The 233,405-nt window shown below is 40.2% G+C and overlaps 5 protein-coding genes, 1 non-coding gene and 1 pseudogene across 14 annotated transcripts in view; 2 read left to right on the top strand and 5 right to left on the bottom strand.

Annotated features, from left to right (window-relative positions):
• Positions 1 to 3,813: 3,813 nt before the first annotated feature.
• Positions 3,814 to 6,451, bottom strand: ELOA2 (elongin A2). 2 transcript variants are annotated; one of them, XM_030926126.1, is made up of 2 exons: positions 5,684 to 6,386; positions 4,119 to 5,104 (listed from the first exon to the last, which is right to left on the bottom strand). In XM_030926126.1, exons 1-2 carry the CDS (start codon positions 6,384 to 6,386, stop codon positions 4,119 to 4,121), a joined length of 1,689 nt encoding a protein of 562 aa, XP_030781986.1. The 2 variants fall into 2 exon arrangements, with proteins under 2 accessions (XP_010351833.2, XP_030781986.1); XM_010353531.2 differs by having other exon boundaries at positions 3,814 to 6,451.
• A 12,922-nt stretch (positions 6,452 to 19,373) lies between these two features.
• Positions 19,374 to 78,673, top strand: KATNAL2 (katanin catalytic subunit A1 like 2). Of its 5 annotated transcripts, none has more exons than XR_004055682.1 (15): positions 19,374 to 19,439; positions 28,506 to 28,672; positions 30,036 to 30,075; positions 34,190 to 34,307; positions 35,500 to 35,598; positions 38,888 to 38,986; positions 39,200 to 39,277; positions 45,014 to 45,077; positions 45,279 to 45,397; positions 51,155 to 51,246; positions 53,231 to 53,341; positions 74,485 to 74,993; positions 75,676 to 75,838; positions 76,691 to 76,793; positions 77,305 to 78,673. XR_004055682.1 is itself a non-coding variant. In XM_030925933.1 (15 exons), the coding sequence occupies exons 1-15, from the start codon at positions 19,375 to 19,377 to the stop codon at positions 77,442 to 77,444; spliced, it is 1,557 nt and encodes a 518-aa protein (XP_030781793.1). In that variant the 5' UTR covers position 19,374; the 3' UTR covers positions 77,445 to 78,673. The 5 variants fall into 5 exon arrangements, 4 of the variants coding, with proteins under 4 accessions (XP_030781793.1, XP_010351844.1, XP_030781795.1 ...); XM_030925933.1 differs by lacking the exon at positions 74,485 to 74,993 and adding an exon at positions 42,809 to 42,907; XM_010353542.2 differs by lacking the exon at positions 74,485 to 74,993 and adding an exon at positions 42,809 to 42,907 and having other exon boundaries at positions 30,033 to 30,075.
• A 5,133-nt stretch (positions 78,674 to 83,806) lies between these two features.
• On the bottom strand, positions 83,807 to 133,116 carry HDHD2 (haloacid dehalogenase like hydrolase domain containing 2). 4 transcript variants are annotated; one of them, XM_030925901.1, is made up of 8 exons: positions 132,971 to 133,091; positions 112,259 to 112,364; positions 111,390 to 111,500; positions 109,846 to 110,054; positions 106,728 to 106,812; positions 91,532 to 91,748; positions 89,383 to 89,446; positions 83,807 to 85,186 (listed from the first exon to the last, which is right to left on the bottom strand). In XM_030925901.1, the coding sequence occupies exons 3-8, from the start codon at positions 111,488 to 111,490 to the stop codon at positions 85,083 to 85,085; spliced, it is 780 nt and encodes a 259-aa protein (XP_030781761.1). In that variant the 5' UTR covers positions 111,491 to 111,500; positions 112,259 to 112,364; positions 132,971 to 133,091; the 3' UTR covers positions 83,807 to 85,082. The 4 variants fall into 4 exon arrangements, with proteins under 4 accessions (XP_030781761.1, XP_010351858.2, XP_030781763.1 ...); XM_010353556.2 differs by lacking the exon at positions 112,259 to 112,364 and having other exon boundaries at positions 132,971 to 133,116; XM_030925903.1 differs by lacking the exon at positions 112,259 to 112,364 and having other exon boundaries at positions 111,353 to 111,500; positions 132,971 to 133,109.
• LOC115895568 lies at positions 121,948 to 122,077 on the top strand. The gene has a single exon (XR_004055760.1). It is a non-coding gene; the product is annotated as a small nucleolar RNA SNORA44 (small nucleolar RNA).
• Positions 133,117 to 137,663: 4,547 nt separating the features above from the next.
• IER3IP1 (immediate early response 3 interacting protein 1) lies at positions 137,664 to 159,768 on the bottom strand. The gene is made up of 3 exons (XM_010353562.1): positions 159,588 to 159,768; positions 140,460 to 140,561; positions 137,664 to 138,858 (listed from the first exon to the last, which is right to left on the bottom strand). The coding sequence occupies exons 1-3, from the start codon at positions 159,676 to 159,678 to the stop codon at positions 138,803 to 138,805; spliced, it is 249 nt and encodes an 82-aa protein (XP_010351864.1). The 5' UTR covers positions 159,679 to 159,768; the 3' UTR covers positions 137,664 to 138,802.
• Positions 159,769 to 195,073: 35,305 nt separating this feature from the next.
• Positions 195,074 to 233,405, bottom strand: part of SKOR2 (SKI family transcriptional corepressor 2) — a 46,756-nt gene continuing 8,424 nt past the window's right edge. The window contains exons 5-9 of the mRNA XM_030926151.1: positions 220,402 to 220,467; positions 219,927 to 220,025; positions 209,377 to 209,444; positions 201,013 to 201,078; positions 195,074 to 195,799 (exon numbers count right to left, since the gene is read on the bottom strand). Coding sequence (XP_030782011.1) covers positions 201,016 to 201,078; positions 209,377 to 209,444; positions 219,927 to 220,025; positions 220,402 to 220,467 — 296 coding nt within the window. The 3' untranslated portion in view covers positions 195,074 to 195,799; positions 201,013 to 201,015. The remainder of the gene's footprint in view (positions 195,800 to 201,012; positions 201,079 to 209,376; positions 209,445 to 219,926; positions 220,026 to 220,401; positions 220,468 to 233,405) is intronic.
• Positions 224,238 to 224,334, bottom strand: LOC115895620 (annotated as a pseudogene).

Genomic DNA, 233,405 nt, shown 5'->3' with positions numbered 1-233,405 from the left:
AAAAAAAAAAAAAAAAAAAAAAAAAAAAAAAAAAAAAAAAAAAAAAATTCGTATTCTGATCCAGAAGTTTTGGAGTGGGAATGCTGTGCCAGTTAATTTTGTGTGGGAACCTGACTGCGTGACGGGGTGCCCAGGCATTTGGTCAACATTATCCTTGACTGTCTGTGAAGGTGTTTCTGGGGGAGACTAACTTTTGAATCAGTAGATTGAGAAAAGCAGATTGCCCTCTTCTTTTTTTGGGGGGGGCGGGTACGGATTTTAGCTTTTGTTGCCCAGACTGGAGTGCAACGGCATGATCTCGGCTCACTGAAACCTCTGTCTCCCGAATTCAAGCGATTCTCTTGCCTCAGCTTCCCAAGTATCTGGAATTACAGGCATGTGCCATCACGCCTGGCTAATTTTGTCTTTTTAGTAGAGACGGGGTTTCTCCATATTGGTCAGGCTGTTCTCAAATTCCCGACCTCAGGTGATCCGCCCACCTCAGCCTCCCAATATGCTGAGAATACAGGCATGAGCCACCACTCCCAACCTAATTATTGTATTTTTAGTAGAGACGGGGTTTCACCATGTTGGCCAGGATGGTCTCCATCTCCTGACCTCGTGATCCACCTGCCTCAGCCTCCCAAAGTACTGGGATTACAGGCATGAGCCACCACACCCGGCCAGATTGCCCTCTTTAAGGTGGATTGGCCTCATCCAATCAGTCAAAGGTCTGAGTAGAATAAAAGGCTGACCCTCCCACATGTAAGAGGGAATTCCTTCCTCCTGACTGTCTTTAAACTGGGACAGTGTTTTTTTGTTTTTGTTTTTCTGCATTTGAACTCTAACTGAAATATTGGCTTTTCCTGAGTCTTGAGTCTGGCTGCTTTTAGATTAGAACCACACCACCTACTCTCCTGGTTCAGGAGCCTTCAGACTTGGAGTGAAACTATATCATTGGCTCTTCGGGGTGTCCAGCTTGTTGACTGCAGATCCTGGGACTTGTTAGCTTCTATAATCACATGGGCATTATAATAATAAATCCTTATAATAATCAATTCCCTATATTAAATCTAGTAAATAATAATTTAGTAAAAGTAATAACCTAGTACAAAATAATCTAGTAAACAATAAATCTAGTAAAAATATGTATACACACGTATATTTATACACACATGTGCGTGCGTGTGTGTGTGTGTGTGTGTGTGCATGTTTGTATAATTGGTTCTGCCTCTTTAGAAAGCTGTGACTAATACAGATTTATATCACAAAGCTTCTATGTTTTACTTCTGATGCTGCTGGTGATCTTTGGGTAGCAAAGATATGAAATATGAAATAGAGAATTTTCTCCTACTCCATTTTAAATTTAGTGTTTAATACAAATAAGACTATACGTAATCTGTATACCTCTGCCACTTTCTTTTTCTTAACCTGAATGTAAGAATACTCTATAATGCTCTAAGGCCAAAGAATTATGTCATTGTTTTTATCTCTCCGTTGGCCCTCCGTGTTCGCAGGTTCCACATCTGTGGAGTCCAAAAGACACACGACTGAATCTTCCTGGGAGTAAAACCCAAAATAACAACACCGCAAGACAACATGGTAGAAAGAAGAACCGACAGAGGATAACAACCCTTTACCTGGGATTGACGTTGTGTGAGGGGACTTGCAAACATTCGTAGCAAAGTGAGATTAAGAGAGATAAATGAAAAAGGTGTGTTTTACTTCTCCACATCGGCTCCATCAAGGTCAAGACGCTTTTGGAAGCAGTGTCTTTTCCCCGCCCTCTAGCCCATCCCTCTGAAACCCCCAGGGTCCTGGGAATGTAACGATTTCCATGAAATCTTTTTTCCATCGTTGACTGAGGAAAACTGGGTGCTTTTTACGGATTTTCTAAGTCTAGGAAACAAAAAGAAGTCAGCAGGCGCCAAATGAGGACTGTAAGGTGGACGCCTCATGATTTCCGGCGGCAAGTCTTGCCCAGCTGCCCTTGTTCGGTGAAAGGCATGAGCAGGAACATCGTCGTGGTGGAGAAGAACTCTCTGGTGAGGACCGTTCTTTCTCCAACTTTCTGAAAACGCTCTCCTAGTGAGCAGATGTGATCACGGTTTGGCCCTCCAGAAAGTCAACGAGCGGAATCCCTCTGGCATCCCCCCCAAACGGTGACCATGACCTCTGCTCTTGACTGCTCCTCTGTGGCTTTGAATGGAGCGCTGCCACCTCTTGGTAGCCATGGCTTCGTGCTTGGTCTTCAGGATCCTGCCGGTAGAGCCACGTTTCATCTCCTGTTACCAGTCTGGGAAGAAACGCTTCAGGATCTTGCTCCCACCGGCTGTTTAAAATCTCCTCAGAAAGGCTTGCTCTGGCCTGCAGGTGATGTTGGTGCCACGGTTTGGGCAGCCGAATTCCACTCTAATCTTTCAGTCAGAATGAGGCAAACAGAACCATTTGAAGTGTCTATGATGTCAGCTATTGTTTCTGCTGGCGATGGCGGTTTGGCTTACTTTTTAAATTTTCACATGACTTTTTTTTCTCTCTCTCTCCCTCTGTGTGTGTGTGCATCTGTGTGTGTGTGTGTGTGTGTGTGTGTGTGTGTGTGTGTTTCTTCTGAAGAAGGAAAATGATTACAGCCTGAGAATCGGGGGATGAGGATTCAGGTGTTAAGGCTTTTTTGAGAATTACCCCTCCGTGGTGTGTGGCAAAATATATAAATATGCTTTGTTTTCCGTCTTCCAGCTCCCTCATAGAGAGGACCCTAGTGCAATACTGGGAAAACTTCCAAGCTCCTAGAATGAGGATTATTTTAGTAGAGATGGGATTTTTTTCATATTGGTCATCGTGGTCTTCAACTCCTGACCTTATATGATCCACCAGCCTCAACCTCCCAAAGTGCTGGTATAGAGGTGTGAAACTCCCCACCCGGCCTTCTTTGAGTTTTATATCATCACTGATAGGATCAACTCCCTTTCCTCAGAATGAATGTTTCTCTGTCTTCCTTAAATGCAGTTTACTTGTGCTGGTTTTTTACCTGTGTGTGTGTGTGTGTCATAGCTTGCACACATTCCTTTGATTACCAGCCTGTGTGAGACCAACAAATGCCCTCTGATAGAATGTAAAGGTTCAATATAGCTTGCAGAAGCCCCTGTGATCTGAACTGCAGGTTGTTAACCTGGTCATCTCATGGTAATTAGAAAGTCTGATTGGCAGCTTTAGACTTCTTGATTCAGAACCTGAATAAGCTGATTAAGGTGTCGCCATCCTTTCATAGGGGTTCTGGGTGAAAAGATTGTGAATTATTCTATGTGTTACTTTGGGAAACTATTTTGGCTTGATGAATGTACCAGTGATTACCATTCATTTGTGAAATCAGATAGTTCCTTTTTCTACGTAATAGCAGTTTTCTTTGAGACGTGCTCTGGTTCTGTCACCCAGGCTGGAGTGCAGTGGAATGAGGAAAGGTCACTGCAACCTCCGCTTGCCCAGCTCAGGCAATCCTGCCACCTCAGTCCTTTAAGAAGCTGGGACCACAGGGGTGTGCCACAATGCTGGGCTAATTTTGATATCTTTTTCAGAGACGGGGTTTCCCTGTTTTGCCCAGGCTGGTCTTCACCTACTAGGCTCAAGCGATTTGCTTTCTTTGGCCTCCCAAAGGAGGATGGGTCATGAATACAGGACCATGCCAAGCGTTTTATTAAAACAACAACAACAACAATAAACAGTTTACATATTCAGAATTATCAGTGTCACCTAATGGCTTGTGAGTTTTGTCTAATAAGTTCTTATCTACTTGATGATTTCAGAAAAAAGAAAGGAAAAAGGGAATCTCACATCTTGTTCCTTATTTATGATTACAACTAGGGTGTTATTTAAAAAACTATCAGTGAACAACCAAAAGAGAATTGTTCCGAATGTGTTCATATCTTCTGAATTCTGAGGTGGCCTCCAAGCAGGGAGGCAGTGGCTGGGTGCGGGAGGCGAAATCACAGGGTGCCAGCACTTGACACCTGCAGAATGCAGAGGCTCAACTTTGCACCAAGCCAAAGGTTCTGGTGTCCATTGGAAGTTTCGTTCCCCAACCTGCATTGACTTTGCATTGTTCCTCCTCCCCCCAGATTTTATCCCTAAGGCAAGTCCTGAGTTTATCGTCGGGAGAATCTCCTCTTGTAGTCTCGAATTGCCTTGGCCATCAGCGGGGCCACTTTCTTGGCAGCCTGTTTCCGGGGTTTGGCCGCGGGCGCCGGGTGCTCATTGCTGCTGCTCAGGCAGGGGTTGGCCCTCTTCTCAGGGAGCCGGTGAAGGACGCTGCTGCTGCTGCTGTCTCTGCCACCACTGTCACTGCCCCTGCTGGAGGGAGCATGGCTGCTTCCTGCAGGCTTTGGGGCTGGCTTGATCTCTCCCTTTTCGGGGTCAGCGGCTCCTGCAGACTTCTCTTGCCTCCTTGAAGCATCATAAGGCGTCTTGGCCACAGAGTTGAAACAGATCATCTTTGTCTGTCGGCCGCTGGGTTTGTTTTCACGTGCAGATCGGATATTTGCTTTCAGTACTCTCAGCTGCTGCTCTTGGCTGTCCTGAAGCCGCAGGTACAGCTCCCGCCAAGACTCGTGCGCCTGTGGCTTTTCTTCCTTGAAGTCCTGCAGACAATGAATCCTCCATAATTCATCCGTGTTCCCAAGGAGTGCGTGATTGTATTTCTCTCTGCGATACAGCCGATCAGGCCTCCACCCTTCCAGAATGGGTTCAAGATAGGAGTAGGGGATCCCTTCCACATCGCTGAGGGTGTCCGGATTGTTTCTAAGCACCCCGACGCACTGCTGGCGCGGCGTCAGCACCTGGGGCTGGCAGGCAGGCCTGGAGCCCGAGGACACCTGCCTCTTAGCATTCACTCTGTGTCCAGCGAACGCGGCTTCCTCCTGGAACGTTGGTGCGGAGAGTGCTTCTGGCTTTTCCTGGGAGGTCATGGAGTCAGAATCCAATAGCGAATGGTAGTTGGCCTGCATCCAGGCCTCTGAGGGGTCCCCGAGCTCTGAGAAGGCATGGCTGGGCACCGTTTTCGGCCCGGCGGAATCAGCGCCGGCCACCTGCAGCCTCTCTGACTGGCTTTCCTGGACAGGAGGCAATTTCTTAGCTGAATCCCAGGACACACGAGTGCCCTTGGAATCGTTTGCTTTCCTTTGTTTATCTCCAAGTGCAGTGGTGGTAGATTTCCCAGTCTTTTTCTTTTGCTTCTGCAACTGGTCGTAAGTGTGGTATTTTTCAAATGACAGAGTGGGCTGCTCGAATTCCTCAGCCATATCTACCTCCTCCACCTCAGAGAGGGAGCTCATGGTCATTCTGCCCACATGAGCAGTTGGTGGCTTCCCCTCTTGAGTCTTTCGGTCATTGGAAAGCTGCTCTTTCTCCTCGGAAGACAGGCGGTGTGTCACATTTCCTGGGTATGAGCCGTCTAGACTGGGCATCTTCTTGTTCGAGTGTCTGTGATGAGGCCTATTTGGGTGACCGTCTGGAGCCACCGCCAAGGCGGGGACATGCTGGCTGCTGCCAGCTCGTCCCTCTTCCTTGTCCTTCTTGGCGTCACCCGAGGGCGGCCTGTCCCTGGCACTTTCCCGGGAGGGCATCCTTGGGGTTTCCTCTCTTAAGCGGGCCCGGGATGATTTCTCCCTGATCAAATTAGGGGAGTGCCAATCACCCTGGGCACACAAGGGGCATTTTTCCTGGCGGGACCATTTGTGCCCGTTGCTGTGGCTCACAAGCGCTTCCCCCTGGGGTTGGCCCTGGCAGCCCTGACCCAGCAGAGGCCCGCCCTGAGCGGCGTGAGCGTGGCCTCTTCCGGGTTGCTTCCCGGGCACAGCGGGCTCAGGGCCCTCGGGCATCGGGAGGGGAGCGGTGTGCAATGGAGGGGCCCGATGGGGGCCTGAATCCGCTGGGGCCCTTCTGGGGCGCTTTCTCTGGGCTCTGGGCTCGCGACTGGGAGACCTTCGGTGAGGTCTCTGGAGCCCCGGAGGTGTTCTGTGTGCAGTCCGTCTGTGCTCAGGACTGTCAGGTGGGCTCCGGGGGGCCGTCCCGTTCTCTGGGAAGCCCCAGGCCTTTTCCTGGTCCCGAAGAGCCTCCCCGAAGTGCTTTCGGGAAGCGCTCTCCTCGGGGTCCTGTGCATCAGGCCCGGTGTTTGGGTCCACAAGCACCAGCTTCTTCCACCGGGCCGCTAAGTCTCTGGCAAAGTCGCCCACCTGCTGGTGCTTCCGCAGGCGCTTCACCGTCTTTCTGATTCCAGTCTCCGCCAGTATGTCACCTGCCATGGGCAAGGCGGAGAGTTTCTGCAAATATTTCTCTAGTTTTTTCGGGTCCGTCTTAGTGGTCAGATACACCTGCAGCTTCTCCACTGCGTGCAGCGTAGTGGATCCTGCCGCCATCTCACCAGAGCTGTGCAGGCGTCACTGTCCTGGAGGTCTCGGCTCTGTCCTCGGGGCGGCTGGACACGAAGCCAGGCAGCGACCTCGGGATGTGGAGTCGCAGGCTGGAGCGACCTCGGTCCTCGGAGCAGCAGACCACTGGTTCTGGGGCGCTGCTCCTTGCAGACCGTAGGCCTCAAGGCGTGGAGTCACCACAGCCTGGAGCAAGCTCAGTCCTCGGTGCAGCGGGCCACTTGGTCTGGAACGCCGGTCCTTGCAGACAACTGAGCAAGCCTGCTTCTAGTCCTCGGGATGTGGAGCCATTGCCTGGAGTGACCTCTGCGGTTTGCTGTCCAACACGGAATGAAGCTCTAGTGCCAGAGCTGGGCCTTATATGGCCCACAGCAGGCCCACACTCAGGGCTCTAGCCCTGACCCTTTTAGCTCCTGGGGTGCCCCACCCCAATACGTACTCATGCCGTCAGCACAATGCAGACAATCGGGACGGTCCACGCCACGTGGACTGCTGTGCCCCAGAGGTTGATTAGGTGAATTTCAGCCTCGACACACCCCACTGAGTTCTACCGTTGGCCTTCCATTATCGCAGTTTCCGTATCTGTGGATTCCAAAAAACATGGACTGAGTCTTCTTGGGAGTAAAACAGAAAATAACACAGCAAGACAAAATCACAGAAAGAAGAACCAATACAGGATAACAACTCTTTACCTAGGACTGATGTTTTGTGAGGGGACTTTCAAACATTTGTCAAAACTGGGACTAAAAAACTAAAAAAAAAAACCGTTAGATTTTATTTCTTAACATCTGCTCCATCAATTTCAAGACAGTTTTCAAGCAATGTCTTGCCCCCACCTTGTCCCTCAAACCCTGATGGTTCTGGGAATTTAACAATTTCCATGAAATTTTTTTTTCTGTTATTAACTGAAGAAAACTGGGTGCCATTTGCAGAATGTTTAATACTAGGAAAGAAATAGAAGTCAGCAGGTTCCACATCATGACTGTAAGGTGGACGCCTCATGATTTCCCATTGAAACTCTTGCCAAACTACCCTTTGTTCAGTGAAATGCAACAGCAAGAACTTTTTCATGATTAGGTAGAACTCTCTGATAATGGTTTTTCTGCTCATGCTTTGGCTAATTTTCTCAAAAACTCTGTTAGTAAGCCCATTTAATGATGGTTTGGCCCTTCAAAAAGTCATTTAGTCGTATCTTTTGAGCATTCCCCAAAACTGTTACCATGACCTCTTCTCTTGACTGGTCCTCTCTGTCTTTGACTGGAGTGCTGCTACCTTTTGGTATCCATTGTTTTGTGCTCTTTCTTCAGGATCATCCAGTGTAGCCATGTTTTATCCCCTCTTACAAATCTTGGAATAAATATTTCTGGATCTTCTTCCACCTGTTTTAAAACTTTAAAAAAATTTTTACTCTTGTCTCTAGCTATTATTGTTAAAACAGATTTGGTATCTGGATCGGACTTTCGTTTTTCGGTGACAATTATTAAAACAGGATCATTTGAAATATAGTATCTATGTTTTTTTCTCTTCTGTTGTTACTTATTTGTCCTCTCAAATTAGGGAACACTTGGTCCTATGTTTCTGAGCATAGTTGACCAATTCGGACATTGTATGAAATTCAGCAAATGTCTTTTCTGGATCTGTAGACACTTCTTTTGAGATTTCTGGTATTTTGTTGGGTTGTACAGCATTTGAAATTTAGGAAGTTTCCTGGAAGAGCCAGGAGATAATCAGGAAAAAAACAAAAAACAAATTAGAACCTACAGGTATAGATAGCCAAGCTTTTAGGTGAATATTAGATGCAGAGACTGTAAAAGAGAAGTATAGTAAAAACGTTTGAAATAAGAGAATAAGAGATGTGTCCTTTTTAACTGTTTGTTTTTGAGATGGAAAGCTTAATGCAAAATTTGGATCTTATTACTGAAATTGAAATGAGCTCATGCAAATTAATCTCCATTGCATCCGTAAAAAGGAAATTAAAAGCACTAATGTTGCATGTGGTGTATACACAGTAACATTTCCTAAATCTCTTCTCAGTCTAAAACCGGGAATGATATTCAATGCTTCCTTTTCCTCAGGCTATGGTATCATAGGATTCAATTTTGAATTTGATAATGGAGGTATATTTGTGGCACAATAGCCCACAAAGGAAATGAAAGAAGAAGAAAACCACCAGATTATTGAAACATGCAAATGAGGCACCTAGATTAGATGTTCACTTCTGGGCCTCCTTTCTTTGTACACAGAAATTAATGGGCATGTACTTGTGTCCATTTCAGGGGCACACCATCTCTTACAGTTTAAATGGAACTTTTTTGGGGGGAGTGGCTCATTCTTAGTTTTTTTAATTCAGAAGATAATTTTCTATGTTAATTTGAATGGCCTGGGCAGAAAGATGTAGATCTGGCCAACTTTATACCTTTAATTAAGAAATTTGTAAGACTGCATTCTGTGTTTTCAGTAACAGAAGCTCATCTTAAATATTTAACACTACATTTTGAATAGTGTTTTTAAAACTCTCTTTCCCTATTTTACTCTTACTGAATTCTGAATTTTTATCAGTCTTACCTCAAAATAAAAATCACATTATTATTTTAAGGCCTGGTCGCCACGAGTAAAAGCTGCTTCACAGTCCACAGAGTAGGAAAGCCTTTTTTTTTTTTTTTTTTTTTTTAATTGGAGGTGGGAGTCTCCCTGTGTTGCCCAGGCTGCTCTCAAACTCCTGGGCTCAAGTGATCCTCCCACCTTGGCCTCTCAAATTGCTGGGATTACAGGAGTGAGTCATGGTGTCTGACCGTGGAAAGCCATTTTTGATGCAGCCTCATCACCAGACAGAGTTCTAAAGGACTCAGTCAATCTCCATTATAGAGTTAGGCTGTTTTGCAAACTGAGATTCTAATAAAAAAAAAAAAAGTGGAAATTATTTTGATTGGAGTTGAAGTAGCTACCATTTTGCAGAAATGTAATCAAAACCCTAAGCAAGACTCTCTGATAGGCTATTCTTTCAAAAGTATGATCAACATTACTCAGATTTGTTTAGGATTAAGAATTAGACTTCTGTCTCAAGAATTAGAGCTTTTGCTTTCTTATTTATCCTGATCAACTGTGTTAATCAGGTCAGTGGATCACTGTTTAAATGATTCTCCAGAGATTCTAAAAAGGAGTTTGAAGGAAATAATTCTGACAAATGTTCCAACTCGCTTTTATTAGGGTTGCTATGAAACTCACTATCCTATCCATGGGTAGTAGAAAATAAACTGTATTTTTCTGCGTCTGTGTATGTGCATGTATGTGCACACATGGAGTATTTCTATAATATAGTGTAATTGATCTTCTAGAGTATAAACTGCTGAGTGATATCGCTGGGCCAACAGGTATGTGCATTTTTCTTTTTGATAGATTTTGTCAATTTGCTCTGCAAAAGGGTTGTACCAAGTTACATTCCCACCAATTATATCTGAAATACAATATTCTTTCAATACCTTACCAAATCTGGACATAAAAATGTAAAAAATAGCTGCACTTAAAAAATTTGAGATTCTTATTGAAAGAAGCTTATTTTTGTACCAATAAACTGAAGAAGTATAGACAATACTTAAGGTGGTTTCTTCAACTTTTATATGCATTGCAAATAATTATAAAACCCAAAAGAAAAACGGTAAAGAGAAATGTCTGCTGTAAATGAACACGTGAAGATTCTGAACACAGAAATGCCTGTGTTACTCTTCTGTTCAGTAAGTCTAGTCCTGTAGTCACACTGATGCAGCAAGGTTGGGTAGTAATAAGGTGTCATTACTGCTCTCCAAAGCAGAAACAGGCTCTGTCTGGGGGCTGGCAAAGTAGGCCCTCACAGTGTTATGTGTGATAACCAGTTCTTTTACCCCATCATTTCCATCTTGAATAGCTTCAAAATATTGCATAGAGTTATATTTTCAGTTAGACTATTTATTTTATATATCAAGGCACAATTTTATGTAGATTATTTACATTTATTTAAGCCTTCTTTTATCTGCCCCTTTCCCACCTTTTGCATTTTAAAACATCTTTATTCATATACCGTACAACTCACCATTTAATATGTACAATTCCATGGCTTTCAGAATATTCACAAAGACGTACTTCCATTGCCTTGATCAATTTTAGTACCTTTTCATTAGCCCAAAGAGAAATTCTGTACCCTTTACCTGTCATCCCCTCCACCCCCAGCCCCCTGCAGTTCTCCCATCCTCCCAGTCCTCTCCTCCCCACTTTTAAACGTCTCTTCCGGGATCTTTTTTTCTGTTCCTCTAATAAATCTACTGAGTTTTCCCTAATGAGTTTTTCATCCCACTAATGAGGTCCTTCCTCTGGGTATATGCGTGTCTGTGCACACATGGAGTATTTCTACAGTATAGTGTAATTAACCCTCCTCATCTTTAAGAAATTCAGCCAAACCCAGTGCAGTGGATCCAGTACTGAGGAGCACACAGAGAACACTAGCTACTTTTTCTCAGTGACCTAGTCATAGAGAACATTTGCACAAGTACATGTTTCAATTAGGAATAAGCAAATGCGTCTAGAGTGAAGGATAGAGAGACTCTGAAATGCATGAGCAAAGCAACAAACAGCTGTTGGGCACCCACCAATTACTATCCCTAATATTGACATAGCACCCCCACAGTTTTCAAAGCACTTCCCAGGCTTTATTTCGTGTGATGTACAGGACACTGCATTAGAACCTCTAATATGGAGGGATATGGACCTTGTTAGAAATGGGACCAGTCAGTGTCCAATATAGTCTCTAGGAAAATGTATCACTTTCATGGCTCTTTAAGCCAATTTCCATCTTTGCATTCTCAAAGACTTTTACATGCATGTGAAATAGATTAGCGTTATTTACAGCAGGTCTGCAACTATTCAGCAATTAAAAGACATAATCTCTTATAAGACATACTACTCCTGGTGCAGCAGGGTGACTAACCTTTTGAAGGAGGTCTAGCCAGTAACAGCTTTGAAATGGTCACTAATATTGTGGGAAATTAAGCTTGAGAAATTGTAAAAGACATCATTCATTTGTTACTGAGTTAGGTCAACTAGGAAAGAATGGCTGGTAGCCATAGTTGTTTGTTTCTGGCAAGTTTGGCATGCAGGTTTTGGTAAATTAAAATAGAGGTTGTGCAGGGTATGAATTTTATGAAATAATATTAAAGTAGTGGATTATCTCTGGTCTGGAGTGAATATAAATGGGTGGGAGAATGATGAGGAGGAGTTGATGAAGGGAGGAGCATTGACCCAGAAGCCAAGATTCTGCTTTCAACTATTTGGGCTTTTCAGCAAATCCTTAATTCTTATAGATCTCAGGTTCCTGAGATTCAGATGATCTCCAGGGCCCCCTGAGATTCAGTAATTTCCAGGTACCTTTTAGACTTGAAATTCTGGACCAAAACTCCAAACATAGGTTTAAGACTATATAAATTTACAAACATATCCCATCTATCCTATTTCTGCCTATTTAATATGCAGGTATAATTTTATTTTGCAAACTTGATATGGACTGAATTATATGATGATTATCATTTTTATTATGCAAACAATGGTCACTTTGGAATGACCTCAATTTCACGAAGGGCTCCCCCTCCTAATACACTAGATGGCACTGTAGGTGAGGCAAAGTTAATTACAAAAAAAAGGGGGGAAAAACTGTGATGGCCAATGTTAATTTTGGCAAATTAGAGAGGGTTCAGTCTTCACCAAGAGCTGTCATGTCAACATCTTCAGAAAGATGAGTGGAAACTACAAATGTCAGATATCCTTAATATCAAAATGCTATCATTTTGTATAGTGGCTTTCAAACTTTTTTTTTACTGTGACCAACTGTGAGACATCTCAGACTGAAATTCAGAATTATCTCCCTCACATATACCTACACACAAATGCAACAAAAGTTTCCTGACACAATACTAAGCCTTCTTACCTGTTATGCATTCTGCAATAATTCTATTTTATTCAACTATGCTTCTTATAACTGATTAAGTTGACTTTATGACCTATAGTTCGAAAAAAAGTGATCTAGTAAACCTATCAAGAAATATCAATCTTCTTACCACAAAATTGTATGTGAATAAATATAAACAATTTTTATTATTCAATTATACCTTAATAAAGCTGAGGGGGAGGGAAGAAAATAGAATGAGAAGAAAATTAAATCAACATTTAATGGGAAAAATAAATAAAGAAATAGTCTCTACTTGGCATTTGTCACCATGCCAGGTGCTGTGGGCAACTGGAAGTACTTAATGCTATTTCTGTTTTCTGGGAAAAAGAAGTTACTTTAAGAGACATTAGAGAAGAAACCTGTAAGACACTTTGAAATTGTGCGCAGATAGACCAGAAAACCATAGAAGCAGATAATTTACATGAAAATTTCATGGAATAGCTGGAAAATTTCTAAATCTCTACTTTGATAAGGGGAAAATTACATACTGTTGGACAAAAGTAGTCACCAAAAATAGGTGTGTATTTCATTCATATAAAGTTCAAAAATGAGAAAAGTGAACAAATACATTTTTTAAGAATACATACATAGTTGGTAAAAATCAGAAAGAAAAAGTGACTGATAAGCACAAAATTCAGGCTGGTCATTATCTCAGTGGGGAGGGAGGGGAACCATCTGCAGGGAACACCCAAGGGGGCTTCTAAGATATTGAAGGTGCTCTGGGTCATAATCTGGGTGGTGTTTGTTTATTATTAAAAATGAATGGATGTGTTATACACATATATAAATCACATATATATATCTCACAGTAACAGAAAATATAGCAAAGAAGACTACTGTAATTGCCTTCTTGATTCTTTCTCTCTTGGTAATTCGTTTTTGGGTTTGTTAACCATTCCCCCCATCACCGCTGTCTTCAAGGACAGAGGTAGAAATGTTCCCAGTGACAATGTTTCCGAGTAGACTGTTGTATGCTTTTAAAGCTCTCCTTAATGTTATCAGATCTGTCATTGAGGATTAATTTGGATTTTAGAAATAGCCAAATCTCCTAATAGTATTTGTAAATTGGAAGAGACATACATTTACATAACAAGAGAAGATTGATTAAGTTATGGTACATTCTCTGCATACATTAAAAATCAAGTATTATAAAAACATTTAATGCCTTGAAAAATATTTATAAAATATTATTTTAAAAAACAAATTATCAAATCACATGAGAGTACTACTTTGTAAGAAGACTTAAAAAAATATAGGCTGGGTGGAATGATGCACACTTGTAGTCCCAACTACTTGGGAGGCTGAGGTAGGAGGATCACTTCAGCCCAGGAGTTCAAGGTCAGCCTGGTAACATGGTGAGATCCCTATCTCTAAACAAATAAAATTAAACTTTAAAAAAGAATGTGACCAAAATGTGTTTTTTTCTCATGGTTTTACACATTGGACCAGTTTTCTACCATGATTATTTTTGTAAATGCAGCTTGGGGGAAGACTGTGATCATTAATCTATATTGAATACAATTTTATAATAAGAGTTTCAGAAATTTTTTGGGCAATGGAATAAGAATCTGATCTGCCAAGGAACTAATTTGAAACCATAAACATCCATTTAAATACAGTAGTACTGACATGTATGTTTAAAAATTAGTCACTGCTTTTTAAAAAATAGAATTTATTTTTTAGCAGTTTTAGATTCACAACCAAATTGAACAAAGTATAGAGAATTCCCATGTACCTCCCCTCTCCACATGCTCACCTTCCCCCACTGTCAACATCCCAAAATACAGTTATATGTTGTTAAATCGATGAATCTACACTGGCATCATTATCAGCCAAAGTCCATTTTTACATGAGGGTTCATGCTTGCTGTTGTATATTCTGTGGGTTTGGACAAATGTATAATGGTGCATATCTGTCACTACAGTATATCATATAGAATGGTTTCGCTGCCCTAGAAATCTTGTATTCTACCTATTCATCCCTTCCTCCCCACAACCCCTAGCAATCACTTATCCTTTTACTGTCTCTATAGTTTTGCCTTTTCCATCATGTTATATATTTGGAATCATACAGTATATAGGCTTTTCAATTGGCTTCTTCCACTTAGTGATATGCATCTAAATTTCCTTCATGTTCTTTCATGGCTTGATAGCTCATTTCTTTTAGCTCTGAATAATATTCCATTGTCTGAGTATACCACAATTTATCTATCCATTCACCTACTGAACGACATCTTGGTTGCTTCTAAGTTTTGGCAATTATGAATAAAGTTGCTATAGACATCGCTGTGCCAGTTTCTCTGTGAACATAAGTTTTCAACTCATTTGGGTAAATACCAAGGAGTGCAACTGTTGGGTCAGAGTAATTGCTAAGAGTTTAGTTAGTCTTTACTTTAAAAAAACCTGCCAAAGTGTCTTTCAAAGTGTTTGTACTGTTTTGCATCCCACCAGCAATCAATGAGTTTCTGTTGCTCTACATCCTTGCCAGCATTTGGTATTTTGGATTTTCACCATCCCAGTAAGTGTGTAGTGGTATTTCACTGTTGTTTTAACTTTCCATTCCTTGATGACGTAAGGTTATCTTTCCATATGCTTGGTTACCATCTGTATATCTTCTTCTGTGAAGTGTCAGTTCATGTGTTTTGCCTGTTTTTAAGTGGATTTTTTTTTAGTGTTGAGTTTTAAGAGGGTTTTTCTGTGTTTGTGTATTTTGGATACCAGTCCTTTATCAGATACATCCTTTGCAACTATTTATGTCATTCTGAATCACTACTTTTTATGTCATCTATTTTATAGGTTCAAGGATTATATTTTTAAATCTCTTTTTTTTTGGACTTCTGAGAGCACTGAGTTTTATTTATTTTAGACTAAATTCAAAGCAACAGCTAGCTTTTGAATGGTAGAGAGCAAAATCTATCAAACAAATGGTAGTTACTATGCTCCCTTCACAAACATTTTGAAACACAGGTTGCCTTATTTGTTGTGTTTTCTAGCACACTGAATAAGGGATTATCATCTTAAGCAATAAAACTTTCTATTTGAATTCTTTTGGATGGATATGTTTATAAAATAGGTTACCTGCCTACTTACATTGCAAATACTGAGCATAAGTGAACCTCTTCATTATGACTTTAAATCGTAAGATAAGAGAATGCTCTAAAAAACAAGAATAAGATGCTATGAAAAAAGAAAGAATCAGAGAATAAGAAGAAGCTCCTGGAAATTAAAAATGTTATTATCTAAATAAATTCTGCTAAAAAATAAGGTCAAGGAAATTGCTCAGAATATAGAACAAAAGAGACAAAGGAATGGAACACTGTGGGAAAAAAATCTTTAAAAATCTATTCAGGATATCTCCTATCCAACTAATAGGTATTCATAGAATTAAACCAGAGAAAACATAGGGAAATAATTTACCAAAGAAATAATAAAGAAGTTTTCAAAAAATGAGAATATGAGGATTTCTAGCTTGACAACGGCTAGGCAGTGAATGGAAAATGATCCATACCAAAGAAATTGTGTAATTTTAGAATCCTAGGTTTAAAAATAGGATCCTAAAAGTTTCCTGGGAAGAAAAATTATATTACATGCAAAGGATCAGGAATCATAATGGTAATGTTATACCTTTTCAGGCTGTCAAGCTTAAAGTAAAATAAAGACACTTTCAGGCATACAAATTCTCCCATTTATCTCCCATACACCTTTACTCAAGAGAATGTGTGCTATTAAAACAAGAGAGGGACCAGAAGAGAAAGAATCAGTTTCTAGGGGATCCAATGCAAGAAAATGTCAAAGGAAAATCCCAGAAAAAGCATCTATTGCAGGTCTAAGAGTCATTCTCTAGAGCAGAAGGGGAGGACAGAGGCTCCAAGAGGGAAGCAAGAGGTGAATGAGTAGAAAGGACACAAAATCTATGTATTTGATGGCATGGAAAGTGATATGAGATGTGTTAGTGTTTTAATTATTAATAATAGGTATGTTGGAAAGTAACCTAACAAAAATGGGGTGGTTATTCATTTCAAAAAAATGTACAGAAATGGAAAAGTAATCACGGTATTTTTGGCTCCACTGTGAACAACTTTTACATGGTCCTAATAATGTAATCAGCAAATACTGATCCAATTGTAGGGAAGGATAGTTTGAAAAGGGTGTAAGACAGCTTAGTTCTCATCTGTCTTAAAGGAAGTGGATAGTTAATGCCTAACACACATATCATGGAACACTGATGTATTATTTAGAAACATGGAAGTGCATATCAGAAGAAACAGCTAAAATAATTAAGGTTGTTCCCTCTAGGGCAAGGGTGTCCAAACTTTTGCATTCCCTGGGCCACAGTGGAAGAAGAATTCCCTTGGGCCACACGTAAACTAAACTAACACTAACGGATAGCTGATGAGCTAAAAAAAAAATAAAATAAAACTTCATAATGTTTTAAGAAAATTTACAAATTTGTGTTGGGCCACATTCAAAGCTATCCTGGGCCACAGACAAAAAAGTAGAGAGGTGGTTGCCAGGGGCTGGGGGTAGGGGAGACATGGAGTTACTCTTTAATGCGAATGAAGTTTCAATTGGGGAAGATGAAAAATTTCTGGAGATGGATGGTGGTGATGGTTGTACAGCAATGCGAATGTATTTAATGACACTGAAATGTACACTTAAAAATGGTAAAATGATGGCCAGGTGCGGTGGTTCACACCTGTAATTCCAGCACTTTGGGAGGCTGCAGCGGGTGGATCACCTGAGGTCAGGAGTTTGAGACCAGCGTGGCCAACATGGCGAAACCCTGTCTCTACTAATAAAGTACAAAAATTAGCCAGGCATGGTGGTAGGCGTCTGTAATCCCAGCTACTCAAGAGGTTGAGGCAGGAGAATCGCTTGAATCTGGGAGGCAGAGTTTGCAGTGATCAGAGATCACACCACTGCATTCCAACGTGGGTGACAAGAACAAGACTCCTTCTCAAAAATAAATAAATAAATAAATAAATAAATAAATAAATAAATAAATAAATAAATATAAATAAATTTTAAAATGGGCTACGCCTGTAATCCTAGCACTTTGAAAGGCCAAAGTAGGAAGATTGCTTGAGGCCAGGAGTTTGAGAACAGCTTGGCCAACATTGTGAGGCTCTCATCTCTACAAAAAATATAGAAATCGGCCAGATTAGTTTTATTTAAGTGGTAGTGTGCACCTGTAGTCCCAGCTACTGGGGAGGCTGAGGCAGAAGGATCACCTGAGCCTGGGGAGGGCAGGGCTGCCATGAGCCCTGATCACACCACTGTACTCCAGCCTGGGCCACAGAGTGAGACCCTGTCTCAAAAAAAAATTTTAAAAGAAAAAAATGGTTAAAATGGCGAATTTGGCCGGGCGCGGTGGCTCAAGCCTGTAATCCCAGCACTTTGGGAGGCCGAGACGGGCGGATCACGAGGTCAGGAGATCGAGACCATCCTGGCTAACACGGTGAAACCCCGTCTCTACTAAAAAATGCAAAAAACTAGCCGGGCGAGGTGGCGGGCGCCTGTAGTCCCAGCTACTCGGGAGACTGAGGCAGGAGAATGGCGTGAACCTGGGAGGCGGAGCTTGCAGTGAGCTGAAATCCGGCCACTGCACTCCAGCCTGGGCTACAGAGCGAGACTCCATCTCAAAAAAAAAAAAAAAAAAAAAAAGGTAAATTTTATATTACGTGTATTTTACCACAATAAAAAAGCAATCTTAGAAAAAAAATTAGTATTATTTGATTTTCAAGTAATTATATGCATATTTTAATTTCATTACAACATTAATTTTTAGAAAGCTCTGCATGAAAGCCTGAAAAGTATTTTTTGGTTTTTGGTTTGCTTGTTTTTCTTTTTTCTGTTTTTTGTTTTTTGTTTTTTTTTTTTTGAGACAGAGTCTCACTCTGTCACCCAGCCTGGAATGCAGTGGCAAGATCTTGGCTCACTGCAACCTCTGCCTTCCAGGTTCAAGAGATTCTCATGCCTCAGCCTCTTGAGTAGCTGGAATTACAGGTGCATGCCACCACCACTGGCTAATTTTTGTATTTTTTGTAGAGATTGGGTTTTACCATGTTGGCCAGGCTGGTCTCGAATTCCTGACCTCAAGTGATCCGTCCACCTTGGTCTCCCAGATTGCTGGGATTATAGGTGTGAGCCACCACACCCAGCCACTGAAAAGCGTTTGTATGTGTCATGAATATAAGTGTTTGTCCATAGATTTTATGATATAATTTAGGCCACACAAAGACCTTTTATGGCTTTTGTCTAGTTCTTATCTATATTCTCCTTAGATAAAGATAGATAAGTTATTTTCAAATAAGGGAAGTATTACTGAACATGACTATTTTGTGAATACATTTCGGAGCAATTTGAGATACCAGATTCCTAAATGTAGCACATTAACACTGTGAATAAATGCACGGATTCATCCAGTTTGAGCAAAGACCTTATTATACAGGAGTTGTCCTTTTATGGCCTCTGCTATTCTCAGTGGCTATTCTAAATGCTTGCCTGTGCAGTCACCCCTGAATGGTTTGTGGGAACTCATCTCTGCATTTGGCAGGGACTGGGTGGGGCTCTGAGTGAACTAGAGATATAGTAGCAGGTAAGTGCCTGTGTTGTCACAGATGATTTCTGGCTCGCAGCTGATTATCTTTTTCTAATCACTTTCTTTAACCTGGTCCCAATAGTAGTAGATGTGCATTTGTTTCCTCACGATTATAAGCAATAAAAGGCCGATTGGCTCGGCAGGAAGAAGTCCAAGTGGTAAAGAGCAATCCTAATTCAAATCATTGTCCCTTAAGTTTACAATTGAGAAGGCAGCTGTAAGAAGAAAATAACGATGAAAAACAACTTTATATGTCCTTAGAGACTTCAAACTGCTTTCCAGCCTTTAAGTCATGCTGCTTGGTTTTGACAGGTTACATTTACCTTCCAGGGTTTATTGCTGTAAGAGCAGTGTTATTTTTTGTTGTCATCCTACCTAAATTTTCCTCTTTGTTCACAGTGCGAGATGAGGACAGAAGCACGACGAAAAAATCTTCTCATTTTGATTTCACATTATTTAACACAAGAAGGGTATGTTACATTCCAAACATTTATAGAGATATTTCCTCTTTCTCTGCTCTCTACTTTTCCAGATACGTACTTTTAAATACAATACACTTTCTTGTTTTGAGCAGTTCTATATTTACAAAAAATCAAGCAGAAAGTACAGAGTTCCGTACACCCCTTCCCTTTTCCAGTTTCCCCTCCCAGTGACATCTGTATTGATGTGGTATATTATTACAGTTGACAGGCCGATACATTATTAACTGAAGTCCATAGTTTACATTAGGGCATACTCTGCGTTATATTGTGCTGTGAGTTTTGACAAATGCATAATGGCCATGTATCTGCCAATATGGTACCATACAGAATCGTTTCGCTGTCCTAAAAATCCCCTGTGTGCCACTGACTCCTCCTCCTGCCCCAGCAACCCAGACATACACTTTTTCTTTTTTGAAATAGGGTTTCATTCTGTTGTCCAGGCTGGAGTGTAATCATGGCTCACTGCAGCCTCTAACCACATCCCCCTGCTCCCAGCCTCCCCAGTAGCTGGGACTGCTGGTGTGCACCATCATGCCTGGCTAATTTTTGTATTTTTTGTAGAGACAGGGTCTCACCATGTTTTCCAGGCTGGTCTCGAATTTCTGAGCTCAAATGATCAGCCCACCTCAGCCTCCCAAAGTTCTGAGATTACAGGTGTGAGCCAGTGCCCCTGGCCTCAGACGTATGCTTTTATTGCCTCATTTACTTAGATATTTTTCACATTAGATATTGAAAACTTTTTCAACAGGTCTATCCAGTACATAAAGTACTTTTCCTTTCCTCTACACATTTGAAGATAGGACAGAAATGAGTTTTTTCTGTAGTCTCACTGCTGGCTATGTACACAAGATAACTTTCTTAATCAGTTTGCCTTTCCTCAAAATAAAGGTATTGCATTTACTTGGACAACCTAAGCCCAACTCTCTTCTTCCTCGCAATACCCATTCTATAACTGGCAGGGTGAGGAAATTTAAAAACTTTTGGGTTTGGCCACCTACCTCATTAAAAACACACAAGCAGTTACAGTGTTGGATGTTATAAGAGGAAGAGAGCTGCTCCAAAAGTGTTTGAAGGGCACTATCTACTTTATATTCACTTTTCTTTTCAAATTTCAGTCAGGAAGAAAACATGTAGGTTTCAGACTAAGAGCTTACAAACTTTTTTTTTTTTTTTTTTTTTTTTTTAAACAGATGAGGGTCTCACTCTGTTGCCCGGGCTGCATGATCATAGTTCACTGCAACCTCTAACTCCTAGGCTCAAGGAATCCTCTCGCCTCAGCCTCCTGAGTAGCTGGGACTACAGGCACATGCCACCATGTCCAGCTAATATTTAAATTGTTTTTAGAGACAGGATCTTGCTGGTGCTCAGGCTGGTCTTGAACTACTGGCTTCAAGTGATCCTCTCCCTCAACCTCCCAGTCACTGAGATTAGGGCTTTAAAACTTTTGAGTTAGAGCAGTGGTTCTCAATCAGGGTGATTTTGTCCCTTGGGGGATATTTGGCAATGCTTAGAGTTCTTTTTGGCTGTCGCACTGGCGTCTAGTGGGTAGAGGCCAAGGATACTGCCAAATGCCATCTGACACACAGGACAGCCCCTATAACAAATAATTATCTGGCTTTGAATGTCAACAGTGCCAAGATGGAGAAATCTGGAGTTAGAGCAAGAAAAACCAATCAATTTTGATATTTTCCCAGAAAGTCTGATAAGCATCTTTTCCTCCATTAAATAAGGGAGCTACTGGAACTAAAAGTCAGTTTTGAGATTCCAGTGACCCTAGTCCTGGAGAGGCACAAAGGAAAAAAGTGAGGAGGGCAGGAGGCAGTTGACAAGGAACTGAGAGTTCCCATTGTTTCTCTTACGCATGCCAGCAACCACTGCTTTCAATAAACCTATTGCCCCCTAGAAGGGATGACCATTTTAGAGACTTTGAGGAATTTTTCTCCACATTTTGTAGTAGATATTGGGGTATCTATTTTATACTTGAAGAAATTCAGGCTTAGAATAGTCAAAGATTGTGTCAGGAGGTCATCTGGGTCTAAGTGGGAGAACTTTCCAGGCCTGTCCTGACCCAGAAGCCTTCCAGGGTCCTTATTTTTCTGCTCCAATGTTGAAGATTTACTTTTGCTTGAGGATCACATCAGAAAATCATAATGTGGGTGGGGTATGTTTTTTGAGGTTTTGTTTTGAATGATGAATTTTTTTTTTTTTTTTTGAGGCGGAGTCTCGCTCTGTTGCCCAGGCTGAACTGCTGTGGCACGATCTCAGCTCACTGCAACCTCTGCCTCCCAAGTTCAAGTGATTCTCCTGCCTCAGCCTCCTGAGTAGCTGGGATTACAGGCGGCTGCCACCATGCCTGACTAATTAATTTTAGTAGAGATGTGGCTTCACCATATTGGCCAGGCTGGTCTCAAACTCCTGACCTCAGGTGATCCATCCACCTCAGCCTCCTAAACTGCTAGGATTGTAGGTGTGAGCCACCACATGCAACCTAGAATCATGATCTTTTGAAGTCTTTTTTTTTTTTTAATTTCGATGACACAGCCCTTAAGAGATCCTGAGAACATGTGCCCCTAAAGTCTTTCAAAGAAAATGAAATCTCTGCAACTGTACTTAAGCATTTTAAAAATCATTTGTGTCATTAAAGGATCTGGGATTCTTGTTTTTTGGGTTTTTTTCCCCAAAATTTCAGATATATGCATTTGGTAGTTTCTTTCAGCACTCCGTACCATCCTGAGTAGCAAACAAATCACGTTGTGGCTAGATTTCTGAATGGAAATGAGAAATTGAATTCTCTATGGACTTTTAGTTTTATGGGGGAGTTTTGGTTGTGTTTCTTGATTTTATTTCAGCCAAACATGTCTGCTTTTGATTTTTTTAAAAAAGTAAAATTGGTCTATATATATGTTCACCTTTTAAATGTCAATGTTTAAAAGTAAGCATTTATGTGTTTCCATAACTGACATCTGATGAAGACCTCATTCTCTCCTCCTCTTCTACCCTCCTCTTTTCCCTCTTTTTATACTCTTGTATTGGTTCTAATAAATGGTTGCTTTTCAAAAAAAGTCAGATATATACACTTGGTAGTCAATTATAACACTGTACCTTTGAACAAACTTTGTTACTGAGTAATCTGATTTATTTTCTCCCCTTGACTGACCATGTAAGCTGCTTAATTGCAAAAAGTAGCCTTTCTCATCACACCTTAGTATCAGAATTTTGAGAATGACTTTTTTCTTATGGCAAATATAATGAATTGCAACATCTTTAACACAAAAACATTTTTTACTCACCTTGAAACACATGATTTTATCAGACACTTCTCTTTCTGGTGTTAGGGAGATACATTTTATTGAGAAAATAGCTTATTCTTCCCACATCCCCACCACCCACTCCCAGACTAGAGAAATGAGTGCCCCCATCCCATGGTTAGCAGACAGGCAGGCCATCAGTCACTTCTCAACTTAGGCTCAAACTCTGTATCTCCACATAGCAGTGGGGTGGAATTGAGCCCCGGAGCAGGGCAGGGCTGACTTTGATCTTTTCTGTGCCTCTGTTTCTCCATCTGGACTATAAGAGCATTCCTGAAATTGACAAGCCAGACAGTCTGCATGCGGGTAGTGGGCTGCTCTGCTCTATTCAACGGGCACTTAAGAAAAGTAACCCCAAGGGTAGCATACGAGAAAGTGCCAAGTGTCCAATCTATGACAGGGCTGTGGGGCTTGTTGTCATAGGGACGGCTTCCAGGATATGCAGATAGACTTGGGAGCCATTGGGAGCCAGACTATTTTCTTTTCTTTCCTTTTCTTTTTTTTTTTTTTTTTTTTTTTTGAGACGGAGTCTTGCTCTGCCGCCCAGGCTGGAGTGCAGTGGCCGGCTCTCAGCTCACTGCAAGCTCCGCCTCCCGGGTTCACGCCATTCTCCTGTCTCAGCCTCCCGAGTAGCTGGGACTACAGGCGCCCGCCTCGTCGCCCGGCTAGTTTTTTGTATTTTTTAGTAGAGACGGGGTTTCACCGTATTAGCCAGGATGGTCTCGATCTCCTGACCTCGTGATCCACCCGTCTCGGCCTCCCAAAGTGCTGGGATTACAGGCTTGAGCCACCGCGCCCGGCTCTTTTTTTTCTTTTTGAGACGGAGTCTCACTCTGTCTCCCAGACTGGAGTGCAGTGGCGTGATCTTGGCTCACTGTAAGCTCCTCCTCCCGGGTTCAGGCCATTTTCCTGCCTCAGCTTCCCGAGTAGCTGAAACTACAGGCGCCCGCCACCACGCCCAGCTAATTTTTTTTGTATTTTTAGTAGAGATGGGGTTTTACCGTGTTAGCCAGGATGGTCTCGATCTCCTGACCTCGTGATCCGCTCTCCTCGGCCTCCCAAAGTGCTGGGATTACAGGCATGAGCCACCACGCCCGGCCCAGACTATTTTCTTTCAAGTGCCTACTCTTCTTTCTGCTAATCTGTGATCTTGGACAAATTACTTACTGTCTTTGTGCTTCAGTTCCCTCATCTGTAGAATGGAGTAATGGGGTATAGCTAAGTATCAGGTAGATGCCGTTATTACAAGGATTAAATATGTAACATGCTTAGAATCGTGCCTGACAATTACACTTATACTTCTATTATTGATAGGATTTGGGTTTTATTCTCTTAATACCCAACTTGGTTCAGCAAAGGACTTAAAGAAACTGGAGGCCGGGCGCGGTGGCTCAAGCCTGTAATCCTAGCACTTTGGGAGGCCGAGACGGGCAGATCACGAGGTCAGGAGATCGAGACCATCCTGGCTAACACGGTGAAACCCCGTCTCTACTAAAAAATACAAAAAACTAGCCGGGTGAGGTGGTGGGCGCCTATAGTCCCAGCTACTCGGGAGGCTGAGGCAGGAGAATGGCGTGAACCCGGGAGGCGGAGCTTGCAGTGAGCTGAGATCTGGCCACTGCACCCCAGCCTGGGCGACAGAGCAAGACTCCGTCTCAAAAAAAAAAAAAAAAAAAAAAAAAAAAAAAGTGGAATGTGGGCTTGGCCCATTTTATATCATCTTTTGATGGAATCTCAGCTCTATCCAAAGAACCCTGAGTTAAAATACTTCAAGGTGCTTTTCTAAGTGTGTGAAACACTTGGAAGGGTAGTTACACAGAATGTTAATAGGAGTGAAAGAGTTTCGTGGTCAGGTACGCTTGGCAGATATTGGGTTAAACTAAGCAAGGTCTCTTATTTCAGGACTTCTCAGACCATCTAATTTACTATGTGCAATGAGAATATCATACTAAAGTCACAGTATTCAAGGTTTTGCAAACCAATTTGGCCAAGGTTTTTCCGGGGTTTTCTTATTGTGGTGGTGGTGGTGGTGGTGGTTGTTTTGGAGACAGTGTCTCACCTATCATCCAGGCTGGAGTACAGTTGCCCAGTCATGGCTCACTGCAGCCTCAAATTCCTGGGTTCAAGTGATCCTCTCACTTCAACCTCCTGTGTAGCTGAAACTACAGGTGTGTGCCACCACACTCAGTTTATTTATTTATTTATGGTAGAGATGAAATCTCACTATGTAGACAGCTGGTCTTGAACTTGTGGTCTCACACAATCCTCCCACCTCAGCCTCCCAGTTAGCTGGACTGCAGGCGTACCACCATGGCTACTTTTTGTTTTGTTGTTTTGTTTTGTTTTTTTGGTAGAGATGAGATTTAGCCATGTTGCCCAGGCTAGTCTGGAACTCCTGGGCTCAACTGATCCACCTGCCTTGGCTTCTAGAGCGCTGAGATTACTGGAGTGAATCACTATGCCTGGCCTAAGAAACTCTTTTTTTTTCCCCTCAGATCATCTTTAGAGACTAGTTTTCCACAGATAACTTTGAGAACGCTATCTTCTGAGATTGGCTGACTCTTATAAAACTTAAACTCACCATGCCAGGCCCCAGCACTGTGAACATAGTAACAGAATCTCAGTAAATGTTATTTGCATAGCTATTGAGGAACTTACTAGAATGTAGACGGGTAGAATAATTAGAAACCAAGACAAAGCCATTTTCACAAATAATCCCTGATTTTTTCTTACAATGTATTTTTTGTTCCACAAATTGTATCAGAAAGAAGAACTGTAAAAACAAAAAGACAAAAATAAAAGTCAGATGTAGTTGTTAAGGCCAAGAGTTTGCTGCTTACAAAGCATGCATTTTTCCTTTCTGCCACGAGGTGGCTCTTTGTATCGTGAATCAATGAAAGTTCTACTAGAATTGATCATTTTCCCGAAACCTGCTGGAAAAGGGACAAATGAGTGGATTATCAAAATGAAAATGAACTATAGATAATTTTAAGGACATATGAGCATCAGTAAAAGAGATCTAATGAAGTCCTACAAATTCAGCAAAGAGGATAGATTACTGTGGATTAAAATAAACAATCAGGGAAAGATTTGTAGAGAGGGTGATGTGAGCTGGACTTAAAAGGTGTATAGAATATGAATAGACCGATGTGATGGTAAGGCCATTCCTGGCAGAGGCACAGAGGACGAAGGGGCACAGCCTAAGTGGAACAATTAAGTAAACAGGAAGGCCAGAGTTTGAATGCCCATGAGTGAGAATTGGTGACAGCAGACAATGGAGGGTCATGGATTCTGGTTCTTCTATTAATAGTCCTCCATATCCATCTTCTCAGGCTTAGGTAATTTTAGTAGCCTCCACGTTTCTCTCTTGTGTCTTGTTATTACGGTCCAGTTATTGCACACTACTTGCTGAACACTACTCTTCTTAAAGTCCTGTCCTGTCATTCTGTTGGTTAAGAATCTCTAGTGGCTCCTCCTGCCAACCACATCAAATTCAAACCTCATTCAAGCTCAGTGCAACAGGAAAACACAGGCAGTTTTGTTCTTCTGACCAATTAGTTTAGGAAACATGGGGCCTGCCATCATTTATTCTTGTAATTTTTGTTCAAGCTAAGACTCTATGGTATTGGAAAGAGTTCAGTATATAATGTTATGTCAGTAAAGATTACAAGCCATCTATAGTACATGTTTCCATCTTCCACCTTCTTTCTTTCCATCCTTCCTTTATCTCCCTTTCTCTCTTTTTGTTTTTGTTTTAGAAGTGCATATGTATAAGTATATGTATGTATTTAGTCATTTTAAAAGTTTGGGCCAGGTGCAGTGGCTCAGGCCTGTAATCCCAGCACTTTGGGAAGACAAGAGGGAGAATCACTTGAGACCAGAAGTTCGAGACCAGCCTGGGCAGTATGGCAAGACCCTGTCTCTACAATAAAATAAAATAAAATAAAATTAATAGCTGGGCGTGGCGGTGCATGCCTGTAGTCCAAGGTACTCAAAAGGCTGAGGTGGGAGTATTGCTTGAGCCCAGGAGTTCCAGGCTGCAGTGAGCCAAGATTGTGCCACTGCACTCCAGCTTAGGTGACAGAACAAGGCCCTGTCTCTAAAAAGAAAAAAAAAAGTTAAAAAAAGTTCGTAAAAACAGAGGAAATGTTAGTCACTTTCTCTGAGGGGCAGAATTTTCTTTTGATTTACCAGTATTTTCTAGTTTTTTCTTAAGTGAATATGTATTACTCCATACTAAAGTTATTAATAAAAAACTGATTTAGTTTTTCTCTCTGTCAAATGAGGATTAAGACATAGTATAGAAGCATGGTGAGACATGAAAAAGTATAGAAGCTGATTGACTAGAGTCAACTGACTGTGGTTTGCAGCTTCTTTAAAATTAGCTTAGGAGAGATACATACATTTCAAGGTCATTGAAAATAATCATGGCAACCTCTTTTAAGAAAGTTCAGGCTAGGCATAGTGGCTCACATTTGTAATCCCAACACTTTGGGAGGCCAAGAAGGGAATCGCTTGAGGCCAGGCATTTGAGACCAGCCTGGGCAACATAAGGAGACCTTGTCTGAAAGAAAGAGAGAGAGAGAGACAGACAGAGAGAGAGAGAGAGAGAGAGAGAGAGAGAGAGAGAGAGGAGGGCTAATAAAAAAGAAAGTTTTCTCTTTCTACTTTCCTGGATCTAGATTCAAATGAAACAAAAAGAACTCCAACCTGCAGCAGAAATCTGAATCTGGGGTCCTTGGATGAGCTCTTGAAATTATATGCTAATTTGCACATGTGCACACTTTTCAGGAGAAAATTGTTGGTTTTAAAAGAAGTTAAGAACTAAAATTTAAGACCTGCAGAGTCTTTCTTCTTTCAGAGGATTTTGAGACACAGCCCTTGCTTCTAGTGCTAAGGCCACTTAAATTGGACAGCTTTACAACTGAACAAGTTAAAAATGACAGTGAGGAACCAAGGTCAAGGTGCTACTTTTTTTTTTTTTTTTTATACTTTAAGTTCTAGGGTACATGTGCATAACATGCAGGTTTGTTACATATGTATACTTGTGCCATGTTGGTGTGCTGTACCCATCAACTCGTCAGCACCCATCAATTCGTCATTTATATCAGGTATAACTCCCAATGCAACTTTTATACAGAAACACCCTGAAGTGAAATGTGTGACTGATTAAAAAATTACCAGAAACAAATAATACATTCAAAGTGGATGTTATCTTAAATGAAAGTTCTTTGATGATCTTGATTGGTAGATCTTTGGAATTTCCTTCAGTGCTCAAGACCTGTTCATTTGAATTACTTCAATGATGGCAAATTTGGGTTGAATTTGGGTTTTATCATTTCGCCAAATGTTACCTAAAAGGAATATCTGTGAATAGAGAGGTAATCAAGTTTGGACAAATACCCATTTTAGGCTGCAAATGAGTAAAGACAAATCACAAGATATTTTTTGGTTGATTTACTTATTTGACTTTTAAGCACTTCCAAAAACATCCTGAACAATGGTGACATCACCAGAACAAGAATGTAACTTTCAAAGGCAACTGCTTTGAAAGATAATAGTTAAATATACTTAACAAATATGGGGCTCTGTATAGGCAAACCTCCTATGCACATACTAGTTTTCATCTAACGTGCCATATATAGGCTTACTTTTTGTATTGCATCCCTTTAGACTTGTAATGCCTGTTAGCCATTATTCTTTTCATCTCAGTTAATTTCTTCTTTTTCTTCTGTGAAACTGCCAGATATATCGATACAGCAAATGCTTTGGAGCAAGAAACTAAACTGGGGTTGCGACGCTTTGAAGTTTGTGACAACATTGATCTTGAAACTATTTTGAAGGAATATGAGAGTTACTATTTTGTAAAATTTCAGAAATACCCCAAAATTGTCAAAAAGTCATCAGACACAGGTACATGGCTATTTTCTAGAGATAAGGCTTTATCTCATCTGTAAGATGAGTGTATCTTTCTCATCATATTCCCAGATAGATGGAGACCCTCACCTTGAACCAAAAGAGTAGGCCAGGAGGATTGTATAGCCATTCTCATGTCCAGCACAGACAACTGAAATATGATTATCTGGACATTGACCTCCCTTTAGTCATGTTGGCATTTGAGAAAAATGTATTTTCAGGCAATGAAAGCAAAACCCCAGTGTATCATAGATACTTTTCAGATGATTAACATTAATTTCTTTAGAGATGAAAAGAGCTGTTGGAAGAGGAAAAATGACAGAAGACTTTTTTTGTTGTTAGGAGACCTATTATCTGTCTTGAAAATAACTACGAAAATGAATATTGGGGAAGCTAATAGCTCATGTATAGATAATGAAAAGCTTTTGAAAGCCATCAATCCAGATAATAATCAATATAATGCAAAAACCCAGTATAGGTTAGCAGTCAACAAGGCTGGCTGGAGGAAAGATCTAAAGTGGGGGCCCTGTGCTTTGTAGTAACATTGACTGAGAAGTCTGTAAGTGGGGGAAGTAATTATAAACCAAGGGAGATCATTGTCCTGTTTACAAGGCACTTGTTAAGCCACAGACTTTAACATTTCATGTAGGGACCGGGAAACCAAGAGGAACATCAGTTTAAAATAGCCAGGGCCAGATATCAGAGCTAGAAAAAGTCAAAGAGGTATTTTATCTGAGCTCCCTTCCAATGCAGTATTCAGAGCTTGACTTCCTTGGCAGGTGGTTAGATATGGGTCTTGAAGAGACAGCCCACACTCCTAACTACAGGGTGATCAGCACTGTTAGGGACGTGATCTCACTTCCAGCTGGCTAGTTCCCATCTAGCATGATACCCTAATTCTCCTATGATATTGGACACATTATTTTTATTTTAACTTGCAGAGCATGACTTAAGTCTTCCCTGCCAGATTCGTGCAATCAACCTGGTGTCCCATGTAACACAGCAAAATGGTGTGTAACACAGCAAAATGGTGTCAAGTTTATGAAAGCATAACGAAATGGTAGCTGTAAAGCTAGCCTATATTGGAGTTGCCACCAGGTCCGTAGTCTCTGACACGTTTAATATCTGAGCCCTTTGCAATCTTTCTCGGTGAGGAGATGCTGGAGAAGCTCGGGCCTCTTTCTCTTCGCTGGTAATTTCAGTTCTCTCTAGATGAGAATAGCTTAAAGTCTCTAGATTCCAAAAGGTTATAGCACAAATTTTAAGAACAATGCAAAAAGGGGAAACATACCTGAAAAAATCACTTTGTCACTCTTAAAATTATTTTCTTTCCCTCCCAATGTCTGTTTTGTCACAGCAGAAAATAATTTACCACAAAGAAGTGGAGGGAAGACCAGAAGGTAAAGTGAATGGTAATTCATCTTAATCAACTTGGCTTGAGGAGCTTGTGGGATCCCTTTCCAGAAGCTTTGCCAGCACAGCTCCATGACTGTCTCCCAGCAATACTGACTGCAGTCACGTGACCTGGCCCAGCCCAGGACTTCTCTCATTATAGCTGCTCCAGATTTGGGCCAATGTCTGTCTACTCTCCTGGTTTTACTGTAAATAACAGCATCCCATGATGCTCTGTCTTTCCAGGCCATGTGATATGAAAAGTCTGAACCTCAGAGGTTAAAAGACCCAGGTTCAACTCCTGGCTCTGCTATTTACAAGCATGGAGCAAGTCTCAGACACATAGTGAGTTCCTGGCACACAGTGAGCACCCAAGAAATATTATTTTCCCTCTTTTCATCATTTAGTTAATTTCAAGCACTCCCAGATCAGATGTCCTCACCCGTCTGAAGATCAACAATGAGCCAGGAGGTACCTCACGCTTCTGCTTTCGCCAGTCCTGGCCCGCGGGAACCCATTCTTCTCTTGCTTTCCCCCCGCTGTCCACAGCTTATCTTGCATTCCTTTCTCCAGCTTCTCAAGTCCAAATCTCATCTGGGACTTGTAGCCTCTGATGGGAGCCCCTCTGTCTCTGGACCTTTCTGGGTACACACTTTCTCTCACAAGGCCCCCTACTCTTGTCAGTGTCCTTCCCATTCCTCTCTCCCCACTCCCACAGACCCCTCCTCTGTCAGGGCTGTTCAGAAATACCCAGGGGATCAAGGGTGCTGCTGCCAGCTGCCAGTGAGGGCCAGCTGTGGGGCATCACGACCTGTGGGCTGTTGCTATTACAGTAGAGCCTAAACCTCATGGGAAGACGCAGCCATCCAGGCAGTGAACAAAGTGTTTAAAATCTTAAAATGCTCTTGGAAAAAGAAAAGTTAGATTGTAATCACATGCAACTTATTAGGCCCTCAAGAGATATGGATTCTGTTATGCCCCCACTACATTCCCTGACCCTGCGACTCCAGTTCCCTTGTTCCGGCCTCAGAAGGAAGGGCCTAGGACACCTCACAGGGCTGGTGGGCACAGCTTACAAAAATGACCGTGGAGTCCACGCACGCTCCACGATCCGACCCATCATAATAATCGGCCTCGGGCTACCTTTACTTTGTGCTATTCTGTAGGAGGAGTTTTATTGCTTTGACAAAAGTGTTATTCTTTTATTTATAGTTTCCACAAAGCTAGTCAGACTCTGGTAATAAATGGTAACTGCTTATGCATAGAAATTGTGAGGAGCGTTTGTGGCCAGCTTCAGAAGGCTTTTGGATTCTGATTATCTTTCTGGAACCTTCTCAGCATTCTTCCCTGGCAAATGCTCTGTGAGTGAATGGTGTCAGAGTGCTTTCTTTGTTCCCTTTAGGGATGGAGCACAGTGGCACATTTGACAGCGTGGGGGCTCCTCAGCTCCTCTCTGAGTAGACATTTGTATGTGGCAAGCGTAAAGATTGAATAGCAAATGGTTAGAATCAGGAGGAATAACTAGGAAATTAATGAATGATGTTTCTGTGGACAATTTTATACTCAAATATAGTTACTGAAGTGAGACATGTCATGAGACTGGCTATTAGCAAATCAAAGTGTCTTTTTCTAATCTTGGAAAAGATTTATAATCCCCGCTTAAAGACTTGCTGATGAACCAAAGGAGAAAAGGTTATCTAACGTGATGGATGACAGAACTGGGATCCCAAAAGGTCTTGGCAATTCTGGAGATGGGTTCAAAGTAACAAGATGAAATTTAATAAAATAAGGTTTAAGCTGTAACAAGAGTTACAACAAATAGCTCCTCCATTATAAAATCAGAGAGCTGGAAATCTCAGTTTACCTAGTGGGCCAACAGTGAGACATGAGTGCTACTATGGTCCCAGCCCCATCAATAGAAATACAGTGTCCAAAAAGTAGGAGGTCACACTATTCTGGAAGGTGACCAGTTTGAGGAAGAATCTTGGAGCCAGGTAACTTTAGGAATGACTGGAGCAACTGGAAATGTTGAGTTTGAACAGAGGGTTGGTGGAGGGGGGCTCCTTAGAACATTGCAGGAACAGGCTTCAGTTCACCCTCCAAAGGGCGATTGGGCCTTTTCTGCCGAATGCCACAGGGTGCACCTAGGACTAATGGTTAAAGTCAAAGCAGAGTGAATTTGGTTCCATGTTCAGAGGAATTTGACAATCCTCAGAGCCGATTGAAAATGAATTGTATTGCTTTGTACATTAGTGCTCTTGTATTTTGGTCGTGTTAAAGCAGACCTTGGGGATCAGTTGCATCCAATGGGAAATCAAAGTGGGAAAATAGAGTCCCTGTTTCCTGCCAGCTCCACAAGGATGGTGAGGCAAGTTTAAATACAGACACACACACACACACAAATACATAAACACACACATACACTTCCACACACACATATAAATAACTTCTTTTAAGTCAACACTATTAATATAAGTTTGCATTTGTGAAATGCTTGGTTTTCATTTCATAGTTATTTCATTTTTGTGCCAGCAAAAGGGCGGAGAAAGACATTCTTATTCCTAGTTTAAAGATAGAAAAAGAACCCCCAAGAACTGTTAGTGTCCACCTCTCATGACGCTCTCCCCAGTGAGACCCACACTCACAGATGTGTCACCATGTGGACATTGGTGGTATTGTCGACATGGGTGGTCTTACTGGCTAAATAGCTGTGCATTTATATTAGACATGAACATTTATTATCCCCATAAAGAAAGGAAGTTGAAATAGCAGCTCTCTGAGATCATTCGGAACACGGAGAGACTTGCTTCTAATGAACCTTCTGCAAATACATCTCACATATAGCGACAAAAGGGCTAGGAGAACTAAGAAACAATGTCGGAGTTCATGTTCTGCCCCCAAAGCTAGTCCTGTCTCTCTCTGGTGGCATCTTCTCCAGAAACATATGGATATTCCAATACTGAATTTTATATCTAATTATGAGAATGTAGTGAAAAAAGTGATTTGATCTTTCTATGGTTATATAACATATATACAGTCATACTACATATATAACTATGTATACAGTAAATGAATATACTCTTGTGACCACAGTTACAGCCACCGGCAAGCTACCTTTGCCCCTTCTCAGTCAAATTCTCCCCATCTCCATCAGAGTTAGCTACTCTTCTGACTTCCAGCCCCATCAGTTTGTTTTGTCTGAAGTAAACAATTGTTGATGAAAATTTGTTTGGCAAATATGATTGGTCTGGGACAACACTGATGAGAGGAAGTTTGTTTTCCTTCCATAATCCCCTTTTGATGTTTATTACTCATAACATGCTGAGGTGTATTTTAAGTAGACAGGGTACATTCAGGGCACTGGATTAAAACCATGGGCCAATCCCTGAATTTCCTACTGTTTCTTAGTTTGAATGGGAGGACTCCTTTCTCTCACACACCTTTCTCCTGGTCTAATGCTGCTTTTAAGGAAGGTGGAAGGAACAACGGGAAAATACTTGTAAAGCAATGTGTTCTTAAAAACTAAAGCGGCCGGGCGCGGTGGCTCAAGCCTGTAATCCCAGCACTTTGGGAGGCCGAGACGGGCGGATCACGAGGTCAGGAGATCGAGACCTTCCTGGCTAACACAGTGAAACCCCGTCTCTACTAAAAAATACAAAAAATCGAGCCGGGCGAGGTGGCGGGCGCCTGTAGTCCCAGCTACTCGGGAGGCTGAGGCAGGAGAATGGCGTGAACCCGGGAGGCAGAGCTTGCAGTGAGCTGAGATCCGGCCACTGCACTTCAGCCCGGGCGACAGAGCGAGACTCCGTCTCAAAAAAAAAAAAAAAAAAACTAAAGCTATTTGCAGAAGGGCCGAAGCTATGTGGCGTGAAAGGGAAATGAAGAGGGTGAGTTGAGGGGCTCCAGGAAGGGATCTTAGAAGAACCCTGTGAGTAGCCTGGAAGGAGTTAGGGCCAGGATGAACCTGGTGGGTGGATCGCATAGGTGGAAGGGCTCTATAGTGGCCACCTGCATATCTTTCAATAGCTTTCTTAAATGTGCTATTCTTAAGAATAGTTGTTTAACTACCTCAAATTAAGTGGCAAGAATAATTTCTTCCAAGGTCTTTGTTCCCTCCCTTAGGGTGATGAACGACAGTTGCCAAAATCTTCCCAAGATTAATCAGCAGAGGCCCTGGTCCAAAACCACGGTGGGGAAGACAGGGGACACCAAATCTCTCAATAAGGAGCATCCTAATCAGGTCAGGATGGCTTGGCTTGACTTTGTGAATAGCACACTTGGCTGAAAAATAGCCCTATGAAAAAAGTCACATTTATTTATTTTTTGAGGACCTACGCTTTTAAAATTGCTGTGTGATCTAATTGAATTGTAGGTTTTCTTCCAGTACACTGGACTCAAACCATGGACAAATCCCTGGATTTCCTAATGTTTCTGAACAGGAACAGGAGGACTTTTTTCTCCTCCAAGTCTCCCCCCCTCTGGGTGCTGGGCAATGGGCCAGGGTGGGGCCAGGGCCCAGTCAGAGCAGGAGGGCCTGGTTGCTGTGGAGCTTGATCTTCCCATCTGAGGTAACTGTTACCTGAGGTAACTGAGCTAACCAAGATGGCAGGTCTTCTTGTCCCAGAGCACATTGCTGGGTTCCTAAGTGTAGGCCAGGCATAGCCTACACTACACTTCAGGTGTGGCTGGGTCTGAAGGTCTCCTACTAGACTTCTCCAAATCGCACATGGTCAGCCCTCACCTCAGACCTTCACCCTGGACTTTCTGGGGGCCAAGAAGGGCAGCAAGGAGAGAACCCAGCAAGTGAGTGAAGTAAATGGCTCCTGATTCACGAGACTCATGTCCAGAACCTTCTTAGGACAAAACATCCCAGGTTTCAAAGGAAAGAGGACCAATGGAAACTGAGAAAAGGAATTTAAAAAATTAATGTCAAATAATGGAAAGGAATAATCATAATACCCGATTGGTCAAAAGGATTCTCTCCCCCTCTCTACAGTTCTGGCCGCTACAGCCTGATTCAGGTGGAAGAGAGGTGAAGGTGGGGCAGGATAAGTCCCATGGGAGGCTGGTTGACTCTGCTGTATCTCCAAACTCAGTCACTCCTGGCCAAAAACACCCCTGATCACAGGAGAGAAGACAAGTCAGCAAAAGGGGATGGGTTGAGGCACAACTGTTTCCTCCATTTGGAAAAGCTGCTCGGGGCCCATGGCCTGGCATCTTCTCGGTCTTCCAGGGACAACTCCTTCCACATAGTGCAGGCAGACAGCTAACTCATCTTCCTGGTCTGCACAGAAGTGGCTAAACTACATGTGCACGTCGTATTTACAGAATTGCTCTCCAGCATTGGACTTTGCATGATGGAGTGGGCAGGTACAGCCAGCATCTCTCCATGGCTGCTCACAGCCAATGTGTCCTTGTCTCTCTTTCTTCAGGAGGTAGTTAATAACACTCGCCTGGAGAGTGCCAACTTCGGCCTAAATATATCAAGAATCAGTAAAGACAGTGGAGAGGAAAATGCCCACCCACAAAGAGTAAGTGAAACTCACAAACCTAACACTGAAAGGGGTAATTTCTTTTTCCTTTTAAACATGAAAACAAAAAAACATTATTTTTGTCAAACAGGAAAGTTAAGATGTGATTTTTGAAGGCTGGTTGTGAGGTAAATGGAGAAGAGGGTTAGAAAATGGGTTCTTCTTTGGAATTTCCTTTCTGAATGAATGGGCTGGCATGAACTGCCCCATCTCTAAGGAACTCAGTTTCTACATTTGTAAATTGAGGGGCCTGGAAGAGATTGTCTCTAGTGTTCCCATCAGCTTAAAAATTCTGTAATAACAATGACAAACATTGGCATGATCATCCTGCATCGTTCTTATCATTTTTTTATTTTAAGAGACAGGGCTTGCTCTGTCACCCAGGCTGGAGTGCAAAGGTGCAATCATGGCTTACTGCAGCCTAGAAGTCCTGGGCTCAAAGAATCCTCTTGCCTCAGCCTCCCAAGTAGCTAGTACTACAGGCATGCACCACAACATCCAGCTAATTTTAAAAATTCGTCTAGAGATGGGGTCTCACTATGTTACCCAGGCTGGTTTCAAACTTCTAGCCTCAAGCAATCCTCCTGTCTGGACGTCCCAAAGCGCTAGGACATCTGCATTATTTAGTGAGTTGGAAACACATACTCATTCTGCTCTGCCCTGTCAGTGGCATTTGATTAGTGGTGTCATCTTTCTCCTTGGAGGGATGGCTCCTGGTCTAAACGTAATTTCATGTGGACCATGAAACCTCAGTTGATATAGGGTTGATTTTGTCCTTGATAGATATTTCTACCTTTTTCATAATGAATCTCATGTCTGGATTTTAAATAATAACGTCTTAAGCAGAAAAGACCCAGATTGGGTGGATGTAGTCAAAAGGTATATTAAAACGTAATTTGGAAATGAACAGCACCATATTGCTCTTGGTCATACTCTCCAAGGTTGTAGTTCTTTAAGCTTCTTCTTTCTTTCTTCAGCCAAGTGCTCAAACCTCTGGAGTGCTGACTTAGTTCCGGCCAGCTCTTAGAAAAACTGAACTCTGTGTGTGTGAATTTGGAGGGGTGACTGGAGCATCTCCCTGAAAATGAAGGGCAGTGACCTCACTGGCCTGAACTGACTCTCTGTAAGGGCCTCACTTACATGGTAATTGCTGGAGATGATATCATGGGAATCAACGCCTCCCTTGGAAAAACATCTCCTTGTTCACTTTCACTGCTTCTGTTGTGTTTTCAGTCACCTTTGCCTAGCTATTTTGTGGCAACATTGAAATGAATGGATGTTTTTGATTGGGTCACAAGGAAGGGACCATTTAACCCAGCACTTAACCTTTGAAGTAGTCTGACTATAAATCCTCTTACCAGCAGAAATGTCCTCAGGGCACAATATAGATGGCTTTCTCCCTAGCATTTCATTTGTCCATAGGTTGCCTGAGGGTATATGGCCTGGGGCCAATCTCAGAAAACTCCAGGTCTGTCATTTCCATGTTAGTACCTGTGTTTGTCTGTTTTGCATTGCTATAAAGGAATAGCTGAGGCTGAGTAGTTTATAAAGAAGAGAGATTTATTTGACTCATAGTTCTATTCGGCACTGGGATCTGCTCAGCTTCTGGTGAGGCCTCAGGAAGCTTTTACTCATGGCGGAAGGCAAGGGGACCTGGCATGTCACATGGCAAGAGAGGGAACAAGAAGGGAGGGAGATGACCAGCTCTTTTAAACAACCAGGTCCCTCGTGAACTAATAGAGCGAGAACTCACTAGTTACAGTGGTTAGAGCACCAAGCCTTTCATGAGAGTTCCTCCCCAATGACCCAAACACCTCCCACCAGGCCCACCTGCAACACTGGGGATCACATTTCAATATGAGATTTGGAGGGGGCACACATCCTTACTGTATCAGAATCCAAGCTTTAGGACACTTTCCCTACAAATTTAGTAGGTATGTTGTTCTTGAGGGCATAAGCTTCAGAGTCAGCCTGTCTAGATTCAAAACCCGGCTCAGATGCTCCCCCACTGTGTAACTTTGGGCAAATTGTTTTATAATCTCTCCAAACCTCATTTCTCTCAGCTATAAGATGGAAATAATCACAGTGCCCACTGTAAGTCTCATGATGAAAGGAGAGACTTGGCGCAGTGCCTAGCACATAATAAACACTCCATAAATGTTAACTACTATTATTATTTTATTTTTTGGTGCATCCTTGCTTTTTCCTTCCTACCTCTAGGGGGGACAAGGTGATATTGGAAGGATCGTGGTTTGGGAGACAGATTGAGTTTAAATCCTGGCCTTAAGCCATTTATTAGCTGTGTGGCTCTGGGTAAATCACTTAACCTCTCTGGACTTACTCCCACATCTATGAAGCCAGGATGTCACTCCTGACTAACAGAAGTGTTGTAAGAATTAGAAATAGGCTGGGTATGCTGGCTCACACCTGTAATCCCAGCCCTTTGGGAGGCTAAGGTGGGAGGATAACTTGAGGTCAGGAGTTGGAAACCAGCCTGGGCAACATAACAGGACCCCATTTCTACAAAAAAAAAATAATAATAATAATTAAAAATTAGCCAAGAGTAGTGGCGCACACCTGTAGCCCCAGCTCTTCGGGAAGCTGAGGTGGGAGGATCCCTTGAGCCCAGAAGTTTAAGGCTGCAGTGAGCTCTGAGTATGCCACTGCATGGCGGAGTGAGATCCTATCTGTCTCTTAAAGGAAAAAAAAAAAAAAGGATTAGAAATAATCCTCACAGGATATGGAGAAAAGGGAACCCATACATTGTTGGTGGAAATTAAATTAATTCCACTTATACCCAATAAATTTATACAAATTATATACAAAAATAACAAAAAAGAAATAGTTCTCACAAAGAACCTTGCACACTTATTTTGTACAGCACTCTATTGAGTGGTGAACGTGTATCACAATCCATAGACAGGAACTCTTATTACTGTTGTGCCAATGAGTTGTTTCTGCGTGTGTAATATTTTAAAAGGATAAGACCATACAGGGGAAGTTAACACATAAGGAAGGAAGCAGATGTTCTGTGTCAGGAACTGAGAAATACTCATGAATTTTTATTCAAATCCACTTCATTCTGGAAAATGTACTCACAATTTTTTAAGGTGCTCCAACTTGAGGAAATCATCATGTTTAATACTAGTGCTGGTTCTTTTTAAAGCTTAACTTGAAGTTTGCCCTAATACCAGGGTATATAAATGTGTCTTGGTTTAATGAAACTGAGTTATTAAGAAGAGTCTTCTCTTATGTTCTAATGGCATAAACAACCTTTCCTCCCCTGCAGGGCCAAATCATTGACTTCCGAGGGCTGCTCACAGATGCCATCAAGGGAGCGACCAGTGAACTTGCCTTGAACACCTTCGACCATAATCCAGACCCCTCAGTAAGTGGCAAAGATGTGACATTCATCTCTCAAATTGCCAACATCCAGATGAACTCTGGAAATATAATTTTGAGTACAGTGAAACCTTGAGATCAAGTCAAAGGCTGTAGCCACCTGCCATCGTTTGTTTCACCGAGACCTGTGCGTGCCCGGGGTTTCTTCCTAAATTGTGAAGCAATATTGTGATGTGAGCCTTTCCACTCCTCTCATCAGGAACGACTGCTGAAACCTCTGAGTGCATTTATTGGCATGAACAGTGAGATGCGAGAATTGGCAGCGGTGGTGAGCCGGGTAAGATCTGATATTCAATTCACAAATTTACGGAGGCGGGCTGGGGCTTCTGGAGCTTTGTGGGTTGCTTATTTTATTAATAACAATAAATATGATCATTTATTTATAAGGTGCCCCCACTTGCGAAGGCACTCATATTGTTTAGAGGCACAATAATGCATGATAAATAAATTATAGAATCATAAAATTACAATATAAAAAGCCCACCATCTCATGATAGAGGCCAAGAAAACCGAGAGAGAAAAAGACTTAGGAATGAAGGGACAGGTGAAAGGTTTAATAGCAGAGCCAAGCGTCAAGGAAAGAAAGCCTCTTAAAGAAGAAAAAAGTATGTCTGCATCTGGTTTAAAAAGTCAGAGCCCAGAAATAGAGATGTCAGAAGTCTGATGATATCATCATTGAAAATCTCCATGAAAAACACAATTAGCAGGAAAGACTTTACCATCCAGACTACGGACTTTTCCAGCTTGCACTATGGAAGCAGAAGGCAGTGAAGAATAGGCTTTGGAATTAACCGACCTGCCTTTGATTTCTAGATCCTTCTCTTGCTAGCTGTGTGACACTGGGCAAGTTCCTAGAAAATAAAATAGACCCCTGAGTTACAGGATATTTTTCTCATTTCTAATGCTTCATATTTAATTCAAGACTGAAACCTAGGCAGGCTCAGAGGAGTGTATAAAATGATCCCCAAAATTCACAGCTCCTCTGAAAAGCTAAGGGCTCCTGAGCTGTCTCCGTTCAGCTCAGCAGTTGTTTCCTGTACGCCTCTTATGTGTCAGGTATGTGCTGCGGGCTGGAGACACAAAGGTGAATGAGTCAGAGCACAGTCGTTGCCCTCACGAGTTTCTCATCCCAGGGCAAGGTGCACTTTGAGAGCATGAAGGAGGGAGGGGTGGGGAAAGTGTTAGGAAAGAAGATAGGAAATCGCTAAGGGAAAAAGTGAAAGAGGGAGGCTAGGAGCTATTCTGGGCATAGGCAATCCATGAGAAATTGCAGGTGTGCACATTTCCCATGGGCCACCTAAGAAGCAGGGAGTGGTGGGGAACCGGTAGAGAGAGGCAGGGCTCCTGAGGAAGGGTGCGGTGAATAGTACCCAGGGCTGACAACATGCGTACGGAAGAGGGGACGTTAGAAAGGCATCCATCAGAGGATGGGATCATCCCATGTGCTTGTGGATGGCTTGTTCTATGACAGGGAGGCAAACGAATAGCAAAGCAAAGGAGGTGGGGAGACCATCTATGAGGTTTTTACCAGTGAGAGGGGATGAGGGACTGAGCCAGGCTGCAATAACCCCAAATTAATAGTCTCATTACCATTTTTGCAAAAGGGTAACATGACTCTGAGGATAGAACTATAGAGTGGAAGTGGCCTGAGATGATTCCATCTGGAATCCTTTCTATAGTAGCATGGGAGGTAGAAACCCTGCTCCTGCCTGAATGCTTACAGTGACAGAGAACTCACCACCTCATGAGGTAGTCCTGCTGAATTCTGACTGATAACTTTGGATTGATATGAGGAGAAACTGTCAGTTGGGAAATTAAACATTACCTTGTGGAACTCAACTCTAGAAGAGGGGAAGAAATACTGCTGTTATCTGTGGATGCCTTGAATACCTAGGTAAATGAATTTTCCTTGTGTCCCAAGATTTCCCTAAGAAAGGACAGTAATAAGAATGTGAATGGCTGGTGGGTCTGCATGTAGATCCAGGCTCTAAAGACAGAGTAAGGAAGACTGAGTCCTTTCACTATCATTCCATCCAATAATGGATTATATATATCATGCATGACCAAAGCACTTGTATAAATACTTTCTCTAGACAAGGTGCAGTAGCTGGCACCTATAATCCTAGCACTTTGGGAGACTGAGGCGGGTAGATCACTTGAGGTCAGGAGTTTGAGACCAGCCTGGCCAACATGGTAAAAACCCATCTCTACTGAAAATACAGAACATTAGCTGGGCATGGTGGCACATGCTGGTAGTCCTAGCTACCTGGGAGGCTGAGGCATCAGAATTGCTTGAACCTGGGAGGCAGAGGTTGCTGCACTGTAGCCTGGATGACAGAGTGAGAATCCATCTCAGAAAAAACAAACAAACAAACAAACAAACAAACAAACAGGAAATTTCTCTAATAAAAGTGAAAGTTGGCTGGGTGCTCACACCTGGGTGAGCACACCTGTAATCTCCTGTAACACTTTGGGAGGCTGAGGCAGAAGGATCACTAGTCCTTGCCCTCAAGAGTTTCTCATCCCAGGGGCAAGGTGCACTTTGAGAGCATGAAGGAGGGAGGGATGGGGAAAGTGTTAGGAAAGAAGATAGGAGATCGCTAAGGGAAAAAGTGGAAGTTTGGATTATCTCCATAATCCAAACATAAAGTGGAATGACATTATTGGACTTGATGCAGCCAAGCAGTTAGTCAAAGAAGCTGTTGTGTTGAGGCTGAGGTGCGAGGATTACTCGAGCCCAGTAGGTTGAGGCTGCAGTGAGTGGTGATCATGCCACTGCCCTCCAGCCTGGGCTACAGAACGAGACCCTGTTTGAAGAAAACTTAAAAATAAAAATGAACTTCCTATAGTGGAGGGAACTGGATGGGTGGGGAGCCGGAGTAGGCACAAACATCTCACCAGCATTTAAAAAATGTATTTGTATTTTTGGACCATGTGCACATATTACTTATTAAAAATTATATAAATATAAGAATAGATTCAGATTTTTTCTGTAGTCACTCAGAATGACTTTGGAAAGAAGGTTTTTCGGGCTTTTCTTGATGAAACACTCTAGATATTCAGTTTGCCTGAAACAGCTCCTACTGAGAAAGGCCCCTTAGTGACTGCTCCGAGGCGTCTGGTGAAATTGAAGTTTGGAAACTGTAAATTAGTTATCAGTAAAAGCCACCTTAATTGATTACCCTAGATGGTTGCTACAGGGCTCTACTATAAGAGGGGAAAAACTGCAGTTTCACCCAGTTGTTGGCTTCCTTGAATTTTGTAGAAGCAATTGCTCCTACTGGAAGTAGGGAATGATCACTAGGGAAAAAAGAGAAATTGGTTTCAGAGGAGCATTATCTCTTTTATGCAATAAATTAAGAAAGTGTTTGCGAGATCAAGGAACAAGAACAAGGCCAGGCACTGGCTAGGAACTATGTTGCACAGTAAAACCTAATGTAAGTTGAAGGCATATTCTGTAGCTTCTTTAATTATGATTATAAATCGGTATGGTTTGCTATTGACAGAAAACAGGTAGAGTCCATTGTTAGGATATTTTTTTTTCTCCCTGAAAAGTACCATACTGTGTTATCAATGTCTTCTTCAGGGAAAATCATTGAATATTTTCATGGCATGCCTTTGGTGAACTAACCCAAAATTACAATGTATATATGTGTGTGTGTGCGTGTGTGTGTGTATAAAATATGAAGAGCTTTTATCACCAGCACTTTATATCCTATTGTAAGTCAAGTATTCTGCTGCTCCCAAGTTTATTACAGCTGTAGAGGACAACATCAGTTTTAACAAAATGATCAAATGTGCATTGCAGGACATTTATCTCCATAATCCAAACATAAAGTGGAATGACATTATTGGACTTGATGCAGCCAAGCAGTTAGTCAAAGAAGCTGTTGTGTATCCTATAAGGGTAAGGACGGGAAACCTCTTGGGGGTTATTTCTGTTCACTATCCATTGGACAAGCTGTATGTCACACACCTATCAGAAAGGGAAGGGCAGGATGATTTTCTGTCCACACGTTAACTTTTTGTTTGTGTCACAACACTTTCTCAACCCTGGAGCACCAAAGCCTGGTCCATTCTAGATCATTTAAAATCATGTTACATATTAGTTCAAGACAGGTGTCTGAGCTAAGTGAAACTTTAAGATCTAAGACTATAGTATACATAATTTGTCAGATTGATTCAAATTAGCCTGCTCCCTTAAAAATATTCTTATTGTTGTAGAAATACCTCTGGTAGGGGAGAATCTCTCACTTTGTTTCCACAGATCCTTCCTTTACACTCCCCCCCTCCACCTACCCTCCCCAGGATCATCTGGGGCTTTGCTTCTGGGTGGTTGTAAAGACTGAACAGCCCCTTCCAGGGCAGTGACGAGCAAAGCCAGCCTGTTGTGCTCATTACTTATTACTGACAAATCTCTGTGCAGGTTACAAACTGGGTAGAAAAATAGAAAAACAATACTCTCCATGTTTGATTTACAAATGGGGTGATGAAGAGCTAAGTGAAAACTTAGCTTTTGTTGTATAACAGACCACCCCACAACTTAGTGCCTTAAGACAACAATTTATTTGTTTGTAATTCTGTGGGTAGGCAGTTGGAGCTGGGCTCAGCTGGGCTGGCTCATCTCTTTTCCATGTGGTATTCTTGACTGGGCTCAATCACAGGTCTGAGCCATCAGTCAGAGTAGCAGAAAAGATGGAGAGACTGAAAAGGCTGGGACAAGCACTACAGCCAAGGTATCTCTCCATGTGACCTCTCATCCTCTAGCAGGAAAGCCCAGTCCTGTTCACATGGTGGCAATGGGTTCCCAGAAACAGGCAGGAAAGGGAAAGTTCTAATTCACAAGCATCTTTCATGCCTCGTATATTTTTTTCTAGTCTTATATTTTCAAATCTCTTAACATTTGCTAATGTCCCACTGGCCAAAGTCAAAAGACCAGGCCCAGATTCAAATGTTGGAGAAATAGGCTCCACTCCTTGATGAAAGGAGCTACAAATAATTTATGGCCATTTTCTGTAATTTCCTGCTGTCAGGATTATGAATTTATTTTATTGAATAACCTATTTAGTCTTACCACTGAGCCCATGTGGCCCCTGATTTTTGGATGCTTTCCTCTAAGGAGACAAAAATCAATACATTTGGATTCTCTTTTCCCCCTCTTTCTTTCTGTGTTCAGACTTAGGAGTAAGAAATACACTGGTGTTTAGAATTAATAGAAGTTTACTCACCTTTTCCTCTAAGTGGAACTATAGCATAAAACTTTTAAAAAGGATAGAACATCTCATTGAAATTCCCTGGATTTGTTCTCTTCATGGCATTACAAGCTCCAAATGTGTTGAGATTTGACGTCAGGATTAGCAAGAAACTAATAGCTAGTTGTAATTTTACTAATATTCCTTGCCACACCCCTCTCCCCCATTCTTTACCAACCCTTGCCACTAACCTTCCCCAGATTGTTTGAATTTGAACTAATAGGCACAAGACTTCCTTGAAGGCTACGCATGTCTTGTTCAGAGTTGGTGTCTTAATGCGTTTGCCCCTGAATATTCCCAACTTCCAAAACAGGTTTCACCATAGCTCTGTACTTTATTCGAATAAACCTTTACTAATTGGTTCTAGTATGTATTTTAAAGTTCATACCTGCTTGACAACATTCAAAAGATTGCCAAATGCTCTCCATATAGAAGTTTGGGGAAAATGATGTTATGCATGTAAGAAATAACTGTTTAACAGAGAGGAAGAGTACCTACATATACCTTTCCTTTCCTTAAAAAATTGCTCTTTTAAAAAGTCACAAAAATTAAGTCAGGCATTCTAATCGAGCGTGAAAATAAAATTGGGATGAATAAGATCTGTTTATTTAGGTCAGAAGCAGACGACCTTAAGCAAAAAAAGGAGACCTGAATCTTAGAGCTGTGCTGCTTTCACTCCAGCTTTCCTGGCTTGTCTGTGCTGAGAGTATGCAGGCTGATGTGTCAGCACCAAACCTCATCCTTGTTCCTTGTTTCCATAGTATCCACAGCTATTTACAGGAATTCTTTCCCCCTGGAAAGGACTACTGCTGTACGGCCCTCCAGGTAAACACAGCGTCCTATTTTGATGTTGGTGTTAAGTGTGTGTGCAGAGGATGAGTTGTCCCTTCTGTCCTCACTTCAGGACCGGGGCACATGAGAGCTGAGCAGTCACTTCCTTCCTTATGTGTGAAACTGACTTCTGTCTATAAGCAGTGGGATGATGGAGTTGAAATGCCTGCTCATCTTTTACATGTCTCTCTTTAGGTACAGGAAAGACTTTACTGGCCAAAGCTGTGGCCACTGAATGTAAAACAACCTTCTTTAACATTTCTGCATCCACCATTGTCAGCAAATGGAGAGGGGATTCAGAAAAACTCATTCGGGTAGGAATTCTTAATTTTGTTTTTAAAAATAAGTTCTAGTGTAATACGGTGGTACAAAATGATGTCAGAGCTTCTTTGCTTTTAGGTGATTTTATGTTAGATTCAATCCTGGATCTTGATTACCAGTAGCTTGGGAAATGGATTGACTATTATGTGTGGAAGTTAATTGTGCCCCCATCAGCAAAACATGATCTCCCTTCCTTTGGGAATTTGATCAACAGCTCTTTTTTGATTCATGCAATTTAGGCATGAAAGCTGGGGGGAAAAAAATCTCTGACGTGGCATATTTTTTCTTCATTCAAGAAACATTTATTATTCAACATGTACACTATATTTGGTTAACATTTATTGAGAGGCTACTACTGTATGTTAGTCCCTATGCTAGATACTCTAAGAAAGAATCAAGAAACTTTAAACTTAATTATTCTTTCAGATGTTCTGAGCACCTTTGCTTCCATAGTGCCCATAGCCTGTATGATTTTTTGCTTTCTTTTTTTTTTTTTTTTTCAGACGAAGTCTCGCTCTTGTCCCCCAGGCTGGAGTGCAATGGCACCATCTCGGCTCACTGCAACCTCTGCCTTCCGGGTTCAAGCGATTCTCCTGCCTCAGCCTCCCAAGTAGCTGGGATTACAGGTGCCTGCCACCATGCCCAGCTAATTTTTTTTTTTTTGTATTTTTAGTAGAGACAGGGTTTCACCATGTTGGCCAGACTGGTCTCGAACTCCTGACCTCAGGTGATCCGCCCGCCTCAGCATCCCAAAGTGCTGGGATTACAGGCGTGAGCCACTGCGCCCAGCGATTTTTTGCTTTCTTTCAGAGGTTGTTTCCATCTTTACAATATCACATTTATAGTTGATGTTATATTTTATATTATAAAATTGTACTGAATCTTCCAGTGACATTAAGAGCACTTCCATTTATGGTTTAGGTCCTAGTGTAAGAAAGGTCCTTCTTTGAAAACCTGTTAAACTATCACACTCTGTAGAATGGCAGATATGTACTCAATATAAGTGAATATAAAATATTACATATTTTCTGAAAAGTGATTAACAAGTTATGCTTAAATTACATTCCCTTAGATGACTCTTTCAAAATATGATGGCCTATTTGGAAATCATAATAGAATATGTTTAAAGGATTGACTTACCTAAAATAACCTATTATCTATTACGTTGATATCATTTTCAAGTTGCTGCAAATATGTAAGCTTATATAAATTCTTGTTACCCATTCAAGATGGTAATTTGTGGAAACCTACGTTGATATCTTCTATTTCTTTGTTCTTCATCTTGCGTATAACTCAGTGCCAGTTCCGAAGTGGGGCTTGAATTTAGCTACACTTACAGTTATGGCTCCATGTGACTTTAGTTAGCTGGAGGTGCAGTTACGGTTGGCCCTTGGACAACAGTTGGCCCTTCACCTGCATGGGTCTAATTATGTGGGGAAATTTTTCAGCAAAATACGTATTCACAGGATGCAAAACCCACGTATATGTGGGTTTCCCAGGATAAACTGTGGGACTCCCCAGTAGCTGAGACTATAGGCATACACCATCAAGCCCAGCTAATTTCTGTATTTTTTGTAGAAACCAGGTTTCACCATCTTGCCCAGGCTCCTCTTGAACTCTTGGGCTCAAGCAATCCTCCTGCCTCGGGCTCCCAAAATGCTGGGATTACAGGCATGAGCCACCATGCCTAGCTTCTCCCTGCCTTTCTAAATACAAGTAGGAACATACTATATGTTCCCTTTTGTACCTGGCTGTTCCCCCAACTTAATAGGCACAGATTTTGGTACAGGGAATGGTGTCGGGAGGAACAGGGAGAGGATCTGCAACCAATCTCTTCCATATGCCTAGAGATGACTGTAGCTGAAATTCATCTAACTAGAATTCTTATCACCCTGAAGTCTTTTTTTTTTTTTTAACATGTCATTTCTATATGCTGAATAACAACAAACTGTTAAAAGATACCACTCAGAATTAGTTTAGGTTCATCTCCTGTCATGAAAAGTGGTGTTTAGAACCACGAGCACAAGACACTGCAAGGTGCACAAAGGAGGATGACATACTCAGGACAGGACTTACCTAGGCAGAAGAAGAAACTCAAAAAGTTTATAGTATTCGTAAAAAAGACTGAAGTTACATGAATTTTCTGGTTTAATGTCGAATAACCAGAAAAGTCAATTAACAAGAATTCTCCATCCTGTGTGAGCATTGTATTCACTTAAAGTTTTCCTCTGGTTCAGTATTATTTTGTCAGGATTCTAAGAGTGAAGAAAAATCCCAGTGGAGTGGGAGCAAAAAAAATAAATTAAAAAAAAAGGAGTGAGGAAACAATTCCTCTCCCAATTCCTTCCTTCCTGCCTTTCTCTCTCTCTCTCTCTCTTTTCTTTCTTTCTCTTTCTTTCTTTCTCTCTCTCTCTCTTTTTCTTTCTTTCTCTCTTTCTCTCTCTCTCCCTATCTTTCTTTCTTTCTTTCTTTCTAGTCTTGCTTAGTCGCTCAGACTGGAGTGCAGTGGTGCATTCTCGGCTCACTGCAACCTCCATCTCCTGGGTTCAAGCGATTCTCCTACCTCAGCCTCCTGAGTAGCTGGGACTACAGGCGCCCCCACCACACCTGGCTTTTTTGTATTTTTAGTAGAGACAGGGTTTCACCATATTAGCCAGGCTGGTCTCAAACTCCTGACCTTGTGATCTGCCCACCTCGGCCTCCCAAAGTGCTGGGATTACAGGCGTGACCACCACGCTTGGCCTCTTCCTTTCTTTTACTATGTATTTTAAAAGTAACTAGCCTTAAAAAAAAAAAAAAAGAGTATAAGAGGATATACAGACTCCTGAGCCCTCTCCCCAGAGGCAACTACTATTAACAGTTGCTGGAGCAGCCCTGCAGAACATTTATCTATTATCTACATTAACATCAACAACTGTTTCTTTTGGGTGTTCTGTTTTGTTTTGAGGCAGGGTCTTGCTCTGTCACCCAGGCACCAAAGCCAAAGTGCAGTGACATTATCAGAGCTGACTGCAGCCTCGACCTCCTGGGCTCAAGTAATCTTCCCACCTCAGCCTCCCCAGTAGCTGAGACTATAGGTGCACACCACCAAGTCCAGCTAATTTTTGTATTTTTTGTAGAAACCAGGTTTCACCATCTTGCCCAGGCTCCTCTTGAACTCTTGGGCTCAAGCAATCCTCCCACCTCGGGCTCCCAAAATGCTGGGATTACAGGCATAAGCCACCATGCCTAGCTTCTCCCTGCCTTTCTAAATACAAGTAGGAACATACTCTATATTTCCTTTTGTACCTGGTTTTTCCCCAACTTAATATATATATAACTTGGATATTGTTCCACACTATTATAGATAAAGCATGTTTTTTTATGTCTATATGGTAGTTTGTTGCATAAATGTACCAAAACGTATTTAAACAGTCTTTTCTTGATGGGCCTTTAGGTTGTTTCTAGTCTCTTGCTGTTGTGAACAAAGCTAGAGTGGGCAGTCTTATATGTACACATGTTTTTGCCTATATAGTGTAGGACAATTTCTATGAAGTAGAATCGCCAAGTCAAAGGGAACAGACATCACCGACTGCCAGATTGCTTTTGCCAAGAGGGTTGTACCCGCTTAGAGTCCCATCAATGCTTCCTGAGTGCATTTGCTTCTCCACACCCTGACCAACACACCAATATCTTTTACAAAATAAACATTTGTCAATCTAATAGTAAAAAGTAATAGTGTATTTCAGTGATTAAACGTGCATTTCAATATTTCAGTGCTTGAATGTGTATTTCTTTGATTCTGAATGAACTTGATCAACTTTTGAAAGTTTTAGAAAATATTTATATCTTTTTGTGACATGCATTTTTATTTTGGATATTTTAAAAAATAATGCAAGAAGAAACAGATAACCTAGTCATCTCATTTCCTTTCAGAAATTACATCATTTTCTCTTTATTTTTCGAGCTTTTGGGAAGATCCTCAGCTGGACAATCTTGGTCATGCTGTCAGGCTCCTTACTGTGAAGCTTTCAAAGAAAGCAAACCGTTCAGGACCTTCCCCTAAAGCAGAGAAGCTTTTTCTACCATTTGTTTCTCTTTCTATTCCAATTAAAGAGTTATTTATAGGGAACCATTGGGTTATGTTCCTCCCTCCCCTACTAATGTTCGTGCCTTTTAGGAGCTGATCGCTACTGAATAGTTGAGTGGTCTCTTTAGCAAATGCATACATCTGTTGATGCTTACATCTTTCAATGCACCGCCCCCCAGTTGTGTGATTTAACTTCCTCCAGGTTCCTCTGAAAATTTTAGACTAATGCTTCCAGAGACACTTACCCATGATTCTGTATATTCCCTGCAAGTGGAATGAGCAATGCAGTGGGCAGTATGAATGCCTAGATTCCAGGCGTGGTTCTCCTTCCAACTGGGTGTGTGGTCTAGCAGAGGCTCTTGGTCTCTTCTGCCTTTAGTGAGCACCTTAAAAACATGTATGGGTTTTATATTCTAATATTTCATTTCTCATTGGGTAGATTGCCACTGTTGTAGGCACCCTTAATATCAGGTATATTTGGGCTTCTTTGTGTGTGTGTGACAAGGACAGAAAGTTATTTGCCCTGAATTAGTGGTCTCCATTGTATCTGGAAGGCATTGTGATGAATGCCCCGGCATTGCCATTGTTCTCTCAGTTCATTAAACTCAGTCAATTGTTCTAATAAAACAGGATTCTGTAAAAGGGAGATGCTGGTGCATGCGCTTGAATGTACCCATGAGCAGTGGGGAAGGTGAGGTATTTCCCGTTCGGTGACAGGGAGACCTGTAAGGGATGAGCTGCTGCTGCTCGTGAAAACTACAACCTGACTTTTTCAGAAACCTTTCCCTCTGAGTCTGTGATGGTTTGCTAGTGCTAAGTGACATGGAGAATAAATCCCCCATGCCTATTAAATAATTTCTATTATTTTCTAAATCTCCACTGTTTTTTCCCATCAACCGGTGAAGGATTGTATATGATGCTCAAGAGATCAGTTTCAGGGTTAAAAAAAAAGGCTTAGGTTGTTATATTCTATTCATCACCACCACATCTCCCTTTAGAGCTCTTTATTTTGTTTTTATATGTCTGTTCTTTTGCTGGTTGCTTTCCTGTTCTTGTTCGGTCTATAATATTTTATTTTATTCTCAAATAGAACATCGTATTCAGTCGAGAATTGCCTTCTAGTACCTGAGCCTACCAAACAGCCTTGTTGAGGTAGTGTGGGAAGGCTATGGAGTAATTTGGGGAACACGAAGGGACTAAATTTGTCAGCCTTGTTACCCATGACAGGAACCCAATCCTTGAAATATTTTCTTCTGAGAATAACCTCCCATTGTTCCCAAAGATTAAGGGAAGAATTATCAAATGATTATACATGTTCCAAGGCTCTTGTGTCCACATGGAACATACTATTAGCAGGGTGTTTCAGGGGTTAACTAGCTGACTGCAAGCTTGGGAACCAAATTTCATCTGAAGCTCTCATATTTATGATTAGTAACCCTGGAGTAACCACCTACCCTCTGCCTCTAATTTTATCAAGTTATAAATGGAAATAATTGGACCATCCAACCCCATGGGGTGGAGGTAGGGAGAAATAATTGTAATGATTATAAAGTTATTGTGAAATAACAGAGTGCAGCATAAATGCTTATTATTACAGTCATTCTAAGTTTTTACTCTCTGGGAGCATCTGAGGACTTTAAGTCTATGAGCTTGAACACTTGCTTGCTTTCCCCCCACCCAGGTGTTATTTGAACTTGCCCGCTACCACGCCCCATCCACGATCTTCCTGGACGAGCTGGAGTCGGTGATGAGTCAGAGAGGCACAGCTCCTGGGTAACAGACAGGGTTGGGGTTTTTGTTGTTATTGTTGTTGCTTTTTTTTTTGTCATCGCTTCTCCCCTCTTGTAAGTGTGTTTGATGGTCAGAAGCCCATCGACATTTACTAGCAGAATAAGCCTATTAATAAGCCCACAAATTTTCTGCAGACACATGGAAAGGTCTTTAAATTAGATCCTGTTAACTGAATAGCTGATTTAAGTAGTTTTTATAACCGGAGGAAATGCCATCCTCCCTTCCCCCGTGCCCCACAGAGTGGTTTTCAGGCCTGAAGATCCTCTAGCCCCAGGATCCCAGGCTGCCATATCAGTCCTGCTGGCTGAAAATAGCCACTGTGATGGCCTCCTCTGGAGCCAGAGGGGCCGCCCCTGGGGAATGAGGCTTGCCCACTCAGCCACTGTGCAGGGCCACGTCTGTACTTCACTCCCGAGAGGCAGTCCTCGACTGTGTGTGAAGCCTGGGAAAACACCACTTCTCTGTGTCATCAGGTTATGGCTCAGCAGGGCTGACTTTAAATATGTCACATATATTATCTCTAAAGATTGTCACCGAATGTCCTCAGCAGGAAGGAACACTTCTCGGACTGTAATAAGCCTTCTGTTTGTGCTTCCAAAAGCCTGAGTAGTGTTGTGCTTTTTGTTTATTCGTTTTTAAGATCAGCTTTCTGTCTTGATCAGAGGTATTTTCCACTGAAGCTTTTTACTAAATCTGGCACCCCTGGCTTGAAAAAACAGATCTCTGGGAAATCTCAACACAGCTGCATTTATTAATGACCTTTAATGGTCTATCATCAAGGCAGAAGTAATAGTAATAAAACACAATTAATTAGCTTGTTGGAAGTATAAGTAGAATATAATTTATGAAATTTTACTCATTGGAAGCCATTTACCCGGCAGGGAAAAGCAACCATAAAGATGTACCCAAGTAATCTACGGGATTCATGTAATTGATTGCAACAGGACATTTTCCATGGCTTAACTGGAGCTGGTGCTTGTCAGCCCTAGGCTGGAGCACTCTGCTTTCTATACTAGGCCTGACAGGAGCAGGCAACTGCACAGGCACCCAGATGGGAATGCACCAGCCGACCCTCATAGTCACTCTGCAAAGACCAGGTCTCCCTATGCACTTGTTGTTACACGTGCTTTGTTGATCTCTATCCCCAGTTTCCCACAGCCTTCATCGGGCTAATGTGAAAACTCTTCATCTGTGTGTGCTCCAGGTTCTGCCCCGAATTTCCATTTCCTTGTCTGGGATCAAAGACTCTAAAATTAGAGTCTTCAAAGGGTCAGGAAATAAGGATGGGTGCTCTGAAGACTTCTTTGATCGTATTATGTTAAAGGAATTATAGTTATGGGCGAATGATAAACATATAGCAAATATATGGGCAAATGCTAATTATATATATATTCTGCTTATAATATACAATAAACTATATATATACACACACACATATATATATATACTGAGAGAGGGTCTTCTCTCTTAGGAAAAGGTAGTTGAGTATTAAGGGGCATAGATACTAAAAAAACTTATACCTAGCCAGGCAGGGGTCTTGCGCCTAAGGTCCCAGCTACTCAGGAGGCTGAGGGTGTGAAAGTACTTTCCTGTGTGCCATGTAAGTGAAAGGGATTAGCCTCAATTATGTCATTTTTAAAGAGGTAAATAATGCTGCAGGTAGACACAATTGGGCTGCATTTAATCTACCAATGGGACTATGGACCCTTCAGTTATTTTCTCCAGCTCACTGCTTGCCTTTGGTTTTCTTTCAAATACCATCATTATATTCATTTACTTGCTTTCTATCATGCTCTATGTGAAAATAATAGCAAATTGCTCATTTTCTCTAATTCTAGTATGAATGGCTCCACTGGCCATCAGAACAGAAACTGTTCTACAGTCACAGGGACATTGCTGTGAATGCTGCTTTTGTCATGAGGGTGAAGGCTCTGACATGGGAGAATCATGTCTTCTCTCTCTGTAGGGGAGAACATGAAGGAAGCTTGCGGATGAAGACAGAGTTACTGGTGCAGATGGATGGGCTGGCACGCTCAGAAGATCTTGTGTTTGTCTTAGCAGCTTCTAACCTGCCGTGGTAAGAGACCAAGAGAGTACATTCTGAATACATTTTCAGGAGTCACTAAGTACAAATAAAAATTTTATATTGACCACTCCAGGCAAAGCCGTGTTGTTTGGCTGCAGCCCTGGAAGATTAATGTGAAGGCTTTAGTGTTCAGGTCCCCAATCCTTGCTGTCTGTACCATGAAAGATCTGCCTTAACAGAGGGAACACAGGCCAGGGCAACCACTAACAATATTTAAAATGGACATTTCGAGATTAAAGTCAAATTACATAGTATGTTTAAATTAAGTAGGACTTTGGCATAGAACTACAAAATGCTTAAAATCTCCAAGACTCAAATAATATGTTTGAATTTTACAATATTAAAATTAAGCTTTTTTAAGTTAGGAGGAAAAATCTTCTCTTTAATGCTGCACAGTAAATAGAAAGGTAAATAATCGCTAGTGGAAAACATAATCTATTCTCAGAGTCTTATTTAAACCATGTCCCAGAGTGGTTTAAGAACAATTCTAGATGTGGAATTGGGAAATAAGAGATGTTGATTAGGGAAAAACAATAGCTACTTGGAGAATATATTTAAAAAATAACTATAAGCCCTTTATAGTTCTGAGAATGTTTTCACATACATTATTTCTTTCAAACTTCAGGCGAAGCAGGAGATAGATAAAGGGAATGCTGTTCTTCCCATTCTCAGAGGGGCACCAATGTCAAGAGAGGGCAATCCACCAACATCAACAACTCTTGTAGCCCAGCTGGGACTTGTGACCTCATGCCCCTCACACCCATCTCTTGCTCTACATTCAAAGATGAAAAGAGAAACTCTTCTGTAGTGCATACTAATTATCTGGGACTCCCAAACCAGAAGTCATTGAAAAAAAAAATCATAACATTCATTTGTAATCTGTTATTTTAAATATACTCATAATTTAAACCTGGCTCCACCTCCCCTTGAATCTAGAATACTTTCTCTACTTGCTCAGGTGATCAGCATTTTACAACTTAAAGATATAGGAGCTATATACAATAATGTCAAAGTGGAGTCCAAAGAGAGAACCGTCATTGAAATGTGATCATGGAAACTTTTAGGGAAGGAATCTTCTTTTCTTCATTGGTTTAAAACAAGGTTGATCATACCCACTGGGGGTGAATATTAGAGTCAGCGGGGGAGGGAGAAAAACTGTAAGTCTTTAGGCATGAATGTGAGAAGGTCTGTGCCCTGGGGAGACCTACATATTTTCTGGAAGAATAGAGGACCTTCTACCCCCAGTGAATACCTAGGAATTTGTTGAGAAAGTTATTGTGCTGCTTCAATTTTCCTAAACCCAAATAAAATGCTTCACAGAGGTCAAAAAACCAGAAACAAAGCAAAAAACAAATAAAAACTGAATAAACTTAGAAGGGCTTTTCCAAAAATTTGCTTCTCAATGTGTCAGTTGGCAAATACACATGTGCTTTTGAGCTTATGTTCCTTATATCATCGATTGCATCATTACAATGTGCCTTAAAACCAGTATGTTCTAACTCATATATCCTGAGCATTGTTAGGATTTAAAAAAATGTTTTATTATAAAAAATTCCAAAAAACACCAAGGAAAGGAAAAAAACAGAATGAACCCACCATCTCCCCATTTTAATAACTAACACCATCTTGCTCAATTTATTTCATCTATTCCAGCACCACCCTCTGCCACTTCTTTGCTGCAATATCTTAAATCATATTCAACTATAATGTTATTTCTCAAATGTACATGTCGAAGAAAAATCAGGACTTTTTTTTTTTTACATTACTACAAAGTCATTATCACCCTAACATAATTAATGGTGATTCTTTACTCTTTATATTCAGATTTTCCAATTTGTTTCAAAACTCTCTTTACCATTGACTTACTGAACTGGTATCCAAACAAGGTTTGCACTGTGTAACTGGTCATTCCCTTAAGTTTCTTTTAATCTAGAACAGACTGCCTCTTTTTTTCCTTTTTCTTTTTCTTTTTGAGATGGAGTCTTGCTCTGTCATCCAGGCTGGAGTGCAATGGCGTGATCTCGGCTCACTGCAACCTCTGCCTCCCGGGTTCAAGCCATTCTCCTGCCTCAGCCTCCCAGGTAGCTGGGACTACAGGCACCCACCACCACGCCCAGCTAATTTTTTTGTATTTTTAGTAGAGATGGGGTTTCACCATGCTGGCCAGGCTAGTCTCGAACTTCTGACCTCAAATCAGAACATCCGCCTGCCTCAGTCTCTCTTTTTTTTTTCTTTTCCTCCACTTGCCATTGACTTATTGCCTGCCAGAGGGATTGTCTTGCAGGATGTCCACACTTTTTGGATTAGGCTCGTTGTATCCTCATGGTAGTGGGGTTGTTCTTACTCCTGTAATTAGACTAAAGGTTAGATTATTTATATTCAGGGTCAATAGAATTTTTTGGCAAACATACTTCATAGGTGATGCTGTGCACATCACGTTGCATTATACCTAGACGTATGTGATGTCTTGTTGCTCCACTTTTAGTGATGCTAAGATCAATCGCTGGGTTCAGGTGTGTCAGCCTGGTTCCTTGCCTGTACAGCTCCCATCAATGGTGTTAGCATCCATTGATGACCTCTGCCTGAATCAGTTATTTCACCAGGCGTACGAGTCTATCATTTCTTCTGATCAACAGCTGGAAGTATTCTTGATAACAGAACTTTCTCTCTTCCAGTAAGGTTATTTGGTAACCCTGAAATGTAGTTCATACTAGAAAAGCAGGATTTTTTCTCTTTTTTAGTCGTGGGTTGATGCCACAGCGACCTTCAGTGGCGACCAATGAGTCAGCCATCAGCTTCTTTCTCTCTTTCACTACAAGCTCATGACTTGTTTGGTACAACCCCATTAGTTTTGTTTTTTTCCCCCCTAAAATTTTATTGAGATATAACTCACATACCACCCAATTCACCCATTTAGAGTATACGATTCAATGGTTTTGAGTATATTTAGGGTTGTGCAACTACCACCACAATCCATTTTAGAACATTTTTCTTTACCCCAAAAAGAAACCCTGTACTTGTTAGCAACCATCCCATTTCCCCTATGCCCACCTCAGCATTAGGCAATCACTGATCTGTTTTATATTCTTGTAGATTTGCCTGTTCTTATACCTGTGAGTAGTATTATTGGGTCATACGGCCACTCTACATTTGATTATTTGAGGAACAGCCCAACTGTTTTCCAAAGATGTTGCACTATTTCACATGAAGCAAATTCACATTTCACGAGCAAAGGATGAGGGTTCTGATTTCTCCACAACCTTGCTAACACTTGTTATTATATGTCTCTTTTATTGTAGCCATCTGAGTGGATGAGAAATGGTTTTGATTTGCATTTCTCTGAGACAGATGATACTGTGCATCTTTTCATGTCCTTATTGGCCAGTTGCATATCTTCTTGGGAGAACTGTCTTTTCAAATCCTTTGTTCACTTAAAAATTTTTCTTTTTATTATTGAGTTATAAGACTTTTAAAATATATTCCAGATACATGCCCTCTATTGGATATATGATTTGTAAATAATTTCTCCCATTCTGTAGCCCTTCCTTCCTCCTTCCCTCCTTCTCCTTCCTTCCTTCCTTCCTTCCTTCCTTCCTTCCTTCCTTCCTTCCTTCCTTCCTTCCTTCCTTCCTCTTCTTTCTTTTCCTCCTTCCCTCCATCACTTTATCCCTCCCTTTTCCTGTCTATCCATCACTTTCTTTCTCTCTTCCTTCCTTTCTGAACTTTTTTATTCCTTTTTTCTCTCTCTGCCTTGCTAAACTTCCCATGTGTGTCCCATTTCCCAAGCCTGGGACCTTTCAGAAGACCCTGTAATTGGTTATTCGACAGTGGCACTGTCTAATAGAAATATAATAGAAATGTATTGTGAGGCACATGCATACTTTTAGGTTTTCTAGTAGCCACATTTTTTTTAAAAAGTAAAAAGAAATAGGTGAAATTAATGTTAATAACATGTTTTACTTAACACAGTATTTTCAAAACATTATTTTAATATCAGTATAAAAATTACTGTGATATTGTAGTTTCTTTTTTCTTTTTTCTTTTTTTTTTTTTGAGACGGAGTCTTGCTCTGTCGCCCGGGCTGGAGTGCAGTGGCTGGATCTCAGCTCACTGCAAGCTCCGCCTTCCGGGTTTACGCCATTCTCCTGCCTCAGCCTCTGAGTAGCTGGGACTACAGGTGCCCGCCACCTCGCCCGGCTAGGGTTTTTTTTGTATTTTTAGTAGAGACGGGGTTTCACCGTGTTAGCCAGGATGGTCTCGATCTCCTGACCTCGTGATCCGCCCATCTCGGCCTCCCAAAGTGCTGGGATTACAGGCTTGAGCCACCGCACCTGGCCGTAGTTTCTTTTTTCATACTAAATTGGAGAAATCCAGCATATATTTTACACTTACATCACACCTCAGTTTGGAATAACTGAGTTTCAATACCCAAAAGCCACATGTGGCTGGTGCTACCATATGAGAGAGTACAGATCCAGAGACTCATTTGTCTCCCTCATGTTGCTATGGCAGAAATGGACAATTGCCTCCCAACATTTATTTCACCCTTGGAATTTAAGAATAGAACTTCAATTGGGGGTTCTGTTCCTTAGTCTTCTCCTACTGTTAGGCGTGGTCAAGGCCAAGTTTCTTTCTTATTTGTGCAGGATGACTCAGGTCCATTTTGTACATTTTGCTTCTGGAATCAGCGATTTATTCGTGAAGCCTTGGTGCCTTTAGTGGGAAATGATATTAATATTCAGAGATCACAGTCTCACAATTAGGCCTTTTGATACAGAGCTGGGAAATACATATCCTTAACAAGAGGCAAATAATGAGTCCATGTTAGTATTTCCCATTCAAATTTAGGATTAATATATTTGATTTTATATTTGTATCTTTTCTCTAATTGTGAAAATCTCAGTTTTTAGCATTAATATAATTAATATTCACTTTATCCCAATATGTACAAATACTGCATATGTGTATATATCAGAGTTTCTCAGTAATAGCACCAATACTATCTTGACAGTGATGTTCTGACATAGAAAACGGTACTGACCTGGCCTAACTAAGATGAAAGAGCTAATGTGGGATTTCTCAACCTCAGAGCTACTGACGTTTTCAGGCCAGATAATTCTTTGTGGTGGGACTGTCCTGTGCATTGATGATGTTTAGCAGCATCTCTGGCCCCCTATCCACTAGATGCCAGGAGCATCTCCTCCCCAGCAGTTGTGACAACCAAAATATGTCTTTAGACATTGCCATATGTTTCCTTGTAGGCAAAATCACCCCCAATTGAGGACCACTGGACTCATCTAAGGATTTGATAAACATCACATAGAGACAAGCTGACACATATTCCACAGCTAAACTCACAAGGTTTTTTTTTAAAAAAACAAAAAACAAAAAAACATAAAATAACTGAACTTGGTTTTCTTACACAAAGCATAGCTTATTACATAAATTTTTCTTTGTCTTGATTTTATCTTAACAAAATATCCTGCCAATCTTTCCAAATAAGTACATAAAGTTCTTCCTTGCTCGCTTTATAGCTGTGCAGGGCTCCATTTTGTGTATATAATAATTTATCCCACTAGCCACCTAATGATAGGCATTTGGGTTAATCCTACTCTTTTGCTATTAAAAAGAATGCTGCAGTGAGCAGCAGTGTGGAGACCACACTTTGTGTATTTGCTAGTGTATCTTTGGGGCAGGTTCCTTGAAGTAGATTTTGCTGGGTCAAAGGGCTAATGTGCATGAAAGTATGGTAGAGCCTGCCAAGTTTCCCCCGCAGAGGTTGTACCACTTTGTATTCCCACTAGTGTCCTGCTTTCATTACTTAACATGACAGTAAGAACTTTCCAATGTCATTAAATCATCCTTGAAAGTTGGATTTTGTAATGGCTGACCAAAATTCTCACACACGAATATACCATCATTTCGTTAATAATTCCTTCCATGTTGAACATACATGATGATCTCAAACTTTCTCTGTTAGAAATAACACTGAAATGAATTTCCTCGCAAACAAATCTTTGACTAAACTTCTGGTTGTTTCCTTAGAACAGATTTCTGGAAGTCAGGTTACTGTAGCAGAGGGTTTAGATGTTTCTTAAGCCCTGTGTGACGTACTGCTGAAGTCCTTCTATGAGAAAATAGTGTATTTTTTAGCAAGAATGTTGGGACAGATCTTTTTCTTGGCTTCAGGGTCTTAGATGAGGGAATAGACTTATCTGATTCAAGCAGTCTGTCCTTCTAGGGGAAATAACTAAATCATACCAAGTGATGTAAAGACCCAGCCTTAAAATCCCCAAAGAAATTCCTTACAGTTAGTGGCAGTTCTCATCTATTGCATCTTCTGGGGCACTAGGCTATTCTTTACTGCTGGTTAACTTACCACCATTTGCTCTAGACACATCGATTCTGTCTCAAAGGGGCAATCATTTTCTCCCTTCCCAGCAGTGACAGGTGTGCAGCCTTTGTTTATTCAGCGCTTCTCCTCCAAACAGCACCTTCCTTAGTCTAGTCACAGAGAAGACCAGAAGAAAGAACAACTCATGTGTGTCAATTGATGTATAAACAAGCAAGAAGAGGAATAACAAATGCTGCAGCTTCAATATTACCGCTTAAAGTAATAGCCATGTAAGAAATGTAGTAAACACAGTTAGGACTAATTTGACGTGCCTTGATTGTTGAGTATTCACAAACTCAAGCCTAAGAGTCAGGAAACAAAATACTAAACAGGCACATTAAGGCAAATGTCATCTTCAAATGCCTATATAACTCTCTGGGAGTTTGTACAAATAAGGTGTGAAGACTGAATGTATGAAGCATGCTGAAACTCATGTTTTCCTTGTTGTTTGTAAAAGGGCTATAAATTCCAGCAACTCTCTTAAAAATCAAATACCTGGTATACCAAGCTCTGGATTTAAAAATCCCTAACATTTAGAAGAAAACTTAAGATCTAAGAGATGATTGCATTTGGAATAAAATGGTCCTGATTCACTTGCAGGGAAAATCAGCAAGGAAAAGAGGTGTCAGTCAGCAGTGGTTCACCTGTGCCATCGCCTGGTGACTTCCACTTATTTTTTCAGCCAAATTTGAAACCCGCCGGGGCAATTGCTAACAGGGATGTCTTTCTGTTATCTATGTTAACCTACTTCTTCCCACATGAAGCCTCTCCTGCTGCTGTGACATTGCTATAGCAATGCATGCATGTGATTGGAGGGATCAGGAGATGTAACCTTTGTTCTTTCCATAGTAACCACATTCATTTCTGGGCTTCAGGGAGAAGCTGTCCTCTCTGCCTTCTAGCCTTGATTGTGCCTTGACTAGATCAACATTTTCCCAAAAGCAGTCTGCCACAGGTCAGCAAGCATTGTACAAAAAATGAGATCTAGTGGCCTGGTATGTTCAGGAGATGCCAAGTTAAAGATAGTTCAACTGGTTTCCCCCGGCAGCATTGCTCAATGTCTTTAAAATACGATTGTTGGCCAGGTGCAGTGGCTCATGCCTGTAATCCCAGCACTTTGGGAGGCTGAGGTAGGCAGATCACTTGAGGTCAAGTGTTCAAGACCTGCCTGGCCAACATGATGAAACCCCACCTCTACTAAAAATACAAAAATTACCCAGGTGTGGTGGCGCGTGCTTGTAGTCCCAGCTACTCAGGAGGCTGAAGCAGGAGAATGGCTTGAACCCGGGAGGTGGAGGTTGCAGTGAGTTTAGATTGCACCACTGCACTCCAGCCTGGGCAACAAAGCAAGACTCTGTCTCAAAAAAAACAAAAACAAAAACAAACAAACAAACAAACAAATACCATTGTGGCTCCACCTCTGGGCTTTTGCACTCACACTTAGACCTGAGTCCACAATCTGGAATGCAGTGGCATCCCCACCACCATCCCGCTCCCCTTCAGATACCTGCAAGGCTCTGTCGGTCACCTTCAGGTGTCTGCTCTGATGCCATCCACTCGGCATCCTATTTAGAATTGCAGCCCCGGCCCCAGCTCCCTATCTGCGTTCTTGCTTTGTGTTTCCTCCTGTGCTATCACCAGCAGTGATACTAATTTGGAATTAATGGCACTTAAGCTTTACAGCCCCTTGATTTCCTGGGACTCTTCCTTGGCTCATGGAGAGTCCTCAGCAATGTCCTCATGGTCCTTTGTTTTTGTAAAATTTGTGAAATAGTACTTTTATTGCTGGAACCGCTTTTGCAAAAATTATATAACAGTGAGAAGATTATGGCAGTGAAAGAGATCTGATCTAACCTCCATCTTGCCTTTAATCATTCCTGGGCTCAAGCCAAGCTAAATTTGGGAGACATTTCATTTATAGTTTCAATGATCATAACCCTTTTTGAAAACTATATGGCCTTCCTAAAGCTAATGGAAGACCACCAGGTTAGGAGGATGAGAGAAGTCTGAAGTCGGTTAAGTTGTTACCAGCCATTATTCTGGAGGTCACAAAATCTGCAACTTCCCCAGTTACTCCTGCAGATAACATCACTATTGTAGAACCTAACTAAGGTTGGCCTTTAGAGGTGTCTTTTAAAGTTTTTGCATTTCTGATGACGCATGGCTCCACCTGAACCCACCAACCAGTCCTGTGGCCACCCCCAGAAGAGGACCACTTTCCATACTCCCATTCACTTGCCCACCAAACTATCCTTGGAAAAGCCTAGCCTCCAAAATTTGGGGGAGATTGATTTGAGTAATGACTCCATTTCCCATGTGGCATGGCCAGGCTTGTGTTTATTCAACTCTTTTTGTATTGCAAAACATAAATAAATAAATAAAAGATACTATTTGCAGGCTTGGCACGGTGGCTCATGCTTGTAATCCCAGTGTTTTGTGAGACTGAGGCAGGAGGATTGCTTGAGGCCAGCATGGACAACATAGCAAGACCTTGTTTCTACAACAAAAATTGTTAAAAAATCAGTCAGGAGTGGTTGTGTATGCCTGTAGTCCCAGCCACTCAAGAGGCTGAGGCAGGAGAATTGCTTGAGCCCAGAAGTTTGAGGCTGAAGTGATCTATGATCACACCACTGCACTCCACCCTGGGCAACAGAGCTGCAACACCCTGTCTCTTAAAAAAACAAACAAACAAACAAAAAACCATGCTATTGTGCTTTGTGACTCCTATGAAAGATAAGATAAAGCAGTACTTTCCACACTTATCTGATACCACTCCTTTCCTCAAGGAGCATCTCGTAAGACCAGTGTTCCATCTGAAAACCTTTTGGAAGACATTAGTTTATATTACCTCATCCTGATCTGATGAATGCATTTTTCATTGCAATTGCATTCAGTCCTGCCTGTAGGTTTTTTTTGTTTTTTGTTCCCGGATTCAAGCAATTCTTTTCCTCAGCCTCCCAAGTAGCTGGGATTATAGGCGCCCACCACCATGCCCAGCTAATTTTTTGTATTTTTAGTAAAGGCAGGGTTTCACCATCTTGGCCAGGCTGGTCTTGAACTTCTGACCTCGTGATCCACCCGCCTCAGCCTCCCAAAGTGCTGGGATTACAGGCGTGAGCCACTGCGCCCGGCCTGCTTTTCATCTTTAATAGTATTTTTGTGCCTACTAGTGGTCAAATCATTTTGCTTGGAATTACTTATGTATAAAACTTCACTATCCCATGCAATAATATCAAGCCCATGATCTTCCATGTGTGTTTTACGGGTGAAACCCATATGACCAGGAAAGAAGTACACTGTGCGGGATTTGGTAGGTCTAGTGGGGCAGGCACATGATGACTAGCAGGAGGTTACTAAGCAGTAACCTTGCTCTTGCTTCATTCACACCTTACTGTTTATTTGATCTCATCAGACAAAAACAACTTTCTACCTGGTTATTCTGGCATTACCTTTTCTTCTTAACAGGGTGTAGGTTGACATGTGAATCATACATTTCAAACCAAATTTAAAGCATTATAAAATTATTATAACCATTTTATAGAAAATCTGAGAACTAGAAAAAAATACTTCTGATTTCACCACTATGACTCAAGTATTACCATCTTTGTATCTACCCTTCTGGGGAAAGTGGTTTAGTTATTTATCATCTTTTGCTTCCATATCCTTCTCTAGTAATTTTTTTTGTTCCCAAGAGAAAAACAGTTTTTACTCTTTTGGTTGTCTAGAAAAGTAATACTTGTTTATTATAAAAATCATAATTTATATGCTTTATTATTGTTTGAAAGCGAATAGTCTTCACAATAGCAAAGACATGGAATCAACCTAAATGCCCATCAATGATAGACTGGATAAAGAAAATGTGGTACATATACACCGTGGAATACTATGCAGCCATAAAAAGAACGAGATCATGTCTTTTGCAGGAACATGGATGAAACCGAAGGCCATCATCCATAGCAAACTAACACAGGAACAGAAAACTAAATACCTTATGTTCTCACTTGTAAGTGAGAGCTAAATGATGAGAACTCATGGACATAAGGAGGGGAACAACACACACTGAGGCCTACCTGAGGGTGGAGGGTGGGAGGTGGGAGAGGAGCAGAAAATAATAGCTATTGGGTACTGGGCTTTGTACCTGAGTGATGAAATAATCTGTACAACAAACCTCCGTGACATAAGTTTACCCATATAACAAACCTGTACATGTACCCCGAACCTAAAATAAAAGTTTAAAAAAGTGAATAGTCCCCTGTAACTATACCCTGGAAAATGATGTAAGTCTCTCCAGACTCTTTTACGTGTGTGTGTGTAGAACACATAAACGGAGCAACAAAAATGTGTTGCCCTGTAGATACAAGTCATATTTGTTCTATGGCCTGTTTTCTTTCCTTCATTTAATCTATTGTGGACAACTTGGAAAATCTGCCTAATCCCATATAAAACTCCATTGTATGTGTGTACCATAATTTATTTGACTTTTCTTTTTCTCGAGTATTTTTAATCTGGTACCAGCCTGTTGAACCACACCTTTTCCCACTACCATGACTCAGTGCCCTGCTGGGTCCCATGGACACTCTAAGGTTGGGGGGGCAGTTATTCCTCCAGTGTTTAGCTGGAGTAGGGCAGGTATTATCAAAAAAGTTTTCTGTTCTGGTAGACCACCTCTCCTCAGTCCTTTGGCTAGTGAGAACAGGCTTGTCGTAGGGTGTTTGAATCTGTGTATGTTAGCAGTTCTGAATTGCAGGCTTCTCCTGCATTCTATTGGGGTATATGGGAAGTAAAGAGAAAACCCAGAGAACTCAACTGCCATGCCATTCCTCAAGTCCCAGGGCCCCTAGCTAGCCAGTCCTCATCTTTCCACCATTCAAGGTCTCTCCATGTTTATTTCTTGTATTATATCCGGGAATTTTTAGTTGTAAGAGGGTGAACTAGAGAGGAATGGGCTACTTCGTCTTGGCCAAAGGGAAAGTCTTGTTCATATTTTTGTTCTTAAACATAATTTATTTTACACTCTGTCAGTGGAGTCTATTTCTGTTGTTAGTTTTTTTTTTTTTTTTTTTGTGCCAGCTCTCATTTATGATGGTTTATTATGTGTTTTGTAATTTTATATTAATTAATTTGTTCATTCATTTTTGAGAGGGGGTCTCATTCATTGTTGAGAGGCCGTCTAACTCTAGGCTGGAGTGCAGTGACACAGTCTCAGCTCACTGCAACCTCTGCCTCCCAGGCTCAAGCGATCCTCCCACCTCAGGGACCACCGATGTGCACCACCACGCCCGGCTAGTGTTCTGTAACTTTAGATTGTGAGCTTACATTAATGAAGTGTTCTCTGTGGGATTCTTGCATGGGTTCCTCCAGAGAATGTTTGTTTTACTGTGTCAGTCTTTATGCCACTTTTAGCTAATTTCTCTGTTCAGAATTTTTTGGACCATGCCAATAAGAGGAGATCTGTGGTCCTAACTTACCAGTGAACACTTTCTGCCACCCCAAAGTGCAAGGCAGACAAATTTCCCTAGTGTCTTTCATTGCTAGTGGGAAGATTTCCTAATCAACCCTTTCACAGTAGGCATGCACCCTTCAGCAATACTGAGTCTTTATGTGGTGGGCCTTGACACCACCTCCCATCTTGAATGGGTCCAGGACCTTCTATGCCATTCCACATGTAGCCTTTAAAACTCAAACCTTCGTAACCAAGAGACAAACACCCCTAATCGGCCATAGCTTCAACTGCCCAGCTTTCATTTTCAGCTTCCTCTTTATTTTTGGCCCTTGAGAATTTTGGCCCTGTCTCCTTGAGGGCTCAATTGTGCATTCAAAAGGTATTTCCTATAATTAATTGAGCTTTCTAAGGGACTGTATAACAAGAGAAGCTAGTTTATCTTTTTGCTGGAAACAGAGCCAGCCTTCCCATTTTTTTCCTCTCAATTTTGGTGATATATTTTCTGGCAAGAGTAAGTGAGGAATATATCTTCTTTGTTGATATTGTAGCAATTAGAAGTAATTTTCATTCTTCATTATAAAGAAATGATGCTCTCAACCCAAACATCAGTAGGACATAAACTGAACTGATAGCTGCAGAGTCTCCTGCAGGATCCTCCAGCCTCATGCTTCTGAACTCACTGCTCAGAATGAGAAGTGGGGTCTCTGGAGTCCACATCTGTCAGCTGATTTTCAAAAGTACGGCCTAGCCATGTGGGTTCAATGAATCATCCCCTAAACTCATTGTTTCCATTATTTTCACTAAATATTAAAATATAACATCTTATTTCCATTGTCCAAGTTGATGCAGCTTTTCTCTATTGATTAGAACTAATGATGATTATAAAATGCTAAAATTTTCAACAAAGCAGATTCACCTTCATAAATAATTCCTGGATGTTAAGGAAGCAGGCCATTTAACATGAAGTCAGTAGCCCTGCACCTAAAGGTTACTCATGTGTCCAAGTAGTATTTCTTTTTTAAAAATATCTATTTATTCTGAGACTAGGTTATAAGACTGGCTAATTTTTGTATTTTTGGTAGAGCTGGGTTTTCACCATATTGCCAAGGCTAGTCTCAAACTCCTGGACTCAAGTGATTCACTTGCCTCAGCCTCCCAAAGTGCTGGGATTACAGGCATGAGCCACCATGCCCAGCTGAAGTAGTATTTCTTTCTTTCTTTTTTTTTTTTTTTGAGACAGAGTATCGTTCTGTCCCCCAGGTTGGAGTACAGTGGCACGATCTTGGCTCACTGCCTTTCGCCTTCCAGGTTCAAGCAATTTTCCTGCCTCAGTCTCCTGAGTAGCTGGGATTACAGTTGCCCACTACCATACCTGGCTCAGTTTTGTATTATTAGTAGAGACAGGGTTTCACCATGTTAGCTAGGCTGGTGTCAAACTCCTGACCTCAGGTGATCTGCCCACCTCAGCCTCCCAAAGTGCTGGGATTACAGGCATGGGTCACCGTGCCCAGCCAGAAATATTATTTCTTGAGCACCTGTTGGGTATTTATTCTGCATGATGGAGGCAGGGGGAATCCACGTCATATAGCCCATAATCTTTGGCCTCTGGAAACTGGCAGTCTGACTGAACAATCAATGGGATAAAAAATAAATAACTATGAGATGGAGATACAGCCAGCACTGTGTAACTGGTACAGACAATAATAAGTAGAATAAAAATATACAAGGGAAAGAGGCAATTTCTGATGACATATAGTTTTAAAAGCCTTTATGAGGTAGAGAGTACTTGATCTGGGTCTATAAACATGACTCAACTTTTGATAGACAAAGTGAAAATTCCACATAAGGAAAATGGCCTGAGTAGAAACTCAGAACCAGGATGGCAAAAAGTAGATTCTGAGAATGGCAAGCAGACCAGTTTGGCCCAAGTGGGAATTGTAGGCTGGGGACAGCTGATGCTGGGCTCACTGTGGAAGACAAAGTACCCTTCAATGCTTAGTCATTGGTTCCCTGTTATCAACCACAGAATGTTAATAAACATTAATTTCCAGAGTTGCCCTGACCACTCACTTCATGGTGTTACATAGACATACTGCAAATACTTCACTTTTAAAACCGAAGGTTGGTTTCTCTTATCATGCTGAAAATTTAAACTTAATACATTTTAACGAGTGAAGGAATAAACTAGAATTATGGTGCTTTCACATTCTGTAAAATTTGGAATGATCTCTGTCCCGGGAACCCTGGTTTAACAGGAGACAGGACAAGGGACTTAGGTAGGTACCTGAGGGTTGGCACAGGTGCTCAGGTGATCGGGCACAAGGCCTTGGAGCCCGATGTAAACCATGGAAGTGGCCAGTGGGTGCTGCACCTTTTATCCAGCAGTGGGCCTGGGTCCAGTGGACCAGACTCTGAGGTCTGTGAGTCTTCGCTGCACTTCACACTTGCTGGTGGTTTTGACCTTTGAGGTGATAGAAGTACCAGAAAAACAAAAGAAAGGAGACATTAAAACAGAGTAACTCGGTTCAAAATTCAAAGTGCAGGAGCTAAGGGGAGTGCTTTCTGGTTGCCACAGGTTATATTTTTTTATATAAATATATTGGCATAAAGAATGATTCCTGGGTACATTCCATTTGTCCTTCGTTTCCTCCCTTGTATGATTATATGATTATTGATGTCATGAAAAGTACATTCATCAGGCCTGGCTGTCACAGAGTTGCACTTATTTTGCGCCCACAAGCAGTTTTGAGGTAAATCTCTTGCTTTAAGGCATTAGCTGATCAATACAGACATTTGTAGTGAGGGATTGTTTTCCACACCATCTACATGACTCCATTTTCCTAGGGCATTCTGAAGGGTTCTGGACTTCCTTTAGACAGGAAGTCACTCTGGATGGGATGGGGACAGCAGGAAGGAGCCCCTATGAAAGAATCTTTCTTCTTTAGCAGCTTGTCTTTTAGAAGCGAGCAGATCCAAAGTAAAGGCCTTCGAAGAAAATATAGCAACTACTCATCACCCCGTGCTCTGCCATTTGTAGGGGCTTATTTTCTCTTCCCTTGGGGTTTTCGGTCTGATATCACCTCTTATTTTGTCTTTGAAATTCACAGGATCAATGATCCCACAGGCCATGGCCCAATCCTCCATATTACTGCCTTTAGCTACATATAAGGAAGAAGGTGTCTTGTTTGTTTCTGTATATTGGAGGCATAGCAGTGACAATACACATGGCAGGCAGTAAATACTGCTGAACGGCACTGAATTCCTAAGGTATAAATGTAATGATTTAGCTTCCCTGTTAAAAGATCTCCTGGCCGAGTGCAGTGGATCACGCCTGTAATCCCAGCACGTTGGGAGGCTGAGGTGGGCGGATCATCTGAGGTCTGGAGTTTGAGACCAGCCTGGCCAACATGGCGAAATCCCGTTTCTACTAAAAATACAAAAAATTAGCCCAGCATGGTGGCACATGCCTGTAATCCCAGCTACTCAGGAGGCCGAGGTGGGAGAATTGCTTGAACCTGGGAGGTAGAGGTTGCAGTGAGCCGAGATCGTGCCATTGCACTCCAGGCTGGGTGACAGAGTGAGACTCCATCTCAAAAAAAAAAAAAAAAAAAAAAAAAAAAAAAAAAAATCTCCCTTTTCTCCTTTTTTCTTTTCTCCCCCATCACTTCACCTTTTTCTCCCATAATTCAGTCACAACTCTGTTAACTGTCTAGATGGACTCTTGATACATTGAGACATGCCAGGCATTCTATGAGTTTCATCTCCTTGGAGAGAAGGCTGGTAAGATCCTTCTTATCAGCTCCAGGCTGACCTGCTTGTCCTGCACCCAGTTTATAGAGGAAACCCTGGGATTCCCCATCGTCCTCCTGGAGGGTCCTTCGCTCTCTGCATCACAGCCTCTTTTTCTTGAATCCCTTATAGCCCTTTGGTTTGGTTTACTCTCCTCCTTTGGAGAGAATCCTCCAACGTTTTCCTGATAAAGGGTACATAAGAGGTAATTATTTTTTAGGCCTTGAATGTTGAAAATATCTTTATTCTATCCCCCAACTTAATTGATGTCTTCATCAAGAGATAGGTTTCTATGCTAGAAATTATTTCTCATCTGAATTCTGAAGGCAGTGTTCTATTTTCTTTTAATGTCTCACATTGCTGTTGAGAAGTCTTATTGATCCATTGTACATAATCTGTCTTTTTCTCTCTGGAGGCTTTTATGATCCTTTCTTTGTTCTCCACGTTCTGAAATTTCACCACGATCTTACTTGGGAGTCCACTAGCAGTTAATTGAGGCATAGGTTCAGGGACTCACTGAGTTAAACCTTCACAGGGTTGTGAGAATTAAATGAATTAATGTCTGTAAAACGCTTGAGACATTGCCTGCCACTTAGTTAAGTACTAGTTAAGCATTTGCTTTTATTAATATTTCACATACAAGAAATTATTTCCTAGAATCTGGAAAGTTTTCTTGAATTCTTTCTTTCATATTTTCCCTTCTGTTTTCTCTGCATCCCCCTTTTGTTTTTTCTGATCACCTATTGTCTGTTGGCTCTCCTGTAATAATGTTCTCATTTAAAAAACCGTCTCTCATTTTGAATTTCTTTGTGTGTGTGTGTATTTATGTGTGTGTTTGTGTGTGTGTCTTTTTTTTTTTTTAATTGAGACAGGGCCTGGCTCTGTCACCAAGGTTGGAGTGCAGTGGCATGACTACAGCTCCCTGCAGCCTCAACTTCTTGGGGTCAAGTGATCCTCCCACCTTGCAAGTAGCTGGGACTACAGGCATATGCCTGGCTAATTTTTTTGTAGAGATGGGATCTCACTGTGTTGCCCAGGCTGGTTTCGAATTCCTGGGCTCAAGTGATCCTCCCACCTTGGCCTCCCAACGTGTTGGAATTACACGCATGGGCCACCATGCCTGGCCTTGTGTGTCTTTCTTGTCCTACTCTGTGAGAGATTTCTCCAGCTTTATCTTCTCAACTTTCCATTGTGTTTTTAATTTCTTCTATCATATTTTGTATTCTCAAGTTACTGCATTTTGTTGTTTTTTTCTGTTCTTTTTAAATGGCATCCTTTTTGCTGTAGTCTGAATGTGTTCCTCAAAATTCATGTGTTGGAAACTTAATCCCCAATGCAACAGGGTCGGGTGGTATAGAGTCCTATAGGAAGTGTTTAGGTCACCAGGGCTCCACCGTCATGAGCAGAATAATGCCATTATAAAAAGGCACAATGGAGGCAGTTTGGTCTCTTTTTTGCCTTCCACTTGCCATCATGTGAAGACAAATTGTTTCCCCCTGTTGAGGATGTGCCATCTTGGAAGCAGAGACCAAGCTCTCACCAGACACCAAACCTGCTGGTGCCTGGATCTTGGTCTCCCACCCTCCAAAATGACAAATTATGAAACTTCTGTTCTTTATAAATTACCCAGTTTCAGGTATTTTGTTATAGCAGTTCAAAATGGACTAAGACACTCTTCTTGTTTCATGGCAATATTTTCTTACATCTCTCTGAGAATACAAACTTTTGAAGTTTCATTTCCCTGAAGAATTCTGTTTTCTCCAAGATTCTTTTAATTTTTCCCCATTTATTTGTGTTGGGTTGTGTCTTCAAGTTAGAGGAGTTCCACAGATGTAGGTCTTCTTGGCTGCCTAATGTTTATGAGAGGGGCACATTAGCAAAACCCACAGGAAGCTCTGTGCACATGGGAAAGGCTTGCCAACTGTGGGCTCCATGTACTGAGATTTGACTGGGTTATTGTGTTGGGGAACTCCCAATATCAGTATCCTTAGGGTCTTTCTCTTTGGCTGGTCAGATTGCCAAGTGATGATTTTTGCAATCTCCTGCCTGGAGGGCAAAAGTTTGGCTGCTAATAGTCTAGGGATAGTCAGTATCTCCTTGTTTCAATACAGTACACTGTTTTCAACTGAGCCTGGTGTTTCCCAGCTTTGGAGACCCTCCATTTTACCCTCTGCCAAGGTATGGGAGAGGCAATTCCACTATTATTGGAGGGGGAGAAAATCTGTGATCTAAATTTTTTTAATATACAAATTGGCAGTCAAACCCCCTATTTTCAACCCACCCTCACCCTCACCTCTAAAGGTAGAAGATAATGCCAAATCTCTTGGGGTTTCTGTGACTCAGATTATTTGTTGACATCCTTAACTGCTGATTTAGAAAGCAGCTTCTCAGTTCCACTAAGTTTCTTTTACTCATCATTATGCTTCCCAGCTTTCATATCTTTGCTTCAAATTAGTTCTCCAATTCTGTTTGCTTTTGTGGGTTTATGCCATTCAAAAACTCTTTCAGTGGTGTTTAGTAGGAGGAAGCAGAAGTGATTCTGTTTATCCCCAAATTTAAGTGCAGTCTTAGTTAAAGTTCATCAACAATGAAGTGTAATATGGTTTGGCTGGTCCCCACCCAAAATTCATCTTCAATTATAATCCTCATAATCCCCACCTGTCAAGGGTGGAACCAGGTGGAGATAATTGAATCATGGGGGTGGTTTCCCTCATGCTGTTGTCATGAGATCTCACTGCACCTTGATGGTTTTATAAGTGCTCATTCTGTCCTGCCACCCTGTAAAGAAGATGCCTGCTTCTCTCCTTTGCCTTCCACCATGATTGTCAGTTTCTTGAGGCCTCTCCAGTCATGTGGAACTGTGAGTCAATTAAACCCCATTCCTTTATAAATTACCCAGTCCCAAATATTTCTTCATAGCATTGTGAGAATGGACTAATACAGTGTTTTTATTTCAACCTTAGTAGCACAGACAGCCTTCTCTTGGAACATCCTTGGGTATGAAGGATGACATATTTTTGTGGCTTATATGCAGGGGTGATATTAAAAATATTAAACAACTGGTGTGGTGTGGGTGCTTACCAATCAAGAAGAACAGCATCATTCTTGCTGCCTGCTGGCTGCATATTATTGCTGAGTATGAACAAGGAAGAAACCATCTGAAGCAAAGATGAGCACATCCTCAATTGGAGTGCTAGGCAAAGTTCTGCTGTGAAGCGTGGTTTTTTCTTTTCCTTGACCCTGTGCCTTGAATATAAATGTGCCTTGAGAGGGGGAATGATTGTGCAAGGGAGGAGGTGGCTGAGTTTCTGATGTGAGATGTTTGTCAACAGGGTGAGACTGATAGAAGAACAAAGCAAATGCAAAAAAGAAATAGGTCATTGTTACTGTCAGTAAGGCACCCCTGGACTATGGATTCTCAGCTCAGGGTTAGACAAACAATAGGAGAGACAAAGACACACTCCTTAAAGAAATCTGGTTGCTGTGATTTAGGATTCAGATATGCTCCCTGGAAGTATGTTTTCAATTTAAAAGGAAATATTGTAACATAGATTCAGAATGAGAATAAGAAAAAATGGGAAGACAGTTTAGAAATTCTCAGTGTTTTTATGAATAAGAAATACCTGGTGATGTTTTCACTGTTACTCTTTTAAAAAAATATTTAAATTTTTATTTTATTTTTTTAAAAAATTATTTCTGTCACTCAGGCTGGAGTGCAGTAACGTGATCTCAGCTCACTACAGCCTCGGTTTCCTGGGCTCAGGTGACTCTCCTACCTCAGCCTCCCAAGTAGCTGAGACTACAGGCGTGCATCACTACACCCAGCTAATTTTATTAATATTGTGCAGAGACGGGGTCTCACTATGTTGCCCAGCATAGTCAGCGAATCTTCTACCTCAGCTTCCCCAAGGGCTGGGATTACAGTCATTAGCCAACACAACCAGCTCGTTGTTACTCTTTATCAATGGTTAAGCTAAGGCTAACATACAGGAATTTCCTCATTTCTATCCTAGAAAATCAAATAAACAGTTCACAGACACACACTCAAGATGATCTATTGATAACAGGAATGGTAATTTAGAGTAACCAATTAGTCTCAGCTGATGAGGGAAAGCTCTGCTTTACATAATAGTGCTATGTAATTTCATAATAACTCCAAATAATGTATTTGGAATGAAAAATCCAGACCGGGCATGGTGGCTCACACCTGTAATCCTAGCACTTTGGGAGGCTGAGGCGGGTGGACTGTTTGAGCTCAGTAGTTCAAGACCAGCCTGGCTAACATGGTGAAACTACGTCCAAAAAATACAAAAATTAGCCGGGCTCGCATTTGTAGTCCCAGCTACTTGGGGGGCTGAGACAGAAGGATCGCTGGAGTCCAGGAGGTAGAGGATGCAGTGAGCTGAGAGGGTACCACTGCACTCCAGCCTGGGCGACAGAGGAAGACCCTGGCTTTAAAAAAAAAAGAAAAATCTAACTGTGTGTGTGTATGTGGGTGTGTGTTTAATCAGCATTTGCAGCCTCTAGTGAAACAGCTGATTCACACAAAGATCATCAATAGATGCTAAAACCATTAGTTGAAAGGGTATAAGGAATGGGGCATTCCTATAGTGTCAAAGTATTGTACACAGAATACTTACTACTTGCTGAGAAAAGATGTTTTTCTTTACAATGGAGAGTTCCATGGCCACCAGAAAATCAAACACCACACTGACAGTGAGACACACAGATGTGTGGATCCTGATGAATATGAAAACACATCATCTATGTAATATGCTTGCCAAAACATATTTACCCTAAATCTCATTAAGCTTTTAGAACTAACTTCCCTCTTAGAGACAGGGAATAGAGGAATCAGTTTCATGATATCACAAGGAAAGCATCAGACAAATTCAGAATGTGGGACATTCTCCAGCTGGCCCTGTTTTTTCAAAAAGGGTCTAGGGCAAGCAGGCTGACCTAGATTAAAAGAGATTTAAGATACATAACCATACATAATGCATATTTCTTCACTGGATTTTTGTCAGAAAATGGTGGAAGATATTTTGGGGATGGTTGGAGAATTTTTTTTAACTTTTATTTAAGCTCAGGGGTACATGTGCAGGTTTGTTGTATAGGTGAACTTGTGTCTTGGGGGTTTGTTGTACAGATTATTTCATCACTCAGGTATTAAGCCTAGTACCCATTAGTTGTTTTTCCTGATCCTCTCCCTCCTCCCATCCTCCACCCTGATTGGAGAAATCTGAATATGGACTGAGCATTAGACATATTACAGAATCAGTTTTGCCAGGTGTCATAGTGATATTGTGGCTATGTAAGCAAATGCCTTTCTTTGGAAATGCATGCTAAAATATTTAGGGATGAGGTGTCATGATATAAATTACTTTGAAATAATTTAGCAAGAATAGGTAGATAAAGAGATATGAAGCAGATATGGCAGAATACTGGTGTCGAATCAAGATGGTATGTATATGGATGTTCAATTGTTTTATTCTACTTTTATATTAGTTTGAAAGCCATTGCACTCCAGCCTGGCGACAGAGCGAGACTCCGTCTAAAAAAAAATAATAATAAAAATAAAAAAAGAAGTGTATTAGTCCATTTTCATGCTGCTGGTGAAGACATACCCAAGACTGGGAAGAAAAAAATTAATTGGACTTACAGTTTCACATGGATGGGAAGCCTCAGAATCACGGCAGGGGGCAAAAGGCACTTCTTACATGGTGGCAGCAAGAAAAAATGAGGAAGATGCAAACAGCGGAACCCCCTGATAAAACCATCAGATCTCGTGAGACTTATTCACTACCATGAGAAGAGCATGCATGGGGGAAATTGCCCCCATGATTCAAATTATCTCCCACTGGGTCCCTCCCACAACATGTGAGAACTATGCAATTACAATTTAAGATGAGATTTGGGTGGGGACACAGAGCCAAACCATATCAAGAAGTTTAAGGATATGGCCTGCAGATGCAAAATCACATAAACTTGGCCTGACAGTTTGGGGAGTAGTAAAAGTGAGTGTCTGAAAGGGCCGTATTTGCATTGGGCACCCAGGAAGGGCCACTGGTGCTAAGTTCACCAATATAATGAAGTGAGAGGGTCATTCACTCCAGAAGGACTGAGAATTTTGGAAGAATTAATGTACTTAGAGTGCCCAAGTTATTGTCAGCAATAATTTACTTACTGGCAAGATCGGATTGAATAATTCATGTTACAACTGCAATGAGAATACTCATGATTGCTGGTTGTTAGTTGGTCTTTGTACTCCAAATTAAGTCACCTAAAATTACTTCCTTTTCATTAGGAGTTCTGAAGATGTGTTCTTTTTCTGTTCTTTTTCCTTCCTTCCTTCCTTCCTTCCTTCCTTCCTTCCTTCCTTCCTTCCTTCCTTCCTTCCTTCCCTTTTCTTTTCCTTCCTTTCTGCTTTCCTCCCTCTCTTCCATTCCTTCCTGCTCTTTCTTCTCCTTCCTTTCCGCTTTCCTCCCTCTCTTCCCTTCCTTCCCTCCCTCCCTTCTCTCTCTCACCAATTCTTTCTCAAATAATATTAAGTAATTGTCCCATCCACTCAAGGCATAGATGTAGAGTGAGAGTTAAAATGCAGAATTGCTTCCTGCAATGCTAAATTGTTCTTAAAGTACAGTTGTTCAGGAAGTGTGTTTGCAGCCCTGTCCAGCTCCATTTCTGGTGTGATTTTAGGGAGCTGGACTGTGCCATGTTGCGCCGCCTGGAGAAGAGGATTCTGGTTGATCTCCCCAGCCAGGAGGCCAGGCAGGCCATGATCTACCACTGGCTGCCTCCTGTGAGCAAGAGCAGGGCCTTGGAGCTGCGCACAGAGCTGGAGTACAGTGTGCTGAGCCAGGTCAGCTGCCCTGGAGAGGGGCACATGTAGGTCAAGGGCTCACCACATGGCCATCTTTTAGACCAGGTCTTACCATGAGCTGATAGAAGCTTAAGACACTTAGAATAAGATCAAAGCTGCCCCTATAATGCAATGGGCATCTTCACGGAAGAATAAGCTCCTTGTCACTTAAAAATATTCAGAGAGGGAGAAACAGTGTGAGGCAGTGGAAACAGCATAGGGTTTAGACTCAGAAAACCTATCGTCAAATCCTGCCCCTGCTGCTTGTTAGCTGTGTGACCTCAGGGAAGGCACTTACTCTTTAAGCCTCAGTTTCTTCATCTGTAAAATGGGTAGCAGATGAGCCACAAAGAATGACTGTGATGATTACATAACAGAAAAGCTCCAGGTACATGTCTATTATGCACATTATCACTAGTGTCCATTCCCAGGGTGTTGTAGAAATGTTGCCTGTTTTTGGTGAACATTTGAACACAATGTTATCTGAGGCTCCTAAATGGCAGGTATGATCTTATTTACAAGAATAAATGTGCCTACCAAATTTGAACATCCTTGGATTTGAGCACAGGGACCCCGATAGGCTAACTTGGGTGTTCTGGTCCTTTACTGGCATCTTACAGCATATTTTGATGGTGTTAGAAAGCCCTTCTAGCCCAGCTGCTTAGGTTATCCCAGCATGCTAGCAGGGTCTCTTCCTCAAGCACTGTTTATCTGGGAATCTTTTTAGGGTGTTCATGGGTGACAGATACAGAATCTACACAGGACTTCTGATACTGGGTCCTGCCTATAACAATGTAATGGCCAGGAGCATTCTGTCCACTGACCAATGGCTGGTTTTTGTGGCTGTTTCAGGAGACTGAGGGCTACTCAGGCTCAGACATTAAGCTCGTCTGCAGGGAAGCAGCCATGCGGCCTGTGAGGAAGATCTTTGATGCACTTGAAAATCACCAGTCAGGTATGGGTTGGATCACTGTGAAGGTTTTCTGGGAAATTTGTGTAAAAATCCCTCTCACCAGCAGATGGAGCCTGGTGCCTGTTCTTGGTGCCGCTTTACACTTGCAACACGTTTTTTGGTCAAATCATCCCTCACGCAACTCATTCCTCTGTGGGTGTTCTGATTCAGATCGACTTTGCTCGCAGAAGATAAACTCCTTAGGGCTCAGGCTTTTATTTCTCTGGCACACTCTGATGTTGGGCTGGATCCATTTGAGGCACTATATAAATATTAAATAATACTTGGTAACAATACATTTAAGTCACATTTTTTTTTGTCTAGGCCTTAGGGGCTAACTCAGTTGCACATTAAAGAATTTTTCCCCAGCCCTCCTTAGTCTTGCCTTTTGCTGCATTAACAATTAAGAATGCTGCATTATGCATTGTCTTGAAAGAAGGTCTATTAGCGTTTCAAGAGCATTGATCACCAAGAAGTCGATTGTTGTGCTGTTACTGTTGTGTTCTTATCCTAGAAAGCAGCGACTTACCGGGGATCCAGTTGGATACAATAACCACTGCCGACTTTCTGGATGTGCTAACTCACACCAAGCCCTCCGCAAAGAATCTGGCTCCGAGATACTCAGCCTGGCAAAGAGAATTCGAGTCTGTTTGAAACCACATTTACCCTGACCCGGCCACAAAGGTCTCCTAATTTATTAGTGTCCGTGGGAGAAGAACAAAATGATTGGAATGGAAAAGAGAAAATTATTCTTGAAGACTGAATTAACTTGAGCCACTGTATTGTTTGGATAGCTGAGATATATTTATTAACTTATCATTACTGATGTCAGCAAAATACTGAGGGTTTCAGTTACATACATATATGTGCTAATAGGTCATACAATGGAGATTTTTCTGACAATTAGACTCCATAAAATTTTAATGAACAATTTTCTGTAATGTTACTCATTTGTAAACTTTTGCAGAAAAAGATGTGCTTAGAAACGTTGTGTTGGCCAGGCACAGGATGACCCTGAGTTGGGGCAGCCAAGCAGAAGCTAAGCTTGACAGGCACTGCCAAGCGGACAGTCCCAGGGTGAAGAAGGATGAGGGCAGGGACTGCAATGCAGTCTGTTTCTCATTCTGGACAATATTCTGTATCTCATCAGCTCTCCCTAATTCTGACTCCATCCAGCTTTGTCAGCAGCAAACCCCTCCCAAACTAAGCCCCACTCAGAAATGTCACTGAGCATTCTGATCCTAGAGCTAATAGCCGGAGTGACTAGCACACCATCACCATCAGCTGCCAGTATGACTGTTTTGGGTTCTGGCCCCCAGTAACATCTTTTAACTCTTCACATCTCACATCCGCTGTGCTCTGCCCTTCTCTTTCCATTGCCACAGCTTCTCATCAGAACCAAAGCTTAGGATGGGGCACCTGAGCTTCGAGAATATTCGTTCCAAGTCTTCCCTGCTCTTAGGCTCTTCCCCCTCTCCTTAAGGGGCTATAAATAGCTAGAAGCATCTCTCTCAGAAACTCACAATCCGAGGCATCTACTTTGAACCCTTGATAAATTTTGAAGGCTTCCACTAAGTAATGCGACTTCTTTTCCCCTACTAGAACTTACCTATGGGAAATCACCTTCTTTTCTCTTCCTTGCCTTGTTTTCATCATCCCTGCAGACAGACTCTTCAAGAGGAAAAACTTCCAAAAAGAGACACTTTGGATAGCTAAGTATCCCAAAGGATTTTTACCCTTTTAAACAAAACTAAAGCATGTTTTGGGGTATTGATTATTTTGAGATTATTCTCAAACGCCTCTTTAAACATCATTTCATGGAAAATGTCAAATTGAAAATATACCTTATTTAACAAATTGAAAATAAAAAAGATTTCATCTCAGTACATGCTTAAACTTCTGCATGAGCATCAGGCACTACACTACGCCAGCACCAGTGATACAGAGCAGAGTCCCCAGCCCCCAGGCCATGGACCCGTAGTACCCTCTCGTGGCTTGTTAGAAACAGGGTTGCACAGCAGCTAAGAGGCAGGTGAGCATTACTGCCTGAGCTCCACCTCCTGTCAGATCAGTGACAATATTAGATTCTCATAGGAGTGTGAACTCTATTGTGAACTGTGCATGCGAGGGATCTAGGTTATGCGCTCCTTATGAGAATCTAAGTAATGCCTGATGATCTGAGGTGAAACAGTTTCATCCCAAAACCATCCATCCCCCACCCCCCATCCAGGCTCAGCCCATGGAAAAATTGTCTTCCATGAAACCAGTCCCTGGTGCCAAAAAGCCTGGGGACCAGTGATATAGAGGACTTTACACTGAATGGCCCAAGACTGATGTAAGGCCTAAGTTCCGATGTCTGCTTTATGGTTTTGGGGGATTCTTCTTGTCAGGCCATCAGCTGACATTTCTTGTAGCTGCTAGTCCATTCGCTTGTGGCCACTACCATAATTTCTAATTTTATAAAATCTCAACTGCTGTTGCAAATTTCCTGTGGTGGGAAAGTTGGTGCTGTACGTGTACCCAAGAGTGACTGGGTAAAGGGGCAGGAAAAGTGCTCCTGTGGATAGCATGCTTTGTGACAATACATTTGGGTCCTTTCTGCTTACTGCCCGCTCCTGAATGCATTCAGGATAAGTGCAGTTCTGCTATCCCTCACAGCGAATACACTTAACCTTCTTCCACTTCCCAAACCCCATATGCAGCCTGTGTGCCTACTGCATCTCTACATCCTCCGTTCCCTTTAAATATCGCCTAGTCCATGTTTTTAACACTTCCACCTCTATTCAATCACATATTCAGTCCTCCTCCTTTTTCCTAAGAAAATTTGTCTTCAAATACTTCGGCATGTGGATGTTTTTCTGTCACACATTTACTTTGGTGGCTTCTTCTTGATGTTTTATACATTTATTCCTGCTTTGGATGAAATGAAGTGTACCTCTTTCATCTCTGCCCTTTCCTTACCACGTATACGTGTCTTTCTCTATCATTCCAAAAGTTGTATTATGACTTTAAATTAACTCAATAATCAGTATTTTTATTAGAAAGGTACATTGTTAACTGCAGAGCCAGCTAGTGAATTAGAATTACATTTGCTTTCTTGTTTTGTCTTCCCTAGAATTAACAACTGCCTCATTTTTCTATTTGCTTAATTTTCTAAGCATCTTTTTGGCAACACATTCTCGGACCTGTCAGGTGCCCATCAATATTCTTTTCCAAATGACCAAACATACCAGATAAACTTTCCACTCCCTTCCCACCCGCTCTGGTCCTGGTGTTCTAAGGGAAAGGGGAGCAGAGGACCATGGCAGAATAAGCAATTTGTACCTAATCCATTTCCAGCCCTGCATCTCACCCTGGCCCTACACCATGCCCACTGTTCCCATGGCCTTAATTTCCATGGTTCCATTTTTCCAGAGAATGGAAAACTTCCATTCTCCTGCCTTGGCTAGGGGTTGGCATCTGACTGCTCAGGATGGGTAAATTTCTTGAGGCTCCAACTTTTAACCAATTCCTCACTTTCAATCCTGTCTTGTACCTCACTTCCTCCCTACCTGTTGTCTGCAAGCTTGAGTCTTTGAAGTTGTTCTACAGGATGAATTTTGGCTGTATTTTCTTTGCACTGATTTTGTTTATCAACATTCCAACCAGTTTCCACCTTTCAGATTACTGTACCTTTTCATCCACTGATGCCTCCTCTACCTTCTCTTGTGGGCTGCCCCTGTGGGTTTACATTTATTCCTTTTCTCTTATTTTGGTATGGCTTTGAGAAAAAGAGACTAACACATACGACTTAATATAATGTTAAGAGTCTCCATGATTATTTTTTAAAGTAGATTAGAAGTATATATCTAAGTTTACATAGGAGATTGGCCTGATAGCTGTTGGAGGAAAGTTTAATATATTTTCTTCCAAAGTAGAGGTCACAGCCCAAAGACCTACAGAAACATGGAATGTAGTGGCAAAAGAGGAGTAAGATGGGTGTTAGGCAAAGCAGAGGTGGAGATGGTGGTGAGCTAGAGAGGGCCAGGGACTCTCTGAAAGACACAGTAATGACTCTGCTCCAATTGGACATGGAAATTTGGATCTAATATAGACAGTTCTTCTCATCTTCCTAGAAAACCCAGTAGTTGATTTGCATTAGAATCTCCTGGTGTTCAGATGCTGGCAATCAAGGTTAACTATACACCTGTAGAATTCTCATGGCCTGCTCCCACTCACTTTTAAAAGCCTTCCTTGGCGGACCATACTTACCTAAAGTAACTGCATTCCTGTTGGCCTTCTTCATCATTCATCAATGTCTCATCGTATTAGGTAGCTATGTATACATGCATATGTTTCATCATTTGTTTGCCCCCTCCAAATGTAAGCTCCATGCCTGGAGTACTTTTTTTTCACTGCCACTGAATGAAAGATTATTTAAATTGGTGTACGCCAAAGGTTATCTGAGCACTGTCTGTGACTACTACTCCCATGCATTTTGCTCACTGCTTGTGATCTTAGAGGACTTACACAACCATTCTGAACGTGTCAGAGCCCTTGGTGGTGTTATACATTTTTATATGTATTAATTTCCCAACTAAAAGACACGCATCTTAGGAGCCACAGCTGTATTCTCTCCAGCTCCCTTATGCTTTACTCACAGAGAACATTAAATATCAGTTTTTTCAGGAAGATCAGCTAGTGAAACAAACAGGAGTTGAGCAGTGTATGACATGAAGAAAAGCACTGGAAAAAGCATTCAAACTGTTTGAAACAAATGATTTCTGGGACTTTGGCACCCTCATTACTGCTCCTTAAAGATAGCAACATGATTTGGGACAGGAGGCCTTGATGGCTGGTTTAATACGGAAGTCACCAAAAGTCTTGTGCATTTAGGCTGAAAAAAGCTTTTGTGACTTATGTCAAATAAACATGATAATGCAAACACAGCCTTCTGCAAACAACTGCTAATATGACAAAGGGATTCTACTGCTCGAGGCAGTGTTTTAATGCAACAGGTTAGTGTCATTTAAAAAATTCTCTATTATAGGTGCCCAAGGACTTCAGTTTTATCCTACATGAACACACATTGATCCAAAAACCAACTGAACACAATCAGTGTAGGTGTTTTTAACTTCCCTGTCCAACACACTCCTGTAAGTTCTAAAACATGGGATTATGTGTGAATTGACATATATTATTCCACCGGAATTTCTGACATTATGGCTACAGGTAAAGTTTGATGGAATTGTCACTTAGAGTGAGGTAGGTTATCCTCCTTTTCCCTTCCTAGGCATTACGATTAGCTCTCACCGATACAGAACGCACGGTAGGCAGAGCTACTGTAACCTGTGGCTGACTCTGGAGTTGTGGGTGGAGGGGGTGGAATGACCGTCTGTCCTCCCCTGAACTGGAGCTCTGCTCTGTTCCACACTCCTGGCTCACAGCAGATGTGGAACACTCAACTCCTAACAATGGATGTTTTCTAATAACCTTTCCAGTCCCAAGGTGTCACATGGTCCCTTTTCTGGCCCAGGACAGGATTATAATAAAACTGATGCAAACACCATCCTTGAGATTAATACCAGATAGCCCTTTAAATGGGACAGCCAGTAAACGAAGCCTTTTAGAAACTTCAGTTACTAAACTTCCTCCATGAGGCCCAAGGCAGACTAACCAGCTGACACTAACATGGATTGGAATATTTATAAATAAGATTTTCAGTTATTCTCATGAACCTTACCGTGGGCCGGTCAGTTAGCAAGTCCTATATAATGCTTGTTAAATATCTCAAACTAAGATTTTCAGGGCTCACAGGGATAAAGTGGAATGGAGGAAAGGAGAGAAGCATTTCTCCTGGCTGGGTCCACCATGCTCAGGAGACCTTTATCCTCTTCACTTCCTAACCCATCAATGATGTTCCCTTCTTGGCTTTAGCTCTAACCTGTCTCCAGAGCATCTGATCCATTACTTCCAAGTGTTTATTTAATGAACATTTTCTCCTGCCCACTCAAAGCTATGCTTTCTAGCATTACACTCCTATGATAGTTTTTATTGGTTCAGTACCCACTTGAGTGCTTACCTGTGTTGCAGCAGATATAGGAAAGAATGATGAAACTCAAATTTAACTGGGTAGCAAAATTAAAATTTAAAAAACATGAGATGCAGTCCTGTCTAGTGGGGAGAAGAACATATGAAGACCTAAGTACACTCTTAAAGTGCCACATGGACATGAAGGAGGGGACACCTTGCCCCCATCCTGAAGTCGGGGATGACATCAGAGAAGGGGAACGCCGAGTTGGATCTTTAGTGTTCTTGAGTAATGTGTATTCTTCTCCTTAGCTCTTTAACTGGAAAGAATCATTGAGGCAAAATCTTTTTCTTAATATGCTTATTTCCCACCATAATCAGGGCACTCAGTGCATAGCAACTACCAAACACTTGGTAATACTTGAGCCAAGGCATCACTGACCCAGGTGCCCAAGCAACAGGGCAAAAGTGAAGGCAGCCCACCCACCAGGTACCACGCAGAGCTCTCTACTGACAGGCTGAGCTCTCTCTGTGTGCAGCTTTACTCTGAGGAAGTCTAAATGTAGTACAGAATTTCTTTTTTTTAATCCTCAGGAAGACTTTCTCCACTGAGATAAATGTAAAGATAAATTCTACCAACATTTTTCAGATTGTTAAATGTCAAGAGTCCTGCTTCATCATCATCACAAACGCACAGCACTTACCATTTGCCCAGTGATATTCTAAGTTCTTAATATATAGTTCATGCACATAATGCTCACACCAACCGTATGTGGTGGGCATTATCATTATTCCCATTCTATACATAAGGAAAGAAGGCATGAGAGAGATGAGGTGACTTCCCCAAGGCCAGAGAGCTAATTTTGTGTTACCAGGATCCAGAGTATGCTCTTAGCCACTCTGCTCATCCTTCTGATTTGGGGTGGTAGTCATATCACATCTGTCTTTTGCACTCTGGAATATATAAATACTAAGACGAGGCATTTGCAAAAACAAAGACACAGTGCTCACCAAACTACTATTTATTTAGCTTTGTTCCCTCCCATCCAAGACTGCTGATCTCTAAACAAGCATCAAAACCCGAAGCTCATTAACATCAGAGTGAGCTTCAATAAGGTGAACACTACAATGATGTACAATTACATCCTAATAATTCAATGCCCAAGAGCCCTGTAAAACTATTGCAAGACCCAGGATTGTCACAGTATGCAAATGCACTAGGAAAATCATTACCTATTTAGTCCCCTTCATTTTGGTGGGTTTAACATGAGAAGAATAATCCATGCTACAAGACGAGATTTCATTTTACAGCTGTAGTAACCAAGTACATAAAAGCTTGAATCTGTCCCAATAGCTTCTAAAAATTTTTTCCCATAGTGTCAGAGGCAAAAATAATGAAATCTTGCAAATGTACAGTTAATAGGACCCTAGTGGACACTAACTTCAAAAATGCATGGTCTATAAGACATTACAAGGCTTGATTCTAGTTTCTGCACTGTTCCTGTTAATAACAATGTCTAATTAAAACATCTGTAAAATACTGATAGTTTTAATTTTACATAAAATTTCCAAAACAACTGTTACACAGTGTAATAGGTATCTGCAATGAATAGGTTATTAATGGAAGTATTATTTTAAATTAAAATCTGGTTCTAAATTTAAATTAGTCATCTCTGGCTAATGAAGAGAAAAAGAAGTCACCCATGCTGGGAATATAGTAGAAAATTTAGTTTTCAACATCTATTAAAGCAAATTCACTGTATCACTTGGGCTAAAGGACAATTCTCTTTGTTACTTTCTGTCTTCTCCATTTGGCACATCTGATGGATTTCACAGTTGAACTCAATATTAGAACTACAGCCTAATGCACCTTTTAATACATTACTTTATAATTTAAAAACCACCATTCAACTTTCTTCACAGTCTGAAATCCCCCCTCCCTGTTTTCCAGTGAGGAGACAGCAGGGAACACTCTTCCCTGTGGTAGCTTCTCCCTCCCAGCCCTGCCTAACCTGATGAATATTTTAAAAGGAATGGCACAAAATCTCAGCTTTCCCTTTCTTTGGGTCTCATCTTCAGTTACAAAATAAAAGAGATTTGTAAGGCTTACTGGCTGGCCGCAATTCAATACCTTTCTTTCTAATTAATGCACAACAAAAGAGGGTTAAAAAGCGATCAGCACTGACTGGTGTGTGTCTACCGATGCTGGCACTGAGTTGGTCAGGGATTCATTCCAGACAGTAGGAAGCTGCATTTCAAGTTGCTTCAGACGCACACATTGCTTCACAACAGGTGCTGCAGAATGTGGTCCACAGCATGAGGGAAACTCTCACAAGTTAAGTAAGGAGGTGGATTAATTTTTTCTTCATCTGATGCTCGGTATTTCCCTGAAATGAAAGTAAAGCCAGTAAACACAGGCTACCACCAGAATGCTAAATTAATCATATCCCATGAGCACCTGGGTCATCACAGAACCACCCTTACAGTTTTGAGAGAATCAGGGGCCGCACATCTCCCAAATCACCTTTTATTGAGGCTTCAGGATGTAAACGAGGCAATCAAAGAAATGTCACATTCAGCCTTTCCCCAGGCCCTCTGGTCATTCACAATGGATAGGCCACAGGTACTGGGTCGCCTGACAGCTAAGATTCCCTTCACATATTCACAGCTGATGAAATCATTTTCTTTCCCCTACCCTCAGCCCTAAAGATAGGCTGGTGATTAAATTAATTCTTCAAAGTGGAAGCTCAGACCCCAGAGGGCAGAGGGCTCATCTGCTCCCAATGGCGACCAGGAACAGGATGTGCTGCTGGCATGCAGGGATCCAGGCAGCCCGGGAGCCTGGCAGATGAGAAGGCCCTGGGTTGGGGAGGGAAAGACTGATGGATGCTCGCAGGCCTGGGGCCAGGCAGGACAGGCCACTTGGCATCATGCAGCAGGCTCACTGCCTGACTCTCCCAACCCTGGAATTCAAGATGGCCTGCTGTTCTAGCACCTGACACACAGTTTAACACCTCAACACAGCAGAGGAACCATTCCACAGTGGTCACAAAGAGCTTTTGCAAGTCAGAAGGTGCATGGTCCCTATTTAAAGACCCTTTAATGGGTCCCAGTGCCTTTCAGAAAGAATCCAAAATCTCTACTGCTGCTTACCAAGCCCTCTGTCATACAGTCCCAGCGACCCTCTCACCTAAGCATGTGCTACTAGCTCACCAGGCTGAGTTCCAGACTGGACTTGGCTTTTCTGAGGGCCTTCATACCTGCCATTCCCTTGTCATTCCATTCTTCTCACCTGACTACCTCCTTCATGCTTCAGGTCAGACCCCACCTTTCCATCCAAATTAAAACCCCTCCCTTGTCATTAACCTTGTTCTTTGCCTCTAGAACATTTAAAACAATTTGTAATTATGCATTTATTTGTTTAACATGTCTCACATTTAAGAAGACTAAGTTATTTGAGAGCAGGGACTCTATCTGTTATATGTCCCAGTGTATTCCAAGTATCTAACATAGTGACTAGCACATAGTAATCACCCTGTAAATATCTTTTTAAAGACTGAATGGAGGGAAGAAGAGAGGGGAGGGAGGGAGGAAATGCAGAATGCAGCTCCTGCCCTGTAGCCACCAGGGCTGCCTCTGCCCTTCACCTTTCTCCTTGCTCTCTCATCCCTTTGTGGTCTCTGTTATTGATTCTTCTGCTCTTCCCAGTTTTCTATGCCTAAACTCAGCTCTTTCAACAACAGACATGCTGTTTCCTACAACTACTTCTTTAAGAGGCTTTGCCAGACAAACACAAAGCCTGAAAAACCCTCTTTTTCACATCTTTGCATCATGGTGGAGAAGATGCTTCCTGTCTTATCTTACTGATTGTAACTTCTTACAGGAAGGCAGCCAGCATCAAATGTACAAAGGTAATTAATATATACCTCACTCTCGTTAGCACCCTGAAGGCACCTGTCCGTAGTATGGTCCCCGCAGCAAGCTCTATTGGCAGTTTTCTTCCCAAGCTTAAATATCATTAAGTATAAACTCCTTCACAAGGTTTCTATTTGATCTTACAAGTAAGTAATGACTAAATATTACTATATTACCTACTTTCTGGATCCAGTGGTCTAAGGTACAAAGACATAAGCTTCTTAGCCATGGAGTTAAAGGCTTTTGCTTAGTGTGGCTCTGCAAGTGGGGTTTCTACAAAGTACAAATTGACAAAAGTGGCTTAGGTATATGTTCTAGTTCTAGCACCTAGCACTGTGCCTGGCACACAGCAGGGGCTCAATAACATTCACTGAGTGAATGAAGCTCCCTGCATTGCTCATGGCTGACTCACTCACTGCTGCAACCTGTGCTTTCATGGATGGATAAATGATGAACGGGGGGAGAAAACAGGATGCTACGTTGATGATATATGAAGTCAAAGAAGGATCCTATTTTTTTTTTTTCTAGATGACTGTTTCACATGCTAAACAAATTCTGGTTAGGACTAGTCAAAAATATTTAACAAATAACGGATCAAATTATATTGAGCATCTACCTTGTGCTACCCCTTGAGAAACAAAATTGCTCAAGATGATCCACAAAAAGCACTTGTTATTGAATATTAATTAAAATACGGTTATTTTCAACATTGGGAAGCATAGCACTTGTCCACTGCACTGAGTTAAAATTTATCAATGGAGCTGGCTGTTCCACGTTTTTAGAACAGTAGGGTTATTCATGATTTTTCTGACCAAAAATCAATGGTACAAATATGCCTGTTTCCAAGAGCTGTACTTGGTTGATTTACTAATTACACATTTTGAACTTGATTGTGTTATGCTGATGGCTTCTCAGAGACTAAACTGATGCCTGTGAAAGGCTGGTTACAACCAAATGACAGTCAGAAAAGATGACAGAGCCAGTGGAGACCAGCCGGGAGAGCTGGGCCCATCAAGACACTGGCAGAGGTACCATTTTGAAGCTCAGTATAAATCCTTAATTACATGAGCTAAAACAAAACAAAACAAAACACTTATAGGAATAATACACAAGAGCAAAAATAGTGATCTCAGGATTTCTTCAATAATGAGAAAATAAAACAGCAAAAGGCAGAAATCTGAAAAGAAAGATACATGGAGGCTGATGAGTGTGGCTACTTTTCCAGATTTTATTTCATTCTTCCTCTTTTCTGCTTACTCACAGGGCTGTTATGTTCCTGGGAAAGTGATCATTTTGACTGAGACATTCGAAAAAACCCACTGTGTTAATTCTAGAGTGACTAGTGTTAATATCTGCAAGGCTCCAATGGTTCAATTCAGGCCTCAGGCAAAAGCAGATAGTGTTTTCACTCTTTGTACAGACCTTCGCCACCTACTTCTTATTCAATTGTAGCTCCATCTACATTTCTTGTTTCTATTTGAAATTCAAAGCAGATTTTAAGCAACCACATTTTCTTGAATAAACATCATAGTCACTTTTTCTAAAAAATTTCCCAGTGGTCACTCTTCTTTGACTTTATGTTTAAATATTCCCTTCTGTAAACAGCCTATTAAATAGTTTTACTACCATGATATGAAACCAGGCAAGTGAGCTCACAGAGACATCTATGGAACCACTTATCTGCCATTTGATTTATAAGAGTTTGATGATATTTCTTGGACAAGATTTCTGGCTGTCATGTGCTGTTAATTCCAAATGCAGCAGGTGCCGTTTGGGAGCAGCACGCAGGGGAAGAAGGCCTTTTCATTTTAACGGTAACAGTTCATTAAGTTCCCAATGCAATAATATTCGGCCCCACTCACAGATCTTATGCCTGTTCTTTCCTTACCTCGAAAGGACTTTATCAGTCCCACTCTACACAGGATCATAAACTATGAGGGCAAGATGGGACCAGTCCAATCCCATCATTCTAACAGGGCCTGAAAAGGGGAAGAACCTTGACCCGTGTCTCACACAGCTAGTTAGTGCAGAGCTGAGACCAGGACCCAAGGCACTTAACCAGTCTATGGTGGTCATAATACTCTATTAGTGAATCCTCCCCACTAAGGTCTTTCCTTTTTCCTAAATTTATTTGAGATACCATATAAAGTAAACCTAATAGTGCCGGAAATACTTCTTAACCTTTTGCCCACCACAAACAGTAAGTAAAGAGAAAAAAAGAGTTTTTCAAATATTTTTGTAAAAGTTCAAACATTAACACAAAGAATCAGATCACTTAGCTGGCCAGTTCCTAAAGAAATCGGTATCACAGTCGTATAGCCAGCAGAAAAATAAAAGGTATTTTCACAGAGCACTACCATTCATGGTCCTTTGCTTCATCCCTCTGTGGTGAACTGTACATCCAGGAAATAATATAAATGCTGTCAATCAGGAATGGTTATCTCTGGGAAAGAGTTAAAATACCTCTGAGCCCTCGTCTTCCTAGCTTTGTATAGCACGGGCCCTTCCCAATTGTTTCCTATAATCCTACGCCGTTTTACTTTTGCTTTGTGGCAGAAAGAGAATAAAAGTGCCCAGGGCTCTGCCATTTCTGCAAAGATTGTTCTTTAAGTCAAATGTGTACTCTACTATTCTGTTTTAGAAAATGCTTTATACAGAAGATACATACCAGTCTTTACTAAGATGCCCAGCATGCCAACATCCTGAGCCCCACCAACATCATCCCTGCAATCCTAGAAAAGCATAAAGAAAGCATTTAGTGCAGTGTCTTCAGTAAGCTAGCCAACAAACCTTACCAACTGTTTATTAGGCTAGGGTGTCCAACTGTAATGCCATGTTTTTTATTGAAATAGAAAAGAGAAGATATAAAAGGTGAATCCACATGTAATACTCTGAGGAAGCATTCCAAGTTTGGAAAGGGAAGTATCTCAGAGGTGGAAGGTATACAATAGAGTAGTAATCTTGGTAACCAAACACAGACAGCAGAGTTACAATTACATTTCTCTATGCTTTGCCACACCTACATCTATTTATCTCCCCATTAAACAGATCATGGAAAAATGCATTCTATCCATTTGACAGTAAATAATCCAGCTGCAGACAGTGAATGAGCTAGATTCAGAAGATATCTTTTCTGTGGACCATGTAGTATGCTATCGTTACTTTCCATCCCATTGTCCTAACAGGTAGAATCAAGTTAAATCCAGATACTCAAACAGACTCTGACTGTCTGATGTTCACTTCACACTTGGGAATAACAGATCATTCTGAAAAAGAAGCTCCTCTTCCTAATTATTATTCAAGACAAGGATAAATATACTTGGTTAAATTCAATGATGATGAATGCAAGGTAATTAAAATTCCAAAGACTGAAAGAAAAATCAAAAAAATTAATCTTGCCACCTCATGTCAATAAGCAGGATTGATTCAGACCATGCCTGATGACAGTTTTTTTTTTCCCTTGAAAACCATTAATATTGTTCAACAACAGCCCTTGAAAATGAGTTTCAGAATGTCAAAATCCTCATTCAAGGTCCAACTTCAAACCTTTTCTGTTACAGCTAAACTTTCCCTGTTGAAGAGTGGAGATGGGAGAGAAGAGACAGGGAGGTGGGAAAAAGTGAATGTGGACAAGGAGAAGGGGGGAACCACCACTTTCCTGGATAACCAACAACCCTCCATGCAGTTGAACACAGTTATTGCATCCCTTGCCATCTCTCATCCTGTCCCAGGGCCAGCATCTCCTGGGATAAAGAATTCTGAAGCCTCCAGCTCGGATAACCACTTCTTCAGACGCATTTGTCTAGGAAAGGCAGCTAAAGGCTTGCCAAGAAGAACAGTTGTGACTCAAAAGATGGTTTCTCAAAATATTATTGAACTCAGTGATTATCCTATTCAATTTTAGGTGAATGATTATAGAAACAGAAGATAAAATCAGGAGGACTGTGATACACATTTCCACCATCACAAGTTAAAACAGCTAGGGAGGGAGTCCCGAGCTCAAGTTCTACTTCCAGTTGTGCTACTAATTAGCTATGGGAATTCAGGCTTGGAGATTCACCTCTTCGGGCTTCAGTTTCCCAGTCTATAAAATGAGGAGTTTTGGACCAGACATTTGTGACGATCCCTCCCAGCTTGACATATTATTATTTAAAAATTGAAATATAATCCTGGCCACTAACTTATCATGTGGCAGTGTGCTTTCCAGCTCTTTTCCCATTGAGACACACACAGGAAATAACATTTGCCTAGCACACTGGGGTAAACTGATAAGATGCTCATGGCCACAGGTGACCAGCCAGGGCCTCCAATCATCCCAGGCTCAGCCCTGCCACTCAAAGGGCTAAGGTGATCAGTATCTTTAGCTATTTGTGGCACACAAAGAAGTTCTTCCATAAAGCATATGCTAAGAAAAAAAAACACTAGTGGTAGAATTCTTTAGTATAGGTTCTCATTTGTGTAGTGGTGTTCCTCAAGAAGACATTTAAAGCATTCAACTAACTTGCAATATAAATGGCTTTTGAACTATGTATATAATATATAAACATACATATATATTATAGGCGTTAACTACATATATATATGTATTGTAACACACAAATCTCCCATTACGCTATGGAGAAATGTCAGAAATAATAAAAATTTCAGTTATTTAGAAGAATACCACTAAACATTGACAGGAAACCTTGTTTTATAGGTAGCCACTTATATACTTATGTACAGTAAGAGAATGTCCCGTTTCCTAAAGCAGTGTTTCCAAGCTGGCTCTCCCAGCACGACAGGTGAGCCAGGAGCACCTCCTGGGTTCTTCTACTTACATCTCCTATCATGATAGCCTCCTCAGGTTCACAGCCAGTGCCTCGCAATGCTTCCAAAAAGAACGTCTTCTCTGGTTTCCCCACGATTGTGGCTTTGGTATCTGTGGCATACTCTAAAGCAGTCACAAATGGTCCAGGCCCCAGGGCTAAGCCATCTTTCCTCTTGTAATACCTGGCTTTGTGGATTGCTATCAGAGGTGCTCCATCCAGGAGTAACCTAGAGAGAACAACAACAAAAAAGAAATTGACTAAAAGCAAGGCTTTTATGACTGGGAAAGAATGTCAGACTTACAAAGTGGCTTTATTCACATCCACAGAAACAAACAGTTTCTTATTAACTTTTAATGACTTGCTGTCTTCTAATGAATTCACAAAGAAGTGCTGGGAATTACACTCAGATACACTAAAGAAAGGTGATAGATTATTAAATTTGGGATTGCTTCAACCTTTTACCTTTAGTGGTTTCAGACACTTTACCCAAATCACCAGGGAAAGAGAATTAAGAGAACTAAAGCTAAATAAGACACTCCAGGGAAGAAGCTTAACTTAATGAGACAAGTTGTTTCAACCTTCCCCAATGGTAAGCAGGGGGCTCCTGAGCCTTTTACAATACTACACAATTGTTGCTGCAGTGACATATTAAGTTAACTCCTAAAATATCTGAACTCCTGTTTCCTCTACTCCAAAATGTAAGTTTCTTTTTAATTCAGAAACTTTTAATAAAGTGTTTCACAAAGAGTTTCTGCTTGCACTTTTACCTCTTATACCTTTTGATTGCTTTCAACATTATTTTGCAAATCAGGCCATCTTTCCTGAAGAAAAAGATTTACGGGAGACCCTTCCCTGTCAGGTCCCTTCCTTTGTCCTGATACAGGACAAACAATACTCTCACATCAGACAAAAAGACATAAAGAGTTTTCCCATCATTTTGATAAGCAAATTCTACCTATAGCTAAGAATCCTCATTAGATAAGCAAATTCTACCTATAGCAAAACAACAAAACAAGTCAAAAAGTCCCCAGAAATTTAACACTCATTTTCCAACACCCAACCTAAAACAACTGCCATCCATCACAATAATACAGCCTTTAGTCACATGGCAGAAGTACTCATGCACATATTATCATCTAATGGCATGTGGGACATGATATATTTCTTAAACCGCTTTTAACCAATGTAATAAATGATCTCACTAGCTTAATTTACTTTAAGTCATCTACTTGGTTAAAATATTTAGTATGTCTGTCAAGGAAGAATTCATCATATCTTACCCTTCACAATTATGAGTAATTAAGCGCTCAACTATGACACTGCTAAATTATTTTTGTCAGTGGGCATGGAAATGCCTTCCTGTGGGAGATGCAGAATTCAGACATTTATGATTAAATATTTTATAAAGTAAAAACCAATACTATTACAGGGCCTTACTGTTAGTTACTACAGATTGCTCACAGCACTGGACAGATCCTTCAAATTTATTCGCTAATATTAATACAAATTTATTTCTTAAAGCTGCTCTTGAAATACAACTATTAGGAAACCTGGCAAAGCCACTCTGTTGGCCTTAAAGACCTACAGCTGACAGCAATGAGTTACTAACGGGTGACTTATCTATCTCCTCTCTTGTCACCCCACCCCCAAGCCCACTTATTTGCTACTCTACCACGGAACTAGAATTCTTTATGCAACAGACCTCAAAATTGCTTTCCACTTATATAGCTAAACTGAAAACTCATTTGATTTAGCTTTGTTAATATTTTATTATATATTAACTGGGGATAAGACTTATCAGCTTGATTGATGTGTGCACTTAATTCCCATGCAGTACTTTAATGCCTTCCCTGGAACAGCTGAAACTGTGGGTTCCTCTACACTTCTCTAAATGGGAATTGGTTCTACACTAGGCTGGAGAAGTATTATACATCTCTCAGGGAAGCAGTTCTTCCTTCTACTGTTCTTCTCTGCACAGCATAAGCTTTACTGAATCTTTGAAGAGTCAAGGCATACTGAGGATGGACTGAAAAGTAAGTTTTCTAAGACGCGGATTAAAAGATCTTTCATAGTTAAACATTTTTTAAAATATCAGAGCCACCCCAATACTTGGAGTATTCTTCTATTTACTAGACAGGGCAACAAAAGCTTGGCTGTCACTATGGCTTGTCCCCCCAAAATTCACGTGTTGGGATATTAATTCCCAATGCAACAGTGTTGAGACAGGGGCCTTTAAGCGGTGACTAGGTCATGAGAGTTCCACTGTTATTGAGGAAGTAGGTTAGTTATTGCAGGAGTGGGTTCCTGATCAAAAGGATGAGTTTGGCCCGCTTCCCTCTCTTGCATGCGTGCTCTCTTGACCTTCTGCCTTCTACCACAGGATGATGTGGCAAAAAGGCTTTCACCTGGTGCAGGCCCTTCAATCTTGAACTTCCCAGCCTCCAGAACTATAAGAAATAACTCTGTTCTTTATAAATTACCTAGTCTCAGGTATTGTTATAGAAGCACAAAATTTTAAAAGATAGTTGTTTTTAATACAAAGACAATATGTCAGCAGAAAATCTTAAAATCTTTTGTCTACCTATAAGACTACTGGAGGCCAGGCACGGTGGCTCATGCCTGTAATCCCAGCACTTTGGGAGACCAAGGTGGGAGGCTCACTTGAGGCCAGGATTCCAGACCAGCCAGAGAAACTCTATCTCAAAAAATAATATATAATTATTATAATTATAAGAAATAATTATGTGACTTGCTTTATTGTGATAGTCACTTTATTGCAGTGATCTGCAACCAAATTCAAAATATCAAATAGACATGCCTACATTTGGAAGAATACTAGATTGCTTTTTGGGTTCTGGGTTTTTTGCTTCTGCAATAAAGCAAGTCACATAATTATTTCTTATAATTATAATAATTACATATCTATAATTATAATTTTTTTAAAGGCACAAAGAAGGTCTAATTCAAAAATTTCTGGTTATAAATTCCATGTAGGTGAATAAATAAAGTGTAAAAAATCCTAGCCCAGGGAGCAGGGCTACCATATAAAAATCTCAGGCACAGCAGCAAGAGAAAGCTGAAGGGGTGATTTAAATTTAGAGCGACACAATTCCTCGAAGCCCTAGAACCAGAAATATCACTTGACCCAGTAATCCCAAAGGAATATAGATCATTCTATTATAAAGATATACGCACACATATGTTCACTGCAGCACTAGTCACAAAAGCAAAGACATGAAATCAACCCAAATGCCCATCAATGATAGACTGGATAAGAAAATGTGGTACATATACACCATGGAATACTATGCAGCCATAAAAAGGAATGAAGTCATGCCCTTTGCAGGGACGTGGATGGAGCTGGAAGCCATTATCCTCAGCACACTAACACAGGAACAAAAGACCAAACACTACATGTTCTCACTTATAAGTGGGAGCTGAACAACGAGAAGACATGGACACAGGGAGGGGAACAAAAAACACTTGGGCCAGTCGGGAGTGTGGGGGAGGAGAGCATCAGGAAAAATAACTAATGCCTACTGGGCTTAATACCAGGTGATGGGCTGATAGGTGCAACAAATCATCATGGCACACGTTTACCTATGTAACAAATCTGCACATCCTGTACTTGTACCCCGGAAATTAAAATAGAATAAATAAATTTAGAGCCACAGAATATTACTGAAAGAGACCCAGAGAAACATCAAGTCCAACATGACCTATTTTACAGATGAGATCATCTGAGATGCTGGCACCAATCAAGGAGAGCTAGAACCAGTGCTGGAACCCAGAACCTGAAAACCAATCTGGGATTCTCCCAAATATTGGGATGTCTATAAGATATTTTGGATTCAGCTGCAGACCACTGCAATACAGCAAGTATCACAATAAAGCAAGTCACATAAATTTTGGTTTTCCATAGTCTATTAAGTGTGCAACAGCACTGTGTACAAAAAAAATGTACATATGTTTATTTAAAAATACTTTATTGCTGAAAAATGCTAACAATCATCTGAGCCTTCAGGGAGTCGTAATCTTTTTGCGGGGAGAAGGTCTTGCCTCGATGTTGATGGCTGCTGACGGATCAGGGTGGTAGTCATTGAAGGTTGAGTCACTGCAGCAATGTCTCAAAACAAGACAACAATGAAGCTTGCTGCATCAATTTTAATCTTCCTTTCATGAAACAATTCTCTGTAGTATATGATGCTGTTTCACAGTATTTTACCCACAAAAGAAACTCTTTCAAAATTGTGAATCAATCCTCTCAAGCCCTTCTGCTGCTTTATCAGTTAAGTTCATGTAATATTCTAAATCTTGTGTTGTTATTTCAACAATGTTCGAAGCATCTTCACCAGGAGTAGATTCCATCTTAAGAAACCACTTTCTTTGCTCATTCAAAAGAAGCAAGTCCTCATCCATTCAAGTTTTATCATAAGATTGCAGCAATTCAGCCACATCTTCAGGCGTTACGTCTAATTCTAGTTATTTTGCTATTTCCACCACACTTGCAGTTACTTCCTTCACTGAAGTCTTGAACCCCTCAAAGTCATCCATGAGGGTTAAAATCAGCTTCTTCCAAACTCCCGTTGATGTTGACATTTTGACCTTTCACGAATCACAAATCCTCTTAATGGCACCTAGAATGCTGAATCCTTTCCAGAAGTTTTTCAATTTTCTTTGCCTAGATCCATCAGAGGAAATCATTGTCTACAGCAGCTATGGCCTTACAAAACGTATTTTTTAAATAATAAGACTTGAAAGTCAAAATGACTCCCTGATCCGTGGGTGGCAGAATGGGTGTTGTGTTAACAGGCATGAAAACAATATTGATCTCCTGGTACATCTTCAACAGAGCTCTTGGGGGACCAGTTGCTTTGTCCATGAGCAGTAATATACTAATGGGAATCTATTTTTCTGATCAGTAGGTCTCAATAGTGGGCTTGGAACATTCAATAAACCATGCCATAAACAGATGTGTTGTCATTCAGGCTTTGTTATTCTATTTACAGAGCATAGGTTTTAACTTAAGTCACCGGCTGCATTAGCCCCTAACAAGAGAGACTGCCTGTCCTTTGAAGCTTTGAAGCCAGGCACTGACTTCTCCTCTCTAGCTATGAAAGTCCTAGGCGGCATATTTTTCCAATGTAAGACTGTTTCATCTACATTGAAAATCTCTTGTTTAGTGTAGACGCCTTCATCAATGATCTCAGTTAGATGTCTGGATAACATGCTGTAGCTTCTACATCAGCACTTGCTGCTTCATCTTGCACTTTAATGCAAGTTTATGGAGACAGGTTCTTTCCTTAAACCTCATGAACCATCCTCTGCTAGCTTCAAACTTTTCTTCTGTAGCTTCCTCACCTCTCTTAGTCTTCATAGAATTGAAGAGAGTTAGGGCTTTGTCTTAAGGGAATGTTGTGGCTGGTTTGAGTTTCTATCCAGACCACTAAAACTTTCTCCATATTAGTGATAAGGCTGTTTTGCTTTCTTACCATTTGTGTGCTCACTGGAGTAGCACTTTAATTTCCTTCAAGAACTTTCCTTTGCATTCAAAACTTGACTATTTGGCACAAGAGGCCTAGCTTTCAGTCTATCTCAGCTTTCGACATGCCTAACTAACCTTACTCATTTCTAGCTTTTCATTTTAAGTAAGAGATGTATGACTCTTCCTTTCACTTAAGACACTCAGAGACCACTGTAGGGTTATCAACTGGCCTAATCTCAGTATCATTGTGTCTCAGGGAATAGGGAGGCCAGAGGAGAGGAAAGAGATAGAAAAACTGGTTGGTGGAGCAGTCAGAACACACACAACATTAAATTTGCCATCTTACATGGGCATGGTTTGTGGCTCCCCAAAACAATTACAATAGTAACATCAAAGATCACTGATCACCGTAACACATAATGATAATGAAAAGTCTGAAATATTGACAAGAATTACCAAAATGTGACACAGAGACACAAAGTAAGCACATGCTGTTGGAAATATGGTGCCGATGACTTGCTCAATGTAGGATTACTGCAAAATCAGTTTGTTAAAAAAAAAAAATGCAGTATCTGTGAAGCGCAATAATGCAAAGTGCGATAAAAGGAGGTATGCCTGAACACTACGCTGTCTTTCTAAATAACTTAACCATTTCCCCTGAAGATGAAGCATGTGGAAATGAAATTATACTGCAGTTTAAGTACTGGTCAAACACCTACCATATGTCCAACATCAAACTGGTAAGTCCCTCTCACCCCACTCCCCAAAAGTGTTCCTTCCCCAATCTTTCCCATCTCAATGATTTCTCCCAGTTACTCAAGCCAGAACCCTATCAGTGATCCTTGATTTCTCAATTTCTCCCACCATCTCCACATCCCTATTCAGTAGGAAATCCAGTAATTTCCAATTTTGAAGCAAAAAATATCTCAAAACTGTCTTACTCTTTCACTTGAACTGTAATAGCCTTACAACTGGTCTTCCTGCATTTTTCTCTATTATTCCAATCCATTGAATAAGCAATAGTGGGAATTTTCAAAAGTGCAAAGATGTGATCACGTCCCTCCCCTCTCAAAATTCTTTAATAGCTTCTCACAGCAACCAGCATAAAATCCAAAGTCCTTAGCACAGTCTCCAAAGCCTTGCCCTATCTACCCCCAACCCCACATCTCCACTCTCATCTCAAGTTACCTTTCCCATTATTGACTGAGCTCCTGCCACAATACTGTTTTCTCATTTCCTCAAAAAATGTCAAACTCTTCCTGCTTCAGCCCCTATATGGTGCCCCCTCCTCCTGAAACTGTTCCCCATACTTTCCACATAGATTTCTTCCACTCATTTGTCAGGTTTCAGTTTAAATGTCGGCAAATCAAAGAAGTCATTTTTAATCTCTCTTTAAATAAAGTGGACTCCCTCCTCACATTTGGTAACTATTCCAACCCCCTTCTTCCTTCATATATCACTTGGCACAACTGGTAATCCTTATCCTATTGTGCTTGGTCTGTCTTCCTCACTAGAATACAGTCTCCATAATGCCCATTAGTTGTACTCATCACTGTATTTCCTACTTAAAAAAAAGAAGACCTGGTACCTTTTGCTAAATGTTTATTCAATAAACTAAATCATAGATGAACCTCTGCATGCCTCAGTGTCCTGACCTATGACAACTATTTTTATTCATAAATGTAGGAAGTATAGTAACTATACTAAAAATAAATAATGGCGAGTCACTTCACATTTGTGGGTTTCAGTTTCAAATGAAGCACTATTAGATCAGGGCTTTTCAGCCCTACTATTTTAGGCCAGAAAATGCCTGTCGTGGGGGCTGACCTATGTATAATAGGATGTTTAGCAGCATCCCTGACCTCTACCCATCATATGCCAGTACCACCCCTCTCCCTCAGTTATGACAACCAAAAATGTCTCCAAACCTTACCAAATATTCCTTAGGGGGCAAAACTGTCCCTGGTTGAGAAACGCTGAACTAAAGTAATGCCAAAGTGTTAACATTCAACACACTTAAAAGTAATACCAATCAACTCGACAGACATGAACTATCAAAAGTTCAAATTAAAACTAGTGAATCATGAAAAACACCAAAGGAAAATACCACTAATATTTAATTGAAACCCCCAAAATACTTCCAATGTCACACTGACACAGTAATTCTCTCATTAATTACTGAAAAAAATGCAATGAGTTTGTAGAGACTCAATGTTCCACAAAAAATAAAAATCTAAGAATACTATACATCCAAAGTGACAGATGAAATGAAAAATTAAAATAGAAAATCTAAGACAACTTCAACACTGCTATTTCTAGTTATAAACAGAATAAAAAAAAAAGTTTTGAAGTCTTTGGGATTAAAAACAAACAAACATAGCTTATTGACCTAGTAAGAAATACTTGAAGAGGTAAAATACTGAAAGTTCTACCCCTCAATTCAGAAGTAAGATCAGGCTATCTACTATCACCATGTGTATCAGTACTGCACTAGGAGTCCCAGACAGTGTAATATAGCAAGAAAATAAAAAGAATTTTAACACTGGAAGGAGACAATTAAAATTGTCATTACTGTCTACAATTGTCTATGTAGAAATGCAATCCAAAAGATTCTACTAATACAAACATCTATTAGAATTAGCAAGTAAATGGAAGAAGACTGCTGGATACAAGATTAATATACGAAAACCCTATTAGCTTTCTATGTATTAGCAATAAGCAAATAAATATGAAATTTAGCAAAATACAAGGCTGGGCACGGTGGCTCAGACCTGTAATCTCAGCACTTTGGGAGGCCAAGGTGGGTGGATTACCTGAGGTCAGGAGTTTGAGACTACTCTGGACAACAGGGCAAAACCCCATCTCCACTAAAAATACAAGAATTAGCCAGGCATGGTGGTACATGCTTATACTCCCAGCTACTGGGAGGCTGAGGCAGGAGAATCACTTGAACCTGGGAGGCAGAGGTTGCAGTGAGCTGACAGCATGCAATGCACTCCACCCTGGGCAAAAAGGGCGAAACTCTGTTTCAGAAAAACAAAAACAAAAATATAATTTACAATAGTATCAAACAATATGAAAGACATGAATAATTTAACAAAATATCTAAGACCCACATTCTAAAAACTAGAAAACACTGATGAGAACAAATGTAAAAAAACAAACAACAAAACAAGAAAACTCCCTAAATAAATGGAGATACATTTGATTTTCACAGACTGTAAGATATATTATTGTACAGATGTAATTACTGCCCAAATCCATAGATTTAATGAAGTATCAAACTCCCAGCAGGCTTTGTTTGTGAAAGTTAACACGTTGATTTCAAAATCTGTGTGGAAATCCAAAGGAGGTAGAATAGCCACGACAATCTTAAATAATAAAGTTGGAGGATGTACACTACCAGATATTGAGGCTTATTATGAGGCTACAATAATTAAGACAGTATGGAATGGCAAAAGTATAGATAAAGAATCTAGTCATTTGATTTATGTCAAAAGCACAACTGCAATTCAATGGGGGAAGAATGGGTCTTTGCAATATATGTTGCTAGAACAACTGAGTATCCACAGATAAAAATGAATTTCTATTTCACACAATTCACAACAATTAATTCAAAACAGATTCTACACCTAATTGCTAAAAGTAAAACAATAAAGCTTACAGAAGAAAACACAGGAAAATATCTTCATGACCTTGGGGTAGGCGAAGATTTCTTAAACAAAACAGAAGAAAATACTGACAAATTGAACTACATCAAAATTAAGAACCTGATGTTCTCATACTATTAAGAGAGTGAAAAGGCAAATCAAAAACAGGGATATCTGTGGTACATATATCCAACCAAAGTCTCGTAAGATATAACACTTTAAGAATTCTCAGGCCGGGTGCAGTGGTTCTCGCCTGTAATCCCAGCACTTTGGGAGGCCGAGGCGGGTGGCTCTCCTGAGGTCGGGAGTTCGAGACTAGCCTGACCAACATGGAGAAACCCCGTTTCTATTAAAAATACAAAATTAGCCGGGCGTGGTGGTGCATGCCTGTAATCCCAGCTACTCGGAAGGCTGAGGCAGGATAATTGCTTAAACCCACGAGGCAGAGGTTGCAGTGAGCCGAGATTGTGCCATTACACTCCAACCTGGGCAACAAGAGTGAAACTCTGTCTCAAAAAAAAAAAAAAAAAAAGAACTCTGACAAATCAGTAAGAAAAAGACAACCCAATAGGAAAACGTAAAAGATTTGAATGGGTGCATCACAACAAAAGATATCCAAATGGCTAATAAGCATATGAAAAGGTTTCAACAACATTACTCATCAGAGAAATACAAATTGAAACTGAGGCTGGATGCAATAGCTCACACCTGTAATCCCAGCACTTTGAGGGACTGGAGCAGAATGATCACTTGAGGTCAGGCATTTGAGAACAGCCAGTAACACAGCAAAACCCCACTACAAAGACAAATTAAAAATTAGCCAGGTGTGGTGGCACACACCTGTAGTCCTAGCTACGTGGGAGGCTAAGGCAGGAGGACCTCTTGAGTCCAGGAGTTTGAGGCTACAGTGAGCTATGATAGTGCCACTGCACTCTAGCCTGGGTAACAGAGCAAGACCCTGTCTTTGAAAAACAGTAACAATAACAACAAAAAAACCAAATAGAAACTCAGTAAAGGTACCACCATATACACCAAACAGAATAGCTACTATTAAATAGAGAATATGGAGCATTGGAACTCTCATTTGTAGCTAGCAAGAATGTATGACTTGGTACAATCACTTTGGAAAACTGTTTGGCGATATTTACTAAAACTAAACAATTACCTATCCTATTATCTAGCAATTTCACTTCTAGACATGTACCCAAAAGAATTGAATGCATATGTCCCCCAAAAGACATATACAAGAATGTTCACAGTAGTTTTATTCATAACAGCCCAAACTGGAAGCAATCCATGTCCATTAACAGCAGAATGAATAAATAAATTGTGGAATATTCATATAATAGACTACTACTATACAAAACAACAACAACAAAGAAGCAAAATAAAAACCAAAGTACTGGTACATGCAAAAACTTGGATAAATCTCAAAAGCAGACCAAAAAATGCTATAATTCTATTATTTCATTCATATGAAGGTTAAGAAATGGCAATAATTACAGAAGTCAGAACAGTGGTTATCCGGGGGAAGGAGTGGTACTGACTGGGAAAGGGAGCCACCAAGGATGCTGAAAATGTTCTAATCTTGATCACCAAATGGGGGTTATATAGGTATACCTATGTGTAAAATTGTATTGAGTTGTATACCTAAAATCTGTATAACTTACTGTGCATGTTTACCTCAATGGAAGAATCAGTAACAGAATATATTTTTATGGTTTGTTCATGTAAACAAATCATATTTAGAGTAGCAGGAGTTGCCAGCTAAATATATCCTCAAACTACAAAATAAAAGCAGTGATTATGATAGTCAACTGGATTCTGTATTCTATGATTTTCAGATCTGCATATAAACTTCTCCTACATACACTAATGAAATGCTTTAAACATCTCAAGTTCTGAAGTCTTAAACAATTTCTCACCACCAAAGTAATATTTTACAGTCTGGACTTTAATTATGAACACTGCACAGGAGTCATCCCTTTCAAAAATGGGAAAAGCCCATAGATATATTGCTAATTTGAGCCCTGCTGCTACTCTGTTCTGAGATTCCTCATGCTCAGGGCTCTAAGTACTTAGAAAAGACTCAAGAGTTAGTGTACAAACGCAGTACTGACGCCATTACTGTTTGTTTGTGTTTCTTTCTTTTCTTCCCTTTACTAAGGATTGAATATACTGGAGTAATTAAACTTATAATTTTTCCTTAAGAAGGAGATGGGGGAAAGCAAGCAATCCAACTGTCAACAAAGACCACTTATAGTGGTAAGAAGCTCATCCCGAAAAATTTAAAAAAAAATTCCTGTACATCTCTAAGACTTTTGGAGGACTCTCAAACTCTACAGCAATTATGGGAAGAATGTCATTAACAAAACTTCAAATACATTATTCTTAAAAAGGCTTCATCTATAAATTTAAACGTGAAAGTTGTGATGCCATTTCTCTTCAGGTATAATAACATTTTAATAAGCTCCTCTACGAGCTGGAGAACAGTTGCTTAATTTAGGAAAAAAAGGCCTCAAACTTTTCCTAGGCTAAGTAATTCCATGTAGTTTTTTTCCCCAAAATTCCTTTGCCTGGCAACTATACTTCTGAAAAAAAAAAAATCATAAAGAAAGCATAAATACTGCTCAACAAACATGTTCTCAGGAGTTTTTTAAAATGAATTTCAAAAACCTGGAATACCAACAGTAATAGGAACTTGTGGCAAAGCAATTCACTGTGCTTCTTTTTTTTTTTTTTGAGACGGAGTCCTGCTCTGCCACCCAGGCTGGAGTGCAGTGGCGGGATCTCAGCTCACTGCAAGCTCCGACTCCCGGGTTTACGCCATTCTCCTGCCTCAGCCTCCCGAGGAGCTGGGACTACAGGCGCCCGCCTCGTCGCCCGGCTAGTTTTTTGTATTTTTAAGTAGAGACAGGGTTTCAACGTATTATCCAGGATGGTCTCGATCTCCTGACCTCGTGATCCGCCCGTCTCGGCCTCCCAAAGTGCTGGGATTACAGGCTTGAGCCACCGCGCCCGGCCCACTGTGCTTCTTAAAATAGAGTATACTGTAAGAATCAAATAGGTTTTAGAATGATATTTAGGAATATGACAAAGCATGCACAATACATTAGGTTTTTTAAAAGCATGTTACTGCATAGTATATATATACATTCTAAATTTTGTGTAAACATGTATGTGTATAGAAACAAAGTAACTGTGCTAAAATGTAAACTGTGGTTCTCTTTAGGTGGCAGGGTTATAGGTAATTTTTAATTTATTCTTTCTTGAGCATTTAAACTTAATTTATATTGATTTTGTGATTAGATATTTTTTAGTCTTGTTTACTAAGTTCAGGTTGGATTGTAAGTGACCTGTTTGTTTTCCTCCTAATAGTAATCATCAAGTTCAATTATAATTGGTCCATTACTTAAATGCTCAAACTTTGGGTTTTTTTTTTTTTTTTTTGAGATAAGCCGAGATCACACCACTGTACTCCAGCTTGGATGACAGAGCGAGACTTGGTCTCAAAAAAACAACAAACAAACAAACAAACAAAAAAATAATTCTCAATTCCATTCAGGCATTTAAAAAGTATTTGTAGAAAGGCTGTACTATGCGTTTTTGTGGTGGGCTATCCATTAAAAACACAATAAATAAGATGCAGTGTAATGTGAAGGTTGATGTATCTGCCTTGATGTAACATGCCTCTGAAGATGGCATGCAATGGGCTTTAAAATACAATGTTTATTGTCATTATCAGCCTAAACAGTAATTTAACTAATCGGTGGTTCATTTGAGATGTCTGTATTTGTCACACACAATCCAAATAGCTGCAGTCATTGGTTGGAAGGCAGTCCCTGTGGAAACATCAATATGCAAAGAAGGGCAAGACCTAAAATCCTTCTGTTAACTCTCTACCCAGCTGTTAAGTGCATTTGTGAAATTAGAGTTGACCTATAAGTGCACTGTAATGTTTTAAAATGTAGTGTTTATAAAAAATCAATATGGTTAGGAAAGTGTACCAATTAGACAGCATCCGAGCAATTACAAAGTCAGTATTATGTCAACATACATTTTTATTACCCTGAGTCTAGTATTCATCTAAGACAGAACTCTCAATTTCCTATTAAACATGTCCTTCCCAAATTGCCAGCTTAAATCAATCAATATCTTCTCCTTGAATTCTGTGGTTAAATAAATGAGTGAAAGGTAGTAGGAGTAAATTCAGAAGAAAAATAATAGATTCTGTTTCAAATGAAAACCGATATGGGTAGTTGTAGAACTTAATTAAGGAGCAGATGGCATAGTCTCTCCCTCCTCAACTAAAAGTCAAAGTAGGATAATTGAAAAGGCAGGGGAAGCAAAAGTAATTTTAACACCATATACACTGAAGTACATCTCCAGGTGATCTGACATAACAGTGGATGTCCAGGAAGTAATTACAGTAAATAGATACTGACCAACTATAAAAAGTAAGTTTGCTCCCTTTAAACAAGGGCTTGACTATCACAGTGACTACGGTCACAAATAAAAGTACATTAAGTAGTTGTGGTTTCCATTAATCAAGAATCTAAAATTAATGTGCACACAGCGTAAAAGGTGGCTGTTCTCAAAGTGCTATTTCTGGCCACATAGACTTTACATGAGGACAGCCATTTTCAAGATCAACAGCAAATAATGTGCCCAAATGTGTGAACCTGGCTGGTGAGTTTTATAGTTTCCTATAAACATTCTAATTCTGTAGTATACATGAAGAAATGAATTCTACATAATGTAGAAGTTAGAATGGTTCTTATAGATCTTTGCACTAGTAAGAAAATTTTGGGTTTTTTGTTTTGTTTTGTTTTGTTTTGTTTTTTTATAGCATTCTCGCAGTTAAACACAAAAAATTTGCCAGGCTATTAAAGAAAAATTTTCTAAGCTAGTCCAACATATCTCTATGCAACATTTTGAACTATATACTTAACATATATTCAAAGGTAAATTATACTGTTTAATGGTTTGACCAGAAAAAAAAGGCAAGAAATGAAAAATTACAAAATCCAAAGGAAAAGTCACAATCTCATTCTACAGCAGATCTGCAGGTAAATTCTGATCCAATTTATCTTGGGAACTACAAGAACAAGTATGCAGCCTTCCTTCTAGAAGTAGCAGCAAAAAGTTCATTTAAGTGAAATGCACACATTAACTGAAGATTTGTAACATCTTATGTACTAGTTCTACTTCCACTCATAGCCACTGATGTCTCTCGCTTGGATATCCCATAGGCCAAACCTAAACTCATCACCTCTTAAATCCCAAACCAAGGGTTCTCTATCTTACTTGCTCAGGTTAGAAATCTCAATGTATCCTTGACTCACTCTTCTACTTTACTGACTAAACTCAAAAGTAAGACATGTTGATGGTATCTGAATCTGTTTTTCTTCATCCCCACTGCCACTATTCAGTTCACTGTATCATCATCACTCATCAAATAATTTCTTTTAAAGTGTGGTCAAATGTGTCAACTCTTTTCCACAGCCTGGATTCTCACTGGAGGTAAAATCACATTTATTGTTTTTGGTGGATTAGCCTGGATACTGTTTTCCCTTGGAGATTAGCATAGTCAGTGAAGAATCACAGGAGTAATAATAAAAGATAAAACTGCTGCTCAGGTGTGCTGGCACACACTTGTAATCCCAGCACTTTGAGAGGCTGAGGTGGGTAGATTGCTTGAGCCCACCCTGGGTAACACAGCGAAACCCCGTCTCTACTAAAAATACAAAAACTGAGATGGGAGGAGCACCTAAGTCTGAGCCTGGGGAGACTGAGGCTGTGGGGAGCCGTAATGATGTCACTGCACTCCAGCCTGGGTGACAGAGTGAGACCCTGTCTCAAAAGCAAAATAAAAACAAAAAACATATTATGCACATGAAAAAGTCAAGATTCTAATACATATTATTTGATGTTGATCTTGAAGATGTCTGTCCTAATGTACAATTTAGGTGGCCATAAAGTAAAACACATAAACCCATTCATGACAATGACAAAGGAAAGGAAGAAGGGAAGTGTTATGATCAGATGAAAAATAAATAGCTAGGTTTACCGGAATGCTTCATTCAGAATTTGATAATGAAAATGTTCTGGTGCCAATCCTATGACCACAGCATTAGGATCACTTGTTTGTATTCCTGGGAAGGGAAAAAAATAAAAAAAGGATTGTTGAAAATGCAATTAAAAGCAATGCCACATTTAAAACAAAGTGGTTTTAGTCAATCAAGTGCAAACTTTTGCTATAGCTATAATCTAAAATTTAATAGATTATCCTGCCCAGTGTACTTTGGAAGTATAAGAGAGAGTACACAGAAGGGGAGGGAGAGGGAGAAGGGGGTTGGGAGGGAAAAAGAGAGAAAATCTAACATTTTTCCATATTCCTTGTGCATAGTCTTAAGGGTACTCAGTAACTAGAAGATCTGAACTGAAAATTGTAACCTGATGTCCTCAAACAAATGACAATTTCTTACTTCAAAATGCTTTACTGATTACAATCAACAAGAACTGCCATGAGTTCCCTATGAACTATCAGATCAATAGCAACTGATTAGGGACTGAGAATCTAAGAGGCAAGGGAAATTAGACTTTCTAATTGACACAACTGAGGTTAACACATTCATGATTAATATGAAATGCACTGCAGAGTCTACAATTTTCTACATAATGCCTTATCTACTTTTAGTTTCAGAAATATTATTTTAAAATTAAAGTATGTTTTAAGGCCTTGGCATCTTAGAACTTCAGACATGACAATCAAACAAGTACATTCTCCATTACAACTTTATTTATTTATTTTTGAGAACAGAGTTTCGCTCTTGTTGTCTAGGCTAGAGTGCAATGGTGTGATCTCGGCTCACCACAACCTCTGCTACCTGGGTTCAAGCGATTCTCCTGCCTCAACCTCCTGAGTAGCTGGGATTACAGGCATGTGCCAACCACACTCAGCTAATTTTGTATCTTTAGTAGAGACGGGGTTTCTCCACGTTGGTCAGGCTGGTCTCGAACTCCTGACCTCAGGTGATCCGCCCGCCTCAGCTTCCCAAAGTGCTGGGATTACAGATTTGAGCCATCACGCTCGGCCTCTCCATTACAATTATTAAAAGTCTGATTAAAGGTTCCATGGATTATCCATATGCCAATTCCTATTTGCCTCTCTTATTGGCTGCAGATATCCAGGCTTTCCAACTTCCTCCTTACCAGTAGCCATGAGTATTCTCCAGTAGTTTCTTTGCTAACACAATAAGCTATTCCAGACTCATCCGATACCTGTCCAGATCTGCAATCAGTAATTTCTCCAAAGAACTACAGTGGGAACTGACACAGATACCAGTCTGAGCACTGGGTTGTCATTACTTTAGGCTTTTCCAGCAGAAGATTACACAATATGTATTATTTAAAAGAAAAAGGAGTTGGTAACTATATTTTCTATTCAAAAGTAGTAATACACAACTTTTATTTAACTTACTTGATTTTTATTATTTGCATCTCTTTTCACTGACACTAAAATCTAATAGTTACTACTTTGCTTTGTCCTATATATACCTTTAATTAAAGAAAAAAAAAAGTATTACTAAAAACAATAAGACTCCTGAATGCAGTTTAAGATCTCTTTGTAGTTCTTTTGTCCTTAGAATTTATCCTACTATGAATGAACAGGTGAAAACACTGTACTTTAAAGTCATTTGAAGTAATTATTTTCTCTGAGTGGTTATGTCACCAACCTGATACAGAGTTAAGTTCATTTCTATTTGGAGGCTGGCTTTTCACTTGTATAATTGTCTTTTCATTGTATACAATATTCACACAGTTCCAAAGTCAAAATTATGTAATGGGGACTTTTTTAAAAGCCTCCTCTCTTAATCCATCCCCCTCCTCCCTTGCTTCCCCTTTAGGTAACCATTTTTATTAGGTTTTCATTTATCCTTCTTTGGCTTCCTTTTACAAATATAAGACAAATATATATGTATATCCATTTTCTTTTCATTTTCCTACACAGAAAATGTGTAAAGATTTCTACACCTTACTTTTTTCATTTAATATATCCTATGCAGAGCACTCCTTATCAAGAGATAGAACTCTTCATCATTATTTAATTTTCAGCTACAAAGCATTCCATTTTGTGAATATATCACAGTTTATTCAATCAGTCCCTTCTGATGAATATTTGGGTTGTTTCCAATCTTTTGTTATTACAAATAAGGTAGTAATGAATAACCTTGTTCATATGTCATTGTGTATTTCTGTATCTATATTTTAGAGATAGATTCTCACAAGTGCTGCTTCATATGTAATTTTGCTAGCTATTGCCAAATTCCTCTCCATAGGCTTTGTGTCATTTTATATTCCTGTCAGCACTCAGATGCTTTTAATAAATTTATTTTCTGTTTAATTCAGCAAAGTTGGTTTCTGTTTCTTGCAAATAATAATTCTGATTGATACACTGGCATATTTCCTATTAGTACTAGTTTTGAGATCTGCCCAACTCTATAGCCATGCTGAACTTATACTCCATTTTCTATATTGTGCCACTGCACTCCGAGTATCCTCAGAAAAGCAGCAATGTGGCAAAGCTTCATAAAACTATGATATTCTTCCAGAATCTGTTGACTTTTCCCAAGAGAAACACTTTTCTCTTGATTGAAAAATATTTCATATTCAATGTAAAAACTTCACACTATCCAGAATAACATTAAACAAAGAGATCCTGGTATATCTCATTTAATCAAGTTAATATAGTGGCTCCTGCATTGAGGATTAGCTTATAATACTCAAAGTAATTTTGACCTGTGTTTTTTCAAACCATGGGTCATGATCTATTATTAGATTGTAAACTAATTTGGAGGGCTCTAAGCAGCATCATAATCAAACAAAAAAATCAAACCAAAAAGAAAATAGAATACATGTTACACAGCAAGAGTAAGTATTGCTTAACTTACATAAAGACACACATATAGATACATATTAGGTTACTATGTAATGTGTTTCACTTACTATGGATTACAGTCAAAAAAGGTTTGGGAAATGCCAGTTTAGATCCAAAATATCAGTATTATCAAATGTTTCAATAATAACGGGGAAATCAGAATAAACATCTCTAAACATCCAGTTTTAAAAATGATTTGTAAGTACATATAAATACCCAGTCTTTAAACTTTCCAAATTTCCCCTACCTTTGAAATCAGATAGTGCCCGATCATCAACTAGCAGCATGGGTCTGACTTGTTTCTGCTCTAGTAAACTTCTGGCTGCAGTCAGAGATGTGAATATTTCATTTTCAGAGATATCAAATTCCAATTTTCTCAACCTTTCCAACAGGTCTTGCTTGCTCTCTTTGGTCGTATTAGTCACAAACCTAACGATTACAGAAGCACCACGTAACCTGGAGAGGGCAAAATTCAGATGTCAAAAGGCAGATTTACATTCTGGCCCTATAGAATCTCCTTATTTGTTAAAACTGTGCCAAATGTTTTTATGGCCAGCAACATGACAATGTCTAGCCTCTTGCCCCTGCAGAATGGCAGCTTTACAGTTTACATAGCTACTTACAGATGTCAATGTTCACCAGATGTAAAAAGATTTTTCTTTCAATCTACAGTAGAAAGCTCATCTTTAAACCAGTAAAAGCTCTGTCCAACAGGAGCACACTGATTAACAGAAATTCATTCCCCTAAAAAAGGCTCAGACAGAAACCATGTCAAGGAGTCAAGATAAAGTCCAACTGTGCAATAGATTTTTTTTTTTAATTTTAAACAACATGTTGTCCACTGCTTCTCCACCTATAAAATGAACATCATGACTCCTAACTAAATTGATAACTCCCAACTGATGCCTGCCAGATATATAAGTATGTATTTCTTGATTCCCCAAATGAAAGGTAAGCTCTTCGAAAGAAAGTGAGGTTTGTGTCAATCTTTTGCCCTAATACCTGGCACTGTGATATGAGTCACTAGATTTTCTGATTAACACCATCCTATGAACATTTTAAGGTTGGAAAAAACATACCACATACTAAGTATTGCTGATTTTGAAAACTTCTCTAAATTATTTTAGGATAAAGATCCTTAATATATGTTATTAGTTCTGTTGTGATGAGTTGATTTTTTTTTCAGGACACCCAGAAGCAAACATTCACATTCCGCTTACTTTAACACACTTTTACTGGGTATCTCATTTGTATCCAGACTTCTGTTTAGTACTGTGGTTGGTAGATGAGAAATATAAGACAGTCCTTAACCTTTAAAAGCGTTTAGTTGACGGAAATAATTTAAAAATTTCAAGTTCTTTAGCTAAACTTTATTTGAGGAGCTGCACAATCAATGTTAGACCTTAGGTAAAACAAGAGAGAGCAGCACTATGCCTGTCTGTGTGTGCTTTATTTTGTGATTCCAGGATTCATTTGTGATTTTTTCCAACGGTATTTATTCCATATTGTAGAATCTTGAGTTGTCATTCCCACATTTACATCACTCACTTAGAAAATGACATATACATAGAACAAAAAGACTGGATCAAAAGGCCAAACCTAATAAAGGCTTAGAAAACAATGTTTGGAGGAAATTATAATGCATACATCCTCGAGCTAAACCCAAGGCAGTTCCTATATATGGTAAGTTGGTAAAATGCCATCTTAAGGCCATCCATTTAGCTAATGATCTGCCGTGGTAAAATGGCACTTACAAACATATTTGTCAGCTGAACCTGGAGGATAGCTTGCCTTTTAAGAGCTTCCTGTGCGCCTGGCACAGCTGCATCTTCAATGTGAAGTGTGCCACTGAGATCTACCAAAACAGCTTTTAATGCACGGCGTGCTGCCATCCTTCATTCCCTAGGAGAGAGCAAATGAAATTAAAAATACAGTTTAGGAAACAATGGACAATTAAAAACTGCTAAGTCTTCAAAAATATCACTCATATCCAGAAAGATCCTGCTTAGTGTTAAGCCGCTTCCATTTTGGAGAAAACTGGTTTTAAAAATTACAAATCCAAAATTTGATCTATAAAACTTTTACAATACTTGGGTTAAAAAAAAAAAACACTTGAATTGAAGGAAAACGCTTACAGAGATATCATTATCTACTTTCAGGTTTTTAAAAAGAACTCTGGTGAACCATTCATTTATTTTTAAACATGAGAATAATGTACTCTAAAGAATAGGTGGATGAAAGGACTAAATCATTAGCAGAGTCTTCTTCATCTTTGGTTATGTATAATGAAAATATTCTAATTGCCCTTCTTTACTCCTGTAACCTGAAACAGAATACGTGGCTCTCCCTCATCCACCACTACCACCTCCTTCTTCTGCCACTCCTGGTGCATACATGGTACCTCTTTTGGGAAGCGGCAGCTGAGGAGACTCTGGCAGTCACCACGGCCAACAAAAAGCCCAAGGAAGAAGTCAAAACTGAGAACAACAATCACATTAATTTGAAGGTGGAAGGGCAGGATGGTTCTGTGGTGCAGTTTAAGATTAAGAGGCATACACCACTTGGTAAACTAATGAAAGACTAATGTGAATGACAGGCATTGTCAATGAGGCAGATGAGATTCCAATTTGATGGGCCATCAATCAATGAAACAGACACACCTGCACATTTGGAAACAGAAGATGAAGATACAACGGATGTGTTGTGTTCCAGTAGCAGACAGGAGGTGTCTAGCGAAAAGGGAACCTGCTTCTTTACTCCAGAATTCTGTTCTTACAGACGAAGATTACATTCTCAATCAAAAAATAGCAATTTGATTCCACCACATCCTGATGACTATAGTAATTTTCTCTATTCTTTCATTTCCTTCTTCCTCATTCCTTTATGGTACCTAAAGTAACTGGCATATGTGCACAAGCATATTGCATTTTTTAAACTAAATAGCCAGTGGTATGTTCTGACTGACATCAAGTGGAGATGGGATAGGGAAAAACACTGATTCTGTGAAAATACCCTTTCTCCATTAGTGGCATGTTCATTCAGCTATCTTTACATTTCAGTAAGTTATTTTGCTCTGTTTTACCGCCACCACCAAAAACCCCATAAAAATCCCTGCATATCTTGTTCAATTGGAGAATTTTAAGGTTTTTCATTTATCAATGTAAAACCAAAGACAATTTTATAACTTTTCCTGCGTAGCTATTACATACAGGGCAATCTGTCTTTAAGTAAGGATAAATTACTCAAAAAAAAAAAAAAAAAAAAAAATCCTAGTTTTCCCTTCAAGGCAAGCATCTTGGTGTTTACATAAACTTCTTGTTAAGAAAAAAAAAAAAAAAGAATAGGGCTGGGTGCGGTGGTTCAGCACTTTTGGGGAGGCCGAGGTGGGTGGATCACTTGAGGTCAGGAGTTCAAAACCAGCCTGGTAAAACCACATCTCTGCATCTCTACTAAAAATATAAAAATTAGCTGGGCATGGTGGCAGGTGCCTGTAATGCCAGCTATTAGGAAGGCTGAGGGACAAGAATGAGGCAGGAGAATCACTTGAACCTGGGAGGCGGAGGTTGTAGTAAGCCAAGATCGCACCACTGCACTCCATGCACTCCAGCCTGGGCGACAGTGGGAGACTCTGTCTCAGAAAAAAAAAAAAAAAAAGATTCCTTTACAGTGGAAAAACCTGCCAGATAAACTTTAAATCAAATGATCAAATTAACACCAGTAAATGGGACAAACCAACATCATGTGCTTCCTGAGAGAGACAACATCACCTGTGTAGAATACCCAATTAGATGTTCAACCCAAGTTGAATCACAAGGAAAAAGTCAGGCAATTCAAATTAAAGAAAATTGTACGAAACAACTGACTGGGTGAGGAACTGTATCAATTAAAGGAGTCTGAAAAGACACGGCAACTAAATGCAATGCATGAGAGTAATATAAAGCCAATGGAGCGAGGATTAACAATTAGTGACTTTAGGTGAAGAATATATGGTTTTTACTGCACTATTACAAACTTTCAACATAAAAAGTTTGAGAAAAATACTAGATCTCTTATCAAAGTGGGCAAAAGAACAATGTTTTCATACCTAATAACAGTGTGATATATAAATATACAAAATGTTTTTGTCCACGCTCATAACTCCCATACCCTTGGTTGAAGCGAACAGAATCTCTGACCTTCTCCTGCCCGCTTTTCACCTGCCCAAGGCAGAACTCTCATCTGATTGTGGGTCAAAAGACCCTCATTTCAGAGAGGTTCTGTCTCATACCCTGGAGGAAGGAATGCTGCAGAGGGATCAAGAATAATCTAAACAGGCCTTACTGGGTTTAGATCATGCTCTTTACATTCAATCACATTTTCACACAGTTGCGCATACTTCAATCATACCTATCCAATGAAGTCTCCATTGATAGGGTTCCATGGGGGCTTCTGGGGAGCTGATCACATGGAGGCTGACAGGAGGGTGAACAAGAATGCCCCCTTGTGCTGTGAGGGTGGCACACCCCAACTCCATGGGGACAGAAGCTCTCACTGGGGACCCTTCCAGACCTTGCCCTATGTATCTCTTCATTTGGCTGTTAATTTGTATCCTTTAATAAATCCTTGGTAATAAATTGATAAATGTAAGTGTTTCCCTAAATTTGGTGAGCTGTGCTAGCAAATTAATCAAACCCAAAGTGAGACGTGTGAAAACCTCAACTTGAAGCCAGTCGGTAAGAAGTTCCACAGGCCAGGACTCATGACCGGTGTCTGAAAATGGAGAAGGCAGTTTTGGAGACTAAGCCCTCAACCTGTGGGATCTGACACTATCTCCAGGTAGACAGTGTTGGAACTGAATTGGAGGACTCCCAACTGGTATCTGCAGCAGAACTGATTGCTTGCTTGCTGATGGGGAAAAAATCTCCACATATTTTGGGGTCACAGAAGTATTCTGTATTGACTGTTGTTGTGCTGGTGTGACAGCAGAGGAAAAACAGTTTGAATGTTTTCTTCAAGAATGCTAACAGTTATATAAAATGAAATTCCACGTATCTACCTCATCCCCAACTTAAGAACAGAACTAATGGCAATATTGCTGAAGCCTCCTGTAAGAACCTAGTCAGTTAAATTTCCTGGAAGTAACTGGTACAATTAATCTGTGATAATAATTTTCTTTCTTTTCTTCATATTTTTTACCAATTGCTTAGTTTTACCATTTTAGAATGTTATAAAAACGAAATCACAATGTACACATTCTTTCACAATTTTCATGATTTGTTTTGCTCAACATTGTATTTCTGAGATTCAGCCATGTTGGTGCCTTTTATATTCTACCAAAAGCAAAACCAACATCCACCTTTTGGAATTATGACTAGAACTGCATTTAACCTACAGGGCAGTATCAGGACAACTTATTTTTAAAGGAAATAAGATCATTATTATATTGCCATCCTATCCATCAACATACTGTATCTCTCCATTCACATAAGTTTTTTAGTTTTATAAATATCTACATAAATGGCTTGCATATATTTGTAGACACAACTCTATCATTGCTATAGTATTTTTTTTTTTTTTTTGAGACGGAGTCTCGCTCTGTCGCCCGGGCTGGAGTGCAGTGGCCGGATCTCAGCTCACTGCAAGCTCCGCCTCCCGGGTTTACGCCATTCTCCTGCCTCAGCCTCCCGAGTAGCTGGGACTACAGGCGCCCGCCACCTCGCCCGGCTAGTTTTTTGTATTTTTTAGTAGAGACGGGGGTTTCACCGTGTTAGCCAGGATGGTCTCGATCTCCTGACCTCGTGATCCGCCCGTCTCGGCCTCCCAAAATGCTGGGATTACAGGCTTGAGCCACCGCGCCCGGCCCATTGCTATAGTATTTTAAATTACCTTTTCTAACAGTTTGGTGTTGCTGTATTAAAATACATTTCTTGTTGTTGTTGTTGTCTTATATCCTTTAACCATTCCAAACTTTTTTTTTTTGAGACAGGGCCTTGTTCTGTCACCCAGGCTGGAGTGCAGCTGCATGATCACAGCTCACTACAGCCTCGACTGCCCATGCTCAAGCAATCCTCTCGCATCAGCCACCCAAGTAGCTGTTACCACAGGCATGCACCACCACGCCTTGCTAATTTATTTTTTCTGTAAAGATGGGGTCTTCCTATGTCTCTTAGGCTGGTCTCCACCTCCTAAGTTCAAGTAATCCTCCCACCCTGGCCTTCCAAAGTGCTGGGATTACAGGTGTGAGGCACCACACCTGGCCCCAAACTTTAATTCTAAAATAAGAAAAAAAGAAATAAAATTGTCACTTGTTGGTAATTATTATCCACATAGAAAATTATTGTCTACATAGAGAATTTTCTATGTAGACAATAATTACCAACCACAAGTGATAATTTTTTTCTATTTTTCTTATTTTCCGTTTTATTACTCTAATTAGGAACTCCATAATTGAATAGAAGTAGTGATAGCATGCATCCTTATTATATTCTTGATTTTTTAAAGGAATGCTTTTAGTATTCATACATTAAGTAAGCTTGCTGTAGGACTCTGCTGATATTTTAGCCATTTAAGAAAGTTCCCTTCTACTCCCTGTTGCTAAGAATTTTTGTCATAAATGGCTATTGGATTTTACCTACTACTTTTTCTGTATGCAATGAGATGATCACATTTTTTCCCCTTAAGCTGTCAATGAGGTCAATTAATATTAAGTAAATCCTGCACAAATCCAATGCAGTCCTGATATATTATCTTTTTTTACTTACTGCTAGATTCAAATACTAAAAGATTAGAAACAACCTAAATGACCATCAACAGAAGGCTAGTTTAATAAATTATGGTATTTGTCAGGTTTTTCCATATTCAGTATTTTTCCCTTTCACATTTTATTCTTTGGGGCTGAGTCATTAAAGAGGGTAGGGAGGAACAAAACTCTACCTTCTAAAAACAGGAGTATCCTCATATATTATTTCAAATTCTTCAGTGAGAAAGACTTGTTCTCTATTGATTTACTCAATCATTTATTTATGTAATCTGTATGGGCTCACAGATATTTATTCTGTTCTTTGTGCCATAAGCTAATACTATGTCATTTATTTTGTCGCTGAAATTGTTTTAGCTTTGGTCATTGAGAGCTCTCTCAGGTTGGCTCCTGTGCCTCCATCCTTTTGTTTTTTGAGCACTGCTTTGCTTTTGGAACTACATGATGCTCCAGACTCACCTTGTCTTTTCCTGTAAGCTGATAATTGATTACATTTTGATATGGTTTGGCTGTGTTCCCACTCAAATCTCATCTTGAATTGCAGCTCCCATAATCCCCACATGTTGTGGGAGGGACCCAGTGGGAGGTAATTGAATCATGCGGGCGGGTTCTCCCGTGCTGTTCTCGTGACAGTAAGTCTCACAAGATCTGATGGTTTAATAAAGTGCAGTTCCCCACACACGCTCTCTTGCCTGCCACCGTGTAAGACATGCCTTTGTTACTCCTTTGCCTTATGCCATGATTGTGAGGCCTCCCCAGCAATGTGGAATTGTGAGTCCATTAAACCTCTTTCCTGTAGAAATTACGCAGTCTTGGGTATGTCCTTATAGCAGTGTGAGAATGAACTAGTACAGATTTTTAGATGATTGGGAAAGAAAATATTAATATTTTGTAATACATTAAAATAATATGAAATTAAAGTTTTAGTTCCATAAATAAATGTTTTTCATTTCATTAAAAAAAAGTTTGTAGAAAAAAACTTTCTTTCCTGTTACCTAGATATCTACCTAACATTCTCAATTTTACTTTTTGGCCTGCAAAGCCTTACTATCTGGCCCTTTACAGAAAAAGTTTATTGACCCTGTGCTAGGGGAGGAGATTCCTACTGGAGAAGAGTGGCAAAAAAAAAAAACAAAAAAAAAAAAACCCTAAAACCAGCAAGCTAAACATCCTTAATTCCACTTACAGAGACGTACACATAACACTATGCCCTATATGGTCACAGAAAGTGAGTACGTATGTTCTCATAAAGAAAAAACTTGTATATGCTTCTGTTTAGAAGTGTAGGGCAAAAGTGGGCTCTGACAAGAAAGAAAAATAATGAGGAAAATACATGTGATTATATAAGAATAAGAGAACAGACCATAAATAAGTATTTAAGTAATGAACAAAAAGAACATTACAGCTACATGGGATCTTCAAGATTATCTGCTCTCGAATCACCCCCCACCCCTCTTTCTACACACACTGGTTTTACACCTTGGTTGGGAAAACCAAGGTCCAGATAATGTCTACACAGATATTACCTTCTCTTGAAGATGATGGTGCTCAGATGAAGAAATTACTAACAAAGATTTGTTACTAAATTTGCCTTCTAACTTTTTCTAAAGGTTCAATGCACCTGATAAACTATTCTTAAATGAAACAGAATTTACCTCCCTACACAGAATATACCAGACATACCACACAAATATTAAATAGATCTTTGGCACATTATTTATAAAATACCTATTATATTAATGCAAAGAATGTTATTAATAACGTATAAAATTAGATATACAAAAGGAATACAAATTTAATGAAAAAATTTGAAAGCACGTGTCCAAGAAGCTATTTTTCCCTTTTAAAAGAAGATTGTTGGCCAGGTACAGTGGCTCGCACCTGTAATCCCAGCACTTTGGGTGGCTGAGGCAGGAGAATTGCTTGAATTCAGGAGTTCGAGACCAGCGTGGGCCACAAAGTGAGACCCCCCCATCTCTATAAAAAATAAACAAAAAGTAGCCAAGCATGGTGGTGTGTGCCTGCAGTCCCAGTTACTGGGATTGCATAAGCCCAGGAGTGTGGGGCTGCAGTGAGTTATGACTGTGCAGGCAGGGCAACACAGTGAGACTATATCCCTAAAACACACACACACACACACACACACACACACACACACACACACACATATATATATATACAATTTGTATTTTACTAATATTTCCTCATCACAATAAAGATACAACTACTCATGATGCTTAAGAAATAATGCGGTGTTCTAGTAGAGTTATTTGTCTAGTTAACTGAAGGTAACTAGAAATGATAAATGTTTATTTCAAATAACTATTACTCAAAACATTTTGGGATTTTTCTCTTTAGGAATTACCATCAATGTTAGCATATGAGTCACACATGAAAATCAGCTTAATTAACCAATGGCTCCATTTTATTTTTAACTCCAAGTGGCATTACTAGCCTTGACTACCCATCTCATTCAGCAGGCTTTATTCTGAAACTTTCAAAATTAAATCCATCTTTAAAGCATACAAATTGTAACCAATAAAAATATCCCAAAGAATATGTACTAGCTTTGAAAGCAATTCCAAAAATAGGAATCCAAAAATATCTTGAGCAATGTAGAAGCTTATCATTTCCTACCCTGACTACTTTGAAAGAGTAAACATTTATTGATGAATAAACTCTGGTATGCTTATTTTTAAAAATCGCTTTAAACTTGGGCTTCCATAATATAGCAGGCTAAGAATCAAATTAACTCTCCAAATAAAACCTAACAATACTAGATCAAAAACTTATACACGTGTCTGTGCGCGTGTGTGCGCGCATGTGTGTGTGTAAGCCACAAGGTGCAAGGAAAAAAGGAATTGTTAGATCTGAATAAAAGCAAGAAACTCAGGAGATGAGCAGAACACTGGCCTGTTTTGGCTCCAAAGGTATCTGTCACACTGTGTGACCCTGAGTTATCTTTTTTCCCCATAAGCCTCTTTAGGGAATAAAATATAAACTCAGAGCCCATCTGAAGAGACAGATCCTCTGACCTAAAAACCAAGACCTCACTGTAAGGGTGAGCCAGAAATAAACCTATCCCAGGCACTCCCTCCCTACCTTGTCTCAGTTGACTACAAGAAAATCAACTGCTTTGAAACGTGGCCTAAAGGGGTGGGAGGTAGAAAGTGCTGCAGAGAATTTGGAACCATAAACCAGCACTGGGCCCAATTTGCAGACCAAATTCACATCACCTAAGATAAGCCTCAGAAAAACTTCAAGATTTTAATTAGTGTGACCTTGACTAGCAGGTGTCTGGCTATAGCAAATATAAACCCTCCCTCAAAATACTAGTTTTCAGCCCAAACAGCAAAGAAATCCCATAAATAGAATCAAAGAGCCAAGTATGGTAGCATGGGCCTGTAGTCCTAGCTACTTGGGAGGCTAAGGTGGGAGGACTGCTTGGGCTCAGGAGTTCAAGGCCGCAGTGAACTATGATAGCATCACTGCATTCCAGCTTGGACAACAGAGCAAGACCCTGCCTCAAAAAAAAAAAAAAATCAAATCAAATTCTAACAATGATGAGCAAGTAACCTAAGGAAACAAGTCATGGTAAGGGAGCACCTACAGAAACAACAGACTGCATAAGCAGCCCTGTAAGGGCTTCTTATTCTTTTAATGTAATTATCATAATGCCTACATGTTTAAAAAACAAAAGGTGCTGGGAGCGGTGGCTCACGCCTGTAATCCCAGCACTTTGGGAGGCCGAAGCGGGCGGATCACGAGGTCAGGAGATCAAGACCATCCTGGCAAACATGGTGAAACCTCGTCTCTATTAAAAATACAAAAAATTAGCCAGGCGTGGTGGCAGGCACCTGTAGTCCCAGCTGCTTGGGAGGCTGAGGCAGGAGAATGGCATGAAACCGGGAGGCGAAGCTTGCAGTGAGCTGAGATCCGGCCACTGCACCCCAGCCCGGGAGACAGAGCGAGACTCCGTCTCAAAAAAAAAAAAAAAAAAAAAAAAAAAAAATGAGGCGAAAACACACAAAAGACTATCAATGTACAGATTCATTCAGAAGGCCCAATGAATTCTAAGCAAGATAAATGAAAATAAATCCACATCTAAACCCTCGCTATATGCCAATGGCAAAGAGAAGATCTTGAAAGCAGCCAAGGGAAAAGACAAATTACTTTCAAAGGAGCAACAGTTAAGACTCAGATTCAATGCAACTCCAATCAATATCCCAAAAAGTGTCTTGTGGAATTTGATAAGCTGATGCTAAAATGTTTACACCAGTACAAATGGCCAAGTATAGCCAAGACACTTCAGCCAAGACCGAACAAGAAAAAGAAATCAGGCCTTGCTTTACCTAATATCCAGACTTACTTAATGAGGTCCTGTAACTAATTAAAATGGTGTGGTATTAGTACATATGGAGACAAACTCACCAGTGGAACAGAAAATACAGAAAAAGATCCCAGTATGTGTAGAAACTTCATATATGATAAAATTAGTGTCTCAGATTAGTAAAGAAAAAATAAAATGATCAATAATATGGTGTTGGAACCATGGAATATCCATATGAGAAAAAATGAAATTGGACTCCCACATCACACCATACACAACAATTTCTTTTTCCAAGGAGATTAAACAACCACATGTTTAAGGCAAAACTGTAAAACTTTTAGATAGGAGAGTATCTTCATGACTTGAGGACAGAAAAGGTTTTCTAAAATGAGACATGAAAAGCACAAACCATTGAAGAAAAGACAGATAAATTCAACTGTATTTCAAAAGCACCATAAAGAGAGTGAAAATACAGAAAAAGAATGTATTTTTCTAACACATGTAGGAAAAGACAAGATTCCAGGAAGTATAAAGTATAAATAGTAAGAGAAAGATGAACGACCCAATAGAAAAACTGCATAAGATCTTAACATATCCTTTACAAAAGAGCAAATCTGGCCGGACACGGTGGCTCACACCTGTAATCCCAGCACTTTGGGAGGCCAAGGTGGGCGGATGACCCTAGGTTAGGCGTTCAAGACCAGCCTAGCCAACAAGGTGAAACCGTGTCTCTACAAATATTAAAATTAGCTGGGCGTGGTGGCAGGCACCTGTAATCCCAGCTACTCGTGAGGCTGAGGAGGGAGAATCACTTAAACCTGGGAGGTGGAGGTTGCAGTGAGGCCGAGATCACGCCATTGCACTTCAGCCTGGGCGACAGAGCAAGACTGTGTCTCAAAAAAAAAAAAAAAAAAAGAGCAAATCTGAACAGCAAATAAATGAAGATACTCAAAGCTCACTGGTAATCAGGAAAATGCAAATTTCACGCACAGTGAGATCAATGCACCAACCTACAGATGTGCAAAATTTAAGACTGCAAACACCAAAGGCTGTCAACAGGAATTCCCATATGCTGCTGGTGAAAGAATATACTTGTACAAGCATTTTGGAATCCGTCTGGCATCACCATACCCTATGATCTGGCAATTCCACGTCCAGGTATACCTTTGAGAGATTATTTCACAGTGTACCATGATACACGAACAAAGACGTCTATAACAGCACCATTTGTAACAGCCAGAAAATGGAAACAATATAAATGTCCATCAACAACAGAATGGATACAGCATGTTTCCAAGAGCTGTGGCTGGTGGTAGCCATGGGATCTCCAACTGCATGCAAGAGCAACCTGGAAAGACTGACAGCGCAGGTCAGTACAATACCTGCAAGCTGCAACTCAGCTTTCCTATAATGTTTCAGGACCAGGGCTGGAAGCGTCTTCCACGTATCAACTTCCAGTGTAGATGGGTGTTTTGTTTTGTTTTGAGACGGAGTCTCGCTCTGTCACCCAAGTGGAGTGCAGTGGCATGATCTCGGCTCACGGCAACCTCCACCTCCCAGGTTCAAGTGATTCTCCTGCCTCAACCTCCCAAGTATCTGGGATTACAGGTGCCCGCCATCACACCCAGCTAATTTTCTTGTATTTTTAGAATAGATGGGTTTCACCATGTTGGCTAGATTGGTCTCGAACTCCTGACCTCAGGTGATTCACCCCCGTTGGCCTCCCCTCTCAAAGTGCTGAGATTACAGGCATGAGCCACCGCTCCTGGCCAGTTTAGCTTTCACACTAAGCTTTTTGTTCTGCAGGTTGCCCCCAAGTTTCCTGGCAGTGTGTGATCCTAAGGAGGTGAGCTTGTTTCTGAAGCTGTGCTTTAAGATTCATGTTACATGCAAAGCTGTCCTCGTGTGTGACTATGGACCTATGGATTTGGGAGAATCTCTATGGGAAGCAGAAGGCAAGACCCCAGTCATTTTAGGTAGAAACAACAGCATGCTGTATGTGCAGATCAATTAAAGATTAATAAAGACTGATAAAAGTAAAAAACAACAACAACAAAATAAACCAGAATGGATAAATAAGTTGTGGTATATTTATACACAGAAAAAAAAGGCAGCAGAAAGAACTTACATTCAAATCGCTTTACATAACTCTCAGAAATCTACTAGAGGGTGAAAAAAGCAAGTCAAAAAAGAATATGTATAGTATGGTTTAATATTATAGTACTCAAAAATACAGATGCATACATAGGTGATAAAACCGTAAAGAGAAGCAAGGGAATGATTATCACAACAGTGGGGATACTAATTACCCTGCAGAGGGTAGGAAGCAGATGCAAACCAAGAGGAGCACAAAGGGAGCCTCTAAGGTATGGCAATACTCTACTTCTTAACCTAGACAATGAGAATATGGGTGCTTTTAATTTTACTATAATTATTTTAAACATATATGTTTTACATACTCTTATACAGATGATATAATGCACAATAAAAAATGAGTCTTCTTATATTTTAGTCAGTTATTTCTCATACATTTAATAGTTATAAAAAACTAAATTAGTCCAGTAGTCCAGACAATTACTATACACTCAGCATAAAAGCCTCCACCTCTAAGGCATTTTGAATTTTAAATAAATCCCCAGTTCTGTTTGTCTTTCATAATGTATCTGATGAAAGAGGGAAAAAGAAGACTGCAGAGGTTAAAAAATATATTAATAGCTGTGGTTAATCAAGTTTCAACTGCAAAATCCTCCCTTCTGTAATAGTCCACATGTTATTCTATTTCTGATCTTTATTGTGACCTTGAATTGAAGGGTTATGTAAGCAATAGCATCAACTATTACCTCCCTGAGAGGGAAAACAGCTTGTTCATCAAAAGCCTAGACCATTCCTAGGGATTGTATTTGGATGCGTAACAGTTAAAAAACTCTTTGAAGTACACTAACTGCCCCACAAAAGGATGGACCAAAAAAAGGCATTTTCTTTTCTTATATACAGAGGAATCTAAAATTGCTTCTCCCAAAATCCAACTTTTACAGGAGACATCTAATATTCAATAAAAAGTGTTACCTCTGAAGGTGATTAAAGAACAAAATACGAACAAGACTAGAAAAACAATGAAAGTAAGAATTGTACTATTTACTTGGAGCCAGGGAACTGTCATAATAAATATCTATCATTTTAATCCTTATTGAAGCATCCACACAGGCTTAATGTTACCAAAACATTTTAAAAGCCTATATTCTTTGCTATCATCAGTTCCATAGAACATACCTTTTAAACTCTAAAATGCTCTTCTGGAGCACCACATATTTGAGAGTGACTGACTAAGGCCTAGAATAAAATTGAGGTGCCCCACTCATACCTCAAAATATACTTACTTCTTCAGTTAGTCCCAGTAACTTGATCACTTTGACCTCTCTTCTTGTCCAAACCTTTTTTCTCTCCTTTCTTTTTTTTTGGAGACAAGATCTGACTCGATCTCCTAGGCTGGAGTGCAGTGGCACAATCTCTCAGTTCACTGCAACCTCTGCCTCCCCGCAGTGGCACAATCTCTCAACTCACTGCAACCTCTGCCTCCCGGGCTCAAGCCATCCTCTCACCTCTGCCTCCCAAGTAGCTGGAACCACAGGTGTGCACCACCACGCCCAGCTAATTTTTGTACTTTTAGTAGAGACGGGTTTCACCACATTGCCTAGGATGGTCTCGAACTGGTGAGTTCAAGCGATCTATCCGCCTTGGGCTCCCAAAGTGCTGGGATTACAGGCATGAGCCACCAAGCCTTGTCTGAACCTGTATAATACTCGTTACCTGAACTACAAGCTGGTATTTGATACAATGTAATTGTAAAATACTAATATAACCCTAAAAATAACTATAAAGGCTTCAAAGGTAGTGCCTGATTTTGTTTTTCTTGGGTCCATACCCACCATCTCTCATAATTGGAACAAATTACACGGGAGACCCCTTAGAAGAGCCATAAACCACTGACAGTGGTACATATTCAATGCAAAGAAGAAAAGCAAATTCTCTCATCCCAAGAGGAGAACTTCAGATACTTCAGAGGACATCTGGGCTTGAATATCTCAGGGACATCTCAATCCAAGTCCTTTCACCCTCAAAGGTGCTCTTTCCCAGCCATTCCTATGAATGGTTGGCAGCACCATCAATCCAGACGCCAAATTATGTCAGTTCTACTTCCTTTACAATCTTAGATCCACTTACTTCTCTTCATCATTTTTAAAACTATCTTTCTTTTTGAAGTCTGAAATCAACTCTCATCTAGACTATTTCAACATTTTTCTTTTTTTTTTTTTTTTTTGAGACAGAGACTCGCTGTGTCACCCAGCCTGGAGTGCAGTGGTGTGATCTTGGCTCACTGCAAGCTCTGACTCCTGGGTTCATGCCAGTCTCCTGCCTCAGCCTCCCAAGCAGCTGGGACTACAGGCGCCCGCCACCACGCCCAGCTAAGTTTTTGTATTTTTAGTAGAGATGGGGTTTCACCACGTTAGCCAGGATGGTCTCGATCTCCTGACCTCGTGATCCACCCGCCTTGGCCTCCCAAAGTGTTGGGATTACAGGTGTGAGCCACCGCACCCAGCCACAACAACTTCTTAATTGTCCTCTCTGCTTTGCATCTCCTATTATCAGCCCTAAATTATTCCCTAAAATGCAACCGTGACAGTGGTTAAAGACAAGAACAAAGGAGTTGTATAAAGTTATAGACTGGGTATACATCTCCACTCACCAGCTGGGTGAACCTGGGCAACTTTCTTAACCTTTCTGCCTCAGTTTCCTCACTGGTAACGTAGAATAACACAACTCTAATGGTTCATAAGAGGATTAAAGAAAGTAATACCTGAAGATGGCCGAATAGGAACAGCTCCAGGCTACAGCTCCCAGCATGAGCAACACAGAAGACAGGTGATTTCTGCATTTCAGGGTACCGGGTTGATCTCACTGGGGCATGTCGGACAGTGGGTGCAGGACAGTGGGTGCAGCCCACCGAGCAAGAGCCAAAGCAGGGTGAGGCATCGCCTCACCTGGAAAGCGCAAGGGAGAAGGGAATTCCCCTTCCTAGCCAAGAGAAACCATGACACACAGCACCTGGAAAATCGGGTCACTCCCACTCTAATACTCTCCTTTTCCAAGGGTCTTAGCAAACGGTACAATAGGAGATTACATCCCATGCCTGGCTCGGAGGGTCCCAGGCCCTTGGGGCCTCCCTTATTGCTAGTGCAGCAGTCTGAGATCTAAGTGCAAGGCAGCAGCGAGGCTGGGGAGCGGTGCCCGCCACTGCTGAGGCTTGAGTAGGTAAACAAAGCGGCCAGGAAGTTCCTGGTGGAGAACTGGGTGGAGCCCACTGCAACTCAAGGAGGCCTGCCTGCCTCTGTAGACTCCAACTCTGGGGACAGGGCACAGCCAAACAAAAGGCAGCAGAAACCTCTGCAGATTTAAATATTCTTGTCTGATAGCTTTGAAGAGAGTAGTGGTTCTCCCAGCATGGAGTCTGAGATCTGAGAACAGACAGACTGCCTCCTCAAGTGGGTCCCTGACCCCTGAGTAGTGTAACTGGGAAACACTCCCAAGTAGGGGCAGACTGACACCTCATATGACTGGGTACACCTCTGAGACGAAGCTTCCAGAGGAATGATCAGGCAGCAACATTTGCTGTTCAGCAATATTCACTCTTCTGCAGCCTCCGCTGCTGATACCCAGGCAAACGGGGTCTGGAGTGGATCTCGAGCAAACTCCAACAGACCTGCAGCTGAGGGTCCTGACTGTTAGAAGAAAAACTAACAAACAGACGGGACATCCACACCAAACCCCCATCTGTACGTCACCATCATCAAAGACCAAAGATAGATAAAACCACAAAGATGGGGAAAAAACAAAGCAGAAAAGTTGAAAATCCTAAAAATCAGAGTGCGTCTCCCCCTCCAAAGAAACGCAGCTCCTAACCAGCAACAGAACAAAGCTGGGCAGAGAATGACGTTGACGAGTTGAGAGAAGAAGGCTTCAGATGATTAAACTTCTCCAAGCTAAAGAAGGAAGTTCGAACCCATTGCAAAGAAGCTAAAAACCCTGAAAAAAGATTAGACGAATGGCTAACTAGAATACCCAATGTAGAGAAGTCCTTAAATGACCTGATAGAGCTGAAAACCACGGAACAAGAACTACGTGACAAATGCACAAGCTTCAGTAACCGATTCGATCAACTGGAAGAAAGGGTATCAGTGATTGAAGATCAAATGGATGAAATGAAGCGAGAAGAGAAGTTTAGAGGAAAAAGAGTAAAAAGAAAAGAACAAAGCCTCCAAGAAATATGTGAAAAGACCAAATATATGTCTCATTGGTGTACCTGAAAGTGACAGGGAGAATGGAACCAAGTTGGAAAAGACTCTGCAGGATATTATCCAGGAGAACTTCCCCAACCTAGCAAGGCAGGGCAACATTCAAATTCAGGAAATACAGAGAATGCCACAAAGATACTCCTCGAGAAGAGCAACTCCAAGACATATAATTGTCAGATCCACCAAAGTTGAAATGAAGGAAAAAATGTTAAGGGCAGCCAGAGAGAAAGGTCGGGTTACCCACAAAGGGAAGCCCATCAGACTAACAGTGGATCTCTTGGCAGAAACTCTACAAGCCAGAAGACAGTGGGGGCCAATATTCAACATTCTTAAAGAAAAGAACTTTCAACCCAGAATTTCATATCCAGCCAAACTAAGTTTCATAAGTGAAGGGGAAATAAAATCCTTTGCAGAGAAGCAGATGCTTAGAGATTTTGTCACCACCAGGCCTGCCCTACAACAGCTCCTGAAGGAAGCACTAAACATGGAAAGGAAAAACTGCTACCAGCTACTGCAAAAACAAGCCAAAATGTAAAGACCATCAATGCTAGGAAGAAACCGCACCAACTAACGAGCAAAATAACCAGCTAATATCATAATGACAGGATCAAATTCACACATAACAATATTAACCTTAAATGTAAATAAGCTAAATGCTCCAATTAAAAGACACAGACTGGCAAATTGGATAGTGTCAAGACCCATCAGTGTGCTGTATTCAGGAGACCCATCTCACATACAGAGACACACACAGGCTCAAAATAAAGGGGTGGAGGAAGATCTACCAAGAAAAAGGAAAACAAAAAAAGGCATGCATTGCAATCCTCCTCTCTGATAAAACAGACTTTAAACCATCAAAGATCAAAAGAGACAAAGAAGGCCATTACATAAAGGTAAAGGGATCAATTCAACAAGAAGAGTTAACTATCCTAAATATATATGCACCCAATATAGGAGCACCCAGATTCATAAAGCAAGTCCTTAGAGACTTACAAAGAGACTTAGACTCCCATACAATAATAATGGGAGACATTAACACTCCACTGTCAACATTAGACAGATCAACGAGACAGAAAGTTAACAAGGATATCCAGGAATTGAACTCAGCTCTGCACCAAGCGGACCTAATAGACATCTACAGAACTCTCCACCCCAAATCAACAGAATATACATTCTTCTCAACACTGCATCACACTTATTCCAAAATTGACCACATAGTTGGAAGTAAAGCACTCCTCAGCAAATGTAAAAGAACAGAAATTATAACAAATTGTCTCTCAGACCACAGTGCAATCAAACTAGAACTCAGGATTAAGAAACTCACTCAAAACCACTCAACTACACAGAAACTGAACAACCTGCTCCTGAATGACTACTGGGTACAAAACGAAATGAAGGCAGAAATAAAGATATTATCTGAAACCAATGAGAACAAGGAGACAACATACCAGAATCTCTGGGACACATTTAAAGCAGTGTGTAGAGGGAAATTTATAGCACTAAATGCCCACAAGAGAAAGCTGGAAAGATCTAAAATCGACACCCTAACATCACAATTACAAGAACTAGAGAAGCAAGAGCAAACACATTCAAAAGCTAACAGAAGGCAAGAAATAACTAAGATCAGAGCAGAACTGAAGGAGATAGAGACAGAAAAAACCCTCCAAAAAAATGAATGAATCCAGGAGGTGGTTTTTTGAAAAGATCAACAAAATTGATAGACCGCTAGCAAGACTAATAAAAAAAAAAAAGAGAGAAGAATCAAATAGATGCAATAAAAAAGGATAAAGGGGATATCACCACTGACCCCACAGAAATACCAGCTACCATCAGAGAATACTATAAGCACCTCTACGCAAATAAACTAGAAAACCTAGAATAAATAGATAAATTCCTGGACACATACACTCTCCCAAGAGTAAACCAGGAAGAAGTTGAATCCCCGAATAGACCAATAACAAGCTCTGAAATTGAGGCAATAACTAATAGCCTACCAACCAAAAAAAGTCCAGGACCAGACGGATTCACAGCCAAATTCTACCAGAGGTACAAGGAGGAGCTGGTATCATTCCTTCTGAAAATATTCCAATCAATAGAAAAAGAGTGAATCCTCCCTAACTCATTTTTTGAGGCCAGCATCATCCTGATACCCAAGCCTGGCAGAGACACAACAAAAAAAGAGAATTTTAGACCAATATTCCTGATGAACATCGATGCAAAAATCCTCAATAAAATACTGGCAAACCGAATCCAGCAGCACATCAAAAAGCTTATCCACCATGATCAAGTGGGCTTCATCCCTGGGATGCAAGGCTGGTTCAACATACGCAAATCAATAAATGTAATCCAGCATATAAACAACCAAAGACAAAAACCACATGATTATCTCAATAGATGTGGAAAAGGCCTTTCACAAAATTCACAGCCCTTCATGCTAAAAACTCTTAATAAATTTGGTATTGATGGAACGTATCTCAAAATCATAAGAGTTATTTATGAAAAACCCACAGTCAATATCATACTGAATGGGCAAAAACTGGAAGCATTCCCTTTGAAATCTGGCACAAGACATGGATGCCCTCTCTCACCACTCCTATTCAACATAGTGTTGGAAGTTCTGGCCAGGGCAATCAGGCAGGAGAAAGAAATAAAGGGTATTCAACTAGGAAAAGAGGATGTCAGATTGTCCCTGTTTGCAGATGACATGATTGTATATTTAGAAAACCCCATCGTCTCAGCCCAAAATCTTCTTAAACTGATAAGGAACTTCAGCAAAGTCTCAGGATACAAAATCAATGGGCAAAAATCACAAGCATTCTTATATACCGATAACAGAGAGCCAAATCATGAGTGAACTCCCATTCACAACTGCTTCAAAGAAAATAGAATACCTAGGAATCCAACTTACAAGGGATGTAAAGGACCTCTTCAAGGAGAACTACAAACCACTGCTCAATGAAATAAAAGAGGACACAAACAAATGGAAGAACATTCCATGTTCACGGATAGGAAGAATCAATATCGTGAAAATGGCCGTCCTGCCCAAAGTATAGATTCAATGCCATCCCCATCAAGCTACCAATGACTTTCTTCATAGAATTGGAAAAAACTACTCTAAAGTTCATATGGAACCAAAAAAGAGCCCACATTGCCAAGACAATCCTAAACCAAAAGAACAAAGCTGGAGGCATCATGCTACCTGACTTCAAACTATACTACAAGGCTACAGTAACAGAAACAGCATGATACTGGTACCAAAACAGAGATATAGACCAATGGAACAGAACAGAGCCCTCAGAAATAATACCACAAATCTACAGCCATCTGATCTTTGACAAACCTGACAAAAACAAGAAATGAGGAAAGGATTTCCTATTTAATAATTGGTGCTGGGAAAACTGGCTAGCCATATGTTGCAAGCTGAAACTGGATCCCTTCCTTACACATTATACAAAAATTAATTCAAGATGGATTAAAGACTTAAATGTTAGACCTAAAACCATAAAAACCCTAGAAGAAAACCTAGGCAATACCATTCAGGACATAGGAATGGACAAGGACTTCATGTCTAAAACACCAAAAGCAACGGCAACAAAAGCCAAAATTGACAAATGGGATCTAATTTAACTAAAGAGCGTCTGCACAGCAAAAGAAACTACTATCAGAGTGAACAGGCAACGTACACAATGGGAGAAAATTTTTGCAATCTACTCATCTGACAAAGGGTTAATATCTACAAAGAACTCAAACAAATTTACAAGAAAAAAACAAACAACCCCATCAAAAAGTGGGCAAAGGATATGAAGACACTTCTCAAAAGAAGGCATTTATGCAGCCAACAGACACGTGAAAAGATGCTCATCATCACTCACCATCAGAGAAATGCAAATCAAAACCACAATGAGATACCATCTCACACCAGGTAGAATGGTGATCATTAAAAAGTCAAGAAACAACAGGTGCTGGAGAGGATGTGGAGAAATAGGAACACTTTTACACTGTTGGTCGGACTGTAAACTAGTTCAACCATGTGGAAGACAGTGTGGCGATTCCTCAAGGATCTAGAAGTAGAAATTATCATTTGACCCAGCCATCCCATTACTGGGTATATACCCAAAGGATTATAAATCATGCTGCTATAAAGACACAGGTACACGTATGTTTATTGTGGCACTATTCACAACAGCAAAGACTTGGAACCAACCCAAATGTCCATCAAAGACAGACTGGATTAAGAAAACGTGGTACATATACACCATGGAATACGATGCAGCCATAAAAAAGGATGAGCTCATGTCCTTTGTAGGGACATGGATACAGTTGGAAATCATCATTCTCAGCAAACTGTCACAAGAACAGAAAACCAAACACTGCATGTTCTCACTTATAGGTGGGAATTGAACAATGAGAACACTTGGACACAGGAAGGGGAGCATCACACACCGGGGCCTGTCGTAGGGTGGAGGGAGGGGGGAGGGATAGCATTAGGAGATATACCTAATGTATGACGAGTTAATGGGTGCAGCACACCAACATGGCACATGTTGGTGTGCTGCACATTGTGCACATGTACCCTAGAACTTAAAGTATAATAAAAAATTAAACAGAAAAAAAAAAAAAAGAAATACCTATGAAGAATTGTGAATTGTATTCCGCTCAGAGAAAGGTTGGGTTGTGTGTGTGGAGGGCTGGGAGAGAGAAGCAAGGAGGGAAATTATGGATATATCAAGGGCTACAAAAATCACAGGATACATATGATGTACAAGTTCTAAAGCGTTAGTATAACTTGAGGATTTGAGAAAACATATCTAAATATATATTATGGCATATTATTCAAAACTTACATACTTAAAACAAGAGATTTTAATACAAATCTTCCCTTGGGAGACTGGGGCTCTACAGAACATGCCTCCTAAAACCCCCGGGAAGTACAAATTTTCTGTCCTTCCCTATATGGTTCCAGACTTTTCTGGAACCACTGTACACATTCAATAAATGACGGTATTATTTAGCCACTCCCCAGTTAAAATTATTCCAGTGTCTCCCCGCTGTCCTCTGGACAGTCTGAACAATGAACACTGGTGGGGAGAGTCCTGGTTTACCCTCTCCAACTCACTTGTCTCCACTAGCACCCCAGTTCCATGGTACTGCAGTCGGCCAAAAGCTCTACAGTTTGCCTCCCTCGTTACGGGACTTTTGTCTGCAACTACTCGGGCCCCTCTACACCCTCGTCTCCTGGCCAATCCCTTCAGCCCTCAGTCTCAGATAACCATCACTTCCTCTGGCGTGCTCCCCTGGGTCCAACTCCTTTTCTCCCCAGGGTCCCTAGGGGCCATCTGTGTTCCTACTACATTTACCACTGTCCTGGTTACCAGTCCGCGCCTCTCCTACTAAACCATTAAGCTCTGTGCATAAGGCAGTGTGCTGCCTTTCCCACTGTGTTATTCAGGCGTTCAACAAAGATTGTGAATTAACTCATGAATCCCGGTGTACAGAGCTACTAGGCCCCAACAACAAACTCTTTCAGCACCAACTCAACTTCCATCCCCCTATCTCTTGGCTGGGAAGGGGCCTGAAGACTGGTCACTGCACTCGGTTCTAGCCCAAGTACCAGGGCCTTACAAACGCCAAACTGACCAGGAGGGACGCTAGCTCCAAAATACAGACCAAGAGCACGCTTTGAGGAATGACTGACACACTAGTGTCACAATCCGCCCCGGAGAGACCCACAGTGCGCCTCGAGCCCAGCTGTGTGCACAGGCTGGGCCAAAGCAAAGGGTTCGGTCCCGACGCGGAAGGCATGGAATGTGTACAGAGCATGACCGCAGGCTGGCCAGGCCTGAGAGGACGGGCGGCCTGTGGGCGCCACTGGTAGTTCCCGAACCCTGTCACAAAAACTGCAGCCTTCCGGCCCCAATTGCGCTTCTTCCTCTTCCGTCCCACAGCAGCTCCTCACCCACACTCTGTACGCCGTCCTCAGGTAAGGCCCCCACTAATGGCAAAACCAGCCAGCCACACTAGCAGCAGGTTCCTCTCAGCCGGGATAAAAATCCCCGCAGCGTCCCGACGGACGCCGGAAGCTGGGTCCTGGCCGCGCCGGAAACCCCACCTTTCGCGGCTTCGCTCCACCCTTCGCCCCACCCTTCGCCCCACCCTTCGCCCGAGGTTTCCGCCGAGTCGTACAGCCACGGCGTCGAGTAGTTCTCCGTCTGCAACGCCACTGACGGAAAGCTAGACCCTTCTGGAGACCAGCTTTCCCAAGGGCGCGGCCTCCTGGGCCGGAATGCACGAGGAAAAATAATCCCCCTGCCTTTCTTCGGTAGCTGTTTTACAGTCCACAGCACCACTGTTGAACCGTGTGTAACTGAGTAGTGTTCTTTGCCTTCACCCTCCCTTCCTCCACCACTTATCCACTCTCGAGGTTTAACTAAGAAGTCATATTTGACTAGACAGCCCGATCTCCGAAGTCGCCATTTCCCCCTTAGCTACTTGAATAGCACCTGGCACCTCTTGCTTTCTCCTTTACTCCCTCAGGCAGCGACGTCCCTCCTTTCCCGCTTCAGCGATCCCTAAACTTTAGTCAGCCTTCCCACCCTGCCTCTCTCCCAGTTAGAGCCACTACGGGCCGTGCCTTCCTGTTCCACGTGAGCTCTATCTTGGTACACCCAGAACCACCTCCCTCCCTACCCCGCTGCCACACTCGTGGGGCTCTCTACTTGTCTCCTCTTGATGCAAGTAGTTATGTGGACCTGAATAATAAGAGAGAAAGGTCACTCTTATGCACTCACTATGAAAGTGACTAAACAACTTTCTGGAGCCCTCTTGACATAGTAGGATACTCGGGTTACACCTTATACTAGGGTTATACCCCTTGATAAAACCACTGCTCTGTCCTTGACTGGGGACCCATATATGCCACAATCTAACACCCCCACTACCCAAGGCTGCAGTCAGCCCTGTTAAGACCTGTAACCCATTCTGTCCCTTGGACTAGGAGCCATCTGCTTTTTCTCCCCGCTGAATCTGAAGTTTTTTTGTCTTACTCATATTTGCTAAGTTTAAGTTTTGTGTGAGGCCTAATTGGTTGAAGGAAAAAGGATTTGGTTCTAGTTTCCCCTTATGAGCCAGCTGTCTTTGACCAGATTAAGACATCACCAAAGGATTTTAAGTGGGTAATGTAAGAAATGTATTTTTCTAAATGCTTCCTCTGCCTGCAGTATGGATAGGAGAGATGCCAGAATGGGTGAGACCACGTAAGAGTCCCACTGCAAGGCTACAAGAGAGATACTTTAATTAGAATGTGTGGAAACAGAGAGGATAAATTCATAGGAGGCAGAACAGAAACTGGTGACAGATTAGATTGGGGTTAGCGAGAAGGCATCAATTATCAGGCTCCAAGACTGGGCAATTGGGTAGTGTGATTGATAGTGCCTTTTTTTTTTTTTTTTTTTTTTGAGACAGGGCCTCACTCTGTCACCCAGGATGGAGTGCAGTGGTGCAATCATCGCTCACTGCAGCCACGACTTCCCAGGCTCAAGGGATCCTCCTACTTCAGCCTCCCCAGACAGCTGGGACCACAGGTGCACACCACAACTGGCTAATTTTGATTTTTGTAGACAGGGTCGGGTCCCACATGTGGCCCAGGCTGGTCTCAAACTCCTGGGTTAAAGCAATTCTTCCACCTCAGTCTCCCAAAGTGCTGGGACTACAGGCACGAGCACCAATGCTTGGCCTCATTCACATTATGTGGAATCATGGGATAGGACTAATGGCTTTCTCCTCTCCATATGGATCTACTTGATGAAAGGCAAGATAAGAAGAAATTCAGCCCTCCAAAGGGAGGGGCTGGATTCAGAAAAAAAAAGGGGGCAAAAAACCCAAAGTAGTGGAGACATAAAGCAGTATTTGAACTGGAACAAAAACAGTAGGAAAAACTTATCTTGATCATTGATACCCTTGGACATTGCTCACTGTGACCAGGTCCTTGCATCAAATGTTTTCACAATATTTGACTTCTAATGAACAATCAGGGGCCAAGAGAAATCTTAACAAAAAATAATTCCATTCTGATTGGTATCAAATGTTATTTTTGTTGTTTTGAGACGGAGTCTCACTGTGTAGCCCAGGCTGGAGTGCAGTGACACAATCTCAGCTCACTACAACCTCCACCTCCCGGGTTCAAGCGATTCTCATGCCTCAGCCTCCTGAGTAGCTGGAATCACAGGTATGTGCCATCACACCCGGCTAACTTTTGTTCTTTTAATAGAGACGGGGTTTTGCCATGTTGGCCAGGCTGTTCTCAAACTCCTGACCTCAAGTGATCTGCCCACCTCAGCCTCCCAAAGTGCTGGCATTACAGGCATGAGCCACCGTGCCCAGCCTCAAAACGTTACATTGGTAATAACTTAGAAACTAATAAATGAGAAAGTGATTTACTTAATAAAAAACATTTTCAGGAGAACATCTCTTTGGTTGAAGCACAACTGGATTCAAAGATTAGTGATCTGGAAAAGATATATATAGATAATCTGGACCAGACTTCTGTTCTGAAGGTTATGGACCAATTTTACAGAGAGGATAACCAAAAACTACTGAAGTCTTAGGAAGTGTATTTGCTTTCAGTCACATGGCAAAAGGTTTGCTTGATGTATTAGATATATCTTGCCTCCTAGTCTTTTTACTAGTCAAATATCTTGCTTTCTCTTGTCATTTCACCAGTAATACACATCTAACACATCTAACACAGATCAGATTGCCTACTCTTATCGTATCTAAAGCAAGGATTTTGGTAGGGAGAGGAAGGTGGGAGAACTCATCTAGCTTTTTATTTCAGTAGCTTTAGGGGTACAAGTGGTTTCTGGTTACATGGATGAATTGTATAGTGGTGTAAAGTCTGAAATTTTAGTGCACCCATCACTGGACTACTGTACATTGTACTCAATATGTAGCTTCTGTATCCCTCACCCCCTCCAACCTCCCTAAAGCAGGGATTTTTTTTTTTGGTATTTTTACTTTTTTAACTTTTAGATTTAGTGGTACATGTACAAGTTTGTTAAATAGGTAAACTTGTGTCACGGGGGTTTGGTAGATTATTTTGTTATCCAGGTACTAAGCCCAGTACCCAATAGTTACTTTTTTCTGGCACTCTTTCCCACCCTCCACCCTCAAATAGCCCCCAGTGTCTGTTGTCCCCCTCCTTATGTCCACAAGGTCTTATCATTTAGCTTCCACTTGTAAGTGAGAACATGCGGTATTTGGTTTTCTGTTCCTACGTTAGTTTGTTAAGGATGATGGCTTCCAGCTCCATCCATGTTCCCACAGAAGATATTATCTAATTCTTTTTTATGGCTAAAGCAGGGGTTTTTATAAGATACTTTTTAGCTATATTTTTGAAAATTTAGGGTTTTATGGAAATGCCTTGGGAAGCTTGACAAGAGTGCAGTGGAGGCTGAATAGTGAGCCTTTGAATCCCAGCCCTACTTCAACTAAAAACAAACAAATGGACCTACTCTCATCAGTTTTAGATACTGGAATGTTACAGTTGTGTCAGAATTCTTTTGAAAATCTGGTTCTGCTATGAACAATAAAAGTTTGAAAACCACTGTACTTGATTAGCGACTAGGGTATGAATTTGGTTAATATCTACAGACTAGAGCCAAGAACCTTCGCACAGTTCAGAGGCATGCAAACACAGGGCCAGAATACATAAGGACTATAAACATAATCGGTATTTGGAGTCCAGAATGATCACAAATTGTTAATCCTGATAATAGATAAAGGGGAGGACATGGGCAGGCCAACAGGCACTTAAGTCATTGTCTATTAAAGTAACACACTATGTTTACTGAATCACAACTGCTCTGGGGAAACCAAGGCTGACCTGTGAAAGCTTACAGACCCTTCTTTAGCCACAAACTGGAATTAGGAAGTGGCCTCCAGATATGACGTATTTTGATGTTCATTGCTTCACTTTCCTCAGAACTACTTGGCTACAGAATACTTTGATCCTGGTCCTTCTGTGACTGCTCCCTGATGGAATATTTGAACAATATCCCAACACTGAATTAAGATGAAGGTATGCTGTAATGTCTTACATGAAAAATAATATCAGATCAAGGTCTTTCTTTTTAAAAAATTGTGTACTGCTCATACCATATGGGGAAATGGGCCTGCCCTCAAGTAACTGCTTCTTTTGAATCTTTTCAGTAGCTCAAACTTGAACTCATGCATGAGTTCTTTGTAAAGCTAAAAGAACATGGCCTCTAAGTACCAAATTAGTTATTCACATGAGCCAAGTAATCAACTAAGAATCCCTGGTACATTCCTTGGACTAGCTGCAAGCCTACAGTCCAAAGATCATCCATCTCTAACTCAGGAAAGGCCAAAAGGTACTTAATACCTGCTCCATAGTTTTAGAAGTAACTTAAGTCATGAAATAAAAGTTGCTCGTGAGTCTTCTGGATGTATGTCAGCAATTCAGTTAATTCACCGAAGAAGAAAAAAAAAAAAGATGTAAATATTTACTTTGATTAACTCTATACTCAGTAATTTTACAGCAAAGAACATATAATAAGAGGTGTTCACACAAAATGGAGATTAATGCAGTTAACACTGAAAGGTTTATACTAAGGTACAAAAACAAGTGCTTAACTTAGAAATTCAACTTTATTTACAAATGTTCTCCTATAAACAAAGATGCCATTCTACCCCTTTAAAATACTGTAACTGATTAATTTCCATAAAAACCATTTACATAATTTCAACCTTTCTGCATAAATCTGTATTATGAGATGGGCAAATAACCTCACAAAATGGTCTGAGACATAAAAACAAAAGACAACCTATCCAGCATGAATGTCCTATTGATAAACTTAATGAAGAATTAAGAATCACAATCCACAATGTGCTACTCCACCAAAAAATAGAAATGTAATGATTTTTTTTGAAGGTAAATGCTTCACAATAAACAGTTTTCTTGGGTAGTACAGTTTAATTGTGATTGTTTAGGACTGCTCTTGCAGGCTAATATTTATGCTTTTTTAAAAAAATCATCATTGTAAAAAGGGCAGACTTATAGATTTTTCTGACAATGAAAATCTGTAGACACTGGTCTGGTCTTATCATTCAGGCCAATTAATAAAATAACAAATGCATGGAAAGAATGTTAAACAAAAACATAATCATCATGTGACTGACAGAATTCTCCCTGAAATCAGAGAATATTAATACTCAATAATATGTATAAATTTGAACTTATAGCTGAGACAATAGACAAAATAATTAACCAAGAAGCTTAAAATAAAAATTATTCAAATTACCTATTTATCATTTTATGTGCAGTAATTGCTTTTTAAAAATCCTTTAAATTTTATCTAGGGATAACCACTCACATCATAGCTAAGTTGCAAGGAACTTCAAAACTTTGAAAAAAAAAAATTCATCCCTGAGAAGTGAGAGATAGAAAAATATCTAAAAAAAAAAAAGAGAAGCAACAGTCTTGCACCCTTTTAACAATCTCATCACAGCATGAACTACTATTAACAGTGAGCAATCAGATATTCCAGTCCTGGAGAGTTACTACCTCTCATGATCTGATCTTTTTGTAATGAAACTACAAGTGCAACATTAAAAAAAAACCAGATAAATAGAAACTCTGGTTTTATTTTCAGTTTTACATTTTTGACAAGTGCAAGGTCAGCCAGCTAAGATATAAATATTCCAATAATGACCGAAGTAATAATTTCTACTGGCATGTCTTCTTCTGAGTCTCCATTTCCTCCACTGATATTCATCCAAATAATAAAAGTAACACAATTGCAATTGAGTTTACTATTATCAATGGCACTGCAAAGAGGAAAAAAAAGAAGTTTGTTACTATAAAGAAAAAACAGAGAAAAAACTAGAAAATAATTATTAGCCTCCAGGAAGGATAGAATATATTTAACAATATGTCATCATAATCATGTTGTAAATAGTCATAACAAAGAAACATTCTAAAACACATTGGATCATGAGATCCAAAACTTATTTTAAAGAGAGCTTATATAACTGGGAGTAAGGGTTGCACTGGAACAGCTAGATCAATGTGAAACATCTGTGGATACTCCCGGTGCAACCCCAGGAACACAAGTGCATTGGAGCCAGGCAGAAGTAGACCCACAGGGTTGTCACTGACATTTGAGATTAGAAATACAATGCAAAGAAGATTCTGTAGTGTCATTTTACTACATTAAAAATGAACTTACTTACCACTGTATCCAAGGTTGTGATTAAAGGGAGAAGAGGTCCTAATTATAACGATTTTGAATAGGTTTTTGAACTCTTTGTTTCTTGAATTGCTCAAAAATATTTTCCAGTAGAATGACAGATACCAGATCTCTATTTTTATTGTTTTTTTTTTTTTTTTGAGACAGAGTTTTGCTCTGTCTCCCAGGTTGGAGTGCAGTGGCGTGGCACAATCCCAGCTCACTGCACCCTCCACCTCCCGGGTTCAGGCCATCATCCTGTCTCAGCCTCCTGAATAGCTAGGCTTACAGGTATGCACCACTGGCTAATTTTGTATTTTTAGTAGAGACAGGGTTTCACCATGTTGGCCAGGCTGTTCTCGAACTCCTGACCTCAGGTGATCTGCCTGCCTTGGCCTCCCAAAGTGCTGGGATTACAGGAGTAAACCAACGTGCCCAGCTTCTCTCAAAAATCTCCCAATACTGTATATGATTTTACAACTTGGAAGCAACAGTTTCCAAAAGGTAAGAATATAATTTTGTCTTTTAGCTCTGACAGGTAACACACAGATAATACAGATTATACTACGCATTCTATTTGTACCAACTGGCTTAAACTGAAGTAAGAAGCAAACTAAGAAAGAAAAAAAAAAAAAACAGGAACTTTCTTTCTGTTTTGTTTTATTTAACTTTTTTTTTTATACTTTAAGTTATAGGGTACATGTGCACAACAGGCAGGTTTGTTACATATGTATACATGTGCCATGTTGGTGTGCTGCACCCATTAACTCGTTATTTACATTAGGTATATCTCCTAATGCTATCCCTTCCCCCTCCCCCCTCCCCACACTAGGACCCGGTGTGTGATGCTCCCCTTCCTGTGTCCAAGTGATCTCATTGTTCAATTCCCACCTATGAGTGAGAACATGCAGTGTTTGGTTTTCTGTTCTTGCGATAGTTTGCTGAGATTGATGGTTTCCAGCTGCATCCATGTCCCTACAAAGGACACGAACTCATCCTTTTTTATGGCTGCATAGTATTCCATGGTGTATATGTGCCACATTTTCTTAATCCAGTCTGTCACTGATGGACATTAAAGCCATGTTAAAAGAGAAAAAAATTCCCACTACAAATGGCATATGTGGTATTCACATTTAGAACATTCGCTACTTAAACCACAACATTAAAACTTAAGAGTGCTCTATTGGCTTTTCTTCTTACCTCTCATCACGGTTCTTACAGATCGAATAAGGTTCATTAGTTGTGATTTAATTCCCGGCTCTTCTCCGAATCCATCAACTCCCTGGTCTGTTCCCCAGCCAACTGTATAATGTAAAGATTAGCTGTGTTAAAAGTTATTACACACTTGCCTTGGTCCCTTACTAGTCATCTTCTAAAAGATTAGTTTGAGACCTTGTTAAAGACAAAGTATAAAGTCATATGACTTTTAAGAAAAGTTAATACAATAGTGAGTTAAATATTTGTTTTCTTTTTAACTTTTGATAGCAGCAACACCCTCGCTTCACTTCATTTACACTTTGATTTTATAAAATAAACTACAATCTAAATTATTCCATGGCATTTAGTTTAGTGAAGATGATCTTTGTAACTGTTTTTTTCTCCTTGTTAAAAATACCATATAAAATACTTCTCAAGTCACAAGTGAAAACAAAAGCATACTGTCAAACTATATAATTATTATAATTAGCTCAATTCAGAATTTATAAAATCCATCACAATCATTAGTATAAAAATGCTGTAGCTGAGAATCACTGTCTGCATTACTTGGGGAAACTTTTAAAGTAAACCTGGTAAAGTGGAAGTCGATCATAATACCAAAATACACAAATCTCAAACACTATAATACCAAATCTTGAAAATCCAAAAGATCAAAACCCTGATGTCTAAAATCCCAAAAATGACAATCAAGAAACATCAAAATCTCAAAAATGTAATTATAGGAAGAATAATTTTTTAGATTCTTTTAAAAAAATTACAATAATATAGAGACAGGGTCTCACTTTGCTGCCTAGGCTAATCTCAAGTTATCCTCCACCTCAGCCTCCCAAAGGGCTGGGATTACAAGTACGAGCCACTGCATTCGGCCTAAATATTTTTCTTTTTTTTTCATTTGAGACAAGGTTTCACTCTGTCACCCTGCTGGAGTCGCCCAGCCTGGAGTACAGTGGTGTAATCATGGCTTACTGCAGCCTCGACCTCCCCAAGTTCAGGTGATCCTCCCACCTTGGCCTCCCGAGTAGCTGGGACCATAGGTGCACACCACCACACCCGGCTAATTTTTGTGTTTTTAATACAAACGGGGTGTCATCATGTTGCCCAGACTGGTCTTGAACTCCTAGGCTCAAGTGATCCACCCACCTTGGTCTCCTGGATTACAGGCGTGAGTCACAGCACCCAGCCCTCATTCATATTTTTAAAAGGGGAGTTATCTTTTAAATAATTTGGGGGCTGAGCATGGTGACTCATACCTATAATTCCAGCACTTTGGGAGGCCAAGGTAGGTGGATTGCTTGAGCCCAGGAGCTCGAGACCAGCCTGGGTAACATGGCGAAACCCTGTCTCTACTAAAACTGCAAAAATTAGCTGGGTGTGATGGTGTGCGCCTGTAGTCCCAACTACTCAGGAGGCTGAGGTGAGAGGATCACCTGAACCTGGGGAAGGCTGAGGCTGTGGTGAGCCAGGATCATGGGACTGCACTCCAGCTTGGGCAACAGAGTGAGACCCTGTCTCAATTAAAAACAAATTTTTAAAGAGGCAAATGTGTCATTTGAGAAACATAAAAACACAACAGAACACTTCAAAGACCACTTTACACAAAAAAATAGGCAATGATAGCATATATATATTTTTGCGGCACTAAGGTATACTAATGATAGTCACACAGGTATAATAGCCATGAGGTGAACCATATTCACAAAGAAAGAGGTGAAAAAGGAAATGTATAAATACATTATCACTATGGTTGGTAAGTGTGTTCACCTAGCTTTATAACTGTGGTCATCTGAAATACCATGACAAACAACCTAAGTCTTTTGACAGATCAATCAAAAACTACAGTAGGTAACCACTGCATATGCAATTGCCCAAAGAGCCGAGATAACAAGAAATTTTATTTTTCACTAATGCAGACAGATATACAGAAAGAACCTTTCTTCATTTACTGAGGAAGTTTCAACGTTTTTACATACATGCACAATGCCTAAACACAAAGTCAACACTGTGGTAACGTAATTTTGCAGTCAAATTTGCAAAGAATGCATAAAACAAATTAGAACTCTCTAAAAGTCTCTACACAGTTTATACCTCCAGTATTGCAAATGATGTAAAGATGAAATACATAGCATTGGGAATTGTAAAAAATCATGCTGACAATTGAAAATAGTGAAAACAACTGAAAAAGAAAAAAGCTGAAAAAAAATCGACATATGATAATGTGTTATTACAGGGATAGATTATGGGCAATTGCATGGAGATATTCCTTAAGAGCTGGTTGGCTTTCTCCATCATTAACTATATTTTGATGTCCTGCATCACAATGAATAGCTGCTTTTTTTTCTTTTAGGACATGGCTCTCCTCAGACAAAATGTTCACATTCATTTTCTAGGTGGCATTGCTCTTTTTGAAATTCTTCTGTGGTTTGATATACATCAACATGAGCTTTCCCTATTAAAAGTTCCCATCATCAGCCGGGCGCGGTGACTCACACCTCTAATGCCAGCTCTTTGGGAGGCCGAGGCGGGTGGATCACCTGAGGTCGGGAGTTCGAGACTAGCCTGGCCAACATGGAGAAACCCCCATCTCTACTAAAAGTACAAAATTAGCTGGGCTTGGTGGGGTATGCCTGTAATCCGAGCTACTCAGGAGGCTGAGGCAGGAGAATTGCTTGAACCCGGGAGGTGGAGGTTGCGGTGAGCCAAGATCGCACCATCGCACTCTAGCCTGGGCAACAAGAGAGAAACTCCATCTCAAAAAATAAATAAATAAATAAATAAAATAAAAAATAAATAAAAGTTCTCATCCTCTGTGCCATGCTTCTATGTTGTTTTGGGTACCCAGCAATCCATTTCACATCCACTTATACAGAGATCACAAATTTGGTGGAAGCAACACTGGTGATCAAAAGCAATACTGCTGCATCAGTGTCTTCTTACCCTACTATGCACATAACTATTTTTGAACCAGTCAGTAACTTCGCTGGCTTCTTCAGGCAAATGTGGGTTCAACTCATTAAAAGCTCCTGGAATGCCATCAGCTGGAAGGAATGCTAACACAGGCAAATGATGCATTTTTAAACTTAAGTTTTCACCACTGCAGCATCTGGTAGCCAATCCACTCACCTGAATTTCCCACCAAATGCAAATAAAGACAAGAACATGGTAATAGTTCCGCCTAACATGATGCACCTAACCTGATATAACTATCCTGTTTATATTCCTAAAACACACTAATCCCTTCCCCAAAATTCAGCTTTCAAGATTTCAACATTCAGGATTTCAATCTTTTGGGATTTGAGACATTAGGAATTATGGCATCCAGGACTTTTGGGATTATGATCCAAACCTGTAATAGCTTGGTTAGGCTTCCAAAACATGTTCTAGCCTGCCAGCAGGACATATCTTTTTTTACCTTTTTCCTTATCATTCCTCTTCATTTATTAATTTTGAGTTGAGGAATTTAGCCCACTACCCCTCTTATTCTCTATAAGTGAGTCTTTTACATTCTTTTCTCATTTTCCTATGATACTACAAATCATTACTTCTTTACCCTTATGCACTAATTCTTTTTATATTGTGCGACACATTCTTTTGAAGACTTACATGTTCTCATTTCTGCAATTTGTCCTTTTCTTGTCCTCATTTCAGGTCCACTTTTCCCTATCTCCTATGACTACAGGGCTTAATCAATTCCTGACATGCTAACCCTTAAACTTGAAGAGAACAGTTTTTTAGAATATATATACCTGCAAGACTCAAATATCAGGAAATAAGACTTCACTTTTAATCAACTTTTATTCGGTTGAAATAAAATGCTAAATAATAGTTGTTTGCTTTTTTTGTCACTGAGATATGTTGTGGTATAAAACTAATTTAAAATTCAAGTTTACAACAGGGTTGTTGTTGACTCCTACTCACTCTTCACAGAACCTAGCTCAAGTTCTGCTTATAGTCCTTCCAGTCCACAGGGGTTTTGTTCTTTTTTGAATTCCCATAGTACAACTACCATCACAGTTGTCACTATCGCAGCCTTTGCTATCTCTTGCAAGACTCTTTCAATAGATACCCCTGTAATCTTGATATCTCAACCCTTTTGAGTTTTCTCCCTTAAAGGTTTATATCTTGCTACCTCGATTCCCATTGCCTACTGAATAAGAACCAAACTCCTTAAACTGACATTCTCGTTTTATATCCTACCACACCCCTCCAAGTATTCCTATTCGCAGTCAACTACTCCAGCGGTCCCCAACCTTTGTGGCACCAGGGACTGGTTTCGTGGAAGACAGTTTTTCCACAGACAGGGGCTGGGGGGTGGTGGTGGTTTCAGGATGATTCCAGAATATTATATTTATTGTGTACTTTATTTCTATTATCATTACATTGTAATACATACTGTAATAATTATACAACTCACCATAATGTAGAATCAGTGGGAGCCCTGAGTTCGTTTTTCTGCAACTAGACGGCCCCGTCTGGGGATGATGGGAGATACTGATAGATCATCAGGCATTAGATTCTTACAAGGAGTACACAACATAGATCCCTCGCATGCACAGTTCACAACAGGGTTCATGTTCCTGTGAGAATCTAATGCCACCACTGACCTAACAGGAGGCAGAGCTCAGGCCCTAGTCCTATTAGTGCCTGAGGGGAGGAAGACCTAATTGCAGAGGGCTTTCTTTTTCAATTTGTTTACTTTTGTCAAAGCAATATGTGTACGGCTTTCAAAGTCAAAAAGCTCTTCCGTTTAAAAAGAAAGAAAGAAGCCATTTGCCTCATTCCTCCTTGACCTGAGCCCCATTCCTTAGAAACAGACTAAGGCATAATAAGAACCAAACTCCTTAAACTGACATTCTAGTTTTATATCCTACCACACCCCTCCAAGTATTCCTATTCGCAGTCAATTACTCCAGCGGTCCCCAACCTTTGTGGCACCAGGGACCGGTTTCGTGGAAGACAGTTTTTCCACAGACAGGGGCTGGGGGGTGGTGGTGATGGCACTAATGTGAGCCATGGGGCATGGCTGTAAATACAGAAGAAGCTTAGCTCATTTGCCTGCCACTCACCTCCTGCTGAGTGGCCCAGTTCCTAATAGGTCCGTGAGAGTAATGTAGGGGTCCCCAACCCCCAGGCCACGGACCTATTAGGAAAATTACTCTGGAAATTGGCCAGTTGTCCAGGAAGAAAGACTTCCTCCCAATACTGACATTTGGGGGCCTCACCTCAATGAAATAGCCAATTTCTTCATTCCCTTAATACTGAAACCCACCAGTAAACAAGCCCTGACCACACACATGGAATTTCCAAAGAGCTTCTCAGTCCCTTACAATTACACGAATAGTCAAGAGAGAACAATTCTTAATATGGAAAGACATATCAAACAGAAATGGAGACTCTAAGGAAGAGAAGATGCAAGAAGTAGAAAAATGCATGTTTTAAATGAACATCCTTAGACAAAAGCCATTGTAGCTATGAAACAAAAACAGAATACCATAAGAACAGATCCCATCCAGGGATCAAGCAGCTATTGCTACATTAGAATTAAAAGTTCAAAAAAAGTGGTTGCAAGATGAAATTAAGAAAACCTACCAAACACAATTAAAGAAAAAAGAAAATTGGAGTATAAATCTGTCAAAATAATCAGTTCCAAAAAGAGACAAGAAAAAATAAGCAATTATTGAAGAAATATTAAGAGAAAATATCCCCAAAATGAAGAACATGAGCCTTTTTAGCCAAAAGGGTTCAATCAGAAAACAGTCCAATGAATGAGAAAATTAAAAGGTACAATGTCTTCAAAACTGCAGAAAAATTAGTTTCAATCTAGAATGCTATAACTAAATCACAAATCAACTATAAGAATAAAAGTCATATTTTTTTACCATTCAGCTACGAGCACTATTCATAGTAATAGTAAATATGGAATGCTGATATAACCAATAATTGGTTGGAGAAGGGAGAGATGGAAGAGTATTATGTGTACAGTAATACCCCCTTATCTATGGGACATATATTCCAAGATCCCCAGGGGATGCCTGAAACCACGGATAGTACCAAACCCTAAATATACTATATATTTTTTCCTATATATACACACTTCTGGTAACGTTTAATTTATAAATTAGGCATAGTAAGAGATCAACAACAGTAACTAATAATAAAATAGAGTAATTATAACAATATGCCAACATCACCGCTCTTACACCTTAGGGTCATTATTAAGTAAAATAAGGGTTACTTGAACATAAGCACTGTGATATTATAACATTTACTCTGATAACCAAGATGACTGCTAAGTGACTAACAGGTAGCTGAGGCAGGCAGCATACACAGCATGGAGATGCTGGACAAATGAGTAACTCACGTCCCAGGTAGAATGGAACAGGATGGTGCAAGACTTCATCATGCTACTCATAACAGCCCACAATTTAAAATGTATAAATTACTTATTTCTGGAATTTCCCATTTCAGTATTTTCAGACTGTGATTGACTGCGTGTAACTGAAACTGTGGAAAGCGAAACTGTAAATAAGGGAGGACTAGTATGCTTGTGCTCACTCAAGCCTGAGTGTGCTGCTGGTGGTATAATTGTGTGAAACCCTTCCATAGCATAAGTCAATAGTCTGCTTCTAAGGAGTGGGGCTCAGGTCAAGGAGGAATGAGGCAAATGGCTTCTTTCTTTATAAACTGACGAGCTTTTTGACTTTGAAAGCCATACACATATTGCTTTGATAAAAGTAAAAAAATTTAAAAAGAAAGCCCTCTGCAGTTAGGTCTTTCTCCCCACAGCATGAACATCCTGAGGGCTGGGATGAGTTCTGTGGCATCATGTTATTCAAAATTGTGTTTTAAAACCACCTTTACATGGTATTGATAGTTTCATTTTCTTTACTTGTTTTAAAATGTATCATCGGTAAAATTATCAATCCTTTCCATCCAATTTCACATATGGCAAAAAGGATTTGTCTTAAGTACTATATGGATTATGCACTCAATTTTTATTGGAAACCATACTTCCCAGCAATCTTTTTTCTTTTAGATCCGTTCCAAAAAATTGCTTAAACATATTTTTTTACATGTGAGATGAGTGACTCCCAGAAAAAAAAAAAACTGCTCTTCAACAAAACAAGATAAAACTCTACAATACTGGAATTAACATAATTAAAGCATCACCACTGAAGTAATTTAAACATATAGTAAGTTCTCAGTTAATTGCAGCCCAGTCTCTATTCTTATGCCACCAGAATGAAAAAAAAAATGGATGGAGAATTTCCGGATGGAGACAGTAAGTCATTAGTCTAGATATTCCACATACGAATACAAATGTGACAAGTAAAAGATCAGGGGCCAGGGATTATCTTTTACTAGAACAAATAGTTTATCCTCCAACTGCTACATAGGGAGTCTCAGTTGTTTTTCTCAGGAACCCAGCCAAAGCTTTAAGGAGCATTGCTGTTTTTCTTTTTTTGTTTGTTTGTTTTTGTTTTCAAGAGAAAGATTTGGCCAGGTGTGGTGGTTCACACCTACAATTCCAGCACTCTGGGAAGTTGAGGTGGGAAGACTGCTTGAGCCCAGGAGTTTGAGACCAGCCTGACAAAAAGTAAAAAAGTTAGCTGGGTGTGGTGTTATGCTCCTGTAGTCCCAGCTACTCAGGAGGCTGAGGTGGGAGCATTGCTTGTGCCTGGGAGGCCAAGGCTGCAGTGAGCTGTGATCATGCTACTGCACACCAGCCTGGGTGACAGAGACCCTCTTTCCAAAAAAAAAAAGACAGATTTAATTATCTGGCTTTCTTGTCACTTCCACAGCTAGAGGACCTGGCAGAGAATAAATGATAAGACCAGTTAGCAGTAATTGCTGCCTTAATTTCAGAAATAAAGTTGAATAGAAAAAGTTACTAACTGCAACCACCAAACACGTTCTTCTGCTGTCCAGACTTCAAAAAAGTCACACACAAAATGGCAATCCATCCAGGCTCAGCCAAAAACTCTTGGCACACATATTTTGAAGAAAAAGTACTAGTAACAGTTCTGAGAGCTTGCTGAGCCTGAGCAGATCTCAGCCTCTCTGAGATCAATTTCCATATCTATAAAAGAAAATGAAAGTGATTTTCTTTGTCAATGTCACCAAGTTTACATGTGATCAAATGCTATCATAAACATGAAAGTGCCTAATAAACTACACAAAGAACTCTGCTAATGTAAGTTTTTGAAAATGACCTTTATCAAAAAGATCAATGGTGGCTCGGTGTGATGGCTCATGCCTGTAATCTCAGCACTTAGGGAGGCCAAGGTGGGCAGATCACTTGAGGCCAGAAGTTCAAGACCAGCCTAGCCAACATGGCAAAAAAACACCTCTACTAAAACTACAAAAATTATCTGGGCATGGTAGCGTGTGCCTGTAATCTCAGCTACCTGGGAGGCTGAGGCATGAGAATTGCTTGAACCCAGGAGATGGAGGTTGCAGTGAACTGAGATAGCGCCACCGCACTCCAGCCTGGGTGACAGAACAAGACTCTGTATCGGAGAAAAAAAAAAATGATACATGCAGAAGTAAATTATCTGGTATACTACTTTTTCTTAGTTCTATATAATTTCCATTTAATCCCTGATAAAATTCAACAATAGCTCACTCACTATTTTAAAATCTAAAATAATATATTGGTCTGGAGCCATCATTTATTAATAAACCCTGAATCAAGTAATAGCGTGTGGTATTTTAACTGTTTGCTATGGCCTGAAGCCTGGCCGTCTGCAAGCCAGAAAGAGGGCCCTCACCAGAACCAAGCCATGCCAGTACCCTGATCCTGGACTTCCAGGCTCCAGAACTGTGAGAAAACTGTTTAAGCTACCCAGTCTATAGTGTTTTGTTATGGCAGCCTGAGCTGACTAATACACTGATTTATGTGAGGGATGTTTCTATTGTGGTGTTCATAACGTATACCTAGTACTAGACTGTCAAATTGATACTGGATAAAGCAAACAAAAACTCTAGTGAACAATTTTTTGCAGGTATCAAAATCCACTTCACTATGTGGCATTTTTTTTTTCTTGTACTAAAAGAAAATTAACATCATTGTGGAACACTGGGAGAAACAACATATTCCCTGTATTACTGTCAAAATACTGCTAAATTATTTATAAGAATACACTTGCATCAGGAATTGCAAGAATATGATAACGATAAAGTTATTTAATTATTTAGAAAATATTCACTGACAGAACTGTAAAGATAAGAGGATCCTTCTCAGTCTGCTGGAGGAGACAGAAAAGAAACTACAGTGATGCTATGATCCATGGAGATGGGTCACAGATGGTTTGAGGGAAAGGGCAATGACAGAGGTAGGTCTTAACTGACAGGCTGAGGAGTTAGCCACTTAAAAGGGTTAAAGGTCACAATGAGTAAAGGCTCAGCAGTGGTAAAAATGGTACATAGGACAAATACTGGGGAAGGATAAAAGAGAAGGAGAAGGAGGAAGGGACACATTACGGTAGGCTTGAAATCACATGAGAGTGTTGAAGTTTATATTGAAGGCTACAGATACCGAAGAACTGAAAAATTTCAAACCATTGAAGAATATGCTCAGCTTCACCTGAGAAGCGAAACTGGAGGCAGGATGACCAGTAAGGAGTTTGCTACAAAAATCTATGCTTGCTTATCTAAAAACCCAAATTAAAAACAAATAAAATAAAAAACCTAGGCAATAAGAAAGCAACTATATAAACAATATTTAATAAGTATTTAAAATATTTTAAACTTCTATTTTAAAACATATTTAGATATTTTTAAACAACAGCTTATTCACTTAGACGAGCCAATGTAGTGTTTTCCCTTAGTTTGGGGATCACATTCAAAATACATGCTCAGGCAAAATATTTATATGCTACCTCTGTAGAGAAGACAAAGTGTGGAAGACAAAGTTCTAGAGGGCAAAGTATTAATATATCTGGGCCATTCTAACAGTTTCTAGCAGTAGTTTTTTGTTTTGTTTTGTTTTGTTTTTGAGACGGAGTTTCACTCTGTCACCCAGGCTGGAGTGCAGTGGTACAGTGTGAGCTCACTGCAACCTCTGTCTCCTGGGCTCAAGCCATTCTCTTGCCTCAGCCTTCCAAGCAGCTGGGATTACAGGCAGAGCATCACCACACCCGGCTAATTTTTTTACTTCAGTAGAGACCGTGTTTCACCATGTTGGCCAGGCTGGTCTCGAACTCCTGACCTCAGATGATCTGCCCGCCTCAGCCTCCCAAAGTGCTGGGATTACAGGCATGAGCCAACACACCTGGCCCCCTGTACCAGGAGTTTTTAATGTAGGGGCACAAATCTCAATCACCTGCAGAAATTTTGGAAAATACATACTACTGAACTTCACTTTTAAAATTTGAATACAGATCTACAATAGGGTTTGGGCATTATATTTTTTAAATGCCCTTTTAATAACTCTGAAATAAACTTTCAAGTGAGAATTACTGGTTTATTGGAACAATGGCTTTAAATATACAAAACTGAGATCATTCTACAAAATCTGAGATGCTACAGACATACAATCTATGCTTTCCTAAATTAGCTGTGGAGACAGAATGGAATTACAGTATATTTTCTATTAACCCCAATCAATAATGTGAAGTTAACTGTCACTTATTATTCTCCAATTAGCTCATATAGTTTATTTAAATAAATTACATTCCTTGAAGGCAAGAACCAAGTTTTTTTCTTATAAACCCAAAATGTCTGAAACAATGTTGGACACATTGCAGGTGTTCTAAAACATATCCCAGTTGGGCGTGGTGGCTCACACCTGTAATCCCAGCACTTTGGGAGGCTGTGGCAGGTGGATCACCTGAGGTCAGGAGTTCGAGACCAGCCTGGCCAACATGGTGAAACACGGTCTCTACTAAAAATACAAAAATGAGTCAGGCGTGGTAGCGGTAGCACCTGTAGTCCCAGCTACTCAGGAGGCTGAAGCAGAAGAATCACTTGAACCTGTGAGGGGAAGGTTGCAGTGAGCCGGGATTGTGCCACTGCACTTCAGTCTGGGCAACACAGCGAGATTCCATCTCAAAAAAAAAAAAAAATATTTTTAGTTAGGCGTGGTAGTGGGTGCCTGTAATCCCAGCTACTTGGGAGGCTGAGGCAGAATTGCTTGAACCCGGGAGGCAGAGGTTGTAGTGAGCAGAGATCACGCCACTGCACTCCAGCCTGGGCCACAGAGTGAGACTCCATTTCAAAAGAAAAAAATAAAGAAGACAAAAAAAAAAAAAAAATCCCTTAAGTTTCACCTAAGGGTAGTATAATCAAAGACTTGGTTATTAAATATAACAATATGAAATGAACATTACTCAGCCTGTAGCATTAGTGAGTATTAAAAGCTCATTAGATTTCAAAACCATGAAGGAAAATAGCACTATAGATTAGTTATGCCCATTTTTAAACTTTATGTAAAGAAATTATCCAATATATATTCTTTTGTGTCTGTCTTTTGCTAAAATTGTGTCAGAGTCATCCATATTGCTTTGTAGGACCACAATTCATTATTTTTCATTGTTATGCAGCATTCCATTATATGAATACAATTTAGTCATTCTACCATTTCTAGTTTTCATTATGATTATGCTGCTATGAACATTCTCATACATGTCTTTTGGTGCACATATTTATGAGTATTTGTGTAAGAGTGAAACTGTAGGATCACAGAAGATGTGTATGATGAGCTTTAGTTACTTCTGCCAAAAAGTTTTTCAAAGTGGTTGTACCAACTTATACTTCCATCAGCAGAGTATGAGAGTTCACACTGTTCTATAACCTTATCAAAACTTCCTATTTTCAGGTGAGAATGTATAATTCAAAAAACAAACAAAGACCCCCAGCTTTTTGGAGATGTATTTCACATACCTTACAATTCATACATATAATCCAATGATTTGAAGTACACTCAGAGTTCTGCAACTATCACCACATTCAATTTTAGAATAGTTTTACCACCCCAAAAGAAACCCCGTACACACTGACAACCACTTCCCACCCCATCAGGCCCTCCAGCACCAAGCAACCACTAATCTACTTTCTGTCTACATAAAATTGCCTAACATAAAGAGTATCATATGCTATGTGATCTTTCTTGTAAACAGTATTATATGATATGTGGTCTTTTATGACTAGCTTCTTTCACTTTCTATAATGATTCAAGGTTCATCCATATTGTGGCATGTAATAATACTTCGTTAGTTTTTTGCCAAATAGTATTCTACATTATGGATATACCACAGCTAGTCATCTATTCACCAGCTGATGGACATCTGGGTTGTTTCCATTTTTTGTCTATTATGAATAATGCTATTTTGAACATTCCATGTTTGTTTTCAATACTCTTGGTACACCTAGGAGTAGAATCACTGTGTCATACAGTAACTATGTTTAACATTTTGAGGAACAGCCAGACTGTTTCCCGAAGTGGCTGAACCATTTTACATTCTCTTTAACAATATGTGACAGTTCCAACTTCTTCACAACCTCACCCACACTTGTTATTATTTAACCTTTTTATTATAGCCATAATAAAAAGGTTGGTGTGAAGTGGTATCTCATTATGGTTTCAGTTTGCACTTCTCTAATGATTAATAATGCTGACTATCTATTCATGTGCATATTGATCATTTGCTTATGTTCTTTGGAAAAAAATTATATTCAGTTCCTTCATAAATGTTTTAATTGGGTTATTTATCTTTTATTATTTAGTTCCAATAGTTCTTTATATATTATGGATAGAAGTCACTCATCAGATACATGAGTTGTAAATATTTTATCCCAGTCTGTGGTTGTCTTTTAAAGCATGAAATTTTTAAAATTTTGATGAAATCCAATTTATCTATTTTTCTTTGGCACTTGTGCTTCTGGTGTTGTATCTGAGATGGTTTTACCCAACAAGAAGTCACATAGTTTTTTGTCTGTATGTTCTTCTAAGAGTTGTATAGCTTTTTATCTTACAGTTTGTAAGTCTATGATTATGAGTTAATTTTTGAAGATGGTGTGAGTGTAGGAGTCCAACTTTACTTTTTTTTTAATATGGCTATTCAGTTGTTAAAGAACTATTTGTTGAAAAGGTTATTTGGCACCATTATTGAAAATCAATTGATACAAATGTAAGGATTTTTAAATGGACTTTAAATTATATTTCATTGATCTACGTCTACCCTTCTGCCAGTATCATCCTGTTTTGATTACCGGACCTTTGCAATAAGTTTTAAAATTGGAAAGCACAACTCCAATTTTGTTTTTCTCTTTCAAGATTGTCTTGACTATTCTGGATTCCTTGCATTTCCTCTAGAATCAACTCATCAGTTTCTTCAAAAAAGCTAACTGGGATTTTGAGACACCACATTAAACCTATAAATCAATATTAAGTACTGTCATCTTAATAATATTAAGTATTCTGATCTGTGAACATGGGAAGTCTCTATCTTTAAAAAGATCTTTAATCTTCTTTCTTTCAACAATGCCTTATAGTTCTCATAGCATGAAACTTGCACTTCTGTTAAACTTATTCCTAAGTATTTCATCCTTAATGTTGTAAATAAAATTATCTCCCTAACTTCATTTACAATTGTTCATTGTGCACAGAAAAACAATTGATTTTTACACATTCTTCCTACATTCTGCAATCTTATTAAATTCATTCATTTGTCTTAATAGCCTTGTAGTGGACTCTTTAGGATTTTCTATATATACAAAATTATGTCATCAATAAACAGAGTTTTATTTTTTCAACCTCATAATCTAGATGTCTTTTTTCTTGTCTAACTGCCCTGGTTAGAATCCCCATTATGATGTTAAATAAAAATGGCAAGAGAGGACATCCTTGTCTTATTCCACATCAGGGAAAGAATTTAGTGTTCCAGCATTAAGTATGATGTTAACTAGGGAATTTCCATACATGCCCCTTATCAGATTAAGAAAGTTCGCCCCTATTGCTAGTTTGTTATTTTTTTTTTTTTAAATCATGAAAGGGTACTGAATTTTGTCAAATGCCTTTCTGCATCTTTTCTGACGACTGTGTGATTTTTATTAATATCATGTATTACATAACTGATTTTCAAATGTTAAACCAACCCTATACTCCCAAGATAAATCAAATCCTACTTGTTCATGGTATATAATCCCTTTTATAGGTTGCTAGATTTAGTCTGCCAGTATTTCGTTGAGAATTTTTGCAGCTATATTCAAAAGAGATATAGGTCTACAGTCTCTTTTCTTGTGATGTCTCTGTCTGGTTTTCATATTAGGTTAATACTGACTTCATGGCATGAATTGAAAAGTGTTCTATCCCCTCTATCTTTTGGAAGAGTTTGTGAAAAATTGGTATTAAGTCTTCTTTAAATGTTTGGTTGAATGCAACGCTGAAGGCTTGACTTTGTGAGAAGCTTTTAAATCATTAATTATATCTCTTTATATGTTATAGGTCTGTTCGGATTTCCCAGTTGAGTCTAGTCAGTCTAGCTAAAGACTTGTCAATTTTGTCAAGGAATCAGCTTTTGGTTTTCTTAATTCTAATATTTTTCTACTACGTACTTCATTAACTTTCACTGTAATCTTTATGATTTCCTTCCTTTTGCTTTTTTTTGTGGAGGCTGCAAGAGCAGGTTGTGGCTCAAATGACAGAGACTCTTACTGTTCTGAGATTTAGCAGATTGACATCTCTCTCTCTTTTTTTTTTTTTTTGAGACAGGGTCTCACTCCGTCATCCAGGCTGTAGTGCGGCAGTTGGATCTCAGCTCATTCCAACCTCTGTCTCCTGGGTTCAAGCGATTCTCCTGCCTCAGCCTCCCCAGTAGCTGGGATTACAGGCACGTACCACCATTTCCAGCTAATTTTTTGTATTTTTAGTAGAGACGGGGTTTCTCCATGTTGGCCAGGCTGGTCTTGAACCCCTGACCTCAAGTGATCCGCCCACCTCAGCCTCCCAGTGTGCTGGGATTACAGGCTTGAGCCACTGTGCTGGGCCTTCTTTTTTGGTCTTTCTTAGAAAACACTGTGTTTATATGCCTCACTGATCATCCCCTCCTCCACTCTCTTCATAGAGCTGACTTGTTGAAGAGACAGGGCTAGTTTTCATTGTCACTGCTGAGATACCTCAAGCTCTAAAAACAAACAAAACCACCACCATAAAACACATCCCCATATCCTTTCAAGCCACCTTTTCTTCTTTTCCTCCAATTTAAAGATAACATTGGATAATCTTACTGTCTCCATTTTATAACTTTCTACTCAGTTCCCAACTCATTCCAATCTAGATTTTACCCACTGCTGTAATTGCTCTTGTAAAATCACCAATGACTTCAATTACCCTAAATCAGTAGGACTCTTTTCAGTTCTTAACTTACAGTAGTCCCCTCCTTAATCTTGGAGATACACTTCAAGACTCCACAGTAGATGCCTGAAACAGAAGATAGCACCCGACCCTATAAGAAGTATGTTTTTTCCATCTGATAACCAAGTGACTAACGGGTGGGTAGCATATATGGTGTGCGTACGCTGGACAAAGGGAAGATTCACGTCCTCATGATACAGGATTTCATCAGGCTACTCAGAACAGCTTTGCAATTCAGAACATGAATTGCTTATTTCTGCAATTTTCCAATCAGTACTTTCAGATGGCAGGTGACAACAACCGAAACTGCGGAAAGCCAAACCACAGATGAGGGGGGACTACTATACTAAGCTTCTCAGTAACAATCCATTGTTGCAGTATCTCTTCAAACACTCCCTGATTCTGGTGAAGTCCCACTGTCCAGGTTTTTCCATCTCTGTTTTGCTCATTTGTCAAGTTCTTCTGTCAGTTCTTCCATCTCTACCTAAACATTAAATTAAAATTAGAGGAGATTCTAGGGCTGTCTGGGGCACCAATTCTTTTTGTACTCTACCCTTTTCTTTGGTAATTTCATCTTCTCATATGACTTCATTTATTACCTATGCTTGACAAATTCAAATTTCAATCTCCACCCTAATTTGTGCTGTTCTTCTATGGACTTAAATCCAACTGGCTATTTTACATCTCCACTTGCATATCTCATAGAAATCTCAAACTGAGCATGACTAAAATGTATTTCATTATATCTTCACCTCCTTACCTAGCACTATCACCCCAAATTTTCCTCCAATACTGTCTAATTCAGTAAAGGTACTACCCTCACTCAGTGGCTTAACCCAGAGGGCCAAGAGATCTTTGACTTCATCCACTCTTATTCCCAAAGTCCAACAGTAAATTCTGCCTTTTCTACTTTTTTTTCCTTTTTTTTGAGACACAGTCTTGCTCTGTCACCCAGGTTGGAGTGCAGTGGCGCGATCTCAGCTCAATGCAACCTCTGCCTCCCAGGCAAGTAATTCTCCTGCCTAAGCCTCCCAAGTAGCTGGGATTACAGGCACCCACCACCACACCCTGCTAATTTCTGTATTTTTAGTAGAGACAGGGTTTCACCATGTTGTACAGGGTGGTGTCAAACTCATGACCTCAAGTGATCCACCCACCTTGGCCTCCTAAAGTGCTAGGCGTGAACCACCACGCCCAGCCTCTACTTTAAAAATATCTTCTGATCTATGTAAGATTCCTAGGGCTGCCATAACAAAGCAGCACAAACTGGGTGGCTTAACAGAAATTTTCTCATAATTTTGGAGGCTAAAAGTCTGAAATCAAGGCATAAGCAGGGTTGGTTCCTTTGGGGGCTCTGAGTGATAATCTCATCCATGACTCTCTCTTAACATCCAGTAGTTGCTGGAAATCCTTGGTATACCTTGTCTTATACATGCATCACTCCAATCTCTGCCTCAGTTGTCACATGGTCTTCTGTGTGTGCATCTGTGTGTCTCCAAATCTCTCTTTTCTTATAAGGGCACCAGTCATCGGATCTAGGGCCCAACCTAACCCAGTATGATCTCATTTTACCTTGATTACATATGCAAAGATCCTGTTTCCAAACAAGGTCGTCTTCATAGGTATCAAGGGTTGGGACTTCAACACATCTTTTTGAGGGACAGAATTCAACCCCCAACTTGATCCCTTCTACTTTTCTGTATAGCAGTGAAGAGATGAACTCTGGAAGATGAAGTTTGAATCCTAGCTCCACCACTTTCTACTTTCTACCTGTGTGTTCTTAGAAAGGCCACCTACTCTCTTTGTGCTTCTAGTTTCCCATTGGAAAATGGGGATGAAAACAGAAACTATCTCATAGAGTTGCTGTGAAGGCTACACCAGTTAATATACATAAAGCACTTGATACAGATCCTGCACGTAAGTGCTACATAAGTATTAGTTATCATTATTATTATACCCACTTGTGTCTACTTGCCCTATTTAGAATGGCTCTTCCTTGGGAGGCCAAGGTGGGCAGATCACGAGGTCAGGAGCTCGAGACCAGCCTGACCAACATGGTGAAACCCATCTCTACCAAAAATACAAAAACTAGCCAGGCGTGGTGGCAGATGCCTGTAATCCCAGCCACTCGGGAGGGTGAGGCAGGAGAATCGCTTGAACCTGGGAGATGAAAGATGCAGTGAGCTGAGATCGCACCACTGCACTCCAGCCTGGGGGACAGAATGAGACTCTGTCTCCAAAAAAAGGAATTGGTCTTCCCACATCCACTGCTTTCCTTTCCAATCCTTCCACCGTATTATAGCCAGAAGGATCTTGCAAATAACACAAATCTGGTCGTCTGTGTCTTAAGACCCTCTTCTCACCTGCCTCAGAGTTTTCACACCAGGTCTACACCACTTAAAGCTCTCCTCACCCTTCCAACTCCTCCCAACCCTTCACCTTCACCGAGTTAATGTTTACTCATGTATCAGATTTAAGGTTAGACACTCTTCCTCCAAGAAGCTTTCGCAGATACACAAGTCAGCATCTGCCTGTACTTCTCTTTCTTACATAATACTGTCTATATTTGTTATTGTCACTTGTTCAGTTTTTATTTAGATTAACTTCCATCAGAAGGGCAGAGTAGCTGCTGTAATTTCAGTTACTATAAATAGGCCTGGCATATACTTTGCACTCAATAAATATCTTCTGAAGTAATCAATGAAATGAATCAATCTTGCTCCTGGTTTTACGTTTCAGTAATTCAAACGGACATACTTGGTACACAACGTGAGATCCTGGGAGGCATAACTCGTGTTTTCATTTTTGAATTTCTAAATTCTAGCAGTTTTTGGCACACTGTATGCACCCAACAAGCTATCTGAATAAACTTCTCTTGGAACATGAGTGGCTGAATGTCCTGATAACTCCAACGCATTCCCTTCCTATAATTCCTAAAAGCCCACGAACACTTATTGCCTTCCATCAGTTAGTGAACTGCTGATGCTCCACAATAAGCCATGCCGCCTTCCCCTCCACCCCCAACTCGTTTTGTTTTGTTTTGTTTTTTTGAGACGGAGTCTCACTCTACTGCCTAGGCTGGAGTGCAATGGCGCGATCTCGGCTCACTGCAACCTCCGCTTCCCAGGTTTAAGTAATTCTCCTGCCTCAGCCTCCCGCCCGGCTAACTTTTGTATTTTCACCACCACGCAAGGCTAATCTTTGTATTTTTAGTAGAGACGGGGTTTTACCACGTTGCCAGGCTGGTCCCAAACTCCTGACATCATGATCCGCCGGCCTCGGCCTCCCAAAGTGCTGGGATTACAGGCGTGAGCCACCGCGCCCGGCCCCACACCCCCAACTCTTAGAACAAAACTCAGACTCTGGGTTTTCGGCTATTGAAAGTAGTCACAGGACCGCGCCACTTCACTTCAGCCTGGACAACAGAGCGAGACTCCGTCTCAAAAAAAAAAAAAGTAACAGAAAACTACAATTAAATTACTGACCCGAAGTAATCACAAGCACTTATGTAGCAGCACTTACTGACCTCCGTATCCCTCCTCCCCAACCCCCTGGGCCCTGCACAGCGGCTGTCCGTTGAATATTCTGCCGCTACTGAGCCCAAACCTGATGAGAGGAAAGACTCGGCTTCCACTCCGAGCCGAGCCTTCCGCTGTTCGTCTGTCCCGGCCCGTGGTGTCCCCCCACGCGGCCCCATTAGGGTTCGCACCCCCGGGACTCCGCCGCCGCCCCAGCCCGCGCCCCGCGGCCCCACTCACTGTTCTTGAGGAATCGCTCCTCGTGCAGCACGGCGATGGCGTTGACGCAGAGCAGGGCTGCCTGGAGCAGTGAGTACAAGGTAAAAGCCATGGCCGTCCAGAGCCGCCCGAAGTCCAAGCGATCTCTCTCCCGCTGCCGCAACGGACGTGGCGCCTCCAAGGCTGGCGCCTTCCTACGGAAGCCGATAAAGCCCAAGACGAACTCTCCGGGAAGCCCCGCCTCCATCTGGTTAAGAACCGCCCCTCGCTGAAGTCTGCAAGTCCTGCCGCTTGTCTAGAGCGGTGATGTGCAATCAATGCTGTCGTGTGGCCGGTGCTACAGGTGCAAAATACACACCGGGTTTCAGACACTTGGAACTGGAACAAGGATGAGGAATATCCCAATATATATATATATTTTTTTGAGATGGAGTCTAGCTCTGTCGACCAGGCTGGAGTGCAGTGGAGCGATCTCGGCTCACTCTCGGCTCACCGCCTCCCGGGTTCAAGCCATTCTCCTGCCTCAGCCTCCTGAGTAGCTGGGACTATAGGCGCCCGCCACCACACCCGGCTAATTTTTTTGTATTTTTAGTAGAGACAGAGTTTCACCGTATTAGCCAGGATGGTCTTGATCTCCTGACGTCGTGATCCACCCACCTTGGCCTGCCAATAATTTTTAAATGTTGATAACATGTTGAAATGAAAATATTTTGAGGTCGGGCACTGTGGCTCACGCCTGTAATTCCAGCACTTTGGGAGGCCGAGGCGGGCAAATCACCTGAAGTCAAGAGTTCGGGACCAGTCTGGCCAACATGGCGAAACCCTGTCTCTACTGAAAATACAAAAATTAGCTGGGTGTGGTGGTGGGCGCCTGTAATCCCAGCTACTCAGGAGGCTGAGACAGGAGAATCGCTTGAGCAGGGAGGTGGAGACTGCAGTGAGCCGAGATCATGCCACTGCACTCCAGCCTGGGTGACAGAGTAAGACTTTGTCTCAAAAAAGAAGGAAGGGAGGGAGGGAGGGAGAGAGGGGGAAAAAGAAAGAAAGAGAGATGAAAAGAAAGAAAATATTTTGAATATATTGGGGTAAATACAATATATTACTAACATTAATATTTCTTGTTTATTTTTAATTCTTTTATTAAATGTGGCTATGAAGATATTGTAAATGACATGTGAGGCTTGCATTATATTTGTATTGCTCAGCACTGCACTTGATGCTTCTAGGAAATGTAGGAGATATTAATATTCCCATTTCAGATTTCAGAATATTAAAACAAAATAACTTTTAAAATTACTCAGTGAGAAACATCCCCTCCTTGACCAAACTCCAACCTAGATCCTCTGAGCCTCTTTTTTTTTTTTTCCGAGAAACAGGGTCTTGCTGTGTTGCCCAGGCTGGAGTGCAGTGGCACCATCATAGCTCAATGCAGCCTTCAACTCCTGACTCAAGCAGCCCTCCTGCCTTAGGCTCCTGCTTAGCTGTATGTGATGGTTAAGACTGAGTGTCAACTTGGTCGGATTGAAGGATGCAAAGTACTGATCCTGGTTGTGTTTGAAACACTCTATCAGCCAAGCTCACACATGTAATCCAAGCACTTTGGGAGGCCCAGGTGAGGGTGTTGCTAAAGCAGATTAATATTTGAGTCAGTGGGCTGGGAAAGGCAGCTCCACCCTTAATCCAAGTGGGCAGCATCTAATCAGCTGCTGGAGTGGCCAGGATATAAAATAGGCAAAAAACCATGAAAAGGGTAGACTGGCTCAGCCTCCCAGCCTATATCTTTCTCCCATGCTGGATGCTTCCTACCCTTGAACATTGAACTTCAAGTTCTTCAGCTTTGGGACTCAGATTGGCGTCCTTGCTCCTCAGCTTGTAGATGGCCTTTTGTGGAACCTTGTGACCATGTGAGTTAATACTACCCAATAAACTCCCCCTGTGTATATATATCCCCTATTAGTTCTGTTCCTCTAGAGAACCCTGACTAATACACTGTATTACAGGAATGTGTCATACCGCCAGGCTGAGCCCTCTTCTTGACCACACCTCAATACTGGCCTCTTAAAAACTACAGATTCTCAGCCTGTAGGGCAACATGGCAGATCCTGTCTCTACCAAAAATACAAAAAAAAAAAAAAAAAAAAAAAAAAAAAAAAAAAAATGCCTGGGCTTAGTGATGTACACCTGTGGTCCCAGTTACCAGGGAGGCTGAGGTGGGAGGATCACTTGCACCCAGATGATGGAGGTTGCAGTGAGCTGAGATTGAGCCACTGCACTCCAGCTTGGGTGACAAAACGAGACCCTGTCTAAAAAACAGAACAAAACAAAACAAAAAACACTACAGATTCTCAACACAAATGATATGCATATTGTGTATCTCCTTTACCCCAAAACTAAAACACTTGAATACTAACATATTTCCTTTTTTTAATTGTATTTATTTATTTATTTTGAGACGAAGTCTTGCTCTGTTGCCCAGGCTGGAATGCAGTGGCAGTGGCTCCATCTCAGCTCACTATAATCTCCGCCTCCTGGGTTCAAGCGATTCTTCTGCCTCAGCCTCCCAAGTAGCTGGGACTACAGGCGTGTGCCACCACACCCAGCTAATTTTTTGTATTTTTAGAAGAGACAGGGTTTCACCGTGTTAGCCAGGATGGTCTCAATCTCCTGACTTCATAATCTGTCCATCTCAGCCTCCCACAGTGCTGGGATTACAGGCATGAGCTGCCACCAGGCCCCTGCTGGGATTACAGGCATGAGCCAGTGTGTTCCGCTGAATACTGACATAGTTTCTAACAGCTCACTGTTGCATTCAGTTGCTACTGTTGCTACTTGACTGAAAAAGCTTCAGGCTGCCAAAAAATTTACTGTTTGTTTTAACCAACACCTTACAATAGGCCCCAACCTTCCTTTCTTAGATCATTTACTCAGGAGGGCTTACAATTGTGAATCCTTCTCCTGTCCCTTTGAGATGTACATGTTTCTCCTACAACTCAGGAGCATCTTTCTCAAGGACCTGAAAGCCATTCCTTTAAAACATAATCAATCATCAGGAAGGTTAAGAACCTCTGTCTCCCAGTCTCTATGGGAAGGCAGTCAACAGACACAGCTGGCCTAACTGCACCCACCAATCCTTTGTTGTTTATAGGATATTAACTCACACAAGGTCCCGCAATAGGCCGTCTGCAAGCTGAGGAGCAAGGAAGCCAGTCCAAGTCCCAAAGTTGAAGAACTTGGAGTCCAGTGTTCAATGGTAGGACGCATCCAGCATGGGAGGAATATGTCGCCTGGGAGGCTAAGCCAGCTTTTCATTTTTTTCCCCTGCTTTATATCCTGGAAGTTTAACTTCCCTGAGACACCACTCATCCTCCTCCCTACTCCTTCATTCTCCCTTTGAAACACTCTATCAGCCAAGCTCACACATGTAATCCAAGCACTTTGGGAGGCCCAGGTGAGAGGATTGCTTGAGCCCAGGAGTGGTGGTGGCACGTGCTTGTGGTACCAAGCTACTCAGCCCTGCCACCTGTGAACAAATTGAAGCTGAGGTCAGTTCATGCTAGAACCCCTTTCCTATTGCAATAGTATATTACTAATTAAAATATGTCCTTACCAGTTTAAGTAGTATCTGGCTTTATCTTTGACAGCATTAATAAAAGGCTGAGTTAGAACACGTTGAATTTTAGATGTTATTTCAGAGCAAGTAGGCAAAGTAATCACTTCCTGAACTTCACGGAATACGCTAAAAGGGAAAATCACCACATTAAGTCCCAGAAAGGACTTTGGAAGGCCCTAAGTTGCTACTGCTGGAAAAGACACTGGCCAAAAGAAAAGAATAATTAAACTCCCAAAAAATATTAAGCCTAAATAGGCCAACTAGTTTGTGCCTCCAGGGAAGAAAAGTTGTATTATTTCCCACAGATGTGCACAAACACTATCTCCAAACTCTAGCCCTAACTGCAAGTAAGGTAGAGAAAGACAAATAAAGATAGGGTTGGGAGCAAGATGGCCGAATAGGAACAGCTCTAGCCTCCAGCTCCCAGCATGAGAGACACAGAAGACAGGTGATTTCTGCATTTTCAACTGAGGTACTGGGTTCATCTCACTGGAGAGTGCCAGACAATCAGTGCTGGTCAGCTGGTGCAGCCCGACCAGCGAGAGCTGAAGCAGGGCGAGGCATCCCCTCACCTGGGAAGCACAAGGGGGAAGGGAATCCCTTTTCCTAGTCAAGGGAAACTGAGACACACAACACCTGGAAAAATCGGGTAACTCCCACCCTAAGACTACCCTTTATCAAGGGTCTTAGCAAACGGCATGCCAGGAGATTATATCCCACACCTGGCCTGGAGGGTCTGACCCCCGCGGAGCCTCCCTCATTGCTAGCACAGCAGTCTGAGATCTAACTGCAAGGCGGCAGCGAGGCTGGGGGAGAGGCGCCTGCCATTGCTGAGGCTTAAGTAGGTAAACAAAGCCACAGGGAACCTTGAACTGGGTGGAACCCACCACAGCTCAAGGAGGCCTGCCTGTCTCTGTAGACTCCACCTCTGGGGACAGGGCATAGTTAATAAAAAGCAGCAGAAACCTCTGCAGATGTTAATGACTCTGTCTGACAGCTTTAAAGAGAGCAATGGATCTCCTAGCATGGAGGTTGAGATCTGAGAACGGACAGACTGCCTGCTCAAGTGGGTCCCTGACCCCTGAGTAGCCTAACTGGGAGACATCCCCCACTAGGTGCAGACTGACACCTCACACCTCACACGGCGGGGTACACCCCTGAGACGAAGCTTCCAGAGCAAGAATCAGACAGCAGCACTCGCTGTTCAGCAATATTCTATCTTCTGCAGCCTCTACAGCCTCTGCTGCTGATACCCAGGCAAACAGGGTCTGGAGTGGACCTCAAGCAATCTCAAACAGAGCCACAGCTAAGGGTCCTGACTGTTAGAAGGAAAACTAACAAACAGAAAGGACACCCACACCAAAACCCCATCGGTATGTCACCAGCATCAAAGACCAAAGGCAGATAAAACCACAAAGATGGGGAAAAAGCAGGGCAGAAAAGCTGGAAATTCAAAAAATAAGAGCACATCTCCCCCTCCAAAGGAACGCAGCTCATCGTCAGCAATGGATCAAAGCTGGACGGAGAATGACTTTGATGAATTGAGAGGAGAAGGCTTCAGTCGATCAAACTTCTCAGAGCTAAAGGAGGAACTACGTACCCAGTGCAAAGAAACTAAAAATCTTGAAAAAAGAATGGAAAATGGATAACTAGAATAATCAATGCAGAGAAGGCCATAAACGAACTGACAGAGATAAAAACCGTGACACGAGAGATACGTGACAAATGCACAAGCTTCAGTAACCGACTCGATCAACTGGAAGACAGAGTATCAATGATTGAAGATCAAATGAATGAAATAAAGTGAGAAGAGAAGTCTAGAGAAAAAAAAGGAAAAAGAAATGAACAAAGCCTCCAACAAATATGGGATTATGTGAAAAGACCAAATCTACGTCTGATTGGTGTGCCTGAAAGTGAGGGGCAAAATGGAACCAAGTTGGAAAACACTCTTCAGGATATCATCCAGGAGAACTTCCCCAACCTAGTAAGACAGGCCAACATTCAAATTCAGGAAACATGAAGAACGCCACAAAGATACTCCTTGAGAAGAGCAACTCCAAGACACATAATTGTCAGATTCACCAAAGTTGAAATGAAGGAAAAAATGTTAAGGGCAGCCGGAGAGAAAGGTCAGGTTACCCACAAAGGGAAGCCCATCAGACTAACAGCAGATCTCTCGGCAGAAACTCTCCAAGCCAGAAAAGAGTGGGGGCCAATATTCAACATTCTTAAAGAAAAGAACTTTCAACCCAGAGTTTCATATCCAGCCAAACTAAGTTTCATCAGTGAAGGAGAAATAAAATCCTTTACAGACAAGCAAATGCTTAGAGATTTTGTCACCACCAGGCCTGCCCTACAAGAGACCCTGAAGGAAGCACTAAACATGGAAAGGAACAACCGGTACCAGCCATTGCAAAAACATGCCAAAATGTAAAGACCATCGATGCTAAGAAGAAACTGCATCAACTACCAGCAAAATAACCAGCTAACATCACAATGACAGGATCAAGGTCACGCGTAACAATATTAACCTTAAATGTAAATGGACTAAATGCTCCAATTAAAAGACACAGACTGGCAAATTGGATAAAGAGTCAAGACCCATCAGGTTGCTGTATTCAGGAGACCCATCTCACATGCAGAGACACACATAGGCTCAACATAAAGGGATGGAGGAAGATCTACCAAGCAAATGGAGAACAAAAAAAAGCAGGGGTTGCAATCCTAGTCTCTGATAAAACAGACTTTAAACCATCAAAGATCAAAAGAGACAAAGAAGACCATTACATAATGGTAAAGGGATCAATTCAACAGGAAGAGTTAACTATGCTAAATATACATGCGCCCAATACAGGGGCACCCAGCTTCATAAAGCAAGTCCTTAGAGACTTACAAAGAGACTTAGACTCCCATACAATAATAAAGGGAGACTTCAACACCCCACTGTCAACATTAGACAGATCAGTGAAACAAAGTTAACAAGGATATCCAGGAATTGAACTCAACTCTGCACCAAGCGGACGTAATAGACATCTACAGAACTCTCCACTCCAAATCAAGAGAATATACATTCTTCTCAGCAGCACATCGCACTTATTCCAAAATTGACCACATAGTTGAAAGTAAAGCACTCCTCAGCAAATGTAAAAGAACAGAAATTATAACAAACTGTCTCTCAGACCACAGTGCAATCAAACAAGAACTCAGGACTAAGAAAATCAATCAAAACCGCTCAACTATATGGAAACTGAACAACCTGCTCCTGAATGACTACTGAATGAGCAGTGTGTAGAGGGAAATTTATAGCACTAAATGCCCACAAGAGAAAGCTGGAAAGATCTAAAATTGACACTCTAACATCACAATTAAAAGAACTAGAGAAGCAAGAGCAAACACATTCAAAAGCTAACAGAAGGCAAGAAATAACCAAGATCAGAGCAGAACTGAAGGAGATAGAGACACAAAAGACCCTTCAAAAAATCAATGAATCCAGGAGCTGGTTTTTTGAAAAGATCAACAAAATTGATAGACCACTAGCAAGACTAATAAAGAAGAAAAGAGAGAAGAATCAAATAGATGCAATAAAAAAGGATAAAGGGGATATCACCACTGACCCCACAGAAATACAAACTACCATCAGAGAATACTATAAACGCCTCTATGCAAATAAACTAGAAAATCTAGAAGAAATGGATAATTTCCTGGACACTTACACTCTCCCAAGACTAAACCAGGAAGAAGTTGTATCCCTGAATAGACCAATAGCAGACTTTGAAATTGAGGCAATAATTAATAGCCTACCAACCAAAAAAAGTCCAGGACCAGACGGATTCACAGCCAAATTCTACCAGAGGTACAAGGAGGAGCTGGTATCATTCCTTCTGAAACTATTCCAATCAATAGAAAAAGAGGGAATCCTCCCTAATTCATTTTATGAGGCCAACATCATCCTGATACCAAAGCCTGGCAGAGACACAACAAAAAAAGGGAATTTTAGGCCAATATTCCTGATGAACATCGATGCAAAAATCCTCAATAAAATACTAGCAAACCGAATCCAGAAGCACATCAAAAAGCTTATCCACCATGATCAAGTGGGCTTCATCCCTGGGATGCAGGGCTGGTTCAACATATGCAAATCAGTAAATGTAATCCAGCATATAAATACAACCAAAGACAAAAACCGCATGATTATCTCAATAGATGCAGAAAAGGCCTTTGACAAAATTCAACAGCCCTTCATGCTCAAAACTCTCAATAAATTCGGCATTGATGGAATGTTTCTCAAAATAATAAGAGCTATTTATGACAAACCCACAGTCAATATCATACTGAATGGGCAAAAACTGGAAGCATTCCCTTTGAAAACTGGCACAAGACAGGGATGCCCTCTCTCACCACTCCTATTCAACATAGTGTTGGAAGTTCTGGCTAGGGCAATCAGGCAAGGGAAAGAAATCAAGGGTATTCAGTTAGGAAAAGAAGAAGTCAAATTGTCCCTGTTTGCAGATGACATGATTGTATATTTAGAAAACCCCATCATCTCAGCCCAAAATCTCCTTAAGCTGATAAGCAACTTCAGCAAAGTCTCAGGATATGAAATCAATGGGCAAAAATCACAAGCATTCTTATACGCCAGTAACAGACAAACAGAGAGCCAAATCAGGAATGAACTCCCATTCACAATTGCTTCAAAGAGAATAAAATACCTAGGAATCCAACTTACAAGGGATGTAAAGGACCTCTTCAAGGAGAACTACAAACCACTGCTCAGTGAAATCAAAGAGGACACAAACAAATGGAAGAACATATGATGCTCATGGATAGGGAGAATCAATATTGTGAAAATGGCCATACTGCCCAAGGTAATTTATAGATTCAATGCCATTCCCATCAAGCTACCAATGACTTTCTTCACAGAATTGGAAAAAACTGCTTGAAAGTTCATATGGAACCAAAAAAGAGCCCACATTGCCAAGACAATCCTAATTCAAAAGAACAAAGCTGGAGGCATCATGCTACCTGACTTCAAACTATACTACAAGGCTACATTAATCAAAACAGCATGGTACTGGTACCAAAACAGAGATATAGACCAATGGAACAGAACAGAGCCCTCAGAAATAATACCACACATCTACAGCCATCTGATCTTTGGCAAACATGAAAAAAAAACAAGAAATGGGGAAAGGATTCCCTATTTAATAAATGGTGCTGGGAAAATTGGCTAGCCATAAGTAGAAAGCTGAAACTGGATCCTTTCCTTACTCCTTATATGAAAATTAATTCAAGATGGACTAGAGACTTAAATGTTAGACCTAAAACCATAAAAACCCTAGAAGAAAACCTAGGTAATACCATTCAGGACATAGGCATCGGCAAGGACTTCATGTCTAAAACACCAAAAGCAACGGCAACAAAAGCCAAAATTGACAAATGGGATCTAATTAAACTAAAGAGCTTCTGCACAGCAAAAGAAATTACCATCAGAGTGAACAGGCAACCTACACAATGGGAGAAAAATTTTGCAATCTGTTTATCTGACAAAGGGCTAATATCCAGAACCTACAAAGAACTCAAACAAATTTACAAGAAAAAAACAAACAACCCCATCAAAAAGTGGGCAAAGGATATGAACAGACATTTCTCAAAAGAAGACATTCATACAGCCAACAGACACATGAAAAAATGCTCATCATCACTGGCCATCAGAGAAATGCAAATCAAAACTGCAATGAGATACCATCTCACACCAGTTAGAATGGTAATCATTAAAAAGTCAGGAAACAACATGTGCTGGAGAGGATGTGGAGAAATAGGAACACTTTTACACTGTTGGTGGGGTTGTAAACTGGTTCAACCATTGTGGAAAACAGTATGGCAATTCCTCAAGGATCTAGAACTAGAAACACCATTTGACCCAGCCATCCCATTACTGGGTGTATACCCAAAGGATTATAAATCATGTTGCTATAAAGACACATGCATACGTATGTTTATTGCAGCACTATTCACAATAGCAAAGACTTGGAATCAACCCAAATATCCATCAGTGACAGACTGGATTAAGAAAATGTGGCACATATATACTGTGGAATACTATGCAGCCATAAAAAAGGATGAGTTCATGTCCTTTGTAGGGACATGGATGCAGCTGGAAACCATCATTCTCAGCAAACTATCACAAGAACAGAAAACCAAACACCGCATGTTCTCACTCATAGGTGGGAATTGAACAATGAGATCACTTGGACTCTGGAAGGGGAATATCATACACCGGGGCCTATTATAGGGGGTGGGGAGAGATGGCATTGAGAGTTATACCTGATGTAAATGATGAGTTGATGGGTGCTGACGAGTTGATGGATGCAGCACACCAACATGGCACAAGTATACATATGTAACAAACCTGCACATTGTGCACATGTACCCTAGAACTTAAAGTATAATTAAAAAAAAAATAATAATAATAATAAAAGAAAGAAAGACATATAAAGATAAAATAAAGGGAATAAAGGAAACAACAGGATACCAAAAAATCCTCCTGTTCTTTAAGGCTCATAAAACTCTAGACACTGGTGATGGTAAATATCTTAGCCTGTTCAAGCTACTATAACAAAATGCCATAGACTGGGTGGCTTATGAACAATGCAAATTTATTGCTTACAGTTGTGGATGCTGGCAGCCTGAGATCAGAGTGCCAGAATGATGAGATTCTGGTGAGGGATGCTAATTACTGCTTCTTGTATTCTTACCTGGCGGAGAAAGAGGAAGCAAACTCTCTCAGGACTCTTATAAAGACACTAATCCCATACATGAGGGCTCTACCCTCATGACCTAATCTAATCCTAATTGACTCCTAAAGATCCCACCTCATAATACACATTAGTAGGAAGGATTTCAACATATGAATTTTGGGAAAACACAAGCATTCTCTCTATAATGGTGAAGAAACATTATTTCTGAGAGTAGAAAGTGGCTATTTTAGGATTTCTACATTGGGCTGTGATATGGTTTGGATGCGTCCCCACCAAAATCTCAACTTGAATTGTATCTTCCAGAATTCCCACATGTTGTTCGAGGGACCCAGGGGAAGGTAATTGAATCGTGGGGTCTGGTCTTTCCCATGCTATTCTCGTAATAGTGAATAAGTCTCACGAGATCTGATGGGTTTATCAGGGGTTTCCACTTTTGCTTCTTCCTCATTTTTCTCTTGCTGCCACCATGTAGGGAGTGCCTTTGCCTCCTGCCATGATTCTGAGGCCTCCAGAGCCATGTGAAATTGTGAGTCCATTAAATCTCTTTTTCTTCCCAGTTTTGGGTATGTCTTTATCAGCAACATGAAAACGGACTAATACAGTAAATTGGTACCAGTAGACTGGGGCGTTGCTGAAAATATACCTGAAAATGTGGAAGCGACTTTGGAACTGGGTAGCAGGCAGAGGTTGGAACAGTTTGGAAGGCTCAGAAGAAGACAGGAAAAGTTTGGAACCTCCTAGTGACTTGTTGAATGGCTTTGACAAAAATGCTGATAATGATATGGACAGTGAAATCCAGGCTGAGGTGGTCTCAGATAAAGATGAGGAACTTGTTGGGAACTGGAGCAAAGGTGACTCTTGTTATGTTTTAGCAAAGAGACTGGCAGCATTTTGCCCCTGCCCTAGAGATTTGTGGAACTTTGAACTTGGGAGAGATGATTTAGGGTATGTGGCAGAAGAAATTTCTAAGCAGCAAAGCATTCAAAAGATGACTTGGGTGCTATTAAAAGTACTCCATTTTAAAAGGGAAACAGAGCATAAAAGTTCAGAAAATTTGCAGCCTGACAATGCAGTAGAAAATAAAAACACATTTTTAAAGGAGAAATTCAAGCCGGCTGCAGAAATTTGTATAAGTAGCAAGGGGCCTAATGTTAATCCCCAAGACCACGGAGAAAATGTGTCCAGGCCATGTCAGAGACCTTCTTGGCAGCCCCTTCCATCACAGGCATAGAGGCCTAAGAGGAAAAAGTGGTTTTGTGGGCAGGACCCAGGATCCCTTTGCTGTGTGCAGCCTAGGGACTTGGTGCCCTGTGTCCCGGCTGCTCCAGCCATGTCTGAAAGTAACCAATGTAGAACTCAGGGTGTGGCTTCAGAGGGGGAAAGCCCCAAGCCTTGGCATCTTCCACATGGCATTGAGTCTGTAAGGGCACAGAAATCAAGAATTGAGGTTTGGGAACCTCCACCTAGATTTCAGATGTATGGAAATGCCTGGATGACCAGGCAAAAGTTTGCTGCAGAGGTGGGGCCCTCATGAAGAACCTCTGCTAGGGAAGTGCAGAACATTAATGTGGTGTCAGAGCCCTCACACAGAGTCCCTAGTGGGGCTGTGAGAAGAGGGCCACTGTCCTCCAGACCCCAGAATGGTAGATCCACTGACAGCTTGCATCATGCACCTGGAAAAGCTGCAGACACTCAATGACAGGCTGTACCCTACAAAGCCACAGGGGTGAAGCTACCCAAGACCGTGGGAACCCACCTCTTGCATCAGTGTGAGCTGGATGTGAGACCTAGAGTCAGAGGAGATCATTTTGGAGCTTTAAAATGTGATTGCCCTGCTGGATTTCAGAGTTGCATGGGGCCTGTAACCCCTTTGTTTTGGCCAACTTTTCTCATTTGGAACAACTGTATTCACCCACTACCTGTACCCCCATTGTATCTAGGAAGTAACTAGCTTTCTTTTGATTTTGCAGCCTCATAGGTGGAAGGGACTTATCTTGTCTCAGATGAGACTTTGGACTGTGGACTTCTGGGTTAATGCTGAAATGAGTTAAGACTTTGGGGGACTGTTGGGAAGGCATGATTGGTTTTGAAATGTGAGAATATGAGATTTGGAGGAGCTAGGGGCAGAATGATATGGTTTGGCTATGTTCCCACTCAAATCTCAACTTGAATTGTATCTCCCAGAATTCCCATGTGTTGTGGGAGGGACCCAGCGGGAGGTAATTGAATCACAGGGGCCGGTCTTTCCCATGCTATTCTCATGATCGTTTATAAGTCTCACAATATCTGATGGGCTTATCAGAGGTTTCCACTTTTGCTTCTTCCATATTTTTCTCTTGCCACCACTATGTAAGAAGTGTCTTTTGCCTTCTACCATGATTCTGAGGCATCCCCAGTCATGTAGAACTGTAAGTCCAATTAAACCTCTTTTTCTTCCCAGTTTTGGGTATATCTTTATCAGCAGCATGAAAAGGGACTAATACAGGCTGGACGTGGAGAAGGGGCACCTGGGGAAACATGTTCAGGAGCTTTGGTTGCTTAGTGAATCACATTTTTTACTGGATTACTTACTAAAGGAAGAGAGGTAAAAGGGAATGACTGGAGATAATGGCATGGATGGAGTGGAGGTCTGGGTAGATCCTCTGACAACTAGCCCTTTGTTCTGCCACAATCCAATTCTTTTATGATCAAAGAATCAGGTTAACTTCTCTGGACCTCTGTTACTTTATCTATAAAATTAGGTGATTATCATCTCTGAGGCCCCTTGAGCTCCAAAAATCTCTAGATCCAGTAAAAGCAGCTTAAAATACAACATAGTATACAGGTACTAGTATCATGTTATTTATTATTTTCCAAAATTCCAGCCTTGTAGCCTATGCTGGTAACAGCAGATTATATCCTTAAAAATAATTGTTTCTCTGATGTCCTTACTTCTAAAGAAATTCAAAAGCCTGGCAATTTTACTATATATTTACAAAATAGTTGTCATGGTTAAAAATAAAGTCTGTTCCCAACAAAAAACAGAATAAAAATGCATATTGTGCATCTTAGCATCTTAAAAAAATTCCTGGTTGTTGTCTATTTAAAATTAGAACTTACTGCTTGGTGCTGAGCTTCTGGTGTCTGTTTGATATGGTGTCATGTGCTCACATTAGTTGCCTCATCAGACACTACTACTGGAGATGAAACTTTACTTTTCCAGTTTCAGGTGGAGATGTCTCCTTTTCTTTCTCAAGCTGTTTTTTGTTTTGTTTTCTTCTTGGACCCACAGATAGCACACTTCGGCATGTTGGACCATCTTGCTACAGACTTTCTTAGTCAAGGAAGAGCAATGGTTAAGATTATGTCTAGGATAGTCTGCATTTGGTTCCTGATTAGAAGTGGGAGTGGGGTAGATGTAGGATTCAAATTTGACCTTTTAAAGTTAAAATGCGCCAGGACTTAGTCCTTGTACACATGAAAGATTGCACTGTTGAACTCAAATTTTTCACCCTTCCCTGTATCAATGCCTTCACCTTATAATTTTGCTGATGCTTGACTTGGCGTTCAGCTATATATGGTCAACTGAACAAAGAGGAAGTGATGCTATACCAGCTCTGAGCCAAGACTCTAAAGGCCTTATATGTTTCTACTTTTACTTGTACCTCTGGCACTGCCATGAATAAAACATACCTGGACTAGTCCACTGGTTCCGTTGATGGTTGCTGTGATACTGCATGTAAGGGAAATAGCTGTGCTTTAGTCTGGAGTAGTCTGAAGTGGCCTTCTGGTGCAGCATGACTCAGCAGGTTTGGAGCACAGGTGTACAACCTCACACATTATGAAACCACACTCTGTGAGACGCATTAGATAACCACTCACGTGAGTTTGTGCTTGGCTCGGAGCCACTATTATCTGTAAAAGGTATAACTACCCTGCTGGTCCTGTACATATGGCTTGTGCCCAGAAAAAGAATAAAGCCATGTTGCAGCTACCTACAATTCCTCGAGTATTTTTCCAGCTACTTGCCACCTGTCTACCAATTCCCCTTGGACCTCAGCTTGGGCTCAAACCTGACACCTCAGTTCTTGTCTTCTTCACTTATAATAATTTAAACAAGAGACACACAGCAAAGAAGACACAGCATAGAACAATGTATTGCAAAGGAAAAAGAATATTTTGAAAGTTAAGTGCAGAATAGACAGTATATCCTGAGAGAGAGAGTTCAGGGCAGGCTGCTCATAAGGATGAGATAGCAAAGGTTGGCACTAGGGAATTCCCCTTCTGGGAGTCTTCCATGATTATTCATAATGATGTGGGAAGAGGTGTTACTAGTAAGCATGATGAGTGATCCTCTGGGTGCCCATGTACAGTAGCCATACATGCTTATTCATACATTGCGTGTCTCATTAGCATTTTAAATCTCCACCCAGGAATGTGTTTTATAGTATTATAATGAGCAGAGGGTCAGTCTGAAGACAGGTAAAAATCAAAATGCATATGCTCTTTACAGGGGAAATTCCCTTCTGGAGATAGCTTTGTTTGAACGAGCTGGACTACAATGCAAATCCTGGGGCCTATGTTGACTGTAAGGTCACCACGGTGGCTGTGTTCTGAGGACATGGTCACTTCCTTGAGTACCTGTCCTGCCTCAGCTCCAGGGGAAGCATGAGAGACATGTAGAACAGAACCAAATCACCACAGTCAAAGCCCAATCTAGACTGACAAACTCTCACCCAACCACAGATCCATGAGAATAGATGATTATTGTTTTAAGTCACTACATTTTGAGGTTGCTTGTTCCATAATATTTTGAAACAACAGATATCTCCTTTACTGTATCTAGTCTCACTTGATAATCTAATTTATTCTAATAGTTTAAAACATTTCATTACCCTAAAGACTACTAAATTTATATCCCCTACCCAGAACTCACCCATGAACTCTTGGCTGATATTTGCAGCTGACTACCACCTGGGTATTTAATTAACATCTCAAACTTACCTTGTTCCAAACTGAACTCCTGCTTTTCCTTGTGAAACCTACTTCTCCTGCAGTCACCACATACAGTCCAAGCTGTTGATCTACCTTCAACATGTTTTAAAATCTGACCATTTCTCATCCACTAAAATCCTGGACCAAGTCACCATCACTCTTGTGTAGGTAGTGCAATAGCCTCCTAACAGGTCTCTGCACGTCCCCGTTTGCCTCTCCACAATTTATTCTCCCCAGAGCAGCCTGAATATTTTTTTTACAGTCAAGTAATGAAAGCAATTTTTTTTTTTGTTATAAGAACTGTGTCTTTTGTCCTTTAGAAAATTTCACATTCTGGATTTTGCTGATTGTATCTCCATAGCCCTCACTAATTTAAATGCCATCCATAATACTTGAATAATTGGTTAAAAAATAATAATAATAAAAGCACTTGCTGATTGAAGAAGAAAATAGTCACTAATTGAAATGACTAAAAGCTTTTACTAACTCAATTTTAAAAATCATGTATGGGGTAAAGAAAAATGTTTCACAAGCCAGGTATTAGAATAATTCTTCAAAAGATCCACTGGCTTTGCTCTCTTTCTCTTCCTATTTTTAAATTTCAGTATTTCTATTCCTGCATTCATTATAAAATAGTTCATCAAGCTAAGGCTGATGTATTTTATTAAAAATTTAAGACCTTGAAGACTGACAAAAGTGGAGTATGGTTTTTAACATTTTTATCCTGGTGATATATTTTAATAGATACATATTTTATTGTCTGTGTCTGAGATATGAATCAATGATGACTGAGGTATGTTTGTTTTTAATCCTGTTATTTACAATAGCAGCCTTGAGATTAAATGGGTTTATGGCAGCAGAATTCACCCAAATGGATTCTATTTGAGGTAAGCATTGGACCAAAATAGGAAAATCCTACAAGAAGAGCCTCATTCATGTTTATGGATTCATACAAGTTATTCCTGGTATGAGGCTCAAATGAAACCATTTGCAAGCTGAAAGCTTGTACATTATAAAGTGTTTCTGGAAATAGGGCTCTTGGAAAGTTTCTTTAAAAAGTCAAAATGAGTCACTGCATCTATTTTAAAAGGGGATTAATCTCAAATGGCTACATATAGCTGACTAGTCTTAGTTTAAAAAATATAACATCTAAGTAAATAAAGTCAGAATAAAAACTAGAGAAACTACTTATTTTAATACTTATCATTTCTTATTCATTCATTTGTTCATCCTTTCATTCAATGAGAATTTATTGAACTTCTAAGATGTGTGTTATATCATGCAAGGGGTTGGATGAGGTGCAGTAGGCTAGGCACAAATAATAATCAGACATGTTCCTGCTCTAATGAGAATTATCAACTAGTAAGAAAAATGTGCCATAGAGTGCAAGGAGTTAGAAAGCAGTAAATGCTCAGTGCTTAATAAAGGGAAAGTGAGAAGAAAAGAGAGTTTAGGTCAGTGTCTCCCAAACTTGACTGATCATCAGAATCATCTAGGGGTTTTTAAATACACTTAATTGTTTTCCAGTTTAAGATGGTGCACCAAATGCATGTGTTTCTTTTCACTCTTTCCCGAGAGCTTCCATTAAATTAGAAACAAAAAAGAAACATATTTGTAATAGCAAAGATGTGGAGAAACATAAGCAATTTGAACAATCTCTGGAAAACAAAAAGTGGCAGAAAATATGTTAATAAATGACACACAGTAGAGAAACCTATAGCCCAGAATGAGCCAGGAAGGGATTGCAGTGGACGTGGAAATCATTGTCCTGAAAAATTTCACAAAAGCTCCCAATTCAGAGTTGGCACGTACAACAGAGATCCAGCAGAGAAGCTGAGCTGAAAACAGATGGATCAATTGGGGACCTGTATATGCAATAGTCAGCCTTCTCGGCTCTGACTCCCAACCCACTTGGACAAGATAACAAACAGTCTGGCATCTGCTACTGGGCAAGACAGAAAGTACTTTCCTCTTAGGAAATTAAACTATCAAGGAGAGCTAGAGCTGTTCTTACCATGGCATTTGGGAGGCTGTTAGCTTGACTACTGATTCCCTACTAGTTCAATCTACCGCTAAACTGCTGGTTTCATACTTTCACAAGAACACAGAGCTTCCAGAACTCACGCTCAAATTATTAAATTTAAACTGCTCATTTCATACTTTCACAAGAACACAGAGCTTCCAGAACTCACGTTCATTGTTATTAAATACAAATAGGCAATCAGGACATGTAATGAAAACCAGCAGACAAACAAGAAGACTAGAATGAAAAATCGGTTAAATTGGCCGGGTGCAGTGGCTCATGTCTATAATCTCAGCACTTTGGGAGGCAGACAGGCAGATCGCTTAAGCCCACGAGTTGAAGAGCAGCCTAGGAAACATGGCAAAACCCCGTCTCTACTCAAAATTTTAAAAATAATTTAAAATTTTAAAAAAGTAAAACTAACTTCAGAAGGGGCAGAGATAATTCAGAAAAAAAGTCTAATTAGTGATAATAAAAGTGATTTAAGTGGCAGTTAAGCAAAGGGTTTTCCCCCAGAAATTTTTATAAAAGAACAATAAAAAAAAGGAAAGAATTCTATTAAAATTAAAAATTTGATAATCCACCAGAAAGGTTCATTGGAAGCTGAGGAAATCTCTAAAAATACGGAAAAACAAAACAAAACAAAACAAAACACATAGACACAGCAAATATGGGAAAGATAGAAAACAGTAAAAATGAGAGTTTTATAAGGACAGAATGCAAGACAGAAAATAATAAAAATTTCCAGAGATGAAAAGACCATGAGTGTTCAAACTGAAAAGACTTAATAGGTGCCAAGTAGGTTAAATCGTTTTTAAAAATTTCTTTACCTGCACCCAACGTCATGAAATTTCAAAGCACCTTATTAAAGAGAAGATGCTGAGAGCTTCAAAGGAGGAAAAATGTTATCTATAAAGAAATAAGAAATCAACTAGTACCAAATGTAGACAATGGCACACTTCTTTCAAAATTTTGAGGGAAAAGATTTTGAATTTAAAATTCTACAGCCAGCTGGTTGTGGTGGCTTATGACTGTAATCCCAGCACTTTGGGAGGCTGAGGTGGGAGGATCATTTGACCCAGGAGACTGAGGCACATTGAGCCATGATCATGCCACTGCACTCCAGCTCAGACTACAGAGCAAGACTTTGTCTTAAAAAAATAAAAATAAATTTTAAAATAAATAACATTCTATAGCCAAATTATCTACTAAACAAAATTTTATAGCCAATCAAATGATCTACTAAAGATTACAAAAAACCAAAAAACTAACATTTTTGAAACAAAAATTGTTTAACTTTTTTTTTCTTTTGAGACAGAGTCTCACTCTGTCACTCAGGCTGGAGTGCAGTGGCATGCTTGGCTCACTGCAACCTCCACCTCCTGGGTTCAAATGATTCTCCCACCTCTTAGCCTCCAAAGTAGCTTGGACTGCAGGCACACGCTACCATGCCTGGCTAATTTTTTTTTTTTTTTTTTTTTTTTGTAGAGAAGGGGTTTCGCCATGTTGCCCAGGCTGGTTTTGAACTCCTAAGCCAAAGGGATCCTCTCACCTTGTTCTCCCAAAGTGCCGGATTTACAGGCATAAGCCACTGTGCCTGGCCAAAAAGGATTTTAAGCATGTAGAAGACTCATCAAATTTTTACTTAATTGTCAACTATCTATTGACCTATTTTGTCATTATCTTAGGTAATAGTAATATAACAAGAAAGACTGGTAAGTTCATTTATTCTTAAACCCAGTGGCACCATACTAATAACTGGCAGAGTTATCTGTTGGTATTTGTGGAACTAATATACCTTGGATCTGGAGAACAGCTACATAATATATGGGAGATTGACAGTCAAAAAGCAACTGTATAAGCAGAATGGAGGCAGACTGTGAAGAGGCAGAGGGTTGAGAGAGGAGTGATAATGAATAGAACAAAGTTCAGGAAAAATTAGTTTGGTTGGCCACATTTCTGTATATTGAGTGTTCTGATAGTCCTCTACAAACTTGTATACAAGTTTAGAACATCTAAGGCATCCAAGTCATCTACATTAGAAAACACTTAACAGAGGCAGCTGCATTTCTTGAGCCAAGAAGAGTACAATTTAGGATAGAGACTATTTGTTCCTGCCCTAAAGGAGTTTGCAGTCTCACTGGATACACATAAGACAGAAAGAGCATTAAAAAAAAAAAAAAAAAAAAAAAAAAAAAAAAAACCAAGGTGGTGCATAAAAAGGCCCAAGTGCGGAAAACCAAATACCCTTATAAGATTCAGAGAAGGAAGAAAATATAAGAGTTTGGAGAACCAGGGCTCGGGTGGACTTGAGCTGAATCTTGAGGGTTGGGCACAACTTAAGATGTTACTGAAATGCCAGGGATATGGTCTGGGTCTTGCTGCTCAGTGCACAGAATGCCAATCACTGAATCAACAAGTATTGCCAAGGAAGAAGGCTTTAATCAGGTACTATAGCCATAGCCACAGAGAATGGGAGATAAAGTTCCAAATCTATCTTCTAGACTGACCAAAATTGGGATGTATACATATTGAAGGAGACGGGTAAACAGGAACTAGGGAGGGGTAAGGAAGCAATCACAATGAATGAGGGATCTGACATCTCATTGTCTGGATGCAGTGATCTAGTACATTTCAGTCACTTGTCTGAGGGTCAGTTTCCTGAGGAAGGAACTCAGTTAAATGTAAGTTTCAAGTTTTAAGATGGAGGGTCAATTTCTATGTTTACTCAAAAACTTGTAAATATTATTTCTATGGGGCAGTTGGGCCAGTTTCAAAGAGAGGAAGGAAGGATTGCCTTCTTGGTGGGGAAATGGTGTCACCAAAAGCAAGAACATCAGGAAAGGGGGCCAACATATGGAAAAAGTCCTGATATGAAATGTCAAATGTAGATTGGATCCACATTATATAAGACATCAACAACAGTAAAGATTTGAGTTTTATTTTGTAGACAATGGGTAGCATCAAAAATTTTCAAGATAAAAGTGGTGGTATGAAACATTAGGCCATGTATCTCTTTGTAGTATTAACTTTAAGCTTTTGGCTATGCTACTGGAGAATACTATCCTAATTCAATTTGGTTCTGGACCAGCTACATGGATCAATTAGTTTTGGCTTATTGAGAGTTTGGAATAAAAAGTTCTGTTCCTGAAGAAGGAACACCCATCTGTTGTTGCCAAGATTTTTCCTTTCCTGTTACTTAATGTTAAAGGAAGGAAACCTCTTGGGAGTTCTGAGAATCAGTATCTCCTAGGGGCTTTCTTACGGCTGTTGTTATTTATACAGCTTATTAAGGAAAAGATCTTTCTTTATAAATATCACCTTGTTCATCTTTGTTGAGGTAACCATGTATACACTTGGGAAAAATAGTTGGGGTTTGAGAGTAGAGGAAGAAACCAAAGCATATTAAGAAGGATGCTTATAGATATTAGAATCTGGGGACTCTGAGGACCCTGAAAACCTGTTATATTATGGAAGAGCTTTGTATTTTCTAAGTAATAGAAAAACCACATGATTTTCTTCTAATATACTTTTCCCTGAGCAGGAAACAGATTTTTTCTCTTCTGGCTTTAGACGTAACCTATGAGAATAATAAAAACAGAAATCTTGCCTGTGCATCAAGACCTCACAGGGACCAAGGAACACCACAGAATGGGGCTCACAAAGCAGGAATGGAGCTTGGGAAGTGACATAGCCAGTGAGCTTCCAGCCCGGCCATGGGTCTGTAGCTCCCTCTTGTTGTGTCTGCCATTTGTACTGACTTTGGTGTTGCCTGTCTCTGTTTTGACTAGGCCTGTCTCTGACAATCACCTTCTCTTGACTTCTGTTTGCCTTGTTGCTTCGGATGACTCAGAGCCTCTGCTTCTTCTCGGTTGCTGCTTATTAATTACTCTTCCTGCCTCATGGCTTCTGTCTATTGCTTCTTTCTCTCTGTGTGTCTTGGTTTCTGCCCTCTTGCCACCAGTTACTTACTCTCTATGTCTTCAACTCAGAATCCCTGAATTCAAATGCAGGTCTATGGCGAAGGGCACAGCAGAGGGGTTAAGATCTAAATCAGACAAGGAGAAACCTCATCTTTTGAGACTGAAGGGAAAAGGTGAAGTAGATACTTCTGTAGGTGAGAATAGGAAGTTCAGAGGTCATGTCTGATAACTTTTGTCTCAGTAGTGAAGTAGGGGATAGCACTGTCTGCTAAGAATGAGAGCCTAGGCTTGAGTAAGGAGATTGTAGAGCAGTGGTTTGGGCTGACTTTAGATGGAGAAGAACTGACCTGGAACAGGTGAAAACATTGACAGGTAAAGCTGAGAGCTGAGGTGTGAGACTAGATGAGACCAGTCTGCCAATCTATGTAGCTTATGTGATTTCTTCCTGATTGTGTGATTTCAGCCCTGTCTAACCTCCACCCCCACCCCCTGGGTAGGAATGATGGGGTCAGGTAAGAGGAGAGCTCAGAAGATCAGCTACTTGCATTGACAGAAAAGAAAAGTTAGAAAGAAGCTGCGAAGAGGGAGAGATCAGAGACTGGAAGTCTTGAAGAGGCGGATACAAATGCAGAAAGAATGGGTGACTGGGATTAGAAAGTAGGATATTTGAATGTAGCGTTTCAGAGGTGATGACATGGTGTGACATGTATGGGAGATTAAATATGGCCACAACTTCTTTGCAGCTCCTCTTTCCACTCTGATTCTGAGCTGGCCTTGGCACTTACTTTGATCAATAGATTGCAGATGCAGTGATGTTGTGCAAATTCTGGAGCCTAAACCTCAAGAGGCCTTATAGCATCGGCCTTTGCTCTTGGAATGCTGCCCTGGCAACCCCATGACATGAGAAAACCCAGAATGAAAGACCATGGAAAGAGAGTCCCAGCTATCCCAGTAGTCTCAGCATAGCCCATCTCCCACCCACCTGCCAGGTGTGAGCCCAGTGGGACCAATAGAACTGCCCAATCTGCCTATAACTCATGAAAAATAATACATCATTGTTTTAAGCCACTAAGGTTTAGAGTGATTTACTCCAGCAACAGTTAACTAAAATCCCATGGGAGTACCCTAATGTGGTATAGCTTCCTTTGCCTAGAGCTTCCTTCCCCCATCTTTGCCATTCCATTCTCCTGTACTCACACTTTATTTGATCAAATGTTCAGTCCATGTGTCACCCCCTCTAGCCAAAGTGTACCAAGAAGGATGTAAATAAGATGTTAGAAAGAAGCTTTTCCTCATCCTTCAGTCCACATTAGTTGTTCTTTATGTTTCCAAAGTATCTTCTGTCTATCTCTACCTCAGTACTCCTGCTGCATCATAAATGTTTATAACCTTCACTGCACAGCATGTATCTTGAATGTAAGGTTTCCTAAGCCCAGTACCTTGCACCATTCCTGGGACCTAACTGTCATTCAGTTGTTTATTGAAGAAATGATCCAATATTTTACCCTTTGGATAAAATCTTGCTCCTTCACTTACAGAGAAATAGCCTTGCCAATAGTATAACATGACAATGACCACACTATCCATACCTAAAAAGACACTTGTATAGTAATGGAAGAGATGAATGCTCATGAATGGTTTTCCCCTCCTCTTTTCTAATCAAAGTTTTATTGGTACAGATTAAATCTCACCTCCTCCGTGAAGTATTACCTACTAGTGCTATCCAACACTCACTCACTCTGTTGTACTTACTCGCTTGGGCTTCTTTGTTGCCTGGCTTACTGATTCATAGCATGAGTTTGGGAATCAAAGAGCTTTGGGTTCAAATCCCAGGCAGACTATTCATTTTATTTATTGAACACATCACTTGAACCCTCTGATACCCAGTTTCCTGGTCTGTAAAATGGTTGTAAGAATTCCTATCTCATGGGGTTGTTGTATTATGTAATAAAGCATTTAGTACTTGATACTTGGTAAGTTCTTAATAAATGGTAGTTATTATTCATAATTCTTCCTGAAAGGATTTGTAGGGAGGTCTGTCAGTTCCATGACCGTAAGCAGAACCACAGTTATGTCATCCTGTAGAGCTGCCTTCAGCGTTTCAGAGAAGGGTTCTTGGTAAGATGGCACAGTTTCAGAATCTTCCTCATTGAAAATCTTTCCTAATGCATGGAGAATGACTATAAGTCTGGGTTTGCTTGAGGATTGTCATTAGTTGAAGAGGTGACACTTTAGAGACATTTATCTGGATTTCTTTAGTATCTGCTTTGAGGAAGATCTTTTTCTTTGTAGCAAAACAACTATTCTTTTTTTTTTTTCTTTTTTTTTTTTTTTGGTGACGGAGTCTCACTCTGTCACCCAGGCTGGAGTGCAGTGGTGTGATCTCGGCTCACTGCGAGCTCCACCTCCCGGGTTCACGCCATTCTTCTGCCTCAACCTCTCGAGTAACTGGGACTACAGGCGCCCGCCACCATGCCCGGCTAATTTTGTTATTGTATTTTTAGTAGAGACGGGGTTTCACCATGTTAGTCAGGATGGTCTTGATCTCTTGACCTCATGATCTGCCCGCCTCGGCTTCCCAAAGTGCTAGGATTACAGGCGTGAGCCACTGCTCCTGGCCAACTATTCTTTACTGATGCTGACAGCTCCATTTTGGGCTCTTGTGGCTTGAAAAAACTGATACCCTAATCCGTTCCCTTTTGCTGGTTCTAACAACTCACTTCACATTATACTATTGTGAGGGAATGTGGCTAAATGGAGATAACATTTAGTGAAGGGCCCTAGGACCCTCAGAGGAAGAAAACATCATCATGAGGTCATCTGTGTTGCTGAAAGATACAAAGACCCCTAAATTCATAGAATGAGAGGCTCTAAGCTTTCCTTTATGGATCATGAAGGGGAACTAAGGGGAGTAGCTCTTTCCAAAATAGATTAGCTTCAGTGTTCCAGATGAAGAAGACAAAGAGGAGAGGAGGTTGAAGGGGAAGACAAAGAGGAGGCAGAAAAACAAAAGAAGAAGGTGTAGGAGGAAATGGCAGAATTGATCAAGCAGAGGAAAGAATCAATTAGCTTAAAAACAGGCCATATGAAAATACATAGAGGTGAAAAAAGAATGAAAAGAAATGAAGATTGCCTACAAGATATAGAAAATTACCTCAAAAGGCTTCAAATGTAAGAATGATTGGTGTTCTAGAGGGAGTTGAGCAAGAGCAGGGAGTAGAAAGCTTACTCAAGGAAATAGTAATAGAAAACTTTTCAAAACTTGAGAAAGATATAAATATCCAGGCACAGGAAGGTCAGAGAATAACAAACAGTTTTGACCCAAGTAAGACTATCCCAATATAATAATCAAAGTCTCAAAGGTCAAGGACAAAGGAGGATCCCAAAAGCAACAATTGAAAAGAAGCAAATAACACATAAAGGAGCTCTATTTCATCTGGCAGCAGACTTCTCAATGGAAGCCACATAGGCCTGGAAGGAGTGAGTTGGCATTTTCAAAGTGCTCAAACACAAAAAATTGCCATTTAAGAATACCATATCCAGCAAAGCTATCTTTTAAATATGAAAGAGAGATTAATTCTTTCCCAAACAAAAGCTGAAAGAATTTACTACCACCAGACCTGTCTTACAAGAAATGCTAAGGAGAATTCTTCAACATGAAAAAAAAATCCACTGTATTAATCCGTTGTCCAACTGCTATAAAGACATACCCAAGAATGAGTAATTTATAAACAGAAGAGGTTTAATTGATTCACAGTTCCATGGGCTGTACAGGAAGCATGGCTGCAGAGGCCTCAGGAAACTTATAATCATTGCAGAAAGTGAAGGAGAAGCAGGCACATCTTTACATAGCTGGCAGGGCAGAGAGAGAGAGAGAGAGAGAGTGAAGGGGGAAGTGCTACACACTTTCAAACAACTAGATCTCATGAGAACTCACTCACTACCACGAGAACAGCAAAGGAGGAAATCTGCCACCGTGATCCAATCACCTCCCATTAGGTCCCTTCCTCAACGTTGGATATTACAATTCAACATGAGATTTAGGTGGGGACACAGAGCCAAACCATATCACCCACTAATGTGCACCAAGAAAACATTTGAAGGTATAAAATGTACTGGTAAAAGTGAGTGCACAGACACATTCAAAATATTCTAATACTGTAATTACAGTGTGCAATCCACTCATAACTCTAGTATGAAGCCTAAATCTATCGAAAACAGTAATAGATGCAGCAACCTGTTAAGAAATAGACAATGTTAAAATATGTAAATTGAGACAACCAAAAATCAGTGTTGTGGGGATGGAGTTAAAGTGCAGAGTGTGCAAAGTATAGAGTTACAGTGAAATGATGGAAAAAGATATTCCATACAAGTGAAAAGCATAAAGAGCAGGAGAAGCCATGCTTAACTCAGATAAAACAGACTACAAGTCTGGCTGGGTGCTTACCTCTGTAATCCCAGAACTTTGGGAGGCCAAGGCAGACGGATCACTTGAGGTCAGGAATTCTCGAATTCCAGCTGGCCGACATGGTGAAGCCACATTTCTACTAAAAATACAAAAATTAGCTGGGTGTGGTGGCACATGCCTGTAATCCCAGCTACTCTGGAGGCTAAGGCAGGAGAATCACCTGAACCCAGGAGGTGGAGGTTACAGTGAGCTGAGATCATGCCACCGCACTCCAGCCTGGGAGACAGAGCAAGACTCAGCCTCAATTAAAAAAACAAACAAAAAACAAAAAACAAAAAGAATAGACTATAAGAAGTCAAAGAAAACCACTATGTAATGATAAATGGAGTCATTTCAGCAAGAGGATATAACAATGTGATGGTAAAGGGGTCATTTCAGCAAGAGTATATAACAATAATAAATATGTATGCACCCAACACCAGAGTATCCAAGTATATAAAGCAAACATTAATAGATTTAAAGGGAGAGAGAGAATGCAATACAATAACAGTGGAGGACTTCAACACCCCATTCTCAGTAGCAGACAGATCATCCAGACAGAAAATCATCAAAGAAACATTAAACCACATACTAGACCAAATAGGCATAATGGACATTTATAGAACATCCAGCTACTGCAGAATACACATTCTTTTCATCAGCCCATGGAAGATTCTCTAGAATAGACTCTATCTTAGGTCACAAAAGAAGTCTCAACAAATTTTTAAAAGTAGAAATCATATTAAGTATCTTCTCTGACCACAATGGTATAGAACTAGAACTCAATAATAAGAGGAACCTTGGAAACTCCACAAACACATGGAAATTAAACAACATGCTCTTTAATGATCAAGGGGTTAATGAAAAAATTAAGAAGAAGGCTTTAAAAATTATTGAAATAAATGAAAATACAATATACCAAAATCTATGGGATACAGCAAAAGAAGTACTAAGAGGGAAGCTTATAGCAATAAATACCTATATCAAAAAAGTGGAAAGACTTTAAAGACCTAGAAAAGCAAGGGCAAGCTAAATCCAAAATTGGTAGAAGTAAAGAAATAATAAAGATCAGAGCTGAAATAAATAAAATTGAGACTAAAAAGTCAATCAATATGAAGATCAACAAAACAAAAAGTTGGTTTCTTGAAAAGATAAACAAAATAAAAAAATATTTAACTAGACTAAGCAAAAAAGAAAGAAGACTAAAATAAAATCAGAAATGAAAAAGAAGACATAATAACTGAGACCACAGAAATACAAGGAATCATTAGAGACTATTATGAACAACTATACACCAATAAATTGGAAATTCTAGAAGAAATGGATAAATTCCTGGGCACATACAACCTACCAAAATTGAACCATGAAGAAACAGAAAACCTCCATAAACAAATAATGAGTAACAAGATTGAAGCCATAATAAAAAGTCTCCCATCAAGGCCCAGGACCTGATGGTTCACTGCTGAATTCTACTAAATATTTGAAGAACTAATACCGAGTCTACTTAAATCCTTCAAAAAAATTAAAGAGGAGGTCAGGCAGGGTGGCTCACGGCTGTAATCCCAGCACTTTGGGAGGTTGAGATGAGTGGATTGCTTGAGCCCATGAGTTCAAGACCAGCCTAGCCAGCATGGTGGAACCCTGTCTCTACCAAAAATACAAAAATTAGCTAGGTGTGGTGGCATGTGCCTATAGTGCCAGCTACCTGGGAGACAGAGGTGGGTAGGATGGTTTGAGCCTGGGAGACGGAGGTTGCAGTGAGCCGAGATTGTGCCACTGCACTCCAGCCTGAGTGACAGAGCCAGATGTTTAAAAAAAAAAAAAAAACTGAAGAAGAGGAAATATTTCCAAACTCATTATACGAGGCCAGTATTATTCTGATGCCAAAACCAGACAAGGACACAACAACAACAACAAAAAATTACAAGGTGGTATCACTGATGAACATAAATGCAAAAATCCTCAACAGAATGTTAGCAAACTGAATTCAACAACATGTTAAAAAGGTAGTTTACCATGATCAAGTGGGATTCATCCCAGGGATGCAAGGATGGTTCAACATACACAAATCAATAAATGTGATACGTCACATTAACAGAACTAAGAACAAAACTCATATGACCACTTCAATAGATATTGAAAAAGTATTCAATAAAATTCAACATCCTTTTATGATTAAAGAAAAAAACTCTCAAAAACTGGGTAGAGAAGGAAGATACCTTGAGCCTGGGCAACATGACAAAGCCTCATTTCTACTAGAAATACAAAAAGTTAACTGGGCATGATGGTGCATGCCTGTAGTCCCAGCTACTTGGGAGGCTGAGGTGGGAGAATCACTTGAGCCTGGGAAGTTAAGACTGCAGTGAGTTGAGAATGCACTGCTGCACTCCAGCGTGGGCAATGGGAGTGAGACCCTGCCTGAAAAAAAAAAAAAAAAAAAAAAAAAAGAAAGAAAGAGAGAAAGGAACGTATCTCAAGATAATGAAGGCCACATATGACAAACCCACACCTAACATTACACAGAACAGGGACAAATTGAAAGCCTTTCCTTTAAAATCTGGAATGAGACAAGTATATCCAGATTCATTACATTAATTCAATATAATACTGGAAGTTCTGGCCAGAGCAATTAGGCAAGAGAAAAAAAATAAAGGACATTCAAATTGGAAAGAAAGAAATCAAATCAACTTTGTTCACAGATGACATAATTTTTTATTTAGAAAAATCTAAAGACTCTACCAAAAAAACTGTTAGAACTGAATAGCAAATTCATTAAGACTGTAGGATACAAAATTAATATACAAAATCAGTAGCATTTATATACATCAATAGCAAACAATCTGAAAAAAGTCAAGAAAGCAATCCCACGTACAATAGCTACAAAATATATAAAATACCTAGGAATTAATTTAATCAAAGAAATGAAAGATCTGTAGAAGGAAAACTATAAGACACTGATGAAAGAAATTGAAGCAGACCCCAGGAAATGGAAATATATTCTATGTTCATGGATTAGAAGAATTAAAATTGTTAAAATATCAATACTACCCAAAGCAATTTACAGACTCAATGCAATCTCTATCAAAATACCAATGACATTCCTCAAAGAAATGGAAAAAGTAATCATAAAATTTATATGGAACCATTCTAAGGTGTACTAGTCAGCAGCATTTAATATACTCACAATATTGTAAAAACACCACCTCTGTCTAGTTCCAAAACATTTTAATAACTCCAAAAGAAAACTCTGTACCCATTAAGCAAGCTCTCTCAATTCTCTCCTTATCCCTAGACAGACACTGGAAACCACAAGTTTGCTTTTTGTCTCTATGGATTTACCTATTACAGATATTCCATAAAACTAGAATCATGCAATATGTGATGTTTTGTGTCTGACTTGTTTCACTTAGGATACATTTTCAAGTTCCATCCATGTTGTTAGCATGTGTCAATACTTCATTTCTTTTCATGGTTGCGTAATATTCCATTTTTTGGATAAACAACATTTGCGTGGTTTTCACCTTGTGCTGCTACAAATATTTGTATGCAAGTATTTGTTTGAATAATTGTTTTCAATACGTTTGTGTATATACCTAGGAGGGGAATTGCTGGGTAATATGGTAATTCTGTTTAGTTTTCTGAGGAACCATCAAACTGGAGTGGCTGCACACCAGTTTGCATTTTCACCAGCAATGTATAATCGTTCCAATTTTCCTACATCTTCACCAATACTTGTTATTGTTTTTTGATATTAGCCATTCTAGTGCATGTGAAATGGTATTTCATTGTGGTTTTGATTTGCATTTTCCTGATAACTCATAGTGTTGAACATCTTTTCATATATTGGGTGTTCATGTAACTTCTTTGGGGAAACATCTATTCAAGTCTTTTGTTTTTTAAATTTGGTTATTTGTCTTTTTATTATCACATTGTAAGTGCTCTTTATGTGCTCTGAAAGCAAGTCCCTTATCAGATATATTATTTGCAAACATTTTTTCTTTACTGTGAGCTGGTCTTCTTTTACCTTCTTGATGTTATCATTTGCAGCACAAAAGTATGTAACTTTATGGGAGTCGAATTTATTTTTTCTTTTGTCACTAGTGCTTTTGGTGTTGTATGTGTGAAAACATTGCTTGACCCAAGGTTATGAAGATCTACTTTTATGTTTTCTTCTAAGAGCTTTGTAGTGTTAGTTCTTTGACAGAAGATACTTTGAATAGCACTGTCTTGGGGTATTTATCTTACTGGAGACATATAATACCTTAGTCAAAGAAATCATGCTAGTTGTGAAATTTCAGCTTCAAGTGAGATTAGTGAGGGGAGATGTTTTTATTTAAGAGGGGTCTTCCAGCACTCTTCAGATTGTGTCAATCTGGGCACTGCCAACTCACCTGTGTAGGGAGCACTGTAACGGCTAAAAGCAGAGATTTTTGAAGTCACAGTGGCCCTAGTTTCAAACTCCTACTTTTCTACTTAAGCAGCTGAGTAGCTTAACTCCTTTAAATTTCAATTAAATAGTCCCTACCTCATAGGGTTGTTGAGAGGATTAAAAGAAATAATGCATTAAGCATTGTGCATAAACTTAGTACAATGTTCATCTTACTCTAATCACTCAATAAAAGTTGGCTGCTGGTATTATTATTGGCTGCCAAGTAATTGGATGATAGTGCCATATAAGCAGAGGGATGAAAAAGCAACTACACATAAAATTACAGTTTCACCAATGATAGTTTAGTACTGAATTCAAACAGTATTTAACCATGTTTTAAAGCACACAATTTGGGGGAAGTGTTGATTCTTTAAAAAGTCAATCCCTAGAGGGCCATAAAAGCTATTTCAATCACTATAACTAATTACAAGGAAGTATAAATCAATAAACTTTTCTAAATGGTCTAAAATATAATAAAGAAAACCATCATTAACAATCATCCAGGAAGCCACTGTCCTTAATAGTGAGATGATGTAAAAGTTGGATGTGCAGCTGGAAACCATCATTCTTAGCAAACTATCACAAGAAGAGAAAACCAAACACCGCATGTTCTCACTCATAGGTGGGAACTGAACAATGAGATCACTTGGACTCGGGAAGGGAACATCACACACTGGGGTCTATCATGGGGAGGGGGGAGGGGGGAGGAAGGAGGGATTGCATTGGGGAGTTATACATGATATAAATGATGAATTGATGGGTGCTGACGAGTTGATGGGTGCAGCACACCAACATGGCATAAGTATACATATGTAACAAACCTGCACGTTATGCACATGTACCCTAGAACTTAAAGTATAATAAAAAAAAAAAAAAAAACAGAAAAACAGAAATACCAAAAAAAAAAAAAAAAAAAAAAAAAAAAAAAAAAAAGTTGGATGTGAAGAATGAATTTTATTATTTGAAAACTCCAGGTGTTAACAGTGCTTTTAGAGAAGTTCTTAATTCAGCACACAGTCATGGCTTTTCTGAAAGATTGTTTACTTTAGGTAACTTTATTTCTTCTAAATTATATGTATATTCATCTTGGTATGGAAATACGTGGCCCTCTGCATAGAAGTATTGTCAGCTGTCAGTGTTTTTCAGCACCTTTCTTAGCTCAAAGCCAGCCCCCTTCTCATCCCTCTTCCTAAAGCTGCAACACAGCTTCAGGTCCCAAATCAAGACTGGAGTCATGCTACATTTAGAAAGTCTTTGCTTTTTTTCTCCCAGTCCTGTGTGGTAGTTACAGGCTCAAATCTGGAAGTCCCAGGACCCTCTCCTGAGTTCCCAAGCTTACCTTGCTGCCCCTCTAAGCAGAGAGCCAAAGCCCACATGGGCTCCTGAGCCAAAGAGCTCTCTGCCCATCATGTCTTCAAGTCTAGGACTGGGTTTGCTTCCTGCCACCTGTTTGTTCTCAATGGTGTGTTTTCCCAAGGGCAGAACCTGCCCATAAATGCCATATGAGTGGCAGGGCGCTGTATCATGGATGATGGTGATTGACAGCCTCTTACTCTTGAACATGCCTGTGCTGCTGAGATCTATTCCCTTGTTGGGGTCTGGCTACATAGCTGCTCACATCTTTCTTTGTGTCACATGAGAATGTATGAGGCCTTTTGGACAGTTTACCTTTCTAGTCCATCTCCTGTCCTACCCCGGAAAGCCAGCCAAGTTCAGGTTCAGCCCCTTTCCCTATCTTCACCTGCATATACTGCAATGGGAGATATCAGAGATGTTACAGCTGGCTTAGTGTGATGGTGAGGCCAAGAAATAGACGAGAATAGCTTGCCATGGCAGTAAGAAGAACTGGATTTAGGGTTGACTCTGCAACTAGTTAGCTTCCATATCCAATACCCTTAGCTAAATCAAAGGGCCAATAAGCTCATAAAATGAAATAAACAGCATAAATATACATTGGAAAGTTATCACATAAATAAGAAATCATGCGATTGTTGGCAATGGGGGCCCTCAAATAGAGCAAAAGGTTTTGTAATCAGAGTTAATAGAAAATCTAAAATAATGTGGTTAAATAAGATAGAATCTCATTTCCTTCCAACATAAAAGAAATCTGGAAATGGTCAGTCCAGAGTTGGAATGGTAGTTCAGTAGTTGTCAAGGACCCTGGCTTTTATTATTTTTTTGTGTGCCATACTATTAATAGTATATGGTTTTCATCTTCAAAATCACCTCATGGCCTGAGACAGCTGCTGGGCCTCCATCCATCTTATAGACATCAGAAAAGAGAGAAAGGGAAAGGAAAAAAAGAAATAATTAATTAATTAATTAATTAATTAATTTTGAAGCTACCTTCCTGAAAGTTCCACATGTTTCCACCTGCATCCCGTTGGCCAAAATATAGTCACATGGCCATGTCTAACTGCAAGTAGGGTAATTGTTCAATTGGGTGTATTGCCACCTGAGAATGGGTATTATAGGATGGCAACTAGCATTTGCCACATATGATCATTTGAAATCAGATGAAAAGTCAACCTTTGAGAGAGCTTAAATTGATAACAGTGAACTGATCTGCTTCTGTGATTGGCTCAAATAAAATAAAGAAGATAGAATCACTCATTTAACAAAAATGTTTTGTGTTGCTGCTACCTGCCAGGGACTGTGCTAAGCACTAGGGAGAGGGTAGTGAGCTGAAACAGACATCTTCTGCCCTCCTAAAGTGTATAGTACACGTCTCCCCCACAAGAGTCTGTTATTACAAACATGGTTTGGGTTGCCTATAGGGAATTTTGTAAGATGGTCAGACTGTGTGTGCTAAACTCTGTAGAGAGAGACAAAGGCCCTCTGCTCATAGCATAGAGAGTGCTGGGAGTTAAATGACAGTGCTTACACATCCTTAAAACGCAGACAGTATTCCTTTTCTCTAACCTCCCTCACTGCTGACCAACCCAACACTGTCTTAACTCTTAACTCTTAAATGAAAGAGCTCCTATCAGTTTGATCATATCCCCTGTAGCTAGGAGAGAGTTCTCCTCTATTTTCCACAGTGCAGAGACCACATTCATTGTTCAATCTAAGGAAATTGGGATGTGATGTCCCTCTCTCCTTGCCTGTGGCAAACAGACAAGCAATTACTCAGGCATTCTAAGGATGGAAAGCATCAGTCTGAAATGTCTGGTCGGCCCCAACAGGAAATACTTTACTGTTCAGGCCTGGATTTTTGCTTTTATTTGCTGATGCTTTTTCTGATTTTATAATTTGATTTGGAATTAAAATAGAGAATTGTATTTGCATTGCCTGTGTGCTTCATTAGTTAGTATTTGGAATGACCTTGGAATTTTGACATGATAAAACAAAGAAAAGAGCACAGCATTTTTTTTCTGCTGTCATTTTGTGCAGCCAAGAATTTTTACTTGTCTTTCTGAGGAGTAGCTTTATTTTTAGCCCCATGCAGCACTTGAGATGGATGTCCTGTCTATTTCCACAAGGCAGCTCAGATAACACAATTCTATCCAGTTTTGGGGAAGAATTATTTTGTTCCAACTTAAAAGCAACAAACATTACTAGAACAGGAAAAATATGTTCACTATTCTTAATGAGAAAACACATGGGGTAAATGACACGTTTCCACATCACATGTGTGATTTCCTTGACTTTTTCTTTGAAGTTTTGGGTTTTTGGTGTGTAGCTTTATGGCTACTTGGAGGATTGTTAGGCTCTAGTGCTTGTAATGAATAGAGACTCTAAGGCATGGGAGTAAGGTCAACAGGAGAGCCCTGGCACTCAGAGACACGTATAGCTAGGCTTCTTTGGAATCTGGAATTTAGGTGGAGAACTGGAAGGCACCAATGCGGTTTTAACATTCTTTACTTGGTCTTAGCCAAAAGGCCGAGAAGTGATAGTTTTAACATTGTTAGCAGCAGAAGCAAATGGTTTTCTGTACTGAACTTGGCCATGAACTCAGTGCAGAGTTATGCCATGGTTAGTAAGTCCAGAGTGCTGCAGACATACTGGTCAAGTTATTGGGTTTTTATTTCTCTTTTACTACAAGATCATTTGCTGATATTTTACCACTAATAACTCATAGATATTTAAAGTTGCAATTGGAAACAAAAGAATGACATTTCGGGCTGGTTTATACTGCCAGTTGATGCAGCTGCAGGACAAAGACCTTAAATTTATCTGTAAATCTGTTATTCTCCCTCCAAACTCCTGGACCAAGTTGCTTTTGCTCTGAGAAGCTATCTGGTCCTAGAGTTTGCATTGGATTCTGTAGAAAATGACCCTGCTGGCTAGTCATGAAGCCAGGTTTGTGGCCTCCCAGATGATTTTCTGCCACCTCTGATATCCTTGGCTTAAAGTACAAAGCTAAGAGCCACAGGGCTTCCACCCCTATGTGTAATTTCATGCTTATATCAGAGAAAATTCTCCACTTACCTGACTGCTCAAATTACACACCTAAGTACAATGACCAGTTTTAGAAACATATATCATGTCCAAAGGACTCTGTGAGACTCATACCTGCACCCAGGCCCCTCCTGGAAGAACAGCTCAAAGAGAAAATTTTTTGTCACAGCATCTTCATATTAGTTTCTGTTAGTGGTCACTAAGAATCTGTTTCCAGACTCTGGGACTTGGTTTACATTCCTTCTCTAACACAACTTCTCATCCTTCATAGGCTAGGAAGAAGATCACAAATGAGTATCCCTCCTTTGGTTTCTTATTGTCACAGCCAAGATAAGAGCATTTATCTCAAGGGTAAGTTGTGAAGCTTTTTGGGATAGTTTGTGGTAATAAAGCAGGTGGGGAAAAAGTATTAAATCTCATGGCGATGCATCTGAAGGCTCTTTTGAAATCTGTTGAGGGATGCCAATGGTGAGATGTTTTTTCCGTTAGAATGGGCTTTGGCAACCTCAGGTTGGGAGGTCATCCATGGTGGACTTCTGTGCAACCCACATTACCTTAGAAATCTTGGCTGCAAAGTGTTCAGTATTTATCTCTCTCATCTGAAAGGCAGAATTTGGGGCATAATACGATCTTGTGGACTTGGATTTAACATCACAGTAAGTGGGAAGGCCTATGGTGGGCTCTATCAGCAACACTACTGTAAGACCTATCAGGAATTTAGAACATTCCTTTACCTATACAAAGATCCTAAAACAATGGGGGAGTTGTCCAGATGCTGACAATGACCAAAGGCTGGGCTAGCCTTTAATAATCATTTTTGAAGGAATTCTGTTTTCAAAAATAATTTATTCAAATATTTTTATACCAAAATAATTCTTAAAAGTATGAATTTCTCTTAGTTATCCTCAAGCAAATATGCATTTAACTACATGAACACAACTATTACTTCATAGTTTTTTATTATAGACTTTTTTTATCCACATGAATGTTAAAGAAACTACAACAGAGTTAAATACCATTTTTGATAACATGATTATATTCTTAATTACACTCAATATTAAACTGTAAAATATTTCCAGAGGAATACAATCTTCATTCATACAGCAGGCAAAGTACAGAGAGGAAGGGGCCACGTGTTAAGTCTGTCCAGTTTGCTATGAAAAGCAGGTTTGTACGGCTGGTGCCTTCCCATCCGTTGAAACGCGATCCCCACTCCTAGGACAGGTCTTATGTTTTCTTTCCACCAAGAATCACTTCTTCAAAAGGAAAAGACAGTTTTGTAGAGTTGCTTTCTCCATGTGTGCAGCACTGAGACTGCCTGAGACCATCCATGGATTTCCCAACCCAGTTGGCTAATAGCACTTCCCATGCCCTGGGTTCAACTGTCCTTTAAAAATACGAAGACTCAAACTTTGGTTCCACCAAAAGATGCGACAAGCATTGACTGCTCTGGTTGGCTCCCCCCTCCCCCCACTAATGAATGGCTGCTACAGTCTATTTTACATGGTTGTCCATGCTGTTTTGAGGTCACTTGTCCTTAGGTTCTCCTGAACCTGATTTTGTATTTAATTCCCAAGCCCTTTTGATCTGCAGTCTTTAATGCGGGTCAGAAGTGCTCCATGGCAGACTGTATCTTACAAGAGAATAAGAGTAAGTCGTTCTGTGCACCTGGGACAAGACAAAAGCACAGAATAACAAGCTGAGCCTAATATAATCAGATAATTTTAAAACATGTAGAGTAATATTTGGTATACCTCCTTAGGAAAAGACATTTTGTCTGCCACCCTAGGTTATATATCTCTGATGACATTGAGTCAAATCAGAAATATTAAATGAGAGTGTGCTTCACTCTCATTTAATAAATTGTTTGCTGTGTCCTTTTTACAGTAAAACCATTTAGATGGGTTTAGAAGCTGGGATTTGTTGTTGGGCAAAGACAAAAGCAGCCTGCAGTGAAAGGGGCAGACAGAATTTCATGCTCTGGTGCTCTGTTGGTTTTGATTGGATGGCCCAAGTTATGTTTATTTTTCTTGTCGTAGAGTGTCAGGGCAACATAGAAGTATGAGCGGAGGTTTTGTGATTCAAAATCAATGAAATGATTGGATTGGTTGTTAACTGCGTTTTTATAACTGATAATACAAGATGTGAATTAGGCCACAATTTTAGGTGGCAAACCAGAGGAGAGCAGACAAAGTATGGAATGCAGAGTCAGCCCCAGCCTGGCTCAAATCCTGTGACTTCCTAGCAGTGAGACCACAGGCAACTTACTCATCTCTTGTCTCTTCAGCCTTCTCAGCTGTAGGGGGGTGAAAGCAGTAATACTTACCTCAATGGGTTGTTCCAAAGATTGAATAAGATAATCAACATAAAGTCCTTAGAACAGTAGGGGCACATCATTATTCTCTACAGAGATTCTTAAAAGAACCTCTTATGTCTGACTAAAGATGAGAGAAATGAATGTACCACTCTCCCTCTTTATCTTTGATCTATACAAAGGGAAGACACAGAATGTTCAATTAAAATCCAATATCTTTTTTTTTAAGACTCTTGTTGTTACTTTCATAGTAATTATTCCAGAAGTGAAACAAAAATAAGAGTTTACCAAAGAGGTAGATATAGTTAAAATACCAATAAAAAATAATATTCCAGATGCTCCAGAAAGATGCAATGTAGCAATTAGTGATTAAGAAAATGCAGACATAAGGCAAAAATAGGTGGGTCATGCTGTTGCGTGTTACATGTGGTCCTGGGCTGACTTTCATGAAAGTGGCCCTTTTCTGGGGAAAAAGAGATAATATATCAGAAAATTGGCACACAAAAGTGGCAGCCAAAATTTTAGAGCTAGTAGAGATTTTGACCAGGTTTGGCCATCCACATTTTATAGATAAGAGTGAGACTCAAAGAGATGAAATGATGTTACTCAAGATAACACAGGGAGATAGCACCAGATCTGGCACCCAGTCTCCCTCACCACCAGCTAAGGACCCAAGGAAGACAGAGAGAAGGTTTTAGGGTCAAATAGACCTGGATTGAATCCTGTATCTGTCACTTAAGAGCTATGTGACTCCCTGAGCCTCAGTTTCTAAGTATGAATTGGAGGTAATAACAGGATCTACCTTACAGCATTGTAAGGATAACACAGTAAGTATTTAGCCAGTATCTGGCATAGTTAGTGCTCAATAAATGATCATTATTATCATTTCCAGTTTGGCCAATGAGTTTCTGCATGACTATGAATGAGACATTTCCCTGATTCACTTTCTACTTATGTAAAATGGTTTAATTCTTGTCTGTGAAAGTTGTGGATGCTTCAACCAGTTACATGAATGATAACTGCAAAACGTTTAAATGTGTTTGGAAGAAAATGAATGTAAAGTAATAATTAAAGTAGTGTTAACGTCATACCATTTTTATTTGGGGACGGATTTCACACAGATTACACTGGGTTATCTGTGCAGGAAGTGGGTCACAGAATTAACTAGATGTTAGGAAGGCCATCGGGAATAATACTGGCATTAAAAATGGGCCCAGGTGAAAGGATAATGTCTGCAACATTTTGAAGTTTTTTCAAAAAGGATTTTTTCAAATCCTTTCCATTGTACTCATGAGCTCATAATGAGACTAATACGAAGAGCGGTACAATGTCTAATCTAATAGGGCTTGTTTTAGGAGGTAGTTTGAAGGTAAATAAAAAAAACTACACTTTAACAGCTGGTAGCTTAACAAATAGAATTCATTGCCCCAATGGGGACTATGCTTAGGTTGAAGAAAGGTGAAGATAAATCCATGGGTAATGGATCTTTATGGTGTTACCAAGGGAAATCTAAGAGTATTCAGTGTATATGCCTACATTTTGAGGTTGATATTGTTAAGAACAACAATTTTGCTCTTAAAGTATCTTGACCTGGGTGGATCTTTATTTTGACTCAACATGGAATTTCTTATGTTCTAATGTAGGACAAAAAAAAATGTGCAGATCAGTGATATGTGGCAGTACTCGCTCAGCTTACTAAGTGGATTGCCTGTGGTTTTGAAAAGCTTCCTCCTCTTAATAGTAATATTGGAATCCACTGGGTGGCAAGAATACAGCATACTACCTTAAGGGTCACTCTTGCATAAGACATTAATGCATCAGTCCCTAATTTGGAAACCTGTGGTCACTCTGCAAGACAGAATGTGTCTCTCTCCCTCGGTGTAATGATTTTTATCTTGTAATCTCTCTTGGGGTAACTCCTTGCAGGCTTGGCATGTTGAGAATCAGAGACTGCCTCTAACAATACAGTCATGATTCTCTGCTTGGCTGATTTAGCTAAGCATTTAAGTAACCACTAATCTTCTGAAAGCACCAGGGTCTACTTAGAGAAATCCCTGTTGTCTGCAAGGATGGAAACAAAATCAGCATGGAGGAAGCATTAGTTACTAAACACAAATCAATCTTTTTTTTTCTTTTTTCCACCTAACCATATGCTAGGTCACTATCAGAGGTGTAGTTTCTGGGCAGTGAGTCTTAATCTGTAGGTGCAAAATGGGCTCAGGTCTGACAAATAGGGAAGATGGGTTGGGGAAGTATAAGGAATACAAAGAGAGTTTATCGAAGCTCTTAAGTATAAATCAAATCACATTCTAAGGCTGGGCATGGTTGTAATCTCAGCACTTTGGGAGACCAAAGCAGGAGGACTGCTTGAGCCCAGGAGTTTGAAACCAGCCTGGGAAATATAGGGAGATCCTGTCTTTACAAAATAAAAAAAAATTTGCTGGGCATGGTGGCATGCACGCCTATAATGCTGAGATAGGAGGATGGCTTGAGCCAGGGTGGTCAAGGCTGTATTGAGCTATGATCACATCACTGCAACTCCAGTCTGGGCAGAAGAGTGAGACCCTGTCTCAAAACAAAACAACAAAAACCCCATTCTAAGGGACGAATCTCCCAAGTGCTGAGTAAAACAAGCCAGATACAAGAGAATGTTCTATGCAATGTCATTTACATAAAGTTCAAAAACAGGCAAAATTTACCATCATTGCGGGTAGGGAGTGGGAGAAGCTGAACAGGGGCACAAGGTTGTTATCAGGAGCTGGAAAGCTAAGTGAGCTCATTGTGAACATTTACTGAGTTTCCTTTTGTTTTTGTTTTCATTGTGTGTGTGTGTTTGTGTGTGTTCCTGGGTGAGTGCAATTCACTGAGTTTTGATTCGTAAACTTCATGATTTGTATGACTTTATGATTTATAAACTTTGAATAAGAAGGTTATTTTTAAAAACATCCTAATATTTTCTCTTGAAAGAAAATTAGTTTGACATTTTCAACCATTATACGTACGGAGTTTATCAGAATTAATTTGAACCATTCTTGCCTTAATTATCTTGATATTCTGAGTTAAAATTCACTGGAATCTAAATGTTCTAAAATTTTCATTTCACACCGCTGGTGTAAACCTGGTCTATTATACTGAGAAAGAAATTGCCCAAAGTCAACTTCAGACTTAATAAAAATACTTTAATATATAGAACAGAGCCAACTTCACAGGTGCATTTGTTAATAACTTCATAGAGATGGAAACAGAATGACTTACTCTCTGAGCACCTCTGTTGCAGTATCATCTGCTCACCAAGAGCAGTAAGTCCATGCATTAGGAAGAGGCAGGCACTAGATCCAAAGTCAGGGCCCCCAGAATCTCTTCTTGGCTTTGCAACATGAACATAAAATGTCACATCTCTTATCTGTAAACCTCAGTTCCCCATGTGTAAAATTAAGGGAAAGCACATGAATGAAAGACTGTTTTGGAAAGGGTTTTGAGCACCTGATGAAATGTAACATAATTATTATTATTTAAGACAAATACTGAAGACTACCACTAATAAAGATAATGGCAAGAAAAATTGTCATTTGCACCTGCTAGAGGAAATTCGTGATATGCAGAAGGGAGGTGAAGGAACAAAAGGAACCGTGAGCCTGCACAGTTCTTTTTGCTAACAAATTCTATTGAGTTGAAAATATGTTCCAGAGGGGAGGAGTGGGAAGAGTCATTCTGGTGGGAATGGATTAAATTGATAAATGGCTGCAGTCCTAGCTGGCCATGAGCACTAACAAATGCTACCTTTGGCATCTGTGGTTTTTTCCCTGATTTCGCAATCCTAGTTGTTAGGTCATCCCAACATATTGTTGCAGAAACAAAGTGCTAGTTTTTGCATTCCCACAATTCTAATAATTACATATGTCTTCTTCCATGGGCTGAAAAAGTTTCTTTTCAAATGTTTAGGTATGTTCTGAATATAGCCATTGAATTGTCACTGTCTGCTCTTCCTTAAGAGTCCAAAATAATTGTCTTTCCCATTTTCTTTTAAACTGATATGACCTTGAACCTGGCTTCAGCTGTAGAGAAACTATTACTGGTTTAGGGAAAAGATTAGTTACTATTCCTAGAGCAGAAGGTCTCAAAGGTCTATATCGTCCCCAGTTCGTATTACCACCTGCAGTAACTCTCTGAAAGTCAGATTTCAGGCAGGCTTTTTGGAAGCGAAGGAGAGACAGAGAGGAGACACCCTGAGGATGACTGCTGACACTTCAGTTTCCTTGGGGGCAGTAACTGGGGTGTCAGAACCGTAAAGAGCAGAAAGCCGTAAAACAGAAAGAAGATCACTTTTGCAGACTGAATACAGAATTTTTAGTTATAGGAATTTTCCATGGAATTTATAAGAGGTACTTGGCCATTCATTTAGGAAATCCCATCCCCGGACATAACGAAGTTTATCGGTATATTGACTCAAACACAGGATGCAAATTTACCAATCCCTTGGGCTATTTCAAACACATCAATAAAGAATATGTTCAAGCACACAACAATACAGAGAGTTAAGAAAATTGCTTTCCTCTGATGATCTTACCTTTTAGCTTTTGCTAAGATGGGCGCCAAGCTTTTCTTTCCTGATCAAACTTGCTGCATAGGGGATCTATAAGATAAAAATAAGCAACACCATCCAGGTAAGCTAGATTTGGAGACAGATGTGTAATGGAGACCCTTCATCATGCCTAACAATTTGAATGCCAATAGATCCTCCCTGAAAAAAAGAGGTCTCCATCTGCTTAGCAGTATGAGGTTTCTGGGGTACAGCATCCTTAAGGCCTGTTAACAAGTACAGTGAGGACAGAACAGGTGATCACACTGGATTGCTGCTACAGCTAGTCCTTGAGGTTAACATGTGATGTTTCACTTTTTAAAGTTTTTTTTTTTTTTTTTTTTTTTTTGTATTTTTTAGTAGAGACGGGGTTTCACCCTGTTAGCCAGGATGGTCTCGATCTCCTGACCTCGTGATCCGCCCGTCTCGGCCTCCCAAAGTGCTGGGATTACAGGCTTGAGCCACCGCGCCCGGCCACACTTTTTAAAGTTTTTAAAAATTTGCGTTTAATAATATGGTATCATATTTATTTAGGTACAAAAACTGAGTTATGATGTTCTAATATATGTTTAAGGTCATAAAACAAGAATGTGCTTACAAACTAGTTTAATGTAATTGTTCAGTTTATTAGAATGATTTCTTTATAACAGATGTAATTTCTTTATAACATATGCTATCCTTATAAATTACAAATAAGACTAACTAAACCCAAACTATTACTCTGATTAGATTCCCAATAACTGATAAGATGCATCAGAGGCTGGGTGCGGTGGCTCACACCTGTAATCTCAGCACTTTGGGAGGCTGAGGTGGGAGGATTGCTTGAGCCCAGGAGTTCAAGACCAGCTTGGGCAACATAGGAAGGCTCTGTTTCTACAAAAAGTTAAAAAATTAGCCAAGTGTGGTGGCACACACCTGCTACTTGGGAGGCTGAAGTGGGAAGATCGCTTGAGCCCAGAAGATCAAGGCTGCAATAAGCCATGATTGCACTACTGCACTCCAGCCTGGGTGACAGAGCAAGACCCCTTCTCTCACACACACAGACAAAGAAGCATCAGAACTAACTGCACTCAATGGAAAATATGACCTTGAGAATTCTACCTGGGTAAACTTGAAAAGTACTTTTGAATACTGGGGTTTTGAATAAAAGTTGATCACACTTGGTATGCTTCTTTTCATTAGAAAATTCCAATAGTTGAAATTGGACTCAATGTATTATTTAGATTTGCCTCTCCACTAACCCCCGTTAAGGTGCTCTATTCTTATGTTACCCATCTTCAGCATTACAGGCTAAACTCAGGGCTTTAAAGACTTGAGTCTATTCTACATGTAAAGAATAAATAAATATTCACCCTTCTAGAATGTAATGTGAAATATGGCTGTTAAGTAAAAGCAGTGAGGGAAATAAAATTACTTTCATTCAATTAAGCAATGATATATATATATATATAATTTCCCACATTCCAGTATATGGTATGTTTTCCTCTCATTATCAACAGTCCACACATATGAACCTTTATTATTAACGAGAAAGAGTTATAAATCTACAGTGATGCTAGTGGCTAAAAAGAGTTGGACCATTTTACTGTAATAATTAGCTGAATCAAACAGTGTTTTTAACAGGAAAGAAAAGACAATAACAAAATAACCATCTCACTATTTTGATATATAACCACAACACAAACATGTCAGATAGGCACATATCTGATAAAGGGTATAGATAGCAGCATTGAAATAAATGATTCATATAGTAACATTAAAAGTTCAATGTCCTAATCTCATATTTTAGGATGCAGGCTGAGATCAGCTAGATAACTATGACAAGGACAGTTACACAAGGCCCTACTCTAGTTACCTCTTCTTTTCACTCTAGGTTATGCTATACCTGCTATTAACAGAGACCCCTTTGAATATTGGTTTTCCATTATGGTGTATGCTGCAATGTGCCAAAGTGTATGGATCACTTCTCTAGATGTATGACATGACAGAGCCTGGAATGGAATTCTATTATTTAGGATGACAAACAATGTAAACTTTTGGGCACAAGGAGTTCCCAATAAAATGTGTTTGTGCCACTCTCACATTTAAAAAAAGTCCTCAGCATCAAGATTAGACACCACAAAGATTTAGCAAGTGTCTGTTCTATGCCAGCCACCAGGAAAGATAAGTTAAATCACCATGGGCCATCTCACTAAAGGAGTAAACTACTCATCCTAATCCAAAGAAACCCGCCTGAAGGATTCTACTTTCAGAGCTAAGTCAAAATGGCTCCTCTTTCTTTTTTTCAGAAGCAATAACACAGCATTTCATTAAGGTAGGAAGCTGAGAAGGAAAAGAAAAGCAAAAAAAAAAAAAAAAAAAAAAAAAAAAAAAAAAAAAAAAAAAAAAGGATTCAAGAAAAAACGGACATTTCCAGATAAGCATATTTGAGTCCCAAGGGTCCAGATTGGAATTTAAACTGGGGTGAAGAATTATCCCCACCAGAATGTTGATTTTTTTCATTTATTTCATTAAAACAAAATGAAATAAAAGCCAAAAAAAAAAAAAAAAGATAAAAAGCAAAAAGTAGTGAGCTGAGAATCATGTATTTTTCCATTCTAAGTCCTAAATCATGAATGGTAAATAAAGATTATAGCAGCATGGCCAGTTGTTAATGGAAACAGCATTATTTCACTGATTCCAGGATGCACTTTATCCCCTCACATTTTAACATTCTGAAATCAGATGTATTATAATTGATGGTATCTTAGAATTACAGTTGGAACCTTTTTCTTTATGACTCATCAAGTAGTGGTGCCTCTTACAATTGATGGTGCTTCAGAGTCCATAAAATGCAACATTGGACTTGCAGACACTTCAGCAAATTCTCCCCAACTCGGAAGCTCAGGATTTTAGAGGCTTGATTTAAACGAGTTAGTTATTCCATGCAAAGCTACAATAGGACTTACAAAAGCTTTCTTTTCATCTTGACCAGCTTGGAAATTATCGAGATTGGCATGGAGAAAAAAATTCAAAGTATTATGTAACTTCTAAATTACCTACTTGGTTATAGTAGATCAAAAGTACTGGAGTTAAAAAAAAGTGACTTCTTGGTTTGTGCCAAGAGAGTTAACCTGAGCTCACACCTTCAGGTCAGTCAACATCTCAAAAAGAGAAAGATCAGAAGAAAAAGGCTATATAACTAAGGAACAACTGATTGCACTGTCAAGGTGCACAACAGTAGATCAATAATTGGAAATGGACACACAGTAGCCAAAGTCTGTCTACTGCTAGAGAATTTTAAGGCAGCTTCCACGGAAGTTCAGGCTTGCATTAAGTCTCCTGACTTGCAGGGATCTCCTTTTGATGCGTATTTAGATACAGAGTCAAAAGCTTCCAGTGGCCCAGGGATCTTCTTCTAAAAATATAATGCAAAACAGTAATGGTTCTATCTATCTTTTTTAAAAAATAAAGATGTAAGACATATATTTACAAACTCTCTAGGTTGATACAGTAGAAATCTGGGCAAGTTCCCATCCTAATGAATACTGGAGAACCTCCAAGAAAAGACCATCTTACTGAAGAGCTATGTCCTTGCCAAAGAACAAGCACTCTTCCAGCAAAGATAACGACCTCTCGCTCCTTTCCCTATGAAGAAGCACTGCACTCCCGTCATTAGGAAGTTGTAAACTGCTGTTTTACAAGTCCACAGTGAACAAAACATTAGTCCTTAATCTATTGATTGAACATTATTTTAATTGAGGCTTTTAATGAAGAACTTTGAGACCTAGGTTCCCCCTAGCTGTGTGTGACTGCAGCATTCTGGAAAAACAGCAGAGGGCACTTAAAGACTAGCACATTTTCCCAATCAACACGTCTTGTGGTAGCGATCTGACAAGTTCAAAGGATGTGAATCTGGGTCTAGCCATTTATCATGTGCTCTGTATTGCAGCATCACAATGTCCTCCAAGAACTATGACTAAAAAATAAAAAAGCATGTCTTCAGCAAATCAACAGTAGTAGTTTATACACAGATACACTTGCTTATGAAATTATTGCCAAATTCATAATAATAAAACAAAAGTTTTATCAAGGCATCATCACAATCTCAGTTCATGTAAGTTTTTATATTTCAGTCCTTGGAAAAACTGTAATCAAAAGGCTATTTACTAAATAAAAATCTTCAGTCAGCTTCTTCATCCCAAGGACTGATAAGTTTTGCTTTTAAAATTGAATAAACTTCTCCTAGAATCACAATTCATTTGTGAATGAGAAATCCTTTACCCTTTATTACACTAAATATTTACATTTTCATAAACATGCTAAATTAAAAAACTTTTGTAGTGGTTCATAGGAATAGGAATATATTTCTTTGTTTTGCATAACTAAATGTGGCTTAGTAATAAAAATGCTATAAGCACTTGAAAACCCAGGGCAGGGGTGGGGGACTTTAATACAAACCATGTTAAATACTAAAAATCCCAAAATTTGAGCTATTTTTTAAAAAAGGTAGCTTACAGCCACGTATAAATGTTAAATAATTCCTCACATGCTTTAAATCTCACTTTGAGATAAATGCACATTCATTTATAAAGACACAAAGAGAATCAATCATTTGACTCTGTAGTCATCACAACTTTACATTTAACACGGGAAAAAGAAGCAATGGTGCAGAAATGACAGTCAACAGAGAATCTAAAAATGCAGGAGCTGAAGAAATTAATAAGTTTTCTCTCTATAGCAATGATACCCAAGATACTTTCGAAATAAGTTTTTTGAATAGAAACACTTTTTAACAACATAGGATAAATGCATTGTGGGTCTTTGGGAATCATTACAAAATATGATGGTTTTAATATATTTGAATTCTCCATGACTGCAAGATAGAGTGGGTTTTTATGTCATCTCAAGAAAAAAAAAATCTGTTTTGTAATATATGCTCCGTAAACTTTAAACATAAAATAATTTTGAGTGAACTGTTCTGTTTTCAGGAAGCAAAGCATGCAACCATATTGACTGATGAATAAGATCATCCAACTAAAATATTCAGAAAGCCAGTAATTGTGATACCTTGCAATTTCTTGATAATCTTTAGATAGAATTTTCTAAAGACATTTTCCCCCAGGTACTTTGACAAATACATCAAGCTGAATAAGGAATTAGATACATTTCTGTTGAAGTAACATTGAATCTGCAGCCTCAATTCTAAAGCAGATTAGTCCATGTAAACTATAGGTCTTTTCTGCACAAAACTATATCTAGCCAGATGGGCACGGTGGCTCACGCCTATAATAGTTCCACCATTGTAGGTACTACTTTGAGAAGGGCCATACCATTAAATTCATTACTCGCATTGGCATAGCATTTTATGGCTTGTATGTACATTTCATGTTTATTACTCACTTGCACACTTGCACTTGTAATATTCCTACCAGGGCACTAGGTTAAACCTTATAGCAGCTCCTTTTGGTTGAGGAACTGACACTTAATGAACTGTATGGTATGGGTCTCAATCCCAAGTTACAGACGTTAAAGCTCATGTCTGTTAGGTGCAGAGAGGGCAGTAATACAGAAGCTCCCCCAAATTTGCTAGTATTCCTTCCTTTAGGAGTTTTGGTAATAGTATTTGCTTAGTGTAAAATAACATTTGAGGAAACTAGGACCAAGCCAGGGAAATTTGGGAAAGAATTAAGAGGACTGCTACATGAGAGTATCAGAGTTGGGTCAGGGTCATCATGGGTGGTGATTCATTCAACAAATGTTTATAAACAGCTGTTTGATGCTGCACACTGTGATAAGTACTGGAGTCAGCATGAAAACCCTGGGCATCTAATGGTAGGGGACACACAAAAAGGGGAAGAAGCAGGAGGGACAAATCATGTCGATTTCTCCAATTTTCATGTTGTTACCCTGGATGTACCTTTGTGTATTTCAGGAATTATATGATACCTTCAAGGGCAGGATGGTGGGGGCGGGAAATTCAAGCTTCTCCCAAATTACTTAATTTGATACCAGGAATAGTTTACTATCTATAGGAATGTGAATTAACGACATTTGTTTAGATAGATGAAAACATGTGATAAAATATTTTACAATACAGCATAACAAAATGATTTAGTAATACCAGTTTTAATCTTCCATGTACCAAATATCTCAAAAGACATGAGACATTTTTTCTTCTATCAATCCTATGTGCTTATTACGTGGAGACAATATAATTTCGTCTTTTACTAAACAAACCAAATGCCAAAGAAAATTAAGACATTAAGGTTGCATAACTGGCCTTGAATAGGGGCACTAAAAGAAATACTGTTTCCTTCTCTAATGCCCATTTTGCTATACTCACCACCACCCCCTGAAATCACAATTTTTTTTGTTGCACATGTGGCAATTTTTTTCTTTTGTTTTAAGAGTATGACAATGGGCTGGGTGCAGTGGTTCATGTCTGTAATCCCAGCACTTTAGGAGGCCCAGGTGGGAGGATCACTGGAGGCCAGGAGTTTAAGACCAGCCTGGGCAATACAGAAGACTCTGTCTCTACAAAAAATTAAAGAATTAGTCAGGTGTGGTGGCGCACACCTGCAGTTCCAGCTACTTGAGAGGCTGAGGTGAGAGGATTGCTTGATTCCAGGAGTTTGAGGCTATAGTGAGCTATGATTATATCACTGCACTCCAGCCTGTGCAGCAGAGTGAGACCCTGTTTCAAAAAAAAAAAAAAGAAAGACACACAAACAAACAAAACCTGAAAATGATGACCTGTGTAAAATAAGGGAGGTCTTAAAATTTTATATCCCCCTCATCAAATCTTTTATTTAAATTTTTCCTTTAAACAGAGAACACAATTCACAGCAAGAAATTACAGCTCTTATTATCAAGGAAACAAAAGCTAAGAATGGGAATTTGTTATTAAATCAATTATGAAAATCTTCTGCTCCCCAGTAAATTTAGGTGCAAACAAAACCAACATGAGAAAAAAATCTTGTTTTTTTTTTTTTTTTTTTGAGACGGAGTCTCGCTCTGTCGCCCGGGCTGGAGTGCAGTGGCCGGATCTCAGCTCACTGCAAGCTCCGCCTCCCGGGTTTACGCCATTCTCCTGCCTCAGCCTCCCGAGTAGCTGGGACTACAGGCGCCCGCCACCTCACCCGGCTAGTTTTTTGTATTTTTTAGTAGAGACGGGGTTTCACCATGTTAGCCAGGATGGTCTCGATCTTCTGACCTCGTGATCCGCCCGTCTCGGCCTCCCAAAGCGCTGGGATTACAGGCTTGAGCCACCGCGCCCGGCCGAAAAAAATCTTGTTTAAGCAGCATCTTATGTAGTGGTTTTCAGAACTGAGAGTTGTTAACGATCACTTGAGATCAAGGAAAGTCAATTGCTTCAAAAATGACTCTTAGGAGTCGTCACTAACACTGGCATGATTTCTCCAATGAAGAATGGAAACATTAATAACTACCTTTCTTAAATAATCCTGACAAAAGAACTAGATATGGCTCTGTACACAAGACAGGCACATATGCATGGATCCATGCTTAATGGTTGAAACTTAGCATGGATCAGTACAGAAATGTCAAGCAACCCAAAGTGTAATAATTATGCTGGGAATATCACTAAGGATCAGTAGGTGTTTTTTATCCAGGTGATTAAATATATCTTGAATATATTGAGCAGAAATAATTTTCCCCATTGTACTCATGAAAATGAAGAAGCTTGGGAGACTCCTTTAAAAGCCCTAATGAATAATACTAGATGTATCTACATGGGGACAAAGGGCAAAAAATTCAGAAAGCAGACAAAAACCCAAAACAAAACCACTACATTTACTTATCAGACATCTTCCTGGTTTTTGTTCCCATATAAATAGATCTTAGTGAGTGTCCATTTTTAGAAATGATTAGGATAGAGTAATACATTTCATTTGGAAATCATTTGTTTCTTTTCATCATCCTTCAAGTGAATTTAATTGATTAATTGTGCTCATTAATTGTGTTTTATTGGTAGTGGAGGGCCCAGTTCAAGTGTGGGTAGTGAAGGGAGAGGATAGAAGACAGTTGCCCTTCAATGAGCCCTTCACTGAGCACTGTGTTTGGGAAGTTTGCATAATGGAAGAAAATGCAGGTACCTTTGGTTTACCCACAGAGATAATTTACACATCTGTCTATTAACACATGGTAGGTAGTTACATTTAGAGGAAACATACTGCCACATCTGTTTATCCTGTGTCTAAGTAAATCTCTTGGTAATTAGCATCTAAGCCAGCTGAGAGGTAAGTGGACCAAAGGATTTCATGCAAAAACGTGAAAAGTTTCATACATATCGGGTAGTCTGAAAACAAACCAATCAAGTTGAATTTATTTTTAAGTAGAAATGCATCTTACAATTTGTAACTGTTGCACCATTTCTTCTCGGTAGGCTAGTTCCCTTTTCATCTGATCCTGAAAATTATCTGGTAGGAGAGAGAGATAGATAAAGATTAACTAAAGTGTAACATCTACTTTTAGTTTAGCTAGTAAAAACATTATTGACAGTCCCATGGACAGCCCCCCTACTTTTAAGTCTTTTTTTCATAGGCAAATTATATGCTTGTTTGAAGAATGTTTTCAACCCTCTATAATTTAATCAGACTAGACAGTAAATTCTGAGAGTGTGTCTTATATTTTACAGTATCTCATATTCCGTCTAGTATTATCTCTTGCATATGGTTACACAGAAACATCCCACACAATCATGTTCTTTAACCTTTGCACACTTGTGCAAATCACAGGTATTGGGAGCTTCCACTCCCCATACTGTCTTCAGAAGTCCAGCACGAGTGAGGAGGGGCAGGCCTTGGATACAGCTGAGCATAGGAAATGCTGCCCCTCCTGCACATAATACCTTCTGGGTAAATAAGATGTGGGTCGTGAAAAATGCCTACCTGGCTTCACTGCAGCTCATCTCACTCCTAAGAGAGAGTACTTTGGCCTGACTCTCCTGTGCAGCAAACTCACCCCGGGATCAGCTTTATTTTATGGCCCTCCTTTGTCCTGGTGCCTTTCTACAGACCCTACCTTAATCTGAGAAGAAAACTTTAAGAGATACTGTCATGCAAAATATTTTTGCTATTCTACATATTGATCATATTTATTGCATTAGGGAAAAAATGACTTCCAAATGCAGTTTGGTGTTACATCTTCTCCATGTGATCCTTTTAAAAGTGTGGACTTGGCTAACTTTGCCTTTTTCTGCACTGAAGGAGAAATTAGCATGATTTCATATTGAATTTGTGGTTGATAGGGCAGCAGCTTGAGTAAATCAGAAACTTCATCATTATCTTTTCTTCTCTTCTTTTCATCTCCACCATCAACTAGTGTGTGAGTTCTATGTGTTCTACCTTCATCTTCTCCCCTCTTTGCCATCGTTACCTCCCACATGCAGGCACCTCATCCCTGAATTATTTTCCAACTGACCACCTGGCCTCCAGTCCCTTCCTCTCCAAATACCTTTAATTCCCTGCTTAAAAATCTCCAATGACTTTCCAACACTTTCAAGATAGTAAATCCTTTACCACTCATGAGATCCTGGGTACTTAGAGATGAAAAGGCTTTGTTCTTTTTATTTTTTTCAACTTCTACCTTTTCATAAGATTTGAATTTCTTATCCAACCCCAAACATATGTTCTAATTAATTTTTTAAAAAAGACCCAATCCCTACTGTCACCTCTGATTTTAATGTCAAAGTCACTGTAATAGAGGGAGGTATGTGGTGTCATGCAAAGATTGAGAGAGGAGCTGTCATTCATTCCGGGAGCATTAGAGGGAAGAGCTGCTTGAGCAGACACGTGGAGAACAGCATTCTATATAAAGACATGGAAGGAGGAGAGGGGAACTGCATATGGCTCAGCTGGCTGCAGCCAAGGACACAGAGGAAATCCCTTGCACCCCACCAGCCACCAAACCACTCTCCAATCCCCAACTATGTGTTATACTTGCAGCCTCTGTGCCTCTGCCCCTGCTGTAGTCTTGCCCTTGCAGTAAACAACTGCCTTTTCTTTAAAGTCCAGTCCAAATATTACCTCCTCCAGGAAGTCTTCTCCAATTCTGCAGTCCCTCCTGCCAAAATTATTTACCCTTTTTTTTTGTACTTCTCCAGTACCCTGTCCATACCTGTATTAATGCATCCATAATACACACTATGATTAGTTGTTATCTATCTGTCTCCCTGCTAAACAGTTGAGTTCTTAGAGGGCAGGAAGATACGTTTAGACACTTTAAAAATTTTCAAGGCCTACCACAGTGTCTGGCACACAGCAGGGGCTAGCTAATAAATGAGGAGTAAAAACACACAGAATTATTCACCAGCAGGTTGAGAGTCTGCCATCTATAGTAACTACCCCACTCTGGAGCCTCAGAACTTTATCTAAAGAAACAAAGATGTGAAATAATGTGCTCTTTTAGGTCTTTTCTTGCTCCAGCATGTTAAACTTTGATGACAGGCCGAGTGTGGTGGCTCAAGCCTATAATCCCAGCCCTTTAGGAGGCCGAGGCAGGAAAATTGCTTGAGCCCAGGAGTTTGAGACCAGCCTGGGAAACATGGAAAAACCCTGTCTCTACTAAAAGTACAAAAAATTAGTTGGGCATGGAGGCGCACGCCTGTAGTCCCAGTTACGTAGGAGGCTGAGGTAGAAGATTCATCTGAGCCTCGGAAGTCAAGGCTGCAGTGAGCTGAGATTGCATCACTGCACTCCAGTCTGGGTGACAAAGTGAGACTCTGTCTCAAAAAAAAAAAGAAAGAAAAATTTTTTGGTGACAAAATAAACTGACTTGATTGGGCTCCATGCACCCACTTGTCTTTCCTGTGCAGGGGAAATGAGGGAAAGATTTTGATTTACACCAACAACAATTAGGCATAAGGAACTATGTGAGGAGCTGGCACCCACCTCACCAGGTCAGGATGCTCTAGAGGTGGGTCAAAGGGTACAGGACAACAGGGGAACTAGCCCTCCACAAACTGCCCTGGTTCCAACACTTGGTCCTGCACTCTGGCCCGAAGGCCTCCAGGAAAATCAGTGTGGTTCCAGACACTGGAGCACATGGCAAGCAGGTCGCCCTCTGTGAAGGAGAAAACTTTCCTCTGAGCCTCTAGGGATCCAAGATGCCTTTGACCAGGGTAGTAAACTAAGATGAATTAGGAAGGAGGGGCTGCCTGAAGCCAACCTGGCTGGAGCACTTACTTCCCTGGGATCACAGAAGATTCTAATTTTAGTGGAGGAAACAGCTAAGGGCAATTCAGAGTGGAATGGTGAAAACTAGTCCTAACTTAACTCATGTTCATCATTCTATGATAGTACACTTAATATAATTCTGTAAGTTAACATGAAAAAAAGAAAAGAAGCCATTAAAGTATTAGAAAAAAATGGTAATTTTTTTTAAAGATTGGAGTGGGGAAGAACATAAAAGGCAAAAATCGTAAAGGAAAAGACTGGTTGATTTGATTAGACAGAAATTTAAAACTTTGGTATGCCAATAAATTACAAACAGATTAAACTCCCCAAACATAAAACACCATAGTCAACATTTAAAAGTAATTGATACAAACCAAAAAATACTTGCAACATGTCAAAGAATTAACATTTTAGTATATAGAGGGTTTATACAAATCAATAAGAAAATGAACACATCGACGGAAATATGGGGAGAGAACATAAATGGGCATTCACAAAACACATGAAAGGATGTTAGACACATGAAAAATGTTCAACATCACCAGCAATGAAAGAAAAGGAAATAATATGAAATACCAAAATTTCCACTTAAGTTAGCAAAGATTAAATGAAAAGATGATACATGCTCTTCCAAAGATGGGAGGAGAAATTAGTCCAAACTTTCTGAAAAGCAACTTGAAATTATATGTTAAGACCTTTAAAAATTTAATGCCCTGTGACACAGCAACACTTTTAGGAGTTTAACCTAAGGAAATAATAGTGGATACATGCAAAGACTTAGTTACAAGGGTGTCCACCATCTAAAACTTGGGCAAACCTTAATGTCCAATGTAACAGTATATTTATACACTGCTGTGTAGTAATGGAAAGAGGCACATTTTAGCTAAAACAAAAAGGAAGTAAAAAATGTTGTGTATTACATTTCATTTTGTTTTATAAAAGCATTTAATATGCATTTAAAAAGGCTGAAACTCCAAAATATTAAGAGTGGTTATCTCTAGGTGGAAAGATTATGGGTGATTTTTGTTTCCTTTCCTTTTTATTTCTGCATACTTAAAATTTTCCACAACAAGGATGTGTATAGCTTTGAGATATGAAGATTGTTAATTGGCAAACATACAAAAATCTAAATTTTTTCTATGTTCTTTTTCTTTTTTCAATTTGAGACAGCGTCTCACTCTGTCGCCTAGGCTGCAATGCCATGGCACGATCTCGGCTCACTGCAACCTCTGCCTCTCGGGTTCAAGAGATTCTCCTGCCTCAGCCTCCCGAGTAGCTGGGGTTATAGGCATGCGCCACCATGCCTGGCTAATTTTTTTGTATTTTTAGTAGAGATGGGGTTTCACTATTTTGGCCAGGCTGCTCTCACACTCCTGACCTCAAGTGATCCACCTGCCTTGGCCTCCCAAAGTGCTGGAATTACAGGATGAGCCATCACGCCCAGCCATATTTTTTCTATGTTCTAAAGGTTGATGAAGACACAATTTAACTGGAGATGGAAAAAATCATTCTCTAATGAGAATCACTTATAACCCAACTATTTTTGGAAAATAATAATATAAAAGGAAGTAGCAAAGAAAAGCACTGAAGTGCAGCATGTCAGCCAACACAACAGCAAGGCTGCACACTGCAAACTCAGACAGCAGGAAAAGCCCAAGGGTTTTCCAAACAGCAATAAAGAGTATCTAGGCTACATTCCTAGAACCATAAGAAGACAAACCCATAGGGTACATCTGGTTCACCTGGAATGTTCTAAGCAAGCAGTGGGCTTTGGGGTTCAATTTGTTTACAACGTCTTCATTTTGTTATCTCTATTTTTAAAGAACCACTGAACCTTTTTTTTTTTTTTTTGAGAGATGGTGTTGCTGTATCACCCAGGCTTAAGTGCAATGGTGTGACCACAGCTCACTGCAGCCTTGAACTTGGGTTCAAGTGATCCTCTCACCTCTGCCTCCTTAGTAGCTGGGACTACATGTGCATGCCACCACGCTTGGCTAATCTGTGTGTGTGTGTTTATGTAGAGCCAGGGTCCCAGCATGTTGCCCAGGCTGACTTTGAACTCCTGGGCTCAAGCAGTCCTCTTGCCTCGACTTCCCAAAGTGCTGAGATTACAGACCTGAGCCACTGTGCCCAGCCAAAACTTAAATTTTTTTTTCATAGCCATCTCCTACTGAAAGGACCAAAGCTTTTAATCTGTACAGTATTTTGGAATCTGCCCCGCTGCCCCCACCCCACACTTCATCTTCCAGAGTATGCTACAAAAAGAAAGAAAAAGGAAGGAAAGAAGGGAACCACTGAACATAAAATAAATTCAATAATGGCCACAGGTGAAAAACGTAGACAACCATATTCAGAGAGATGAGACGTAGTTTGTTTTTAATAACAAGGACTCTTAACAGTAATTTGGAAGAGCAATTTTTTTTATAAGAATCTAAAATGATGACATTTTAGATAAAATCTAACATTTTTCATAAAGCCCCATTCATTTGTGCTTTCCTGTAATAACCAACTGGCCTTTCCACTCAGTTCTTCTAAGTGCCATGAATTTGTCACTAGATCTGCAAATCTAAGGATTCTACTCATGAGCCCTGGATACTCTCCTTTATACAACAGACTTCAGTGATCCAATTTCATCCTCCATTGTCAGTTTTAATCTCTTCGGGTATGACCCCAACGTTCCTATCAATCATTTATTGAGAGTGTGTTACGTACCCACAATATGCCAGGTGCTGCAGGTGGCAACGGAAGAACATTCTGAGTAGCCCTTCCCTGAATCTATTTACAATGCAGGTGTGGGGAGAGGAGAATGAAACAGAGGAGTCAACACAGAAAACTCATGGTACTAGAAATGAACACAACAGGACTTCAGAAAATGCTGCCTGCTGCAAGAGTGGAAAGGCTTCTTGGATGTGGCAAAACTTTAGCTGTGTCCCAGATAAGGAGGAGGACTTGAATGAGGGGAGGCACTCTGGACTAGAGGGAGACAGGTGTGCAGAGGTGGAGGGAGAGGGGTGAGAGTGGTCTGCCAGGTAACTGGGGCTGAGCCTGGGGAGAAGCAGAAATAAGGGTGGAGAGGTTGCGGCGGTGGAGTGGGGGGCATACAATTATGGCAGGTTTTGAGAGTCAGAGAAGAGTTAACTTAGATATACCATGATAAACAGGGCAAATCATTCTAGCTTCTTGAGGTGAAGACTTGGTGCCAAATCTAGAGTTTTAGGAAGACAGGGCTAAGAGCAGCAGGCAGAAAGGGCTGGAGTGGAGAAGGGAGGTGAGAATGCAGGGCACCCTGCTGGTGAGGGCCTTCTCCATTCATTGCCACCTTTAGCAAGTCCCAGGCTCGGGGCTAGGCCCTGAGGTTTTAAGATGGCTAGTGGGAATAAATCAAAATGAATAAAAACTACAGTAAAAGGATGAATGCTGTAATAAAGGAAGGCATAGGGTGTTGGAGGAAAAGAGAGGAAGAAGAGATACAATTGCTGGGCAAGGTGTACATAACGATGCAGTGGCAAAAATAACTTCTGGATTTACAGCTGCAAAAATGATAGACCAGTTGTGAGGGGGGAGTTTGGAATGGTGGCATTGGGGGTCACCTTTAATAAGTTACTCCTGTACAACTGAACATGATATTCATTACAAAACATGTTTGACCAGCCATCCTATTTTCATCTCAAAGTAACCTTGATAACAGTGGAGCCCCTCCTAATCCATTTCCCCAAACACCTACTCCCACTCAATTCCAGCTTCTCCTCTTTCCTTAGTATACCCTTCCTACCTCTCTGTTGTGTCCTACCCGGTTTGTTGATTAACCTTATTGTTTGGTATCAAAACAAGTTTCACTGCCTGTTCCACCCTCTATAATGACAGCTCAATAAACCTTTACAAGTTCTGGTTTCTTACATTAGCTAGTTTACTATACAGTCACTACAAGAATGTCAGCATCAAACTTTAAAACTGTATATACTAGCAACAACTCACATTTCATAGTAATTACTATGCATTTGTCACTGTGCTAAGCACTTCATGCCTTTCACTCATTTAATCCTCTCCACAACCCCAGGAGGTAGGTAGCAGTATTGCTATACTGTTGAAAAGAGATCAGGGAACTTGCCCAAGGTTACTCAGCTAGTGAGTAGAGCAGTCAGTATCCACACCTGGAACCATCTCTATGACCTGCCATGCTTCTCTGCCTCTGCTGTAATGGCAAATGGCTGCCATTATAGGAGAAATCTGCTTTCTCCTCCCCAGATTTCCCCATCAGGGCTACACATAAGTATTAGTGGAAAGCAGCTCTGGAAGCCTCCATTCCAGCAAGTGCAGAGACTTGCTTGTTTCTCTTCCTCCTCCCAACTGCTGCTCCCCAAGTGTGGAGACTTGTTTCTTCCTCCACCTCCGTCTTCTTCCCTCTTCCTCCTTTTCTGCCTCTTCCTCTTCCTTCTCTTTTTCCCTCTATCCCTTCTTCCTCCTTTTCCTCCTCCTCCTCCTCCTCCTCTACCTGCCCCTCCTTTCTGTTATCTGTATTTGTACCCTCTCCATGCTTAGGATCATTCCTGTGGTCCTCATTAAACCTCAGAACCATGGCAATAAGCCAATTTTTTTTTTTTTTTTTTTTTTTTTTGGAGACTGAGTCTCGCTGTCCGGGCTGGAGTGCAGTGGCATGATCTCGGCTCCCTGCAACCTCTGCCTCCCGGGTTCAAGTGATTTTCCTGCTCAGCCTCCTGGCTAGCTGGGATTACAGGAGCATACCACCACACCTGGTTAATTTTTTATATTTCTGGTACAGATGGGGTTTCACCATGTTGGCCAGGCTGGTCTCGAACTCCCGACCTCAAGTGATCTGCCTGCCTCAGCCTCCCAAACTGCTAGGATTACAGGTGTGAGCCACTGTGCCTAGCCAGAAGCCAAATATTTGGACCCAAGTTTAGAAATGCTTTTCTAGAGCTCAGTGCTGTTCCTCTCCTTTTCATCTTTCTGTTTCATAATCACCATCATAATTGCACTTATCCTGTGCCCAGCATGTGCACAGCACTTCGCATAGATCTCTCATTTAGTCCTCTCATTCTTCTATGCAACAGGAATTATCTGCCCCATTTTACAGTTTCCAAGGTCATACAACCAGCAAGTAGCAGAGCCTGAAAATGAACTCAGGTCTGGCCAAGTTTTGAGCCTAGATTCTTAATTCTCACATGCTACAGCTCCTAGCCTAGGTCCACAGTGCTCTATGTGAACTGGAGTTTAAGTGTGGTGACTGTGAGCATCTGTTCACCTCCTAGTAAAAAGCTTTGCACAACTCTCGCAAGAATTTCCCTATGCTTCTTTCCGAGAGGCTTCGCAAAGCTCGGTTTTCCCCTTTTCATCTGAGTGAATCTAAATCTGTCTCCTAGCCTCACGGCCCCTCACATTTAGTTAACAAGCACATAATGTGCATTTGCTATTTTCATCCGTGTGAAATTGACTGCCTCTTTGTGGTGTATCTAAACCACGCATTATTTAAACTTGGGCACACACATGCCACTTCCTTGGTCAGTGGAGTATGTTACAGATAAGAAAGAGGAAATTTTTTTGTTACTGTTTAATTGAAGTGTTTCATATATGTGGCAATCACAGAACATGCATATTAATGCACATCAAAATGATGAATGAGAGGTCTGAATTGACACTGGCCAGTACCTCACATTCTAACATTTTGTTTAACGGAAACATGTTGTATTACAGAGCAGTTACTAAGAAAAATATAAATTATTATGGATTACTTAATTCCTTAGAATGAATATGAATTAGCTTTTATTAATGGGATGAATTATGACTACAGAGGTTTCATAGGGAGTTAGAAGGGCATGTTAGGGATTCAACGGGACTTGGACCCACTCTGCTAGATCTAAAAGCAGGGACCTGCAAACTCAACAGTTAGATAAACATCAGCTATTGGAAAAACATATTATTCAATGCCTCTCATTGGGGCAAGGAACTGTGCAGTATTTCTTAAGATACAGTTTCAAAAGTTAGAGAATCCTAGATCCTTTCAAAGCACCTGTTTCTTATGGTTTCAAAGATACTTTAAACGTTTCTCCTTTTCTCAAAGCTGTAAGTATCACAATATTCCTAATTATGCTATCAAAAGCTATTGCCCATTCTCCTCCTTTCAATCGCATTCTAAAGCCCTGCAGGCATTCTCTGAATTCAAAATAACTGAAGTACCATGAGCTCCAACCTCCTTTGGAGTATGCAGAGAGGACACACTTTGCAGACCCTCCCATTCCTTGTGGTCAGAGTTCTCTTCCATCATGCAGTTACCTCTACATTTTGAATCCTCACTTTTAAATGTTCTGGTCAAATTCAGTTTGACATGTTAGCAGGAACTTGGTGCTATTCAAAAATGCTACCTAAGCATGTCATTCAGTTGTGCCAATGATTACATTTAGGAAGCCCTAATGAATGAAAACCTTCAGGCTGGCATTATTGGAATTATCACAATTATTTAAAAATCTTCCAGGTGCTGATACAGGAATCATCTGGCACAGGAATTGCCAACTTGAGTTTTGTGATTTCTGGGTTAATAAGAAGCATGCTGACATTCTAAAACAGTGCCCTGGAAAAAATTAATTTTAAATATATATAATTAGAAAAATAAGTTTGCAGGCCAGGCACAGTGGCTTATGCCTGTAATTCCAGCACTTTGGGAGGCTAAGGCAGGCGGATCACCTGAGGTCAGTAGTTCGACACTAGCCTGACCAATATGGTGAAACCCTACCTCTACTGAAAATACAAAAATTAGCCAGGTGTGGTGGTGTGTGCCTGTAGTCCCAGCTACTCGGGAGGCTGAGACAGGAGAATTGCTTGAACCCAGGCGGCAGAGATTGCAGTGAGCCAAGATTGTGCCACTGCACTCCAGCCTGGGTGACAGAGTGAGACTCCATCTCAAAAAGAAAAAAAAAAGTTTGTATACTATTTTCCCACTGTCCTTTCTCTGGAGAGGGGAAGATGACTAAATCAAACTCCAGAAAGCTTGAAAAACACTACTGTGATGTATTTGTCCAGATGTGACCCAGACCAGGTCAGGTGAATTTTAAAACTCTGGACACCTACCATAAAGTTTTAGAAAATTCCAAGACTCTAGGAATAGAACCAACAGTTTTTAGGCTACAATATCTCCTGCCTCTAAATTCAGAATGGAATTTTAACATTAAATATGGATGGGGAATCTAAAAGTACTACAATTATACAATTTCATTTAATAAAATAGATTTGTGTACACTGAACTGTTAAAGTTTAGATTTTCATATTTATACATATCTCAAGCATCAGGAAGCTATCTATCCAGAACAATCTGAGAATGAAAGTTAACTTTTTCTTGTTTCCCCTACTTTAGAGGATGTAAATACCTGAGTAGTTCTTTTGTTTTAAAATCTATAATCTAAATCTATCTAAATATTTAAATATATTTACATATTTAATTATATATTTACACACATTTTAAAATATGCACAACATACACATACAGATACATGTATATCCATACATAAATACCAAAAGGTTCTTGTAAGAAATTCTATCTGTGAGTCAATTCAAAGCCTAAATAAAACTAAAATTTATGAATATTTAGGCAGACCATGGGAAGACTGTGTGTGTTTTGCACAATCACTTAACACTTAGAATTACATTCTTAAGCCTAATAATAGAAACGTAATCAATTATCATAGATACAATGAAATAAAAGTGATTTCTTACTGAATACTGGGAAAGACGTGTTTCCTTTTAACACCTGGAATTCTTGTTCCAGTCGTCTCCGTAAATCTATTTGTTCAAATAAAACCTTCTGAAGTTCTTCTAATAAAAAAAAGAAGAGTCATTTTACTAATCTTTACAAATAACTCTCCAGAGAACTGTTACATATGGCAATTTATTATTATAAGACAAAATATTTACCAGTTTAAAAAGTGTTGCATAGACATAGGATAGATTTTGTGCAGAAATCCATGAATATAAATCAATGTAATATATTATTTTAAAGTATTATATTACAGTGTCATGTATTGATTGATACGTATGCATTAATCTCAATTATATCCATCCAATGGTCCATATATTATTCATATGTTGCTTGTCAAGCTAAAAATATGGCGTAGGACAAAAATATCCTCCTATTATCTCCACAGTCGTTTAAAGCTAAGAGAAGTTCTACAGAATTGAAACTTCCATTTACCTTTCCCCATATTTTCTACATCCTTTTTGAGTGAATGAGGTGAATTAGTTTCTTGTGTGTGTTCACCTTTTAAAAAAGGAGAAAAAATATTATTAGTTTTGTGTAGGCTAGTTCTGCAAGTTTTCCTTTACATTTTCTTTTAGTATCTGCAAAACAGTTTATTTAATATAACCTGAAATTGGAAGTCCTCATAACCAAATGTTGTCCTCATTTACTCACATACAATCCTTCTGAAACATGGAGGGGAGGTGCAGAAAAGGAGAGCAGAGCCTGCCCGGCCTGTGATGGCAGCTCCAGAAAAGCAGATTCTTGAAGTTATTCCCTCTCCAGCCCCCTACTGCTATCTATCCTTTACAAGGAAGGAAATTTCTAGAATGGGCAAAAGGGGAGTCTGGATAGTCAAGATTTCTGGTAGAAATCTGATTGGAGTCCCACTTGTCCTTGAAGGGAGGAAGCTTGATTTGAATAGAAAGGTTCTCAAGACTAGAGGCAGGGGCCCAGCCTTCTTGGGCCATCAAAATTTGGGACACTGAAAAAGAAGTGGGAGGAGGCTTTGAGCTGTGATTGATAAACCTGGAGGGGTTTCCTAATAACTGATAGTTTTTTTTTTTTTTTTTTTTTAAAAAAAAAAAAAACAACTTGGGCGGGGCGCAATGCCTCATACCTGTAATCCCAGCACTTTGGGAGGCCGAGGTGGGCAGATTACCTGAGGTCAGGAGTTCAAGACCAGCCTGACCAACATGGAGAAACCCCATCTCTACTAACATACAAAATTAGCCGGGCGTGGTGGTGCATGCCTGTAATCCCAGCTACTCAAGAGGCTGAGGCAGAAGAATCGCTTGAACCTGGGAGGTGGAGGTTGCGGTGAGTTGAGATTGTGCCATTGCACTTCAGCCTGGGCAACAAGAGTGAAACTCTGTCTCAAAAAAAAAAAAAAAAAAAAAAATCAACTTAAGGCTAGGTGCAGTGGCTCATGTCTATAATTGGGAGGCGGAGGCGGGAGGATTGCTTGAGGCCAGGAGTTCAAGACCAACCTGGGTAACACGGCAAAACCTTGTCCCTACAAAATAGAAAAATTAGCTGAATGTGGTAGTGTGTGCCTGTAGTTCCAGCAACTTGGGAGGCTGAGGTGGGAGGATCACTTGAGCTCAGGAGACTGAGGCTGTAGTGAGCTGTGATTGCACTACTGCACTCCAGCCTGGGTAACCCTGTCTCAAAATTAAAAAATAAATAAATAAAATAAAAAGTAAAAAAAATTAAAAATCAACTTAGACAAAATAAGTTAACTTATATTAGTTTGTGAACAGTTACTTGCTTCCTGGTATCTCTTCACTGCTCTTCCTTGACCAAAGAAAACTATACTGTGAATAAAGGTTAGATCATTATTCCTATTTAGCTTACGTGCTAACTAGGATGGCAAGTTAAGAAAATGTCTGTATCCGGCCGGGCGCGGTGGCTCAAGCCTGTAATCCCAGCACTTTGGGAGGCCGAGACGGGCGGATCACGAGGTCAGGAGATCAAGACCATCCTGGCGAACACGGTGAAACCCCGTCTCTACTAAAAAAATACAAAAATCTAGCCGGGCGAGGTGGCGGGCGCCTGTAGTCCCAGCTACTCGGGAGGCTGAGGCAGGAGAATGGCATAAACCCGGGAGGCGGAGCTTGCAGTGAGCTGAGATCCGGCCACTGCACTCCAGCCTGGGCGGCAGAGCGAGACTCCGTCTCAAAAAAAAAAAAAAAAAAGAAAAGAAAATGTCTGTATCCACAGTGATGAATTGAGTCTACACATCCAGTCTAAATAAACCAGACTCCAATCATTCAGGCAATCAGAATTTTTAAAAACTTCAACCTGCTATCCTCAATACTCACATAATTTAATCAAGCTTTTCATTTCTGTCTGAAGAGGTTTGGTAGAACAAACAAAGGGGCTCTGAGGCTTCATGGATCCCCCTCCCTTTCCCCCCATCCCTCCTCTCTGTCCCCAAAGTTCCTTGCACAGGCCTCAAGCACGGTGCTGTCTCCTTACTCCCCTTCCTCACTCAGTGGGCCATGTGTTACTTGGGGGCAGGGGCTAGGTATGGCCATTGCTTAGCACAGTGCTGAACATACAATAAGCACTCAATAAAGGGTTTGTAGTTGTTTCTGAAAAGGACCCCAGGAGGTTGTAAATTCTAAATTACAGCGTGGGCCAGAATTCATCAAAGATCTCCTTACTATTTAGTTCCCTCAGCAAAAAACAGAATGTAATGGCCCTGGGCACTTGTAGAAGTACAGGGAGATTTCTTTGCCGAGGTAAAAATTTCTGCAAAGAGGGAAACAGAATTTCTCCCTGAAGTGGTGAACTGTAACAGTATCATGGACAGACAGGAAAATTTTCAACATGATATTATCAGCGGCAATTCAAGTGCATTTTACTTGATGACTGTGGGGAGTATGTTTGTGTGTGTTTGTGCATGTGCGTGTGTGTGTAGGTAAATACATCTGTGAAAATATATGCAAATATTCCAGAACATATGCATCATTAGGGGAAGGAGCCTAATAATATCCTTGGCATCCCTAAGTTCCTGAGTAGTAAGCATCTTCTCTAATATCCAGATTAGATTCCTACATCCTCATTCTCATCTTGGACATGACCTCTCTATAGGTTCAGATGTACTCTTGAACCTTGAAACCTTGGCTTTCTTCTCCATATAAAAAGAAAATAGAGAGGAAATATCTGTGAAGCATTTTAAATATAGACCTCAATGCAATTCCTAGAAAAACACTATTATCTAAAACAAGAGTAACATGAAGGTTGATAACAAATCATTAATGTGTAAACCAAGAAAAACAGTATTTTGAAATGAAGATACATGCATATTATGTGCAGTCTCAGTTAACCACTTAAAGGTGTATTTCAAAAATACTGGCATACAATATTGAATCTGAACAAGAGAAGAAAGAGGCATGCATGTATCTCTGTGTTTATCTGCAGGGCATAATGACACTACTGTTCTACAACTTTCTCAACCACTCAAAGCATGATTTAAATGAGATCTTTATTCCTGAATAGGCAATTCTAGAAACCATAGTCTTATCAAATTATAGACCAGATTCCTTTTGACTCTTTAGTATATTTTGTGGACTGTTTATCTTATATTATGTTTCAGTTAGATAGTTGAATTTAAAAATTAAAATGTGATATGTAAAATGCATTTCTTTCCTATTTCATAATTAGTAGCTTTACATTGGTATGAAACCACTAAACAAGCAGCTAGTAAATGGAGACTACATTAACCACAGGCAAATCTACTGATGATGTTAATAAAAAGCTTGTCTTTTCATCAGCTTTGTAGAGGTTTTATTAACACTTTGCATCGGCATCTATTTCAAACAGATATTTTGCTGCATCTTCCGGGTAAAATCTGCCAATTTTGAGCTTAGAGGATTCGAATGCCTCACTTACAAAGGGTTTTTAAAATGGCTAAATGTGAGGTAAATAAGAAGCACAGAAGCCTCTGCTGCCTTTTGTATATCTTTTACTGGACTGTTGCCTTTCGCATATTACTAATCTGTGAAAACCAGATTGTTAATGGTGGTTAAAAATGACCTCTGGGAGCCTGGATAGATTTGTTCACTATTGCTGCTAATGGTTTCCATCTGGTTAAAAAAAAAAAGGCAGTCTAATACTAGATTAAATAAATGTGATTTAGTTGACAGTGAGCTCCCAATTTTTATAAAAATTCCATCAGGTTGGCTACATTTTACTTTCTCAGAATTAATGAATGGGTTTGGAAACATCCCTAAATTAAAGTGCTTACTTTTTTGTCTCCTATATTCCCCTCACCCCTTTTGTTTTTAAATATGGACTGCTTCAGAAATTTGTTGTCATCCTTGCAGAGGGGCCATACTAATCTTCTCTGTATTGTTCCAATTTTAGTATATGTGCTGCCACTGGATTCCTCTTTTAAAAATGGGGTTGGTGAGCTGGGTGTGGTGGCTCATGTCTATAATCCCAGCACTTTGGGAGGCTGAGGCGGGTGGATCACCTAATGTCAGGAGTCAAGACCAGCCTGGCCAACATGGTGAAACCCCTTCTCTACTAAAAATACAAACACTAGCCGGGCATGGTGGTAGACGCCCGTATTCTCAGCTACTTGGGAGGCTGAGACAGGAGAATCTGTTGAACCCAGGAGGCAGAGATGGCAGTGAACCGAGATCACGCCACTGTATTCTAGCTTGGGTGACAGAGCAAGACTCCATCTCAGAAAAAAAAAGGGGGAGGGAGGGGTGGTGGTCGGGGGAAGCATAGCGATTCTAACAGTGTAGAGTTGTAGGAGAGAAAATTATACATGGAAGAAGCATGTTTCTTGGAAGCCTGGCCTCAAACATGTCTAAGACTATAGAAAAAAACTAGTTTGAAGTTGGAGAGTAATGGGTAACTAGGGCATAAAATGTCTCCTGTGGATGGAAGTGACTAAAAGCTGCTGCTAAAGGCCCGGGGCCATGGCTCACACCTGTAATCCCAGCACTCTGGGAGGCCGAGGGAGAGTGCTTGAACCCAGGTGTTTGAGACCAGCCTGCACAACATGGCGAAACTCTGTCTCTATAAAAAAGACAAAAATTAGCTGGGCATAGTGGTACACTCCTATAATTCCGGTTACTCTGAGTGGGAAGATCACTTGAGCCCTGCAGGTCAAGACTGAAGTGAGTCATGACTGCACCACTGGCCACGGCATTCCAGCCTGGGTGATAGAGTGAGACCCTGCCTTAAATATAAAAAAGAAGAAAAGAAAAAGCTGCTGCTTAGGAAGGTGTCTACACGAGGACTTTCCAAGTGCACATTTGCAGGACCAGTTCATTGTGACCTGCATGGTTTCTGAGAATCCTGCAGCATCATGCTGTATCAGGGAAACTACATCACTGCTGAGCGCAGCTGGAGACCAGAGAGCCTGGAATGTCAGGAGCCTGCTTTCCTGGTCTCTCCAAGGTCCTCCAACAGCAGTGGTTCCATGTTCCAGGTGAATGTTCCAACCCACTCTTGGTTCTGCCCTCACATGTTATTAGAAACTGGAAGTACGAGAAAGGTGGGTGTGAGAAGTAAAATGCTGAACCAGATATGAGCAGTAAATAGCAAATGAAGAGGAGATGGAGTATATGAACAATATAAACAAGCAAAAAAAAAAAAAATCAGCAACAACAACAAAAAACAGCCAACAGATTCAATAGCACTAGCTTTCAAGGCACTAGAATAATTACTTTCTGTTAAATACCATGGCAGGCCTCTGCTCAAGAACCTGCAATGGCTCCCTATGGTCTCCATCAAAGACTCCACTCTAAAGTTCTCCCCCCAAAGTCTCTAGGTTCTCCCATAATCTTGTTCAACCTGCTGAGCTTCTGAGCCATCCTGTCTCCTTTTTTTTTTTTTTTTTTTTTTTGAGACAAGGTCTTGTTGCTCTGCCACCCAGGCTGGAGTGCACTCACACAATCCAGGCTCGGGCTCACTGCAGTCTCAACCTCCTGGGCTCAGGTGATCCTCTCACCTCAGCCTCCCAGGTATCTGGGACTACAGGTGCACACCATCATGTCTGGCTACTTTTTTCCTGTATTTTTTTGTAGAGACGGGGTTTCGCCATGTTGCCCAGGCTGGTCTTGAACCCCTGAGCTCATGTGATCCATCCATCTCGCCCTCCCAAAATGCTGGGATTACAGGCCTCAGCCACTGTACCCGGCCCATCCTGTCTTTATTGCCTAACAGGCATTTATTTTTCACATCTGCTGCTTACATCTGCCTTACGTCATTTCTCCATCCTAAGGTGCCCTCTCCTCTCTTCCTTGTGCAACCAAAATCAGAATGCCATCCAAGTCTTCTCTTGTTCAGGATTGAATGCCTGTGTCCCCCTTATCCCCAAATTCACACATTTAAATCCTAACCCCCAAGGTGATGGTATTGGGGGGGGAGGGGACTTTGGGAGGTCATGAGGGCAGAACACTCATGAATGGGATTAATGCCCTTATAAAAGCAACCCCAGAGACCTCCCTTCCTACTTTTCCACCATGTGAGGACACAGCAAGAAAACAGCCATTTATGAACCAGAAAGAGAGCTCCCTCACCAATCACTGAATCTGCCAGTGCCTTGATCTTGGACTTCCCAGCATCCAGAACTGAGAAAAACAGATGCTGTTTAAGCCATCCAGTTGATGGTATTTCTTTTTTTTTTTTTTTTTTTTTTTAATAGCAACCTGGCCAGCCTAAGACGTTTTTCTTCCATAAGGCTTTTTCAACTTCTGCAAATCTTACTGATTCATCCCTTCCTTGGCTGAACTTCTAAGTGCTTATTGCCTTTATTTTGCCCCTTTGTACCTGATGTTCTAGGTCTTCCTAGAAGTCTTCCTAGTCTGGTCTTCCTCAGCTAGAAAATATACTTTCTGAGGGCAGAGAGATCCTACCCTACAGCTAATCCCCATCACTACTACCTTAGGAAGGGGTACAAATATATTCCACGAATACTTGTTGTACTTTTTAATCCATTCTGCTTTGTAAGAGAAATACCAACTAACGCTATTCTAAATCCTTAGTTGTCATGAAGGGTTTTAAAGCACTAACTTTTTCCTACATGTGAAAAGCACATTTAATCCATTTGCATATTCTGACTAAATTAGGTTAACTATACATTCAGTTTTCTGGGGAAATTCGTGATGCTCCAATAGAAAATAAGTTTTGTTCTCATCTGACATTTTGAAAATTTCTTTAAGGAACAAACAAAACTACAGCACTAACTTTTAACTATGACCTGAAAATATTAATAAACATATATGTCTGCTGTGGTCTCCAACAGCAAAAATATTGTACATTTTTAGAGCTCATTTAACTATAAGAGCCGAATGAATGGTCAGGTGACCTGTTCTGTTGGTGGACATGAGAGAGGAGAAGCTGATTAAACAGTTATCACTCTTCTCAAGCTGAACTCTGAATTCAATAAGTAAGAGCATTTAAATATTGCGTCCTGCACACATATAGAGTATACCATGTATATGGGGTACAATATGAAACTTTTGCCATTTGAATAAAGAGTAAAAAACATGGCATTCACCCACCCCTTCTATGGAAATACATTCTTTCACCTCCCCACTATTTTCTTTCTTTCTTTCTTTTTTGAGACAGGGTCTTGCTCTGTTGCCCAGGCTGGAGCGCAGTGGTATGAACATGGCTTACTGCAGCCTGTCCTTCTGGGGTCACGTGATCCTCCCACCTCAGCCTCCAGAGTAGCTGTGCCACTATGCCAGGTTAATTTTTAAAAATTTTTTGTAGGTCTCCCTATGTTGCCCAGTCTGGTCTCGAACTCCTGGGCTCAGGGAATCCTCCTGCCTCATTCTTCCAAAGTGCTGGGATTATAAGCATGAGCCACTGCACCAGGCTGCCCCGAGTCTTTTCATCCCTACTTGGTTTCCTACTCCTTGTCTTGGCTGTCTCCCTTTTAAATTCTCCCTTGAGCCAGTATCCAGTGCTTAGAAGCATGGCCCCAGCCAGCAGCCCCAGGGACTAAGCGGTTGCTTATCACTGAAATGGCCTCTATGTCCTTCCAGAACTATTATTGACACTTGATGAAAAATATTTGGAGAATTTTTTTTTTTTTTTAAATAGAAGGAAAATGTCTGTCCACAGAGGAAGTCTGCAGAAAGAAAGAAAGAAAGTGTGTTATTTAATTGAACACTCACAGGTAAATTTAGTAAATAATTTTTTTTCTTTTTCTTTTTTTTTTTTTTTTTTTTTTTTTTTTTGAGAGGGAGTCTCACTTTGTCACCCAGGCTGGAGTGCAGTGGTGCAGTCTTGGCTCACTGTAACCTTTGTCTCCCGGATTCAAGTGATTCTCCTGCCTCAGCCTCCCGAGTAGCTGGGATTACACGAGGCCACCACCACACCCGGCTAATTTTTGTATTTTTAGTAGAGACAGGGTTTTACCATGTTGGGCAGGCTTGTCTTGAACTCCTGACTTCAGGCAATCCACCTGCCTCGGCCTCCCAAAGTGCAGGGATTACAGGCATGAGCTACTGCACCCGGCCAATTTAGTAAATAAAATTATTTTGGTTTAAGGCTGTGTCTGTACATGAGATACACATGCACTCTAACATCTGGATGAAGAAAGGTATAATTTCAGTCAAGAGTCCAGATGTTTCCATAGTTTGTGCAGACTCATGTGCTAGCAGTGTCTGTGTTCTGCTGCAAGGGAGCACACCCTAGAAGAGAAGGCATCTCCTGCATGCAAAGCTCCAACAATCTTCGCATGCTGCTCCCAACGCACCTTCTTGCCGTTTCAGCCTGGGCTGAGGCTCTGTCCTCCTGCTGTTCAACAGCAGGCACAGGGCCTGGCCACTGTTGAACAGAAGCTACATGTATGCATGTTTAACTCCCAAATAAACTCTGAATTTTAAAATTGATCTTAGTCTTATAATCTGCTTCTCAGTGAGATTTTCTGGATTTTTTATTTTCTCTATCTCTGACACTCTATCTTAGAGCTATAATTTGGATAGGGTCAAAATTAATCTACAGTTAGTGTAATAGTATATTTAAGAATAACCAAAATATAGCACAACATATGGCATAGAGAGGTTTTTAAAAACACTTTGCATTAAGGCATTAAAGAATCAATTATATAAAAAGCAAGGTTAAGTAATTTTCTCCTCTATCAGTGGGATACAGACTTCTAATTTCTTGCTGTTAAATTCTACACTGAATGACTTCCCCTGTGACGTTTGGCACTTCAGTGAGGTCACAGAACAGAAAAGAAAAAAAAATCAATACCACTGGAGAGCATATGCTACAGAATGAACTAACTAAATATTAACTCCATTAGTGAAAAAATAAAAAGCAGCAAGTGCAAGATTAACTAATACCGGTGGGATTATAGTAAACTAAGAGTTATGGCAAACTTTACAATTCATGATCAAAATTTATTGCAAGGTGCATACACATTGCATCTGGAATCAGTAAATTAAATATCTTTGATTAGTGCATCTCCAGTTCATTTAGAAAGGTCTTGAGTTTTAGAACTGGTGTTGTGAGTTAATGCTGTTTAATTTTTTTCGTGGACATTTTTTTTCATTGCCTTTCTCCATCTCCTTGAGTTCTGCATTTTTAACAATCATTAGTAAGAAGGAAACTTTCATAAATAAAAATAAACAAATATCTGAAATAAGGAAATTATTTAATTTCGAATCCATGTATTGAAAGACTTCACAATACATTGTACATAACTAAATGTTGCTAGTTAAAACTAGAGGTGGGAGGTTTTATCAAATTTTATAGGTAATTAACTGAGGCACAAAATAGTTTAAGGGTTTACCTAATGTCACCTAGTGAGATAATTAAAACTTAGATCTACTAGTTCATACTTTAAAGAATTTTTCTTTTTTCCTTTTTTTTTAAAAAAAAAACATAAGCATGTTTGAAAATAGAATGGAATAATGAATCAGAGTGCTTCATCCGCTATATATTCATGAGAAATGTAATTGCTTCTTACTATTCTCAGAAATCTGTCCATAGCATATTAAGTACACTAGAGAATCATACCAGTGAAAATCAAATTGATTTTAAAACTTCTATACATATAAAAAGATTCAGTCGCACTCGCACTGCAATGGCACCGGAGTTTCTCCAGTGAAGGGGATTGAAAAGTGGGGATGACTCCACTTTACCTGATTTCCTTGACCTGCAATAGCTTTGAGCTGTCTTACCAGCTTACCTCACTGCATTCAATTTCAAATCACTTAACTTCGCTAAAGTTATTCAAAACGGATATGCAAAACCTTACTCTGGGATTGCAAGTGGAAATACTGTCATTTATATTTTTGAGTAGGTAATATTTTGACCAAACTACCATTCCCCTTATCTATCTGACTTGGGTCTAATTTTAAAGAATCTAGAGATAAAAGTTCTCCTGGCTTTTGGGTAATTTTGGCTGCTTAAGAACTTCATGTTTGGTCCCTCTAAGCATACAGAATTATATCTGCTGTATGTAAGGTTAATGACCATTAACAGGGAGATTTTTTAAAAATCGTTTAAAAATGTAATCTCTTTGAAATTGCTGAAAAGTAATGGTTATCGATAAGGCTGAAAGATTAAAGAAAGGCTAAACTTAATTAAAATGATGAACTAAAAGATCAAAAAAAAAACTAAAAACAAAGTATTGTTGCTAAACTGAATTTTTTTAAGGGATCAATTAAATATAGGTCTATATCTTTGTTCAGAGAAAGGTCATAGAGATTTTCTGATTAACGATATTTATGGTTGCCACGGGAGTGAAAAATTCCTATAAAAATCAAAAATTGCATACTGACTTATCAGGCAGTTTGAAAAGACATTTCATTCTTTTTTTTGTTATAGCTATATAAGCATAGAAATAAAATATTGATATTTTCCAATAATAATGGTTGAATTAAACATTGGCTAAAGGGACATAGGGTTATATAAATCTTATCAAATTTTTTTTTGTGTAGACTACTATCATAGTACTCATACTGCCTTCTTAGGTAATCTGTCTCCTCCTCTTGATTGGAAGCAATGTGAGGGCAGGGACTGGTGTTGATTTCTATTTCTGAATTCCCAGAGTCTAGGAAAGTACTTAGCACACAGTAGGCATTCAAAGATATTTGTGGAGTAAATAAGTAAATAAACAAATGAATGCTATCATGTAGATAACGGCTGTTACATGGGGGAAAATATCTTCATTAATGAGTAAAGAATACTGGATAAAACATTTGGCTGCTACCACTCCAAAGCAGCTAATCACAAGCGCTCATAATCTCTTTGGCTCATCTGAATTTCTGACACTTTGCCAAATAAATGGATAAATGGATTCTCGGAATCTGACCACAAGTAAATACATGAATACCAAAACATAGGTCACTTGGGCCCCCAGTCTGGGATTTTCCCAAATGTGTATTTCAATCTGAAGACCATAAGCTAATATTTTCTAAAAGCAATGGCAGCTGAAGGTGCACCAAGTTAAGTCCCACAACAATCCAAACCCTTTAAACACTTCTTGGTGTTTAAAACATTTCCACACACTAAGCCAAAAACCCCATAAGGATGAAGTTCTTGTGACCCAAGATTTCAAGGTAAAGTTAACAAAATATAGCCTTCACCTGAAATTTGCTTATTTTGATAATATATTTTTATCCCTTCCATGTTTCACCTGTCTCCCATTCAATACAGGATAATAAGATTGTATAACCTCCTACTACATACTTCCCGGAATAATGTGAGAATGAAACTGTGATATAGAAAAATCAATGCGGAACAAGTTTCTCTGGCAATCTGTATCAAATTAATTATTGTGAGGTAGGGACTAGCAATATATCAATAGTATCACTAGGTGTTATTACCAATATAACTATTGACTGCACTGCCCTGAGCTCCAGGCACTGAGGAATTATGTGAACGCCGATCCTGACTGCACTTTTACTTACTTCCTTTTAGCATTTATATTTCCATCTTAATATCAAACAACAGTAGATTCCATGGTTTTTATCTGCTTGGCTATCATTCTTGAGGTTCCGATGGCTTGTTAGGGTTTACTAGACTCAATAAGCATGCGGAAAACAAACCCCTCTTAAAGCCAGGAATTTGTTGTCAAATTCCATCCAAATCAGAGGAAGATGAAAGAGAGAAATTCAGTTTTTAACAAATATATAGAGACTATTAACATACATAAAATGAAGAGAATACAGCTCTGTGAAGGGATTAGTTTGTTCAAATATATTTATTAATAGATTGCTTACGGGTATGGGTATGCATGGTTGTTGAAGTGTTAACTGAAAACTTTTTTAAAAAATTATGAATGCTAGCTGTTAAATGCGGTGTAGGAAATTAAAGTTCCTAAAAGTAAATTTCAGACTGAAATTTGGATTTTCTCATTCAATTTATAGAAACTATTTTTTTTTTTTTTTTTTTTTTTTTTTTTTTTTGAGACGGAGTCTCGCTCTGTTGCCCGGGCTGGAGTGCAGTGGCCGGTTCTCAGCTCACTGCAAGCTCCGCCTCCCGGGTTTATGCCATTCTCCTGCCTCAGCCTCCGAGTAGCTGGGACTACAGGCGCCCGCCACCTCGCCCTGCTAGTTTTTTTTTTGTATTTTTTAGTAGAGATGGGGTTTCACCATGTTAGCCAGGATGGTCTCGATCTCCTGACTTCGTGATCCACCCGTCTCGGCCTCCCAAAGTGCTGGGATTACAGGCTTGAGCCACCGCGCCCGGCCTATAGAAACTATTTTAAACATCAAATTTCCCATAATTTTGTACGAATCATTGTTACCTCTTGAAAAGCTATTGCACATGTTCCATCTTTTATAGCATATTTACAAAATTTAAATTTTTTCTACAAGAATTTGTACCCAAATAGAGTTCAGCAGAAGTAGACTTATGAAGATTGATGTTTATCTAATAGATAAATGAAGTTCAGGGTCTGGAGTAAAGTTTGATATCTGTCTAAATGAGCTATTTTGTGTTAAATACATGTATATGATAATTTGAACTTTAATATTACCAATAGCCAACTCCAAGATAAAAACCTCCAAATGTAGGCAGTCAAAAACAACTTAAAACTAATGTGTGTAAATTATAATGCACCAATTTTAACAAGTGACACTAAATTAAAGCTTGTCTTAATATTGGTGAATGGAAAGCAGGTTTCACATCCTGCCTCTGAATGGGTCATGTTATTTAAAAAATACACAGCCATTGCTACATGAAAGTTTTCTTATTTTATTTGACTTTAGGCTTTATGGGGGCTTGCTTTCAAAATGGGGTCATACATAAGATAAAACAAAACAAAATAATAATCCTTCCAAATTAAGTTCTTGACAGTGCCACTGAGACGTGACATTGCTTTTAAACTTTCTTTCTGAGCTTTATCTGTCTTGATAGGGAAGAATGGGAATTCTCTAAGTGCTCATTGGTTGTACAAGACAGACCTAGCAAAGGTCTCCAATCCACTTCAGCTTTTGAAACGGCCCGAGGTGATTCGCATTCAC

This window comes from Rhinopithecus roxellana, chromosome 21, assembly GCF_007565055.1.
Source record: "Rhinopithecus roxellana isolate Shanxi Qingling chromosome 21, ASM756505v1, whole genome shotgun sequence".
Classification (NCBI taxonomy): Eukaryota; Metazoa; Chordata; class Mammalia; order Primates; family Cercopithecidae; genus Rhinopithecus; species Rhinopithecus roxellana.
Note: the sequence above shows the minus strand (reverse complement) of the source record. Positions and strands in the feature narration are given on the sequence as shown.

What these genes read in the sequence shown, in the direction of transcription:
- ELOA2 (XM_010353531.2), bottom strand. Translation starts at nt 6,386, where the DNA reads ATGGCGGCAGGATCCACTACGCTGCACGCAGTGGAGAAGCTGCAGGTG.
- KATNAL2 (XM_010353542.2), top strand. Translation starts at nt 19,375, where the DNA reads ATGAGGACAGAAGCACGACGAAAAAATCTTCTCATTTTGATTTCACAT. An exon ending in ATAAGGAGCATCCTAATCAG is followed by an intron (nt 34,308 to 35,499) that starts GTCAGGATGGCT and finishes CTCTTTCTTCAG; the next exon opens with GAGGTAGTTAATAACACTCG. An exon ending in CAGAGAGGCACAGCTCCTGG is followed by an intron (nt 51,247 to 53,230) that starts GTAACAGACAGG and finishes CTCTCTCTGTAG; the next exon opens with GGGAGAACATGAAGGAAGCT.
- IER3IP1 (XM_010353562.1), bottom strand. Translation starts at nt 159,678, where the DNA reads ATGGCTTTTACCTTGTACTCACTGCTCCAGGCAGCCCTGCTCTGCGTC. An exon ending in GGAGCGATTCCTCAAGAACA is followed by an intron (nt 140,562 to 159,587) that starts GTGAGTGGGGCC and finishes TACATTATACAG; the next exon opens with TTGGCTGGGGAACAGACCAG. An exon ending in TGTAAGAACCGTGATGAGAG is followed by an intron (nt 138,859 to 140,459) that starts GTAAGAAGAAAA and finishes TCCTCTTTGCAG; the next exon opens with TGCCATTGATAATAGTAAAC.
- HDHD2 (XM_010353556.2), bottom strand. Translation starts at nt 111,490, where the DNA reads ATGGCAGCACGCCGTGCATTAAAAGCTGTTTTGGTAGATCTCAGTGGC. An exon ending in GGCACTATCTGATTTCAAAG is followed by an intron (nt 106,813 to 109,845) that starts GTAGGGGAAATT and finishes TTCCCTTCCCAG; the next exon opens with GAATACAAACAAGTGATCCT. An exon ending in AGGCTATCATGATAGGAGAT is followed by an intron (nt 89,447 to 91,531) that starts GTAAGTAGAAGA and finishes ATGCTTTTCTAG; the next exon opens with GATTGCAGGGATGATGTTGG.